Source organism: Astatotilapia calliptera, chromosome 13 (assembly GCF_900246225.1).
Source record: "Astatotilapia calliptera chromosome 13, fAstCal1.2, whole genome shotgun sequence".
Lineage (NCBI taxonomy): Eukaryota > Metazoa > Chordata > Actinopteri > Cichliformes > Cichlidae > Astatotilapia > Astatotilapia calliptera.
This window is the reverse complement of record NC_039314.1, coordinates 31,563,812-31,806,165: the sequence shown is the minus strand read 5'-3', so window position 1 is coordinate 31,806,165 and position 242,354 is coordinate 31,563,812. Positions and strand designations below refer to the sequence as shown.

General features: G+C 42.7%; 3 protein-coding genes and 1 long non-coding RNA gene across 13 annotated transcripts in view; 2 read left to right on the top strand and 2 right to left on the bottom strand.

The window, feature by feature from the left end:
* Positions 1-6,610: 6,610 nt before the first annotated feature.
* calhm3 (calcium homeostasis modulator 3) lies at positions 6,611-11,912 on the bottom strand. Its single transcript, XM_026190791.1, has 4 exons — positions 11,388-11,912; positions 10,901-11,028; positions 10,686-10,813; positions 6,611-7,178 (listed from the first exon to the last, which is right to left on the bottom strand). The coding sequence occupies exons 1-4, from the start codon at positions 11,672-11,674 to the stop codon at positions 6,735-6,737; spliced, it is 987 nt and encodes a 328-aa protein (XP_026046576.1). The 5' UTR covers positions 11,675-11,912; the 3' UTR covers positions 6,611-6,734.
* Positions 11,913-20,144: 8,232 nt separating this feature from the next.
* col13a1 (collagen, type XIII, alpha 1) lies at positions 20,145-137,118 on the bottom strand. 8 transcript variants are annotated; one of them, XM_026190808.1, is made up of 38 exons: positions 136,326-137,117; positions 126,778-126,847; positions 94,743-94,750; positions 90,775-90,801; positions 88,485-88,520; positions 84,926-84,952; positions 77,407-77,457; positions 75,605-75,640; positions 75,166-75,192; positions 74,975-75,001; positions 72,815-72,841; positions 72,691-72,717; positions 72,161-72,187; positions 69,282-69,344; positions 68,430-68,522; positions 68,142-68,183; positions 68,031-68,048; positions 67,706-67,732; positions 67,279-67,314; positions 66,379-66,405; positions 61,361-61,447; positions 61,075-61,110; positions 60,944-60,997; positions 60,829-60,852; positions 60,705-60,758; positions 59,097-59,141; positions 58,779-58,913; positions 55,102-55,143; positions 54,968-55,009; positions 50,372-50,398; positions 50,144-50,230; positions 40,630-40,665; positions 37,379-37,432; positions 37,236-37,289; positions 36,560-36,595; positions 34,149-34,235; positions 26,953-26,991; positions 20,145-21,623 (listed from the first exon to the last, which is right to left on the bottom strand). In XM_026190808.1, the coding sequence occupies exons 1-38, from the start codon at positions 136,608-136,610 to the stop codon at positions 21,591-21,593; spliced, it is 1,953 nt and encodes a 650-aa protein (XP_026046593.1). In that variant the 5' UTR covers positions 136,611-137,117; the 3' UTR covers positions 20,145-21,590. The 8 variants fall into 8 exon arrangements, with proteins under 8 accessions (XP_026046593.1, XP_026046594.1, XP_026046596.1 ...); XM_026190809.1 differs by having other exon boundaries at positions 68,430-68,519; XM_026190811.1 differs by lacking the exon at positions 69,282-69,344 and adding an exon at positions 69,825-69,866 and having other exon boundaries at positions 20,146-21,623.
* A 17,855-nt stretch (positions 137,119-154,973) lies between these two features.
* Positions 154,974-159,757, top strand: LOC113035548 (uncharacterized). The gene is made up of 4 exons (XR_003274361.1): positions 154,974-155,069; positions 155,230-155,287; positions 159,027-159,121; positions 159,230-159,757. It is a non-coding gene; the product is annotated as an uncharacterized LOC113035548 (long non-coding RNA).
* A 79,567-nt stretch (positions 159,758-239,324) lies between these two features.
* macroh2a2 (macroH2A.2 histone) overlaps positions 239,325-242,354 on the top strand; it is a 10,246-nt gene continuing 7,216 nt past the window's right edge. Inside the window, exons 1-2 of one of the 3 annotated variants that reach the window (XM_026190394.1) lie at positions 239,325-239,830; positions 241,259-241,436. In XM_026190394.1, coding sequence (XP_026046179.1) covers positions 241,265-241,436 — 172 coding nt within the window. In that variant the 5' untranslated portion in view covers positions 239,325-239,830; positions 241,259-241,264. The other 2 variants (XM_026190395.1, XM_026190396.1) reach the window with 2 other exon arrangements.

Below are 242,354 nucleotides of genomic sequence, written 5' to 3'. Positions count from 1 at the left end.
TCTTTTGGGGGTGCCCCTGCCCACTAACAAATCCTAACCCTAACCAGGGGGGTCCCTAAGAAAGACAAGAAAGTCAGAAAGGAGAAAGAAAAGCAAAGAAACAGAAAAAGTTAAGGAAAGTCACGTAATAAAAGTATAAAAGCCAAGAGAGGCAGAAACAGAGAAAAATGAAAGCCAAGAGAGGCAGAAACAGAGAAAAACGTAAGACAAGATAAAGTCACGTAAGAGAAATAAAAGTATAAAAGCCAAGGGAGGCAGAAACAGAGAAAAACGTAAGACAAGATAAAGTCACGTAATAAAAGTATAAAAGCCAAGAGAGGCAGAAACAGAGAAAAAAGTCACGTATGAAAGCCAAGAGAGGCAGAAATAGAGAAAGCAGAAAAACACAAATAGAAAACCTAAAAGAAGGAGGAGTCAAGTGACAGTATAAAAGCCAAGAGAGGCAGAACAGAGAACAAGCAGTCAGAGACACATTGGGCCAGCCTGAGGAAGGCGAAACTACGCCGAAACGTCGCGAAGGCCCAATGAAGTGCACTAAACCCTAGAAATGGGTAATTTTTTGAACCAGGGCAGGGACACCACTACCCAGCCCCATCGATGGCCCGTGCACTTCAGGCTACCAGCTTGCTGGTGGCCTGTTCCTTACTCAACACCTAACCAGCCAGTGCCTCGTGGGGTTGGGGGTGCCCCTGCCCACTAACAAATCCTAACCCTAACCAGGGGGGTCCCTAAGAAAGACAAGAAAGTCAGAAAGGAGAAAGAAAAGCAAAGAAACAGAAAAAGTTAAGGAAAGTCACGTAATAAAAGTATAAAAGCCAAGAGAGGCAGAAACAGAGAAAAATGAAAGCCAAGAGAGGCAGAAACAGAGAAAAACGTAAGACAAGATAAAGTCACGTAAGAGAAATAAAAGTATAAAAGCCAAGGGAGGCAGAAACAGAGAAAAACGTAAGACAAGATAAAGTCACGTAATAAAAGTATAAAAGCCAAGAGAGGCAGAAACAGAGAAAAAAGTCACGTATGAAAGCCAAGAGAGGCAGAAATAGAGAAAGCAGAAAAACACAAATAGAAAACCTAAAAGAAGGAGGAGTCAAGTGACAGTATAAAAGCCAAGAGAGGCAGAACAGAGAACAAGCAGTCAGAGACACATTGGGCCAGCCTGAGGAAGGCGAAACTACGCCGAAACGTCGCGAAGGCCCAATGAAGTGCACTAAACCCTAGAAATGGGTAATTTTTTGAACCAGGGCAGGGACACCACTACCCAGCCCCATCGATGGCCCGTGCACTTCAGGCTACCAGCTTGCTGGTGGCCTGTTCCTTACTCAACACCTAACCCTAACCCTAAAAACAATTGGACACAACACATCCTGACCCTAACCACATACAATCTGAATACAAACAATTGGACATTATACAAAAATCAATAAAGACAAACACATAATTAGGACAAAACAATTAAAGGAGGAATTGGAGGACACAAACCAATTGGACATAATACAAAGGTCAATAAGACAAACACGTAATTAGGACAAAACAATAAAAGGAGGACGTGGAGGACACAAAACAAGTGGACAAAACACAAAAGTCAATAAAGACATACATATAATTAGGACAAAAAAATAAAAGGAGGATTTGGAGGATACAAAACAATTGGACATAACACTAAAAGCCAAAACGAGAAACACGTAATTGGGACAGAAAAATCAAAGGAGGATTTGGAGGACACAAAACAATTGGGTATCACACAAAAGGTCACAGAGGAGGACATAACAAGGACAAAGGAAGGTGGGACAGGATGGTTACAAAGAAAGGAATAAAATCATAAAGTCACGTAAAAACCAAAGGAAAGGACGAATAAGAAGGGGGTGCCATAAATAACATAAGACAAATATTGGAAAGGAAATTTAAGAAGGGGGTGCCAATAAAACAATAAAAACAAAGAAAGCCAAAGAAAAGACAGGACAAAACAATAAGAATATTAAACAGAAAAATAATGAAACAGAAAACCCAAGAGTGGGAGGAGACAGCACACTATAAAAGCCAAGAGAGGCACACAGACAACACACATAGACACACACGTTGGGCCAGCCTGAGGAAGGCCTATAACCGGCCGAAACGTCGCGACGGCCCAATGACACACAAGTACATTATTAAAACACAAAACACAAAACACAAAATTATAATAATAACCTACCTACGGGTTGTTTTTGGAAACGGGACAAGGACATCATACCAGTCCGTTGGACGATCACAGCCTCTTGGGGCATGCTATGGGGGACCTTGACGCCCGGGATGGGAACAGGTATGGACAGTGCATTGGAGCCCGGCCCCCTTCGGGGACCGGACTCCCAACTTGATCTCCCCTAACGCTAACCCTAAAGTATAAAAGGCCCAGAGTGGCAAAACTAAACACAAGAGCGGGTGGGCCAGCCTGAAGAAGGCTAAGTTAAGCCGAAACGTCGCGATTGGCCCACCACAGTGCACTACACCCGCTTAGGGTAATTTTTTGAACAGGGGGCACCAACACCAGTCCCAGTGATGGCCCGTGCACTCAGGTTCCGGCATAGCCGGGCCTGCTCTTTCCCACACCCTAACCCTAATTCATGGAGTAAGCATTTTTAAAAACTAATGGGAAAGGGCTATTTAAATAAAACGGCAATTGGGATAAAAAAGACGAATGAAAAATCTAACTGGAGCAGAGGGTATAAAAGGAGCTGCTACACACAGAAAGGGCATTTCGCCTTGAGACACAGAAGGAGCAACATCACAGAGACTAGACAAACACACAGAAGTTTGTTTTGCTTGTTTTTTGTGCCATAGCCTGAAGAAGGCCCTTTTCAGGGCCGAAACGTCGCGGCGGCACATATTGCAATTTGCTTTTATTTAATTTAATTTGATTCACTTTATTTTTTAATTCATAAATACAAAACTAATACGTAACAAAAGAACTAAAAAAATTTTATTTCATTTTATCTTATTTCCTTCATTACCATTCTTACTTTTTGATTACTTAGATACCAAAGGCGACATTATTACTATATAACAAAGGCGATACCACAATAATAAAAATCAACACACAAAAACAACAATAAGACATTAAAAAGCCCATCGGGCTCGATGGCTTTTTTTGATGATGAGGATGGGTGGACGGTGGTCCGTCGCAGGAGGCGCCAGGGGCGTCCTGGGCGGTCCAACTTCCAGCAGCAACGGGTCACCTGGGGGATGGACCGTGCACGTCCTCCTGCCTTCGAAAGAGGGGGGAGGAGTCAGTCTTCATTCCCTAACCCCTAACCCTGAGTTCAATCCTAAACCTAACCCCCTAACCCTATATTGGGATGACCCTCAACTCCAAACTCCACCCTCCCTCCCTCTCCCTCTCTCTCTCTCTCTCCCTCTCTCACTCTCTTACCCCTCGCTCTCCCTCGCTCTTTTCCCCCTCCCCCCCCCCCCCCCATCTGGGGCTGATCACAGTGTAAGCCTCATGTCCAGGATGCTAACATAATCCCTTTTTCAGGGCACCAAGTTGGGGACATGGTTCCTTGAGCCGGGAGCAGGAATGGCCTGTGCATTGGTGCCCGATTGCCTTCGGCAATCGAGCCCCCATCTTACCTTCTCCTAACCAGGTGGGAACCAAATTCAACTTGAAAAAAACCTAAAAAAGGAAAAAGAAAATATACTTACCTGCAGAACTCAAATTAGAATCGCTTTGGGCCAGTCTGAAGAAGGCTTACTCCAGCCGAAACGTCGCGACGGCCCACAAACTTGCATTTCACCCTAGACAAAGGCAATTTTTTGAACACCGGGGCAGGGACTCCACCTCCCGGCAAGAACCCTCGGCCCCCATTGATGGACAGTGCCCGTCAGGCCTCCGATTGCTGTTGGCCTGTTTTCACCCAACCCCTAACCCTTTTATGAGCTCAACATTTATTAGTCTTGTAAATATAATTTTTGGGGGTTAAATAAATGGAAACTATATTTTTCTAATAATTCCTGGGCTCCTCCTGTTTTTCAACTCGGTCCATCACAGACCGGTAAATTAATAATAATAATAATAATAATGGATTGGATTTATATAGCGCTTTTCAAGGCACCCAAAGCGCTTTACAATACCACTATTCATTCACTCTCACATTCATACACTGGTGGAGGCAGGCTACAGTTGTAGCCACAGCTGCCCTGAGGCAGACTGACAGAAGCGAGGCTGCCATATCGCACCATCGGTCCCTCTGGCCAACACCAGTAGGCAAGTAGGGTAAAGTGTCTTGCCCAGGGACACAACGACCAGGACAGAGAGCCCAGGGATCGAACCGGCGACCTTCCGATTACAGATGCGATTCCCAACCCCCTGAGCCACGGTTGCCCCAAATTGAGAGCTTCAACCAGTAATGCCATTAATGGGAGCTTGTGCAACGTTAGTGGTAACTGCCTTTCATTTTGCAATACAAAACTCATATACATACCCATACACATTAACCCTTTAAAACCGGTCAGAGCGGGCACGCTCCGTTTTGCGCAACTACTTTTGAATCCCGGTAGCACTGCAACCACGTGAGCTAGTGCATACATTTTTTTTTTGCAAATGAAACCAGAGGAGTTGTACTTACATCTTATGCCATCAGCCTGTCCTAGGTCCCGGTTTCCTTCCACGTATAGCTTTGCAAAAACTGCATAAAAAGCGCTTGCAGCAACAAAAACATAATATTCCAGAAACACGCTTTGCCGATCCGATCAGCTGTTCATAGCACTTCCTACATTGGAATAGACATCAGCGTGAACTATCACATGTCCGCCATGACCTGCCCGAAACCGGAAGTGATGTCATTTTCGCGGAAATGTTTTTTACCATCAGGGCCTCAAGGCCTATACTAGTCTTTTTAAAAGTTATGTTTGACTTCATGGCTTTCTGTGTCGTTTCTGGGATGCTTAGGACTCTTATTGCACTGCTGGAAATAGTTTATTTTGATGCATATGCTGCTTTTTTGCAAATTTGCAGTATAATATTTATTTAAATTTTTCCTACAGTGTATAAAAATTGGTGTATTTCAAAAATAAAACTATGAAGACACTTAAAATAAATTTCCTGTGGTGGGAAACTATTTTGTGCAACGTTTTTTGCATTTACAGTTCTGAGGGATAAGCCTCTTAAATTTCTCTAACTAGAAATATATGTTAAAAAAGCAAAAACGATTTTCAATTTTTTTGCAGTTTATTGCACTTTTTTGCAATTTATGTAATTACTATGCACTTAATGCATACATATTATTACAATTTAGGCTGTAATGGTTGTATTGATGTATAGCAACTTGAAATGCTCCCAAAAATGGCTCTACAACATGTAAAAATATAATATAAGCTCTGGCGGACTTGGTTCTATGGTAGGTCTTAAAGGGTTAAAAGAATGTATTAATGCAACTAGATGGGGAAACTTGAAAAAGAGGTCTTTTTTAGTGCTTGTTTGCTGCCAAGTGTCTATTTGCATCTTTTAATCAATCTGTGGGTGAGCTCCATGTTTCCTATGCAAAGCTTGTCAGCCAACACCCAACAAATTCAAATGACTCTTGCAACATGTTTCATATGAAGACAAACCATTTTATCACTCTTTACCAAATCAAAAACATCAAGTTATTATAACAGATTTGTCCATTTGATCCTGGACTTGACTTGGAAACAAACATTTTTGTGGTTTTGTTAGTTATTACTAACAAACACTAAATAGTCAGTGGTCAAAGGTAAAAATAATACACCACACCATAATTCTTCCACTTTGTTGACTCTTGAAAGAGACATATTTTAATTTAGCTGTTTTTAGCTTTAGTACTGAACTCCATTATAGTGGTGCATTCTTCATGTGTTCTTTCTCTTTTGCATACTGCCTGTTTTTAGTCTTCCTCTGAAACAACCATTTTATACAGGTTGGTGTGTAAATGAATCAGTTGTGGGGATTGAATGGAACTGAATGCTGCTTTGTTAGCCAACATGTTAGACGAATCTTACCAAATAGTCAGTAGACCAGATAATAACAGGAAAATTAGACCAAGAACCTTGGAAACAATGTCATTGCTTATAACGAAGCTGATGGGGAAACAAACTAATTTTTGAATGCTCCCTAGTATGAACAGAATTCATATTAGACAATTTCCAGCCCTAACTATAAACTTTGCCAATATAAGTCAAGTCCCTAACTGACTAACTGCTGCTAGACCATTTCCAATGCTCAGAGTGTCATTGGTAACCTGCCAGTGAAATGACCTTCATGCAGAAACAACTCAAGAGAGCATTTACAGCTGATATAATTTAACACTATCTGCTCTTTCAGGCCTTATCCAATTCCCTCACACATGTTTACACACTTCTTTGTCATTATTTGAAACGTTTAATATGAGCATCTGTTGAAAATTGTCAAGTGTCTGATTGCCAGAACTTTAGTTGATAAGTCTCCAGGTCCTGTCACAGCATCTAGGATTAAGGTCACTGAGCAGAAGTCAGTGGATGAAATGACAAAGACAGATTCTGAAAGAAGTGGCCATCTTTTAGCAGAAGTAGTCGGTAAATCTCTGCATATATATATATATATATATATATATATATATATATATACACACACACACACACCCATCACTGACTGAAATGTCATGGTCCAGTCTTCCGGTTTTGAAACCTTTGTCAGAATCCTCTGCTGAATTGAAGATGGTGTTCGTGATGTTGCAGAAGGCTCTCAAATTAAGTGGACATGTGGACTACACATCAGAGTATAATGTCTTCCCTTCATGGTTCTCCCAGGTAACACATGGTCTGGGCCTGTATGCAATCCTAGACACATCCAGTTCAGGTTTACCGTAATACCACTTGTTTAGCAGCTGGTCCACTTGCTCCTGTTTTGTTATCCCATGAAGCTGTTCTTCTTCATCATCGCACTCCTCTCTGAATTTGCTGATGAAGACCGGGTGTGGAAGACGTAGAGAGTCCTCCCTGACGTCCTCAAAGAACTGCACCACACACTTTCGGGCGAAGTCTCGGGCATGTAGGACGCAGGTCTCGTCGAAGAGCTTCTGCTCCACGTCAAGATAGTTGCTCCAGTAGCGTGTCTGCAGGAAGGTGGCATGGTCGTCAAAACAGGGCTTGATGAGGCGTCCCAGTGCTCCCAGTACAATCAGGAACAAGAGGATGGACCAACCAATCGCCTAGACAGGATAAGAAAGCAAATCATGCAAAGCGAAGAAAACTGTCAGTAAGCAGAGCAGTGACTGTGACAAGGCCACAGAGAGCCAGTGCAGGTGCTTTAATGTTTAACCCTTTAGAGCCGGTCGGAGCGGGCACGCTCTGTTTTACGTAACTATTTTTAAATCCCGATAGCTCTGCAACCACGTAAGCTAGCGCAATAATTTTTTTTTGCATATGAAACCGGAGGAGTTGTACTTACATCTAATGCCACCAGCTTGTCCTAGGTCACAGTTTCCTTCCAGGTATAGCTTTGAAAAAAACTGCATAAAAAGCGCTTGCAGGAACAAAAACATAATATTCCAGAAACACGCTTTGCCGATCCGATCAGCTGTTCATAACACTTCCTACGTTGGAATAGACGTCAGCGCGAACTTTTGCATGTCCGCCATTACCTACCCGAAACTGGAAGTGACGTCATTTTCGCGGAAATGTAGTCTTTTTTACCATCAGGGCCTCAGGGCCTATACTGGTCTTTTTAAAAGTTATGTTTGACTTTATGATTTTCTGTGTCGTTTCTGGGATGCTTAGGACTCTTATTGCACTGCTGGAAATTGTTTATTTTGATGCATATGCTGCTTTTTTGCAAATTTGCAGTATAATATTTATTTAAATTTTTCCTACAGTGTATAAAAATTGGTGTATTTCAAAAATAAAACTATGAAGACACTCAAAATAAATTTCCTGTGGTAGGAAACTATTTTGTGCAACTTTTTTGTATTTACAGTTTTGAGGGATAAGCCTCTTAAATTTCTCTAACTAGAAATATATGTTAAAAAAGCAAAAACGATTTTCAATTTTTTTGTAGTTTATTGCACTTTTTTGCAATTTATGTAATTACTATGCACTTAATGAATACATATTATTAAAATCTGGGCTATAATTGTTGTATTGATGTATAGCAACTTGAAATGCTCCCAAAAATGGCACCACACCATGTAAAAATATCACTTGGTTCTATGGTAGGTCTTAAAGGGTTCATTTAGATCACATTAGATAAAACTTTATTAATCCCTCGGTTGGGTTCCCCTAATTTGTCGCTTATTGGTTGATGAGTCTTTGCTTTGAGCAAAAATGTTGTGAACGTGTTTTTTAGTATCAAAATTCAGAGGACAAAATGTGTCTTTTAAAGACTGTTACTAAGCTATGGTTGGTAAGTCAAAGAATAAGTTTCCTGAAAGGACTGTTATTTGTTTGCACAGAATAAGCTCTGCAGCTTTTCCAGCTCTCATTCTTAATGCTGCTGTTGAAAAAGTATTAAAAACAAAGTTCTATTGTTTTCATTAGAATTTTTGAATTTTTGTTTTTCATTAATTTAGCAGATTGTTTCGGGATTGCCGGTTATTGTAGCTTTAGTTTAGTCATTCATTTCATTATAAGTGTAAGTTTTTATTATCTGTTTTTGTTGTTAGATTTAAGTTCAGAGTACCGTAATTGTCGGGCTATAAGCCGCTACTTTTTGCACCAGCTTTGAACCCTGCGGCTTTTAGTCAGGTGCGGCTTTTCTATGGATTGTCCCTGATTTTTGTGATATCGTAAGACGATTTGTTTTGTTTGTTCCGCTGTTGTACGGCACTACGTTGCCTGGCGGAAGGGCATGTGATCAGACACACAAGGGGTTCAAGAGTGGTATGTTGGTCACGTGTCCATCTGCCAGGCAACATAGTGCTGTACAAGTAGCGCGAAAAACAAACTTCAAAGTAGCGCTACGCGTTCAGCGGGAGGCGTGGATGACGAGCGGCAATAAACTTGCGAAAAGCAAGTTATGCCCAACTCCACCGGTGGAATCTGACAGCGTGGAAAAGTGTGAAAACATCCACGATCACCAACGGATTTGAAGGGCTGGACTGCTGCATGATGGAGAGGAGGACACCGCCACGGCCCTTCTGAGGGTGTTCGACTCTGACAACGAGGATTTCTTTGGTTTTGAAAGTGACAACGAAGGAAAGAAGCGGAGAGTGGATGACGAAGCCACCCTGAGCCTGTTTGTATCCGACACTGGAGAAGAGGACTTTGGTTTTAGTGCGCAGGAAGAAGAAAAAGATGGTGGTGAATGACTGACTTTTCTTCTTGTTAAAGCCGTGTCACTGCACCTGAGCCTAAAAGGTAGTCCGAATCTATTTTTCTGGTGTGCTGTAGGTTATTGTTATGTACTACATTTGTTACTCGTTTATGAAGCACAGTACATGTTTCCTACTTGTAATTATCGCTACTTGTACATATACCTAAAAAGTTATGCAAATATGTACCCGTAACTTGTTTTCCAAAATATTAATAAAAGGGGTGTGTCTCCAAACAGCCATCTCTTTCCTGACAATTCCCTTTGTGCATATTCTCTTACATATGATAAGTCAAAATTGAAACACCTGCGGTTTTTGGTCAGGTGCGGCTAATGTATGCACAAAACAGGATTTTCCCCTGATTTTAGCTTGTGCGGCTAATATTCAGGTGCGCTTTGTAGTCCGGGAAATACGGTAGATATTACAAAACAAACATTAAAACTTTAGGTGCACATGGGATGTCTAAATAATGAGTTCATTGCATTCACTATGTTTTCACAAGCTTTTAACATTGTCTAAGCTATTTCCTGTCTCCCTTCTCTCACCCCAACCGGTCGCAGCAGATGGCCCTGCCCCTCCCTGAGCCTGGTTCTGCTGGAGGTCTCTTCCTGTTAAAAGGAAGTTTTTCCTTCCCACTGTCACCAAATATGACAAACTGCTCATAGGGGGTCATATGATTGTTGAGTTTTTCTCTGTATGTATTGTTGTAGGGTCTACCTTACAATATAAAGCACCTTGAGGCACCTGTAGTTGTGATTTGGCGCTGTATAAATAAATTGAATTGACAATTTCCTGTATACATTTTTGTTAACTGTTCCTGCACACCCTGACAGGTTACCGTTCCCTCACACAGCCAGCAGAATGAAATAAGCAGTCTTTCACACCTATGGCCAATTTAGAATTGCCAGTTAACTCAACAAACATGTCTTTGGTGACCCGGGAGGAACCCACACAGGTGCTCAACATAGAAGGGCTCTGGCTGAGTTATTCAGGTTCATATCTAAGCCCTTCTTGCTGTTGGGTAACACTTCACTGCTGACAGGGCTCGTGTCAGAGCTAATGTGATGTGAGTGTTGCAGATGTCTGTTATTTGTTACAGATCTAATATTCTTGCCATTGATCCAATAAATCAAGCTTTTACAGTATTTTATTGTTAAAGGCCTCCTTTTTCAGCGATAATAGACACCCTGGGTTTGTAATTTTTTGAAGTAAATAATACATTTCCTATGTAAAAAGTCGAGATTCTAATTGCTTTATTGGTTGACACTCGGTCAGATCAATCCATCTTTCTGTAAAATCCTTCACAGACTAATAGGAGGTCGGTTTTAAATAATAGCAAATGTTCATTGAAAAATAATAATTCCCGTGTGCCCCAGGGAGAAGGGACTGTTTATGTGGCTGAGAACTTACCTGTGAATGGCAGCGAACATAACGAGAAACCGCTTTACGGAAAGAACTATTCCTGAAGATAACGTCCTCCTTACAGGGTACTTTGGCCATGATCTTCAGAACATCCAGACCTGTGTTATTAGGCATACCTGTCGAAAAAAACTTTATATCATCCAAAACTGTTGTGAGACTAAAAAGATGGTATTTAACAGAAGGATAGTTTAGCATGTGTTTACCTGAGAAGAGTGCAGGGTCTACACTCACACTGAAAGCACAGATAAAGATCTTTCCATCTAGCAAAGTGACCAGGATCCACACCATTGGTGCCAGCAGGGCCCTCTGGATCATGGCTGAGAACAAGTACCTGCAAAACAAAATAGGAAAAGATGTGAACAGTGTCCATTTCTTTGGTGTGTAATACAAAAGGATCTGGATTTGGGACTTGCATCTACAAGGTCACATTAATGCTGAAATAAATAAATAATAAATTATGGAACTATGGAATAAATCCCATAGTAAAAAAAAAAAAGTCTAGTTGATAAACTGCTCTGCCTGCACTCTAGACCTATCAAAAGAAGAGGTGATGCAGCACACTACAGATTTCACTGAGCTTAATTAGTACTAATCAGTACTTTCATTTCATTTCATTTACTGTGCAGTTACATATAATAGCAACAGCAGCCTGTCTGTGTGCTTCTGTTAGATAGCAAATTCTTGACTTACTTGACAACAGCAGGATTTTTGGATCTGTTCCCAATGGGTCTCATCCACTCGTCCATCATGACACCTGTATGCCGGTTGACAAGGATTCCCAGGAAGAACAGTATAATAGGCGGGACTATCATCACTCCCAGAGAGTAAAGTTTGTTGTACTGAGGGAGGCACGGGCAGTTAAAGTCAAAGCTGGTGTAAAGCTTGACACTAACCAGGGCGAGGATGATACAAATTCCATTGGAGATGGACTCGGAGTTGGACTGGAAGTACTGCAAGACTAACTTCAGGCGCTCCATAACTTAAATAAATTGTAGGTTTGTTCAAGGTTGATGTAAAAACAGCAATATCAGCCAACTGCTGCTTTTTTAAAAGGCTACAGGCAGGAATAGAAATTGAACACCTCAGGCAGGAATGAACTAAACCGTGCTTAGTCTGCCAGGAAACAAGAAGAAATTTCCAGTGATAATTTAAAGCCCTACAAAATATTTTATATTCTGTAAAAAACAAAACACTTAGCAGTTCACTTACCTCACAATATGTCAGTGCTTTTAAAGAAAAGGCATAAATCTATAGTTTGAGCAGTCTGAGTATTAACCACTCAAGCTTTAGTGAAGCTGTAGTGAAAGGGAGCCTGGCAGTGAACCAGGGAGAGGCTGAGACCACGTGATACTGGGTTGCCTGAGCGGGTAACAAAGCTGTGTGGACACACCCTGCTATACTCTTAAAGCAGCACTCACAATTGTCAACGGTGAACAGAGAAATAAAAGAAGCCACAGCTTCTTTTATTCCAGGTCTAAAACTGGATTTCAAAGCATGGCAGTGCACATTACATGATCCATAATATTGTGGTCTAATGTACACTGTAAAAACAGTCTGTCATTCTACAGAATTTTCCTGTTACTTTTGTAAATAGATGAAATATCGTTACAATTACAAAAGAGGCTGTAAAATTAACATGTCTAATGGAAAATAACTGTACCTGTGAATATACATGACTTTTGACCTTTTTCGGCCGTCAGCAGTTTAAATTAACAGTTGGATGTATATGTTAATAAGTATAAGAGACATGGTCCTAAATAGAACTTAAGGAATTAAAAAAAGGTGATACCTGTCCTACAGCAGTAGCTAGAATGTGGATTTGATTCCAAATGTGCTTTTATATGTTGTAATATACAAGTCAAGAAGGAGGCAAATTGTGGCTAGTTTTTTTGTTTGTTTGTTTGTATGTTTGTTTGTTTATTTATTTTTTGATTTTTCAGTATTCAAGCAGGCAGCTTGAATTGTACTTGGTGGAGGAGAGGCTAAATCTGAATTAGTCAGTATAAAGCACCTTGAGGCAACTGTTGTGAATGTTGGTGCTATATAAATAAAACAGAATTGAGTTAAATCGGAAAGTTCAGAATAGCCCAAGGATGAGACAAATGTCTAAGTGGTCAGACAGACTGTAAATAGTGTTGGTGACACTGATAAATGCAGCCAGAAACTGAATTATTTTGCCTGTCAGTCTGAGGGTTGTGGAAGAATATATAGATAGCTGAAATTTCCTCCAGCTTAAATAGTCAACTGGTAAGTCTGAGGATGACCAACATGTGAGTTCATCAGAATGTCTGGTTGAGAGAGAGAGAGAGAGAGAGAGAGAGAGAGAGGGAGATAGATAGATAGATAGATAGATAGATAGATAGATAGATAGGGTGAATCAACACAGAGTGCCAGTGGTGGACCTGTCAATTCTGGTACTCTATGGCAAAGACCTGTTGGTCTCCATAGTGGTGGGCAGTGAGAATAGGGCCCACTGAAGGATGTTAGACCATTAGACCCCCTCCTTTAAGTCTGTTTCTGATTCTTTGGTCATTGTTTGGATACCAGGTTTTGTCCTTTATTGCTCCTTTTAAGACATTTGAACTCGCAAATAGGCCTAATTCCTCAAGGTGTCCCTTCACTTCTCAAGTGCTCTCACTAGCATCATCTACAGTGGGGCAAAAAAGTATTTAGTCAGCCACTGATTGTGCAAGTTCCCCCACCTAAAATGATGACAGAGGTCAGTAATTTGCACCAGAGGTACACTTCAACTGTGAGAGACAGAATGTGAAAAAAAAATCCATGAATCCACATGGTAGGATTTGTAAAGAATTTATTCGTAAATCAGGGTGGAAAATAAGTATTTGGTCAATAACAAAAATATAACTCAATACTTTGTAACATAACCTTTGTTGGCAATAACAGAGGTCAAACGTTTACTATAGGTCTTTACCAGGTTTGCACACACAGTAGCTGGTATTTTGGCCCATTCCTCCATGCAGATCTTCTCGAGAGCAGTGATGTTTTGGGGCTGTCGTCGAGCAACACGGACTTTCAACTCCCGCCACAGATTTTCTATGGGGTTGAGGTCTGGAGACTGGCTAGGCCACTCCAGGACTTTCAAATGCTTCTTACGGAGCCACTCCTTTGTTGCCCGGGCGGTGTGTTTTGGATCATTGTCATGTTGGAAGACCCAGCCTCGTTTCATCTTCAAAGTTCTCACTGATGGAAGGAGGTTTTGGCTCAAAATCTCACGATACATGGCCCCATTCATTCTGTCCTTAACACGGATCAGTCGTCCTGTCCCCTTGGCAGAAAAACAGCCCCATAGCATGATGTTTCCACCCCCATGCTTCACAGTAGGTATGGTGTTCTTGGGATGCAACTCAGTATTCTTCTTCCTCCAAACACGACGAGTTGAGTTTATACCAAAAAGTTCTACTTTGGTTTCATCTGACCACATGACATTCTCCCAATCCTCTGCTGTATCATCCATGTGCTCTCTGGCAAACTTCAGACGGGCCTGGACATGCACTGGCTTCAGCAGCGGAACACGTCTGGCACTGCGGGATTTGATTCCCTGCCGTTGTAGTGTGTTACTGATGGTGACCTTTGTTACTTTGGTCCCAGCTCTCTGCAGGTCATTCACCAGGTCCCCCCGTGTGGTTCTGGGATCTTTGCTCACCGTTCTCATGATCAGTTTGACCCCACGGGATGAGATCTTGCGTGGAGCCCCAGATCGAGGGAGATTATCAGTGGTCTTGTATGTCTTCCATTTTCTGATGATTGCTCCCACAGTTGATTTTTTCACACCAAGCTGCTTGCCTATTGTAGATTCACTCTTCCCAGTCTGGTGCAGGTCTACAATACTTTTCCTGGTGTCCTTCGAAAGCTCTTTGGTCTTGGCCATGGCGGAGTTTGGAGTCTGACTGTTTGAGGCTGTGGACAGGTGTCTTTTATACAGATGATGAGTTCAAACAGGTGCCATTCATACAGGTAACGAGTGGGGGACAGAAAAGCTTCTTACAGAAGACGTTACAGGTCTGTGAGAGCCAGAGATTTTCCTTGTTTGAGGTGACCAAATACTTATTTTCCACCCTGATTTACGAATAAATTCTTTACAAATCCTACCATGTGAATTCATGGATTTTTTTTTCACATTCTGTCTCTCACAGTTGAAGTGTACCTCTGGTGCAAATTACTGACCTCTGTCATCATTTTAAGTGGGGGAACTTGCACAATCGGTGGCTGACTAAATACTTTTTTGCCCCACTGTAAATGCAGTTATTCGAGACAGCAATCCAAGCAGACTTGTGGTTCTGACAGCATCCAACATAGCATTATCATCTTCTTCGATGTTCGGTGGAATTCTGCTTGCCTCTCTGCCGGTTTTGGGGGTTATTTTTATGGCAAGCAGTTGTCTTCTAATCAGTATTTCAGTTCTGCTTACTGTCACCGCTGTACATTTCAGAAACTGGCACAGTAGTTATCGCTACCTTACCCAAAGTAAATTAACCAGCCAGGCATTCCCTCTCCATCCTCTACTCCAAGACAAGCTCATATAAGCTTTTACGAGTCGTCAAGCCATCACCACAAGTCTTAAAATCCATGCATGTGTCACTGTCAGAGCTTCAGTTCAGAGTCGAGCCAACCGGTCAATGGGTTCAACTCATTCATCTAAAAAGGTCTTTCATTGTCAGAAATTTCCTTTGATCTCTTCTCCCACCATCCCTTCCACTCTATGGATTCCTAGACCACGTTATTATGTTTGCTAGCCTGCCTATCAGTTATATTCCTTTCCTTTGGGTGGCACTGTCACTTGACATTCGCTCTCTCTGCACAAGTCTTCTATCCTGTCTTCTTTCTCTCCCCAACCGGTTGCAGCAGATGGCCCCGCCCCTCCCTGAGCCTGGTTCTGCCGGAGGTTTCTTCCTGTTAAAAGGGAGTTTTTCCTTCCCACTGTCACCAAAGTGTTGCTCATAGGGGGTCATATGATTGTTGAGTTTTCCTCTGTATGTATTATTGTAGGGTCTACCTTACAATATAAAGCACCTTGAGGCGACTGTTTGGCGCTGTCTAAATAAATTGAATTGAAAATTGAATTATTACTGCAGAGAAGTTGACTCCATACATAGACACACATAATTCTATTTAAAGTAAAATTCTTTATTCTGAGTCAGTGACAAATTGCTTCGACGCTGAATTGAACAGTGAATCTGTGTCAATCAGTGACAACAGCTGCCATTTTTAGGATTATAAAAATGAAAAACATTCCTCTGGAAAACAAAAGCAAAATCAACATTCTCTTCTGACTCCACCCTAAATTAACAAATTGCTGTGTGTCACGGAAATTTCTACCATGACACAATTCAGGTTAGTGTCATGGTAGCACAGACACATATCTTTTAACTTTGCTGGGGAAAAATATTAAATGGACAGTACATCTAATGATCTATTACCAAAATAAGAAAAAAATAAACAGGCTAAACAGTAGCATGCAAATTCTACATTTAATGCCCACCTCCTCTCTGTCTCAAACTTTCAAATCAAAGAAATTATATATCAAGAATTATACTTTGAAGTAAAGTAAATTAACTGTTTATGCACCAATTCATTTAAAATAGCTATTAATATATATTAATTTAAATAGACAGCAAGAAAAAACCCACCGCAGAATGTGTGAGGGCTTGATGTAAAGAGCTCTGTGGGGAATTGTCATTATCAAAGAACTTTAAACTTTTAGTATGAATACCTCTACCTCAATGTCTTGGATCACCTTTGTGAAATACTTGGATTCTGTGAATTTCTCTAAGCTTCCTGGAGTTCTTGTAATGGCTTTTATATCGACTCCAGCAACCACATACAGTGGGGCAAAAAAGTATTTAGTCAGCCACCGATTGTGCAAGTTCCCGCACTTAAAATGATGACAGAGGTCAGTAATTTGCACCAGAAGTACACTTCAACTGTGAGAGACAGAATGTGAAAAAAAAATCCATGAATTCACATGGTAGGATTTGTAAAGAATTTATTCGTAAATCAGGGTGGAAAATAAGTATTTGGTCACCTCAAACAAGGAAAATCTCTGGCTCTCACAGACCTGTAACGTCTTCTGTAAGAAGCTTTTCTGTCCCCCACTCGTTACCTGTATGAATGGCACCTATTTGAACTCATCATCTGTATAAAAGACACCTGTCCACAGCCTCAAACAGTCAGACTCCAAACTCCACCATGGCCAAGACCAAAGAGCTGTGGAAGGACACCAGGAAAAGTATTGTAGACCTGCACCAGACTGGGAAGAGTGAATCTACAATAGGCAAGCAGCTTGGTGTGAAAAAATCAACTGTGGGAGCAATCATCAGAAAATGGAAGACATACAAGACCACTGATAATCTCCCTCGATCTGGGGCTCCACGCAAGATCTGTCATGGTCCCTGTGCCCTGCTGGTCAATCCTCTATTGGGCAATATGTTTGTGGTTTGTTTGCTCTCTCGCCCTCTCTCTCTCACTCTCTCTCTCTCTCTCTCGCCACGGCGATGCTCACTGCGGGCTCCCGCTGCTGGCCCACACACCTGCTCATCACCACACCGGCCGCTGATCCCAGCTGATTACTGCACTACTTAGATGGCGAGTCTGCACTAGTCTTCGCTGGATCGTTGAACTATCAGCGTCAGTCAAACTTGTGTATCTGCCAACCTATATCTTGAAAGCCCTTTGTTATTATCCCGCTAACCCGACCTTTTGTGTTTAGATCGTTTTTGGAACCGGATTCTGAGAGGAGTGACTGAGGAGGAGTTTTTGTACAGAAAGTGTGGAGCACCTTTTCCCCTAACCCTGTTTCCCACGGACCCTGGCGACCCGGACCCGTTTCCCCTGCACGTTGTACATAGCCACTTGGTGATTGTGTTCACTGTGAATAAACGCACTGTTCTTCGCTTAAAGGGAAACCCTGGCCTGCGCCTGAGTCTCTTTCGGAACCCTTAACAAGATCTCATCCCGTGGGGTCAAAATGATCATGAGAACGGTGAGCAAAGATCCCAGAACCACACGGGGGGACCTGGTGAATGACCTGCAGAGAGCTGGGACCAAAGTAACAAAGGTCACCATCAGTAACACACTACAACGGCAGGGAATCAAATCCCGCAGTGCCAGACGTGTTCCGCTGCTGAAGCCAGTGCATGTCCAGGCCCGTCTGAAGTTTGCCAGAGAGCACATGGATGATACAGCAGAGGATTGGGAGAATGTCATGTGGTCAGATGAAACCAAAGTAGAACTTTTTGGTATAAACTCAACTCGTCGTGTTTGGAGGAAGAAGAATACTGAGTTGCATCCCAAGAACACCATACCTACTGTGAAGCATGGGGGTGGAAACATCATGCTATGGGGCTGTTTTTCTGCCAAGGGGACAGGACGACTGATCCGTGTTAAGGACAGAATGAATGGGGCCATGTATCGTGAGATTTTGAGCCAAAACCTCCTTCCATCAGTGAGAACTTTGAAGATGAAACGAGGCTGGGTCTTCCAACATGACAATGATCCAAAACACACCGCCCGGGCAACAAAGGAGTGGCTCCGTAAGAAGCATTTGAAAGTCCTGGAGTGGCCTAGCCAGTCTCCAGACCTCAACCCCATAGAAAATCTGTGGCGGGAGTTGAAAGTCCGTGTTGCTCGCCGACAGCCCCAAAACATCACTGCTCTCGAGAAGATCTGCATGAAGGAATGGGCCAAAATACCAGCTACTGTGTGTGCAAACCTGGTAAAGACCTATAGTAAACGTTTGACCTCTGTTATTGCCAACAGAGGTTATGTTACAAAGTATTGAGTTGTATTTTTGTTATTGACCAAATACTTATTTTCCACCCTGATTTACGAATAAATTCTTTACAAATCCTACCATGTGGATTCATGGATTTTTTTTTCACATTCTGTCTCTCACAGTTGAAGTGTACCTCTGGTGCAAATTACTGACCTCTGTCATCATTTTAAGTGGGGGAACTTGCACAATCGGTGGCTGACTAAATACTTTTTTGCCCCACTGTAGATGTTACATACACATGTTGCTGGGTTAGAGCTTTGCCAACAATTGCATTGTGCACTTATCATGTAAAGTACTACTTTTCAGCTTTTCTAGAAGAACTTACAGATGGTTAATCAAAACCTGTATTGTATATGTTCACATTGTTCTTATGTTGCATAAAACAAATTCCTGCAACAAGATTAGTCATTAGCCTTTTGTTGCAACAACGTATCAGTAATAAATTGGTACTTTGAATAAACCATGCAAACAAAAAATCAGATAAAGTCAAAAAACAGAAATGTAGAGGCTTAAAACAGAAAGCGCTAAATATTTTTTAGATACAAAATCTGTTACAGCACAAAAAAGGGGAAACATATTGAATGCAAGTTGAAAGAAAACATAGCTGAAAACTGTAACATAAATTAGAACAAGTACTTTTAAACAAATCATCAAACAATTATATCTTCTGCCTTATGGCTGAGAACTCAGGACACTGCAGCTTAAGTGATCAGGTTATTGAAGTGTATCATCTTAAGTAATGCACATATTGCCAAAGAGTTCCTGCTGGATACTGGATTTGATAAAGTCACAAATTACCAGAGGAAAATGTTTGTTTCCTGACTGGTTGGCAGTGGTTTCTGAAAACTGTTGTCTTACTGGGTGGAGGTACAACTTTCCTGTTTGTGTTGCCCTCTTCATAGTTTCACTACAGCTAGGAAAGTAGCTAACCAGAGCTTGTAGATAAGTCCACTGGTTTTGCAAACTAGTTGGGCATTACACATTTTCCCTAGCAACAGGTGGTTGTCGGGGGGTCAGTGACTGGTACAAAGGCCTGTATAACTGGGGCATCATGTGGATGGGGGCTGCATGTCTACAAAACCTTAATAAGTACAGCTAAGGGACAAATGTAATTAGATTTATAAGCAGATAAACCAATGATGCAACTAAACATATAAAACTGATTATATAATACACAATATACATTGCACAACCAGAAGGTTATTTGGAGATTGCAAAAATGGACTTGGTGGAGGATGCAGTTTTAGACAAAAGATCCAGATCTAATAGACAAACAGTTAAATAAATAAAACACCAATTCAAAAAAAAAAAATCAAATAAACAAAACAGCATATGATTAGCTAATAAACAACATTATTTGACAACCAAAGAAAACAAACACAATATTTAACCCATTTAAATGAAACAACAACATTATTTCATAGACAGCACTGTCAGAAAAGAAATAAATGTGATAGAAGTCTTTTCTTTACTAGTATTGTTTTTTTTTTGAAGCTGCATTACATAGAAGCATAGAGCTGCCAGCCAGGCAAAAGAAAAATAGAGCCATATCACATTATAACGTGAAAAGTTTATTGTTCTAACAATATACTTTTCACATTTGAACAACATATTATCACATTATTACAATATAAAATTTATATAGTTATCATTTTTGTTATAACGTGATAATTATGTATGTTTTAATATGTGATATTATGTTGTTCAAATATGAGTATATACAATAAAGTTTTCATGTTATAATGTCATATAGCTCGAATTTTCTTTTGCCTGGATGGCAGCTCTACGCTTCCGTAGTGTTGACACTTATGATTTATGTTTAAAATAATATTGATTGAAGCTACGTGATTCATAATTTCGTTTTAAATTTTAATAAATATAACTATAATTTTCCAGGTGCACTTGTACCCAATGAAAAAAATCAAACATCATTCTTTTACTAATGAACTCCAAAACTGAAAAATCCCCATAAAATAAAATACGACTTTGACCCGAGTCTGTTTACATGGCAGCTGTCAGGATGACATGGAATGCTTCTGTACATCTGAACTACAATAACAGGAAGGTGAAATGCTGACAAGTCATTTTATGCTATCTCAATGTACAGTAACAAATGAGCAAAAAGATTTAAGCTGTGTTGTTTTTAGATGGAAAAAGAGTAATTACATTTCAATATAATGGGTAACAAATGTGATTTTTCTGAGCCAGAATAAGTGACGGGGCTGGACATATGGAAGATGCAAATGTTAAAATTATGTAATTTCTGGTAAACAATAGGTCAAAGTATTTTACAAATTATACATTTCTCAAGAAATCATTAGTCAAGATATGAATACCACCCTTTCAGAACTGTGATGCGTATTCACTACTTAAAAGATGTTTAATTCATGCACTCCATTTACACGCTACGTACATTTATACATTAAATTCTCATCTTGTACAATACATACATATACAGCAGTGAACATGGCGTTCATACAAAAAAGTAAAAAATATCATATATGAGAACAAACATGATGTGCGATGCTGGTATCACACATCATACATACAGCACAATCATTCAAAAATGGTCATAGCTGCAGTTAAAGGGATTTTCTTTTTAAAAAGGCAGTGTGTCAACTAGTATCAGTAAGGAATCATCAAGTGGGTCTCCCTTTGCATTTTGGTTTTTCATGGAAACACATGGCATATATCTGCTCTGTGAGCTGCTCTGAATTCTTTATCACAGTTACGGTAATGATTTCAAATCAAACACAACACATTGCAAGTGACCATGCTTTTTTTAGGTGATAAATAGATGAGTCAGTGGAACAGATCAGCAGGTAAAGTCTCGACCTCTAGCTCTCTGTGGTTGTGATAGTCGCATTGCTGTTCTGTCCAGAAACACTTCAATGACCAACTACACCATGGAGCAAATGTTCTACTATCCAGTCTTTTTGAGGTTACTGTGTTCAGCAGAGCATAGCCACCAGAGTCTCTGACACTACTAGCCCTGTGCCCAGCCTGCAGGAAAAAGTTGAAAAGCCAACTGGGTAAAAACTGCAAACACTATATCCAAAGTTTTCCTTTTGGTGGCTTGTGGGAGATCATCTGCAGTAGTGCTACTTCTTTGCCAGTTGGAAAGGATGTTGACCCTTTAAACATGAGCACAGTTTTAATAAAAATAACAGAGCAGCAGAAATATTAACATTTCGACTGAACTTATGTACTGGACATCTCTTCCCTACTTCCTGCTGCCTAAGTTCTGATTTACTCCAGCCATAAAAGTGGCTAAATAGTCAATATATGCATATATACATTTCTCCTATAGTTTTAGTACTTACAGTATAATTTTTGTCTCATTTCCTGTAAAATATCTCAAAATTAAGCTAGATTTAGCTGCTAGATTATATTTATTTCATACTTAAGTAATTTTAAGTACTGCACAATTTCCTAAGCACTTTTCCTAAGCACTTTAATTATTTGTTTCCCATAAAAGCCTGACTTGCTCCCTACTTATTGTAGAGGTCTAACTCTATGTGTATATAAATATAATTACATTGTAATTTCAAATAAAATACACGGAAATTCCTTTTAATTACAGAGGAATCATGCTGTTAGTCGCCGGGCATATTACAGTGTTACCTAGTGTCCTGAACTTGTTTGCAAGACACTGTTGAAAACAAACATAGATTGTATTTCCTTTCTTTGTAGTTGGAACTGAAAACAGGGTTGGATCTTTGGTTTCATTCTATAATACTGGACTTACTTCTCTACAAAGGTTTGAACTTTGAGAGTGTTTAAAGAAGAGTGAAAGCGTGAAAATGTTCATTCCTGTCTGAGAAAAGTGTATAAAGTGTGTAGTGAGGGGTTTTACAGCCTTAAAACATCTATAATAATTGTAAAAAATTAAAGTTGGCTACTTCGCGGATTTCACCTATGGTGGGTTATTTTAAGAATGTAACTCCCGCGATAAACAAGGAACCACTGTATACCAAAAGATTCTGGACAATTTAATTCTCCTAACTTTGTGGGAATTGTTGGGAGATGGCTCCTTCTTGTTTCAACATGACTGCACACCAGTTTACAACGTAAGTCCTGACCTCAAGCCAATGGAACAACACTGGGATGAATTACAGCAGAGACAGTGAACTCAAATGCAAGACTGCAATGTCAGTGTCTGATCTCACACATGCACTTCTGTGTAGAATGATCACAAACTCATATAAACACACATCTTATCCTTGTGGAAAGCCTTCCCAGAAGAGTTGAAGCTGTTTAGCTGCAGAAGCTAGCAAGCATCATATTAAACCCTATGGATTAAAAATGTTGTGGCATGGGAACAACGAACTCGACCACATCTTAACACTTTTCACACACTCTTTTATTCTGGTTGCTTGTTCTCTGTACACTCGGCTGCAATTTTGCAGCTGCACGACAACAACGTCAGGACCCAGTTCTTTTGTCTTTTATGCAGAGGAGGCATGATGACCTGATTGAGCTCGAGTGTATCAGTCTCCCCCGCAGCCACACCACAAATCCCACCCGCCACAAACGGGATGTCACTCAAGGTCATATATATGTGTGTGTAGGCAGTGGAGCAAATACTTTTGGCAATTTAGTGTATATCTGCACTGAGCCCAACGTGCATTAAATATGACTCATGTCAATGCAAACACTTGATGACATAAACATTTGTAGTTCTATACAAAATATACCTTGATGCAAATACTTGTTCACAGTACTGTGTATGTAAGAGTGTAGAAAAGCTAATTTTTTGGATTGAATAATTGAATACTTTTAGAGTATACCGTTTGTTTTTTTGCTCACGCAGTTTTCCCTATTTTACTGGCAAAGGGCTACCTTTAACCTCTGTCAAACATTACAGGAAAAACAAGTGCAGCGGCTGGTTCTTTACCGTCTGTGATGATAACTATACTAATCTACATTTATAATATGTAGGACAGCATAGAATTTGAGTAAAAAATGCCACGTATTTTATTAACATACAGTTTTAAACCTCTTCAAACCTGGATTGCACTGAAGTTAATGACATAACAACAACCTCACAACATAAAACAATGCAATCCTCTAGAGCGCAGATTAAACAGGGTCTACCATTTGGATTGTGATACTCTGTAACTAATGGGTACACTTAAATTATTTTTAGTCCAAATCATTATAAATGTAAACTTAATTATGACTGTCACTGAACAAAATAAATATTTTAAATATCTGAGCACAAGTATGCATGATAAATATCAGAGCAAAAACAAGGCTAACTGGTGACTAAGTTAATTTAGGTGCAGCAAAATGACACAATGAATATTTGCTGGGAAGGATCCAACAATAATCTCTAATGGCAACCTCAAATCCAGGCAGAGCACATCACACACAAAGCTTTGTCAAAGAGCAGCATATAATGGATTCATTTCATCCGCTCACTGTTGTTAATGAGGTTAATGAGAACAGCTGTTACAAAAAGTGTTTGTGGATAATAAAAAAAAAGGATGTACATTGTCCAATAAGGTTACAGCTTTCTTCATAACAGGATGAGACTATGAGGAGATTGCAGCAGCAGCAGCCTTAAATGAGAGTGGCAATGTTTGGGGTGAATACTAGAAAAAAAACGGCACTAGGATACCGAACCCAAGGGTCATAAAACAGGAGAATTTGACAAAACTATTTAGAATGAACTAAACGTAGAGGAATAACACAAAGCAGCAACACAGAGCTGTTACTTTCCTGTTGTGCAATTGGACATTTAGTTTACAGGATCAATCTTCTTGGAATTAAAATTGTTACAAAATCTTGGTTGATGCCCTCTTTCTTGACATAAGTGTTAAAAGCACTTTGCAATACTGGATAACTTAAAAACAGTTTAACAGCACTCTACGTTTAGATCTCCTAACTGATGAACTCATCACTTTGCAAAGTTTGGTCTGGATATAATGCAATGGGCGACCTCTTCAGCTGAATAGGAACGGCAACACAGACCGGCCAAAAAACTGTGACTTAAAGGTTTATCATTCCCCACAAAACGACTGTTAAAATGACCAATTTTACAGCTTAGAGCCAGCCAGTTACAAAAACTTCAATTTACATAAATAAGGCTTATCCAAATGGTTGTTGCTGCTTTGATTTGTGTGCTGATACAGACAACTGTGGCTGATCACGTCTACAGACAAATATGAAAATAAATACATAAATAAATATCACAAAGAGGTCAAATACTTTTTCATACTGTAGCAGTATGTATGCAAGAGACAGAACAGCTATTTTCTCGATTTAATAACATAATACTTTTAGAGTACACCCTTTTTTAAACTTCTAAAAATGTTAAACTTCTGATAACATGAGTCAACTTCTGCAGGTTAATTGTCCCATACACAGCTTCTCTCTCATTTAGCTCACTTCTAAACTATATGAAACTACATGTATAATATGCAGGACAGCAGAGAATTTGATTTGAAACATACAGTTAATAAAATATATGGCATTGCATTCTTGCTAATGGTACTAAGATCCTACACAGCAAAAAACAAGTGAAGCAGCTTGTTCTAACAAACAGTATGGCTTGTTACATATTACAAGAGTTGTTGTTTCTGTTTTGGTGAGTGAAATTCTATTTTATTGATGTTCTTTACTTAGCACTAAAAGCCAGCACACTGCTGACACGAAATGCAGCTTCCCACCAAAACTTGCTAGGATTAGCTGATAATTTTACACTCCAAATACAGTATCCCCAGAGTCAAACCTCACGGGCTGACATCATGGTAGTTACACTCTCCTTTGTGTTTACTACATAATATGGAATTATATAGTAAACAAAATAGTATTAAATAAAACTTTTTTTATATTGTAGATTCTTCCTAATAGCCACGCTTTGCTTTGACTACTGCTTTGCTCACTCTTGGCGTTCTCTCCATGAGCTTCATGAGGTCGTCACCTGAAATGGTTTCCCAACAGTCTTGAAGGAGTTCCCAGAGATGCTGAGCACTAGTTGGTCCTTTTGCCTTCACTCTGCGCTCCATCTCATTCCAAACCATCTCCACTGGGTTTAGGTCAGGTGACTGTGGAGGCCAGGCCATCTGGTGCAGCACTCCATCACTCTCCTTATTGGTCAAATAGCTCTGACACAGCCTAGAGGTGTGTTTGGGGTCATTGTCCCTGTTAGAGAATACATGATGGGATGGCATGTCACTGCAGGATGCTGTGGTAGCCATGCGGGTTCATTGTGCCTGAATTTGGACTCATCAGACAAAAGCACAGATTTCCACTGGTCTAATGTCCATTCCTTGTGTTTCTTTCCCGAGCAGTAGAGGGGACTCTTGGTCTGCCTTTCCTGGGGCGGTCCTCATGTGAGCCAGTTTCGTCATAGTACTTGATGGTTTTTGTGACTGCAGAGTCTTAGCAATGTTCCGGACTGACTGACCTTCAGTTCTTAAAGTAATGATGGACTGTTGTTTCTCTTTACTTAACTGATTGGTTCTGTCAAATAGAGCTGTCAGCCATGCACCAACCTGACTTCTGCACAACACAACCGATGGTCCCAACCTCATAAGGAAGGCAAGAAATTCCACAAATGAACCCTGACAAGGCACACCTGTGAAGTGAAACCATTTTGGGTGACTACATCATGAAGTTCATTGAGCCAAGGGCCAAGGGTATGCAGGGCTTTCAGCGAGGCAAGGGGTGGGATCTAAAATATAAAACATATTTAGAGTTATTTATCATTTTTTCAGCTTGTATCTACTCACACTGTATCCCCTACAGTGTGAGTTGTGGTGGTCAGCATGCCTAGGAAAGCTGGAAGTGAATATGTGACACTGCAGTATAGTAGTTACTGGACAAACATGAGATTGATCTCTTATGTCTTCATGTTCTTCGGTTTAATATGAGCACAACAGTCTAAAATTCAAAGTGCACATTTAAAATAGCTTCCTGTCCCTGTGTGAACATATAGTAAAATTTAAACTAGTCTATATGCAGCGCTTGCTCTCATTATTATAGTTTTCAACACTTTGTCAGAGGAGAGTTCAACCAAGACTTTCCAAGGCTAAATTAGAAATGTTGCCAGCCCCACATCCCAGTGCAGCATGGTCTATCACAATAGAGCAAAACATAATGCAATAAGTTAAAGAGCATTATTCTCTTCACAAAATGCAAATTCAGTCACATTATCATTTTTCTTAGCCAATCATATAAAACAATGCATAGATATATAAAAAACATTACATACACACCGTCATATTTATTAAAATAAACAATATGTACAAAATTGCCATATATATTTATTTTTTCCATGTATAATAGAATAGTAATAGTAAAAAAAATAAATATCCTATGTACATCACACAAGCCATTCCAAAGTTATCGTCACTGCAAGGAAAAACAAAAGGCAAAATGTTAGTTGTTAGGTCACACAATGTTCCCCATGAAGTTAGCATGTCAGGCAAAAACACAATGCTGTGACAAACGTACTTTATTCCAACATCCAGGTACAGGTAAACCATCATCTCCCTGGAACATGTAGAGTAAAAAAGAGACAATATTAGAAGCAACAATGGACAGTATATTGAATCATTTTACAATTATATGAAAATAAAAACACATTTTGACCACCCAGCATTCTACAAGTGCAACTCATGCAGATTTTGTAGATTCCTTCAGGCCTGAAAACGACTCTATAATTACATCTAAATAGTTTAAACCTGAACAATAGCTATTCTGTGAAGAATTATAAATGTCAGCACTGAGTTTGTATCAATGCTAATGAAACAAATACAGCTGGAAGAGCGGAAGCAACCTGAGATATGTTGACATGGTACAAACAGTATTTATTTCTGCAGTTTTCATTGATGAAATTACATTTGTGTGTCCTTTCAGGATGAAATCTGGGACTACAGCTGTTGCAAGTTGTACAGAAAAACACTATCACCATAGCAACAACCATGCATATTATGGCATTTACAGACTTTTGCTACAATAAGCAGGTAAAGTCAACAGCTATTTCCCAATTCATAGGCCGCATCCTTCAGAGGACCTGGCCTTTGCGGTCTTCATGGGCCGAATTTGGACAGCTCTTGTCGTGTCGCTGTGACGTAATAGGCCTACAAATGCGGCCTCAGAAGGATGCGGCCTATGAATTGGGACATACCTAATATTTCACCGATTCCCAATTTTTTTTCCAAAAGTATGTGACAGATAAAACTTTGATGTCTCCTTCACAAAAAGGAAAACCAAGAATTTTAGGTGCCTCTATACTTAGAGATATATTTGCTTTAACACACGGGCTGCTGTGATTCAGACTGAGCCTTTTCAGTTGTCAGACTGTGAAAGGAATAATACAGGGTGGGCCATTTATATGGATACACCGTAATAACATGGGAATGGTTGGTGATATTAAAGTCCTGTTTGTGGCACATTAGTATATGTGAGGGGGCAAACTCCTCAAGATGGGTGGTGACCATGGTGGCCATTTAGAAGTCGGCCATCTTGGATACAACTTTTGTTTTTCCAATAGGAAGAGGGTCATGTGACACATCAAACTTATTGGTAATGTCACAATAAAAACAGTGGTGTGCTTGGTTTCAACGTAACTTTATTCTTTCATGAGTTATTTACAAGTTTCTCTTTGTTCACAGCCATTGACATGTCGAAGAGGTTAACACGTGAGGAGCGGATCGAAATTGTGTTGATATCTGGTGAACGCAGTAACGAGGTCATTGCAGCAGATTTCAATACAAGACACCCTACGGGACCACCCATCTCCCATGCTACAGCTAGCAAACTGCTTGCTAAGTTTCGTGAAACTGGTTCAGTGTTGTCAAAGGAGCTTGCAAAGAAAAGCGTCTGGACTTCTTTAAGTTGCTTGAAGACGTTTCACCTCTCATCCGAGAAGCTTCTTCAGTTCTAAGGTCAAATGGTGGAGAGTCCCAGATATAAACCTAGTGGGAGTGACCCCCCACAGAGGGACAAAAGGACCCCCTGATGATCCTCTAATCGCCTGAGCCAAGGTGTGAAATTGGGTGTGGGACCCAATCAGCCAGAGTTTCGGGTGTGTTCATTGTGAAACCTGGCCCCACCTTATCATGCGAATTCCTGAGGTCAGATGGCCCAGGATGTGAGTGGGCGTTAAGGCGTCTGGGAAGGGATCTCAAAACTGGATTATAGATGGCAGAGGATCCAGATGAAACCATGGTGTCCTTTGATGTAGTCTCTCTCTTCACTTGCATACCCACCACGGAGGCCGTGGAGACTGTCAGAAAACGACTACAAGAAGACAGCTCCTTGGAGGACAGGACCAACTTCACACCCGATCAAATCTGCACACTGTTAGACCTCTGCCTCACCACTACATATTTCAAGTACAACGAAGGCTTTTACAGACAAAAACATGGCTGTGCCATGGGCTCCCCCGTGTCACCTATTGTAGCCAACCTTTACATGGAGGAAGTGGAAAGGAAGGCTCTTGGCTCTTTCAAAGGAAGAGTACCCAGCCACTGGTACAGATATGTGGACGACACCTGGGTCAAAATCAAGACACAAGAAGTGGAATCCTTCACTGCGCACATTAACGCTGTGGATAAAAATATCAAGTTCACCAGGGAAGACACAAAGGACAACTGTTTGCCTTTCCTGGACTGCGCTGTGCACATTGAAGAGAACGGCAAACTCAACATCGAAGTTTACCGGAAGCCCACACACATGGACCAGTACCTCCTTTTTGAATCCCATCACCCTCTGGAACACAAACTTGGAGTAATCAGGACCCTACACCACCGGGCAGAACATGTTCCCTCTAAGCCTGAAGGAAAAAAGAAGGAACACACACATGTAAAGGAAGCACTCAAAACGTGCGGCTATCCTAAATGGGCGTTCTCAAAGTCAGCAAAGAGGCACAGAAAAGAAGACCAGACACCAGCGAGGGAGGAAAAGAAGGACAGACGCAACAACATTGTCATCCCCTATGTAGCCGGTGTATCAGAGAAACTCAGGAGAGTTTTCTCCAAGCATGACATCCCGGTGCATTTCAGACCCAGCAACACGCTCAGACACAAACTGGTTCACCCGAAAGACAAAACGCCAAAACACAGACTTAACAATGTGGTGTATGCTGTACAGTGCAGCGAGGAATGCTCAGACCTCTACATTAGATAGACCAAACAGCCACTTCACAAGCGCATGGCACAACACAGAAGAGCCACCTCCACAGGACAAGACTCAGCAGTCCATCTGCATCTTAAGGATAAAGGACACTCTTTCGAGGATGCCAATGTTCACATTTTGGACAGAGAGGACAGATGGTTTGAAAGAGGAGTGAAAGAAGCCATCTATGTCCACTGTGAGCGACCATCTTTGAACAGAGGCGGGGGTTTACGACACCAACTCTCTGCCATCTATAATCCAGTTTTGAGATCCCTTCCCTGATGCCTTAACGCCCACTCACATCCTGGGCCATCTGACCTCAGGAATTCGCATGATAAGGTGGGGCCAGGTTTCACAATGAACACACCCGAAACTCTGGCTGATTGGGTCCCACACCCAATTTCACACCTTGGCTCAGGCGATTAGAGGATCATCAGGGGGTCCTTTTGTCCCTCTGTGGGGGGTCACTCCCACTAGGTTTATATCTGGGACTCTCCACCATTTGACCTTAGAACTGAAGAAGCTTCTCGGATGAGAGGTGAAACGTCTTCAAGCAACTTAAAGAAGTCCAGACGCTTTTCTTTGCAAGCTACTTTGACTACGATGACCTGGATGACTGAGAACCTTCACAGACATATGGTTCAGTGTTGGATTTGCCAAAATGTGGATGCAAGAAAACTAATGAAGAAACATCAGTGGCTGTCCTAGCTTCATTCAGCAAGAGCCCACAGCGCAGCACTCTCCGCATGTCACGGGAGAGTGGCATTAGGCGAACGTCCCTTCGGCAGATATTAGCTACTCACAAATGGCACCCTTACAAACTCCAGCTGCTGCAGCATCTCAACGAGGATGACCCAGATCGGCGCACAGAATTTGCAGAATGGGCAAAACAAAAACTGGAACAGGACCCTCAGTTCACGCAGAAGATTTTGTTCAGTGATGAGGCAAACTTTTATGTGAATGGTGAAGTTAACAAACAAAACCACCACTATTGGTCTGACACTAACCCACATTGGATGGATCCCTCCAAGACTGTTGGACCAACAAAAGTGATGGTTTGGTGTGGTATATGGGGCACAACGATAGTGGGTCCATTCTTCATCAATGGAAGCCTCAAGGCCACTGGATATTTGAAATTGCTACATGATGATGTGTTTCCCTCTTTATGCACTGAAGCTGGCACGTTCCCTGAGTTTTTCCAGCAACATGGTGCACCACCACATTATGGGTGCCAGGTCCGAGCATTCCTAGATGAACAGTTTCCTGGAAAGTGGATTGGTGATTGTGGGCCAGTTAAATGGCCCCCAAGGACTCCCGATCTGACCCCCTTAGACTTTTATCTTTGGGGTCATCTGAAGGCAATTGTCTATGGTGTGAAGATACGAGATGTGCAGCACCTGAAACTACGGATACTGGATGCCTGTGCTGGCATTTCTCCTGCGGTGTTGCTATCAGTGTGTGAAGAGTGGGAGAAGAGGGTTGCATTGACAATCCAACACAATGGGCAGCACATTGAACACATTTTATAAGTGGTCAGAAACTTATAAATAACTCATGAAAGAATAAAGTTACGTTGAAACCAAGCACACCATTGTTTTTCTTGTGACATTACCAATAAGTTTGATGTGTCACATGGCCCTCTTCCTATTGAAAAAACAAAAGTTGTATTCAAGATGGCCGACTTCTAAATGGCCACCATGGTCACCACCCATCTTGAGGAGTTTGCCCCCTCACATATACTAATGTGCCACAAACAGGACTTTAACTCATTCACTGCCAGCCATTGGCAGTGAATGAGTTAAACCCATTGACTCATTCACTGCAATTGACGGCTATAGACGTCAATGGCAGTGAATGAGTTAATATCACCAACCATTCCCATGTTATTACGGTGTATCCATATAACTGGCTCACCCTGTAGATTTTATAATAAAGTCTAAGCCTTACCTGTGGAAAGGCAATCAAGAAGACCTAATCAGTTTGCTTTACAGATTAACAGATTCATGACTACATTAAATAAACAGATTAGCAAATCTCTTTTCTTTACTCTTTTTCACCCGTCTCCCCTCATTCACATACATGGACTTCAACTTAGTACTAGAGAATTCATGTATTTTCCCTCCAGTGAATAAATCCTTCCTCTCACTGTAGATCATGTCTACAATCATCACAGTCAGAGACAGACTCCTGCCTGCTCACCTGTCAACCTTTCCATCACCACTGCAAATAACAAGCGGCTCAGAGCCCATCACTGCTGATCTCACCCCTACCTTGAACCTATCCCTTGAATACTATCCTGTATTTAATTCAATTCAGTTCTGAACCTCATCACCAGCAGTCACCCCAAGGGACTTAGGGTTGTAAGATAGAGACCCTACAATAATAGAAAACCCCAAATATCAAACAACCCCCTTTTAGAAAGAACTTGATGACAGTGGGAAGGAAAAACTCCCTTTTAACAGGAAGAAACCTTCAGTAGAACCAGGCTCAGAGAGGGGCGGCCATCTGCCGGGATCAGTTGGGGGTGACAGGAAAGAAATAAGACACGATGGGAAAGACAGCCAGAGATTAATAAGAACTAATAATTAGATGGAGAGCGGTGTGTGAGCACATAGAGAGTGAAAAAGGTGAGATAACAAGAAACACTGAAACACTCCATGCATCATGGGAAGTAGCCTAGACCCATTGCAGTGTAAGAAAGCCCTTACTATATCCTCTGTCTCCCGAATCCAATCTGGGAGCTGGTTCCACAGAAGAGGGGTCTGAAATTTGAAGGCTTTGCCTCCCATTCTACTTTTAAATATTTTAGAAAATGAAAATTAAGCCAGGATTATATTCCATCAACAAGTCTCCTGTGTAGAGGACACACTAAATCCACATGTTTGTGGATCATAAAGAATGGATGCCTTTCTGATGCAACCCTGCCCATGTATCCGGGCTTGGAAATAGCACATGGTGGCTACTGGCCCCTGTGGCTGGTTTTCACTCCCTGTGGTAGTCTATTGCCTTGTAGATAGGGAAGAATAGTGCCCCATGCAAGAAACAGTGTAAGAAACCATGACTAAAGGCATTACTATATTTGAAAATAACACTGTGAAGGTTTTAGATCCGAGGTTGGTGTATTAGTCACAATTGTACGTGATGTTATGTTTCAAAGGTTTTTAGTCGTTATAATCACTCTTGATTATGTTATGTTGTCTCACCATATTGTAGAGGAAGCAGTGAGTTGATTACAATAAATTTAAACTATCATGCAAAAGTGCATATTGTTGTTTACAGCGATGCACTGTAGGATCCATAAAGAGGAGTGTGGTTGAGGGTAGCTAAAGGCATGCTAGTAAAGGGAAAGAAAGAGCACCATACCACAGGGCAAGGGGCATCCAGCCCGTCCAGGCCTGGCAAGCCCGGTTCACCTTTTTCCCCTTTAATGCCTCGGAAACCCTGTTTGTGAAATCAGCCATTTAAAAAAAGAGTTTTGCAGCTCGTGCAGCAGAAGAGTGTTTTCCCTCCACTGCTTAATGGCAGGAAGATCTCGATGTTTCTCCACGATGTCACTGACTTCAGTTTCCTAAACATGCAGGAAACCTGAGACTGACAGAAACCGGGCTCACTGATATGGACTTGCAAGGAAATGGTTTCTCTGATTCTAATGCAGAGGTTAATGTTCTCTAACATTTCACTAAGAGTATCTGACTGGTACAAGTAGAGCAGACCATCAGCATCTTCCCCAGTCTTTGATTGCTTTGCTTGTTCAAAACAACCAGTGCACCATGGCTGGAAGAACAGAGCCAACAGTGCTGATGGACATAATGGATAAAATAACACCAGAGAGAAATCTGACAGTAGGTATGCTATTGATTTTGATTTAGTATTAGAAGCTCTTGCCTATAGCTAGTCTATGCTGAACTGTCTAACTTTCTTTACTACAAAGCTGCAGAGGTGAAGGTGCAGGAAGAAAGTTCAGCGTGGAGTGGGAATACTTTGGTGTCTCTGTGGCTGCCTGTTTCCTGTCTGTCTGGGACCTGGAAGAAAAGTTCCTCAATCATAGCTGTGATCCAGTCTCAAGCATCTTTGCTCTCATGAATGTCTTTCTTTTTCAGTAGTATTTTATAATAATGTCACACTATTAAGCATTACTAAGGTATTAGTAATGCCTAATTTATCATTTATGTAGTATTACTGCTCCTTAGTATGCCACTTGAAAGATACAGATATATTATTATGACTATGATTATGAAAATGATTATTACCAGCAGTGATAGTTGCGCATGGTGTGATAGTGTGATATTATTATAATGTCCTACACTTCCTCCTTTGGTTTTTTGAATGGATGAGGGATTTGAGGATGTATATTGATTCTAGTCGTGTTGTCAAAATAACCTACAGCTGGACCACTGGACCAAAACCACTCTGAGGTTGATTAGAAACATTAAATGAGGCAAAAGGAAGCTGTCCAACTGAAATGTCCTGAGAGTAACTTGCTGCTTCTTCCCTTTGCCTCATGGCTAAACACAGAACTACTGACATACCAATGGACAGGGGGCATCTAATCCAGGTGCTCCTTGGTCTCCCTTATCCCCTTTGGCCCCCCTGTTGCCTTTCTTGCCCCTCTCTCCCTGCAAACAGTGTATTAAAAAGAACAAATTTAATCCTCCTTACTACACCACAGTAGAAGCAAATGCTTTTGTTTGTAAGATTTCAATAGCTGTTTTTTGACATATGCAACAGATGATATGAGAAATTTTAGCGTCATTTTGATTCACTAGTTTTCTTTGTATGATTTAGCGATCTAAATTCACTAGAGAGTGGGAGGGAGTAGAAGGAAACAGGAAAAAGTAAGCCATTGCAGTTGGTGAGCAGGTTTCCTACCAGGGCCAACATGCACACTACGAAACAGTGCACGTACAGCTTACACAGCTTGGCTCATTCACACAAGCACTTTTTTCTACTGAAGTGCTTTCTAGCTAACATTCACACACATTCTTACCCTCAAGGATGCATTAGAGAGCTTGGCGTTAGTGTCTTGCCCAGATGTAGATGTAGTAGATGATCTGCTCTAACTCCTGAACTACAGCCTACAGTGACATTTAAACTTGTCACAGTAACATGAAACTGTTGGATTTTGATGCATAGTTTATTTTCTTGCATCGTGGACAATTCCTGATAAATAATTTTGTCTTTTACGGGAAAAATCGACTAAATTTACAAACTGAAGTCTACATTTAGGTGTTAAAAAGCAATCTAACACCAGGAGGGGGAAAAGTATTTGGTTAAACTTAAAACCTGCACCATTTTTAACAAACAAACCTATCACCCTGTTAGACCAAGAATAACAGATTGATGCTTTCTCAATATTAACATATATATCAAAATAAAGAACATCAATCCATTGTCTTCATTATTTAATTGCATTATATGTGCTACTTTGGCATGCAGCTATTTCAAAATGATTACGTGACTTCATCAAGTGGATTCAGTTCAGGTCAATTCAGTTTTATGTAGCTCCAATTTAAATCAAGCTGCTTCAAGGCATTTAAGGCCTTAAAAGTCTTTACTTTGATTCTAAGGTAAAGAAGGACCTTCAGGTCAATGTTTGTGTCACCTGTGTCTGCTCCTACAGGCAGGGATTAAGAGATAAGAGTTTCATGCTGTAACTTTAAGCAGAAAATGACTTTTGCTGCGGTCTTTTTTGTTTCTGTCGTCTCATCTGGATACCATTAAACCCAGTGCTTGGGCTTTTAGCAGTTTATTTCAGATGTAGTATTTTTTTAGCACCTGCAGTAAAGACACTGGTAATATTTGGTGTAAGGTTTAGACTGATCACAGTTAGATTTGTACAAGCTGTTTAAAAAACAAAGATGAACCCAGAAATGCGAAAATCTTGTTGTGCTAGCATCTAATGAGTAGACACATTTTACAGTGATGAGAGAACACTGACGAGTTACAGGTTAAAGGTTCAGGGGCTGGAGGGACTTAAAGGATGCTTGCAAGGAAGAGCAACTGTTAAGTAGGACTAGTTAAGAGGTAAGTGTAAGAGAAGGAACCCAAGACTACATTAGGATGCAGGAGGAGGAGGAACAGAAGGCCAAAATTTGTGAGAGGGAGAGAGGGCAATCCCAGCAATAAAAAGAGCTGCAGGCCACAGAGCAAGGTGAAGGGAAGGAAAAGGGGATAGGAAGACCTGCGGAAACAAAGGAAGATAGGAAAAAGTAAAAACAGCAACACAATCTCACAGCTTCAACACTTTCAACTGGATATTCACATTTAGGTGGATTGTTTGGGTTTCTGTATGTGTACACTGGAAGTGTGGCCAGTTGAACGTGCTGAAAGAGCCCACAAAGATAAAACAAAATGGAAGTGGAAATATTAATTGTCACAGGTTAATGGGAAGGAAACAGGCATTCTCTGAGGGGTGGGTATGTGACCAGCACACAATGATGTTTTAATTCATAAAACAGTTTTTTCTCTTTAGTTCCACTAAAAACAAAGGTGCTTTAGAGGATGTCACTGAGGATATTGTTAGAATAGTTTAACATTAGCACTGGAACTAAAATTGATTATGACTGTTTTAACAGTAAGCCTGACATCGAGATGCCTCCAAGTGACCATTGGGTTCAAAACAAATCCCCTGCAAACCAAACATTTTGCCTAAACTATGACTCACTGATCTTTACTTTTATGCATAATATCAAAGAGAACATTTATTTATTGAAATTCAGATATTATCTGTATATATTAGAAAGAACATTGTCAGAGTTTCTCAGAAAGAAATTTCAACAACAATTTTGTGGATGTAAATGCCAACTGTGGTAATAATATTTACCAACATAAACTACTTAATAAATGAAATTACACATGTGTGTGTGCACAGATGATCAGCCACAATCACGTTAGTTACTTTATTTTTATAATAGGCCAAACACTGCAGACAGTATGTTACCTGATTTCCCTTGAGTCCCTGTGGTCCTACTAATCCCTGTAAAAAGAAATCAGATGTCACATTGGGGACTGTGCCATATGACTGCATTTGGGGAATAAGGACACATGTTTTTATCACTGTTGTTATTTTGCCAAATACAGTACTCTCCATAAAAAAGTGATGCCACTGTGTTAATATGGAATAAACTCATTCCATACGCTTTTAATACACACAAACATTTTTCCATATCTTTACTAAACAGCTTTGAAACAGCTTTACATTTAACCAAACAGTGAGTGAAAATGAAACTGAAGCATCGTCCCACACAAAACTGAAATCCCAGTAGATGTGTTTGTGACAGCAGTGTGTAGCTGCCGCATGAGTTTGAAGCGTAACAAATGCAAACATTGGCATGAATTGTTTCTTGAACTCTTGCAGTGTCATTGATAGCAGGAACAAATGGCCTTCTGTAGGATTGTACTGTATGGATAGTACTTGGTCTTATCTTTCACCAGCACAGTTCGCCTCCCTACCCTTTGATGTGTAAATCATATTGCTGTGAAGGATGCAAATGCAAATTAAAATGTTACCAGTGTTAACCCCCCCCCCCCCCGAACACACACTCTCACACACACACACACACACACACACACACACACACACACACACACACACACACACACACACACAGACTTACGGGGATGCCTTGCGGCCCTGTTGGTCCTGGAATTCCAGGATCACCCTTTTCACCCTGTAGTTGTGACAGAAACCATCACCTGTACATGCCGCCTGATCTTAAACTCGATGCATCTTTTAGAATAAAAAAAAAAAGTTACTCACTGTCTCTCCCTTTGGTCCTGCTGGCCCTGGCACACCTGCAGGTCCTACTAGACCCTTTAAAACATGTTAAGGAAAGTAAATAGTAGGATCTACAAACAGAATAGTCAGGATCATCAAATGCCTCAAATCAGTAAATCAACAAGCTTTCTGGTACAATGTATCTTGGAGCATTTAAACCAGTTCTTCACAAATCTGAGATAACAGAACATTTCTACAAGGTAATTTTCTGCTGGTACTTGTAGCATATACCAAGCTTGTTGAACTACTGTCCAAACTGTATTAAACGAGGGAAAATGAATAAAATGTCAAGGTTGCAGCCTTCTGTCTAAGTATGAATCAAGATTGGAGAGGAAGATCTTGCATCTTAGGCATATCCAGCATGTGCACCCCTGTCTGTAATGCAGCTGTCCACGTGTACTACATGATATTTAAACATGCAGCACAGGTATCTCTGCATGCTTATTTGCATACTTTCCAGCAATGGCAGCTTTGCAGCCTGACGTTGGTACTAGGAGGGCCAGGAAGCAGGAAACTGTTAAGGTATGATCAGAGTTGGAGTACTGACACTATAATGGCATTCTATACGAGCTGGCAAGTTGTTTTGTTGGCAATCGCTTACAAGACACTGAATAGTTTGGAATAGTTAAGACGATCTGGAAAACAACTTGCCATAACACATAAACAGCTTCAAATTCCAAGATCTCTCAGGTGCTTGTGGTGGCTGGGCCTGTATGAGATGTGGTTATATCTCATAACCGTATGGATTTATGGTTTAAATTTTCAGGTTACTGATACTTAGAAAAGTAGTTGAGGGAGTTTAATTAAAATAGGGAAAAAATAATTGAAATTTCTTCATACCTAATCAGCTTAGCAGGAGTCATTGATGAGTTTCCCTTTTTACAAGAAACAAACTGAATAACAAGTTTTTATTTCTTTTTATAATGGTAATACAGTTAAAGAGCTTACCTCCTATAGATAATTTACTTTGAAAGCAATTTGAACATCTATTGCCTAAATTAGTTTCATTTGTATGTCCATCTTTATGCACAGGCTAATTTCTTTTGTCAACTCTGGAAACTTACACAACTGCCTGTAGACAAGCCATTATTCAAATCTTTTTTTGAATAAAAAAAACCAGAGTGAAAACAGAGGTTATGAGATTTGATGGACAGTACTTGATAAGGAAATATACATATTTCATGTCTCTAGGAAAGCAGGCAGACATGTTGAACATAAAAACTTGCAAACTAAAAGGAAGGAAACCAGGAAACTGTAATTAGCCTGTTTTGAATTGGGTGAAGTTGGCTTAAAATTTTAAGGGTTTATTGCTGATTGTGTAAAGAATTAAAACGCAAACGAACACAAAGAATATTGATATGTTTTTGGAAAATTGTGATGAACATACTAAGATGGTGAGTCATTGTAACCAAACAGTTCTAGGTAATTTGTGTTGGTAATACTCAAAACAGATGGATGATTGTCAATGATCAGTTTTGTCATTGACAAGTAATAATCAGGTAGCAGACTTTCACCCGGGGTACCAGAAGCTCAACAGCAGACTAAGTTGTTTGGCAGAGAAGATTTGCAAGTTTTCATGGTCACAATGCACACACTCAATTCTGCTGCTGTACATGTACACCACCATTTAAGGGGAAATTTACTATCAACACAAAGTACGAAGAAAACTTTTTAGTTATAGTAACTCGCTATCTATGTTGGTGGAAATAAATAATTGATCCCCTACTTTGTACATTTGTAACTTACATAGAAATGGACAGTCTCTAATTATGATGGTAGTTTCATTTTAATGGAGAGAGACCGAATATTAACCAAAAATGCAGAAGAAAACACATTACATCAAAATTATAAAATGATTTGATTTGAATTCTGACTCCAATAAATCATTCATTCTCTTTTGATCTTAACTCTTTATGTGTAGAAACCACACCTGTCCACAGAATCAACCTCTCCACCATGATGGGCAAAACCAAAGCTCTCAAAGGACGTCAGGGAAAAGACAAAAGCTGGAATTAGCTACAGTGCTAACCACCGTGCCACCGTGCTGCCCTTGGTTTGGTGCTATTTATATAGCACCAAATCACAACAACACTCGACTCAGCATGCTTAATAATGCAAGACCCTACACAGAGTCACCCCAACCATCAGATGACACCCTGTGAACAAGCATTTTGGCAACAGTGGGAAGGAAAAACTCCCTTTCAAGAGGAAGAAACCAACAACCGACTTGCTCACCTGGAAAGGGCTGGGAAACCTGTGAGAATCATGTTCTTTGATTTCTCCAGTGCTTTGAACACCACTCCTGCCCTGACCACACTCGCAGAGACAAGCTGGAGTATACAGGTGTGGACCATCATCTCACTACATGGATCCTGAACTATCTCACCAGCGTCCATCAGTACGTAGGATTTCAGACATGTGTGTCTGTACAGGCACCCCACACACCCAATACAGCACAGATGTCTCTTAAAACTCGGTCAATTACTTCCAGCAAGAATTCTCTGATGACTGAGAGTAAAGAGAACTGATGGGGACTGTTTTGGCTGATGCAGCAAAACTGTCTATTCAACACTGGGAAAACCACCTCCAGTTTGTGCTGGAGATGGGCCTTCGCAGGCAGAAACATCTTACACCTATAGCAATGAACATCCAGGGAATTAAGATTGAGACAGTGGACTCTTATGAGTACTTGGGTGTTGACTTGACCAATAAACTGACAAAGTAGACTGTATCTGAAGACTCCAGTCTTTTGGATCGCAAGGGAACTCCCGAAGACCTTCTGTAACTCTGTGGTGGCATCTGCCATATTTTATGGTCATGTGGTCTGCAGGGAGATTAACATCCAATCACAGCACTATCTATCATTAGTCATATATATCTAGCTACATATATAGGTTTATTGTTTATTGTCTTAATAAAAGAGACTGTTCATTTATTTGTGTGAGCAAAATTAGAAATTCAGCAGGGGATCAAATAATTACTTCCCATATATCACCATATAGATAATACGTTCTCAGTGCCACTGTATCCTCCAAACCCAACTCTGTGCACTCCTGTCCTCACAGAGTTTCTTTAGAATGAAAAATATTAAGACAAGCATGGGTAGCAACAAAGCAAGCATACAGTATACAACAAGCAGGCATTAAGGACATCAAGCAGGCAATAGTTGGGAGTAGAAGGGAGGAAGAAGAGGAGAAAGAGAAAGGGATTGGAATGTGACTTGCACCACTCACCACTGCACCTGGTCTGCCGTCTAACCCATGAGCCCCCTGTATAGTGTTGTACACAGTTAGAGAGCAGAGATGATGAGGGGACGAGGTGGTAGGTAGATGGGGAGGGTAGTCAGAGTTGGATGGGGAGATGGGGGAAGGAGGCGTGAGTGAAGCAGCGACTCAAGTGACTTCAAAAACATATTCAGATGATCACAACAGATGAGCGATGAAAGTGATGAAGCGGAAGAGTGAGTGATTTGGTCATAGTGGGTGATGGCATCATGTTTTTCTTCGCAGTGATGGCTGTTCTAAATTTCACTGTGATTATATCAAAGGCATATTTTACCATTTTAAAAATAAAATTTACTTCTATACTGACATGAGCACTGGCTATAAATGAAACTTATTGAGTGTGACATAAACCATAAATTCTTTGTAAAGCCAAAGATTTACAGCAACATGGTCCATTTTAGAAAGATTATAATAAAAAATTAAATTTAATTCAATTATATTATATTCATTAAAGCTGTGATGCCACTTGGCTCAAGGCATTTACACTGCAACATAAAGACACTGCAAAGTTAGAAAGGAGAACACTCAGCCAGTGTTGAAGCAGAGCTTTACACACAGTCATAAATTGTTGTTAGATTCACACATCTCTTCTGCTTATCTGTGTGTGTGTGTGTGTGTGTGTGTGTGTGTGTGTGTGTGTGTGTGTCTCCTAATATAGAACAATTTCAACCAAAAATGTACAATCTGGATTCATCAGTCCATGAAACCTTTTACTATTGATACACACAGACTCCAGCTATTTCCTCCTGTTTAAGGATGGTTTCTTGTCAACCACCTTTCCACCAAGAACATTTTTGATGACACAATAGTAAAAAGTGGGTCAGCTGAAGGGCCTCATATATTTTTCAGGTCCTGTTTGTGAATTTTCTCCTATTTAACTCTTGGAAATCTTGGAGTCGATGTTAATCAGGATATGTCCTCACCACACTTTAAACAAAAAGTGGAATAAAACATCTAGAATTATATATAGGAAAGCATATAGAGGCTACAATGAAGCATGTAAATGAATCCATAGAAATGTAGAATGAAGTACAGTATGTGGATGAGTAAATCATAGTAATGAATGATTCAACCTTTGCCCTAGTTTATCTGTGTTAAAGGTCACAGAGAAAGAGAACGCATGATGGGATTCATGTAAGAGGTAAGAGGAGAAGGAGAGAAAAAAGATTGTAACTGTCAAACACGGAACCATCATTTATAAGTGGTTTTACTGATTGTTAATTAGTTGTAAATATGTTTAAGTTAACCAGTATAATGAATCAGAAAATAGAATAACAATGATTCAGGCCTCACTGAGATGATGTTACAATGAATGTTCATGTGAAAATGTGCTAAACACAAATCTAACTGAAGTAGAAATACATAAGCTAAATGAAACAAAGTGAATTGTATTGATATGTGACTGAGTGTGTAAATGCATTTTCTATGTTAAGAATGACAGGTGAAAGATGAAAATGTAATGAAGTGGTTTGAAGTAGGTGATTCAAGATGGCGCCGAGTATGGCAGCCTTGTCACGAGCTCCCCCAAGCAACAGCTTTTTTCTGTGTTTAATTTTACTTTTCCTTCATTTTTTCGCGAGTAGCACTTGTCTCCTTGTGTACGACCGACAAACCTTACTGGACATAAAAGACTGTCTTTCTTATAACTTTCCGGAGTTCAAGTTTTGCAACACGGACGCTCCGTTTGCAGACCCCCCCATCCATCTCACCTGAGACGCCTTTGTTTTCTGGCCCTGGAGGCCGCAAACGCCGACGCAGAGGGAGAAGATCTGGCGTTCTGGTTCGACTGAGACGGCGCACTAACAGACCACCGTTACCCAGTTTATTACTGGCTAATGTGCAGTCTCTGGAGAACAAGCTGTGCGAGCTTCGGGCACGGATCTCATTCCAGCGAGAGATGCGGGACTGCTGCGTGATCTGCCTCACAGAAAACTGGGTATCGGACAAGGTACCGGACTCCGCAATACAACTACCGGGGTTCTCCGTGCATCGCGCGGACAGGTCACAGGATCTTACTGGGGAAAGCAGAGGTGGTGGTGTGTGTTTCATGATCAACAACAGCTGGTGTGATTATGCGAACGTGCACCCGGTCAAATCCTTCTGCTCACCGGACCTGGAGTACCTGATGATTAAGTGCCGGCCATTCTGGCTACCGAGGGAATTTACAGCAGTGATTATTACGGCTGTTTACATTCCCCCACAAGCCGACACTGACCGAGCACTCAGGGAACTGTACAGCGCGATAAGCAGCGAGGAAACCGCACACCCAGAGGCGGCGTTTATCACAGCCGGGGACTTTAATAAGGGAAACCTGAAGAAAGTCTCACCCAAACTCCACCAACACATCCACTTTAACACTCGTGGAGATCGGCTACTCGACCACTGCTACACCTCTTTCCGGGATGCGTACAAAGCCCTCCCCCGCGCCCCATTCGGCCAATCAGATCACCGCTCCATCCTGCTCCTGCCCGCCTACAGGCAGAAGCTGAAACAGGAAGCTCCAACCCGGAGGGCGGTGCACTGTTGGACAGACCAATCGGAGTCTGTGCTGCGGGACTGTTTTGATCACGCGGACTGGGAAATGTTTCACGTGGCTGCTAGGGACATTGATGAATACACAGACTCAGTCTGCGGATTTATCAGGAAATGCGTGGAAGATGTCGTCCCATCCAGAACAGTTAAATCCTTCCCAAATCAAAAACCCTGGATTAACGGAGATGTTCGCGTGGCACAGAGCACCGCCTTTGCCTCCGCGAACACATCGGACTACAAACACGCACATTACCAACTCCGGAAGACGATCAAAGCAGCCAAACGTGAGTACAGGGACAGGGTGGAGCAACAGTTTGACAACCCTCGGAGTATGTGGCAGGGACTAAACACGATCACAGACTTTAGAGGGAAAACCAGCACACTGCAGACCACGGCCTCTCTGTGTGAGGATCTAAACGTATTCTACGCTAGATTCGACACAGCGAACACCATGAGACCGGACAGTGTGCGCACCGCGGATGACGTCAGTGCGCACACTGTGTCTGAGGAGGATGTGCGGAGGTGCTTCAGGAAGGTGAACGCACGCAAAGCTACTGGTCCGGGCGGGATTCCCGGCCGCGTCCTCAAGTCATGCGCGGCTCAGCTGGCTGGAGTGTTCACGCACATCTTCAACCTTTCCCTCTCTCTGTCTGTAGTCCCAGCCTGCTTCAAAATGGCCACCATCGTCCCTGTACCCAAATCCTCCACCATCTCCTCATTGAACGACTGGCGACCTGTAGCCCTGACCCCCATCGTAAGCAAATGCTTCGAGAAGCTGGTCAGGGACTTCATCTGCTCTGCACTACCCGACTCACTGGACCCTCTACAGTTCGCATACCGCCACAACAGGTCCACTGATGATGCCATAGCCCTGACACTACACACTGCCCTGTCACACCTGGAGAAGAGAGACACGTATGTGAGAATGCTGTTTGTAGATTACAGCTCAGCATTCAATACCATCGTTCCCTCGAAGCTGGACAGGAAACTGCAGGATCTAGGACTGAGCAGCTCCCTCTGCAGCTGGATCCTTAGCTTCCTGTCTGACAGACGCCAAGTGGTCAGACTGGGCAGCATCACCTCATCCCCCATCACACTGAACACTGGTGCTCCACAGGGGTGTGTACTGAGCCCTCTCCTGTACTCACTCTACACCTACGACTGCACAGCCACTAACAGCTCCAACATCATTGTGAAGTTTGTGGACGACACTACAGTGGTGGGTCTTATCACCAACGGTGATGAGACGGCTTACAGGGAGGAGGTCAGCACCCTGACCCACTGGTGTCAAGACAACCATCTCACCCTCAACGTCGCAAAGACAAAGGAGTTGATAGTGGACTTCCGGAGGTGCAGAGAAGTACACACCCCCATCACCATCAACGGCGCTGCTGTGGAGAGAGTGAGCAGCTTCCGGTTCCTTGGTGTACATCTGGCTGAGGATCTTACGTGGTCAGTACACACAAACAAAACAGTGAAGAAGGCGCAGCAGCGCCTCTTCTTTCTTAGGAGACTGAAAAGATTCGGCATGAGCCCCCGCATCCTCAGGACCTTCTATCACTGTGCCATTGAGAGCATCCTCACTGGATGCATCACCACCTGGTATGGCAACAGCACCGCCTACAACTGCAAAGCTCTCCAGAGAGTAGTGCGGTGCTCTGAACGGATAATTGGAGGTGAGCTTCCCTCCCTCCAAGACATCTACAGGAAGCGCTGCCTGAGGAAAGCGGGGAGGATCATCAAGGACTCCAGTCACCCCAGCCATAAACTGTTCAGACTACTTCCATCAGGAAGGAGGTTCTGCAGCATCCGGTCCCGTACCAGCAGACTGAGAGACAGCTTCTTCCACCAGGCCATCAGACTGTTGAACACTTCATAGACACCTCAGCTTCACTACTGGAACTTTAACATTATGCACTCCATACTGTACAGTAATGCCACTGTTTTGCACATGTCTCACTCTGTATATTTTATTTTATTTATTTTATATATTTTATTTATTGTTTACTCTATTTAATTTGTAAAATATGTGTACACACACACACACACACACACACACACACACACACACACACACACACACACACACACACACACACACGTAGAAAATATTTAGTATACACATCCAGAAATGCATACACTATTATATATTGTACATATATTTATTAGTTTCAGATGTAGCCATTCTTGTATTTTGCTTGTTTACATTATTGTATTTTGCACAACTCTGTTGCTTGTGAAGCTCGCACACAAGAATTTCACTCACATGTGCTGTACCAATGTACCTGCACATGTGATGTGACAATAAAAGTGATTTGATTTGATTTGATTTAAAGTTGAAAGTTTAAATGTTGTAAGTCCGATAGAGAGAGCATGATAACGTGTGGGTGGACATTGGGCGATTAGACGTTAATAATGTCATTGGATGTCCCCGGGGGTGAGGTTAGATGTCACTTCAGATGTGATGTCCAGTGGGTGAATGGGGAGAAAGGGTGAGCAGTTTAAAAGTGAGGGGCGATTTGGGGTTCTTCCCTTTTGTCTTCTATGAGATGAGAAGTTCACACAGTGGAAAGCCACAGCCTGAACTGTGAACATGCAAACTGGTTTTGTACTTTTTGGCTTTTCATCTGCTCAATTTTGCTGTGATGGTTCATTCAGAAGGAGTTTGGTTCATCTTACTCCCCCTGAATCCCCAGCTGCTTTCCTGTAGGGTGATTACCATCAACTCAGAACATGGGGATAAGTGGATCTTTAGGTTGTGCTCATCCTTTCTCCAAGCTCTCCCCACCAAAGATAAGAACAAAATCAGCATTAGCTCAGACCAGGTTAATTAGATACGTATAGTTTACATATAGTTCAAGTGTTTTATGATTATTACTATTTGCCTTTGCTTTTGCTTTCTGGCAATTAAAGTCTAAATTGTGGACCTTCACTTTTTAACTCTTTGTTAGACAGTAAAGGTAAAAGTCTGAGTACTGATTTTGATCAGTGCAAATAGCTTTTACAGTTTACCCTAGCCTGTTAAAATAATCTTCCCTTGGGCCCTTTCCTCAGAAATTACAAGTGCCATGATCAATAGGGGAGCTACCGTAAACCAATGGGACTGACAGTATTTGATCTGCAAGGCTACTCAGTTTTCTTCTTATCTGGGTTAGCAGTTGACCTCTGCATACCTATTGGGTAAGACTCATAGGACCAAGAGCTGAAACAGACTTCCTGTATAGGGGTTGGGGGCCCATGCAGATCAAGAGTATAACAGAGAGCTATCAGGAAAAAAGGTTTTTCCTCTAGTTTGCGTCACCACGTAGTGACGCAGCTATCACTTTGTATTTAGTCAGGTGGATTATGTAACGCAATACCCAGAAGCAGTGCCGCTGCGCAGGCGCTGTTGCAGATCATCTCCCATGTTGGCATCCCGAAAGAGATATTGACTGACCAGGGCTCATCGTTCATGTCTCGCACCCTGAATGTCTACCACCCTCAGACTGAAGGAGTGGTGGAGCGGCTGAATAAGACTTTAAAGTCCGTGACTCGGAAGCTCATTCACGAGGATGAACATAATTGAGATCGCTGGTTAGACCCTCTGTTGTTTGCAGTGTGGGAGGTGCCCCAGGCTTCCACCAAGGGATTTTCAGGAAGCTGCAAGGGGTGCTCAACCTTATTAGAGAAAACTGGAGGAAGGTCTGAGTCCAATGAAAAATGAGATTCAGTACGTTCTGGATTTGTGAGCAAAACACACTTTTGGGAGGTTGTCATGGGAGAATTTGCGTGATGTTAACATCTGTACAACAGAGGGGCTAGAATCAGGCAATTTTAACAGGGAGATAAAGTGCTTGTATTGCTTCCCTTCTCCAGCTCAAAATTACTTGCCAAGTAGCAAGGGCCCTTGGTGGTCCCACGGCGAGTGGGGGATGTCGACTATGAAGTGATATGGTCGGACAATGGAGGGTCCATGCATATCACCTCAACCTCTTCAAAGCATGGAGAGAGACTGCAGCCGCTTCTCTGGTGAGCCTGGTGACAGAGACGAGCTGGGGCCAGAGGTACCAAATGCCACCATTCCTGCCTCCCTCCATTGTGATAACCATGTCGCACAGACCTAGAGAGCGGATGTTGGCGGATTGTTGCAGATGTGTTCTCCCCCCCACTCGGCCATATGAGTCTCATCGAGCACCATTTTCATACACAACCTGGCATGATGGCACGTTCACTGCCATACAGGCTACCTGAACATAAAAGTCAAATTGTTCAGAGGTATTTGGCTGAGATGCTGTGGATGGGAGTAATAGAAGAGTCAAACAGCGTGGTGTAGCCTACTTGGATGATGTTATCATCCATAGTGACACCTAGTCGGAGCATGTGCAGCGGGTGACTGCAGTCCTGGAGTCCCTGAGGCAGGTGGGGCTCATGGCCAACCCAAAGAAGTGTGCAGTTGGACGGAGGGAGGTACAGTATCTAGGGTAGCACTTGGGGGAAGGAAGGTGTGTCCACAGATGGAAAAAAACAGCAGCAATTGCCAAGATCAAAAAGGAAGTGAGACAGTTCTTGGGGCTGACAGGGTACTACCACTGGTTCGTGCCTGGGTTTGCAGACCTGACCTTCCCCTTAATTGAGCTCACCCGAATGGGTGCTTCAGACCTGGTCCAGTGGACGGAGTCGTGGCAGGTGGAGTTTGTGCAGGTAAAAATGGCTATGTGGGGAGCAGCTGCTCACAGTCCTGACTCCCCCCCCCCCCTTTATCCTCCAGACTGACGCCTCGATGGTCAACTCTCTTTGTTATTACCTGCTGGGGCGCTCATACACCCTCTGCTCAGACCACGCCCTGCTGCAATGGCTTCACCGCATGAAAGATGCCAACGCCCGGATCACCTGGTGGTATCTGGTTTTACAGCCCTTTAAACTTCAACTTGTCCTACTTCCTGTCTCTGGACAAGAAATTTAGCTGGTTTAATTTATCTGTTTCATATATGCTGTAGGTGACCTGTGTAAAGTGACGTGTTTCTGCCTTACAGAAGAGTAGTAGTAAAAATGGGGGAGGACCCCTTATATGGAGGGTCAGTTTGTATCCTCACTACAACCCCACAATTGCCTCGTGCTGGCTGAATTCCTTCTTGCAAGAATAAAGCGCTCAAATGGAAACTGAGCAGTGTCACCTCTTTTATTTAATGCACTAAACTTCCATAACACTCCTTTTTGATTAGTACACAGAATTTATGAACATTTATGGTTTGAGTTGTTTTGGATGTGTCAATTGAATGGGTTGCTACTAAATCTGGTGGGAATTTCATGTCAATAGCACCTTTATATTCAATGCTTATTTCACGCGCTGTATTATAATGTCTCAGTTAAAGCCAAGGACCTCAGCAGGCTCCACTGAACTTCACTTAAACCAGTGTTGGTTGGTCTGACTAATACGCAGGTACATGTTTGATCCATATTTTTATCTTCTGTTTTTATTAACTGCATTTTGTCCTTGTTAAGTTAAAGCTGAAATAAAAATGTTCAGCTCTATCTGTTAAAATTCAAGCTTTAAGTAATACGCTTTTGTCTTCTACTGTTTTGTTAATATGGAAGTGCTGGACCGGGCCACACTGACTCAGTCCAGCCTCAGTTACTACACGATACTACGGAGACTCCTGGTACTGGTGCTCCTCTGAAAATGGCTTTTTCTTGTACTCACACACATATTCAAGGTGAACATACTCACAGTTGATTTAAGTAAGTATGATTAACCTATTTTAGAACTGAAAAGTCAGTTGTTAGACTCTGTTTGCTGAACCTGCTTTCTAGAATCAGACTCAAACACAGGCAACAACAACAAAAACTAACAGATCACTAACAGGAAGAGGAAAAAAGGACGATAAAGAGAAGAGAAATCTAAAATGAGACAACAGAAAACTAGCCTTAAAAATAAAACAAGAAGTAAACAGAAGATAATTAGCATCAAGACAAAAAGAGACAAGGAAAAACTAAATTAAGGCATTAAGGCAAAGACAGCAAAAATATTTAAATATAAGAAAAAACTGGTTCTAAAAATATAAAAAGTATTAAAATCATACCAGGACTTAAAGTTCAGCATTATCTCACTGTCTAAAAATAATCACTAGGATAAAAAAAGAAATAAGAGCTACAGCTTATTATTATCAGAGAAATAAAAGCAGGAATCCCAAATTCAACTTACAAAGCAAATCCTTGGGACCTTGATAGAGCCAATAATTTCACGATTAATGATAATGCAACAACATCTTGCTATCATGTGAAAAACTCAATTCCTCAATCTATAAGTGACTGAGAGCAACTGAAATGGTGTCGTCAGCCCTCTGAAGCCTTTGAACCTTTCTCTGGTGTTTTGCAACATTTTTTTAACATCTGTATTTTCTGTAACTCCTGAACCAGCAGGTAAATTGTAAGAATTTCAATGGTTCCTGAACGCAGTGACTCATTTCAGTGATATTAGGATGATTACAGTAATTCAAGGCATAGGGTCACAGCAGCCAAAAGTTGGTTGAGAGAAGAGAAAGTGAGTGTGACGACGTTTTTTTATCTAACAGTTTGAGGGTTTTCTTTTAACTGTTTTTTGTTGTTTTCTGTGTTTCTTGCAGAGATTGTCGTGGCCAACCTGGCATTACTGTAATGACTGTAATGATATCACTGAAAAAGCACAGAGTTGAAGAAACCATTGAATTTTTTTTGATTATGCCAGTGGTTCAAGAGTTTTGGTAGTTTGATGTAAAAGTTTGACCTAAAACTGATGATTATTTTAATGTGAGTGCAAACCAGTGTGAAAGAATAACAACCCAAAAATTCATTTTCAGATTATCCCATTACAAATCAACTCAAACATCATTTGCATCAATTTTCAATATGAGACAGCTAAGATGTATTTTGAATGTTGGTTATTATGAACAGACAGAATGTCCAGTGAACTTACAGGAAGTCCAAGATGGCCTCTGTCTCCCTTGTCGCCTTTCTGACCCGTCGCTCCCTTTTCTCCTCGGATTCCAATTCCTGGCTCTCCCTGAGTTAAAAGGTAAGAGATACAATACAATCCTTACACTTTCCTACATAAAATCAATGATATGATATGATATTGACAACATATAACTAGAGGCAAATTTAATAACCGTAGAAAGTGGGTAATATCATAGTTTGTTCTCACCTTAGGCCCCGATGGTCCTTGTGGTCCCTAGAGGAACAAAACAGTGAAATTTATTTCAATTCACTTTTATTTATATACTGCCACTCACAACAACAGTCATACTAAAGTGCTTCATATTGAAAGGTAATGACCCTCCAATAAAACAGAGAGAACAATCAAACGACCCCAATGGCGACAGTAGGAAGGAAAAGCTCCCTTTAAACAGGAAGAAACCTCTGGCAGAACCAGGCTCAGGGAGGAGCGGCCATCTTCTGCAATCGGTTAGGGAGTGAGTGGAGGACGGCAGGATAAAAGGACGAGATAAAAGTACATGGAGGACAAGAGTCAAAGCTTTAAAATAAGTAACGATTAAATTCAGAGTTATGTATAAAGACATGGTGAGTGAAATAAAGGTGAGTGAAGAAGAAACACCAAGTGCATCATGGGAAGTCCCCAGCAGCATAGACCTATCCAGAGTTTTCAGTCACATGACTGACTCACTACCCTGGCATGCAAAATATGGTCAGAAGTGGACAGTAGGTGGTGCTGTAGGAAAAGTATTTTTCTCGCCTATATCAAGCAACTACTCGAAAAACAAACATATGAAGAGAAACAATGAATTTTAGGGACTTGTGATCCATATTTTGCTCTGGCAGCTTTATGTAAATACCTAAAATACCTAAAAGTGCCAATGTCTCTCCCAGAGCTCCAGTTCAGTGACATCTATGTGCATCTTGTAGAACAGGGGTCGGCAACCTTTCTGATGATGAGTGCCTCTAAAATTCCCTCAGAGGTCATTGTGCCATATGACTGCATTAGCAATGAATTTAATAACGCTCTATATGAACAGTTACTCACTATATAGATCAACTTTACAGAATTATATTTGTTCGCAGATGTTGGCAGCTATTAGCGAATAGTTATCAGCTATTTAGAAACAAAAAAAGACTTTTTATCCATAACAGCAAATCAGAATCAGAATCAGAATACTTGAACTAAATAAATGAACTGTACAACAGAAAATACAAATGCTATTTATGGTCTCCTCCCAACAATGATAAGAAAAATAAACTAAGCCAATATGGCATGTTTGTTAATACAGAGACACACATGTTAATGTGATCTCTGGTCTCCCACTCAGAGACACAGGTCTCCGAGTGTCCAGCATTCAGAGGCTACCTGAGGACTCATGTGAGAGAAAATCTGCTCACACAGACATGTAGAGCCAAATACTGTCAATAAGGCCTCTGCAATGTTCTGAAGACAGTTAAACGTGTCAGGTAGTGACGTCCAGCAGGTGAACATGCAGCTCCATGAACACGCACAGCTGTGGATTCCAGCTGCGTTCATAGTTCTGCAAACTTCTGCAAACTGACCCCACAGTGTCGAGCTTTTCAGTTCAATCAGCTGCATTTCGATGTCGCATTAACTGGCATTAAACCAGCCAGTTAATGCAAGATAAACCCAGCTGCTCTTTAAAGCTTTCTGGTTTGATCAGTATTGAGTCTTCGGATGTATCCGTGTATTTCCGTGGTGCTGATGCTGCGCTGAGCGGACAGCTGCTGAAGCATTTGAAGTGTCAGAATGTGGAAATTTAAACATCGCTTGAAAAAACTGCCAGCTAACAACGTCCCTCTCACCGGTAGTTACTTTTAGCCAGTTACAAGTTGATCTGGTAGTTGGGGTTGTTAGCTAAGATACCGACATTAAGAAGCGGCACAACTAATGTGTGTATGCGAGCTAATTTGCGATGTGCACCGCTGGCCCGGCCATTTATTTTTTAATGCACCTGCTCAGATTAGTTCACTGCGTGTCGTGCCCAAGGCTGGACTGGGACAAAAAATCTTCATTTTGACTGGAGACCGGCCCCCCAGGTCTTAAAGCCATAAAGCCTTTGAATGAAAACAGACGCTGTTGTGACAGTGATGTACAGTCTTGTTGGTATATGTATGATTTCTGTACATTTTACGTCAGATAAAAACTTTGGTTGTAAGATTCAGATAATTATTTATTAAAAGTGAGATATTTTAAATGAGAATAAGAAAGAAAAGTATTTCTTTGTGCCCCCTCTCCCTGTTAATGCCCTACCTGCCCCCCTGGCAAAACTTTGCTAGACCCGCCCCTGCACAGTTACCAGCTGTCAGCTACTTAGAAAAGGATCCTGGTGTTATTTGTCTCTCAGAAACAGTTCATAACTTCAACTCATTCATGTCACCTAAAAGGTAAACCTGTTTCTCCATCACTGTTCAGCTCTGATGATTCAGTAAGGACATCTCCTGGTTTCATCTTCATGTTTCCCTCTCACCACATATCCAAACCGACATCATGACCAGCAGCTTTACAGCTGTGGCTCCAGCAAACATCAGCTGACACTAGAAATGAATATTAAATCAATTCTAACAACAGCTGATCAAGCTTAAACGTGCTGCTGTTGTTTAGCGCGACATCGGCTGGTTTCCTGTTTCTGGCGCAAAGTGGGAGATAAACAAACAAGAGAGCCGATCAGCTGATCACTGATCAGTTTCATGATTGAAGTAGCAACAGGAGAGGGAGGGGGAGAGAATGAGAGGAGAAGAGGCAGCTGCAGTGTAAAGATGCAGAATAACTCCAGCGTTGTGTCTTTTTCCATTCTAGCTGAAGTACAAACTGTGTTCCTTTTCAGCTCAATACGAAACGCGTAATATTTTCTCTGAATGCGGGACGATTCCGTTTTTTACAGGTCAGTTGGAAACTCTACTAACTAACCTTACAAATAAGTTCACTCTCACTAACATCATAGCACCCATCCAGCTGTATAGAAACTCCGTCATGCTAGCTAGTACGCAGTACGAGTTATTGTAACTGACGGTAAAAAGTCAGCATAACGAAAATAAACTCCACCTAAACTTGGTTTATATCTGACCCAGATAGACTGCAGGTCATAACTTCTTACCTGAAGTTCAGTTCACCTGACACTCGGACCGGCGGCCACTTCCGGTCTCTCCTCCTCCTGCCTCCCCTTTCCCTCATCCACCTGCTGGCCTCTGTGGGAGCTCCGCCATAGCCACAACCAAACAACTGAGTTATTTTTACACATCAACCAGCATCTGGCCAATCCACCACCTTTCATTGTTTATGCCGTTACAAAAAAAAGAAAAAGACATCGGCCCATAAAAACGAAAAATCACCATCGACCCACCAGGCAAATGTCTGGTATGCCCGATGGCCAGTCCAGCTATGGTCGTGCCATCAGTTAACCCTTCGCATGCCAGATGTGGCACGCGTGCCCAGGGTTGCCGACCCTGTTGTAGAAAATCACTGACCTTACGCTGATGCCAGGATGCAACCTTTCAAACTATGGACTTCTACGTCTATTTTCAATTTGGATGGGTAAATAATATTGCTATGTGGAAGCCAGAGATGGGCAGTGTTACTGCCATGTTAAGGGATTACTTTTTTTGGAGAAGTAATCAGTAATTAGTAACTAATTACTTTTTTCAAGTAACTTGACCAACACTGGTGGAAGCTGAAGAACAAGAAAGTGTTCATCATTAAAGCAAAGGTAAGTGTCGCATAGCTATCTTAAATAAACTACCACACCTAAATCTTATGCTTGGTTGACTTGGGCTTTCACTGTGTATGACTAGAAATGTTCCAGTAGTACTAATTTGTCACATTATTCTCATGTCATAACAGTAAAGTTGAAAGAGTGTTTTTCCAGCGTCAGGTTAACCATTCCTGGAGTTTAAATTAGCCACCTCTGAGAGCCTGGATTGTTGTGGAGATTAGTGCGATTTGGCCTGTAAGGCAGGTAAAGAGATGTGTCCTCACATGTTTGTGCTATACTCAACGCCCTTCTGGCAGCTGTAAATAAATGCTGATTAGTGCATCCCATAGCACAGGAACTATCTGCCGTTTTGGCCTTCAAGCCACACGTTGAACTTGATGTTTAAAGGGAGTCATGCTAATTTCACATGTAGCATCCACGTACAGCTTGTTACAAGCAGGTGTGGGGCCTGACTGACCACAGGGCAACATAAACGTAAGACCATGTACAGGGGCCCAGCTTCCTGTCCCCCCTGGTAGGACACTTAACATGTTGGTGGAATTTGGGGAGTTTAGATTTCAAACCACAGGGCACTGTTTGAGGCCCTGCAGTAATGCTCCAGTCTGTGGCTCCAACTTCGTCCCAAACTTTACACCAATCATCAATATTTAGCAGGTGGTTTTGATGGTATTGCTTGTTTATGTATTTGACCGTATTAGAAGGCTCATTAGATCATACTGAGGTTGTAGAGGAAGTTTGCTACTCAATCCCCGGCTCTTTGAGTTATCTTTCACAGTATTCTTGGGTAAAATACTGAACCCCAATTTGTCCACAGTGTATCCATGTGAATGTGCATGTAAATGCTAAATAAATGGCTTAGACATAGATAAGCACTGTGTGAATGTGTGTGTGATTGGGTGAACGAAAAACATGCTTTTAGTGCTCAAACTGGGTATAAAGACAATAAGGACAGGAGGTAAGCATCCTATTTATCATTTAAAAACATGGTTAGTGTGTCACATGAAACACCTTTACAGTTATGCATTACTTTTGTTTTTAAAGATAAGAGTTACGCGGCATATCTGACTTACTGCTGGGCCAGCTGGTCCTGGGGGTCCTGGAGGACCATAGATCTAAAGGCAGGGTATACACAGTTTTAAAAGTAGTGCTTATAAGGCACTGACAAGCAGAAAATTATAAAACTCAGTTTATAAATAATCCTTACCGATTCTAACCTTCCTCCATCTCCAGGTTCACCTTTTGGACCCTGTAACAATATGTGGGAAAGACACAGGGACAAAGGGTTCGTGATATATTTCCATATTTTACAAAACTATTACAGGACATCTGTGATTTCATACTACACTTGTGCGATTTGATACAGCACTTGGAGCACAGCATTTCACTACCTCACAGCCATCTAACCAGCCATCTCTTGCAGCTTGAGAGGCAACACTGCATAGCATCGTACACAGGAACCATTTGTTAGGGGAACATTTCAGTGTACTATAAGGTCACATAGTTATCAAATCAAATCAAATCACTTTTATTGTCACATCACATGTGCAGGCACACTGGCACAGCACATGCGAGTGAAATTCTTGTGTGCGAGCCCCACAAGCAACAGAGATGTGCAAACACAACAACACAAACGAGCAAAATACAAGAATGGCCAACCTGAAACTAATAAATATATGTACAATATATAATAGTGTATGCATTTCTGGATGTGCATACTAAATATTTTCCTACATGTGTGTGTGTGTGTGTGTGTGTGTGTGTGTGTGTGTGTGTGTGTGTGTGTGTGTATACATATTTTTACAAATTAAATAGTAAAAAAAAAAAAAAAAAAAAAAAAAATAATAATAATAATAATAATAATAATAATAAAATATATAAAATATACAGAGTTGAATATGTGCAAAACAAGTGGCATTTATATACAGTGTGGAGTGCATAATGTTAAAGTTCCAGTAGTGAAGCTGAGGTGTCTATGACGTGTTCAGCAGTCTGATGGCCTGGTGGAAGAAGCTGTCTCTCAGTCTGCTGGTACGGGACCGGATGCTGCAGAACCTCCTTCCTGATGGAAGCAGTCTGAACAGTTTATGGCTGGGGTGACTGGAGTCCTTGATGATCCTCCCCGCTTTCCTCAGGCAGCGCTTCCTGTAGATGTCTTGGAGGGAGGGAAGCTCACCTCCAATTATCCGTTCAGAGCACCGCACTACTCTCTGGAGAGCTTTGCAGTTGTAGGCGGTGCTGTTGCCATACCAGGTGGTGATGCATCCAGTGAGGATGCTCTCAATGGCACAGTGATAGAAGGTCCTGAGGATGCGGGGGCTCATGCCGAATCTTTTCAGTCTCCTAAGAAAGAAGAGGCGCTGCTGCGCCTTCTTCACTGTTTTGTTTGTGTATACTGACCACGTAAGATCCTCAGCCAGATGTACTCCAAGGAACCGGAAGCTGCTCACTCTCTCCACAGCAGCGCCGTTGATGGTGATGGGGGTGTGTACTTCTCTGCACCTCCGGAAGTCCACTATCAACTCCTTTGTCTTTGCGACGTTGAGGGTGAGATGGTTGTCTTGACACCAGTGGGTCAGGGCGCTGACCTCCTCCCTGTAAGCCGTCTCATCACCGTTGGTGATAAGACCCACCACTGTAGTGTCGTCCACAAACTTCACAATGATGTTGGAGCTGTTAGTGGCTGTGCAGTCGTAGGTGTAGAGTGAGTACAGGAGAGGGCTCAGTACACACCCCTGTGGAGCACCAGTGTTCAGTGTGATGGGGGATGAGGTGATGCTGCCCAGTCTGACCACTTGGCGTCTGTCAGACAGGAAGCTAAGGATCCAGCTGCAGAGGGAGCTGCTCAGTCCTAGATCCTGCAGTTTCCTGTCCAGCTTCGAGGGAACGATGGTATTGAATGCTGAGCTGTAATCTACAAACAGCATTCTCACATACGTGTCTCTCTTCTCCAGGTGTGACAGGGCAGAATCAGAATCAGAATCAGAATACTTTATTGATCCCTGGGGGAAATTATTTAGTGTGTAGTGTGTAATTATTAATTAGTGTGTAGTGTCAGGGCTATGGCATCATCAGTGGACCTGTTGTGGCGGTATGCAAACTGTAGAGGGTCCAGTGAGTCGGGTAGTGCAGAGCAGATGAAGTCCCTGACCAGCTTCTCGAAGCATTTGCTTACGATGGGGGTCAGGGCTACAGGTCGCCAGTCGTTTAATGAGGAGATGGTGGAGGATTGGGTACAGGGACGATGGTGGCCATTTTGAAGCAGGCTGGGACTACAGACAGAGAGAGGGAAAGGTTGAAGATGTGCGTGAACACCCCAGCCAGCTGAGCCGCGCATGACTTGAGGACGCGGCCGGGAATCCCGTCCGGACCAGTAGCTTTGCGTGCGTTCACCTTCCTGAAGCACTTCCGCACATCCTCCTCAGACACAGTGTGCGCACTGACGTCATCCGCGGTGCGCACACTGTCCGGTCTCATGGTGTTCGCTGTGTCGAATCTAGCGTAGAATACGTTTAGATCCTCACACAGAGAGGCCGTGGTCTGCGGTGTGCTGGTTTTCCCTCTAAAGTCTGTGATCGTGTTTAGTCCCTGCCACATACTCCGAGGGTTGTCAAACTGTTGCTCCACCCTGTCCCTGTACTCACGTTTGGCTGCTTTGATCGTCTTCCGGAGTTGGTAATGTGCGTGTTTGTAGTCCGATGTGTTCGCGGAGGCAAAGGCGGTGTTCCGTGCCGCTAGTGCCGCGCGAACATCTCCGTTAATCCAGGGTTTTTGATTTGGGAAGGATTTAACTGTTCTGGATGGGACGACATCTTCCACGCATTTCCTGATAAATCCACAGACTGAGTCTGTGTACTCATCAATGTCTCTGGCGGCCACGTGAAACATTTCCCAGTCCGCGTGATCAAAACAGTCCCGCAGCGCAGACTCCGATTGGTCCGTCCAACAGTGCATGGGGCCTGGTGCCTACTTTGTTTTACATTTTGTATGTCTTACTGTCAGACATCTGTTGCATAACCCGAGTCTTATACAGCAAATCTCACCCAAGTAGTGAAGATCTACAAGGTTTCTAAGCATATTAAATTCATAAATATATAATGCACCTAATTACTGCTGCAACAATTCATCGGCATAATCATAATGTCATTGACTATAAAAATTTGTTGATGCACAATTTTATCATTGACAGGTCATATACTAACATCACGTAAATGTGTTTTTGTAACTGCAATAAGCTTCAGGAAGCGATGGGGGCAGTATCGCCTCTATCGTCTGCCAAGACTTCACTAAATACTAACAAAGAAGAACATGTTGTGAATGCAAACATGAGGATGGAAGAAAAGGGAAACTGAGATTTTAAAATACGCAACAGCATTTCACAGAAAACTGCACAGAAGTGCATTCGGGGTGGGCGAGGTTGAGATGGTTTGCTAAAGGTGGGCTGATCAATCCAAATATTTGTTCTGATATCAGATTGATTCTAACACTATAGGATAGAGACATTATTTCTATCCTCCAAGTTCAGTAAATAGTTTTTAACAAATAAATATTTTTTGAAAGATCTACTTCAAACATGCACAAATATTAAAAATATGTCCCAGCATTGACAGATTCCAAACAATCTGTATTTTTCCCCCAATAAATTTGTTAGAAGAAATTTTAAAATAAGATGTCCTGATCCACCAAATATAGCAAATGCATCAGTTAATTTCTTGCACAGAACTCCAACTTACAGTCTTTGACACTCTCGGGGTCTCTTCCAAGTCTTTAATTAGATAAGAGTGTAGCGAGAAAGACCAAGATGTACCCTCTGGATGACAACGATGTGGAACAGTGATAATGTGGAACTTCAAAGACAGTTGTGTGGTTAACGTAGTCACTTACAGGTGATCCAGATGGACCCATGTCACCCTTGGTGCCTTTGGGTCCTGGAAAGCCCATGACACCTCCCTCTCCTCTGGGACCTTCAGGACCTGCCGGGCCCAGGAGACCAGGTTCTCCAGGCTTCCCTCGAGGTCCCTGAAAATAGAGGATCATAAGTTGCTCCACTTTATTAAATGTAAACAACAGAAATCTGCATGAATTAAATGTGTGTTATATCAAATCAGTGATGGTTAAGTGTAATTATCACCCACACTCTTGGATTTTAGGAACCTCATAAAATCAGACCTGAGTAATAACATGGAGACAACATAATATTACCTTCTCTCCATCCAGTCCTGGTGGACCTGGTAGACCAACTTCACCCTAAGGACAAACCAAGGTCGCATTACCAACTAGGCAAACCAGACAATTGTCTTCGTTTACAATAACTGCACATCCACACCAATGTCATTATGACTGAAAGAGAAACCTCTTTTAACACAGCCTGTTTGTTTGTTTTAATGCAGACTCTTGCAGCTCTATCTGCAAATCAACATTTTTAAGCAATACCAGACTAGACATTCATGCTATTATGTAAAATGTCGCATTGGGTTGGCTGCAGGTAGAGCAGGTCATCTGCTGATTGGAAGTTTGGTGGTTCATTTCCAGTCTGCATGTCAAATATCCTTGGGCAGGATACTAACCTCAACTGGAGTATGAATGTGTGCGAATGTTAGCAGTTATGTAGAAACAGAATAGGAAAAAACTGCTTGTATGAGTGGGTGAATGAGGCATTGTCAGTGCTCAGGTAGAATAGGGAAGGGCTATATAAGAAGGAGTCCATTTACATGTCACATGTCCTAATAACAATAGTCTAATCTGGAGGAGATGAAGGCATGAACAAACATCTCCAATTCACCTCTAGAGACAAAAGTCCTGAGTTTAGTGATATTTCTTATGTGAAGAAAGAAACAACGGCTTGCAGACTTGATTTTGGCATCAAAAGTCAAAGATGAACCCAAGTGTCCGAGCAGCAGCTTTTACAGTGGATGAGAAAGACACCAAACGTTGTCTGATTTGGGCCTTAATGCTCTGTTGTCTGTATTAAGCTGCAGAAAATTGTTTGCCATCCAGCCATTAATTGTGTTAAGATGGTCCAATTTATCCAATTCTTGGAAAAATGTTAAAAAGTTGTTACAATCCTTATCTGAAAAGACTGGAGACAAACAATGCTATTCTGTGTATCAAAGAAAACCTTAGGATCTCTTTTTCCTACTCTCACATTTTTTATCATTTTATTTTTTATTAAAAGGAATTTTTTCCTTTTAATAACCCTTATGTGCCTCAAGTTTTCTGGCTTTCCACAGCTGCTCAGCTCTACAGCAACGTTACCTAAAACTGCGGATAGATTCAGTGATCCGAGGAGGAGATTTGAGAGATGCCACTTTGGCCGGTACAATCTGAAATGAAGGAAGCTGCACCCAGTTTTATACCATCAGTCTCAGCCAGATTATTAGCAAACAATTCTACAGATTCTTCCACCACAGAGTCAGTAATAAGTTGTGAGTGCTATGCATGAACAGAGGGCAGAGTGTCAAGGCTAGAAGATAGATCAAATAAAAGACATTTATGGTCACTAATAAAAATGTCTTGCAACATTCTCACACAGTAACACAATAATGTAGCACATTAATAAATTGTCATTGCCAATGTCAAATTTACTACACAGGATTTTTAGTTATCCACCTGATGGACAAGCAGAGAAAAATAATTTATCACCAAACCCCAGCCTGTGTAGACCACAGAACAAAAAACTGAAACCATAGGGGAGTGTAAAATATGCACATTACCATATATTCATTGTGAATGATGACAAAAGTATGCATGTTTAGTTATACTGCGTGCAAGCATCATCTGGCATTGTGTTATTCTAAAATACTCTCCTACCTTGGCTCCAGGGATTCCAGGTGTCCCTGGAGGTCCAGGTAATCCAGGAGGGCCCTATAAGGATGAGAGATTCAGTCATGAGATATGTTTGCATTTTGTGCAATACAATCTAGAAAATACTCACCATCAGGGGGATGTTGCGGATATCCTGTGAAGAAATATTAAATGTTACTAATGCTTTATTTAATGTGTTACTTTCTTTGTAGATGAGAAAGTGAAACTCATATGAAGCGACATACATTTTCATACTGGATTTCAGCCCTTCCTGGCTCCCCAGTCGGGCCTGGCAGACCCTAGAAGGTGCAGATGTGCCATTTGTCAACTCAGTGGACACATGTTAATAAAAACTTTTATTTCATCCAGAACTTACCCTTGGGCCAGCTGGGCCTTGAATACCTGCTTCCCCCTATTAGTTGATGTAAGACATAAGACTTTGGTTAGGCATAAATATGCTATAGGATTCATATTTTTCTGAATAAAGGCCCTTTCAAAATTTATTTCTAGTGCTCTTATCCTCCTTTTTCTCCCTGGGATCCTTTGTCACCCTATAATAAAAATATTCTAATATTATGCAGTAACTTCACAGAGTTAGAGTTACTTAAGCATTTTTTAAGTAATAATTGCATTGCTGTTTCATGGCATTGTATTTCACTCACTCTGGGTCCTCTTAGTCCCGGCAGTCCTGGTGAACCAGGCTCTCCTTTAATTCCCGGGGCTCCAGTGTTCAGCTCTCCTTTCTCTCCCTGTCATACATATAGAAAAGGTCTTAACCAATGGCATACACTGTTATCTCCAATTTTATCTCCATGAAAATCAAGAATAATCAGTCCTCTGAAGAATACTGTCAGCAGTTCCAGAGCAAATAAATACATAGTAAGCTGGTAAGTGGCCCTGGGGGACATTGTTGTCTAACCGTTCTGTCCGTGGCTTCTAACAGTTAAACATTTACTGTTTCATGAATTGAACAAATAGTGGCAATATGAAGGTTGATAGAAATGATTGGTAGAATTAGCCAGTTTCATGAAAACAATCATTAAGACTACACATTCTGTCAAAGAGGGAGCAAAATCCAGCAGCACGGAAAGACAGCCATCTTGGAACGGATATATTCACTGACACACTGAAATGGGTGAGTTACTAACAAGCTATGATGACAGAAAGATGACAAAACCACCATAAATAAACAAAACCACTATGAACCACAAAGAGTGAAAAAAACAATAGTGGCCGCCTCGTGGTAGATTCTAGGTGATGTTCAGAAAAGGTGTCACAGGGATTCAAACTCATCTGAGAGTTTTAGTGGATGCACCTACAGTTTGAATGTAAAAATCCTACGCTGCCTAGTTCTCGAGTTATCATGTTAACAAAACTTTCAGAAAGTGTCTGTGAGTGTTCATCACGACATATCCTTGGTAATGAGGATGAGACATGACAAGGGCGCACCCCAGGGGCCAGAAGGAGGTAGAGAAAGACGTAGGAGACCTGGGCCATCTACAGCTCCCCAAAGTACTCAAGACCCAAGGCCACATATCTATAAGAACTGTTTGCACCCCAGAAGAAGAATGAAGGCCCCCAACTGAGCCCTCACAGCCAAAAGACACGAGCCCCAGAGAATCAGAGGCAAGGGGCAGCCCAACATGCGGGAGGCTGACCATGTCAGCGTGACCCGAGATTGGCCAAAGTGCCCAAGAACCCCCTCCCCTCCCCATGACAAAGGCCCAAGTCACCTTGGACCACAACCCCCAAGGAAGCAGGCTGATAACCACGGTCAGCTTTTTAACCAGCAGGGTCGGCCTGATGAAAATTGATGAAAATGTAAAAAAAACATGAAAATGTAGATAAGGTTGATCAGCTCCACAACTCTGAGTGGGGCTGGTAAGTGAAGTGAAGGGGGTTCAGATGTGGTCTGACCAGAGGATGGAACTGATCGAGGTTGTCTTCCAAGGTCTTAGTTAGGTGCAAAGAAGCATCGTTTTCCAGCCACAATCACATATCACCCAGTTGAATCAGCCTTTACATTATAAACCGTAAATTGTTTACTGTTGCTAATCATGATCGCTGCCCCTCTTGATCTTGAGTCAAAGTTGGACTGAAACACTTCAGCTGTGCAGATATGAGTCTTCTGCAGAAAATGCAATGCCTGTGTTTAGCTGTTTTAAAGATCTAATAACTTTTTAAAATTTCATTGACTAATTGCTGCTGTAATGGAGGTTGTGCTCTCCGAGTGCTTCTTGTTCTTACAGTGATATGACATGGACCTTCAGCACCTCCAGACTGGTCAAAAAAGCCCAGCAAAGATCGCTCTGCCTGAGAAGGTACAATGAGCAGAGTTCCTCTAGAAATGGCTGCTGGACTTTTACAGGACAACCTGGGATGTGGTGGTTCAAAACACAAGAGTTCACTTGAGATGATCCCAAAGTGTCCCATTAGTAAACTCAAAGGTTTGTCCAATGTTCACAAAGTTTGCATTTTAACACTTCTTTTTACTGTGACCTACAGTGTGTGTAGATATATGTGCACTGACAAAGTTTCCATTACAAAAACAAATTACACATACGGATACCTTTAAGACCTATCGGCAACTCTTACACTGAAGAGACCGTAATCAGCCAGTGATGACACTGCAGTATTGCTTTCATTGTGTTTGTGTTGCAGCCCAGTGTCCTGACAGTCAAGAAGCACAAGGAGATACACCTACTGCTAGAGTTTCCATAACCGCTTACAAATTCCATGTGTGCACCAACGAGTGACAGTATCTGCTTCAACACCTATTCAATGTGTCACAGAGACACAGAAACAAGAAAAACGCCACTGAAAAGTTTCATCTGAAAGATATTCTAACAGCATATGTGCATCTCCAAAAGTTGATTCTGTTCATCTGGGCGTAGCGTTTTGTGGGAGAAACGTTTTGTCATCATCCAGGTGACTTCTTCAGTCTCAGCTGACTGCAGGTTTCCCCCAATCTTATAAACAGGACATGAAAGTATATGTGCAGTCACCATGTCACACTGAATACCTCGTATTCTAGCAACTTTTAAATGTCTTTTCAATTAGATTTGCACAGTTTACTTTACTATTGTTCTAGCCACCTCTAGTCCGTTTCTATCCTTTGCAAGTCCTTCCTGCTGCGAATCATGAGCAGATGAACCGTCAACAATGTGTAAAGTTCAACTAAGCAACTAAAATGTCTTCATAAAGTCAGACATTGGATTGGATAACAGAATGACTTGTGTGAAATAATGTCTATCTCCCTCCTGCTTATTCTTATCTTATTCTTCATCATTTCCTCCGGCTATTTAATTGTTCCTCCTCATTTGCAGTGAAGGAAATGTGGGCACACACTTCTCCTGGTCATGAAATCCAGTATCTTACTGCTATTGTATTTAAAATATGGGAGCAGAACAGACAATTTTAATAAGAGCTGCTTTCAGAAACACCACCTATGTTAGTATTTTGCAACAATGACTGATGGAGGTGTTGGATGTGTCTGTTCCCTGTGTGTCATTAGACCTGAGCTTCCTGCTGGGAGTTTCAGGAGTTTTCTCTGAGATTATAGGACCAATTTCCCCTAAGTTCATAGATTATTCTTCCTTGTGCAACTATTTCTGGGCACTGAAGGTTCAGCCTGTGAAATCACTTTCTCTTTATTAAAGAGTAAAAGCCTTCACAGATTGCTGCTCCCTGTGGATACAAAATGCTATACAAGTTTAACCTTCCTCCTGCCACCATCTGTCTGAGGCCCCTAATGGAGAAAACATACCCTGCCATCCTAATGTGGCCAGTACAGAGATGTACTGTGAGCCCAGGTCTGCTGGGACTGCTGCAGTGCTGACAGAGGAAGCAGAGTCCACCATGTAGAAAAACAAGACAATAAATGTCTTCATCCATCCATCCATCTTCATCCGCTTATCCGAGGTCGGGTCGCGGGGGTAGCAGCCTAAGCAAAGAGGTCCAGACCTCCCTCTCCCCAGCCACCTCCTCCAGCTTGTCCGGGGGAATACCAAGGCGTTCCCAGGCCAGCCGAGAGATATAATCTCTCCAGCGTGTCCTGGGTCTGCCCCGGGGCCTCCTCCCGGTGGGACATGCCTGGAACACCTCGCCCAGGAGGCGCCCAGGGGGCATCCTTGCCAGATGCCCGAACCACCTCAGCTGGCTCCTTTCGATGTGGAGCAGCAGCTGCTCTACTCTAAGCCCCTCCCGGATGGCCGAACCTCTCACCCTATCTCTAAGGGAGAGGCCAGCCACCCTTCGGAGGAAGCTCATTTCCGCCGCTTGTATCCGCGATCTCGTTCTTTCGGTCACTACCCACAGCTCGTGGCCATAGGTGAGGGTAGGGACGTAGATCGACCGGTAAATTGAGAGCTTCGCTTTTACACTCAGCTCCCTCTTCACCACGACTGACCGGTGCAGCGTCCGCATTACTGCAGCTGCAGCCCCAATCCGTCTGTCGATCTCCAGCTCCCTTCTCCCATCACTCGCGAACAAGACCCCGAGATACTTGAACTCCTCCACTTGGGGCAGGAACTCATCCCCGACCCGGAGTGGGCACTCCACCCTTTTCCGGCTGAGAACCATGGCCTCAGATTTGGAGGTGCTGATCCTCATTCCCGCTGCGTTACACTCGGCTGCGAACCGCTCCAGTGCGAGCTGGAGGCCCTCACCCGATGAAGCCAACAGAACCACATCATCCGCAAAAATCAGAGATGAGATTCTGAGGCCACCAAAGCGAAAGCCCTCCGCCACTTGGCTGCGCCTAGAAATCCTGTCCATAAAAATTATGAACAGAACCGGAGACAAAGGGCAGCCTTGGCGGAGCCCATCACCCACCGGGAACGAGTCCGACTTATTGCCGGCAATGCGAACCAAGCTCTTGCAACGGTTGTATAGGGATTGAATGGCCCGTAGCAATGGGCCAGACACCCCATACTCGCGCAACACCTCCCACAGGACGCCCCGAGGGACACGGTCGAATGCCTTCTCCAGGTCCACAAAACACATGTAGACTGGTTGGGCAAACTCCCATGCACCCTCAAGTATCCTCGAGAGGACAAAGAGCTGGTCCAGTGTTCCGCGACCAGGACGAAAACCGCATGTCTTCATATTTAATTATTCTGTGGTAAAGCCTCTAAGACATGACAAGCATCTAAGACATAAGTGCATCCAGGTAAGTTCCAGTTTCCTGTGTTCAGAGACAGACAGCAGAAGGATTTGAAGCCTGTTTCTACTGATTCATACATTTAAAGCATGTTCCTATCACCCAGACTCCAGCAGTGACATCTGCCATCTTGGCATGAATAAATAATCCTTAAAATGCCACACACACAAGCTCCCTGCTTGGCTTTTATTTTTCATTCTCTCGCCTCTCTCTGGGAACGCCCTCACTCTTTCACCTCCCCACACAGTGCATGGAAACATTAGCTCAAGCAAGCAGACAGTCCACTTCATCCAAGGGGAAACAGACCACAGGGAGACGGGGAGCTGACAGAAGTAGAGCTACAGCCTCCTCTTGTTAGCTGCTTAAACTATGGAACTGAATTAAATCCTCTCGTGGAATTAAGGCCAGAAACTATGAAGAGAAGTCTGTGTCGGGCTCTTCAGCTTTGAACTCAGCTTTACTTTACTAAAGTGAGTAGTTCAGAAAAAACAAAAGGTGCCTTATTTTACTTCCTCTTACCTTATTTCCTTGGTCTCCCCCAACTCCCTGTGAAGCAGATAACAATGCTGTAAATTTAACAATAATTATACTCTCCACTAGATGGCGCACACGATATTTTGTAGTCCTTTCAGTGAGTAATGTTTCATGTCAGTGAGCTGATGGGCTCATGGCAGAAAACAGATAAGATGGAACATTTACAATAATCTGCACAGAAGGAGAGCAGCAGCTTATTTTCACAAGTGCCAACATTTGAGCTCTTGGGCAAAATCACATCTTATAGATTTATACTGTGAATTCGTTGCTATAACTGTTCATATCCAGATGGCAGAGACATTAAAATCTACAACTGTTTATTCGATTATACAGTTTGGACAAAGACACAAACTAATAATAATATTGTTTTTGTTGTTTTTTGTATGCCCTGTCCACATTAGAGCAATCAGAATCATTGTGTGAAGGACAAGGACAGTCTGAAGGATTTATTTTCCCATGTAAACCAGTACAGCTTTACTGGTCCACTTGATTGACATATTTTATTGGACCTTTATTATTATTATTATTTATTTTTTTCATTTTGAGTTATTACACTGAGAACGGACAGGACCGGAGGACAGGAAAGAGAAAGAAAGAGAAAATGGGAAGAGAGTTAACAGAAGGAAAGAGAGAGAGAAAAGACTAGCAAGGAAAAACACAGCATCCGCAACCGTAAATAATAAACAGTATAAATAAATAAATAGTAATATTGTCACCAGTGATAGGGTTTAAAGGCACTTGTCATCAGGAGATTAGATCTCTTGGAGCAAGCTACTGTATCCTGCAAACTGTCCTCAAACCTTAGAGGATGATCTTAAAAGCTTAGAGTGTGTTGGAGAGTTTCTCCTGATGCTTTGGGTCAAACATAAAGCAGAAGGTAAATACCTTTGGGCCTGCTGGGCCAACATCACCTCGATCCCCCTGTGGAGACAAACAGACACACATACAAACACCAAAATAATAACACTAATAAACACTGAAAGCACAGTAACAGCCAACAGATGATCAAAGTGGTGTCTCGAAACCTATTAAAACTGAGCCCTATTTCTTTATTTCCCTTTTAAAGTAAAAATATAAGAGTTCATTATGAACATAAAAATAAATAAAATACTAAAATAAAAATAAATAAAATACTACTTCCTTAATCTTTCTGCTTTGATCGTACGCAGGTATTCAAAGCTACATGATATATACGTCCATCATTAGTAAATAAGTGGTCATTTCTTTCCGTTCATAAGGAAAAATGTGTCTACTGGAATATAGCATAGTTGAAATAATACTTTTTAAATGTAAAACACAGAAGGGAGCTCACCTTTTGTCCTGGCACACCTGGCTCACCCTGAAGACATAAAACAATAAGTGTATATGTATAAAGCATCTATACATTCAGCTTTGATTTACCGCAGTAAGCATTTCACATCTCTGCGTCACATCTGAGCTCACAGTTCACATTCCTGCTTTCAAACAATCCATAACAATTAATGCATCACGTGGAGCGTTTGCATCAGGCACACTGAAAACTTTCTGACTTGGTGTCATGTGGCCTGTTTGACTCCTACAACTCTAAATTCATCACGGCGGGCTACAGTGATGCTGTTTTTATTTTGCACTTTGTATTAGAAAGAATGTTTTTTCACCTTTAGTCCAGGCAAGAGCTGCATAAAGAAGGAAGAAGAACGTTAATGTTGCATGAATTAATAATGTGAAGGCTCTAGAAAAACATGACGAGTCACAACACTAATGCTTACCCTTGGGTCTTTTCCAGGTTTGCCTGGCTCTCCAGGTTTACCCTGTGTGACATAAAACTTTGTTTTACAAAGACTATACGAGCCATGTCATAATCTTGTGAACAATGACATTATGCCCCTCCCTCTAGTGAGAGCATAACAGTAAATACATTCATATAAAGTGAACCTTTATACTAGTGAGTCTCTTAAATCTTGTCTGAGATGGAAAAGTCTGTTAAATTTAAATTTGACACCATGGTGCGTGACACCAGAGGATATATAAAGAGGTAAACTCAGATTAAGACTCACCGGTGGGCCATTGGCCCCATCCGATCCCGGTGTTCCCGGTGGACCGGGTGGCCCCGGAGGTCCCGCAGGCCCCTGTATTCCAGGCTCGCCCTGCTAAGAGAGTTTGAGTTAAAACCTGTCATTCTACAGTGAGCCACACCAGCCATGTCCAAACAACCTCACACTACACTGCAATCAATTCAATAAAGGGTGGGGAGCAAGTGCTGTGGTGTTGGAGAGAGCAAGGTAAGCTAAGGAACAGGGCGAGCAGTTATTATGCTGGAGAACAATGACTTTTTTCAATTAATACCCAGTTTCTACATGCTTGACCTGTGACCCTCAGCTGACAGGATATGCAAGCATATGGTCAATAGATGCTCCAAAAGTGACCAAAGAGTCATTTAGCAATAACACAATCACAGAGGTTTCATTTTCTGGACTGCTGTCCACAGTTACCAGTGTGGATCAAGAAGACAGTGAATAGAAAGAGTGCCTTTCTTATTCAATGATGTGAATGCCCTCCCTGTCAATGAGGTCAAAAAACCCCAAGTATCCAAAAGCTCTGAAAACCAATCACATGATTGAGGCTGGTGTAAAATATGAAAACCTTCAAGAACACCATTTTACTTGTGACTCTAGAGACCATCATACAGAGACATTTAATTAACCATCATCTTATCTTAATTCAATGCTACACAAGCTATACAACACAATTTTTGTACCATTGTTGTCCAGCTTTATGCACACCTTCATATATATACATATATATACACATATACATATATACACACACACACACACACATGGCAGCAGAGAGAAGCTGTGGGAAGGAAGAGAAGTTGGATGGCAAGCAGGGGACATACACAATTGTACCTTGAGGCGTTTTAATATTAGAGGGCTTATTGAGGGCATGTTGCGCACGGTGATGGGCAACATCTGCTGGGGGGGAAGTCACAAAGCACAGGTGGCCAGCGATGCAAAAAGGTCACAGGGCAAAGGTCACCAGGAGGCCAAAGAAAGGAAACAGGGTAGAAGAGGAGAAAGACGGATAGAGGGGGAGGGATGTAGAGGGAAAAAGAAATGAGGGTGAAAGGAAATGGGAAGTCAAATTAGAAAAAAGGAAATAAGGCTGAAGAAAGGAAATCTAAAAAAGAGGCCCCAGTAAAGCAAACTATAGGCCTGAAGCTGCAAAGGGGATGGTCCATGCACTGATATGCTCTAAATTATATGCTGAATTTTGTTTTGCTTCTTAGATGCCAGCAGAGAGCCTTTCTGTTTGCTGTGCAGGATTTGTTGTGGATCAGCATCCCCATTAACTGTTACTCAGGCCCGTAGATTGCAGTGGAGCAGAGGAAGGAGCCTGTCTTGCCACAAAGAGAGTACAGCAGTAGAGTTACAGTACATATTCAGACTTACTGTGGCCAACTGTCCAACACAGGGCTGTACAATACGTCGCTTCTGTTGAGATGACCAGTGCGATCAGATAAAAGGTCAGTACAAGTAAACCTGTGATGAGAGCTTTGTTTTCCCAAGTGCATGAAACGTGCCTACTTTTTACAAAGCGTACATATTTCCACAAACTTTATGATGCCACTAAAACGAAAGCACCTTTATCAATAAAGTAAACCCAAAATAATTCCTGGCCAGTCTTCTCTGTCTTAACACGTATCCAATGTTACATTTGATTGACTTCAGTTAGACGATGCCTGTTTTGCTATGTAACCAATCACGCTCTTTATTCAGAAGATCACTTAGAAGTTCTATGGAAATACATACAGCAGATTATAAGCAAAGGTGAGGGAAGAGTAAAAGTAGGCAAGTCTGCTGCTTTGTCTCCAACCATTACAGTGATCCACCACAACTGAGAACAGCTTTAGATGGATATAAGTCACCTGCTGCTAATATTAAGAATGAATCAGATAAAAATGGTCTTTCCTGTGGGGAATATTTGTCTTTATGTTGAGATGCATAAAAATGAAAAAGTATCAGAAATGCAAAACTAAAGGACAAACAATGAACATGCTGACAAGTGGAAATTTAAGGCTCCTTAAAGGATTTTTGATATCTTACGTTGACAAAATAAAACTTGACTGAATGTGTGACTGTGGCTTGTAGCAAAGAGTACTTGGAGTTTTTAAAAAAAGCATCAAGTAAATACTCAGTAAAGGTTTTGTGTCACCAAAAAGGAAATGCATTAAGCTGATCCTGATTAATGAATCTTTATTCTTTTCTCTGGGTGGAAAGCAGAAGGTTGACGAGTGCCTTTGTTCGTGGGCACTGGCTCTCTTTGTGGCATGACCTCGCAGCACCCAGTGAGGGTTATCAAACAGGGTGTTCAGAGACACCCACAAACCTTCAACAGAGTATGACTTGATCGTAATGCAGCCAGGGTTTTCAGAGGAAGATCCTGCACAAAGAGGCCCTACACACCATGGAAATTGTCATTTTAGGCAACAAACCATTTCATTATCAAATCAAACAGAAAGTTACATACAGAACTGAGGTCAACATTCGCCCAGCTTACATAATCGAATCTTTAGTATCAGAAGAGCTGAGATGCATTTTCTCTAAACACCGGGTCTCTGTGGCTTTTAAACACCAAAACACGCTGCACCAAAAACTGGTCCACCCCAAGGATCGGGTCCCCCGACACAAACAGAGTAACATAGTGTACGCTGTTAAGTGCAGGAGGATTGCCAGGATTTATACATCGGAGAAACCAAACAACCTCTGGCTACAACACAGCAGAGCCACCTCGTCAGGCCAGTACTCTGCAGTCTATTCACACCTACAGGCCAGTGGACACTCTTTCAATGATGAGCATGTTCACATCCTGGACAGGGAGGAACGCTGGTTTGAGGGCAGAGTCAAGGAGGCCATTTACGTGAAAAGGGAAAGACCATCTCTGAGGTTACATCTGTCATCATCTTACAAAGCTGTGATTGCAGCCATTTCCAAACTCTGAATGGTAGTTGTTTAATAAACAACTAGAACCAGATAATTATCAGAGAAAATCCACTTGCATCAGTCCCTTCATCCAACTTCAAATTACTCAAATGCCCAAGGCCCTTTGAGGTGATGGTAGTGGTGGATGTTGATTATGAGGTTGTGCAAATTGACAAAGGCAGAGCAATGCAGATTTACCACCTCAACCTGACCCTCCTAAAAGCATAGAGGTAGGCGGAGCTTGACTCTCTGCTGAGCTAGGTGAATAACTGAAAAGGCAGTGGCGTATTAGAGCCATCTTCACCTGTAAATATTGGAAACGAAGTATTTGACAAGACATTGTTGCCTGTCTATTATTACTAAGACTAAATTAACATCTGAACTCCACAAACAGCAATTCCCTAAGACTGCGGCCTGGACTGTGTTTATACCATAGGAATGCCCCTCCAGACTGCTGCAGGGGTTTCTTAAAAACTTAAAGACTAGCTAAAAATAGGCTAATTTATCAGACAAATCTCCATTACATAGCAGACTCTTTTTCCTGGCAATCATACACATCTGTCTGTATAGCATGCTGCTGGTAGGGACCCTGTTTTCCCTCAGCTACCTGAACTGCAGAGACAGAGGGCCAAAGAACTGCAGTTCCACATGTGCTACCTATCATTCATCTATTTTTGTCATCGTTAACGACTCTATTAGTTAATCTTAAAAAAAGAACATAATAATAACACACTCAATATGTTAAACTTTGACTTCTTCTGAAAGAGAACCAGCAAAGAATTAGTTTAGTAGTAATGTTTCCTTACCCGATGTGTGTAATCGCCACAGATACCCTTGAATAAACGAAAAAAGTTGAATTAGAAAGAGATCGTTAGAGTATCAGAAAACTGATCTGAATGGCATAAAGAGCCATAACCCTAACCCTAGCCCTTTCACACGGTGAGTGTAGTTTAGTCTATGGAAACTGTGTTGAGTTCTGTAGCTCAAGAAGAGTTTTCCCAAATGTGATAGCATACACCTTGATGGTGTCATAATGTTGCCCTCTGAGGCTGACACACTGCTTACATTACTGCTACCACACACTGTAGAGATATGCTAGTTAAAGCTGATAAGCTCTGTGCTATCTTGCCCTGATTCTAAAAAACAACATGATGGAAGCCATAAGCAGACATTTACTCTTTCAAATGTGGACTCCAGAAATCAGTGGCCCGTCTTTTATATACAATCTATGCTTCTGATGCTTTAATTAAATGGTGTGAGTACTTCTTTCATCAAATAAAGGGTAGTACACTCACCAGCCATAATAAAAGAAAAACATGAAAAATAAAAATCTCACCTTCTCCCCTTTAGGTCCAGGTTCCCCCTGGACAGCAAAAGAACACAAGTAAAGAAAAGAGGAGTTGGTTACAAAGGTAGCAAAGAGCTGAGCAGTGGACTGACATCAGGTCTCAGATACTTACTGGGTGTCCTTTAGGACCACGCTGTCCCTGAAAGACACCAGGAAAACACTTTGTCTTAAATATGACCTAGGCATTGATTAGCTGCTGCAAGGTGTGAAAGACTTAACATGAGTGAAAATCATTTTCTCAGAATAATCAATCAAACTGAAAAATGGACTGTTCTAACTTCTTGTTAGGAACGAACCCACTCAGGTTAACTTCCCACTAAGGCCTGGATGTGACCTGCACAAGTAGCTGTCAGATCTCAGCAACTGGTTTATTAAAGAACTCAGGAAGAGGGGCACAAATCCATCCATCCAGTCTATCCCAACTTTATATTCACTGTGTTTTTAATTTGTTAAAGAACGACTTTGTTGCACAGGGCTGCTCCACTTGCCCTGTGGGGGGTCTCTGTCTTTTAAACTTGGGTTCTCTACCAGAGACTTAGGATCTTGAGGGTCCTGGGCAGTATCTTTGGTGTTCCTAGGACTAGGTTCCTGCGACTCCCATTCCTGGGATCTGCTTTAGCCACTCTTCTATTTTTGCCATCACTGCCCTGAGTGCTCTGATTACCACAGGGACCACTCCACATCTTTTCTCTCAGCTCTTGGTATTTTTTAATCTTCACATCTTCCTTCTTCCCGATGTCGCTATCACTTGGTATAGCTACATCTAACGCTACAGCTGTCTTCCTCTGCTTGAACTTGGCCTGTCTGTATCTGAAAGTCCCACTGGATCTTAGCTGGGTCATTTTCAACCATCCTAAAGGCCATATCCCACTGGATAATTGGATACGACCTTGGGACTTCCAGGCCATAATCATCACAGATCTCCCTGTGTACTACGACAGCCACTTGCTCATGGCACGTATAACCTGCCAGCTAGCATCTTGCACTATTCTGCTGTGTGCTGGAATATCTCAGGGAACAGTCTGTGCAGCCTGAACCTGGTAGACCCCAGCCTCTATCAATCTTGTGCTTAAAGCTTGTTCCTGTGCTGCCATGATTAGTGTTTCTGTGCTGTTTTTCAGTCCAACTTTGTCCAGCCATACAAAGTGGGAAGAATGTTGTTTCCCCTAACATTCCCAGATAGTTTCACAATTGTCTATGAAACCTACATTGTTTTTAAGGAGAAAACTGGCTGCTCCTGTCTGCATGCCAAATATCCTCGGCCAAGACACTAACCCCAATTTGCTCTCTGATGTTGTTTATCTTATCTATTTTAATTCTGTTTTATTTGATTATATTATCCCTCTGTTCAGCACTTTGGCCCACACTTGATGTCTTTTAAATGTGCTATCTAAATAAAGCTCACTTGACTTGATGCAACAATCAGAGAGTGTGTGAATGACAGATTGAAAACACTTACATTTAAAAATTATAGAAAAACGTGCTTGTGTAAATGGGTGAATGAGGCAGGTTGTGTAAAGAACTTCAAGTGCTCAGATATAGTAGAAAAGCGTCATACAAAAATCAGGCCATTTGCATTACACCCCCCCCCCCCCCCCCTGTCCAATTGGGGGAGGGAAACAAAGAAAACTACAGAGTTTGACATTTTTTGCAAAGTTACACACCAGTTCATTATTAACCTTAAAACCTTTGACTGACATAACCCTGTGTCATATTTCTAAAAACAGAATTGCTAGTAGCCAGAGTTTTCCCTTGGCAGGTTGGTGATGGACTTTTGTTCCGGATACGGTTCCTGTTCCTACCCAACTGCTCGGGACGATCGGCTGGGAGAGAGCTAACGATGGCTAAAGGACAGCACAGAGGACGACAGCACAAGAACAGATCCTAAACACCAGATCCGTAGAGGCAAGAGTCTACTACAGCTGACAGGCCCAGGGTTGCAGACCTTGTTGCAGGATAGTTGTAGGATGGGACTGCATATGGACTTCCAGTCCCTAAGCCCCAGTGGGAGACACCACCAAAGGTGGTTAAGAACAACAGGGCGTCGAGTTCCACACAGTCAAGCCAACATATAGTGGAGGTTGACAAGGAGCAGAAGAATGCTGGGACAGATGTGTCTGTCCCAGCAGACAGCAACAAGCAATAAGAAGCACGGGAAATAGAGAAGTACCAGGTAGTTACGGGACAAGATTTTGTTTTTGTTCTGTTTGTGTACTTTTCATGTTATATTATAACGAGTGCTTGATTGGCACTATTTATGTTTATGACTTACCATGTCTCCCTTTGGTCCACTCTGTCCCTTTGTGGAGGCAAAACAATTAAATCAATCCAAACATATAACATCACTAAACTAAAAAATAATAATAAAGATGATGATGGCTGGTAGAATTTTTATTAATGACCAGTGAAGGAACTAAATTATTCAGTTCTTCCAGTTTGCAAAAGGAACTTAATGGTACTCACAGGCTTGCCATCTAACCCAATTGGACCCTGGGAGAGGAGAGGAGAAGACAGTACAACATTTAGATTGTGTTATAGTCCCTGACTCACAAAGATGCAATTTCTAACTTTTAGGAAATACACTGGCAATTAAATAAAGACTGTGTATCTTGCTCAGACATACAGATGGCAGTGCTGGTGGTAGTAGAAGGAAGGTGCTGTTACCAGTATGCTACTAGTTAAAACAGTTATTGGTCTGTGTTTACTGTGCTGAGCAGCACTCACAAAGTGGCAATCTAATCATGAGAAGATGGTAATATTTTGGTTTGATGTTCCATTTTATCTAAAGGAGTGCAGAAAATGTTTTTACATATTTTATATGAGTAAAATCGTCAATCACCAGCTAATTCATGAAGTATTATAGCCTAAAAACAACCCTGGCAAACAGGTGGTTATAGCTTACTGGAAATCCTGGAAATCCTCTTGTACCAGGTTGTCCCTAAAGAGATGAAAAAAAGAGAAAACCATGAGTGTTTAACATGCATCCGACAGTCTGACATAAAGCCTGGAAAAGTGTAGTTGAGAGTAGAACGGTTCCGCTATTTTTACGTATTTTGTAAATGGTGAATACACTGTGTGCGATTTCCTTCTGTGTACACGAGGAAATCAGATACTGAAAAATGTTCTGTCTCGCCTCAGGCCAGCAATGACTGTGAAGCTTCAAAATGTACCACATATTCATCCAACCCAGTGACATGACAAAATGACAGGACAGACGAGCTCTACAGAGGGTTGTGCGGTCAGCTGAGCGCACCATCCGCTCCGAGCTCCCTGACCTGCACTCAATCTACAGCAGGCGGTGCTGGACCAAGGTCAGGAAGATCGTGAAGGACCTCAGCCATCCCAACAACAGACTGTTCTCTCTGTTGAGGTCAGGAAAGCGATTCCGCTCCCTGAAGACCAACACAGAGAGACTGAGGAGGAGCTTCTTCCCGCAGGCGATACGGTCTCTCAATCACACCACCACACAGTACTGACCCACACATATGGTTCTTACACACACACTGGACTTTCTGGACTTTGGTTTTGCACAACACTGGTCACTATATTCTTCATTTCCGGTTAATACTTGTACAGCTGCTGTTATTGTGTATATATTTATTTATATTTAGATTTCTTCATACATTCTTATATAGTTCTATATTGTGTATTTTGTTGTACAGTTATTTTATTTTCAACTTTAATTTATATATTTATCTTTATCTTATTCTTTCCCAGTTAAATTTACCCTTCATTCTAATTTGTGTTGTACAGTTATTTCATTTTTAACCTTAATTTATATTTTATTCCTTCCTAGTTAAATTGACCCTTTTTAATTTTTCATATTTATTTCCTTTCTTATTCATAGCCTTTTCCTTTTTTGTTTTCTTTAGGTCACGAGCAGTTGTCCAAGCATTTCACTACATATCGTACTGTGTATGACTGTGTACGTGACAAATAAAAATTTGAATTTGATTTGAATTTGAAAATGCTAAAGATGCTGAAGCATTTGTTTTGCCTCGGGTTGCATAACCTCCTGTTTTCCTCAGCGCTCTGTTTTTTGTTCACAACTGTAATGTGTTTGCGACTGACTCTTCTTGGATTCTCCTGTGCAGAGTCTCTTCTGCAGCCTGTTATTTATTAGAAATGCCTATTACAATACAGGAAAAGTGGGCATACAAAAGGATAGACTATAATAATGAACACTAAGAAAAACAGATGCTTAGGCTGGCTAGTTGCCCTCCTGTAAACTATAAACGGGGAGAAACATTCAACTCGTGCTGTCACCTGAGAATTTTGGTCAAAACAAGAGAAACCAGTATGACTGGATAACTAGCCGTGAGCCCAGCTGGACAAGGATGGAGCGTCCAGCTTTGTTCCCTGATAAAATAACGATGACTAGTGATCCAGTCTAACTTAACTTCCAATGCAATCGTTTACACATGCACTCTGCAATTATATAACAATATTCTGTCATGGAGCAGTGACTCAGTCTTGAATAAAGACAATTTGGCCGAGCCAACATAAATCCGTGCTCAGTACTCCACAAACCTGAAAAGTAAGGAGTTGTCTAATTTAATTAATAGAGCTGAAAAGTCTGTTGGTGTCCACAAAACTGATGTGATGAGTTCTACAACAGTGGTAGCTAATAAAGACATTTGCTGCATAGACAAGCAGACGTGATTAAAGGTAAAAGGGTTCGTAGTTCTAGGGAGAGACACTTACAGGAGGTCCTCTTGGTCCAATGATAGACAGGCCAGGCTCACCTGGTGCTCCCTATGAACAGACAGAAAGACAGGAAAAGGGATTCCTTCCTCTAGCACTCACATCTATAAATATTATCAGAGGGATTCAACAAAAAGGTAAATGGCTACAGCAATTCATCACATACAATGTTTAAATGTTTAAAGAAATGTAAAGCTGATGTGACACCAATGTCTGGTTACTTGGGGTTTAAATTCTAAGCTGGTTTAAATTTGGTGATAGTGGGTAAACACCAGTGGCTACTGAACTAACTCCTGATCCTTGTTTAACCTCCTAAGACCCGAACTCTTCCACGGCATGCATTTTTAATTTCTCTTTGATATTTGGGCTGATTGGGACCTGATGAATGTAAAAACAAAGAATTAGCAGATTTATTTTTTTTTACCTAATTTTTGTTTCTAACAAAAATGAGAGCCACTTAAATTTCGATAGAACAGTAGCAGTATAATGTCCTTGTAAGTGGATATCAGGCCCTTGCAGAGCAAAATTGAGTATTTTGGTCTAAATAACCCAAAATGTGATGTCCACATATGTGGACGCCAGGTCCTAGGAGGTTAAGGGTTCTATAAATGATTAGACTTAATGGAAGAATGTTATTAAAATGTGCAGTAATGCATGAAGCGCAACCTCTTGTTTCTTCATATTTTGCTAGGAAAATGGAAGATACTTGCAATTACGTATTGAACTACTGTCTCTTGGACAACCTTCTTCCTTCTAATTTCTTTGAATAGCATTCAGGAATAGTTCTCCACACATTGCTTAACTCTGGTTCTGGTTCATTTGCTGCTTTTTGTTCTGTTCTCTGTCACTCTGCCACTGATCATGTTCCATTGTGTTTTTTTCTATTTAGAAAAGCATTTGCAGTGTGGGATTACTGTCACTGTCATGGTCCTGGGTCTTTGATCCAGTGTTTTTATTCTGCACTCTTTATTTGCTCCTTTGGTTTTAAGAAATGTTTACATTCATGTGTGAGTGAAGCGCTGCTGAGGATCTCCTTAATCCCACTAGCCCATCTTCCATGGAGGACGGAGAGTCTGGGGACGACAGGGACAACTCGTCTATCTCCGAGGGTTAGGTCACTGCGGTAAACAAAGAACGAGACTGCAGACACAAGCGGTGGAAATGCGCTTCCTACGAAGGGTGGCTGGCCTCTCCCTTAGAGATGGGGCAAGGAGATTGGCCATCTAGGAGGGGTTCTGAGTAGTTGGAAGCTAAACACAGAGCACCTGTATAAAAAAGCCCAAAGCCGACTGTACTTCCTCAGGAGGCTGAGGTCTTTTAACATCTGCAGGAAGCTCCTGAGGATGTTTTACCAGTCAGTGGTTGCTGGAGTACTTTTCTATGCTGTGGTGTGCTGGGGGAGCAGCACAGCAAAGAGGGACTCATCCAGGCTGGAGAAACTGATCAGGAAGGCTAGCTCTGTGGTCGGCATGAAGCTGGACACTCTGGTGACAGTGGCAGAGAAAAGGACATTAAAGAAACTGCTGGACATTATGAACAATGCTGGGCATCCTCTGCACACGGCCATAAACAATCAGAAGAGTCTGTTCAGTGACAGGTTGCTTCTCCCCAAGACAAGAACTAACAGACTTAAAAACTCCTTTGTCCCACACGCCATCAGACTGTTTAACTCCTCTCTGGAGGGGAGAGGGAGGGGAAACAGGAGGACAAAGGAGGGGGGAACAACTAAGCTGTAGTGCCTCTTCACCTCACTGTACAATACCTTGTGCAATACTTTTTGTAAATAGTCAACAGTGCAATAGACTCAATACTTGAAATGTGCAATTCACTTGTATTTTTATTTTTTATTCCTATTTATTCTATTTATCCCCTTTGTATATTTTATTTATATTTGTCTCTGTATTTATATATGTGTGTGTGTGTGTGTGTGTGTGTGTGTGTGTGTGTGTGTGTGTGTGTGTGTGTATATATATAACAATTCTGTAACTGTAACTTCGGTCGTTGCTGTGCTTTTTTGGAAGTCGAATTTCCCAGAGGAACCCACCCGAGGGATTAATAAAGTTCTATCCTATCCTATCCTAAAGCTGTGATTTTGAGATTAATTCTGTCTGCTGAGTCCTGCATCTGGGTTCACTCTCTATTTGCCACAAAACTGTTCAATGACATGGGACATATAAATATAAAATGGTTGCCAATCGTACGCATTCCCGATGGTTAAATCAAAAACTGATTGAACTTTTTTGTGTTGAATAATTATATCAATATAATGCCCACTGATATCAGTTATATCAATGGACAGCACGATGGCACGGTGGGAAGCACTGTTGCCTCACAGCAAGAAGGTCCTGAGTTCAATTCCACCATCAGGCCGGGGTCTTTCTGTGTGGAGTTTGCATGTTCTCCCCGTGTTTGCATGGGTTCTCCCCGGGTACTCCGGCTTCCCCCCATAGTGCAGAGACATGCATGTGTTTTACAGATAGCTCTAGATAATTACTGTTGTAGCTCAACTTTTTAACATATTAGAAAACACTTTACATCCTGCGGCGGTCTATCCTTCAAGCGTAGTGTCTTGGCTGTTCCTAGGAGTGCGCTCTTCTAGACAGAGAACTTGGATGTTGCTCCTGGGATCTGCTGGAGCCACTCGCCTACCTTGGGATTCACTGCGCCAAGCGCTGCGATTACCACTTGGACCACCGTTACCTTCACCCTCCACACCTTCTCCAGCTCTTCTCTGAGCCCTTGGTATTTCTCCAGCTTCTCGTGTTCATTCTTCTTGATTTTGCTGTCACTCGGAACTGCTACATTGATCACTATCACATACGTCTTCCTCCGTCTACCACCACTTTGTCCAGTTGGTTAGCCATCACCATTTTGTCCGTCTGTATCTGGAAGTCCCACAGAATCTTAACTCAGTTGTTCGCCACCTTCCTTGGGGGCGTCTCCCATTTTGACCTCAGGACTTCCAGGCCACACTCGGCACAGATGTTCCTGTACACTATGCCGGCCACTTGGTTGTGGCGTTCCATGTATGCCCTGCCTGCTAGCATCTTACACCCTGCTGTTATGTGCTGGATTGTCTCAGGAGCATCTTTACACAGCCTGCACCTGGGGTCCTGCCTGGTGTGATAGACCCCAGCCTCTATGGATCTTGTGCTCAGAGCTTGTTCCTGTGCTGCCATGATTAGTGCTTCCGTGCTGTCTTTCAATCCAGCCACTGGTAGGATTTCTGGATGTCAGCCACCTCCTCTATCTGCCGGTGGTACATACCATGCAGGGGCCTGTCCTTCCATGGCAGAGAGGCGCCTCCTCTTCCTCGGGTTTGTGCTGCCTGAGGTATTCACTGAGCACGCAGTTAGCCGGGGCAGTCTTCCTGATATACTCATGGATGTTTGTTGTCTCATCCTGGACAGTGGCTCTGACGCTCACTAGGCCCCGGCCTCCTTCCTTTCACTTAGCGTACAGCCTCAGGGTGCTGGATTTTGGGTGAAACTCTCTACGTATGGTCAGGAGGAGATAGAAGAATCAAGACGAGGGTCTTGATGTCAGTGGCTTCTATCTCCTCCTTTAGCCAGCTTATTGTCCCAGCAGGGTACCTGATCACGGGCAGGGCGTAGGTGTTGATAGCCCGGATCTTGTTCTTACCGTTCAGCTGACTCCTCAGGACTTGCCTCTGCAGGTACTTGGTGGTTACAGCTTTTCTAGTGACCTCTTCATGGTTGCCATTTGCCTGTGTCATTCCCAGGTAGTTGTAGCTGTCCTCTATGTCTGCAGTATTGCCTTCTGGTAGTGCAATCCCCTTCCCTCTTTTCGTTACCATCTGTCTACACTTCTCCAGTCCGAACGACATTCCGATGTCGCTGCTGTACATCCTGGTGGTGTGGATCAGTGAATCGATGTCTTGTTCACTCTTGGCAAACAGCTTAATGTATGACAACTGCTCCATTCCATAGTTGGTATCCGTAGCCAGTCTTATCAATGATCTCACCAAAGGGGTCCATGTCTATGCAGAACAGCAGTGGAGACAGAGCATCTCCTTGGTAGATCCCTCAATTGATGTTTACTTGTGGTGTTGGCCTCTAGTTAGGACTGGGCAACATATTGAGTTTTTAAATACATCGATATATTTTTATACGAGATATGAGATGTGACAATATCGTTTATATCGATATAGTCTATGTTACGTTATAATGCCTCTCTTTCGTCCACTTTTGTCTCTACGCAACGTTACTCTGCCTCGCCTCTCTCCTTCACTGAACACAACTTCCCCTCGCCCATCGCTTCACCTGCAGGCAACGACAAGATGGACACGCCAACTATCAAAGAGGAGCTGGTCGGTAAAAACTAAACATTTGGACATTGCTATTTTAGTGCTGGTAGCAGTGATCTCGTTAAAATGATGTTAACGCCATAACTGCATTAACACGGCAAATCTCCGTTGACGAGTTACCGCGGATCACCCCGTGCGTGGGGCTGGACGGCGTCAACGGGTTAACGAGCTAACTGGGCTAACATGTTGACGCCATCTAAAATCCTTTCATTGTCTCAAAACTCGACGGTGCACCTTATGTATGAATTCTGGTTGTGCTTACTGACCGCGAACCGATTTTCTGTGGTACACGGCGCTCAGCAATCTGTCAAAAAATGTTTTTGGACGACTTTGCTAAGCTACAAAGCCGCACCGCTTGATGGATTGTTGGAGCATTACGGCTACCGTAGTCAGGAGCCTCGCGGAGTGATACGCATGGGCTTCAATGTAATATTACCGTATTGTGTGCGTAAGGACCACATATGGCACTTATTAAGAGACATGGTTACAAAGAGGATTTCAAACTCAGTCACACAGTAGAACTTGGGAACAGAGCAGCTGCAAATCTGTCTTTGTTATTATGCTCAGTGTCTTTTTAGTTTACATCTTGACTGCACAATTGTGAGCAGTTTGTTATGCACAAAAACAACATTGTTTTATTTTATTTATGGAGCATTATTATTTAATAAAAAATGATAATTTATTTCCGAGTAATTCTTTTTATTTACATCTACGCTGTACGTTAATAAAAGTGCCTGTGTGAGATCTGGGACACAGCTTTGACTAAAAACTCTCTTTTTGTTCTTACTTTATGGTTTTAAAAAATATTGAGATATATATCGTATATCACCATCCAGCTAAGGAATATCGAGATATGAATTTTGGGCCAGCCCTACCTCTAGTGTTGTTCACCGAATCCCCATTGCATTACTGATGAAGGCTCTTATTGTCCTGTGGATCTTGTGCAGTTCATAGGCAGGTTATTGGTCGGGAGTTGGATGGAACTGGTCCCTTCTGCGTGTCTCTCATAAACTAGCAGCTGGTTCATTTGTGCTCCCAGTGGCTCATGGAGTACCGTCAGCTTCTTCAGCCAGTAGTCATGAATCATGTCAGGGTCTAATGCTGTCCAACTTTTCATACCCTTTCTTGGATGTCTGCCACTGTGGTCCCTACTGGACTATTCAGGGAGTTTACTGTGGTCTCTTAGATTCACTAGCCACTGTGGATTGTCGTTATAGATTGGGTCCTTCTCCCATATGCTCTTCCAGTATTGCTCCGTCTCCAGCCTTGGTGGTGCTGTTCTCATATTGTTCCCTGCCACTGAGAGTACACCTTAGATTGTTCTGTGGAGTCGACCTGGTTTCTCCCCCTGCCTTCTAGCTCTCTAGTGTACCTCTTCAAGTGGCTGGACAAGGCTGTGAGTCTTTCCTTGGCAGTTTCCAAGGACTCTGTACTTCTTAGGTACCTTTTCTTTATTACACCTTTCTGTAGCTTCAAAAGTTTGCTAACTTCTCTCCATGCTACCTTGATCTTGGCCTCTAGTCTCCTTCTCCATGGAGGAAACAGCTCCATGTGGCTTTTCATCTTGTAACCAAGCATCTTACAGACCACTGCTACCGTGGTGTTGATTAGCTGATTGGATGGTCGCAGTTGGTATCGTCCTTAGTGCTGTGTTTACATCTTCTAGTAAATCTTCAGAGGGTACTTCACGTTTTACCAGAAGGTAAAAGTAATGATTGAAAAAGAGGGTTCGTTTAATTTGAGGTTGTTGTCTGTTGCTTCCTTGGTGTGCTCCCGCTTTGGTAAGTCAGAGAATTTCATTTGTACAGATGAGAAGTCACAGGTTAGGGTTTGAATTTCAACCAAAACCAGGACCCACTTGGAGAAAACAAAACCAATTGTTGTTCACAAGCAGACACATAGAATATGGATCTTATTTCATCCTAAATAAACTTTTTTTTAATCCCACAAAGATCACTTTCCATCAGCTGTGGCTTTAAGAGATTACATGCAGTAATGTCTGCATGTATAATTTTGGTATTCCTTCATTCTGTTTGTCCTGACAGCTACGGGAAGAGACGAAACACAGATCATTACCTACTGAAGCGTATTCTCAGCCTACAAAGATAAATATTTTGCACTGTGATCCATAAAGTAGCCACATTGTCTGCTCCTCCGCACTTTATGGATCCTGATGATCAGGTTACAATTTTTGTAAGGCAATCCAAGGCTAAAATTATATTTTAATGACTGACTATTTAAAAAATGTATTGGCTAACAACCACATTTGACTCTCTGGTATGTGTTGTTGCTTTTCCCCTTTGTTACACATTTCAGCCAAGAATTCAGAGTGATGAGAACAAATCTGTATTTGTATATGCATCTGACAGATTGGAAGATTTTGCTTGTTGACACTCTCCCTCTTTAGAGACTGTGTGTTTAATGTGTGTTTAACCCTACAGACTTATAGCAGTTGGAATAATGGTCACCAGTCTGGCATTTGTTCTTCTCTTCTCCAATATAATATAAATAACATAATAATAGAAATATTTTGGGTAATAACTATTAAATCTTCTACTTCTGCTGAGTGAACAGCATTTTAAATAAATTGTGTAGTGTCCATCATAGTACAGAATACAACATTCAGGAGCAGAGAACAAACTCAGACTGCTGCATTGACCCTCGTGGACACGGATCACCTGTTCTACCAAGTGAGCTAATTTAGCACCCTAGAATTTTGTCATGTACTCTGCCGTTGCCTGTGTAAAGGTCTCCCCAGTTGGGGGACAGACTTAGGAGTCTTAAATTAGACTTTTCAGATGCCTGCGTAACAAATTGTTACTTTGGTGTTTCAGAGTGTAAAGACTTCAGGTGACCTAACTGGGGTGGGAAACCATTTACAGACCCACATGCTGTTGAAAAATAGAGATCCAAATCCCATCCCTGTTCATACAATGAAGTGCACAGTTATGCACCTCTAACCACTACTTCCACCACCCATTGAGTCACACCTTAGCCAAGTCTATTTATATTTCCCTGCAATCGGGCCGTGTTAATCACAGATGAGCAAAGTCAAAGAAGTCAAAAGTAAAAATAGAATTTCAGGATTAAGCTCCAACATTTAGTTAAAGTTTAATCAAGTTATTTTTTTAACTGTGCTAAATAACTACATTTGTATATGGACCATCTAATGGCATGTGTTCCTAAACTTACCTTCTCCCCTGCGTGTCCTTTTAAGCCCTGGGATCAGACACAGCAGACACAGTCACATGCAAGTAGGTGTGTAGAGGGGGGAGAGACACAAGAAGGGAGAGAGAGAGCGAGAGAGAGAGGGAGAGAGGGAGAGGAACCAGTGTTAGATACATGGAGAGGGCTCGGGACATGCAGCATCTTTAGGACTAGTGACGGAGGTGGTGATGGTGAAAGAGCTAAAGGGAACTACTGTATATGTAAATCAAATGGAGGAAGGTGATATATATGGCTTTCCTGAGAACAGGAAGGGTAATTAACACTGCCCCAAAATCACTGTCTGCCCTCTTCCACCCCTGGAAGCCATCGCCAGCTCCTCTCTCAGGAAAACAGGAGCATCATAGGTGAGCACTACACCGCGCCCACCACCTGTTTGACCCGCTGCCCTCGGGTTTGTGAGTTTGGAGGTCCCACACCTCCAAACTCACAAACAGCCTCTTGACAGGCCTTTCTCTTATTTCTGCATGAATTTGTCTTGTTTTGCATTTATCCCCATTGACTGTATATATTACTCCTGTTTGCTAATTATTCCAACTGTTTATATCAACTATTTATATCTTATTCTGGCACAGTTGGTATGAAGCACCCACAATAATTTCATTGTTCATGTACTACGACAATAACGGGCTGTTGTATTTTGTGTGTGTGTGTGTGTGTGTGTGTGTGTGTGTGTGTGTGTGTGTGTGTGTGTGTGTGTGTGTGTGTGTGTGTGTGTGTGTGTATACACTTAGTTTTTTCCATTTTGTATTATTTTCCAGGGTGAAGTGATTGCACAGCTTGCATTCAAAGTAATGTAATACATTCCATCACTGTCTGCTTTCCCTGTCAAATCTACAAATAAACAATCTCAGACAGCGCTGTCATAAAACTCCTGTCAATTAATATGTGCATCCATCCTTTACATTACTGCCTTGAGGCTGCTGTTGGCTACTATCATGTAGTATTTCTGCTAAATCATATCATTTCTGCTACATTATAGTATTGCTGCTACTATGCTACTTTTCTACTAAGTTATACTATTATATTATTGTGTATTAAGTTATAATTTGCACTGAAAGCTTATTTCATCTCATAGCAAAGTGTAGTTGTCTCTGTCGCTGATGGTTTGTCCATCTCCCGTTAACAGCGACTGGAGCTGGGCAAGCTGAGAGACCAGCAGTTGGTTTCTGGTGGTTTGCAAATGTGGATAAACCTCTGGCCTTTAATGGTGACATGAGGGGAGAACACAGTGGTCTGCTTTCACTGTTCTGACATCAGTTAGTAGCCAGGAGTCGTATGGAAACACAGCTAGCATTAGGAAGCAAACCAGCTTCAGTGATTTAGCTTTGTAACCGATGAGTGTCCTCTTGTTAATTACCTTGGCCAACATGTGTGATAAAGAGAGGATGGAGCGTGAAAAAGTTATTTAACTCCTTTATTATATAAGCAAGTAAACTTTTGACCATGATGGAGAGGGGACAGCAACTCTGACCATTCTAATAAAAGTCTAATAACTTATGCAAGTTGAGCAGGTGCAGGGTCAGATTAGCATCTATGAGAATGAATGAATGTGATGGGCTTAACCAGCTGTTTGCCAACACGCCACTTTCACTTTTTTACTCATATTTTAATCCCCCTGTTAACTCTGTCACACACTATTCAACCATTTTAATTCAGCTGATTGATTTATCTTACTTTTAATTGACTTTTTGAAAAATCAGGATGCAGACCTGTGTTTCTGATCTTACGAACAACTTTTCATAGATATGTGGTCGTCACAGAACACCCACCACACCATTTATAGAATATGATGGTGACCATTAAACAGAATGAGTTCAACCTTAAATATATGCTGTAAAGTGAATCCAGCTAACAATGATGGGAAACAGTTTTCTGCATAATAATTATTTTTACTTTTGATATTTTCTGCACAGTTTTCCAATAATGCGGTGCAAGAACACAGGGCTGTTGGAAAGCTATCACGCAAGCAATCTAAGCAGAAGGGGTTACATGCAGAGGATATGGGACCTATGTACCTAGTGTTATGGAAAACTTGGGTCCACTTGCTACGTTTGCAAAACCGTCTATCAGGAGCCTTGGTGTTAGTATTGACTCAGCTTTGACTTTGGATGCCCATGTAAAATCTCTGGTTCGCTCCTGTTTTTCTCACTTGAGAAACATTGCTAAGCTGAGTCCCATTGTATCGCGCTCCGAATTAGAAATTGTCATTCATGCATTTGTTTCATCTCGTCTGGACTATTGTAATTCTTTGTTTACTTGTTTATGTAAAGCCTCTTTGGAGCGTCTGCAAGTTGTTCAGAACGCTGCTGCAAAGCTTCTGACCAAGTCCTCCAAGTTTTCCCATGTCACACCCCTGCTGATTCAGCTGCACTGGCTCCCAGTTAAATTCAGAATCCAGTTTAAGGTTTTGACCTTGACTTTCAGGGCTCTGCATGGACAAGCACCAACATATATAAGTGAACTTTTACATCCATACATTCCCAGCAGGTCCCTGAGGTCATGTGACCAGGGCTTGCTTGCTGTCCAGCACATGTGGCTGAAAACAAAAGGCGACAAAGCTTTTGTAACTGTGGCCCCCAGATTGTGGAACTCTCTCCCTTTGAGCCTGAGATGTGTGGACTCAGTGATCGCTTTTAAAAAACAGCTAAAAACTCATCTTTTTAAACTTGCTTTTGGTTGATTTTTATTTTTAGGTTTTAGCTTCTGTGAAGCACTTTGTGATTTTTATCCTGAAAGGTGCTATATAAATAAAGTTTTACTTTACTATGGAATTCTCCACACCCAACGTCTCGACTAATGGCAAAACTAGTTTCTCAGTGTTCCAACATCTGGAAGAAACAACTGCTATCACAACTTGAAATTGATGAGGTAAAACAGCAACAGGGAGGCAGAACCTGAGGTCAGGGGGAGATATCATCATCCCCACACTCTAAGATTGGGTACCAAACTCAGTGCGAATGCATGAGCAGCTAATCTGAGAGATGGGATCATGGCTGAGCTTGAAACCTGGACCTTCCATGGTTGATTACCAAGACTACATGAAGTCCCCTCTGAACGTTTCCTCAAAGATGTGAATGCAGCATTACGGAAAATCCCTCCTTCGACTATTATGGTAACCAAACAGCTAATCAACACCACGACAGCAGTGATGACTGAGATGCTTAGCTATAAGACAAACAGCCGCAAGGAGCCGTACCCTCCATGGAGAAGGAGACTAGAGGCCAAGCTCAAGGCAGCACGGAGTTAAGTTAGTGTGTTTTCATTACGCTATCAGTACTCCTATTTAGACAAAGGATTTTAATGTTTCTTCCACCCTGGGTGGCTTGTAATTCAAAATGCTAGCAAAGGAACTTCAAGAAAACTTTGTTATCACAGTACTGATCATTTACTTCTGTATTAATGCATACTGTTCAAAATAACTGTAATCTAATCCTGTAACATTAATCCTTTTGCATTTGTGTTGTAAGAGCTTTTGAATGTAACTATCACTAGTGCTGGTGATGCATGAACCCAATTCACTCACCATTCTCCCAGGAATTCCCATACTTCCTTTGCCACCCTAATGTCCAATGCAAATTAAGAAGGAACAGGAGTCAATCAGATGTTCTATAGGGATACCATGGCATTCAGACTTATCGTCTCTGCAACTCTCTCATTTGCAAGGAACTATGCTAATCTCATTTTTTCACTGATGCGTTATAGAAACAACGGTTGGTTCATGTTAGTGAGACGAATGTTAGCACATTTATATCCTAATGGAAGCCAAAACTAGAAAAGAGAATAACAAATTTAAAAGAGCTTAAATGCTTTGTTCTGACATCAGTTAGTAGCCAGGAGTCGTATGGAAACACAGCTAGCATTACTGCTACAAAAGCTTTTAAAGTTTTTAATGTCATGGTATTCCTTTAAGGAAGATGATCATTTTTGTTATTCAGAATAACCAATTCAACATGCCATGCCCAAATTATGGGAGCAGAAAGAAGATCACTGTGAAAAACAATCACATAATTATCAAATAATCATGCCTCATTCAACACTGCAAAGTTCAAGATGAAAGACGATGGAAGAAAGTTGCAGTAATTTCTTATGTCATTAGAAGAAAGTTATTAGTAGCCCTGTTACTTTGTTACACTTTTCCATCTTATATCTCCAGACAGTGTTACGGTAAGGGCAGCGGGTTGAAAACCACCTGAGATAGGAAGTCATGATTGGGTGATTAGCCAGGTTTTAGCTTCAGATCAGGGCTTTGATTCCTAAATCTATTTTTACATGTGTATAGTATAAAGTCTGATTGTTCCAAGATGATAGTGTAGTTTATATTTACTAAATGTTCATCCAATGACATAAAGACACACTGTTGCCTTTTGCAGTCTAACCTAGGTGTTTGGGGTTTTTTTAATTTACCAAACTTTAACAAAAAAAAAAAAAAAAGTTTCTCTGACTTAGTTGTGAGCTGACAGCATGATTCTGCAACTATTCAATGCAATAATGCTTGTTAATAATTCCTGTTCAAGGTCCCGATTTAAATCAGGGCTTTGGGGAGAATCTGGCACCGCCAAAACTGCATTTAGTTTAATCTGGACCTGGAGTCTTTAAAGTGCCCAACATGATTATTTGCTGGAACCACAGAGTACAACATTCATTATAGTAAAGTGAGGTGAATTGGGTGTTTGGTAAAATCTCATCCAATTCTTATTCTTAATTTTTATTCTTATCTTATTCTTATTTTTATTTTCATGTCTATTTAAGTGTAATTTATGACAGTATGTTTGCACTGAAGCACCGCAGCACTTTCCTAATGTTGTAAACCTGCTCAACATTTGGCAATAAAACCCTTTCGCCGATCGTGGCTCAAGAGTTGGGAGTTCGCCTTGTAATCGGAAGGTTGCCGGTTCGAGCCCCGGCTCGGACAGTCTCGGTCGTTGTGTCCTTGGGCAAGACACTTCACCCGTTGCCTACTGGTGGTGGTCAGAGGGCGCCAGTGTCCGGCAGCCTCGCCTCTGTCAGTGCGCCCCAGGGTGGCTGTGGCTACAATGTAGCTTGCCATCACCAGTGTGTGAATGGGTGGATGACTGGATATGTAAAGCGCTTTGGGGTCCTTAGGGACTAGTAAAGCGCTATATAAATACAGGCCATTTACCATTTCTGATTCTGAATTCATTTTTTGCAAAGAGGGAAATGTGATTGCTGCAACGGTCATGTACACCCTGTTTCTGCCTTTCCTAGTCAGCTACATACACACTCACACTTGCATATATACTAACAGAAAACACATGCTTGCATGTACATACTTCCATATGTGTATGACACATTAAAAGTAAGCTTTGCGCTGGAGAATGGACGTTTTAATCAAAAAGACCAAGAGCTGGACAGGTGTGCAATCACAGCACACAGTGTTACAAATGGATACTGTTAGGGTGTGTGTGCTATTCAACTGCTGTACTGACATCTCTGAAACTTTTCATCATATAAGTGATAAAAACTGCAAAGTTCACTGCAATAGTACATCTATACTGGTGTATTTGTATTCCAGGTTCTGTAAGGATGTGCACAAGTTGGTAGTCTAACCTTTTCAAATCCTGATTTCTGGGAAACAGTCCTTTAAAGACTATTTAAAGACTATTAAGATAACGGTGTGTTATTATCTTGATTTTCATTAAAGTTTCATTAAACTGTGACAAAATCAACAAGCAACAACAAGTAGTAATTTGCACATTTCATTCTGAACTAGCAGCTGAGATGTTAATACTCCACCACTCGCACATCAATACTATGCATGAGGACACACAAAGAGACAGGTTAAAACAAGTTACCGGAAAGCCTGCTCGTCCAGGAGGACCCTGAAAAAAGCACGAGACAAAATTAGTATGACAAGAAGAGTACATTTTACAGACAAAATTAACATAATGAAAGACACCTGCACTTAATCAGGCCAGAATAAAATCAGTAGTAATGACTGGAGGGGCTGTTTACTACCTTACGGCAAGGGAATCGTTTATTTTGGCCTGTTCACTGACAGCACAAAGTATCCTGCTGATGCACTAACATCACAACATTCAATGAATTAAAAAAAAAAGTTTAACTGTTTGAACATAAGTTTTAATGTAAAACAACAGTTTTCACCACATAGCCTCATGCAAGGGTTGTTTTTGGAAGAACTTGTAGTTTCCATGCTTCTGCAAAACAAAGCCCTCTGAGATCTCCTTAACTGCCCTTGCTCATCTTGTTATTCAGCTAATCCAAGCTACAATGGAGGTTTCCAGCATAGTGACTTCCATTATAAACAAATCACAAGGAACTAGAATACAATGGCTTTTATTTATGGGCTGGGACTAAGAACAAGAGGGAGCAAATTTTAAAAAAGTCAAGTGTGTTTTGCTTTCACAAAGGGAACGGAACTCAAATCAAGGCTTTTGAACTCCAATAAAGAAAGAATACAAAACAAATTAGCTGGAAGTCAAAAGTGGAACATATATTGGGGCATGAAACATGCTTTTTCTTAAAAAGCCATTAGTTCCATTAGGGCCTTCAGAGTATTATTATCCAACCACTGTGAGTTTAGAGAGTGTAATTAAAAGTGCTATAAAACACAATTAATGTGGAAAAACACCATTAAAGAGTCAGAACCAAAACAATCTGTAGCTAGTCCAAAATCAACAGGGTTGAACAGAACAATACTAATCATGAAATGACCAAACTGAAATGATACAATACTAAAGTCCTTTCATTTTTCTTATGAGGAAGCTGATACAGATATTGTCGAGAGTGTATGAGGATTGGTTGGTTAAGGATGTCTGTGAAGGTTCTCAGTCATCCAGGTCATAGTGATCTAAGAAACTTGGAAAGAAAGCAACTGGACTTCTTTAAGTTTCTTGAAGACATTTCAACTCTTATCCGAGAAGCTTCTTCAGTTCTAAAACCAAATGATGGTCAGCCCCAGATTAGTAGCCTTAGTGGGAGTTGGCCCTAATCAGGGTTGTTGACCCACTATTGATCATGTGCTTTATCACATGAGCCAAGATGTGAAAAGGGTGTGGAGTATTATTAGCAGAGGTTTCAGGTGAAACCATTGTGAGACCTTGCCTCACCCTATCATTTGAATTTTTGAGATCAGCAGACACAAGATCTGAGTGGACGCTAAGGCATCTGCGAAAGGATCTAAAAATTAGATTATAGATGGCAGGCGGCTGGTGTCGTAAGCCCCGCCCTCTGTTCAAAGATGATCGTTCACAGTGGACATAGATGACTTCTTTCACTCCTCTTTCAAACCATCTGTCTTCTCTGTCCAAATTGTGAACACTGGCATTTTCAAAGAGTGACCTTTGTCCTTTAGATGCAGATGGACTGCTGAGTCTTGTGACTGTGTGGTTTTTCAAATGTAGAGGTCTGAGCCCTCGTCGCTGCATTGCATGCTGTAGCGTTGTCATGTTGATAAAACCAGTCGTTACCACACAGATGAGGGCCCTCAGTCATGAGTGATGCTCTTTGCAACATCTGGACATAGCCAGCAGCTACTTGATGCCCCTGCACCTCCTGAAGCTCTATTGCTCAACTGAAGGAAATTATGGCATCCCCTCCACTGTGGAGCATAGAGAACATCTCAGATGGGATCTGCTTGTCATGCCAGTAACGTTGGAAGCCATCAGAACCATCAAGGTTACATTTGTTCTCATTAGACAATAAAACTTTCTCCTTTCAATGTCCCATGTTTGGTGCTCTCTTACAAAGTCCAAATGGTGAGTTCTGCAGCGTTCAAGGAGACGAGGCCTTTGAAGACGTTTTTTGTTTTTGAGGCCCTTCAAGTCTCAGATGCCATCTGATAGTTATGGGCCGCAGTTGGCACCAGAAACGCCCTTAATTTGGGTTGAGGATTGTCCAGTGTCTTGACGGAGAGCCAGTTGGATCCTCGGCTCTGTGCTGGTGAGATTTTTTTGGGTCTTCCTCTTGACTTTTTTGTTCCATAACCCTCAGGATCATTTAAGAAATTCCAAATGACTGTCTTACTTCCCATCTCAGCAGCGATGGTGCGCTGAGAGAGACCCTGCTTTTGCAGTTCAACAACCCGACATTCAAAAAGGGAACATTTGTTTGCCATCAGAACGTCATGATAGTGTGACTACCTGACAGAAAATGACAACAAATCCACATTCTTGCACAGATTTGGCCTTTTAAAGCATGTGGTCCTAAACTTTTGATCTGCTGTAAAACAGCCTGTTTCACTCCCATTTCTTCTTGTTGCATGTTGAAGTTCTACTTGGAACCTTGTTAAGATCCAAACATTAAAAATATGAATCATTTTTCAACTGATCTTGAACTTTTGACCAGGACTGTATTAACAATTGAATCCATTGGCAACAACTCAAGGTTCAGTATCTTGCACATGAATGCTTGCAGACGGGAGCAGCCAACCTTCCTATTAGTATGTTTTGATGCATGCTCAATCATCCAGGTAAGGAAATCCCAATAACAGTGATTCTGTTCATCTGGACGTAGCATTTTGTCACCCATCTAAGTGACTTCTGCAGGTTGCCAACCTTATAAACAGGACATTTGCATAAGGACTGAAACCAGCCCACTAATTGAACAATGGGCTGTGAGGTCAGTTCCTTGATCATTAATATTCAAATTGCCATGACCACTGATCAATGGTCATGAGTACCATTGACAGAGAGTTGGGCAATGGCTGCAATCACAGCATTGTAAGATGGTGACAGATGGACCCTTAGGCCCCTCCTCCATTCAGAGATTGTCTTTCCCTTTTCACGTAAACGGCCTCCTTGACTCCAAACCAGCGTTCCTCCCTGTCCAGGATGTTACATCCTCATCATTGAAAGAGTGTCCACTGGCCTGTAGGTGTAAATAGACTGCAGAGTCCTGACGAGGTAGCTCTTCTGTGTTCACCGATCAATAATCAGCGGTGTTAATGCCTTACAATTAAGCCATTAACTCCAATATTCCTCTGGTTCTCACTCTTCATCCCAAAATCTAACTACTCTCTGTTGAAGTGTCTAAAGTCAGTGATCCTGCACATCATGCCCACGTCCCAGTCTACACACCCCCCCACCTTTTCATTGTTACTCTTGTGTTTACAATAAAACTCATGAAATCGATTACTGTCTTCTGTTTGGTGTCTCACCGTTTGACACTAAACTAACCTCATGTGCAGTTTATGCTTCAGTTCTCTGCAGTGAAAGCTACTGAATGTATGAACAGTGGGGAAAGTAACATCAACAGAAGTAGCTGAAGATGTTGCTAAAGCTGGAAGCAGTAATTATTACATCCATCCATCTTCATCTGCTTATCCGGTTCAAAGTCATGTTGGTACTGGAACCTATGCCGGTGGCTAATTGTGTTATACATTTCCTTTGTTGTGGTTTTGCAATATTTCAGTCTTCTTTCCTTGTTTGGAGTCATGTTTTTCATTACTTTGTAAAGCTCTAATTTCTCTGTGGGTGCTAAAATACTTCTTTATCTAAAACATACGAGTTTTCCTTTTAATCAAAGTTTCAGTTTCAACTATTTGCCTGCATTCAGCTTTTCCTGCACAGACCTGCCAAGGGCCACAGGTCTAAGCTCCTTTATCATCAGTACTGTTAAAGTATGTGGACAGGCAGAAGTTACACAATGAAACTACAGATTACCACCGTATCCAGTCAAGCTTTACTGTCAGCAGATGTGTTCCAGGGGATTGTCCGTTTCATCTACTTGTCACCAAAATGTAAAAATAATCACTTTGAGTCACTTCATCATGTGGAGGTCACACAGCATCTGGTGTACTTACTGGAGGTCCTGCAAGACAGAGGGAGAAAGAGAGAGTGCTAAGTTTTTATGCAACCATGACAAAGATTCCAGTTAACCCAACAATGGTGTGCAACCAAAATACGTTTCTTAGAGTTGAGTATGAGCAGTGGAGCAACAATGCACTTTTCATGGAAGACTCAAGGTAACTCGAGTAAAAATATCTTTCTGCAGTGGATTCACACTTCAGTGTTAAATCTGTGCCATAATCCTCAGCATGCATACAAGATGTGACTAAATGTCACTGTTCACACGCTAAGGTATACATGGTGACAATGGCATTAGCTCCTTGTGTAGGCTACATCACAGGCTCTACGTAGTTCACTACAACAGTAGGAACCAGGCTTTTAGTTACACTTTTTATTGTCTGGCATGTTTCTGACATAAAATGAAACAAATGCTTGTTAAAAACTCCAAAATAATGTAACTGATTTTTCTATGAGTTAATCAAACATAACTTCTTGTCACTTTTCAACACCACAAGACGCCAATTATTGAGTTGTTTTCTGTCTAGTTACAGCAGTGGCACATGAACACTTTAATCTGTACACAAGTAACCAGATTAACAAGAAATCAAATGCTTCATGTAAACATTCAGAAGATTTTGGTCCGATCACACGTCACCGTTTTCTTCTAAACAAAGCGGATGAGTTATACCAATCGGTAATCAATAGATAAATAAAAAAATCTTTTGGCAATGCAAATAAGATTGATTGGTCAAAAATAGCATTTCTTTAGGGTCTCTAACCCTGTTTACGGAAACCTAGTGCATGTAATATAAAATACTCAAACATCAAGTGAATTTCTCATTGTCCACACATGGTAAAATTATTACGAAAATTCAACCCTTTCAGATTGTGCCAAGTTAATAAACTCGCATCACAGCCTGTCAGCTTTCAAACAGCCATAAAACAGGCCTTTCACAAAAACCGAATTATGTAGAAAGAGCCTGGGATCATTCAACAGAAAGTTACGACCAAAACCAGACACGGGTCACTGAAGATGTCGTCATGAGAGCCACAGCAAGATGAGGAAAACTCTCTGTGAAATGCAAATCCTCACTATTATTCAATCGATGTGCTCCTCAGACTACTCCATCCATACTTGGGTGCCTGCTGTCAGTGAAATTCAAATCCATACGAATTAAATACAATGGAAACAGACAGTTTAGGGTCTAAAATATACTGTTTATGTTGAGGAAATGATGACATTAAGTCACACCAGTTTACAGTTTGAAGCTCGCATAAGAAGATGTTGTTTAAAAGGTTCCCCACTATTTTCTGTTACCATTGTGTCAACACAGCATGCAGACTGGTAGCCACCCCAAAGCTAAGGCGTTACAGCAATTTAAAAAGTCTTACTCTACCCTTCGCATGGCATCACAGTACACCACTCTCATTTTACACTGAATGTTTGGTCCACACAGGCAGCTTTATATTCTCACAGCTTTCACAAAGTCCTGTGTGTGTGTCTTCATCTAATTACAGGGACTACGTCAGAAAAATAATTGCATCTTTTCAGGGATGCAGAACAGACAGTGACAGCTCACTAAAATCACAGCAAACACCGTCAGCAGGTCTACATTTAAAACTAAACATTGTACTAAATAGTGAATAACGTAAATGCTTTATGACTTTCTCCTATTACAGGGGTCTGACAGAATAAATGTTGCTAATTTGTTATTTGCTAAGTGAATAACGTATTTTAAGAGACATAATTTTACATTTTTTTAAAAATTAGAGATATTTCATAAATCAACATCACATCATGTAATGTTGATTTATGAAATTTCATAACTTGAATTCCTACGATTTGATAAGATGATATTTGATTAATATTTTCTTTAGTTTTAAGTTAACTTCAGTTAAAACTGCATCATTTAGGGCCACAAAGAGCCAACTGTTGCATACTGTAAACACCCAGACCCTTTAAATTTAGAGGATTTTCTATTATGATATGAGATCTGGGTAATAAAGTCAAATTACGGCTGCTCCAGTCATTCCTACGATTGTGTTCCACATTTTTAAGGTTACCCTTTACCTCCCTCTCTCTATTTAAGGGTGTGGAAAGCAAACACGAAGGCAAGATTCTTGTTGCATTCTGGCCTGCCATCACATCCTGTTGGCTGGACCCACTCACCCAGGGGACATAGTGTAGAGCACCTTGATCCAAAGGCACTTTGAAAGGCCTGGGGAAGTGGGCTCAAATATAGCACATGAAGTGGCGCCCGTCAAACGAGCTCTGGGCACAACATGAAACAAAGTTTACAGTCATAAACAAACACACACACACACAAAAAGTGGAATTTATTTGACTGCATTGATATCATATTCCAAGCCTTGTCCTCTGCTGGGTTTAATCCCAACTATTGCTAACACCTGTTGTTTATGCTTATGTAAAAGCAGTGGCGGTTAGCTATGGTCAGAAATAACGATCTAATATTGCCCACCAGCGTTCAGATTCACAGGTGTTTCCCTTTCCCTTGTCTTATTAGACTCAGTCATTTACTGAAAAGGAAGTCTTTCAAGTTCTTAAAGTAACTACGCAAAAATACTGAGACTTGCTGCTATAATAAGATTTAAAACCATTACAAATATTGCCCCGTGCGCCCTGGTGTTTAGTTTGAGAAAATGTGCATAATTCAACACTTTACCTTAATAAAATCCCTTTATTCTCAGTTTATTGTTGTTTGATAACAAGTAATATGATGACTCTCTGTCCCAGAATATTGACCCAAGAATAGCCTGTGCAGTTTCAGTTGTCTAAATATCCAGATCCAAAAACCCACTTCCACTCCTGATATACCCTGTAGATCCACTGTTTCTCCCGTCAAACCACACAGTAGCAGCCATTTTTTGTTGGGCACTTCCTTTGCTCTTTCCCACCATCTGGTTGCCTTTATTTTCACCAGCTTCACTGGTCGGTAACCTGGTGTGTCATGCACTCGTTGCTATAACAAGATTTAAAACCATTACAAACTGGGGTCCTAATGAACTGTACTGTTGGAGATGTTGGTCTATGTTACTAAATCCCACTGACATCAAAGGTGAAACAAAGTGAAAAGCCTGTTTGTGTAATCACCCTCACAGCCAACCAATGATCACTCAACTACACATTTACAGATCTTTACATTTCTGCTTTGTTAATTCACTTTCATGCTTAAAGGATTTTCTGCAGCAGTTGTCTAAACAGTGAACGTCTGTCAGCCTAACTCAGTAAAACGACTCCATTTCTTTTGCACCTTTTTCTGAAATCCCTACAGCCCATACACCCCTGAACATTTGAATCAAATCACAGCTACACTTCCCTCAAAGTGTTTATTATGTGAGGGATATGTCCTACAATAATACATAGAAATCAACAAACCTATGACCTGCTTTGGTGAAAATGACAAGAAAAAAAAATCTAGAAAATATGATAAAGACGCAGAGCAAATGTTACTGTGTAACTAGTCTGTAAGGAAAACATTAAAACAGAAGTAACCATCAGATTGTATTATGTGAAGCAAATGACACCCTCGCTTTTAACAGGACGAGACTCAACCTGGTATTTAATCCAGGAATTTACAGGCTCAGTGCAGCAGTGAGTCAAAGCAACAGACACTCTACAGACATTATTAAACAACAGTGTTTACGTCACCCCACTCTCAGGGATTACACCTTCTTTCACCAGCACACCACTCACATTCTCGCTTGGACTAAACTTGTAGTTAGTTCAGCCATCGTGCACCAGTGTCTATCTCTGTGAGTCCCATCAGAGATTTAATACCTCTTTACTTAAAATCAAGAACTCTGTTAACTGGGGATTGTATTTAGAAAACAATGACCTGCCAGTAATATCTCCAAGTGTTCTTTGGGAAGGTGGAAAGGTAGTGTCGTGGGACAAAACAATATCTCACTGTTCTCATAAGAAAAATGAAGCAAAAATTAGAATTAGAAAAAAAAAATTGAATCTGCCTGGCCTTCCTCACCACACAAACATATAATTAGCATCCCGAGAAACTAAAACTAGAGTTAAATGACATAATTCAGGAGAAAAAACACTTTCTAGTTCAAAAGACTCAAACGTCTCTAAATTATCATGGAAAAATAAACCATCACCATTAGGTGTAAAAACTCCACGAAAGTCAAAACACGGAGGTCTAGAACATTTTTACTACTATTTCTCTTCTTATAGATGTTTCAGATTGGATCTAATCAAGTTTGCTCGACAGCCCATGGCCGGACCTAGAATAAGCTTTCTGTGATAAAGTAAAAATCTCTAATCTGCCTGTCATAATCCCAAGTATTAATGATCATAACTGCTTTAAAGCCTTAATATAAACACCTCTCTGACAGGCTGGTGGGAATTTCTTCCACCAGAAAATCTTCCCTGATTCACTGTAAACTTAGAGCCATTTGGACAATCCAGATATGTGCCAGAGAAAGAAAAAGCAAAAATGGTACGAAAAAAGAATAAAAATGTTATTCAAAACACAAACAAATGAAATACATAATTCAGGAGAGATTTAATCTCAGCCAACTTTTTAAAATGTCAGTGCCCCCAACTCATCATTCAATCTCCCTCCCAACCACAGAGTGGGAGCAAGATCTTTTCATCGATCCAGATTTAAACTTCTGGACACAAATAAGTTTTTGTGTAGACAGGTTTGACACAATACTCTGACCATTATTCTGCTGCTACATCTGCTGGACACGAGAAGTTTAAAAAGACAAAACCAAACTGACAAGGCTCACAATGAACTGTTATTGACTCGTTTATGTGAACAAATATGTACAAAAGAACTTCCACACACAGTGAAAGACAGAAAGATGTAAGAGATTTTACCCAAAACGTCCAAGGAAAATGGATTTTTCTCAGCACCTTTGGCCAGGAAGCACCCAACTCCCACAGTGTAACCCAAGAGGGCCTCATTTGCTATAAAATAACCTTCAGGAGTCCACAGCCCTGCGTCATGAAAACCAATGTGTTATACAGCTTGCACTTCCTTTGTACAATGTTACCAACCAAAGGATGTGGTACAGAGGAAAATGGAAAGTCAAGCAAAGACAGATGTTTGGATACAGAGAAATAGGGACGTAATTCTTCCACTTTCATGTTTTCGTATCATTAAGGTGGATTCAAATCTATCCTGTGTGGATTGGAGCCGTTCCCCAAAGCGATGGGGTGAAGAGGCATGGAGTCACTGCAAAGTAAAGCAGAAATATGTAAACAGACTTAGTTAACAAGTGTCTTTCTTAATGCTTGAATACACTCTGTAATAACAGGATGAGCACATGGCAGGTGTTATATAAGCAGACACCAGAGGATCGGGATTAGTCGTCTCTAATGCGCTGAAGACATTCTGGAATTTCCTGAGTTGTGCCGTGGTGTTAACTCGCAGGTGAACGTAAACAGTGGCCAAAAACACGGCAAACTCTCTCCACAGATAATAGGGATGGACGTTAATCAGTTTAAACTGGCAATGCTCAGAAACAGTCTGTTTATTTAGTGATAGCAATGACGATGAAAGCGACATCCTCAAAACTGGAGCAGTGGACTACGTAAAAAGGGCAGGGGTGTGTGTTCGTGGTCACGCCCAGCAGGTGTGCGGGCGCCAGTATAACGCAGCTCCCTCAAGCAGGAACTTTGGTTTCATTTAAATTTTCAACGGGAGGAAGTGCAGCCAGGTCGGCCATCATTTCTACAGTCATTGGTTTCACCACAGTTTGGTCATGTGACCGACTCTCTAGCCTGGCGGGCAAAACATTACTCCATCGTGACGACCAATAGCAGACAGATCAAAAGTTTTTTTTTCTCACCTGTCTCAGTCCAAGACTACTGTGTCATCTATGATGAGAGCATATCCAAAGATATGAACTTACACATTTGGGGGTCTTGTGATCCACATCTGACCTGTAAGGCAGGGTTAGGAGGTGTGTTCACACGTTGGTGACATAATCTACGCCATTCTAGCATCTCTGATAGCACAGCAACCATATGTCGATTCGGCTACGTTAAACTGTAAGACGCTCAAAGGATGGCTGGAGGGCAAAGGAACAAAGGACTGGTGGGCGTGTCCCAGTAGCTCTGATGTCACAGCTGCATGTTGTGTGAAAGCCAGGTTACCATGAAAATTAGAGCACAGCACTCTCTTATTTCCCGCTGGGCTGTAATCCTGGCTCTTAGTTCATCCTGAGACTGTACCAGCAAGAGGCTGGATGGCAGTGGTCGGCTAGCATGAGACAGCCCTCTCTTACCTCCCGGTGCTCACTCCTATATATTTTTAATAGTTTCAGTAATTAGTAATTATCGTCCCAAGTAACTGAATTGGTGAATATGTTATAAACAACTCGACATCACCACACTGTTTGCTTGATGCTGTTTGTTTGGTGCCTACTGGCTTTGCTTTTGTTTTGACAACATTTGATATCCTTTTTGGGGTCTTCTGCTGCTGGAATCGACCTTTGACTGCTAGTGGCCAGTAAACACAGACCAGAAAATAGCCCAGGTCACATTTCTACCAGATCCAAGAGAATTAACTTCTGCTAGACTCCCTGGCTGCCGAGGCCTTGTGCAATCTGGACAAAACCATTCTTTCCTGGCTTGGACTCTTAAGCAACACTCATCCAGAACCAGCTATGGTCACCTCTATCCATGATAAGGACCCTGTGCAGGAGCCAGTTCTAAAGTTGGTCCACTCTAGAGCCAGCCATGGTTGGGGGATGATGCCATATTCAGCAGAGATGGGTCCCAATGAAAGTACCCCGTCAATATGGAGTAACGGAGTCTCAATATGATAGAGAACTCTCAATTGTGTTCCCAGAATGCTGAGGGTGCCGTCACTTACTGTTGTCCTGTTGTTCTGAACATTGGATATCAAAGATAAAAATACAGACTCACAACCTGTTAAAGTATGCCTGTTAGATGACAGCACTGTTAAAACCCTTATATTTAAAATTATATTGGTTTGTAACGAATTAAACCTGTTGTTAGATTTAAATGACTCCATGGAGAAGAGACTAGAGATGGCACGATACCACTTTTTTATGTCCGATACCGATATCATAAATTTGGATATCTGCCGATACCGATATGAATCCGATATAGTGTTTTTTAATCAACAAAACTGTTTTTTAAATATCTTGCTGCATTTTGCAAGTCTGCAAGTTCATACTCAAGTTTAAAACAACAACTACACTAAAGCTATTCTGTTATACCTGTATACAAAAAAAATATTTCATAGTTCAGCAATACTGATCAATCTAATAAACTTAGACCTACACCATCCTCCCTATTCTGGTATTTTAAAGAGTACTTAGCGTAAATATTAAGCAACCTAACTAATAGGGTTCCAACTCCCAGCAACAACAAAAATAAATAAATAAAAAATAGGGAACCACCCCTCACGCGCCACCTCATGATGCTTAATCGACGTAATCAACCTTAATTTGATGCAGTGTGAAAAAAAATGCACAGAAATCAATTATTTTTCAAGAAATATTAAATAGATTCAACATCTTTCTTCAACAAAATTGCAGACTGCACAGATGGTACCTTCCCAAAGGAAAAAGCACTATAGCTTACTAGGGTATATATATTAGACTTAATAGTCACTATATACAGTAATTGACTTCTATTCATTTTACATCAAATTAAAACTTTGTGTGTCAGATAATTATTTATTAAAAGCTCGACATTTTAAATGAGAATAAGAAAGAAAAGTATGTCTTTGTGCCCCCTTTTCCCTGTTCATGCCCTATCGGCCCCCCTGGCTAAACTTTGCTAGATCCGCCCCTGCACAGTTACCAGCGTCAGCTACGTAGAAAAAGATCCTGGTGTAGAAAGTAATATTAAATAAATTCTAACAACAGCTGATCAAGCTTAAACGTGCTGCTGTTGTTCAGCCGCTGGTTTCCTCTTTCTGGTGCAAAGTGGGCCAAAAACAAAGATGGACTCACGACAGAAAAGCTGATCAGCTGATCATTTAAGCAGTTTCACGATTGAAGTAGCAGCCGGAGAGCGAGAGGCAGTCGCTCGTTAAGCTTAACGTGGGAATGCTTTACAAACATTCAGAGATGAACTTACACACTTGCTTTACTTCTCTCGGGATAACTTTGTCAGAGATGAAATGCCGGGTTGCTAGCGAAGCTCCACATGCTATCCAGACCACCGACAGGTCCCGCATGCCACAGCCGCTCTATCACGTGATGCATACTGCTCCGACGTGCTAACGTTCTGAGGTGAGTTACGGCGTGTTGCAAGTTTTGTGAGGTGCTTTCGTGATATTTAATGGATCGATTACATTTTTTATTTTTCTCCGATATCCGATCCAGTCATTTAGGTCAGTATCGGACCGATACCGATACGTAATATCGGATCGGTCCATCTCTAGAAGAGACACAGAGGCTACGTTCACACTGCAGGTCTTAATGCTCAATTCCGATTTTTTGATCAAATCCGATTTTTTTGTCTGCTCGTTCACACTACAAATAAAATGCGACAGCAAACGCGCTCTAGTGTGAATGCTCAAAGCGGCCCGCATGCGCAAAAGAAGCTGTCACACACAACGAGCTCTGTTTAGACCCACAGCAACAGTATTGTTTGACTGATGGCCCTTAATATGCAGACTTCGGACTTCGTTTCCCAATTTTTGCTTTAAGTTATTTTGTTATTTACATAATAATGTAAATAACCTAATAATGATCCTTATTGCTGTTTAAGAGAGGAGCGGTGCTTCAAATGATAGCTGCAGATTTCTGTCAGAATCTGCAGATTATACAGTACAAATAAAATGTTCACATTGTCTTCCCAACAGTTTCACTAACATCTACACTGGATGGCCAGGAAGCGTTCGCGATGTCTTCTCGGGCGCTTCTCTGGCGCTGATAATTGGCTTCAGTCTTGTGTCGGTGACGTAAAAGGCGGATTTAATGCGACTTGACCGTTCAAACAGCAGTCGCTTTCTAAAACATCGGATATGTATCGGATTCAGTACCACATACGAAAGTGACCCAGATCGGATTTGAAAATATCGGATTTGCGCCGTTCACACTGTCATAGCATGATCGGATATGGGTCGCATAGGGTCAAAAAAATCAGATTTGATGCGCTTTCGCCTGCAGTGTGAACGTAGCCAGAGTAAATTTGACAGATTTGCAGCTTCCTGTTAAACTCATACCAGCACTTCAACAGCAGCAATATGAATCCTTTGAGGCCATGACCATCACAGCTTTACTTGTCATTGATCAGCTTGGAATTAAAGTTATTTAATTCAGACAGAGAAACCTGTAAGAAGCATTTTAAACATAATGAAATAGACTAACTGTCCATGTCCCCTGTTATATTGGTAAATCTTGTTTCAGCATTTGAAATACCCTTCTTGCAGCTCATATTCTGCCAGTTTGTGATACCTGTCAAAACAGAGGGTAGTGTGCTATAAAGCTAACTTCTGTTTCTTAATGAACTGTAAAACAGATTTTATCCAGTCTATAAAAACAAACTCGTTTTCTTCCTTGAAAGGAATCTTTGTTATTTGAACATGAACATGGATCCAGACTGCCTAAGATTTCTCTCAGTATTGCAAAAATGTGGCGCATTCCCACATATAAGCTACTTCTTTGCTTCTTGTTGTCTTGTAAAGACGTTAGCATGTCAGGTCTCTGCTGTGAGTTGAAGAATGTGGCAGGATTTCTATGGCTTTTCCAGAGACTCAGCCCTGAAGCTGACTACTGCAGGTCGGAGCGCTGGAATGAGGGGAGACTGAAGCGTTTTTTGTGAACTGAATGAGGCTCTATTGACGTGCTCATGTTGCATTGTTGTGTAACACTGTGGTACTGGCACAGATTTAACATGTTCAAAATATGACTGGAAACAAAGTTCAGCCAAGTCTTTACAAAGCAAATATTCATGTCAATCTATCTTTCAAGACTTCAGAAAAGCCACCTCTGGTGTGGTCCTCCATGCACCAGTTCATCCATCGAGCTTCCTGTTTTTCTGATCACTAAGTACTAAAGCAAGCTCTAGGAAAAGCTGCAAAAGTTGATTATTCTACCAGAAAAGCCTTGGAACGCATTTCATAGGAGGCAACAGGGAAACATGAACTCTTGCAGAGTTCAGCACACACTCGGCATCTACTGCAGTTACCATAAAAGAATAATTTTGTGTTCCTCTGTCATTGCTGAACTGATATGACAGTGAATGCTTTGTATTACATCTATTTTTGTCTAATTTTATTGTTATTGTTATGAGCATCTCTCCCTCTTTTGGGAGGGTTTTGTATTTGTTCATTTGAATGACATTGAATGATGAGAGGTTTTTATATGGGAGCTAAATCATCTGGGTCAGCTTCCTCCTATAAGACTTTATTGAAGTGGCTAATAAAGGAATAAAATCAGACTTCATGCCATGGTGAGCTGTGTAGCAGGCAGGGCTTAGACCCAAACACAGGACTCAAAGTCACAAACTTAAAGCTGCCCCTGCCTGAGCGAAGATTTCTGCCTACTGTAACTTTCCTTTACCGCTGTTGCAAAGTGCTCGGCCATAGTGGGTCGTTTGATTGTTGAGGTTTTTCTCTGTTGTAGGGTCTTTACAATATAAAGTTCCTTTGGGAGGACTGTTGTTCTTAGTTGGCGCTACATGAAGAATATTGAACTGTTACCTCCTGGTATTTTTCCATAGTTCTAAGATGTACATGTTTTATTGTACCGAGTAGGGCGATCGTGGCTCAAGAGTTGGCAGTTCGTCTTGTAATTGGAAGGTTGCCGGTTCGAGCCCCAGCTCGGACAGTCTCGGTCATTGTGTCCTTGGGCAAGACACTTCACCTACCGCCTACTGGTGATGGCCAGAGGGGCCGATGGTGCGATATGGCAGCCTCGCCTCTGTCAGTCTGCCCCAGGGCAGCTGTGGCTACACCTGTAGCTGCCTCCACCAGTGTGTGAATGTGAGAGTGAATGAATAGTGGAATTGTAAAGCGCTTTGAGGGTCTCGAAAAGTGCTTTATATATGCAATCCATTATTATTATTATTATTATTAGTGTAATATTATTATTTGGCCTTTTTCAACCCTAAAATTAGTCATATCCATCAGCAGCTGGCTCCGCCAGGTAATTCCACACATAATTACACAGTATGATCCCCTCTTCCTTCCTTTCTAATCTCATATGTCTGACGGTTGAGGAAATATTTGGGTTTATTAAGAAATATAAGCCATCTACGTGCCACCTTGACCCATTTCCCACTAGGTTGGCTAAATCCTATTTATCCTCGCTCTCTTGATAACTGACATTATTCACTCTTCCCTAATCTCCGGCTTTTTTCCTCTACCTCTTAAAACAGCTGTGATAATTCCACCTCTTAACAAACTTGACGGAAACCCTTTCAGTCTAAATAATTATAGTCCAAATGCTAATTTACCATCCCAGTCTAGAAAAGCTGCTGCTGTGCAGCTCTATTCTCACCTTACTTCGAGTCATCTATTTGAACACTTGGCAGGAGTGAGACAGCTCTAGTCAACATCACACTGTGGGCTGTTAACCATAGCTGTGCTACACCTCTGACAGTCTCTCACCGTATCATTGGTATCATTGGTATCATTGGCACGTCACATTATTTAATTCAGTTAATTTCACTTAAGTGTTATTTTTGTACCACTGAAACCCAACACCAGTCACCTCAAGTCGCTGAATACTGGTATAGGTCACGACCCCACAATAATAGAGACCAAGAATCAGACGACCTCCTATCAGCAAGTACTTTGGAGACAGTGGGAAGAAAAAACGTCATTTTAACAGGAAGAAAACTAAAACCAGGCTCAGTGAGGGGAGGGAGACGAAACAGAAGACATGGTGTGGAAGAGAGCCAGACATTAATCAAACACAATGTGACTGAAAGGGGCTAACAGAAGAAGAAACAGTCAGCCAGCAGAGTCCCCCAGCAGCCTACACCTACTGCAGCAGACCTGAGGCAGGATTCAGGGTCACCTGATCCAGCCCTAACTATATGCTTTATTAAAAAGGAAAGCTTGAATCCTAATAGATAGTTTCTGCCTCCTGAATCCAAGCTGGGAGCTGGTCCCACAGAAGAGGGGCCTGAAAACTCAAAGTAAGCCAGCATTCTGAGCGTGCTCTGTTGGAGTCGGGCTATCTGGTCTGTAAGATAAGATGAAGCCTGATAATACAAAGGAGGAAGGATTTTGCTTCTGGATTCAACAGGAAGCCAACATATGATCTCAGATCGTAATCAGTCAGTAAAGTTAAATAACTTCAGATCACAGTTGGTCCAGTTCTCAGTGGTGTTCCTGACGGCTCCCTTGGATTTATTTATCTTTCACCTTTCGGTCACATTTTGGGAACTCTGGCATTCATTTTCATTCTCATGCCACTCTGCCTAACCTGACCTTTCCACCTTCTTTTGTCTCCGACTGCTTACGTGAGACTAAATTGTGGTTGTCTGCTAATTTTCTCAAGTTAAACAGAGGTTCTTCTGATAGGAACCCAAACTGTTCTGGATAAATGGGATCAATTCTCACTCTGCATTCCCAGTTCTCAAATCTGTCCTTCCACCCAGCTAAGAGATGATGTATCAATAATATGACTCAGTCTGCACATTTCCATCTACGTGATATTAGTCGGCTGCACCCTTCACAGCTTACAGTGTTCTTGAACATGCTCTGGTTACATCTCGCATTGATTATTGTAATTCTATCCCCTCTGTCCTACCACATGAATGTCTCCAAAGACTGGTCCAAAATGCAGCCCCTCATGTGATTACCAGAACCTTTCCACAGAACGTATTATTCCTGTCCTCTAACAGCTTTGCTTATTCAGCCTCTTACTTTCACATCTGTCTATAATCTCACACCTCCAAATCACTGATCTTCTCACATACACCTCTCCTTCCTGTACTCCGAGACCCTCCTCCTCTGTTACCTTTATTATACTATGTGAACTTTAGCAAGTTCAGCCGAGTGGCCCCTCGTCGTTGGATCTCTCAGCATTGATCCCTGTCTTTAACATACATCTTTTTAAGCTTGCCTATTCTTTTGATTTTAAATTTATGATGTATTGTCTTTTAATTCTGTGATGGGTTCAACTGGTATTTCATCCATACTGTGCTTTTGTTATTGTAAAGTGTTCTTGAGTGTTTTTCTAGTTAAAATTAGGAAATGGGCAGATTCTAAGCCTTTCAATAAGAGCCTGATTTTTTTTTTATTATTATCATTCCAGACTTGCAGACAAGCTTTGGGTAACAAGATGGTGATGAAATATCTCCATCATGTTTGATATGTTAGCTGTTCCTGCTGTGGAAAACTGCACAAAGTAATACATAGATATTTATTGAATGTTGAATTAGTTCTTAAGCCACATTAGATACAGTAGTTAGGTGGAAGATTGGAAACAGATTGCTGTATTTATAGTTTTTACATAATAAATTCGGGGTTTTCTCTGTTACAGGGTCTCCACCTTACAGTGTGCACGGCCCTGAGATGGCCATTGTTGTGATTTGGCACTATATAAACAGAATTCAACTGAATTTTCAGGCGAACATCAGTTTAACTGTTTGTGCCCGGTATTTTACATGTGCATGTGAGTTCAGAGGATGTAACATCATCATTATTATTCAGTATTTATGCCATCGTTTCAGGCAGCACAGTGGTTAGCACTCACAGCATGAAGGTGCTCGACTCCACCATCTTTTTGGGGCCTCCCTGTGTGGAGTTTGCATGTTCGTCCATGTTTGGGTGGGTTCTTTCTGGGGACTCTGGCTTAATTGATGGATATGAAATAATTCAAATAACAAAAAAAGCTAACTGACGAATCAGAACACGTTTTCCTGCTGTTAGGGTTTGATTACAGCAAACACAGAAATGCTAAATTGCACTGTTACACTGGACTGTGTGACTAAAGGACCCGACGTGTACACAATGTTGCAGCGTTGGTGCCGTTTTATTTATAGTGCTCACTTGATCAGTCTACTGGTGCAGTTTTCAGCTGTCTTGCTCCCAGCACAACTCTCTCCTCCAGTACCAGTGAACTCCCAAAATATAGGAAGAGCTCGATTAGCCAATCAGCCCCAGCTGTCCTGGCAGCCTCCCTGGCACTGCCCTCTGAACTCACTGCACCAACCTCCTCTGCAGTGGAGCCACAGACCGGCTCTCAGCTACTCTTTCTACAGTTTAATAAAGTTTCTGTTTACTGTCAAAGCCACCGTTGTTGTAGGTCAGACATGTTGTTGTGGGCAGCTGGGCACCACTGTAACACCTATCAGTTACCACCACACGCACAACAGCACACACACAGTTGTGAATTCTTTTTATTTACAGTGCTCGTTACTCTGCACACTGCCACTCTGCACATCCTTTGTCCTCTCGAGGTCCCAGCGTGCTACTAAATCAGGAAGGCAAGATTAAACAATTATTACCAGCTGTGCCGGCTTGCCTCCCCGAGCGCTGCCCCTGAAGCCAGACACCACCTCCCCCATGCCGCGGAGCCACAAACCACACCCGCTACAGTTATCTAATAAAATAAGCCCAATAACCAGGCTCTTGTTTTTCTTGTAGCATTAGTGTTATATCATTTTGATTTCCAAGCCCTACGCAAGATTGCAACCCTTCTGAAACCTGACAGGAGTCCAGGTTTACAGTGGCCCCCACTTTGTTTTTCTTTTCTTTTTTTAAGAAGTTTGATGTTTTAAGAAAAGGTTTTCTTGTGTATCTACAGAAGATGAAATGCAACCTTTGCTTTGATCTCACTGAAACACGACGACGTGGGAGGGCAGAGGTAGCCAAACTACACTGAACAAAAATATACATGCAACACTTTTGTTTTTGCTCCCATTTTCCATGAGCTGAACTTAAAGATCTGAAACATTTTCTACAAACACAAAGAAGCCATGACTGTCAAATATTGTTCACAAATCTGTCTAAATCTGTGTTAGTGAGAACTTCTCGTTCGCCGAGATCATCCATCCCACCTCACAGGTGTGCTGATTGGACAGCATGAATATCGCACAGGTGTGCCTGAGACTGCCCACAATAAAAGGCCACTCTGAAATATGCAGTTTGATCACACAGCACAATGCTACAGATGTCGCAGCTTTTGAGGGAGCGTGCCATTGGCATGCTGACTGCACGAATGTCAACCAGAACTGTTGCCTGTGAAATGAACGTTCATTTCTCTGCCATAAGCCATCTTCAAAGGTGTTTCAGAGAATTTGGCAGTACATCAATCGGACTCACAATCGCAGACCACATGTAACCACACCAGTTCAGGACCTCCACATCCAGCATGTTCACCTCCAGGATGGTCGACCAGGTGGAGACCAGCCACCCAGACAGCTGCAGCAACAATCGGTTTGCATAACCAAAGAATTTCTGCAAAAACTGTCAGAAACCGTCTCAGGGAAGCTCATCTGCATGCTCGTGGTCCTCATCGGGGTCTGGACCTGACTGCAGTTTGTCACTTTAACCACGTTGAGTGAGCGAATGCTCTCATTTGATGGCGTCTGCCACGTTGGAGAGGTGTTCTGTTGACAGATGTTTTTACTGTGCAGGGCAGATGGCAGACAGCTTGTGGCGTTGTGTGGATGAGCAGTTTGCTGATGTCAGCATTGTGGATTGAGTGGCCCATGGTGGCGGTGGGGTTATCATTTATCCATGACCATAAGCTCATGTTATAGCATGATAATGCACGACCCCATATTGCAAGGATCTATACACAATTCCTTGGAAGTTGAAAACATCCCAGTTCTTGCATGGCCAGCGTACTCACCAGACATGTTTGGGACGCTCGGCTCGGCGTATACGACAGTGTGTTCCAGTTCCTGCCAATATTCAGCAACTTTGCACAAGTATTGAAGAGGAGTGGACCCACAATCAACAACCTGATCAACTCTATGCCCAATGCACACCATTTGCCTCACACAGGCAACACATCTTCATTGGATGTGTTGCACTGTGTGAGCCAAATGGTGGCCACACCAGATACTGACTGGTTTTGCGACATCTGTAGCATTGTGCTGTGTGATCATACTGCATATTTCAGAGTGGGCTTTTATTGTGGGCAGTTTCAGGCACACCTGTGCAATATTCATGCTGTCCAATCAGCACCTTGACATGCCACACCTGTGAGGTGGGATGGATGATCTCGGCGAACGACAGATAACACAGATTTAGACAGATTTTTGAACTATATTTGACAGTCATGGCTCCTTTGTGTTTGTAGAAAATGTTTCAGATCTTTAAGTTCAGCTCATGGAAAATGGGAGCAAAAACCAAAGTGTTGCATTTATATTTTTGTTCAGTGTATTTATAAAGTGCACAGAGTTGTGCCAGGGGGGCGTTTTCTCCTCATCGTATGGACTCCAGTTTAATTATTATCCATTCCCTTTTCATGACACCATGTAGAATGATCTGTTCCAGTATGTGGAGTTTGCAGTGAAACTCTCTTATATGTTCTTTCTGTTGCACAGTTTGGTTTAGTTTGAATCTGACTGACTGGAGGCAGAATCTCACAGGCAAAGATTGTTTTTCAGTTTTCACGTTCAGAGCAGTGCAGAGTGTCAGGCTGGAGAAAAACCAACATCCCACATATGGTAAAACCGTTGTTAGGGTTTTTCTGCACTCTCTCCCTCCCTGTCTCTGTCTCTATCTTTCTGCCTAAGCTTCTGTTTTAATAGCTTGAATAGTGCAGTCTGTCAGCTACCATTTTTCCTGCCTGGTAACTCAATTTAAAAATGAATTGCTCCTTTAAATCCTCACACCACATCATTGTTAAACTTGGCACAACAATGTCTTATATTGCATGGGAGACTGAGGTTCCAGACACGTTGGTCCTCAGGCTGTGATATGTGCCACAGCACTGAAAGATATAAAGACAGATATGAGCAGATGGAGCCAGCGTTTTTGGTTGTTCTGTGTTAGCAGAGTTTTCCAGTCAGACTCTTCGGTGTTTTGATCTTGTTGTCCATCCCCAAAGCTACACTAAAAACTAAAGGAGGCTGAGCCTTTATTTTGGCGTCCCCGCTGTTTGGACATCTCTGCTTTCCAGTCTTCAGTCTGTGAGCTTAGTGGACTGTTTCAAAGAGCAGCTGAAGACACTTTTTAAACTGGCATTTGAGTAGCATTAGCTTGTATTGTATTGCTTATTTACTTTTCATTGTTTTCATATGATGTGGAGCACTTTGTGATCTGTAGCTTTAAAGGTGCAATAAAAATGAATTTTCTTACTTCTGAACCTTACTGTAATGTTAATGTTAGCTAATGATTCTCACTGAGTCACTCATTGTTAGTCTAAATATGTGTCCATTATACATTATACCTGCTCGCTTTTCCTGTTAGTGTTACGTGACTCCAACATTATTGACTGATGATAAGTGACTTACGTAAAATTCCAATTTATTATCTCTTATCTCTTATTCAGAACATTTCACAGCTACAGTAAGACTTTTTTGAGGTTATTGAGTTAAAAAATGTTGTTTAATGTGTAATTTTGATTTCTATCAAGATGACCTATAGAAATACATGTTTGTCTCATTATTAATATCATTTCACATTATTTCTAGTAAAATAATACAGCACTTAATATAAATGCATCATTTATGTGATTTTCTATCTGAACAAACAGTTTGTAGTAAACTTTGCTCGGTTGAGATCTACAAGTTGCGTGTGTGTAATAAACTGCGTAACAGATTATTGTAATTATTAAACCCAATTACCAGTTACTAGTATAAGATGTTTCACATAATGTTACATATAAACAATTAATAACAGTACTGAATATTTGTATTAGAACAGGGTTTGACTGTATTATTAGGTATTGAAACAGTTTTTACATCTGCAAATATAAATGAAATCTCATCTAAAAGCTTCAAAACTGCATCATAAAAGGGGAAAATGTCTCTATTTTTATGAGCTGTTGGAATTCTGTTATTTCTTTTTACTTTTCGGTACCCTGCACGCTTATTGTTTTAACTGATTTTTAAACAATGCTGTCAGTCACATGTGGCTTGATGCAACAGCCTGCATGCACATAATTACACCTGTAGGCTGCTGGACGTGCATGGACAATTATTCTGTTATCAGACTGACAAATACAACTGTTCCTCTAATTGTGTCTTAAACCTTCCTCCAACATCCCCAAAGACTCTCAGAGGATTATAGTCATGGCCTGGCACAAAAAGAAAAGGTTTGATCTCATATCTAATTTTCCTTTTCATCCACTTGTGTAATGCTGGGCATACACTGTGCGATTTTTGTCCCATTTTGAGCCTATTTTTCAGTCATGCAACCGTTTTGGGGATCGGCCTAAGTTTCGCCTTAAACGTGTGTCGTGCATCGTGTAGTACACGTGGTGTAACGAGAAGCGATTAACACCTCACGACCAGCTCCAGATCAACAATCATTTGGTCGCAAGAAAATCAAACCTGTTTCAAATCCTGTTGCCCCTCGTGAGGGCGTCACCTCAGCCTCCCACACTGCACACGCGCAAACACAGAAATGGAAGTGAAAAGACGGAGCAGCACGGCAGCAGCGTGTGACACAAGCAATGGAGGCACAGCTTGTAGAACTTTGGCAAGCTCCTCTGAGCCTTTTCGATGTGGCCTCACCAAATTATCACGACCACAACAACCATGAAAATAATTGGATGGACATTGCTGCTCAATTGCAGCTGCCTGGCCAATGTTTTTAATTAGCAATTTAGCAAAGTTGATGGAGGTGGTGTGCCTGTCTGTGTGAGTGAAAGACAGAGAGAGGGACAGATTTTGTGTTATAAGCGTCATGTTATGGACGCACAGTGTGACCACTCAGGTCGCATCCGAGCATCGGGCCGTCTAATGTGAGACCCTGCATCGTGACCTACGACCTTCTAACCCCTGCGAGTCAATCGTGCAGTTTGAGCAGGAGCTGAATAACGCGACTGAAGTGTATGCCCAGCTTAAGATCTTTAGCATCTTCGGCAAATGTATCCATTTGCTTTGAGGCAAATCACTACAGTATGGACCACTCTCCATTAGCACACAGTTTATGGCCAATCCATATAGACATCCACATTAAAATACCTAAGTATTAAATACCTAAAGCCATGAAATAACAGCTTGGTCAATAAATAAATATTTATAATTGTTTACATTTGAAATAAAAAAAAAATAATGTCACATATTCCTGTTGCTTGCTTTATCCAAACCAAAGAAAAACATCCAATTAAAAAAGGAAAATACTGATGTAGTGATGTGATCAGCTGTCTACTCATTCCTGCTTCATTTAGTACTCTGTAACTTTAAATGTCACGTGGGGTTATGTACTTAATATATCAAAATTTCACTTACTTCAGCTTAGTTTATTATATTGTTGCCATAACAAAGTCCAATAACGAGAAAGACCTCCCCCACTCTAACCTTAGAATAGTCAGATCTAATCAACATATTTTCTCAGTGACATATATTGCCACTTTGCCTCATACATTAAGTACACTGACATCACAGTTAACAGCTGCCATGGTTTCATCAAAGCACTGTCCCAGTAACAATATATACAGTGTGGAAGTTACATGCCACCTATTATTCTCTGTAACTGCAACACATGTTTATGAATCTGTGGCAGGTGTGGTTAGTGGCTCAGCTGCAGGGAAGGGGTAAAGCAGTCGGTTCAGGGGACAGTGCCAGAGAAGGCTGGCAGATACAGCCAATATCCATCACTCTGACCACATCTTCACCCTTTCAGCAGCCTGGGGAGAGGGGGGGGGGCAGTGCAGAGCCCACTGGGAGAACCACAGCTGAAAAACTGCAGAATCACACTGGAAAGTGAACACGTTAAAACACAAGATGTCGATACAACCCCTGGAGCTGTCGGGTCCTTTGCTACAGTATGCTTGGCTGCAGTTTGTTCCATATGAAGTTTGTTATCTGGCTTCAAGGTAAGAAAGATTTTGTGAAACAATGGCGAGACTTGATGAGAAATGTCAATCAGTGGCCTTTTTTCCAACTGGAGCAACTGTGAGATAGCTGGAGGCAGGTTTCTTGGGTACTCAAAGGTTCCTTAAGTTGCACCTCCTCATTAGCCCCTCCATGTTTTCATCTTTCGTCTGATGACTCTCTGGGCGACTGCTTATTATTTCGGTTTTTTATCACTGTAGTTCACTTTTGACTTCTGCAAGAGCATTTCTCAATTCTGCTTTTGCCACAGATGAAATGTCTGCTTTCAAAAAAGGAGATTCTCAGATGGGAAATTATTCGTATCCATTTCATTTTATCGGAGAACGTGGAGACGGTCCCACCCAGGTTTTTACAGGAACTCTGGGATGAGGAGGCCTTAGGCCGAGCACACTAGGTACTTATATTGATGCAGATTTGTTGACATTTGTGCTCTTTACCAAGTTGACTTCTGGTTCAGTCGTTATGCTGAACCAGAAGTCAACTTGGCTCACACACACACACACACACACACACACACACACACACACAGCTCATGCTTTCAAGCTAAATCCTGACATTGCCATGACTCTTAGCAATAAGCTATTGCAGTTTTAGCTTCTCTTTGTCCTCCTGCAGCCAGTTAAAAGGGGAAAAACGCTAATTCTCAACTCCATCCCTAAAAGTGCTTTGGAAATGTGATGGCAGAAAGCCTGCATCTGTTATTATAAGAGCATACTCCCTGTGGGTTTGCTGAATCACTCTGATACCCACAGGATGTCTGGACTAAAGCTACAGGGGCCTCACAGCCTGTATTACACCAAATGGGAGCATGTGTGTTTGTGTCATAGCTTACTGTCTTGATAACTTACAGTATGTAAATGCTGGCTTTGTGTTTCCTGTAAATAGCCACTAAACAAACATATCTTGATCACTAGCATGATTTTGCAGAGCTGATGGGGCGGTTTGATGATAAAGAAGTCTGTGTTGGTCACTGCACAGTCTGAGGTTTCATCTGTTTTTACCAAGGAAACAGCCCTCGACCCCTCAGCGTCTCACCACAAACATCTGGAAAAATGCTTATTTAATTAGTAATAATGATCATTTAATGTTTATTGACTGGGCTTACTAAAAAAAATGGAATACATGTTATTTTATATTATGATATGAAACAGCTGATTAGGCCTTATGTTGTGATAATGAGTATCTGCTTAAAAATATCCATTAGCTTTGAGACAATCAGGTGTCTTTAGCAGCTGTGAACATCAGTGTAGAATCACAAACCTATGACAAATATATGTATAGAACTATTACATTTAACTAAAATAAGTACAATTATATATTTGCTTATTTAAACAGTATGCATTTTTTAATTTTAAGACAAACTATGAAAAATCAATTGGAGCCTTCAAGTCCTGGGGTGTTTTCACATCTGCTGTATTTAGTCCATTTATACTGAACCCTGCTTTGTTTTCCCATTTGGTGCAGTTTGTTTGTGCAGGTGTGAACACAGTAATCACAATCAGACCGTTTGGAGGAGGTGGTTCCAAAACTTCATTTATGGTGTACGTTACAAACGTCCCACAGCTATGTATGCTTTGTATTCTCAATGCGGGAAGGCATTATAGAGGTCTGCACAGGATAGCAAGTAGCTGTGAAATGAATCATCTGTGTTATCCAGTAGTCCAAAACCCATCGCCTTCATCCTGAGTTTAGACACAACTGAACCCACTGAACATTCTCAAGTGTTTTATATGATGCATTTGGTTCACTTGGATTTTTCTCTGTGTGAAAATGAACCAAATCGTGGGAAAAGCTACAAGTTTACTCATCAACCAGACTAAACAAAGTATAGGTGTGAAAACACCGTGGGCTACTGAAACATGTAGAAATAAGTCAAAATATGTCAAAACTGAAGCTTGAACATTCTGGGTGGAAAATGAGTATAACAAGATTTAGAGGCTTATATATCTTGGTCCCAGATACCGAGTGTATATTCACAGGTGCTTTAGGGTCCATGCCTCGGCCAATGATGGCATGGTAACGTTGTAGCATAAATGGCATTTTCGGAAATGTTTTCCAAAAGATTTCCTCAACAATTCAAATGAAACAGATCACAATGCAGAGAGTTTCTCAGACTGGATGTGAAAGTCCTGCTCACCAAGTACAGGATGACGTAAAACATTAATGATCTACTGTTAATACTTAATATTTACTGCTGCAAAAGAGCTTGTCATATTCACACAGGGAATATTTAACACTATCAAAAACCTAAAATGTGTGAACATGAATTAACTGTAAAGCTGTGAATTTCTAAGGTTGCAAACAGCCAGCAGAAACAGATCTAATGGGATAATGTGAATGAGCATGCTGGCTAAACACCAGATCAACCTACAATAACGTTAGTACTCAAATCTGTGGCCGGCAAGCTGGTTTGATTTTAGAACCATCTGGAAAACACCTTTGCAGTCCATGGGAATAACATGTGACTCTGAAAATTAGGCGGAACTGCTTGTGTATTTGGCGGTCTTTATTCAGCACAAACATACTTCAGTGTTCTGGACTGAAGTACTTGAAACATTGTCTGGACCAAGTTGGCAGCCTGGTAGTCAGGTTATAAACAAATCTCCAAGTTAGTAAAACTGATTGTCCAAAGTGTTGGTGGAAAATATCCATCACGGTTTTCAGGTGCACTTCCTGTTTCATATCTTTTCTGCTGTGGACAGATTTTAGGTGCCATCCCAGCGGCTTTAATTTCTTTCTCTGAAACCAGCTGAGAGTTTCCTTGGCTGTGTTTGGCATCATTGTCTTGGTGAAACTTCGTTTCATCTTTATCATCCTGGTAGATGGCAGCAGATCTGTCCTTTTTAAATTCACCCTTCCTTTAAATATTTAATTCATTTCAGTTTTGGTGATACAGCGCCAAATCACAACAAGAGTGACCTCAAGGCAATATATGAAGCGTCCCAGTGCTGTACGCTAAAACCAGACTCACACCATTATGTTCCCAACGCCTGCCTGAGGCAACTGAAAACAGCATGTGATGAGGAATAGAAAACGTAATAATCACGGATACCGCTGACAGACAGAGGAAGTAGCTGACATCAAGAAATCCTACAGATACAAAAACAAAACTAAAACTGAACATGAAATAAGAAAACCTTAAACTTAAATTTACATTGTAGTCTATAAGCCAATTTATTGTTAGTCTTCAAATGTTCCATTTTCTGGAAGGCACCATGAAGAAAACATATAAAAAAAACAACTACATTGAATTGAACTGGATCCAGTAACCATGACAATGGCAGACAAAGGATCGGACAGCACCAGTAATTCACAGCTACTGGCTAAAGAAGCTAACTGCACTCCATGAGCAAGTGGCAGCACAAACCAGCTGCTAATGGACAAGATGCACCGGGAAATGCCAACTGAAGGCCAGACTGTCCTGGTCCCAGCATAAGGGCCGGTCCGATCCAACTACAGGCTAATAGCCAACGTAGAAGCTCCAATCAGGCATCTAATGTGAACAGGCACATGATTCAATACATGAGCACAAGTTACCTCCAAGTGCGGGATTTACCAAGGAGATGCTCTGTCCCCACTGCTGTTCTGCACATGCCAGAGAAGCCTGAGCCAGACCGACAATGGTTACCAACTACAGAATGGCACAATAGTTAACCACCTCCCTAAATGCATTACATCAAGCAGTATGTCAGGAGTGAATGAGACATCGACTCACTGGTCCATACCACCAGGATCTACAGCAATGACAGAATGTCACTTGTAGTCAACACCTACGACCTTCTGGCCATCAGATCCAGTGCTGAGATAATAAGATGGCGAAAGGAGAAGATAAAAGCCACTGACATCAAGAAAAGGAAGGTCCTTACCACGTATGGAGAGTTTCACCCCAAATCCAGCACCCTGAGACTGCACGCTAAGTGAAAGATCCATGAGTACGTTAGGAAGTACTGATCATGTGACAGTAACATCAGGAAGAAGCATGAGAAATACCAAGTGCTGAGAGCTGGAGAACACACAGTGGGCATGTGCAAAGCAAGGGTCTAGCTGTTATTGACAGTTGTCTCCAAAACTGTAACATGAATCAGGTGATCAGCCGTGGACATTAACTGTTTATATGGCAAAAACTTCTTTTTTATCAAACATTATTGCGAATAACAGCCATAATCCTCGAGTCCTGTTTAAAATCTTTAATTCAGTGGCTATTCCCTGTTCGGATGTTTCAATGGGTGCCTCCCCGGCCCTCTGCGAAAAATTTCTAAATTATTTTATAGATAAAATCTCATTGTTAAGGGCCACACATTCTTTGGTAGTAAATCAAGCCCCAGCTTCTGAATGTTCAACGGTTTTCCAACAGTTCGAACCTGTGTCATTTTTGACTTTAAAGGAAATAATTAATAATCTGAGAAGCTCAAATTCTTTGCACGACATTATTCCCTCTCGTATCATTAAGGATGCATTGAATACAATCGGGTCTTGTATTTTATTTCTAATGAACTTCTCACTGTCATCTGGCTATGTTCCGACTGTCTTTAAACATGCAGTCGTGCAACCTGTTATCAAGAAAAGTACCCTTGATCGTAACATTCTAGCTAGTTACAGGCCGATTTCTAAACTTCCTTTTATGTCAAAACTCTTAGAGAAAATAGTGCTTTGGCAACTACAGACCTATTTAGAGAGAAACGGTATAAGTGATAAATTTCAGTCTGGATTTAGACCGCGTCACAGCACCGAAACTGCCCTACTAAGAGTCTTTAATGACCTTCTCTTAATTGCTGACTCTGGGCGCTCTGCGGTCTTAGTACTATTGGATTTGACCTCAGCCTTTGATACGGTTGATCATGATATCCTTTTGGCAAGATTGGAACATGTAGTAGGCCTCAAAGGAAAGGTTTTATCTTGGTTTAAATCATATTTTTCTGAGAGGTCGTTCTCCGTCACGATGGGAAAATATTCCTCTTCTTCTGCCCGTTTCCGCTGTGGTGTGCCCCAGGGCTCGGTACTGGGTCCTGTGTTGTTTTCTCTCTATATGTTGCCCTTGAGCTCCATTTTTGAAAAACACAATGTCTCTTTTCACTGTTACGCTGATGATATTCAAATCTACCTTCACCTGACTGGGGATGCTTTATCCTCACCACATCCTCTGTTTGACTGTCTGAGTGATGTCAAGGACTGGTTATCACGTAACTTTCTTACTTTAAATGGAAAGAAGACAGAAATTATTGTTTTTGACCGAAATATGCCTCTGGGACAATTGACTGACACATTTGGGCCTGTTGCTAACTACCTTACTGATACTGCCAGGAATCTTGGAGTTTTCATGGATAGTTCCTTCAAACTTGACAAACAGGTCTCTACTGTGGTAAAAACTAGCTTTCATCAACTACGCCTAATCTCTAAGGCTAAACCCTACATACCACACAAAGATATGGAGAAACTCATTCATGCTTTCATTACGTCAAGACTGGACTATTGTAACTTACTCTACTTGGGTCTACAATCTTCTCTTCTGCAGAGTCTGCAGCTGGTCCAGAATGCTGCAGCACGTCTCTTGACCGGCACTAGAAAGTTTGACTCTATCACCCCTGTTCTGAAAAATTTACACTGGCTTCCTATCAAATATCGAATTGATTTTAAAATTCTATTGTTTACTTATAAAATTTTAAACAATATGGCACCTGACTACTTAGCTGATCTCCTCTGTCTGTACAGCCCTCAGAGAGCACTAAGATCATTGGGCCAACTGCTCTTGGTGCAACCTAGGTCTCGGCTGAAGACCAGAGGAGACCGTGCCTTTGCCGTTGCTGCACCCAGGCTATGGAATACTCTCCCTCTTCATATTCGCGCATCAGATTCCATTCAGTCTTTTAAATCATGTTTAAAAACGTATTTGTTTGATCTGGCATTTAAGGCGAATTAGGGTAATTTACATCTGGCTCTGTATTTAGATTATGTAATTATCTTATATTTTATATATTTGTAATTTATATTTTATTGTGATTTTATTTGTACTGCGATTTTACTGGAAAGCACTTTCGTGTACTTCGGTCTTAAAAATGTGCTATATAAATAAATTTTGATTGATTGATTGATTGATTGATTGATTGATTGATATATAACCAGGAAGGGAAACAATTAAGGTGTCCATCGTAGGCAGACCTTCATTCAGAAGACGAGAGTTTACAGTTTTTGACACGCCAAATATTCCAAAGCCTTGTGTTATAGTTTCCGTGTAATAAATATACATTTTAGTATCCCTTCATGGTTTTTCTTACTTTGCCGTCATGTGTAAGGGGTGCTTGTTTTTTTAATGTAGTCATCTGTTGATTTTTGTTTTTTGTCTCTCTTGAAAACGAGATTTTCATCTCCACGAGCTTGTTTAAATAAAGGAGTTAATGATAATAATAATAATAATAATAATAATAATAATAATAGTGATCGTCTTTGGGGTACACTGCTATCGTCACTTTTGTGTCAGCTTGTCTAACTGATGCCAAAGTTCATTCAGTTCTAACTTTTTACCCAATTGGCTGTTCTTGCTGAAAACCTTGTGTAACATATACAAAGTGTATTATTTGTCCTGAAACATAACAATGACTTGATTTCATTCACAAATATAGAAACACAAGCAGTCATCAAGTTGTGTTTATGTGATAATGATGTAAACTTCCTCTGATCGTTGCTAAACAGACCTTTACAAGCTTATTTCAAGCGGCACAATGTATATTTACTTTGCCTGTAGCTCAATATCATTACATAACAATGTAGCATATTTTCCTGAAAGAACAACAAATAAAAGAAGCAAGGTGTAATGACTCGGTGGTCCCTGCTTTTTGGACTTTTGAACTCTATTCAGTTTGTTCAGTTGAACGACTGTTGAATTTGAATTACTTTGTCAGGCATAACATTATGACCACCTACTACCAGAACAGCTGTACAGTCCTGTAAGGTGCAAAGTGGGGCCTCAGTGGATCAGGCTTGTGTCTCACACATCCTACTGATGCTCAATGTGATCGAGATCTGGAAAGTTTCAAGGGCAACACCTCAAACTCATCGCTGTGCTTGTCGAAACAATCCTTGGCCAGTTTTGCTTTGTGGTGGAGCACATTATCAACGGCCATCAGGTAAAACCATTGTTATTCAAGGGTGTACATGGTCTGCAACAAATATCAGGTAGATGATACGTATCAAACTAACATCAATAGTAATGGCAGGACCCAAGGGTTCCCAGCAGAACGTAGCCCAAAACATCACATTGCCTCGGTCCCACTGTGCATCCTTTTGCACTTTTGACTCAAAGCACTTTCCTCATTCACCCATTCATCACAATCTGGCCTTTCAAACTCACTCAGATCCTTAGGCCTGCCCATTTCTCTGCTTCTCTATTATATTACCTTCAACAGGTGCCACAATGAAGAGTTAATGAGTGTTATTATTTCACCTGTAAGTGATCACAATGTTCCCAAAAGTCAGGAGAAAGCTTTATGTTCAGAATAAAAGCCTTTTATTAATAATTAAAAGTTGCCAATACTACTAATAAGGACAACAAAAATCCCCAATCAACTTTTACATAAATAAATGATAATATAATATACACTTGAGGAAAAACACTAATGGATAAATAATAAGTTCCTAATCCCACAGATGAACTCCAACTAAACTGTTCTGGACTGCAGCAAGCCACAGCACTGGGACACCAGCTCTGGACCAGCTTTAGTTTCTGGTTGGTGCTCTGACTGTCTCACAGTTTCAAAATAAGAAAGAAGGGACTGTTCTACGACTGTTCTAACAGCTCTCAATCACACAGACATCCATACAGCTATTACATGTATGTATGCCTAAAGGTTTTCTAAGTCCCACAACCTCACACGCCGATGGAACACTGGGGGTAACTTAGGTTTCACCATCTCGCCCAACGATACTCTGGTATCTGGACAGGAGACTAAGGAATCAACCTTCCGCTTAGTAGACAACCCGCTCTACCACCTGAGCCACAGCTCTCCCAGGTATGATCTATGTATAGGAAACACTAAATTTACTGCAAAACTAATTACAGAGTACAACAAAAAAGACAGAATCCAACACTTGTGACATGCCAATGCTTTATCATTATCGCGTTGGATTCTGTAACTTCTACTCTTCATTGTCTAAAAGGAGCCTCTCAAGGAGGCGGTACGTATCGTATATAGTTTTATTTATCAAGCAACTCAGACTGCCGATTACACTAATGATGCAGAAGTCTCAAAAACGGACAAAAGCGCAGGTATCAAATATGACACATTAGGTGTTAAAGACAGAAAAATGAACCTGAAATAGAAAGATAAGTGAGGATAGTCTGTTTGTGGGCTTGTCATTATCTAAACTGTGCTCTGACACGCTGATGAGGTCATTATTTGTCTCAGCTGTAAACAGTACGGTAAACAGAATTCCTTCTCCGTTTTGTTGTTTTTATCCTTGATCGTTATTAATAGACACTCTGATGTTCAAATATGCACATTTTCCTTGATCATTTTCCCCTGGAGAGTAAACCAGACTCTCACTGAACATTCAGACTCTGGATAAAAGGCTTATTTAGCCATTAGCAATGTGTCTGACGATATCTGCTGGCCTTCATTGGCTCCTTGTGAAATGCAGAATCTAATTTTAAGTCCTTCTTTTCACATATGAGGTCTTGAATAATCATGCCTAGCTATCCTAAACACCTTTATAGTGCACCCCAATGAAGCACTTTGCTCTCAGTCTGCTGGCTTACTTCTGACCCACCCTTGGTTATGTTAAAATCAGCTTGTTTTGCTGAGGCCTTCCCATGATGGAGTAATTCTCCTCTCACCGCTCTTCACTCACCATGTGTTTGGTTTCTGTAGGTATTACATACATTTCAGTAACTGTGTTTAATACTTCTCCTGTGCGTCATATTTCATTATTACACATCACCTAATTTATGGACATCTATGGTTTAATGTTTTGCATGTGTGGACTGGATGGGTTGTTACCAACACCTGATGAGAACTTCAGGTTAACTTTAGAAATATATTTACGTGTGCAATACTAATTTTAAACACTGTACTCGGATTATCATTATCATCATATTTATTTATAAGGCACTTATACATAAGTTAACTTATACATAAGATATAAATAAAAGCCAAATTAAAGAAAAAAGTAAAATAATTAATTAGTTCTTTTTCTTGTAATTAAATTACTTATTAACTAAGTCTCACTGAGGCCAAAAGCCAAAGAATAAAAATGTGCTTCAAGACATGTTTTAAAAGTGGACAGTGAAGGGGCCTCTCTAACATGCAAGGGCGAGTTATTCCATTATTTAGGAGCCACGATAGAAAAGGCCCGCCCCCTCTGAACTTCCTCCTGGATCTTCGTACTTCCAGGAGCATGACGAAGAGATGTAGGGATGAGGAAGCTCAGATAGGTACGGTGGGGCAAGATTGTGAAAGTATTTAAGAACAATCATAAGATTTTTAAAATGAACTCTAAAAGACACAGGCAGCCAGTGAGGCCAGCACAGGTTGTATGCTCTCTTTTACAGGTTCCTGTTTGCAGTCGTGCAGCTGCAGACGTGAGAGCAACTGACTGAGCCCCACATAAAGTGAGTTACAGTTGTCCAGACAAGAAGAAATAAAAGCATGGATCACTGTTTCAAAGTGCTGCCTCAAAAGAAAAGATTTCACTGCTGACAGTCAGCTTAAATGATAAAAACTGGACTTCACTGCTGCTCTAATTTGGCTGTCCAATTTAAAATCACCGTTTAAAATAAACTTCCAGGAGTCCCAAGGTTCTGCAGAGGAGGACTCAGAGGGACCACTGGGTCCAAACACCAGCACCTCTGTTGGCTTTGAGCTTTTTAAATGTTAATGAAAATAAAACCAAGCTTTAATGTCATCTAGACATGTCAAGAGAGGTTTTATGGAGATCCATCCTAAATACATTTGGCAGCCATCAGTGTAACAATGAAAAGAGATCTGATGCCATCTAAGGATGGAACCCAGAGGCAATACATGCAGTAAAAAGAGCAGTGGGCCTAAAATTGAGCCCTTTGGGATTAAAGAATATGTTTTTGTTTGTTTTCATCTAGGTCTCCGAGTTCTGCCTCTCAGTTGGCCCTGAAAATAATCAAATCATGGCAGCCATTTGGATGTAGTGGATATGTGGTTGGTGCTGAGTGGCAGGCACCGGGTGGACACTGGGGGGGGGCTTTGTAGAGCAAGGCAATTCAGCACAAGGCAATTCAGCACAAGGCAATTCAGCACAAGGCAATTCAAGGTGCTTTACATGATTAAAATAAAACACATAAAATGGACATAAATCACTTTAAAAGGTAAAAATACAAGAAAAACATTTAGAAGAAAGCATTTACGATAAAACAATAATCAAGACAATAACTTATATGAAAAATCAAAAACAAACAGGTAGAGAGCCATAATAGGATCAGTTACTCATAAGCAAGTCTAAATAAGTAGGTTTTAATTTTAGACTTAAAAGAGTTCAGTGTCTCTGCAGCTTTGCATTCTCCTGATAGTGCGTTCCAGATGTGAGGAGCATAGAAACTAAAAGCTGCTTCTCCATGTTTAGTTCTGGTTCTGGGGACGGTCAGTAAACGAGAGCTGGAGGGGCTAACTGATCTGGATGGTTTGTACCATGACAGCAGATCTCTAATGTACTCTGGTGCTAACCCATTCAAGGATTTATACACCAATAAAAGCACTTTAAAGTCTATTCTCTGAGCTACAGGGAGCCAGTGTAATGACTTTAGAACTGGAGTTATGTGCTCTATTTTCTTGGTTCTAGTGAGAACACGAGCACCAGCGTGCTGGATCAGCTGATATATTCACATATATATGTGAATATATCACAAAATCCATGCAGCAAAATAGACAGGGTGACTTCCAGCGAGCTGGTGGCAGCTATACATGGATTCAAAGCTCACTAACTATAGTTTAGTCCATATGTTTTTGTAGTGATGCTTCTCCAGACCACCACACTGGACTTTAAGTCAAACAATCAAGATGTGTTTAGCTTTCCTTCAAGGGATTGAACAATACTAATGCAAGAACTGTAAGGAAAGTGCAGCCATTTTTACAGATAATCGTGCTAAAAACCCACATGATTAAACAAAGATGCTGGAATAAATGCATAAATGGGGCAATTTCAGAATAACCTGAACCTGAAGGTGCTTTTTTTCTAAACACTTTTCTGCCACAGTTGTGGCTGAATTAGTCGGTTTTCCTGATAAACAGTCACAGCAGCTGGTGTGTCTGCTCTGACTAACAAATAAACTGACAACATGAAGGCTCTCAGAACCAGAATGACACCCTGTCCAACTTATAACTAGACTGTTTCAGGTATGGGATTTTTACCACAACCATTTCCATGTGAAAGTGCTTCAATGATGCCACATAGGTTTGCATGATGTAACATAGAAAGTTCCTGGCTGCCCGCTGAGCTCCAAATACACTTCACCGTTCACCTTCAACCCTGTTTTTAGATGCTTTAGGCTGAAGAACACAAGACCAAAGTTCCAGATGGACAACAAGTTGTACCACAGTAAAACACACCAGACCTTACTGTTTACTCAAAACAAGGCAATAGTTCAGATCCACACTCTCAGGAAATAAAGTAGCTAATGTACTTTCAGGCAAGATAATCACTCTCTAAAGTACTACCCTTGTACCCTCGACAGTGGGCAGTTATTTAAGCCTTTGTACAAATAACTGTCTCCTCTTATAGAGCTATACTAGTAATTTAAGGTGATGCTTGCAGGTGCCCTTCGATACACTGGTGACCTGTCCAGGTTGTATCCCAGCTGGGAAACTCTGCAGCTCCTCGTTTTACTTACAGCTAGTTATCAGCATTACGTCCATGAAGCTGAATAACAAAAGCTTCTCTTAATAACTAATGAAAGCACATGTTATAGCGTCATATTCTGGATGTCCACTGTCAACGCAGAATAAAAGTATCAATAACAGCAATATCAAAACAACAACTATGAAGCTACAGTAAGCTGCAGTTTCTTATGTTGAATAACGGTGACAAATGAAATCAAGTCCATCAGAAAGTAAGCAACCGGTGGATAAGTGAATAACTGAGGAACGTACCTGGGGGACACAGGCAGCTGTGGGAAACTTCTCTCACATCCCGCGTCTTTGGTAGTCGCGCTGCAAGCTTCTGTGTGAGACAAAGAACAGAGGAATGTTAAACTGAAGGTTACTGTTGTTCACTCAACTGAACATCTCACTGAAACTACTGCAGTTCTCAGTGACAGCCATTCTTATGAAGTCTGAAGATGAGATAAAAAAAGCCTCTACAAAAACAAAAGTCATCAGCTGTCTACAACAACTTGAGGGTGGGGGGAGCTATTGACTGCCCCACAGACCACCACCTTATGCTATAGCGAAGATCTAAACATAAGTCGACCTATTGTTAGCAGGATTAACTCAGCCACCTGCAACATTTCCAAGCACATCACCAACATCCTAAATCCCCTCATGGAGAGCACACCCCATCACATCAAACACTCGACTGACGCTCTGCAAACTTGAGCTGAATCCAGATGGTGTCCTTCCATAGTGATGTGGTCTCATCACTTATATACCTGAAGCAGTGGAGACCATCAGATAACTGACAGTTCCCTAGAAAACAGACCCAGCTGTACCCCCAGTCAGATTTGTTACAGCACTGCCTCACCACCACACTTTTGTAACCGATTGTAGCCAACTTTTACATGGAGGAAGTGGAAAGTGACACCCTTGGCTCCTTCAAGCAGACAGCACCTAACCACTGGGAAAGATGTTCTGTTTTCAAAAATAAAAACCCAATAAGTAAAATCCTTCACTGCTCCCATCAACTCTTGACATATAAAGTTCACCAGGGAAGACACAAAGATGTACAGTTTGTGTGCACTGAGGACGACTGAAGTTTACCAGAAGCCCACACACACAGAACACTACCTAATATTTGAGTCCCACCACCCTGTGGAACACAAACTTGGGGTAATCAGGACCCTGCAACGTCAGGCAGAAAACATTTCTGCTAAACCATACGGAAAAGAAAAGACAAACATGTAAAGACAACTCGTAAAACTCACAACTTCAACAAATCAGCAAAGATGCACAGGGAAGAAAGTCAGACAACATGTTCCTTATGTAGCAGGTTTATCAGGAGACATCCCAGTGCACCCAGCTACACCCTCAGACAAAATCCCACACACAATCTGAAGCACCCTGCAAGTGTACCTAAGAAAGTGGCGCAGTGTGCTTTTACATTACTGTGGTGTCATTCCACAGAGCATACAGTTCTACCATGCTTGATCCTTAAAAGCATCCATGCTCTACTTGAATTCACAACCTTACCTAGAATATTTTAGGAACTGTCCAAAATTTTTAAAATCTGAATAGAAGCATTCATCGCACAAAAGAGCCGCTCGAACAGCATCTCTACGACAAACGGTGTGAGACTAGTTAGTAAGTTAAAATTAAAAATCGTACAGGAAATAGTTTAGCAGTATATTTTCCAAGCTCCTTAGCAGTGACAACCGACAAGTTGTGTGGCATTTCCCCGTCACTCTACAACAGACATAACGAAGGTTAACCAGCTGGTTAGCTGCACAGAGATAACCCCAAGTCATTAAAATTTAGCAACCAAGCAAACAGCTCCAAGAACGTCTGTCAAAACTGACTCAAGCCAGATTCAGCTGAGCTACGAGAACATGGAGTAGCTGCAGCAGTCGCAAAGCAGGCGCTGGTGTGCGCGATGGCTTCTTTGTGCATGCGTGTGCTGAGCTTGACTTCATGCCATAGACTGTCCTTACGAGGGAAGAATTATAAGAAACTTTGATCAGAGGCTTGATCACTTGATTATGACGACATGATGCATAAAAGAGAAATGTCATTATTCCCCCGTATTTCAAGGTCACTGTACCAGCTAACAGAAGGCGAGAGGCACCCTGGAAGGTGGCCAGTCTCACACTGACAGACAGACACTGGCACATTCATACCTACGGACAATTTAGAGTCACCAGCTAACCTAACCCTGGTAACTACATGACCGGCTAGCAACAGTGCCAATCACCACACCCACATTAAATCCAATTAAACCTAAATGGTTTATGAAAAGATGACAGAGGGGGAAACATCATATTTACAGCTCGATATTCACAGAACAGAGATGAAGCGCATTTATAGAACAGGTACGTTGTGGTCACAGTATTTCAGCATCTAGCTAACACTATAGGAACGAGTGAGGATAAAGAGCTTAATGCTTTTAAAGTGGCAAGTTTCTAACAACTTAACAAACATTGTGCAGTTTGTCACACAATATGCGCACCAATTTAAAGACAGCAGTTGTGTTTCCCAGGAAGTCAAAAGACTTTGACATAACGTCGCTTCAGAGATGAAGCAAAATGTAAGAAAGACAGGACCAGAAAGAAGAAGGTAGGAGTGGTAATGTCCTTATTTAGTTTTTTAAACAGACACAGTGTACATTATATACAATTTTGGGGTTATTGTTGTGAAACATCTTGCAAGCTGAGATATACTAACTTCATCTTATTGAAAGGTTGCATGAAAATACCAGGTGCACAGTTAATAGTGGTCCTTTGAGTTTACATGAATGCATTATGCTGAACTGTTGCAGAACAGCTGTGGTGTTCTTATCAAGTGCACCAGACGTTCATCTGAATTTAAGCTAATCGTGCTGAGTGGATTCACCCACTCGGTTTGGAAATTCACCACAATAGCTCCCGATAGCTCAGCTCAGTTCAACATCTGCTCACAAGAGACTTTGTGTGAGTTATTTCAAAGAATCTGTAGGGTCATTCATCTCAAATCATCAAATTTCAGAACATTTTTCTGATCAACTACCTCTGATTTCTCTGAAAAATGTAACAATGCAGCATTTTCATACATAAGAGACTTTATTTGAAGCATTTCTTCCACTGGTCATCACCAAACCTCACCAAAGTCAGCTGTGGCAACTCCAGCTTTAGGGTTGGGATGAGTTAAGGATAGGGGGTTGGCTCTGACTATCAATCACGCCGTGTGGACACAGCAACCGGCTTTGCATGAATACTGACGTGACATGAGCTACTGGTCCCTTTTTCATGTCATGTCTTGCTCGTTTTGCTATCGTGTGTACAAAAAGAATTCACATCAATAGGTAGGTAGGTAGCATCACAAAACCTTTATCATAAAAATGAAAGTTTTGTGACTGTTGTGAAAATCAGACTTTATTGAATAGCTTTGATTTTTTTAAATGCTTATATCATTTGACACTGAACAAAATACACAACCATCCGAGTACATTCTCGACATCACAGCTTTGGGTCTCGCTGGTGTTGGTTACTGGCAGACGAATGCCAGGAAGGCATTTAGATGCCTGCAACAGGTGTTGAAGGGGATGTTATGAAGATACTGTGATTCTGACCACTGCTTCAGTAGTGCCTGTTAGTTTGGTGTCCACTTTAGTTATCGTGTAAACAGGCAAATGTGTCACATGAGCATAACTAAGGTTGTTATATAAGGGTGAAAACTTTCAGCGTGCTGAAGTTCAAAACTGCTTATAACGACTCCTCATTGTTAGACGGAGCCTGAGTCCAATTTACGGCAGTTTCACTGTTCAATGATCTAATAAGTGCTTTGTTTCAAACTTTAAGAAGCATAATGGCTGGAGAGCAGCCCAATGTCAGTAAACTGCGTCCTGCAGGCATTCTGTGAGTGCTTTATTCCTTAAGTAGAGGGTTACATGTGAAACTGAGAGATCACACTGCCATGAAATAACCAAACTTTAGCGCTCATGTCCTTCAAAACTATCATGTGGAAGCAATTGTAGGACTGCACTCAAAATTCTCTTAGCCCACTTCATATTATTCATGAATCCTTTCAGGAATTTATTCGGTTGATATTGGCAGACCCCACTCACAACTGGAGAAATCTTTAGCGGCTTTAAGGGAGCCAGGCAGCCTGCAACAATACTTAAAGACACAGCTTCTAGGCTACATAATGGGAATAATAGAGAGTGAAGAATCAGTTCGTCTGCAGCAATCAGCTCTGCCCATGTCAAAGGTCACAGAAACAGCAGTCTGTCAGACGCACTGCCTTTAAAATTCCTGACATTAATATTCTCCTACACTCGAATGCATCTCCATTCATCCTAACACGTATCTGCACAGTCTGCTTTTGTAGTCTTGCCTCTGCACACTACCAACAATCGCAGTGAGAGTGAAGTGCACGCTCTCAACTTTAATTCAACTAGTTTAACAAAACTGTTGCATTTAGAGTTTAGTAATTACAGCCAGAGTGTTCTCATTTCCTTTGCAGGCTTTTAACCCCTGCAGGACTTAACACGAAGCTTATTTTGACTCTGCCAGGGTATCTTTGGATCGGCCTTTCACTCCAACAACAGGAGGTGGTGCTGCTCTACTCACTGCCACAGCTGTGTTTCTGACATCGTCTATAGTTTTAGGATTACTCATTATTATTATTATTATTATTATTATTATTATTATTAATAATAATAATAATGATGTATACTTTATTGATCCCCGTGGGGAAATTCCTCTCACTCAGTGAAGCAGTGGGCAGCCATTGGGCGCCCGGGGAGCGGTGTGTAGGGACGGTACCTTGCTCAGGGGTACCTCAGGGTAGCTATTCAGGGAAATCGAACCCCCGACCTTCCGATCATGGGGCCACCACTCATTATAGCATTATTGCTACTGCTTAATAATAATACTGCGTATTATATCACTTTTGTGATTCATTTTAATACTCTGGTTCAAAGGTTTTGTGCTGTGAAAGCGACAGTCTAACAGATATATGTTGCTCAAATATGTGTCCAACCCTGATTTTAACACATGTACAGGACTCATTGACGGACTGTTATGAAAACAATCATTTTCTTTGTCATAAACTAAACTTTATGACAAAGTTCAAATGAGGGATTTTTGCTTGTCTCGTTTCAAAGCTTGTTGCTCAGCTGCAGCGTTTCATTTGCACTGAAACTGTCAGCCAACGGTGTTTACATGGGCACATAAACATATTAATAGCGACGGTTGTCAAAAATAATGATTAGTACTAAAAAATATTAATACATTTTGTATGAATGATTTTGTATGAATATTGTGCTGAATGATGGAGTATAAGATAGACTTGAGATAGACTGGCCGACCTACACATTAACCCCACAGCGGTCGTTTGGCCGTGGACATCCATCACAGATGCATTTATGAAAGTCTGCATCTACTGAGTCAGCAGAGGGTAGGCAGAATTTATGTACACTCAACAAAAATATAAACGCAACACCTTTGTTACTGCTCCCATTCCCCATGGGATGGACGTAGAGACCTAAAATTCATTCCAGATACACAATAAAACCATCCCTCCCAAACAGTGGTCACAAATCAGTCCAAATGTGTGGTAGTGGGCACATCTGCTATATTGAGATAATCCATCCCACCTCACAGGTGTGCCACATCAGGATGCTGATCTGACATCATGAGTAGTGCACAGGTGTACCTCAGACTGCCCACAACAAAAGGCCACCCTGGAATGTGCAGTTTTGTCTCACAGCAAAATGCCACAGATGCCACAAGCAATGAGGGAGCGTGCAATTGGCATGCTGACAGCAGGAATGTCAACCAGATCTGTCGCCCGTGCATTGAATGTTCATTTCTCAACCATAAGCCGTCTCCACAGGCGTTTCAGAGAATATGGCAGCACATCCAACCGGCCTCACAACCGCAGACCTCGTGTAACCACACCAGCCCAGGACCTCCACATCCAGCAGGTTCACCTCCAAGATCGTCTGAGACCAGCCACCCAGACAGCTGCTGGAACAATTGGTTTGCACAACCAAACAATTTATGCACAAACTGTCAGAAACCGTCTCAGGGACGCTCAACTGCATGTCCGTCGTCCTCATCGGGGTCTTGACCTGACTCCAGCTTGTCGCCGTAACAGACTTGTGTGGGCAAATGCTCACATTCGATGGCGTCTGGCACGTTGGAGAGGTGTGCTCTTCACGGATGAATCATGGTTCACATTGTTCAGGCCAGATGGCAGCTGAGAATGTCCCAGTTCTTGCATGGCCAGCATACTCACCGGACATGTCACCCATTGAGCATGTTCGGGATGTGCTTGACCGGCGTATACGACAGCGTGTACCAGTTCCCACGAATACCCAACAACCTCGCACAGCCATTGAAGTGGAGTGGACCAACATTCCACAGGCCACAATTGACAGACTCCATGCGACGATGTGTTGCACTGCATGAGGCAAATGGTGGTCACACCAGATACTGACCGGTTCTGGGTCCCCAGACCCCCAATAGCGCAAAAAACTGCACATTCCAGGGTGGCCTTTTGTTGTGGGCAGTCTGAGGTACACCTGTGCACTACTCATGATGTCAGATCAGCATCCTGATGTGGCACACCTGTGAGGTGGGATGGATTATCTCAATATAGCAGATGTGCCCACTACCACACATTTGGACTGATTTGTGACCACTGTTTGGGAGGGATGGTTATATTGTGTATCTGGAATGAATTTTAGGTCTCTACGTCCATCCCATGGGGAATGGGAGCAGTAACAAAGGTGTTGCGTTTATATTTTTGTTGAGTGTATTAGGCACCTCATTACTCTGCAACTCTCTGAGGTGTGCCACTCTGTGATTCCTAAACGCTTCCATTTTGTGATGATACCTCTTATCTTTGTTTGTGGGAGAGCAGACTGATTTACGGCATCATATTACAGGACTGACCCATTCTTCCAGATGTTTGTAAAGGTACACTGGATGGCTGGGGGCTTCGTTTTATGCACTTCTGACAAAGGAAGTAAAAACACCTGATTTCAAAGATCAATAGGTGCGGTGCAAACTTCTGTCATCTTGACTGGTAGATTATATAAACTGTAGGAGCTCTGCAGTTTTAAAACTAAAAGGTGGAGAGTAGCAGGCATAGTGTTTGGGAGCAACAACATAGTGCATCCTGTACAGTGCAGCTGGGAGTGCTCGCACCAAACAGCCACTCTATAAATGCATGGCACAACACACAAGAGTATATTTGCACCTAAAGGTTAAAGGTTACTCTTTGGAAGATGCCACATTTTTTGTTGCTTCTCCCCAAGACAAGAACTAACAGACTTAAAAACTCCTTTGTCCCACACGCCATCAAACTGTTTAACTCCTCTCTGGAGGGGAGAGGGAGGGGAAACAGGAGGACAAAGGAGGGGGGAACAACTAAGCTGTAGTGCCTCTTCACCTCACTGTGCAATACCTTTTGTGCAATACTTTTGTAAATAGTCAACAGTGCAATAGACCTCAATACTCGAAATGTGCAATTCATTCACTTGTATTTTTATTTTTTATTCCTATTTATTCTATTTATCCCCTTCGTATATTTTATTTATATTGTCTCTGTATTTATATGTGTGTGTGTGTGTGTGTGTGTATATATATATATATATAATATTCTGTAACTCTGTAACTTCTGTCGGTGCTGTGCTTTTTGGAAATCGAATTTCCCAGAGGAACCCACCCGAGGGATTAATAAAGTTCTATCTAATCTAATCTAATCTAATTTTGGTTTGGAAGAGGAGTAAAAGAGGCCGTCTCTGTAAACAGGCCGGTTCGGGTTTTACACTCAAAGAGCTTTTTACAATTCCTACAAGCACTTCTGTCTACATCAGTCCTCTCTGTCTGACATTCACACATTCATACTCTTATGGATGCATCTCATGAGCAACATGGGCTTCGCGTCTTGCCCAAGGATACATGGCGGCTGGAGCAGCCAAACCACGAACCTTCTGATTAGTACTTGACCTGTTCTGCCTCCTGAGCTCGACGTATTCAGTAGCGAGGACATTTTATGACTGGACCTGTTGCAAGGTAACATCCAATCACAGTAGCACGCTGGGATTCTTCGAGTCTGTACGCTGACAAGCCTGATTTTACACATCTGTGGCCAGGAGACTGATCGGAACACCTGAATTCAATTATTTAGATGGGCGAGTAAATAATTATGGCAATATAGAGTATTGCAATAGTATATGTAGTGTTAACGTCAAGGTAAAAAGATGCAACTTCCTCCCCAGGACTGCAAACAAACTATACCTGGAACATTATGCAGTAAACTAGTTGATTGTGCTGCACTCCAGATTTTACTGGAATAACAATAAGGACTCCTGGCCATATTTTCCACGACAGAGGAAATCGGTCATCACTGAAGGAAACAGGGTGGCTGATTCTGGACAGCGCTGGGAGAAAATCCCACAGATTTCTCTGCCATCCTCTTTCTGTATAGAAAGGCACATCTGTGCTCATGTCCCATTAATAATGACAGTTTATACTCACAGTGCTAAACAAAGAGACAAGCTACATCACCCTGGGCCTGTCTGGAAACAGATCCTCCCCACTGGGCCCCCCTGGAGGCACAGGCACTGAAACTGGACCTTTGAATGGCCCCAACTGGCCGTAAAACTTCACTTTGTCTTTTTATTATTGTTTGTTTTGTTTTCACTCATATGTTAGTAGGCCCTACACCTCAAACTGTCACTGCAAAGAAATAAACTACTTTTAGATTTATACCATTTAATAACGTTATCATTTGCTCAGAGGAAATAAACGTTTGCATTTATACAAAGTTTCTATCAAAGTAGCCATAAACCCAAGTAAAATCACTGGCTTTCTATGTCATTTTGTAATCCCAAGATTTCTTTTCAAAAGTACCGTGGCTCCAGAATTTGACACCCTCCCTGGGCTATATTTGGACTAAGACTGACATCCATCTTTAGCAAGAAAAGCACACAGCCTAAATTCCAGCTATTGTTGTGCTAACTGATGACCATCACTGACAGACATGATTAATATAAAATACTGTCTGAGTAGCTGGTGGTCTACGGGACACTTGTACATGTAGTCTGCCTCCTTTGACTGAGGTATAAGGGTTTAGGTGAATGACTGACTTCAGGTTTGAGACTGCAAGCAAGCTCTGCACTAACCACCACGTGCTCATTTTTCCTCCTGTTAAATGCATTATGCTGGCCCTAGTGAAAGGGGTCGAGGAGTGAGTGTGTGTATGTGTGTGTGTGTGTGTGTGTGTGTGGGGGGGGGGGGGGGGTTAAAAGCCGGGCTACAGCAAACAGAGGAAGGGAAAGTCGGCTCCCTGTGGATCTTTAAACACCGTGCAGGCTGTTAGGTGCTTGTTGGTGTAGCTGTGATCAATTGGAGGGCAGCGCTGAGGGCAACTTTAGAAGCAACAGATGTGAACAGCCACCGAGAGCCCTTCACACTGTTATCTCAGAGAAGATAAACGCATGTAACACCTGTGCAACTTCTTAATGTTGTACTTTGGAGATGCCACAGTGCTTTGTTTAAGAGCAATGGAGCATCTCTTTGAATAAGAGCGCTGGAAATACATATATCTATACTTAAATGAGAGATTCACTGATGCTTTATCATGACAGTCTCTACTATTACCTCTGTGATCTCTGCATCCAGAAAACACCAATACACTTATATCACCAGCTGTAGAGAGAATCGTCTAAAATTATTTTCCAAAAGAAATTAATTGTGTGTGGTGGGGGGCAGCGCAAAAACATTTCTGTTTATCATTAAAAAAAAAAAAATCTTTTCATCATTTTAAGCGACTCTTACTTCTTCCAGGATCTGGTCGAGACGACCCAGGATGACGGGCTCCACCTGTTCCACGGACAGCATCCACGCAGAAAGCCGCTGCTGTTCCAGACTTACTATCCTGGACTGCAGCTCCGACGTCCGCACAAACACTACGATCCAAACTCCAACAGACAGCACGGACACCGCGATGCAAAACGTCACGCAAGACAAATCTCTCCACAGCGGCTGCTTCAAGCCAACGCGCCTCTTTTCACCTGGTTTACCAGCGACTCCCCACTTCTTTTCCTGTTCCATTTCAGACATGTGAGTGTGGCTCTATGCACCCAACAATCCCCAAGCTCATCAGGTGTACAGTTGCGCAGAAAGAATCCTGGCGATCTGTAACTTTGCAGGAGGCTGTTTATACTGAGTAAACTCTGCCGTTCTTTACCAATCTGGCTGCACTCATATGAGTAATTACATAAACCTTCAAAACCGAAACATTCCGTGTCCGAGTCTTCCGCTGTCTTACTCCTTTGTGTTCGGCTCCGTTTGTCCCATTCGCTACTTCAGAGCGATCCCACTATGTGCTACAGGACAGTCCCTGTAACCCGAACCAGTCTCCCGCTCCTCTGTACAACTCTGGAAGTCGCCGGCTCTTTGCTCACACTGCATGCTCCTCCTCTGAGAGGTTTTAGGTTAAATGGCGGGGCGGGATTCGCCAGTGTTGCTACCCCCTTTGATCCGTGTACTTGGACAGGGGTATTTTTAGGTGCGCAAAGCCAGGACGCAAAGTCACACAGCGGGTATACTGAGTGCCCGCTGACTGCTGCTCAAAACAACGCACCACAATGATCTCGTTTAGAGGATCTGCTAGCTTCTGTGAACTTGTTCTGTGCAGATTCAAGTTCGCCACGCCAGGATAGATTATATAGCAACACGCTAGAGTAGTTTGGAGTGATTTACAGTTCACAATAAGCTCCATGGTGCCCGCTCAGTCGCCTGTGAACTATGAGAAAAACAGAAACTCTGTTTTAAACCTGTGGTTCTCAAACTGTTTTCTGACACAGTCCACATAAGAGTAGTTCAAGCTGCACAACCCACAACTTTAAATAACAACAGAATCCAAGTTTACACCAAACATGAGCCAGGACAATATCATCTATGAACTTTTATTTCTTTCTTTTCCCTCAAAGAGCAACATCATTTCTGTTTGGGGTTTTTTAAGTGGAGAGTTTCTGCTTTAATTCAAGAGGTTAAACAAACCATTAAGCCTTTAGGAGTAACCACCATTTTTATAGAAAGTCCACAATTTTCAGAGGCTCAACAGTAATTGGACAATTGACTGACAAGCAGTGCCATGTGGGAACTCTCCCCTCAGTGTTTCGTGATAAATGACACAGACTTGGGGAGAAAAAGGTGTTTGTGCTAGAATAATAAAAGGTCCAAAGAGTAAAGGAGGCCATCATTAGGTTATACTGTTTCTCTTTATATCCATATTCAAAGGCTTTGTCTGTTCCAGTATCTGTGTTTTGTCTTGTTTCACTTTATGTTGAGTTATGTGAATTTCTCAGTGTTAAGCAATTATTCTAGATAGTGATGATTTGTTGGTTTTCACATGTGTTTAGTGTTTGGGCCTTCTTGGTTTTACTTATTGTGGTTCTGCTTTTTGGGCGGACCAAAATGCAGAGATGGAACATGAACTCAAACAGCTTTATTGCTGAAAGCTACAAACTGAAAGTACTGGCCAATAAACCCCTGGTGTGGAAACTAAGCCACAGAACATGAAGCACACAGCACAGGGGGAAACATGGCAGGAAGACTGATGACGTGACAACAGAGACAAACTGAAGACTTAAATACACGGGATAACGAGAGGATGGGCAGCAGGTGGAAACACCAGGAACAAATCTGACTAATGGGATAGAAGCAAAACTGAATGTCACACATGAGACGAGGTAGCTTCAAAATAAAGCAGGAAGTGACACACACTGTGAGACCCAGGCAAAGACACACACAAGAGAAGGACACAGAGAACAAAGAGACAAGGGGAAACTAAAACACAGAATAAACCCAAGAATGAAAAACGAAGCTTAAACATAAACCATAATACAAAATGACACCAAATACAAGAAACCATGACATTGACTGTATTCTATCCCTTGTTTAAGTTATCGTGGTTCCTCTGTGTTTCCCGTGGTTTGTCAGGTTGTCATCTTTGATTCCACATTTAGTTACTTTCTACTGTATTCTATCAGTCATTTGTCTCGTGGGAGCTGTGTTTACTTTTGCTTCCTTTGTCCTGTTTCCACCACAAGTTTCAGTTGTGTTCCCACCTGTTTCTATTCCCATGTTATCTCATGAACCTCTAGTTTTTTGGTCCACTTCTGGGTCTTGAGTTCTGCATTTGGGTCTGAAACCTGCTTGTAACACAGAGCTACATGATGACCATCATCATCAGACATCAGCCTGCTGGAGCAGTTTCTGCACTGTGAGAATGTGAGACTCCAAAAGACTCTTTCTGACATGTGCCCAGAGAATCCCAGACTATTGGAGGTGCTGCACACATGGCTAAGGGACCTAGTCATTGTCACCATCCGTCCTCTCACGGCTTCTGTCCTGAACTCCACACCTCTGCAGTCTGCAGGCTTTCTGCTGCAGGTTTCTTCCTGTTAAAAGGGAGTTTTTCCTTCCCATTGTCACCAAAGTGCTTGCTTGTTGGGGTCATATGTTGTTTTTTTTCCTCTGTATGTATTATTGTAGGGTCTACCTTACAGTACAAAGCACTTTGAGGCGACTGTTGTTGTGATTTGACGCTGTATAAATAAAATTGAATTGAAATTTCATAATTCTCACTCTTTCTGCCCGACTACTCCTCATCAGCCAGCTCCTTGCTGCTCCACCTCAGACTCACCTGTCTCCCTGCTAGCCAGTGTTTAACTGTCCTACTCATGAAGGTGGAATATCCAACACAAAAGAAGCAGCACCAGCCAGAGCTTCCATCCCTGCCTCCACCTAAGCTGGTTTCCACATTCGTGTTTGTCAGGTCTCTATGACATCCTCCTCAGTGAGTAAGACGGAATTTGCTTTTCTCCCCAACTTGCTTGTTCAAACACTAATCCTTGTGTTTTTCAGCATATGAAATGTGAAACAGAGTTTTTTGGTTACCAGCTTGTAAAGTTAGAGACTGAGTTTTTTGTTGCTTCTTTAATACAACCTGAACTTTTTCTACGTGTACTTCATATTGAAACTGCTCATTGTGTGCTTCATTCTGAACCTGCTGGCCAAATACCTGACCTAGCAACTCTGAAAAGCTAAACACAAGTACTTGCCTTCTTGCTAGTCTGTACTTTATAAGTTTACACGGGACTCTGAAATTCCCGAGAACGCAGCGCGATCATTCTACATTCAAGCGTACTCGATGACATCACAAACTTAATCTCTCCTATTAAAAATAGCATATATGTATGGACAGCTCACGCTGCTTATTGAATAAAAAGCAAACAGGTCTGATGTTAAAACGCTTTTATTTTTATGTCAGTAGATATTAATAAATTAAAATAGATGTCTGCTCGGGTTTGGAGAGAACAGAGCAAATATCTAAAATATCATTTTATCATTTTTGGAGCAGCCTTCAGGATCTCCACGCATCAACATGCAGTTTCTGCTCCCGGAGAAAATGTTTCCTGCTGAGTTTAAATATTCCCAACATTAAAATTAATTCATTTATACTGACAGCTCTGCAAGTAAGGCTTTAAAATTTTTTAGTCACTCTTGTCTGCCAACTGCTGCATTTGAGTTCTGGATGAAATGCATTCTGGGATATTTGGCTCCATGTAAGTCACCGTGTAAGTGCACCATGAACACAATTCTGAGCGTAGTTAAGTTGATGCGTACTTTGAATGGGAACAGTACTTTGTCTATAAATGATGATGTATCACAAGTCCACTATAGTGCAGGTACACACGAGTACACACGAGTACACACGAGTATGCATATTGAGAAATGGCCCCAGTTTTTAAAGACTGTTGCCCCGCTCGAGCCTACCTCAAAGGTTGTTCCTCTGCTTGTAGTTTCTTCCACTCTGAATGAAAAAGGACTGTTGGCAAAGCAGTTTACATGTTTCATAGATGCTAATCTGAAAGTGCTCGGTGAGCCTGCACCTAGTAAAGTAAAAACGTAACATTTATTTATAGTACTGTTAAAGTCAGGAATCTATTACAAAGTTCTTTACAGGGAATGTAAAAATACACGTGGCGACCTGGTCAGCCTGTTTATTAGACAGGACATGTCAGAACTGCCTTCTCCTCTCCATCATTATCAGAGCTTTCCTTGATAAAAAGTAAGTTATTAACAACATTTTCACACTCTTCTCTACATCACACTTCTCCCATCGGTTTGCCATGAAAGGCTGCAATGCACGTGGGCAAACCACCAGAAAAAATGCTGCTCAGCTTTGTCCGTCTAATTCAGTCACTGTTAGCAGGAAACAGAAATACTCACACAGTGGAGACAGCTACCAGTCATGTAAAGGATGTATGCACATATTAATTGACAGACGAGGAGCTTTATGACAGCGCTGTGTGGGATAAAAGGAGAGCGACTGCTTTCTTTGGTATGTTCCATTTTTAGATTTGGTAAAGGGAATGAGCAACTAGCCAAAGATGCAAACCACTAACCTTTGATTAGATGACCTGCTCTACCTCCTGAGCTACAGCCAAAATGCAAAGCAAGCACTGGTGCCGAGGAAAGCTAGGACCCACTCAGTCCCTGCACACATACTTTCATTATGGCAAAACCATTTTAGTCAGTTGAAAATTCATTAAACTATAATAAAGTGAAAGCTATGGCTCTTCTAAACACAGTGGTATTTGTTCCTCCATGCAAGTTTAAGAGACACTCAACATTTTGACCTGCCAGCATCTTTGAAATGGTGAGAACAACAACCCAAACTGTTCATCATCAAAGTGTCTAAAACAAGATTTCTGCCTTTCAAAAGACTTTTTCAAACATAGCAAACAAAGAACTTTGTTCAGCCTCCTTCCCCTTGAAGTTAAAAGATTATATTTTATTATAATGTCTGTATACAATTAGCAGCACTTAATTAAAATAATGAAATCATTCTGACACCTCTGAATAACAATTTGGCTTCAGTTTTAAAGTTTAGTAGTCTGTCTCAGCTACCGTCTGCAGTAGTGAAAAAAGTTGGTGAAGGCTGTGTTAGCTCATGAACTGTTGGGTGCCACTGAGTGATAACTGTCGTCATGTCAGTACTATGGCTTTCACATTTCATGCAGGGTGAAAAGGTGGAGTTTTTATTAGATGAAAGAAATATTTTTTTAATTAAAGCACTAAAATAAAAGCAGTCTGTTGATCCTTTGAAGGCTTGCAAATAGTACAGCAAGTTTTTAATGCACCAGTAAATTCATTGCAATAAGTTCACTTTTAAGTCAAATTGTTTTTGAAATGCTTTAAATGTTTATGTAAGGTTTCACAAAAGAGACAAAAACAACAACAAAAAAAACTGTTAACCTTTGTGCATAATGGAAATGCAAGAACCTGTGAACAACTGATTAAAGACAAAGCAATTTTGCTTCATTGTTGTTTGCTTCAGATAGCCACTATGGCAGCAGCGGCAGAGGAAAATGGAAATATTACTGCAAAGCAGCAGAACAGCTGAACGGCTTCTGCAAGCTCAGAGAAAAGGTCACATAACAGACCCCGATTCTACCAGCTGGGACCTATAGGAAGAAGCTGAGAAGCTCGGTTATTTAACCAAGACTGACAACTACTGGGTTAAATACCAATACACTGAGCGAGAGGTCTGGCCTGGTGCATGGTCTAAACCTGAACGGTATATAGGACATGGTTTGTGAGGGGGGATTGTACCAAACCACCTGCGTTATTGGGCTGTCAAGAGGACACTGTAAAGATATGCAAGGTTGGATTGATCATTGCCTGTCGCATTATGAGAATGAGTATATTAAAAGTTTGGAGAAACATGGCTAAGACACATACCAACAGGGGTTGATAACAGCGGCTGTGTGCAGGCAGGAATAGGACCCAAAAGCAGACTCCTAAAAACAGGACGTAAACCCAAAAGTCAGCTTTATTTGCCGAATGGTGATACAAAAAAAGATAAACTACAAATACGAAGAGGCACACAGGGAAACACAGGGAGAGACACAGCTATGAGGGAGATCTAAATACACAGAGGGATAACAAGCAAGTGACAACACACGAGGAACACAGCTGACACGAATAACCAGAATGAGACAGGGAAACACGGGACCTTCACAATAAAACAGGAAACACGAGTGGAGGACCAGGCAGACGAGAGGGAGCGAGGGACACGAGGGAGAGAGCAGACATGGCAAACTAGGGAAACAAGGAGGAGAAACCAGGCACGAGGACTCGCACAACTATATAAACACAGACAAACAGAGGGCAAAGGCACAAGGGGAAATCTAATAAACAACAGTGAACAGAAAAACCCAGGTATCATGGAATAAACACAATGGCGCTAAAACATAAACAATAACACCAAAATACAAAAAACACAAGAGAACTCAAAACTCTGGGTCAAAAGGACCCTGGACCATGACACCAAGATGATCATAGATATTAACATTTCTGTCCCACCTCTGGCCTTATTTACTGATGAATGCTGGCTTTATTATTCTGACTGCATTTGTTTGAGCAGAAGCCAAAGAAGGAACCAAAGCTATCACTGCCAAGCTGCCAAAGCACTTGAATTCTCTCACGTAAAGTGAGTAGTCTGGCTTTTTCATTGCTGCACTGACAGCTGGACTTTCAGATTTATACCACAGTAAGTGGTCTGTTTGCATTGTTCCCAGTCTGCAAACCTTTGCAAACTGGGACCTACCACCAAACACGTGTGGAATCTTATACCATCATTGGCTGATGGTTATGTGATTGTCTGACAGAACATATTAACCAGCATGTGTCAAGTATTTGCAATACCCAAATGGACAGCAACAACCTCCACCCGCCTGGTTAATGGATGCTTCATTGCCTTCACACTAAAAGGGCCAAGTTTGAGATCTCGAACCAAAGCATCACCACTAAGCAGGAGGAGATTCAGGCCCCTGGGTGATCTGCATGTGCTATGATGTTGCAGGTGAGATGGAGGAACTACAATCCCAAGGGCCACTGCTCCCAAATCATACTGCGTTGAAATCAGTGACACCTGCCAGCAGGTATCCTGATAATAATGAATTACAGTCGTCCAGCCTGGAAGTAATAAATGCATGAACTAGTTTTTCAGCGTCACTGTGAGACAGGATATTTCTAACTTTAGAGATGTTGCACAAATGGAAGAAAGCAGTCTTACATATGTGTTTAATATGTGCATTGAAGGACATGTCCTGGCTTCATGGATAGAGATGGGTGTCATCTGCATAGCAGTGAAAATGTATGAATGTCTTCTAATGATGCTGCCTAAGGGAAGCATGTATAATGTAAACAGCATCGGTCCTAGCACTGAACCCTGAGCAATGATAACCTCTGTGTAAGACTCCCCATTAATGGGACAAATGAGAGTTTTGTTTTTTTGCACAACACTGGTCACTATATTCTTCATTTCCGGTTAATACTTGTACAGCTGCTGTTATTGTGTATATATTTATTTAGATTTAGATTTCTTCATACATTCTTATATAGTTCTATATTGTGTATTTTGTTGTACAGTTATTTTATTTTCAACTTTAATTTATATATTTATCTTATTCCTTCCCAGTTAAATTTACCCTTCATTCTAATTTGTGTTGTACAGTTATTTCATTTTTAACCATAATTTATATTTTATTCCTTCTTAGTTAAATTTACCCTTTTTAATTTTTCATATTTATTTCCTTTCTTATTCATAGCCTTTTCCTTTTTTGTTTTCTTTAGGTCACGAGCAGTTGTCCAAGCATTTCACTACATATCGTACTGTGTATGACTGTGTACGTGACAAATAAAATTTGAATTTGAATTTGAATTTATTAGATATGATTCAGATATTAATGGTCAACATGATCAAACACTGTACTGAGAACAAGCACATCCACTGTCTATCAGAAGCCATAAGAAGATCGTCTGTGATCTCCACTTGTGCAGTTTCTGTGCTGTGATGAAACATCAAATAAACCATTGCTCTCCACAGGATCAGTGAGCTGTTTAAAAACAACTCTTTCAAGAATTTTAACCTATAATTAGCTAAGACAGCTGGGTCAGCTGATGGCTTTAATCCCTGCCCAGTTTAAAGGCCTGTGGTACAAAGTGCAGTAACTGGGATAGATTGATCATATTTAAAACTGCAGCACTTCTTTGAGGAGTCTTATAGGAACGTGGTCTAATAGACATGTTGATGGTCTGGAGGAAGTATCTCAGTCACAGAGAAAGAGTCCAAATAATTATGAATAATATTGAATATTTTTTTCTCTAATGATTAAAATGTTATTTAAATGTAAGACGTCCTTACTGGTTAAGGGATGCTCTGACTCAGCCTGGCTGCAGTCCTTAGAAGAAACCTGAAGTTGTTCCTGTTTTCTTCAGTTACTGATGAAGAGGAAGATGTTCCAGCTTTACAACATTTTTTTGTTTCCAGGCTAAATTAGTGAGATGCCATTTCCTGTCCAGCTTACAGGTTATCTGCTTTAAATAGTGCATTCGAGACCAGAGAGTCAAGTCCAGCCTGCCACACATCAAACCTTGACACAGTGTGATTTCTTTGAGAGAGACAGAGACAGTAACTCTGAGTCAGGTGAACAATAAATAACAACAATAAAACTGGACAAGCCAAAGAGTCAGGCTTTCAAATTAGTAAAAACTCTGTGATTGATTAATAAGCTGAAATTGAAGAGTGCTGCTCCTCCTCCGAGAGATTTGCTTCAGTGATTCTGAGTTAGTATAACAACATATTCATCCTGCTGTAGCCCAGTGTCTGTGAGACTTAGTACATCTATATGTTGATCCACCACTAAATGGTTTACTGACAGGGAATTAGAAGAGGGAAGCCTAATGTTTCATCATCCACAATTAACAGTTGTACGCTTTTCTGCATTCTGGATATGATAATGTTCTTTCTTTGTGATTTGCTTGCTTAATTGCATTTTTAAAAGCAGATGTGTGGTGTTCTTTATGACCCCACACTGGCCTTATTAACTAGTTTTTCAGCGTCACTCTGAGACAGGATATTTCTAATTTTAGAGATGTTGTACAAATGGAAGAAAGTAGTCCAACATATTTATTTAATATGTGCATTGAAGGACATGTCCTGGTCAAAAATGACATCTTCACTGTGGTTGAAAAGAACTCCTTGTTGCAAGAACACAAAAAATGTAAATGCAGTTTTCACAAGAGTGTTAGATATGTGATGATTAACAGGCAAACTTTAAATTTGTTTGTTGGAACAACAAGCTAAAGACCAGAAAACACAGGAAATATCATCCTCACTTTCCCTCATAATCCTGTCTAAAGTAGGCTTTAGATTTTAGGTGTTTTTAAGGCACTGATAACCTTTTTGTTGGGTGCCTCAGTGGACTGTGACTGTACATTCAGCACTGATCCCTTTCATGTGCCCTCTCTGTCTCCCCTGTGAGTCCCTTGTACTAAGGTTTGCTTCCAGCTGCAGCTTGTTCTGCTCTGCAGTCTCATTGAGCTTGTTAGGACCTCTTGGTCTTCACATGGCTGCTGCAAGTAGTGACTGGACTACAAATGCTACTGTTGAGAGACACTGTTCTCCTAGAAATGATTGTAGTTAAATACAGACCAAAATAAACTTACGGCAGTCTCAAGGCAGTCCTCACATAACTCAAAGTCTGCAGAATAAATCTACAAAAACAAAATTAAAAGGCACAATTGCCACCGCTATTAATCTGCCTTTGTTTGTTTGTAACCCAGGTATCAAGTTTAATTGAGGTTTCTCACCTAAAGTTATGTTTGTATTAGAGATGGCACGATACCACTTTTTTATGTCCGATACCGATTCCGATATCATAAATTTGGATATCTGCCGATACCGATATGAATCCGATATAATGTTTTTTAATCAACAAAACTGTTTTTTAAATATCTTGCTGCATTTTGTATAAGTTCATACTCAAGTTTAAAACAACAACTACACTAAAGCTATTCTGTTATACCTGTATACAAAAAAAATATTTCATAGTTCAGCAATACTGATCAATCTAATAAACTTAGACCTACACCATCCTCCCTATTCTGGTATTTTAAAGAGTACTTAGCGTAAATATTAAGCAACCTAACTAATAGGGTTCCAACTCCCAGCAACAACAAAAATAAATAAATAAAAAATGGGGAACCACCCCTCACGCTCCACCTCATGATGCTTAATCGACGTAATCAACCTTAATTTGATGCAGTGTGAAAAAAAATGCACAGAAATCAATTATTTTTCAAGAAATATTAAATAGATTCAACATCTTTCTTCAACAAAATTGCAGACTGCACAGATGGTACCTTCCCAAAGGAAAAAGTACTATAGCTTACTAGGGTATATATATTAGACTTAATAGTCACTATATACAGTAATTGACTTCTATTCATTTTACATCAAATTAAAACTTTGGGTGTCAGATAATTATTTATTAAAAGCTCGACATTTTAAATGAGAATAAGAAAGAAAAGTATGTCTTTGTGCCCCCTTTCCCTGTTAATGCCCTATCGGCCCCCCTGGCTAAACTTTGCTAGATCCGCCCCTGCACAGTTACCAGCCGTCAGCTACGAAGAAAAAGATCCTCGAGTAGAAAGTAATATTAAATAAATTCTAACAACAGCTGATCAAGCTTAAACGTGCTGCTGTTGTTCAGCCGCTGGTTTCCTCTTTCTGGTGCAAAGTGGGCCAAAAGCAAACTAGAGACACGGACTCGCGACAGAAAAGCCGATCAGCTGATCGTTAAGCAGTTTCATGATTGAAGTAGCAGCAGGAGAGGCAGTCGCTTGTTAAGCTTAACGCAGGAATGCTTTACAAACATTTAGAGATGGACTTACACACTTGCTTTACTTCTCCCGGGGATAACTTTGTCGGAGATGAAATGCCGGGTTGCTAGCGAAGCTCCAAATGCTATCCAGACCACCGACAGGTCCTGCATGCCACAGCCGCTCTATCACGTGATGCATACTGCTCCGACGTGCTAACGTTCTGAGGCGAGTTACGGCGTGTTGCAAGTTTGTGAGGTGCTTTCGTGATATTTAATGGATTGGATTACATTTTTTATTTTTCTCCGATATCCGATGCAGTAATTTAGGTCAGTATGGGACCGATACCGATACGTAATATCGGATCGGTCCATCTCTAGTTTGTATTACTTGAGAACTGTCCACCACATCAAGGTTTCCCAACCACTGCGTGCCGTGAGAAATGATCAGGTGTGCCGTGGAAGATCATCTGGTTCCACCAGACTGGTAAGTAATTGGTGTGAATAACAGGCAGAACAATGACATTCTCTTCCACTAGAGGACAGGACAACTACCTGTTCTAATTAAATGGGTTGCCAACTGCCAGTAAAACAGAAGAAGAAATGACATAATCGTCATGCTGTGAGACGATGCAGCGCGTAAAAGCAATAGATAAATATTTGAAAAGCAGTCAGTGTGACCTGGTCCTGGAGAAAACTCCGACCCAGGTGAAGGCCCTATAGGGTATGCTATAGCATGAGAAGAAAGCAACAAAACTATACTGGGGACAAACCGAGCTAAGTCTGCTCAGGGAAAATGATCAATATGCTGTTTGTGACATTGTTGTTTCTAATGTGAAATATTTCTGCCATGGCTCCAAAAGGCTGGGAAACAGTGATATATATGTTATTAATGTCTGTTCCCAGACAGCCTGGCAGTGCTTCGTGGCTGCTGTCCTTCTGATTGCCCTGTAAAGGTTTGTGGTCTGCTGTATTGTACTTTCTGCTGTTTGCTATTACATGTTAGTAAAGTGTCCGTGCCCTTGATTGCTTCTTTAACAGCTGATTTGTACAACAAATTCCATGAACTTGGCTTAGCCTTTTAAGGGATGACTTAGCAAACATGTGGCCGTCTCACTAAGTGTTACCACATGCATAGCAAGCGAAGTGCTTATTATGCTTTTGATGTCTTCTGCCTCCCAGTACAACCCCTCCACCCTCTTCTTCATCCCACTCTGTGTAATCTTATGAGATCAGAAGCTGGTTGGGATAATAATGTGTAAGTGATGACAAATTAGAACCAGCTAGCTTGAGGTTTTGCTGTTAAAGGAACATGTTGAGCAAAGACCTTTTTAATGAAAAGAGGAAAAACAAGATCATGCAGACAGAAGGAGAGGCATATGGACACTCCAGAGAGAAGCTAAAACTGTGTGTGTGATTCATCTGCTGTAAAAGCGTGCCATTGAAATGAACAGTGTATTTGTTAGCAACATGTTAACAACTTACTGCTCACTTCCTCATCAGAATTTTTCACAGTTGGTCCACGGCTCTTCATGTTACTGCATGTTGTCCTTTGTCAGTCACTATGAAGGCAAAAACAATGTGTGTGTAGAGATGACATGTGGATGCTGTTTCTCAGTCAGTTATTTGATAAATTGATTTTCAGACTTCCATTAATCTAAACATAACTCCAGATGAGCGGCAAAAAGTTTTAATTTGCAGCATATATAATGACGGTGCTTGCAGGAGTGCCACAGCCCATCCTTTTATAAATAGGAAAGAAAATCAGTATTTCAAAAAGCTGGCACAGGACCCAGGATATGTGTCCGACCCTTCAGTGAATCCATTTACTGTTCATGCAAGCTAGAAATGATAGGGTGGCTGTCAAGAAGGTATGCTCAAGAAAAAGCAGAGCCAAAGAAGTGGACCAAAAACTCAGCTGCAACAGATTCATGGGGAAAGCATATTCCTAAAATATCTGCACTGTAGAAGGAACAAAGTCAGCCAAAATCAAAAGAAGACTGGATGTTGTAGTGTCCTTTAAGACTTTTAGAGACCTGCCTACAGAAATTAGAAGAAAGCTTCCCTGAGACACTTCCCACTTTCCTAAAAGTGGGAAGTTTATAGTAACAAAGTATGAATAAATGAGCGGTGGCTCAAGACGTTTGTACGGTAGTGTATATCCAGCATATGTTTGTTTTGGTGGACACAGAACATGTGATTACAGATGGGAATGAGCTCTGTAGGTAGGTTAATAAGAAGGCATGGGCAGACCATCCTGCCTGTAACACATTTTTGTACAAATCAGATAAACAGAACACATATTCAGTGTTTGGGGACTAGTAGCTGATGATGTTTACGAGCCTTAATCTACCCTAGATTTCTGAGACAAATGCACAAAGAAAACTAGAGTGAAAACAGCCCCACCCATCTATCGTTTGCCATTATCATTAATGAGAAGTTATTGCACATGGTATTTCTGGAAGGATGAATAAACCACAGTTTCATGGTTTCACTGACCAAATCACTATGAGTGAGCCCATTTGACTGAGATCTATTTTGAGACACATCATGGAAATTGCTGCTGGAATCGGGTCCTACTCATTAAGTTTGCAAACACTTTTTTCAGTCTTGACCACGGGGTACTGGCTGCAGCACCAGTGGTTGGGGTTTGGCCCGCTCTGAACCAGCTAAAATGATTCAGTTCCAACCACACGTGAACTACATAACTAACCTTCCAAATGACACTTTGAGAAGTAATCTTGGTCTATAAAATATGTAAGCCTAGTTATATTGTTAAGGGACTATGAAGAAGGTATAGGGGAGTTTTTTTTTTTTACATGAGAGTCAAAAAGGTTGTGAGCTTTTTTTAAAATCAGCCGAGTAGAGAGAATTTGACTCAACAGGTCAGACCATAGTTTGACCATTAAAACTTTTAATTTCCTTTAATTTTCCTTTTTTAAGAAAAACCTAAACAAAATTAAAATGTTGCCTGGTTGTATTTGTTTTACCGTTATGAATTAGCAGTTCTAAAAACAAAAAAGGAAAATGTATACAAACTGTTTTTATCATTACGTCTACACTGTTAATGAGGTCTGACACTGGTGACCAAGAGAAACTGTTACACAAAGTTAAAGTAGCGAAGTTAAGTCCCGCCCATTCACGTGAAAGCAGTGGTCTTGGCAGGATGTGGTCTTCACATGTCAGTTGAGTCTTCTTCCTCAGAAACATGATCCCCGAGTGCAGCTACTCAACAGGAAGAGTTCAGCAAAGGTCTTTAAATAAATACCTGTGAAATGCACCTGCCTGTAACTCACTTAGATTCAGGACACTTAATTTGGCTCTCAATGCTGTATTGTATTTTCTATTTAATTAACTGAATTAAAACCCTTGCTATAACAACATATTAACATAGTGTAATCTTCAAATGCATTATCCACATCACTCTCTGCTGAATTTCCCACTAATCAAAGTCAAACAGTATTTACCCATTCTGCTTTGAGTGATTCTCTAGCTTAAATCGCATCTTAAAACTCACTTTTTTTACTTTGGGTTTTAATTCGAGTTCAGTATGAGTACCATCAGGCCTGTTTTATATTTTTAAATTGTTAATACATTATCTTCTCATTTATCTATATTTGTTTCTATATTGTTTTCTCTTGTTTTTAACCAATTGTGAAGTATGGAAGAAATATAGTATCATCAGAATTCAAGTATTTTTAGACATTGAATTTATGACACTGAATTTTTATCCTCCAAATTTCCCTGCAAAAATATTCACCTGCAAAAATTCACCTGCAAAAATTCACCTGCAAAAATTCACCTGCAAAAAATTCACCTGCAAAAAATTCACCTGCAAAAATTCACCTGCAAAAAATTCACCTGAAAAAAATTCACCTGCAAAAAATTCACCTGCAAAAATTCACCTGAAAAAAATTCACCTGCAAAAATTCACCTGCAAAAATTCAACTGCAAAAGTGATGAACTTTAATGACCCAAGCCAGAGCAATCAGCACCAGATCGAGTCGAGTGGCTCTCAGCCAATTAAATTACGCTGTTTGATCACATGACACCGTTAGCCAGCAGTGTGTCTCCTAAAAGAGAGCTGTTTAAAGGTGAGTGATTAAGTTTTTCTCCTAAATAGAGATCATTACAGAACGCCTAGTCCTACTTAAAATCCCATTTATTATTATTTTTTTTTATCATCTACTCGAACTAAGGAAAACGTTTGACTAACTCAAAGACAATTTCCACGCCTCCCCTGCCTGACTGCAGAGGCAGTTTTGAATTTAGGAGCGCCAAGATGGCAGCGGCAAACCCTGGCGGCTCTCCGGTGAGTATATATATTTTTTTATCTTCAAGTTTGTCTTTTGAAACCTTAATTTTATTTAAATCCGTTGCTCACGTATAAAGTACACAGACGGGGTCTTTGCTCAACTCGTCTGAGGCGTGTCTCACTAAGCGCTACATGCTAGCATCCTGCTAACCGAGCTACCCTTTACATGCTGTGCTTTAGAAAATGGGATACTCGTTAAAAAAAATACTCCGCAGATATTGATAGATAGACGAACACTGCAAATATAATGTTGGAAACGAGAACGGCCTTTGGTGAAGGGGTAAAATACACCATGAATAGAGCCATAGAGTGAATGGCTGCCATGGTTGCAGAACAGCCTGATTTAATGACAAGAATGGGGAAGAGTGAGGTGAAGTGAACCACAGCCACAAAACACGGTCAGACAAGGCGGCAAAAGGGCAGTGATCTGTCCGTCAGTATGAAGTTGGTGTGTGCTTTGGTGAACAAAAACTCCAGACTGGTAGCAGGAAGATGGGAGACTCGTGTTTCACTGGAATAGTGGTGAATTAAAACATCCTTTGTTGGGGACATTTCGGTGTAAATGCATCCATACAGGCAAGACAGAGGCAGACTAGACAGTGAAGAAAACAAGGCAAACATTAGAAATATAAAAACGGAAATATAGGATGAGTCGGGGATGAGTTCCTGCCCCAAGTGGAGGAGTTCAAGTATCTCGGGGTCTTGTTCGCGAGTGATGGGAGAAGGGAGCCGGAGATCGACAGTCGGATTGGGGCTGCAGCTGCAGTAATGCGGACGCTGCACCGGTCCGTCGTGGTGAAGAGGGAGCTGAGTGTAAAAGCGGAGCTCTCAATTTACCGGTCGATCTACGTCCCTACCCTCACCTATGGCCACGAGCTGTGGGTAGTGACCGAAAGAATGAGATCGCGGATACAAGCGGCAGAAATGAGCTTCCTCCGAAGGGTGGCTGGCCTCTCCCTTAGAGATAGGGTGAGAAGGTCGGCCATCCGGGAGGGGCTCAGAGTAGAGCAGCTGCTGCTCCACATCGAAAGGAGCCAGCTGAGGTGGTTCGGGCATCTGACAAGGATGCCCCCTGGGCGCCTCCTGGGTGAGGTGTTCCAGGCATGTCCCACCAGGAGGAGGCCCCGGGGCAGACCCAGGACACGCTGGAGAGATTATATCTCTCGGCTGGCCTGGGAACGCCTTGGTATTCCCCCGGAAAAGCTGGAGGAGGTGGCTGGGGAGAGGGAGGTCTGGGCCTCTTTGCTTAGGCTGCTGCCCCCGCGACCCGGCCTCGGATAAAGCGGATGAAGATGGATGGATGGAAATATAGGATTAATATAACATACAATTAGGGAAAATGTAAGGAACACAATGTAAATGATATTGTAAAGTCATTAAAATGGCATACTCTGATTAAAAGAAACACATAATTGGGTAGGATAATAATAATAATAATAACAATAATAATAATAATTAAAAAAAACTAAAAAAAAACATGTACAAGATGGGTATGTATACTTGTAGCCAGAATTTAACAACTATAAAGTTGTAACATGTCAGTACCTTACCCCATCCATTATATCCACACTTTCAGAAAAGGATATGGTCAATATCTTTACAAATACTATCTAAACTTAAACGGGATATTCCCTCTGCTTCTTCTGCTTCTCGTATACACCCTCAGGGTTTGTGATCAGCCAGCGGCTGATATGATCATTAATCCTGTGAAATGATATTCTTTCGGTTTATGAATCTGTTTGCATGGATTTCTTAATCCGTTTCCACTGTTAGCAGAAGTTGTGCATGCAGTTTTGGTGTGCTGCTCTCCAAGACTACAAGCTGCGTTAAAGTTGGAAGTAACTGGCCGATGTTCCACTGTTGAAGATCAGCTGTGCCCATTTGTTGCACATTGTGGCTATGGAGAAGTTGAGGCTCTTGCAGGCTACCCACAATTTCCCCAAACTGAGCGATTATACATCTTGCTTCCATATTTGTATCTTGTGTCACTAAAAATGCATTTTATTTTAATTTTATACATTGATTAATGACCTGCAGAATCTCCTTATCATATTAAGTGATTCATAATTGTCACTTTATGCTTTCTCCATCTTGAAAGTGATTACATCCTTTAGGTTCATTTTCTGCAGGCAGGTTTCTGACAGAACAGGCAGATTTAGAATATAACATGCAGCGTTCTATAGATGGACACATAAAGAAATGAAAAATTACATGTATGTGCTAACTTTCTAAACACTGTTACATTAATGATTAAGTAGATAAAACATTTATGTCAGCCTTGGCTCATAGTTCATTTAAAGACAAGAACTTTGTGTGTGTGTTTCAGGTACTGCACTCTCAAAGACTGAATGAACCAGCATTGCAGCCATGGGTCATTGTGAGCATCACAGGGAAGGTTGAAGCCGCCCACTCCAGCTGTAAGGCCGGAGTCACGGAGACCTGCACCCATGTCACTGCTCTTCTGTTTAATGTAGAAGCAACAGTGTTGATCTGTGGCACAAGGACTGTTACAGGTGAACCTGCATACTGGGTTTTGCTGGGTAATGTGACCAAGATACAGTCAGAGGTTGGCCATAAGATAGACTTCTCCTCTTCAGCTGCCCAAAAAAGGCTCTTGATCAAAACATAAACAGACCATCTGTAGTGACAGGGAAAAGGAGCAGTCCTCAAAAAAGAAATCCCACCTGCTACTGTGGAGGAGTTGTCACTGCTATAATGCCATCATGTTTTATCTAGGGGTCTAGATTTATGCCTATAGTGCACTGCCATGTAAATAATTTGCATTTACTGAATGAGTATCACTGTTCAAAAATTGAATAAAGAAACAAACTAATTTTTGCCTTTTTTTTTATTAAAACCACTTTATAGAACATCACATCAGTTACAATGTAGAATCCATGTCACTGGAGCATTTTGATTCAATAAACAGTAAAAAGGTGAGCTGTGAAGACCAAGGACAAGTGCAGTTCACAGGTTTTCTATCCAAGGAATCCCAGAAGATTGCATGGTGTCATTGCCCAGCAGTTGTTCGCAGGACATATGGACTCAACCTCAACAATCCCTCACACTGAGCAGCATGAAGTGACAGTGCAGAGGAAAAACTCCCCTTTAACAAGAAGAAACCTCCAGCAGAACCCGGTTCAGTACCAGCAGCCATCTGGGTTTGGAGGAGAGAGACAGACACAGAACTACCAAAAGTATATTTTTTTATGTGATTGACTGTTGTTGTAATTCAAGCCCTGAGTGTAGAGCAGGTAAGATATAAAGTTGCATCCTAAATTCCATGCTCATGCAGAGTGTTTAGTTTATGACTTTTTCACCTGGTCATTGAACAGATGGTCTTTTAGGGTTGACCAAGCTGGTACCTTGACTCTGTTCTCTGCAAGATGTTGCAAAAAACAAAATCATATGGAGAGCAATCAGCACCAGATCGAGTCGAGTGGCTCTCAGCCAATTAAATTACGCTGTTTGATCACATGACACCGTTAGCCAGCAGTGTGTCTCCTAAAAGAGAGCTGTTTAAAGGTGAGTGATTAAGTTTTTCTCCTAAATAGAGATCATTACAGAACGCCTAGTCCTACTTAAAATCCCATTTATTATTATTTTTTTTTATCATCTACTCGAACTAAGGAAAACGTTTGACTAACTCAAAGACAATTTCCACGCCTCCCCTGCCTGACTGCAGAGGCAGTTTTGAATTTAGGAGCGCCAAGATGGCAGCGGCAAACCCTGGCGGCTCTCCGGTGAGTATATATTTTTTTTTATCTTCAAGTTTGTCTTTTGAAACCTTAATTTTATTTAAATCCGTTGCTCACGTATAAAGTACACAGACGGGGTCTTTGCTCAACTCGTCTGAGGCGTGTCTCACTAAGCGCTACATGCTAGCATCCTGCTAACCGAGCTACCCTTTACATGCTGTGCTTTAGAAAATGGGATACTCGTTAAAAAAAATACTCCGCAGATATTGATAGATAGACGAACACTGCAAATATAATGTTGGAAACGAGAACGGCCTTTGGTGAAGGGGTAAAATACACCATGAATAGAGCCATAGAGTGAATGGCTGCCATGGTTGCAGAACAGCCTGATTTAATGACAAGAATGGGGAAGAGTGAGGTGAAGTGAACCACAGCCACAAAACACGGTCAGACAAGGCGGCAAAAGGGCAGTGATCTGTCCGTCAGTATGAAGTTGGTGTGTGCTTTGGTGAACAAAAACTCCAGACTGGTAGCAGGAAGATGGGAGACTCGTGTTTCACTGGAATAGTGGTGAATTAAAACATCCTTTGTTGGGGACATTTCGGTGTAAATGCATCCATACAGGCAAGACAGAGGCAGACTAGACAGTGAAGAAAACAAGGCAAACATTAGAAATATAAAAACGGAAATATAGGATGAGTCGGGGATGAGTTCCTGCCCCAAGTGGAGGAGTTCAAGTATCTCGGGGTCTTGTTCGCGAGTGATGGGAGAAGGGAGCCGGAGATCGACAGTCGGATTGGGGCTGCAGCTGCAGTAATGCGGACGCTGCACCGGTCCGTCGTGGTGAAGAGGGAGCTGAGTGTAAAAGCGGAGCTCTCAATTTACCGGTCGATCTACGTCCCTACCCTCACCTATGGCCACGAGCTGTGGGTAGTGACCGAAAGAACGAGATCGCGGATACAAGCGGCAGAAATGAGCTTCCTCCGAAGGGTGGCTGGCCTCTCCCTTAGAGATAGGGTGAGAAGGTCGGCCATCCGGGAGGGGCTCAGAGTAGAGCAGCTGCTGCTCCACATCGAAAGGAGCCAGCTGAGGTGGTTCGGGCATCTGACAAGGATGCCCCCTGGGCGCCTCCTGGGTGAGGTGTTCCAGGCATGTCCCACCAGGAGGAGGCCCCGGGGCAGACCCAGGACACGCTGGAGAGATTATATCTCTCGGCTGGCCTGGGAACGCCTTGGTATTCCCCCGGAAAAGCTGGAGGAGGTGGCTGGGGAGAGGGAGGTCTGGGCCTCTTTGCTTAGGCTGCTGCCCCCGCGACCCGGCCTCGGATAAAGCGGATGAAGATGGATGGATGGAAATATAGGATTAATATAACATACAATTAGGGAAAATGTAAGGAACACAATGTAAATGATATTGTAAAGTCATTAAAATGGCATACTCTGATTAAAAGAAACGCATAATTGGGTAGGATAATAACAATAATAATGTTAAAAAACATGTACAAGATGGGTATGTATACTTGTGTTTTGTTTTTTTTTTGTTTGTTTTTTTGGAAGTGACATCAGAAACAGCAGCATGTGACATCACGTGATGGCGGAGCTTCAGTTCATCCTTTGTCATCCTTTTTTTTTTTTTTTTTTTTTTTTAATAGGACAAGGGGAGAGGAAGAAAGAAAACCAAAGGGGAGAAGAGACGGTGAGAAGGGGGGGAAGAGAGAAAAAAACAAAAAAACAAAAAAACAAAAAAAAAAAACTCCTGGGTCACCTGTATGGAGAGAAAGAAAAACAAAAAAAAACAGGGGAGACAGCAAAGAGCAACATAATAATAATAAAAAAAAAAAAGCACCATCACAATAAACTAGCTAGTCATAGATATCAATAGTTACTAAATAGTAAACGATATTGTGCAGCACGCAAGATAGACAGCGCACAGTGTGCTTTGAGGCAGCAGCCAAGAAAGCTGTAGTCCGCATCTGTGAATACCCATGTGTACACCTGTGTGCATACCTGTGTGGATCAGCATGCTTGCATTCCAAAGGTTTCTCCATGTAATGATCTGCTAGGGAGTGTGGGGGGGCCACAGCCCTGTCCTCTATGGTATCAAGCAGGTATGGAGGAGATCAAAACTCCAGACATCCAGAGGTCCCCAGAACACAAGAGACCAAGGAAGACCAACAGAGGGGCAGCCGCGCCACTGTCCCAGTAAGAGCTGAGGAGAGTCCCAGATGAGGGCTCACTCAGCAGCCGCGGAGCAGAAGCCAGGGGGGGTTGCAGTGACGCGCCCGTGAGCTCCGCCGGCAGCCAGCTGTGCCTGAGTGACCGAGCCCCAGGCCGAGAGGCCGGGGGCACCCCACCTCCAAAGTGGCCCGAGCGAGCCCCAATAAGCGGCCGCCAAGGAGTGAGCCGGTGTGTACCCGGACGCCCACCCCCAGATACAAAGAACCACCAACGCACCGATACCTGAGGGAGTCCGCCACCGGCAGGGGAAGTGGTGGTGGGTGGAGATAGGCCTCCAAACCTTGGAGGGCCCGAGATGTCCCCAGAGAGGTGGCGTCTGATACCCAACCTGACATATAGACACAGACATACAGGCACACACAGACACAAACATCCATTCCCACCCTCATGCTCTCATATGTACTTCACACTCAACCGACGTGGAGACAGACATAAAGGGACGATCACACTCCCCAAGCGTACTCTACTAACCGGGTCTAGGTACCCTTGCCCCTGGAGGGGGGAACTGCACCCAGACCCAGGTGGTGTTACCCTTTTCCCTGCGGTGGGGAGAGGCAGACCGCCCCGACTCCGCAGCAGCAGGGAGGCCCCAGACCGCAGTCGGACGGCCCACTCCTCCTAGCCCCCCCCGCTCCAGCAGGCCGCAGAGAATGGGGGTGGGAGAAGACTCCAAGCCTCCCTCCACCCGCTCATTGTAGTGTTGATGCATGTGTGTTCTAAGGTGCAATTAAAACCCAGGAGGGCATGGAGCTACCTGCCAGAGAGCAGCAGGTAAGCGCATAGTCCCTCCTGCTAGCCCTCAATGTCTACATGTATTTAAAATTGAGAGGTGGGCAACGACGCCAGGGGTGAGGCGTACACCCTGATGGTAACTTGGACTCCGTGTATCGTGCCCACCCCCAAGATCCTATATGTATGTGTAATGAGGGTGTGAGTAATGTGAATGTCTAAGTTGTGGGATAAAATTGAGGCAGAGGCAGCCAGAAGGGGACAGAGGGGGGGGGTAGCCTCCTCTGCATCCTGGTGACATACCCCTACTCCAAGGCCCTGCATGTGTGGGTGGTTGTGGTGGAGCAGGAGGAGGGAGGCAGCTGGAGATGGGGAGGGAAGGAAGGGAGGGGCAGGTGACCCCTCCCTGGGGCCAGCTCCCCCGCTGACCCCAGTAGGCACTCCCACACTCCGCGACCCGCCAGGGAAAGGGGGGCCCAGGCCCATGCAGACCGGGGCCCAGCGCAGCAGCGCCCCCCGGCCCCACAGAGCCCGGGACAGTCCACCCAACCCCACCACAGAGAAAACTGCACCCACCCCACCATCCACTCGTCTTCCAGACTACATGAGACAATAGACGCCCAGGCTGAGGGTATGTATACTTGTAGCCAGAATACTATAAAGTTGTAGCATGCCAGACCATCTTGATTGAATGTAACTTCGCTCCACACAAGTTTTATGGTAGACATATTCATATTGGTATCTAATAAATGATTAATTCTTAGATTTTATCGAACGTTAATTTATAAATTGTTTCTGTCTTTATGTGTTTGTTTCAGATTATGCAAGATGAAATTATTCAGTCAGCAAGACACTTGCTGCAGTTGCTGACATCATCCAACTGAACTGCTGCTGTGATGAATCAGAATACAAGGTTTACTTTAGCAAGACTTATGAGTTAATGCTACATTTAACTAAATTGTTATATATTTTGTGTCCAATATTGTCTCCATATGATTTTGTTTTTTGCAACATCTTGCAGAGAACAGAGTCAAGGTACCAGCTTGGTCAACCCTAAAAGACCATCTGTTCAATGACCAGGTGAAAAAGTCATAAACTAAACACTCTGCATGAGCATGGAATTTAGGATGCAACTTTATATCTTACCTGCTCTACACTCAGGGCTTGAATTACAACAACAGTCAATCACATAAAAAAATATACTTTTGGTAGTTCTGTGTCTGTCTCTCTCCTCCAAACCCAGATGGCTGCTGGTACTGAACCGGGTTCTGCTGGAGGTTTCTTCTTGTTAAAGGGGAGTTTTTCCTCTGCACTGTCACTTCATGCTGCTCAGTGTGAGGGATTGTTGAGGTTGAGTCCATATGTCCTGCGAACAACTGCTGGGCAATGACACCATGCAATCTTCTGGGATTCCTTGGATAGAAAACCTGTGAACTGCACTTGTCCTTGGTCTTCACAGCTCACCTTTTTACTGTTTATTGAATCAAAATGCTCCAGTGACATGGATTCTACATTGTAACTGATGTGATGTTCTATAAAGTGGTTTTAATAAAAAAAAAGGCAAAAATTAGTTTGTTTCTTTATTCAATTTTTGAACAGTGATACTCATTCAGTAAATGCAAATTATTTACATGGCAGTGCACTATAGGCATAAATCTAGACCCCTAGATAAAACATGATGGCATTATAGCAGTGACAACTCCTCCACAGTAGCAGGTGGGATTTCTTTTTTGAGGACGGCTCCTTTTCCCTGTCACTACAGATGGTCTGTTTATGTTTTGATCAAGAGCCTTTTTTTGGGCAGCTGAAGAGGAGAAGTCTATCTTATGGCCAACCTCTGACTGTATCTTGGTCACATTACCCAGCAAAACCCAGTATGCAGGTTCACCTGTAACAGTCCTTGTGCCACAGATCAACACTGTTGCTTCTACATTAAACAGAAGAGCAGTGACATGGGTGCAGGTCTCCGTGACTCCGGCCTTACAGCTGGAGTGGGCGGCTTCAACCTTCCCTGTGATGCTCACAATGACCCATGGCTGCAATGCTGGTTCATTCAGTCTTTGAGAGTGCAGTACCTGAAACACACACACAAAGTTCTTGTCTTTAAATGAACTATGAGCCAAGGCTGACATAAATGTTTTATCTACTTAATCATTAATGTAACAGTGTTTAGAAAGTTAGCACATACATGTAATTTTTCATTTCTTTATGTGTCCATCTATAGAACGCTGCATGTTATATTCTAAATCTGCCTGTTCTGTCAGAAACCTGCCTGCAGAAAATGAACCTAAAGGATGTAATCACTTTCAAGATGGAGAAAGCATAAAGTGACAATTATGAATCACTTAATATGATAAGGAGATTCTGCAGGTCATTAATCAATGTATAAAATTAAAATAAAATGCATTTTTAGTGACACAAGATACAAATATGGAAGCAAGATGTATAATCGCTCAGTTTGGGGAAATTGTGGGTAGCCTGCAAGAGCCTCAACTTCTCCATAGCCACAATGTGCAACAAATGGGCACAGCTGATCTTCAACAGTGGAACATCGGCCAGTTACTTCCAACTTTAACGCAGCTTGTAGTCTTGGAGAGCAGCACACCAAAACTGCATGCACAACTTCTGCTAACAGTGGAAACGGATTAAGAAATCCATGCAAACAGATTCATAAACCGAAAGAATATCATTTCACAGGATTAATGATCATATCAGCCGCTGGCTGATCACAAACCCTGAGGGTGTATACGAGAAGCAGAAGAAGCAGAGGGAATATCCCGTTTAAGTTTAGATAGTATTTGTAAAGATATTGACCATATCCTTTTCTGAAAGTGTGGATATAATGGATGGGGTAAGGTACTGACATGTTACAACTTTATAGTTGTTAAATTCTGGCTACAAGTATACATACCCATCTTGTACATGTTTTTTTTTAGTTTTTTTTAATTATTATTATTATTGTTATTATTATTATTATTATCCTACCCAATTATGTGTTTCTTTTAATCAGAGTATGCCATTTTAATGACTTTACAATATCATTTACATTGTGTTCCTTACATTTTCCCTAATTGTATGTTATATTAATCCTATATTTCCATCCATCCATCTTCATCCGCTTTATCCGAGGCCGGGTCGCGGGGGCAGCAGCCTAAGCAAAGAGGCCCAGACCTCCCTCTCCCCAGCCACCTCCTCCAGCTTTTCCGGGGGAATACCAAGGCGTTCCCAGGCCAGCCGAGAGATATAATCTCTCCAGCGTGTCCTGGGTCTGCCCCGGGGCCTCCTCCTGGTGGGACATGCCTGGAACACCTCACCCAGGAGGCGCCCAGGGGGCATCCTTGTCAGATGCCCGAACCACCTCAGCTGGCTCCTTTCGATGTGGAGCAGCAGCTGCTCTACTCTGAGCCCCTCCCGGATGGCCGACCTTCTCACCCTATCTCTAAGGGAGAGGCCAGCCACCCTTCGGAGGAAGCTCATTTCTGCCGCTTGTATCCGCGATCTCATTCTTTCGGTCACTACCCACAGCTCGTGGCCATAGGTGAGGGTAGGGACGTAGATCGACCGGTAAATTGAGAGCTCCGCTTTTACACTCAGCTCCCTCTTCACCACGACGGACCGGTGCAGCGTCCGCATTACTGCAGCTGCAGCCCCAATCCGACTGTCGATCTCCGGCTCCCTTCTCCCATCACTCGCGAACAAGACCCCGAGATACTTGAACTCCTCCACTTGGGGCAGGAACTCATCCCCGACTCATCCTATATTTCCGTTTTTATATTTCTAATGTTTGCCTTGTTTTCTTCACTGTCTAGTCTGCCTCTGTCTTGCCTGTATGGATGCATTTACACCGAAATGTCCCCAACAAAGGATGTTTTAATTCACCACTATTCCAGTGAAACACGAGTCTCCCATCTTCCTGCTACCAGTCTGGAGTTTTTGTTCACCAAAGCACACACCAACTTCATACTGACGGACAGATCACTGCCCTTTTGCCGCCTTGTCTGACCGTGTTTTGTGGCTGTGGTTCACTTCACCTCACTCTTCCCCATTCTTGTCATTAAATCAGGCTGTTCTGCAACCATGGCAGCCATTCACTCTATGGCTCTATTCATGGTGTATTTTACCCCTTCACCAAAGGCCGTTCTCGTTTCCAACATTATATTTGCAGTGTTCGTCTATCTATCAATATCTGCGGAGTATTTTTTTTAACGAGTATCCCATTTTCTAAAGCACAGCATGTAAAGGGTAGCTCGGTTAGCAGGATGCTAGCATGTAGCGCTTAGTGAGACACGCCTCAGACGAGTTGAGCAAAGACCCCGTCTGTGTACTTTATACGTGAGCAACGGATTTAAATAAAATTAAGGTTTCAAAAGACAAACTTGAAGATAAAAAAATATATATACTCACCGGAGAGCCGCCAGGGTTTGCCGCTGCCATCTTGGCGCTCCTAAATTCAAAACTGCCTCTGCAGTCAGGCAGGGGAGGCGTGGAAATTGTCTTTGAGTTAGTCAAACGTTTTCCTTAGTTCGAGTAGATGATAAAAAAAAAAAATAATAAATGGGATTTTAAGTAGGACTAGGCGTTCTGTAATGATCTCTATTTAGGAGAAAAACTTAATCACTCACCTTTAAACAGCTCTCTTTTAGGAGACACACTGCTGGCTAACGGTGTCATGTGATCAAACAGCGTAATTTAATTGGCTGAGAGCCACTCGACTCGATCTGGTGCTGATTGCTCTGGCTTGGGTCATTAAAGTTCATCACTTTTGCAGTTGAATTTTTGCAGGTGAATATTTTTGCAGGGAAATTTGGAGGATAAAAATTCAGTGTCATAAATTCAATGTCTAAAAATACTTGAATTCTGATGATACTATATTTCTTCCATAGTGAAGCACTTTGATCAACTCTGCTGTTTTTAAATGTGCTATACAAATACATTTTGAATTGAATTGAATTAGCTTAGCTCCTAGTCGAGTCACTGATCAATACATCATTATTTGCCCGTCTGAGTGGTGTCAAAAAAATGATGCGGGCTTTATAGATCATCGGGAAACTTTGTGCGGACAACCTTGATCTTATTAGGAGAGATTGCATCCCACTTTGGATGGAGCAGCTCTCATTTCTAGAAATCTGTCTAAATTTATTACATGTCACTATTTGCGGTTCAGTCATTACTGATTTGGAAAAAAACAAACAAAAAAAAAAAAACACAACTGCAGGTTCTGAGGATTATTTGAACATGAAAGCATACTGTGTTGTAGCCTCACAAAGACGACATGAAAACTGCTTTTGTTTATCTGAAGAACAAAATAAAATTACTTTGAGTGGTCTTTAAAGGTATTCTTAGTGTGTTCTAGGAGCTTCAATTCCAGTAAAAGAAACATCATCACCAGATTAATACACACACATCTGAGTGTCACAGCTTGTGCTTCATTTAGTCTCTCCCCCAGCAGAGACTTTGTACTGCACTTTAAAACATGATGTTCCAGCTGACAGAAGGGAATGTGGGGTTTAAGAATAAAGATTATACTTAAAACAGAATTAAAACATATTTGTCTACATACAAATTTGATATAAGGTCAGCAAATACAGGTTATCTATCCTGTTTTTAGGATCTTATTTTAATGCTTACAGAACAAAATTAGTTTTTTTTATAATTAATTATTATTAATTATAAGTAATTTCCTACCTGTTGATCTAATCTGAAACCTAACCTGCTGTAGAGCAGTGTGGTCTGCAGCATAAATTACCATAGTGATTGTAAGAAGTGGACCTCCTCCTTGGTATAGAAAACCTAGTGGGAGTTACCTGGATAAGACAAAATCATGCTTTTATAGTACAGGCCTCTAACAACATCTCCAACATGAACTTTCCTCCACTCCTGAACAAAACCCCAAACTGAGACATTTTTAATTGATTATTATGATTGATTGTGATTATGATTGATGATTTTACTATGATATTTTTTTAATCGACACAAAAAAACAAAACAAAAACACATTGTCCTGCTGCATACCACATAGCAAAATTGGTATGGCCCAGATCTGGCCCACACAGGGTGCTTACACATGGCCCACATACCGCAAAGAATGACGGCGCTTTGGCGGCCCAGATCTGGTTTGCCAGAGGTGGCCCACACATGGGCCAGCACAAGGCCAGTCACACTGGTGGTCCTGCGCTGGCCCATGTGTGGGCCGCAGATAAGTGATGAAACACCTGAACCCTCAAAACCTACAGTGAGTGTATTTGATAACTCTTGGGAGCATTTTGCTGCTATGGGGTATCAATGTAAGACTTCTGAGGAGTTTTTTTTTTGTTTTTTTTTTGCATTACATCTTTAAGTAGGAGTAACTTTGTGAATCCTCTGGCAAATTTAGTGTTCTCATGTCAGCTTAGAGGGAATGTCCCTTGAGGCATCCTGGGAATGTTAGTGCAGCCGAACACTTGAGATGATGCTAGAGAGTGTTAAAAGAAGCGGGACAGCCTAACCCTGCAACACTGTCTGCCCTACCAGCTGCTGGAGGCTAGGAGAGCAAATGCCTGACTGGGGGATATAAATGAAACCAAGTGAAATACCTGATCTCTTTGGACTCACTGAATATGCTACTCAGTAGTCCAGCAGAAACAGCAGATACTTGAAACTGTTATCTTTTCTGCTATCCCTCCCTGTAATGTGAACACTGGCTATGTTAGAAGACATGTAACTTGTTCCCCTTTGTATTTAAACTGCCCTTCACTAAGACTCTCTACTCTAGAAACCACATATTTAGTCATTTTGAAATTCATACAGAAAATACCTGACTAACACAGGTGAGTTTGAGATGAGACAAACATGAATGAAATTTAAAGAGGCTTAAAAACCTAACTAGTTCAAATGCAAAGTTAAAGTAACTAATTTCAACTATTTCCCCCCTCATTTTCTCAAATGTAAAACCTCGCTGGATAATGTAGGCTTACTTTGCAACTTCAAAAATTGACTATTGATTAAACTTGGAGGCTTGGCGTCAAACACAGGGGCTGGACAGGGTATTTATAGATGTTTGGCTGGAGCGTTTTACAAAGAGACGTTTGGTTGGAAGTTATTTGCAGCAGAGTTCCTGAAATTTCTGGTTTGGATACCCCTGCAGGAGGCGATGATTTATTGAGAGACAGTCAAGTCTAATAGCATTCACACTAAACTTAACCCATACAATTATAGGTTTGATAGGTTGTTAATATTTACAGAGAGTACAAAACTTATATAAAAGCCTCAGCTTTTCTATCCCCCAACTACTGTTCATCAGTCTGCTGAGATGTTTGTAATAGCGATTATTAATCTTACAGCGCAAAGATTAATATGTGTGACCTCATAGTTGTTAGTTCACAAACTTAAGTATATTAAAATATGAAAGTCAACTTGCAGAACAGTATGTTAAATGCTATATAAGTAATTTTACTATAAGTATATATGGCTGATATAAACTTGCATGAATGCAAGAATCAGGGTCAAGGGGCATAAACTAAAAAGTGGCTTTATTAACCGAAACTGAGTACAAAAAAAAAAAAAAAAAAAAAAAAAAAAACCCAACAAGGCAACTAAAATGCATCTTCCAGGAAACGTACAGTGAGGAGAGACATAAGCATGAGGGAGGATACACCAAAGGGCAAGTGAGGACTGAGACGATATATACACAAGAGGGAAGAGGCAACAGGTGGGAGGACAGCTGAAACTAATCACATATAATTAGAGAGGGGAAGTAGAACTGAATACAAAGCACACGAGGCAAAACGTCCCTAAAATAAAACAGGAAATGACTAACAGATAGGCAAAACAAAGAGACACCTAAGAACCAAACTCAGAAGCATTATGAAATAATATACTTGAAGATAAAACAGCCCCACCCCTGGAGTGCAAATGGTGGCGACGAAGACCCTCAGTTGGCTTGGATGGAGGCCATCAGCATCGACAGAGAACTTCTCAGGGTCGGTGATGAAAGTAGCTCTCTAAAGGCCAGGTGAGTCTGTGATTTTGGTGATTTGGCAAGTGGCCTTTGGTTGCAAAGGTGACCCTCTGAAGGCAAGCCCAAAGGCTTGCATTGATGAAGGAGAAGAAGCCACTCATTGTGTGGCTGGAAAGGACTCCAGGAGGGGCGAAGAAAGAGCCCATCAGGGAATCTGGCAGGGGGCCGGTGGCACAAGAGGAGACACCGCCCATCAGACTGAACGGGACACTGGCAACAAGGCAGGGAAAACAACCAGCAGATCTCAGAGTAACAAGATAGAGTCTTGGTGATGGTTTGACAGAGGGGCTAGTAGCTCGTCTGGTCCCGTTGCCTTTCTGTTCTTCATCTTCTACCTTCCACACTTCCATGGTCGTGATCATGGGTACTGGGCCGGGGATGGGCTTTGGATTGGCGGGTGTGGGAATTCCTGATTGGAAATGCCAGCAAAATATTTGGACCAACGTTTCAGGAGGGCTGTCGGGTCACTGAGGACCTGGCTGTCTGCTCCCTAACTTGCATAACGTGGCCAATGTCTTGCGTGGATCAGTTGCATGCTTTGGACAGGCGATAAACCATGTTGACCCCTTCTGGCATGTCCAGCTGATCATACACATTCCAGTAATGCCGGTTCTTCGCATCAGCCCTCTTTGCTGCTCTCCAATCAGGTCAGCTTTTAGCATTGATTAGGGCTATTGCCCTGTTGTAAAAGCTGTCCTTGAGTCGGTTTGTCCCGGACCTCAGCAGCCTGAATCTCCTGCCAGATGGCAGCAGCTTAAACACCTGGTGTCCTGGGTGTGTACAGTCCAGTAAGATGCTGCGTGCCCTTTTGAGACAGTGAGTGCTGTACAGATCAGTTAGGGAGGGAAGAGGATGTCCAATGATTTCTTTAGGCCATATTAATGAAACTTCTGAATTGCCTTTTTGTATGCCATGGTGCAGCTGGAGAACCAGACAGATACAGTATGTCAGCACACTTTCAATGGAGCAACGGTAGAAGATGATCAGCAGCTACTCTTCCCTACTGGTGGTGGTCAGAGGGCCCGGTGGCGCCAGTGTCCGGCAGCCTCGCCTCTGTCAGTGCGCCCCAGGGTGGCTGTGGCTACAATGTAGCTGCCATCACCAGTGTGTGAATGTGTGTGTGAATTGGTGGATGACTGGATATGTAAAGCGCTTTGGGGTCCTTAGGGACTAGTAAAGCGCTATATAAATACAGGCCATTTACTCTCCACCACCAGAATCTTTGGTTCCTTCAGTGCTGGCTGGGGCCAGGTTTTCAGAGATCCATTAACAAATACTTGTTACCTGACAGCAGAATAGAAAAAAGACACCATTCTCATCAGTCATAGTGAGATTTGTAAGAGAAATGATGGACAAAATGATGAAAATGAGTAGTTCTTTACACTACAGCCATCTTACAACGTCATCTACTGCTGTTGGCAGAGCACGGAGAGAAGCTGACCTTGCCCAAGTATCCTTTGCCAAGCAGGATGAAAACATCCTGAAGCAACAAGGCGATCAGTTTAAAAAGACAGCAGATCTGGATACGGAGCTACACATACTCAAATCACAGAAAGCAGCAGAAGCAGCTCCAGCCACAATAGCTGAGGCTCAAGCTTGGTAAGTATCCACACATGAAAGTGTGCACCTACAGCAGTCCCAGCTGGACAACATGCAGACAACAGTTAGAAAGCAGTGATTAGTATTGACACCTGTATGGAGGATAGTCAGTAAATGATCAAGTTCACCATCCTCAGTCTGAGGTATTGACACCCAGACCTGTAAGGAGCAGTAATGCTGACACTTCAGGTGGCTGTAGCTCAGGAGGTGGAGCTACAGCCATCCAAACTGGTCTGCATTGGTGCATCATATCTTTATTCTCTTCCCCCCCCTGCCCCCCCCCCCCCCCCCCCCTCTTTCTTAAATAGATAACTATCATATCTCACAGTACAATAATATTGAATGGGTTGCATTGTTGTATTTTGTCATGTTTCTCAGGTCTTTGTCTGAATTTCTACGAACATTATTGCTAAGGATTGTCTTATTGCATTGGAGTCACACTGGGTTAAATATGTACACTTGGGTTTTAAGGGGTATTTATTATTTTCTTCTTTTTTTTGGGTTGTATGGAAGCCCCAAACGCAATTTCATTATTCTTGACAATGACAATAAATAAATAAATACTAAATACTAAATAATACTACTGACTGGAAGGTTGATGGTTCGATCCCTGGCTCTTCCAGTCTGCCCAAGTATCCTTGGGCAAGATACTAATCCCAAGTTGCTCTCCGATGCATCCATCGGAGTGTGAATGTCGTTAGACAGCACTCAGTTTAGAGTCAGTGCTTGTGAGAATGGGTGTGACCAGGTAGAGTAGAAAAGTGCTGTATAAGAATCAGTCCATTTACATCAGACAAAATATCTGATATGAAAAGAATGGTCAGTTCTGGTCTGCTGATGATCAACAAATTATTGAACACGTACTTTTAATTTTAAAAAAGTAAAGATTTTCCAAAGGTGATAGACAGAGATAATCAGCATTTCAGAGAATTTGGGACTCTACTAGAACTTTGTGTTGCTAAAACATCTCCCAGGCCTTTCACATCTTTCACAGAGTCAGTCCAATTCTGGAAAAGCTTCCATACCATCTTCAGGAGAAACGAGTTCAAGAGTTATTCAAGAGATAATTCAGTGTCCTGTCCTCGTTTTTAATTTTGTTGAGCTTAGGAAGTCAAAATTTGTAATGACTCAAGTTTTTCCTGTGTCAGGCAGTGTTGGTCAAGTTACTTGAAAAAACTAATTAGTAACTATTTACTAAATACTTCTTCAAAAAGGTAATTCCATTATTTTACTGATTACTTATTTTAAAAAGTAAGTAGCTCATCCATCATATAAAATTGAATCAAATGAAAAAGTCTCTTTTTAAAACTTGTTTTATTCGGTTTAATCTTTTAACTTTATGCACATTGCATCAAGAAAAAAAAAAAAATTCAACAGTCTTTGATTTTCAGAAATGTGTTTAACATTTAAACCTATTTTTTTGCATATTCCAGCATATAAAATCAAATAATTTTTGTGTTTGCACTCACTCTTTCAAATAGATGCAAGTAAAACACAACAGAAATAAATAAAATCAAAGACTCAGTGGCACTGAGTCCTGTTATTCATAAATCTATTCTCACCTGTTTAGCAGGAGTGGGGCGGGTGGAGGTTTGCCCACAGCAGTCATGTCAGTGGATCCGGGGGTTTCTCTGTGAATTTCACGTTCAGATGTTTGGGGGGGGGGGGGGGGGGGGGTTCCTTCCCATACGGCAGACGCTAATGTTTTTGTCACTTTTTACCAGTGTTGGGTAAGTTACTTTTAAAAAGTAATTAATTACTAATTACTTAACTCAATATTGTATTTAAAATACTTATCTAATTACTGTGTCTGAAAAGTAACTTAATTACTCAAGTAATTTAACTAAATACTTTTTAAAATCCCTATAAACCTTGAGTGGACAAACAATAGAAATTAAACTCTTTAAATAATAAATACATTTTTTAAAAGCCGGAGACTCTACAGTATGCAGCGGTAGCATCTCTTCCACAATGTAGCCTGCAATCATTTTTTAAGCTCACCTTCAGACGCTTTCTGTGCTGCTGAAGTAAAATCAGGTTTTGGAGGAGTTGCCGCGCTGTTATCCATGGATGATAAGATAAGATAACCTTTATTAGTCCCACACGTGGGAAATGAACAAGGATCGCTCAGAAGTGTTCGTCTATGCTCTCGTGTCAGGCGCTTCAGTAGATTACTCCTGCTATTAACAGCAGCCGATAGTTTTTTCTCCCCAGCACCTAGCTTACATATTACTGTAATGTTCGTGTCTGCTTGTTTCAGAAAAGTGAAGAGACGGGAATATTTCCATTTCATAAAACAGCCACTCGCTTCAGCCGAGTCCGACGACTGTGCAGCAAACTGGCACGAAAGACGCGCAGCTGCACTACAGCGATGTTAAAGCGGCAGAGTTTACTTCTACCTTTAGAAGATAAATTATTGAAATTAAATAATGATATTCAGCGAGTTTAATTTTACAATGTAACGCAAGTACATTGTAAGTAACTGTAATTAAAATACCTAAATGAACAGTAATCAGTTACTCTACTTTTTCAGTGGAAAAGTTATTTAATTACAGTAATGCGTTACTTAGTAACGTGTTACACCCAACACTGCTTTTTACAGAATCAAACTTGAAGTAAAGTGAGTGCTTCCACCCTCTAAGCGTTGCATGGTCATACTCTCTCCCGCACTCCATATTATCCATTATTGATCTGCACACGTCTGTTATAACAAACGTCGCATGTGCTTATGTCATTGTCACTCATGAGACACTCTCACAGACAAAATCTCAGTTTAGGAATGCAGTAAGGCAGTGTGCTTACGGCAAAGTAACATCTAATTACTTTTTTGCAATAGTAATTCCTTACATTACTCGTTACTCGAAAAAAGTAATCGCATTACTTGTAACACATTACTGCTGATCTCTGGTCATAGGCAGCAACACCGTCAGCCCTAAAATGGAGAGATCAGTAAAATGGAGATATCATTTCTTGAATCTGTTAAAAGGACAGAGATTTTAAGTGTTGAAGGAGCTGGCCCAAACAGCCCCACAAACAAGAACAAAGTGGACCCAGTTAAACTGTATATAGGAGTGGAATCATTACTTCTTCAAATGAGATCTAATTTGGGACCTTGAGACAGAATACTTCAGCTTCTTTGTTGTAAATAAGTCTTTGACCAAGGGAAGCATTTTTTCTGAAGTTAACAGTTTGTTTGACCCCTTAGGTTTTATGATGCCAGTCACAGTGGGAAGAAACTCTCTACTGAACAGTATGACTGGGGCAAACTAATACCATCATTGAGACACGAACACTGGAAACTCTGGAGAAACTGGAGAATACTTAGAAAAGCTCCTGATTCCAAAACCATATGCTCCGGTTTCTTTGTCTACACAGGCACACCACAGAGAGTTATGAGTTTTTTTCAAATGCATCAATCATAGGCCGTGCTGCTGTTTGAACACTGCAACAGGAGAGAGCCATGTGGGATTAGTTACGGCAAAGACAAAAGTTTCTTCACACCCATCTCATACTGTGCCCTGCCTTCATCTTTGTGTAGGGGTCTTGGCAACTGAGATAGCAGACTTGATGAAATGGATATTGACATTCATTCTGTGGTGTACCATAAAGACATAAAATAGTACTGGGTTACAAATACAATACGTCATGGAGGCATGTGCCTTGATATAAACTGAATGTGTCAAACAGGATAACATATTTGAGAAAGTCTTCTCAACCAGACATTAGCAATGAAGAAAAACCAGTAGACCATGGAACTTGAACCAGCAACTGCTGCAACTCTCTAAAGCACCAAGTGGTTTACTGGACCATCATTTTTATCCAAATGTCAGACTGCACTGACTGCCATGTCTGCTCTCAGACTGATGTCTGCTGGTACATCATGATATGGATCCAGAGGTTCTTCCTGAAGCAACAACCTTTAGCACAATTGTTATAGAGTTCAGAGATTGCATAGGTTTTCCACTTGGAGATCTTTTAGTCATACAGTCTCCACAAATATCAGGAAGGCAAGAAGTGTTGCAAAAACACATGGTGGCAACACAGTAAATGAACATGCACAGACAGTAAAACTAATCATTAAAACTACACAAGATACAAAGGAGTTTTAGTAGCTTGCCAAGGTAGATCAAATTCCAAAACACTTTGTAAGTTGACATGCCTCATAAGGAGATTGTTTGAACAACTCCGGGGTGACAAATGAGTTTAGAGCAGGGGTCGGCAACCTTTCTGATGATGTGTGCCATCTAAAATTTCTAAAAGTCAATGTGCAATATGACTGCATTAGCAATAAATCTAATAACGCTCTATATGAACAGTTACTCACTATATAGAACAACTTTACAGAATTATATTTGTTCGCAGATGTTGGCAGCTATCAGCAAATAGTTATCAGCTATTTAGAAACAAAAAAAGACTTTTTATCCATAACAGCAAATGAACTGTACAACAGAAAATACAAATGCTATTTATGGTCTCCTCCCAACAATGATAAGAAAAATAAACTGGGCCAACATGGCATGTTTGTTAATACAGAGACACACATGTTAATGTGATCTCTGGTCTCCCACTCAGAGACACAGGTCTCCGAGTGTCCAGCATTCAGAGGCTACCTGAGGACTCATGTGAGAGAAAATCTGCTCACACAGATATTAGAGCCAAACACTGTCAATAAGGCCTCTGCAATGTTCTGAAGACAGTTAAACGTGTCAGGTAGTGATGTCCAGCAGGTGAACATGCAGCTCCATGAACATGCACAGCTGTGGATTCCAGCTGTGTTTGTAGTTCTGCAAACTTTGACCCCACAGTGTCTGGGTTCCGGGGTCTGTTCATTCATGTTCAGTATATTTTTCACTTGTTCTCACTTCCTGTTTTTCCTGCGTCAGCTCATCTCATGGGTCGTTAGCCAGATTATGTTCAGCTGCGTACTCACCGGTCTCGCATTATCATCCTCAGTCTGTGTATTTAAGTCTTCCGTTTCTGTCATGGCTGGGAAGGCGAGCCGTGTGGTGTGGAGGAAGGAGGACCGAAGATGCAAGCAGTGGATGAAAATGCTAGTGAAGTTTATTTACAAGGTGTAGTGGCAAACAAGCAGTGGGGCATGACAAATAACTGAAGACACCTAAACTGGGAGAACTAAAATAACAGACCTGGGAGCATACGACAAAGGGATGAGCGGCAGACGAAGAGCAGGACACCGAAGAACACAGTGTAACGCAGACAAACCGGCAACAGGCAGGAGAACACACAGGGCTTAAATACACACACCGGTAATCAGGGGATGAGAGACAGGAGGGCAACACAGCTGGGAGAAATCAGAGCTGACGGGACAGGGGAAACGTAAAGTGAACACACTCACATCAGACAGAGACCTTCACAATAAAACAGGAAACTCACAGACACAGAACCAGACAAGACACAGAACTAAACAGACAGATTCACAAGCAGACAGTGTGACACCATAGACAGACGGAGGGAACACAGAGAAGTGGGAGCAGGCAGGCAAAGAACAGAAATCTAACAAATGGAAAATCACAATAGAATACATACTCGGAATGAACAAAAGCATAAGGAAACACAAAACACTGAGTCGGCAGGCTCAGGACCATGACAGTCGTGTCATTGATGTTATGTTGTCGTTCCCGCCTGTGTTCAGTTCAGCCAGCCATTCAGTCTTTCAGTCAGTCAATCCTTTTGTTCCTGCTCTGTCTATCCATTCGTTCCAATAAATCATCATCACCCTGCACCGTGAGTCCTGCGTTTGGGTAATCTCTTCCTCACCTCCACACAACCCCTGACAGAATGACACGACCCATGCCGCGAAGACACGCATACGACCCAGCGGACTCTGACCTTTTTGAGCGGCAGGAGGCAGCGCTCTCCCTATGGGCGGAGAAGCTCCGGTGGAAAGAGTAGCTCTTCTCAGAGAGGGAGCACATTTTTGAGGGGTCTCGTCTGGCTCTGGGTGGGCCTCAGAGATGTTGTGGTCCTCCACCTGCTGCCTCACCTGCTTCGGAGCATTCGCCGCGGAGAGTGGGCGTCACTGGCCAAGCTTCGGCCGCTCGCTCTCTCGCTCGCCCTCCAGCCAGCCGCTTCACTCACCAGCCTCCCGACTTCGCCCTGGCACAGCGGCTCTGCCTCCCACCTCAGCTCAACGGAGGCTCCTGCGCTCAGCGGCTCAGCTGTTTCCACGACGACGAAGTAAGGCTTGCGCCACCGTCGCTCTTCCTGCTTGGAGCAGCAGCATCCGATGGTGAGCGAAACTGACTTTTTTCTTTCTCCACACTGCAAGTCAGAGACTGTTCACCATTCTCCTAAACCAAAGACTGTTTACTGTGATTATATTCTAGACTACCCTAGTAATACTCACCATCCTGCCTCCGAAGAGACTGTTCCACCATCACAGGCCACTGCTAAAGACACTATCACCGCTAAACCTGATAATTTCTCCCATTCACTCATTATTTCCTCACCCATTACTCAGCCATTTCCTGCTAGCAGGGCGGCTCAGATTCGGCCTTCCCCTTCACCTGTTTCACCTTCTCAGGTGAAGGCAGCTAAGGCTCAGCCTGTCCCTGTAGCACCCCCTCCCGTGCCAGCTCCCAGGACGAGGGCAGCTGTGACCCAGTCTACCCCCACACCTGTTCCTGTTCCTCGGGTGGGGCTGACTGGTGTCCAGCCACCTCCCGTGCCTGTCACAGCACCCAGGGTGGGGGCAACCAGAATCCAACCCGACCCCCCTAGACGCTCAGCTGAGGTTCTCCAACCATTGTCCTCATGCTCTGGAGGCTCGGAAGAGCTAGCCTGTTCACCTGTCAGTCTACCACCTTATCCACCTCTTGATCTAGCTTTCCACGGCCTAGCATTATCTCTGGTTAGGCTAGTCAACCTATTTCCAGCTCAAGCACCAGGTTTGCTAGCAAAGGCTGCCACTTTGTCTCCTTCACTAACCCAGTCCTCTGCTCAGCCATTAGCCTCCCCAGTCCAGTCAGTCCAGTCGCCTGTTCTCCAGCTTCAAGCCCAACAATCATGTTTTACAGTCCGGTGGTCTCAGCCTCAGATACTCAACTAATCAAAGTGATGTCATGACAAAAATGAATGAACAAAAATGCTTCATTTCTGTCAAACAAAGCTGTATGAAACGTTCCTCATCGTTAGTATCATGGTTGCTGGGCAACCTGAGCAGTGCAACAAAGGCCAGACCGTCCCATTTCACAAGCCTCTCACTTCCACACTTCTCGTACTTCGCGAACTGCGCATACTCTGAAGCGTGCGGTCGCTGGATTGGGACAAAACCACAGACATACTCACTTGCCTATACATACAAGCATGGTGAACACAGCAGCACAGCGCAGCAAACATACATTATATATTATATGAGTCCGTAACTGCTCATGGACCTTGGGTCGCCCAGACCCAGGTCCCTGGCAGCTGTTGTATGTTTTTTCAATGTAATACAGGTCAAAGATAGTTTAACAAAGTGCTGTTTTCAGTTTGATTTTAATTTAACATACCATCCCAACTTTTTCTGATGTGGGGTTGTACAAGTTGCTGGAAACAAAAGGACTTCATTAAGTCTTCTAAAACATTATTTTTTATATGTCTGTATATTTATTGGTGACTTTGTAAATGAAATCATTTTTGTGTTGGATCACTCATAGTTCCCCAGTCATCCGGTGTAAAGACTGCTTAAGAGGTCAAGTACAAATAAAGTGGAAATCGCAGAGGTCACCAACGTAGAAGTTTATCTTTAAATAGAAGGTGCAGCAGGATATCCCCATTATGAACACAAGCACTGAGGAAATCCACAGTTTGTGCATTGTTTTTGTAACACCAAGGATTTTATGGTCTGTCAGTGCGTCACATTCAATTCTTCATGCATTCTTTTCTTGTGCCAAGTTATCTTCTGATACATTTATGATAAATATATGGCATTTTGTGACTTAGAAAGGCGGGAGCCGCACTTCTGCTTCAGGACAATAGGATTATTATTTTAAATGCTTGGGTAATGGAGTCGATGGTAGGTGTTGGTTTCCTCTTAGGCTGCATCCTTCTCTGCTAGTGCTGGTTCATATCTGTGCAATAAGTGGAATTACAGTACCATTCTATTTATTTATGTACTTTGATTCTAACTGTAAAATCTAATTAGTTCACAGAACTCAAAAAAACTATGCAAACTCGTTGCCTCAAAAAAAATATTTTTAGTAAAGTTTAATTAAGATGACTAAGTTAAGGCAACTTATTCACTGTGAGTACAGAGTAAAAACCTATTTAGTTTCCAGAACTAAAAAAAAACTATGCAAACTCGTTGCCTAAAAAAAAGTAAAGTAAAAAAGTAAAGTAAAGCTTACTTGCAGTTTTTCTCAAATGCTAAAACACAAAAGCCAATACTCTAAACCAAATGACCAGTTGTCTAAACACATTTACTAAATCTAGCCATCATTTACCAATATCATAAACACATGTCACATGAAGACACAGTTCACAGAAAACAATCCTCCGTTGTCATAAATCTAAACACATCTTTCCTTGCTAAAACAGAAGTTGCAAAAGAACTCTGCTCATATTCTCAAATGAAAGCTCATGTGATGCAACAAGCTTCTTCTTCTTCTTTGTGTTTAACGGCGGTTGGCAACCACCGTTAAACACAAAGAGCATTACCGCCTCCTACTGTTCCGGAGTATGGGTCAGACAGTGAGGATGCAACATGCTTGCCACAGTCAGCACAATTTGAACACAATGAACACACCTGGTGTCACTCATTACACACAACGACTCAAAATTGAAGACACCTGTTGCTAATGCTGTGACCACATGTATAAAAGCAAGTTCAGAGTGCACAGTATGCTGAAGATGCCTGAACACAATGGATGAAGGCAGAGTCAGGGGAAGAGGAATTCGATGCAGAGGAGGGAGAAGAGCTGGCCCTGGAAGAAGAGGAGCAGGCCAACGAGGAAGAGGAGTTCAAATGAGAGGAGGAAGAGGAGCAGGCCAACGAGGAAGAGGAGTTCAAATGAGAGGAGGAAGAGGAGAAGGCCAACGAGGAAGAGGAGGAGGCCAACATGGGAGAGGAGGAGGTCCAGGAGGGAGAGCAAGACAACCTCGCACCATCATTATGGACGAGATGCAAGCAACAGTCATTGACAGTGTCATCGTTCATAGCATGATAAAGGCTGAAGCAGGACTAAGAGTCCGTCCAAACCTGAGTAGGTTCACCACTGCCACCATTATCAGGGCATTCAGACAACACAACAGGTACTCGATTGCTTTCTTTGTCACAATACAGTTTTACAAACCTGTGAAAGTAGTCTATTGGTTTCACATCAGTTGTGACTGTATTGTAACACATGGCAATTGACAACACATGTTTCTTTCTTTAGAGTTGAAAGAATGACACATAGAGGTGGGAGGGTTGCCATATTTAAAGAAACCCTCATTGTGGATATGGTTCGTGGGAACAACCTCATCAGACTCCGGGAGATCAGAGACAAAGTCATTGCCGATAATGTCAACTTTGAGAGCATTGTTGATGTCAGCTTGGCCACAATAGACCGAGTTCTCCGGCGCCAAAAGACGCGGATGAAACAGGTCTATAGGGTTCCCTTTGAGCGCAACTCTGCGCGACACAAAGACCTACGTTACGAGTATGTGCAAGTATACATGTTCACAGTACAGTTAGTGGACATACTGTGTTTCTCAGTGGCCTACATTACTTCTGGACAATCCTGTGCTACCTGATTGACTGTTGTTCTGAACACCTGTGCACTTTCACATTTTCACAGAGGATATTACAGTTGGACGCGATGGCCAGACCTCATGAGTACCTCTTCCTGGATGAGGCTGGCTTCAACCTGCAGAAACGAAGGCAAAGAGGCCATAACGTCATTGGCCAAAGAGCCATCACTGAGGTCCCTGGCCAACGGGGGGGGGGGGGGGGGGGGGGGGGGTAATATTACCCTTTGTGCGGGCATGGGTTCGGAGGGGCTTGTCCACCGGCATGCTGTCCTTGGGTCTTACAACACCCAACGTCTCCTCACCTTCCTAGAGGAGCTAAAAGACATCCTCCTGGACCGCCAACAACACCATCCTGGGCCCGCACATCACATTTATGTGATCATTTAGGACAATTTCTCCTTTTTGAGCAGTTTTCCACTTTTCATCTTCCTGATTTATCCGATATTTCCGAGTTCATACAGTGGGGCAAAAAAGTATTTAGTCAGCCACCGATTGTGCAAGTTCCCCCACCTAAAATGATGACAGAGGTCAGTAATTTGCACCAGAGGTACACTTCAACTGTGAGAGACAGAATGTGAAAAAAAAATCCATGAATTCACATGGTAGGATTTGTAAAGAATTTATTGGTAAATCAGGGTGGAAAATAAGTATTTGGTCAATAACAAAAATACAACTCAATACTTTGTAACATAACCTTTGTTGGCAATAACAGAGGTCAAACGTTTACTATAGGTCTTTACCAGGTTTGCACACACAGTAGCTGGTATTTTGGCCCATTCCTCCATGCAGATCTTCTCGAGAGCAGTGATGTTTTGGGGCTGTCGCCGAGCAACACGGACTTTCAACTCCCGCCACAGATTTTCTATGGGGTTGAGGTCTGGAGACTGGCTAGGCCACTCCAGGACTTTCAAATGCTTCTTACGGAGCCACTCCTTTGTTGCCCGGGCGGTGTGTTTTGGATCATTGTCATGTTGGAAGACCCAGCCTCGTTTCATCTTCAAAGTTCTCACTGATGGAAGGAGGTTTTGGCTCAAAATCTCACGATACATGGCCCCATTCATTCTGTCCTTAACACGGATCAGTCGTCCTGTCCCCTTGGCAGAAAAACAGCCCCATAGCATGATGTTTCCACCCCCATGCTTCACAGTAGGTATGGTGTTCTTGGGATGCAACTCAGTATTCTTCTTCCTCCAAACACGACGAGTTGAGTTTATACCAAAAAGTTCTACTTTGGTTTCATCTGACCACATGACATTCTCCCAATCCTCTGCTGTATCATCCATGTGCTCTCTGGCAAACTTCAGACGGGCCTGGACATGCACTGGCTTCAGCAGCGGAACACGTCTGGCACTGCGGGATTTGATTCCCTGCCGTTGTAGTTTGTTACTGATGGTGACCTTTGTTACTTTGGTCCCAGCTCTCTGCAGGTCAATCTCCCAGGTCCCCCCGTGTGGTTCTGGGATCTTTGCCTACCGTTCTCATGATCATTTTGACCCCATGGGATGAGATCTTGCGTGGAGCCCCAGATCGAGGGAGATTATCAGTGGTCTTGTATGTCTTCCATTTTCTGATGATTGCTCCCACAGTTGATTTTTTCACACCAAGCTGCTTGCCTATTGTAGATTCACTCTTCCCAGTCTGGTGCAGGTCTACAATACTTTTCCTGGTGTCCTTTGAAAGCTCTTTGGTCTTGGCCATGGCGGAGTTTGGAGTCTGACTGTTTGAGGCTGTGGACAGGTGTCTTTTAAACAGATGATGAGTTCAAACAGGTGCCATTCATACAGGTAATGAGTGGGGGACAGAAAAGCGTCTTACAGAAGACGTTACAGGTCTGTGAGAGCCAGAGATTTTCCTTGTTTGAGGTGACCAAATACTTATTTTCCACCCTGATTTACGAATAAATTCTTTACAAATCCTACCATGTGAATTCATTGATTTTTTTTTTCACATTCTGTCTCTCACAGTTGAAGTGTACCTCTGGTGCAAATTACTGACCTCTGTCATCATTTTAAGTGGGGGAACTTGCACAATCGGTGGCTGACTAAATACTTTTTTGCCCCACTGTATGTAAATCAAAGCCTGCCACATGTCATCTTCACCCCATGCCCACGGGGCTTGTGATATCCTGCCTCTCTTCTTTACTCCCACTCATCTGTGCTATCATTCACTCTTCTCTCACCACCGGTATCATTCCCTCCTTATTGAAAACTGCTCTAGTCACTCCTATATGGAAAAACCTTCTTTAGATCCTAACAACTTTAACAACCTCCGTCTGATTTCCAATCTACCCTTCATTTCTTAGATACTCGAAAAAGTGGTTGCAGCTCAACCTCATTTACACCTGGTTAATAATAATATTTACGAGAGATTTCAATCTGGTTTTCGCTCATGTCACAGTACCGAAACTGCTCTACTTAAAGTCACTAACGATCTTCTAATCGGAGCTGACTCTGGTCTTCTCACCATTCTCGTCCTTTTAGATCTGAGCTCAGCCTTCGACACCATCTCACACTCTGTACTTCTAAGCAGACTTTCCTCTCTCGGCGTCTCTGACACACCCCTCGCCTGGTTTCAATCATATCTCCTCGACCGTTCCCAGTTTATTCAACTAAGATCATTCCGCTCTCGTCTATTCCCCGTCAACTCTGGTGTACCCCAAGGCTCAGTTTTAGGCCCTCTCCTCTTCATAATATACATCCTCCCTCTAGGTACCATTTTCTGCAAATGTGATCTTCACTTTCACTGTTTTGCTGATGACACCCAGTTACATCTCTCTTGCAGACCTGATTCCTCCCACCTTCCTCCCTTACAGAATGTCTATCTGAATTAAAATCTTGGTTTACCTCTAATTTTCTAAAGCTCAATGAGGATAAAACTGAGATCAGAACTCTGCTGCCCACACTATCACCAGAACCCCTCCTACCAGCTGCTCTGCTCCCAGGCTGTGGAGCTCTCTGCCCCCAGAAATAAGAAACATTGGTTCTCTCCCCCAGTTTAAATCCCAACTCAGAACTCATCTGTTCAAATCTGCATATTCACTGTGAATCCACTGTTTGTTAATTTTATCTTGTGCTTTTGTTTTATTGTTCTTATTCTGCCATTGTTTTACTAAGTGTTTTATCCTATTGGAGTGTCCTTGGGTGGCTTGAAAGGTGCTCATAAATACAATTTATTATTATTATTATTTTATTTATTTATTTTTTTGCATTTAAAATTTTTAAATGGCAGCACATAATAACACTTGTAGTCCTCAGGGGTCAAAAATGTCCTCACTTCATTTGAGTGTTTTTTTTAAAGTATAAAGAGCAGGTCATCTGCTAATTGGATGGTTGTTGGTTCAGTCTCTGTGTGCTCTAGTCTGGAGTTCTTACCAAGGTGTCCTTGGGCAAGTTACTGAACCCCAACTTGGTCTCTGATGCATCCATTGGCATGTGAACGTTAAAAAGTGTAATACAAGCAGAATACACTGTGTGTAATGCTTTCAGTAGAAAAGCAACTGAAGGGACCTGGCATATGTGCTTGGACCGTGGTAGATTGTCTTTCTCTGTGATGCCCGAGAGAGTCAGGCATCGTCTGTCACTGGGAAGGATAGAGGACCAGATCAATGTTTCCTCACATTACTGCAAATATTCCTCTGTCTCAGCTGATTCCTCTTTCCTGCTTGATTCTTTGTCTTCATCATTGAAATAGAAGATGTGCAGTCCTCTGACACATCTGCTATTTCAGTTTCACATTCTGAAAATTCAAGAAACTTCAAGAAGCCCAGTCACTTTCTTTCCAAGCTCCTCAGACTACCATGTCCTGGATGTCTGAGAACCTACTTGAACATAGTTCAGATTCTTCATCACTTTCCTTCACTTCATTGCCTTCTTCCACTTCTGCAGGTGGGTGATGTGCTTTTTCAGAGAAAGAGTAGCATGTGATCTCAATATTTGCAATATTTTCTTTCTCTTCTAACCCTGAATCTGTCAAGGTCTGCAGAGGGCAAACTGTGTGTGGGAGTGTGAGGATCCAGGTGCAGACACAGACGAGGGGACAGTATTGAACTTGAAAGTCTGCCATTTGGGCTGATTAATGTGGAAAACAACAGAAAGCACCGAGGCAAGACAAAACTAGAAGCTGAACTGGGAAAACTGAGAACTGACACTTAACTCAGACAGCAGGGAAGGCTAAGACAAGGTGACAATGATGCATATGACTTAGACAACTATGAAAAGGACTCTGTGCTGGAACAAGAAAGAACTATGAAACATATACACGTAAGCAACATGAAAATGACCATCACAGAGTCCTGAAACCTGACATAACATGGGGGAAGTTAAACAGTCGACGCAACGCCGAACAAAGGAAGACTGAGGACTTAAATACACACATGAGGTGATATGGGCAAGTGGAGACACATGAGGACACAGCTGACTAGAATGAAACATAATAACAACACGGGAGAGTAACACTAACTACAATGATCAAAGAACACCATACTCTTTCAAAATAAAACAGGAAACACAGAGACATAGACATGACACGAACCTGACAACAAGAGCCACACAGACATGAAACATGACAGGTAGATGAACGGACCAGGGAGAGATGACAAAAGGGACTGTTACGACTGTTGTCATAATTATAATATGTAAATTTGAGTGTGCAGGTGCTCCTGCATGATTGGTGCATCCAGGGTGGATGGATCGTACCGATTGGCTAACGACCGGGAGGCAGCGCATAAGAAGACACCGCCAGCCGGCAGACCGTGTGTTTCACTATGTTGGTTTAGGAGCATGTAAGGGTGGACCGCCTTTTTGTTTGATTCGTTTTCTCCTGTTTTTGTTAGGCAGGGAGGAAAGTAATTGTCGTTTGGTTTAGTTCTTTGGACTAGGTAAGTTGTATTTACTCCTCAGATAGACTACTTTTGGTTTGTTGTTTTGGCCTTGGGTTCACCCTGAAGTTATAATTTGCTCCCTTCCTTTGTTTAAATTCACTCATTGTAAATAAATCACTGTCACAAAGTATTCATTGTGTGACGTGCTGCTTGGGGTTGGACGGGGATGCATCACCCTTTATGTTGTGGTCTGGCCGCGCCTAGACGGGCCATAACAGGGACTAAGAAACAAAGGACTAAACTAAACTGCTGATCGTTGATACTTCTTCCTCATTATACTAGAGGACAATATATGCATTGTTCTGCTGGTCATTCCTTTGCACAGCATGGTAAAAAAAAGTATGCTCACAAGCCTCCAATGCAATGGAGGCTTGCTTGACCCCACACATCGGTAGTGATGGGAATAACAGCGTTACAAGTAACGGCATTACTAACAGTGTTACTTTTTTCATTAACGAGTAATCTAATTACTATTAGATTACTAATTACTATTTCTATTGTTACAACGCTGTTACCGTTACTAACAAGAACATGCGGTGCGGTCGCGTTAATATTTTTCAACAAACAGACGGTTGAAGCTGTCTTCAGCTTTCTGCATCTTATATCAGTTGCATGGAAGTAGCTGTAGGTAATCTGGGCGCTACAGCTTTAAGCAGCTGCACGCTCCCGCGGGCGGCAATCACTTTCTGCGCGACGATCACTTTTTGGCACAACACCTGTAGCTAGGGGGGCAAAACAATTGCATGAGTGCTGCTGTTTGACTGAGGAAGAATAAAGTAGTCGTGGTAAGCCGATCACATGGCCACTTCAAGATGACAAAGCAACAAGGTGATACCCATATGGAAAAGATATAAAAAATATATAAAACTTATAAAGTTTGTGTCTGTCTCGTGTGAAACTTGTATGACAAGCATAAAGAGTGAAAACAGATATTGTAACTTGTATGTTTTGGAAACTTCCTAAAATAATATATGAAAATGGCCACTTTCATGAGTAAATCATAGAAGCCTTATTTGATTCATTATATGAAGTAGGCCACATCTGATGCAAGTCTTTTATAAGTTTTTTTCTATTTCTTTTCCATATACGTATATACCAGTTTTTAAATTGTGTTGATAGGCCACGTAAAACCAGAGTCATGATAAACAATATACGCAGCGTTTTTTCCTCAATAGTTTCGTCACGTTGACTGTCTAAGAACTGTGCTAGCAAGCACTCTCTGCTTATGACCAAAAAATAATTAAAAAAAACAAAAACTGCCCTTTTGTGTTGGTGGAAAAATGCACCATGTCGACCAATCAAAAATGATATGGCAACATGACATTTGGTTGTTTAGGAAGAGGGAGAAGTTTTAGGAATGACGGCGAGAGAGAGAGAGGAAGAAGAAAAACAGAAAAAGAGAGAGGGCGGGTTTTGAAATGTGAGAGATTTGTGACATTTAACATGTTTGGAGTGTGTAATTAATGTGTTGTCTTGTGTAGTTAGTGTGTTGTGTTGTGGATAGTTTTGTGTTGTGTGTCAGAACAATGAGGCGACTGCTGTCTCCAGGTAGAAACAGGAGTGATACACCTGCTGCTGTCAGACCTGCAGGTATCAGGCTATGATGTGCTCCTTTATAGTGGACAGAAATATTTGGAGTGGCACAAATAATTTGTGTGGAATCGTATTAAATGCAGAACAGCTGATGGTTATAAATGGTTGATGGTTGTAAATAGTTTGAAATGGTTATAAAAAAAAGGGGGGGGGGGGTAAAAGGTAAATGGCTGCAAATAACTTTGTTGTTGTTATTTGCTTGTTTGTTGTTGCATATGATTTTCAAATTGCCAATTTATATTTTCATTTAAAGTTATGAAATATGATTCATTAAACATGTTTGTGGTTCTTACAGTAAAAATTAGGGGTGCAACGATACACAAAATTCACGGTTCGATTCGGTTCGATACTTTGGTGTCACGGTTCGATATTTTTTCGATACAAAAAATGTTCATGCATTTTTAATTTGTCATTTATTAAAATTATAAATATATATTTTAACTCAAAAGTACAGTTTTTAAATTTAACCCTAACCCTTGTGCGTGTTTTTTATTTTGACAGCGAATGTGCACCTGCGGACCACTTATGTGCAGCCCTGGTTATTTAGCTCGTCATATTGCAGCCACAGAAATTCTTTTGTCCATGAAACCATAAAGCTGCACTTTCTTTTTGCCTTATAGTCTGATTTGTCATAACTTCTCCGTTTTGTGGTAAGCTTTTCTTTGGCTGTCACTTCTTCACCCTGACCTGTCTTATTTGGCTCAGCAGAACTGAAATGCTTTTACACATGCACTCACATAAGCTCAGCAATTCTCTGCGCAATCAACCTCTCACATGTTTAAGCTTGCTGCGGGAGATTTCACTTGTCATGTTTGCATAGTAAGCTAACGATTAATAAGACGATGTCAGGAATTGGTGCACAAATTATCATCACTCACAGATCAGTGCTGTCGCTCTCTATACACAGTTCGCACGATTGCAAAGTGAAAGCAAAAAAACAAGCGCAAATTCAAACGCGATTTCAATATGTCACATATTGACAGTGGCTCACCGATGCCAATGACATAATTACCCAGCTACATTTCTGAAAGAATGCAAAAGCATTGACATATATTTTTCCTTCCTACAATAGCCCGACGGGCAGGGAAGAGATACATTTTGGTAGCCCGACTGAAAAAATCGCTAGCTCCGGGACGTCGGGCTAGCGATATTGCGAGCCCTGTATCTGATTGAGGAATCACTCATCTTTGGAAAAGAGAGTTTATTACAGAGAAATGGCTCTTTCCAAAATAAAAGCTATACTATCCGCTTCTTCTGGGCTATATTCTCAGCAGCATAAGGAGAATCATGTGCTAACAGCTGTCTAAATGACTCGGCTAAAGTTAGTAGCATGCTTGCTTTTTTTTGTCTGCTTCCACTTGTCTTTGCACTAGGATGATGTCGGCGTAAATGTGCAGTCATATTCGTTGTGTTCCCACTAGTGCTTTCAGGTTAATCTCGTTGAAATGACCTTAACGCCACAACACGGCAAATCTCCGTTAACGAGCTACCGCCGATCGCTCCGTGCATGGGGCTAGACGGCCAACACGTTAACGAGCTAACTGCGCTAACACACTAGTTCACACCAATGTAATTGAGCATTGCATGGCACATTCAACATACTGTTTTACTTTAGTGCATGACTCGCTTACCTTCAGGGTCATACGTCACATGAAAACCAAAATAATTCCAAACGCCAGATCTGAATGAGGTTCAATTTGCCTGTTACAAGGAGAGCTTAACTTCTGTCTCGCTAGCTTGCCCTGCGCTCTTCCTTCTGACTATGCTGTCTGTGTTGAGCGCTCAGTGGATCTGCGCTCGACAGTGCAGCCTAGGCGGAGTAGTCGAACACAGATTCACTGAGCGCTCAACACAGACAGCATCGTCAGAAGGAAAATTGATAAAATAAATTACAAATGTTGTATTGTTCGATACATATGCGTACTGAACCGAAAGCACTGTATCGAACGGTTCAATATCGATACGAATATCGTTGCACCCCTAGTAAAAATATAACTTTTTCTACTCGGATTTTATGTTTTTTGTCTGATTTTAGATCAATTGTGTTAATACAGTTTGTCAAAATGAAAACACAACTGTAGATTCAGACACGTGAGGTTGTGCTGAAAACAATGATACCGAACAAGGCAAAGTAAACGTTTTTTAAAGGTGTAATGTAGAGGGAAAATCAAAAGTAGTTAAAAATGGCCAATTGTACCGTGGACCCCAGAGGGTTCAACTTTTTTAAGTAAATAGTTTCTTTTCAAGTAATTAATTACTTTTAGAATCTTGTAACTCAGTTACTAACTCAGTTACTTTTTTGAAGAAGTAACTAGTAACTATAATTAATTACTTTTTAAAGTAACTTACCCAACACTGCACATCAGTGATCCAAGATCAAAGATGTTTGAAAGCAGTATGGTGTTAAAATATGACCCTTTGCAACACTTTATACTTTGTTGTACGAGGACAACGGGTGTTATAAAATCCAATAAATAATAAATCAAATTATTTAAAACTTATTCCAATCATGCATAGCATAGTACTGAATAGCTTCTGTTATTTTCAGACCATTTGATGAATAAAAAAACAGCAAAAGCAAAAGCTTTCTTTAGAGGACAAAAATGTCACAAGGACAAGACACATCTTTTTAGTGACCTAAGCCGAAAGAGCCGGTTCTCTAAAAAGGGTCGGAATTCCCATCACTACTTGCTTGATGTCTCCAGCTTTAGACAGTAGTTCTCACAGAAAAATCGGCAGTGTTGGCATGTATGTACAGTACTCCCTTAGGAATGCAACTTCTACAGAACTCAACCTGTAAGATACAACAAGAAAACATTAAATATTAAGAGTCTGCTCATGTTTTCAACAGTCCATTAAGGAAAATTCACAAATTTGAAAACATAGTGGTAGGTGTCCAATTTTACTCACATTTTCACCTTGAACTCCTCACAAATGCCCCTGATGGCATCTCCCCCCTTCTGATCAATGATGTGTATTATCCTTTTAATAGCAAGGTAGGTTGTATTTCACCGTGTTGCACTGGGACGGATGATCTGTAGCTCACACTTGTCCTCTACCACTTCATTTGCCAAATGAGACCGGCCAGTTTTGTTCCAAATGGCCTGGCATTTTGCAAAGGTTGCACGAGAGAGCCTTTTGTACGTGTCATTCATGCTCTCTGCTAGGACAGCATCGGTTGTTGCCACAAGGTTTAACGAGTGACATGCACATTGCTAATGAGGCGAGAGTTGATACTCCAAACCAGAGTCTTCATCAAGGATCGCACTTGCCTCATGGTAGTCAATATGGTCAGTCAGGTCAAGAGTATCTGGGTCTGCTTCATCTTCATCTTCGTCTGCATCATTTTGTGCTCCAAACATGTGGAAGGCCTTGACAAAGTTGGATCCACTATCAGTTGTGGTTCTTACAACTTTGCCTCTAACCTTGTACTGGCAATGGATATCATCAAGAGCACCAGCAAGCATGTCAAATGTGTGAGACCCTCTAAATCTCTTTTGCATGACTCTTCCTCTATCCAATGGCATGTGACCCCAAGGTAACTTTTCTGATTAGCTGACCAACAATCAGTAGTGGTAGCAACAAGGGTTAGGGGCAAAGACTGTCAATAAGGCCTCTGCAATGTTCTGAAGACAGTTAAACTTGTCAGGTAGTGACGTCCAGCAGGTGAACATGCAGCTCCATGAACAGCTGTGGATTCCAGCTGCTTCAATGTTATATGTATGATTTGTATACATTTTACGTCAGATAAAAACTTTGGTTGTAAGCTTCAGATAATTATTTATTAAAAGCGAGAATAAGAAAGTATTTCTTTGTGCCCCCCTCTCCCTGTTAATGCCCTACCTGCCCCCTGGCAAAACTTTGCTAGACCCGCCCCTGCACAGTTACCAGCTGTCAGCTACTTAGAAAAGGATCCTGGTGTTATTTGTCTCTCAGAAACAGTTCATAACTTCAACTCATCCATGTCACCTAAAAGGTAAACCTGTTTCTCCATCACTGTTCAGCTCTGATGATTCAGTAAGGACATCTCCTGGTTTCATCTTCATGTTTCCCTCTCACCACATATCCAAACCGACATCATGACCAGCAGCTTTACAGCTGTGGCTCCAGCAAACATCAGCTGATACTAGAAATTAATATTAAATACATTCTAACAACAGCTGATCAAGCTTGAACGTGCTGCTGTTGTTTAGCGCGACATCCACTGGTTTCCTCTTTCTGGCGCAAAGTGGGCGATAAACAAACAAGAGAGCCGATCAGCTGATCACTGATCAGTTTCATGATTGAAGTAGCAACAGGAGAGAGAGAGGAGAGAATGAGAGAAGAAGAAACAGCTGACAGCGTAACGACAGAATAACGCCAGCGTTGTGTCTTTTTCCATTCTAGCTGAAGTACAAATTGTTCCTTCTCAGCTCAACACGAAACGCGTAATATTTTCTCTGAATACGAGACGATTCCGTGTTTTTACGGGACGATTGGCAACTCTACTAACTAACCTTATGAATAAAATAAAGTTATCAGTAACATCATAGCATCCACCCAGCTGTATAGAAACTCTGTCATGCTAGCTAGCACGCAGTACGATTTATTATAACTGACTGTAAAAAGTCAGCACAGCAAAAATAAACTCCACCTAAACTTGGTTTATATCTGACCCAGATAGACTGCAGGTCATAACTTCTTACCTGAAGTTCAGTTCACCTGACACTCGGACCGGCAGCCGCCTCGGGTCTCTCCTCCTCCTGCCTCCCCCTTTCTCTCATCCACCTGCTGGTGGACAAACTGAGTTATTTTTACACACCGACCAGCGTCTGGCCAATCCACCACCTTTCATTGTTTATACTGTTACAAAGAAAAGAAAAGTCACCGGTCCATCGAGCAAATACCCGGTATGCCCGGTGACCAGTCCAGCTATGGTCGTGCCATCAGTTAACCCTTCGCGTGCCAACTGTGGCCTAGGGTTGCCGACCCCTGATCTAAACATATTAACTCATTTTTATCAGTATCAGCCTAAAATTTTTATTATCAGTCAGGTCCTAAAAATACTAAGAGAGCAAAATCTATTTATTTACCAAACCTAAATTTAGAAAAGGGATCACATACACAAAAATGCTGCCCATAGAGGTAGCAAATAAAAACAATTTAAAAAATCTGATTAAGAAAAATATTGATTAAAATCCATGTCACTATGAAAGACCTATATCAGGCCAATGATACTGATCAACTGATCCATCAGTGGGGCTCTGCTACATGTCAACTGAGAGCTGGAAGATTAATTTGAGATGCAGCTCAGCACTGTGTGCCAGTTTTTTTAATATAGGCCTGTGAGTTTTAAATGACTAAAGATTTAATTTATTGTAATGACGGTGGTTGTCCAAATAATAAGCTAAAACATGCCTACGGATTGTAGCTCAATTATCCACGCATGCAGGCACGTTAGCTAGCTCCATCTTGTTTTCATATCAGGCTAACCAATGGCTGTGACAATATCTTAGCCAAGCTAATAACCTTAACACACATGAAAAATAAGAAAGCAATATCGTGCGTGTATAGTTGTAAAAGCTCTTACCTCAATGTGTTTTTTTAGATTAGACGCTGAATTCTTGTAAGCTGATATCACTGTAGAGGTCAAAGTTTGCACTGCATCTGGACGCTGTCTCCTTTTCTTCCTCTGTACATGAAAAATTCCTCCAGGTACGGCCACAGCATTCGTCCTCTGTCTTTTCTACATCATTTTCACAGTTGACAGTGTTGTCTTCTGTCTCCATGTTGGCTTCTTTGTCTCCAAATCTTCATAAATTAGTTTATACTCCACCATGTAGCACCTCTAGACACCTGTTCCTGCTGCTGCAGCGGAGTTTATTCTTTGCTTACATCTTTAGTTGGCACGGTTGCGATTGCACGGCCTTATTGGCTGCAAAGATGCAGATGAAAGGTTTGAATGTTAATTCAAATTGTGGGCGTACTCGGTAGTGACTTTTGATTTTATAAGTAGCGAAGTAGATTACATGGTGTAAGTTGTACTCAAGCATGAGTAAAATTACACACTTCAAAAATAAAAGTACAAAACTACTTAATTACAGTAACGAGAGTATTTGTAATTTGTTACTTCCACCCCTGCATTTTGCAACATATTTGCTTTCATAAATATAGTATATGCTGTGAAGTGATGGATTGCCATGACTTATACACCGTGGAAAACAAATAACCTCTAGCTAAATGGATGGTAAAACACAGAAGAGCTAACTTCATCAGGCCAACTCTGCAGTCTGTTTATATCTGCTGCTCAGTGGTCACTCTTCAGTAACGAATCATGGGCGGGGACGAACACTGGTTCGAGTGGAGGAGAAGGGGGCCTAAAGGTAAAACTTTCACCATCTTGCAATGTTGTGATTGCAGCCATTCACCAACTCTCTTTGAATGCTACACGGGCCACTGATTAAAATGTTTGCAGTTTGCACATTAATGATCATGAAACTGACCTCACAATGGTGCCAGTTTCGGTCATTTTCCAGATGTAATGTTTACAAGGTTGAGGAAACGTCCAGTCAGCTGAGACTGAATGAGTGACAAAAAGTATCAATCAACTATTGATACAGAGTGGTAAAGCTTGTCTGATTTCCCCACAATATTTCACAGTGGAACTTTTAGCATGGACAGTCAGACACAGGACTGAAGGAGCTCCAAAAACAAAGAAAGGAGCCTTTACTTGCCAGGAAATCAGATAATTATTCTTTGGAGAACCCCCACCCATTCTATTCTAGCAAATTAGCCTGCTTCCTGGCTCCTTCATATACAATAGTGGTTTAATGAGCAGCTCTATCAGTCTATCCGTCAGTTTGTGAGACCATAAGGGCCCTGTTCATAGTTTCATCATCTGGCAGTTATCACAGAAAAAGCTAAAGACCAAATGCTCAAAGTCCTCTGGGGCTGCTGCTATTGTGGTGTGTGTGTGTGTGTGTGTGTGTGTGTGTGTGTGTGTGTGTGTGTGTGTGTGTGTGTGTGTGTGTGTGTGTGTGTGTGTGTGTCTGGCCTCCCATACAACATGTGGAGGCTAAGGAACCTGTATTTAAAGGGGTCAGAGAGGCTTGTACCCTCAAGGGTTTAAAATACGGCCCATCAGAGGAAGAAAAACTTTGAAGGGAAAGTAAACAGGCTTCATTCATCAAATCTCTCTTTGACCTCTTCTGAGGGCACAACAAAGAAAGCAGACTGTCTTCAGTGGCTTTGTGCATGCATAATAGGTGCAATATGAATGAAGACACAACAAAGAGTGTTTGAAGTATTTGGCAGTCCATTAACATGTGGCATAAATGAGGACTGAGCCATTAGGAACAGGAAAGATTCTTAAAGCGAAGCAAACAAGGCACAAGTAGCTCGATGCCTCTCAGACGTCACTGATAAGCTTTGCTACTAAACACAGGGGGTTGGACTTTTTACTAAGGGGTTAAGAATTCTGGCGTGATCATGGAATATAAGTTTATAATATAAATTTAGATCAGTGCTGTTAATGTTCACTTACATTCAATTTTCTAAATTAACCTCACCCCACTAACTGCATGTCTTTGGACTGTGGAAGGAAGCCGGAGTACCCGGAGTGAATCCATGCAGACAGGATGAGAACTTCCCATAGAAAGGTCCCAGATGGTGGCGTTGAGCCAAGCAAGACACAGGGTAAATGTTTCAGAATCTTTATTTAGCTTGAGCAGGGGCAGATTAATAAAGGTAGCTCACTCGGGGGGGAGGGAAAAAGGAGTTCACTACAGAGAAGAAAGAAGAGTTAGATCTGGGTCCAGGCACGACAGTGAACATGGTCAGAGTGAGATGGATACTTGAGAAATACACACAAAGAAACTTCCAGAGGGTAGACGTTGGAATCCAGGTGAATATTGGCACTTAGTGATCTGGGTTGTTTGGGAATGAGAACTTGTTTATCTTGGCAGTATGAACCGAAGAAAATCTTTAGTCAGCAGGAGGCGCACTGGAAACAAAGGAAAAGAGCAGGAATACACAGATGCCCAGAGACAACAGATCTGTTACCACTCATGAGAGGCAGGCTGTCTTGCTGAGACTGGAAGCTTTGGCTCAGCCTTTTATACTGACCCTGATGAAGGAGATAAAGTGTGTCTGACTGAAGAGCAAGAAACCCCAAAGCTCCACCAACATGGAAGCGAGAGCCTGCAGGAAAAACAATCTGGAGCAGAGAGAAACTAAACTAACCTGCACACCTATGAGCCAGAACTGCTGTGAGGCAGCAGTGCAAACTACCACTTCACACATAATAGTTTTCACAATATGAGAGGTAAAGCTACTTCTTTTTTTTGACAGTGAAAATGTTAAAAACATTAAAAATAATATAATAAATGATAAAAGTAAAAAGAAGTGTTGTTCAGCAGCTTTGTTCTATCTTCACAGCAATCCACTTTGGGAACCATGGTTCTAACATAAAATAGTAAACAGAACAAAATAGCACAAATGTGCTGAATAACAAATAAGAAAGCCTGGAAGAGATAACCGTCTAATGGATTCTAATGAATGAATTTTACAGGCAAGGAGTCAGATTAAATCAGATATCTGGAGGAAGCACAAAAGGGACCCATGCCCATTTAACCTTCCATCAAGGAACTTGATAAGATTCCCAGCTGCAGCATAAGTGATCGTTTTCCTCTCATTCCCTTTCTCCCACTACTGATCATTTTCCCTGATTCCCCAGCTTGCAAAGTCCATCAGGACCTGAGCGTCGGGAGCACAGTCACAAACACACCACAGCCCCTGAAAAACAATCCACCTGAACAAAGAAGAAGCAGTTTAATAGTTTGATGCTTATCCCACGACTGCACCTCCACCCACCCATCCAACACTATTGTAAAATTTGCAGGCGACACAACTCTGATCAGGCTCAACACCGGGGGGAGATGAGTCTGCGCACAGAGACGAAGTGGAAAATCTGTCATGGTGCATCCGAAACAATCTGGTCCTCAACACCACAAAAATCAAAGAAACAACTTCAGAAGGAACAAATCTGACCCTCAGCCCATGCACATTAATGGGGACTGTGTGGAGAGGGTCTCTGACTATAAGCTCCCGGCCTGGGTGGTGACCTGTCCTGGAAAACAAACACTAAAGCTATGATCAAGAAGGCACAGCAGTGACTCCACTTCCTAAGGGTTCTGAAGAACAACACCTTAGCCAATGAGCTGCTAGTGTCCTTCTACAGGTGCTCCATTGAAAGTACACTGACATACTGCATCCCAGTGTGGTTTGCCAGCACTACTGCTCAGGAGAGAGCATCAATCCAGAGGGTCATCAACACAACACAGAGGATCATTTGCTGTGGTTTTCTCTCCCTTGAGGTGCTGTCCAGGCCCCACTGCCACAGCAAAGCCTGCAGCATCCTGAAGCACGCATCCCACCACCTGTTCCAGCTGTCACCCTAAGGAAGGCGCTACAGGACAATCAAGGCCAAAACAAAGAGACTGAGAAACAGCACATACGCCTGGGCTGTTGCATTAGTAAATACACTCGGGGGATAAATCACTGCGAAAACACAACCTTCAACTGTGCAATATTCTAACAACATCACTGTGCAGCGGCTGTATTCTCACTTGTTTGTATTCTCACTTGTTCATTCTTATGTACAGTCTTGTATATACTATATTTATTTATTTATCCTTTTCTTTAATTTATTGTACATTCGTTGTACACATGCTGAACAGGTTCGTATACAGCTTTCATTGTTCGAAAAGCTCGATTCTGATTCTGACTTGCATCTTTGGTACAGGAATGATGCTTTCCACAGCACTGGGGCCCTCTGCAGGCTCATCATGAAGAGTTTATGGAAGATTGCACAGAGCTGGGGGCGCAGGCTTTGAGGACACAGAGACTCACCCCGTCTGGTCCTGCAAACTTGCCTGAGTGGAGTGTTTTCATTTGTCTCTGAACTTGGTGATGAGGGAAAATGATAGCTGGGCGAGGGGCGTTAGGACTGTCACGGGAGGCTATGGTGCTGTGTGTACAAACAGGGATAGAAAGCGTCATGTCTGTGGGTTGCAGGCTGACTACAGCTAAGTCAGTAGGGGATGAGCAATAATTGCAGTTTTGAATCTGTTGCAGAACCAATTCAGCTCACTGGCTCTTTCCTCATCACCCTCGTCTCCTCTGCTGTTGGATGGCCTGAATCCAGTCATGGTCTTCATGCCACTCGAGACCACTCTCATGCTCCAGCTTCCTCCTATTATTGTTAAGATGGCGCCTGTGTGTTTGGCATGCCGTCAACCGCTCCTTTTTAGTTGTTTGATTTTATTGTTTTTAGCTAATGTTGTGCAACATGTCAGTTCAACACTGTCGTATGATCGCCAGACTTTATTGGAAATCGGCTTATCCACCAAAGTTTCAGTTTGGTTTGGTAAAGATAGCCAGGGTTTTCTGCCTCCCTACCTGGAAGCAGTACCATTGCGCTGGCATCCCCTACCACTGCCACCAGATATGTGGAAGCGACGCAGGAGACGGGGTACCCATGGAGGTCGCCTCGTTAAGCTGAGAATCAGGATTTCTTACCTTCCTCACGATCTACGCTCCGTTCGTCAATCTTTTCCACGACTCTTGGTACCATCGCGTGCACTGGATCCTGTGGATTCCTGGTTGGTCCCCGTTGTCGGCTCTATCGGGAGCAGCCCTGTTAAATCATTCCCTCTTCGGCATCTGAACTTTCTGAACTGCTGCCCGCCAGCTGTGCTTATGTTAGCGCTCCGAGAGCTTCTGGTCGTGGCGGGGGGTTAGCTGTTGTTTTTAAAGCACACTTTGAGTTTAAGCAACTATCCTCATGGACACGCCACACCAGCTTTGAACTTTGCCTGTGTGAACTGGGCCACTCGCCTTCATTGCTGTGTGCAATAGTTTATCGGCCTCCTAAATATAACAAGGAGTTTTTATCTGAGTTTTCGGAGTTTCTCGCTGACTGCGCATCCCGGTTTGACCAGGTCCTGCTGCTTGGTGATTTTCGTCTGTTGCCCATGAAGCCCCTGGCTAAGGAGTTCATGGACCTGGTGAACTCTTTTAATCTCGTTCAATCTGTTAAAGGTGCCACTCAAGAACCTGGTCACACATTGGATTTGGTGTTATCATATCGGTTATCTGTCTGTAACTTACATGTGGAGGATGCTGTTGTCATGGTCCTGGGTCGAGCGACCCAGTGTTTGCGTTTATGTATCTTTTGTATTTATTTGTACCTTAGCTTAGTGCACCTAGTTAATTTCTAGATTACTGTGTAGTCCTGTTTCTTAGTTATGTCATCTCCCCTGTACTGTTTCCCTGGTTCATGTGTCATGTCTGTGTGGTTATGTTTGGTTCCTTGTCTAGTCTGTCATGCGTGTTAGGCCTGTTAAGTTGTGTTGTCGTGTCTAAGTCTGCATGTTTCCTGTTTTATTTTGAAAAGGGTCTTGTGTTCTGTGTTCATGTGGTTAGTTTTACTCTTGCCTTTGCATCATTATGTTTATCCTAGTCAGCTGTTTCCTCATGTGTCTCCACTTCCCCTGATCACCTCACGTGTGTATTTAAGTCCTCTGTTTTCTGAATGTCATTGTCGGGTCGTCTGTTATCCCCACCATAGTCATAGTCATAGAACTTCGTAGTATTTGTTTCTTAGTGTTTTTTAGTTTGCTTAGGGTTCCTTGTTTAACCCCTGCAATCATCCAAACAGAACACTTTCTAAATTAGATGAATCAATATCCCTTCCTATTGCAAAGTGGGAAGCAGATTTATCAGTCAGCTTAGACCAAAACTTCTGGTCTCAGATTTGCTTAAAAACCTTTAAATTAATTAAAAATCTCAGTCTGCAATTAATACAATACAAAATACTACATAGAGTGCACTATACAGGTCATCGGATGTTCAAGATGGGCTTTACATCTTCCAACAACTGCTCACACTGTCAAGGCAATACACCAGACAATTACATCCACGCTCTTTGGTTCTGTCCACCAGTGCAAAAGTTTTGGCGCGAGATATGTGAAGACTTATCGAAGTGTCTGAAATGTAACATTCCAACTTCCCCTTAGTGTGTTTACTGGGCAGCTTAGATAATGTCACTTCAGAAAAGAATATAGCCCATATGATTTTCACTGCCCTATGCATAGCCAAGAAAACAGTCCTCATGAACTGGAAAAATAAAAATAATCTTAATTCTAACCAATATAGAAATTATCTATTAGATTACATTAGTCTTGATACAGCCTCTGCCACCACATCAGATCAATTGCTCTGGACTCCTTTTATCAGCTCCATCACCTAGTGGGGGTGGGGGGTCATAGTTTGGTCCCGCCTTCACTGTTGTGATTGGTGTGGGGGTAGGGACAGGCTTAGGGCGTCGGGGGGTTCCCCGGAGGCATCTTCCTTGGGGGGCTCAACCCGGGGTAGCGGTCATGTCCGGTTGGGGGCTCTGTTGGCTCTCAGGTGACTGTTTCCTCGCGGCTGCGTGCAGCGGGGCTAGGGGAGGGTCTGTGCTGACGGACGTGGGTTACTGACCTGGTAGCCTGGCTGCCCCTGGGTGGGTCCGGGATGGGCGTGAGGTTCTGGGGGCGCTCCGTCTCTGGGCTGGGGCCCTGGCCGGGCCTCGGGGGCTTGGATCCTGGTTGGTGTGTTGCCGGGGTTGTGGGCGGGTGGGTGCATGGGGGCCCGGCCCTGGAGCGGGGTGCCGCCGGTGCGTCGAACCACCTGGGGGGCTCTTCAACTGGTGGGGGAGATTGTCACATCTTGCAGGAGCTTTCCTCTCTTCAGGAACTCTCTGCAGGAGGGGGAGATACAGGAGAGGTGGAGGAAGATCTCAGCCTGGGCGTTTACTGTCTTATGTAGTCTGGAAGATGAGTGGATGGTGGGGTGGGTGCAGTTTTCTCTGTGGTGGGGTTGGGTGGACTGTCCCGGGCTCTGTGGGGCCAGGAGGTGCTGCTGCACTGGGCCCCGGTCAGGTGTCGGTGCGTTGGTGGTTCTTTGTGTCTGGGGGTGGGCGTCCAGGTACACACCGGCTCACTCCTTGGCGGCCGCTTGTCGGGGCCTGGAGCCTGGGGCTCGCTCGGGCCCCTTCGGGGGTGGGGTGCCCCCGGCCTCTCGGCCTGGGGCTCGGTCACTCAGGCACAGCTGGCGGCCGGCGGAGCTCACGGGCGCGTCACTGCAACTCCCCCTGGCTTCTGCTCCGCGGCTGCTGAGTGAACCCTCATCTGGGACTCTCCTCAGCTCTTACTGGGACAGTGGCGCGGCTGCCCCTCTGTTGGTCTTCCATGGTTTCTTGTGTTCTGGGGACCTCTGGATGTCTGGAGTTTTGATCTCCTCCATACCTGCTTCACACCCTGGAGGACGGGGCTGTGGCCCCCCCACACTCCCTAGCAAATCGTTACATGGAGAAACCTTTGGAATACAAGCGCGCTGATCCACACAGGTATGCACACGGGTGTTCACTGCTCGTAGACCCAAATTACACCTTTCTTGGCTGCTACTTCGAAGCACATCTGTCCTGCGTGCTGCACAACAACATTGAATATTTAGTATTTACTGCTGTTTACACTTAGCTAGATTAATGCGATGGTGTTGTGTTTAGTATGTTGCTTTGTTTTTTGTTTTTTTTGTCCTTTTTTTGCTTGTTTTCTATTCTTCTCTCAACAGGTGATCCAGGAGATTTTTATTTTTTTTCTCCCCCCCTTTCTCACTGTCCCTCTCCCCTTCTGTTTTTCCTTTCCTTCCTCTTTCTTTCTCCCTTTCCTATCTCTCACTCATGTCTGTCCCGTCTGTAACATCTGAAAATAAAATATAATAAATAATAAAAACAAAGATCGACCAAATGGACCAATACGGCAATGCCACGATGATCCATTTGGCAAAGTAAATCCATTGGGTATCCTTGTTGGTCTTCAGACAACAATTCTGATGGCTAAAGAACCAAATGGGACAAGCGAAAAAAAGAAAAAAAAATCATCCAAATAAAGGATCGCTTTCTGTTTAAACCTGCAACACCTTGTCCACATCTGCTTTTGGGTCCTGTTTCAAAAAACACACCGGCGCACCCCGCCGTGACAGAACGACCCGACCATTATGGACCCAGCGGTTGTTTGTGAGGACTTTTGGGAGTTCAGCACTCAGGTGACCATTCTCCACGGACAGTGGATTGGCTACTCCGTATGCGGGCAGGAAAGGGAGAAGGAGGCAGTTAGAATTCAGCTTAATCAGATTTTGTCTGCATACCCTGCTTACACGGCGGGATTGTCGGAGGATGCGCTGGATTTTGTTTGCACCGTTTTGCCACTGCAGCAGCATCAAAACCGCGAACAGGTATCACTGCCGCTGCCTTGCGAGCCCGAGACGGTTCGAGTCGGTTCGCTGAGACTCGCCACAGCGTCACCACCTCTCAGCTCATCAGTTTCCACACCCTCGTCACAGTCTAGCCACACTCTTGCCACGGTCCAACGCGAGGAAGCGCTGGACGCCATAGATTTGGACCACGACGAGCGTCAGACAATACTCAGCGCTCTATTGGAGGAGGAGCTCCGGTGGAAGCCATGGCTCATTCCGGAGCACGAGCACTCTTTCCGGGGAACTCGACTGGCTCTCGGGGGTCCCCGGAGCTGCCAGGGACTTCCACCCATTGCTCCGCCGTCTTCCACTCTCAAGAGAAAGCGGCGTGCGCGTCACCGACGCTCCGCACTACAAACGGAGGTGAGTGACTCTGTTTTTGCCCCCACGTCTCCGCTAAGGAAAATTCTGAGATTAAGACTGTGTTGCCAGTTGAGGGGCCCGGCTGTAAACTAATGAGCCATGCCAAGCCAAGCTCTGAGACTGAAATTGCTGCTGCCACAGTGTTTGGGGTTCAAGTGACTGCAAGTGAGGCTGCTAGCAGATACTCAGATACTGCTGAGGATTTTTCAACACTATTTGAACAACTTGTGTCCAGTCCCTCTGAGTCGTCCTCCGTAGATGGATTACTCTCTCATCTGGACTCTGTTTGTAAATCTGCCCTTGATGTTGTTGCACCTCTAAGACTCAGGCAGTGTAAACCCAAGGCCAGCCCTTGGCTAACCGATTTTACTCGAGCCATTAGAAGAGAATGTAGGAGATGTGAAAGGTGATGGAAAAAGGACAGACTGTACGTCTCTCTGGAAGCTCTTAAGATGAGCTGGAAAGCTTATCAGAGGGCAGTAAAGACTGCCAAAAACTCCTATTTTTCACAACTTATTGCTGTTAATTCACATAACCCTCGTGTTCTGTATAATACCATTAATTCTGTACTGAATGCAGAGGATCGTGTTCTTTTGCAGTCTTCTGAGGTTATGTGTAATAGGTTTCTTAATTTCTTTGTGGATAAGGTTGCCAGCCTGAGACCCTCCACTTTATCTTCTGTTGGCCCGGCTGTGCATGTTCCCTGTTTAAATTTGCTTATTGCTTTCCAACCAATTGTTCTACCTGAACTCGAGAAGCTTGTGTTAACTGCTAACCCATGTGGTTCTCCGAATGATGTCGTTCCACCCCGTTTTCTGAAAGAGGTGTTTCTTACTGTTGGACCACATATTTTAAACATAATCAATACCAGCCTCTTGTCAGGTCAAGTACCAAGCGAGTTTAAGCATGCAGTTATTCATCCTTACTTAAGAAGCCAGGCTCAGATATTTCAGTAATGTCAAATTGTAGACCCATCTCTAAACGTCCTTTTCTGAGTAAGACCTTGGAAAAGGTTGTTCACACTCAGCTGATGGATTATCTAAACAACTCTCAAATGTTTGAAGTTTTTCAGTCTGGCTTTAGGCCGTTTCATAGCACAGAGACAGCTCTCATAAAGGTTATGAACAATATTCTGGTAGCGACGGACTGTGGTAAACACGTAGTGCTTATACTACTAGATATGACTGCTGCATTTGACACAGTGGATCACGACCTGCTGATCTCAAGTCAAGTCAAGTATTTATTTATTGTCATTGTCAAAGAACAATGAAATTGCGTTTGGGGCTTCCGTACAACCCGTAAAAAAAAAAAAAAAATACCCCTTAAAACCCAAGTGTAAATATTTAACCCAGTGTGACTTCAGTGCAATGAGACAATCCTTAGCAACAACATGATGTTAAGGTTCAAAATATTGGGGATGGAGACAAGAGCAAAAACCACAATAACAACACTGGTCCGGCCGGGTTGAGTCAAACGATGATTTAATGATCACACACGTGGGAGATGGACACTGATGCAGACAGCCTCAAAATCTCAAAATGGTGGAGCATTGCTCAAACTTTTATAACCTCTGGTGCCTCCACCTTATCATAAAAAGCCTAAACATTCACATGCTCTCTCTCACACAGCGCCTAAGCTACGACCTTGGCTCCCTGTTTATCTGCTCCTGCTGAAATGGGGCAGAAAACTCCAGCACACTCTGTTCTCTTCTACTCAGACAAATTAGACAATAACCTTCTGCGAACAGTATTTCTTATAACTCAGCAATATAATGCATCATAAAACAATATCATTCATTCACAACAAGTCAGCAGTTTAATGTAATGCAAATCAGTTTAACTAATGCAATAGTTATCAGCTTCTTCTAATTCAGGAGAATAATGCAAACTAAAACTACATAATAATTCACAATCTTTAATTAGGGGTATAACATGGCATAAAATAATATCATAATTTTACAATGAGAACAAGACAGGTAATGTTCATAGGACATTCAGACAAAGACCTGAGAAACATGACAAAATGCAACAATGCAACCCGTTCAATATTATTGTACTGTGAGATATGATGGTTGTCTATTTAAGAAGGGGGGGGGGGGGGGGGGGAAGAGAGAATAAAGATATAATGCACCAATGCAAACCAGTTCAGTGCTATTAAGAAGTTGGATATGGTTATTGTCCGTGAGAGGGGGGCAGAGAGGGGAGGGGGGCAGAGAGTTCAGGAGCCTCACAGCCTGTGGATACAGGCTGTTGGCCAGTCTGGATGTTCTGGCCTGTATAGACCTGTACCTTCTCCCTGAGGGCAGCAGGTGGAAAAGGTGGCGCGCAGGGTGATGTTGGTCCCGCAGGATACTGTGCACCCTCCTCAGACAGCGAGTGGGGAAGATATTACTAATCTCTGGCAGAATTGTTCCAATAATTCTGCCAGCTTCTTTCACCACCCGCTGGAGTGCTTGCTGGTCGGCCTTGGTGCAGCTGGGGAACCACACTAGAAATCCATACGTCAGAACGCTGCTGATGGCACAGTTGTAGAAGTTCAACATCAGAGATCTGGGAATGTGTGCGCTCCGCAGTCTCCTCAGGTAGTAGAGGCGCTGTTGGGCCTTCCGTGCAACTGAGGTGATATGGTTGCCCCAGGACAGGTCCTCGGTCACAGTTACCCCCAAGAATTTAAAACTGCTCACCCTCTCCACCGCCTCACTGCCAATGAAGAGAGGCAGATGGTTGTTATGACCCTTCCTCCGGAAATCTACAATGATCTCCTTGGTCTTTTTGGTGTTTAAGACCAAGTTATTGTCGTGGCACCATGACTCTAGTTGTTGCACCTCTGTCCTGTAGTTTGTCTCATCGTTGTTGGATATAAGTCCGAGCACTGTGGTGTCATCGGCAAACTTAACAATGAGATTGGACGCGCAGGAGGAAATACAGTCATGGGTGAAGAGAGTGTATAGCAGAGGGCTCAGAACACACCCCTGAGGGGCACCGGTGTTGACCACAAGGGTGGAAGAGGTGTTCTTACCCACTCTGACACTCTGTCTGCGGTTAGTGAGGAAGTCCACAATCCAGTTGCACAGAGAGGAGTTGAGTCCCAGTTGGTGGAGTTTGGGACGGAGTTTATATGGCCGGATGGTATTAAAAGCCGAGCTGTAGTCTACAAAGAGGAGCCGTGCATAGGTGTTCCTGTGTTCCAAGTGCTTCAATAATGTGTGCAGCACTATGGCGATCGCATCCTCAGTTGACCGGTTCTCCTTGTATGCAAACTGGTGCGGGTCCAGAGATGGTGGAAAAGCAGCTCTGATGTGTTTAATGACCAGTCTCTCCAGGCATTGTAATCTCTCGATTACAGCTTTGTGTGGGCATTTCTGGCTTGGCACTCCTGTGGATAAAATCATATCTGTCAAACAGGAGCTTCTGTGTTAAGTTGGGTTCGTCATCGTCCTCTGTGGCCCCTCTGCCATGGGGTGTACCACAGGGATCTATTCTTGGGCCATTACTGTTTTCATCTCCTGCCACTGGGTGCGATCTTTCGTAAACACAAAGTCTCATTTCATCTATATGCTGATGATTGCCAGCTTTATTTTCCTTTCAGTTATTCTGATAGCTCCCCACTTAGACTCCTGCTTGATTGCCTCAGTGATGTTAAGTCATGGATGGCTCTAAACTTTTTAAATTTTAACGAACGTAAAACGGAAGCAATTCTGTTTGGGCCGAATCGTTCCTCTCTGATATCCCTGATGTTGACCTTGCTGCTCTGACCCTTCACCTGAAGAGCTCGATTACCAATCTTGGGTTAAAAATCGACTCTGCACTTACCTTTGATGGCCACGTGAATGCGGTGGTGAAATCATCATTCTATCAACTCAGGCATCTGTCGAAGGTCAAACCTTTTCTTTCAAGGCGTGACTTGGAGACTGTTATCCACGCTTTTATAACCTCACACTTGGATTATTGCGACTCCCTTTTAATAGGGGTTGGACCGGGCACTCTGACACGCCTGCAACTAGTACAGAATGCTGCGGCACGGTTTTTATCTGGTAAAAGGAAATTTGAGCACATTACTCCGGTTCTGGCCTCCCTGCACTGGCTTCCAATTGAATTTAGGATTCATTTTAAAGTTCTTTTATTGGTTTTTAAATCTTTAAATGGTCTGGCACTTGCGTATCTGTCTGATTTGCTGAAGCCCTATGTCCCCAAATCACAGTTGAAACTGAGAGGAGACCGAGCATTCTCTATTGTGGCTCCTAAGCTTTGGAATAATCTCCCTCTTCACATTAGGCGATCGACATCAGTGATGGTTTTTAAATCCAGATTGAAAACGCATTTTTATTCACTGGCTTTTGATTCAGTGGTTGACTGACTTGTATTTTATTGTTTTCGCTAGTTTATTATTTTATCGTATTTATTATTCTTGTGGTATCTATTATGTTTCTGTTGTTCAGCACTTTGGTCAGCCTTGTGTGTTTTTAAAGTGCTATATAAATAAACGATGATGATGATGATGATGATATCATTGTCCTTATTCTCTCTGTCTGTTCCCCACCAAAATCCTGTTCTGATCTCTATTGCCCGCTCTGACGGCCCTATTTTTGGCCGTGAGGAAGGCAGTCAGGTGCTGAATCTGTAAGCAGTCTAATGAATAATGTCACATGAAGCTGTGGGGGTTAGCACAGGGAGGAATATAGACAGCCACCAAGATCATGTGCCTAAATTCCCTGGGCAAATAATATGGCCTGAGTCAAACAGCATACAGTTCAATGTCCAGGCAACAAATGTGCTCTTTGATTAGGATATGAGCAGGGTTACACCGCGGGATGTTAACAAGAGCAGCAAGCCCCCCTCCTCTCTGCTTACCTCTCGCAGAGTTGTTCCTATTGGCCCGAAAAGTGGACCCTTGTAATCAGGAATATTCTGGTGGACCCATGATTCAGTGAAGCATATGAGGCTACACTCCCAAAACTTCTGCTCACTCTGGGCTAACGCTGTTAGCTTATCCATCTTATTTGCTAGTGACCCATTATAACTGTCGAGTTGCAATTTTAAAGCCTGCATGATGAACTTTATCCAGCCAATTACTTGTTCATCAATCAATCCAATTAAAATCAAAGCATTGAAATAGCTCTGGAAAAGAGCAGAGCTGTTGAACAGTTACAGAAACAGCAAGACTGTCACGGTCCGCTGTGACGGACCGAGTGGAAAGTGCGTGGAGGACTCAGGTGCAGACACGAGTGATAAGGAAGTGGACTTAAACAAAAGCGAGCCTTTTATTGTGGCTGATGAATACAACAGAAGCAAACCAGAATAAGGGCAGCACAAGAGCAATAACTAAACAGAAACCTAAACTGGGAATAAACTAAGGTAAGGCTATGACTTGGAATATAATAGACCGGGCATGGAAACACGGAGGGTGGGAACACAGGTGACACTGATAATCATAACAAGACACGGCAGGAGTGGACGTAACACTGATGGGAGATGGGCAAAGTAAAGCAGGAAGTACACAGAGGTTCAAACAGGAGGAGGGAGAGCACGGGGAGAACGCAGACATAACGGGCTGGGGAAAACATAGAATAAAGCACAAAGAGAGACGAGGGCTCATAAATACACAGAGGGGCACACAGGGGGTAAGAGTCACGAAGGGAAAACACATAAGGAACAACGTAACAGATCAACCCAGGAAGCATGGCCTAAGAACAAAATACAAAAATACGTGAAAACTAAGAATACTGGGCCCACATGGCCCAGGACCATGACACCACCCCCCCCTAAAGGGCTGGCTCCCGACAGCCCAAACCCGAGAAACAAAAACCAAAACAGAAAACAACCCACCCAGGGCGGGAGGCGGGGGACCAGGACGGAGGGACCAGAACGGGAAACAAAACAAACAACAGAAAACACAGGAGCACCTGACCGTAGTCAAAATAAAGTTCAGGGGGCCGGCCGCGCGGAAGGCAGCGGCGGCTCTCCAGTGTCAGGCGTGCTGGCCATGGCCCGGTGGGCACAGGACCAGACGAAGCACAGGCTGAAGCTGCGGCAGGTGAGGCTGAAGACTCGGAGGCTGGACCAGGCGAGGCTGAAGACTCGGAGGCTGGACCAGGCGAGGCTGAAGACTCGGAGGCTGGGCCAGGCGAGGCTGAAGACTCGGAGGCTGGGCCCGACGAAGGCTCCGAGGCTGCAGCAGATGCAGAGGCCGGACCGGGCGAGGATGAAGGCTCGGAGGCTGCTGCAGCTGGCGAAGGCTCGGAGGCTGCTGCAGCTGGCGAAGGCTCGGAGGCTGCTGCAGCTGACGAAGGCTCGGAGGCTGCTGCTGGCGAAGGCTCGGAGGCTGCTGCAGCTGACGAAGGCTCGGAGGCTGCTGCAGCTGACGAAGGCTCGGAGGCTGCTGCAGCTGACGAAGGCTCGGAGGCTGCTGCAGCTGGCGAAGGCTCGGAGGCTGCTGCAGCTGGCGAAGGCTCGGAGGCTGCTGCAGCTGGCGAAGGCTCTGAGGCTGCTGCTGGCGAAGGCTCTGGAGCTGCGGCTGACGGAGACTCTGATGAAGCCGCAGCAGGCGAAGCACAGGCTGGAGCCGGCGTAGCAGAAGGTGGCTGGATGGGCTCCTCGGGCCCTCCAGCAGACGAGGCGTGAGGCTGAACGGGCCCCTCGGACCCTCCAGCTGACGTGGCATGAGGCTGGTGCGGTTCTCCAGAACCCCCAGCTGACGAGGAAGGTTGCTGAACGGGCTCCTCGGACCCTCCAGCGGAGACAGAAGGCTGAACGGGCCCCTCGGACCCTCCAGCTGACGTGGCATGAGGCTGGTGCGGTTCTCCAGAACCCCCAGCTGACGAGGAAGGTTGCTGAACGGGCCCCTCGGACCCTCCAGTGGAGACAGGAGGCTGAACGGGCCCCTCGGACCCTCCAGCTGACGTGGCATGAGGCTGGTGCGGTTCTCCAGAACCCCCAGCTGACGAGGAAGGTTGCTGAACGGGCCCCTCGGACCCTCCAGCGGAGACAGAAGGCTGAACGGGCCCCTCGGACCCCCCAGCTGACGTGGCATGAGGCTGGACGGGCTCCTCGGACCCTCCAGCGGAGACAAAAGGCTGAACGGGCCCCTCGGACCCTCCAGCTGACGTGGCATGAGGCTGGTGCGGTTCTCCAGAACCCCCAGCTGATGAGGAAGGTTGCTGAACGGGCCCCTCGGACCCTCCAGCTGACGTGGCATGAGGCTGGTGCGGTTCTCCAGAACCCCCAGCTGATGAGGAAGGTTGCTGAACGGGCCCCTCGGACCCTCCAGCGGAGACAGAAGGCTGAACGGGCCCCTCGGACCCTCCAGCTGACGAGGCTTGAGGCTGAACGGGCCCCTCGGACCCTCCAGCTGAGACAGGTGGCTGAACGGGCCCCTCGGACCCTCCAGCGGGAACAGACGGCTGAGGTAGAAGGCCGTCTGAGGCGGAGAGAAAGCTCACGCCATTCCTAGCAGGCTCAGAAGCAACCTGTACTGCCGACGTGTGGACCCCTTTCGCCGTCTCATGAACCTGGGCTTCATGTGGTGCGACTAAGAGAGCAACGCTAGAAAAAGTCCCAGATCTTACAGAGTCAAAAACATGGTCTGTGATTTCGTTGCGTGCTCCTTCAAAGCAGTCACACACAGTTCCTTCAGCTCTGGAGCCCAATTCCGTTATAGTCTCCGGTCCCGGCGAATCAACACTCATCTCACCCTGCTTCATAGAAGGGACGTGAGGCGCAAAAACGCAGTCACTCACCGGAGTTAGTGCGGTGCAACGGCGGCGCCGGCGCCGCCCCCTTCTGGTAGCTGGCGCGATGGGCGCTGATGCCACCACTGCAGAGGGTGGCGTAGCGGCAACATCCTCCTCTGCCCATATCCTCGCTAACGGCGAGGCAGGGGAAACGAAGTCTGAGCGGGTTGGAGACGGCGAGCGGCTGGTAGGCGGTGCAGCAGGTGAGAGTTCCTCCTCTGGGATGAGCCAGGGTTTCCACCGGAGCTCGTCCTCCCGATAAGCCCGTAACACCTGCTGACGCTCATCGTCCCCGAAGTCTACGGCCTCCACTGCCTCCGTGTGCCGGTTAGTGCAGCATGACGGTGGCGGAAACGAGGAAGCCGATCCACGGTGAGGCGATGGCTGAGTGGAAGTGGGCCTCAGCGTTCCCCCTGTCGCAGCCTCTGGCTCATGAGGCAGCGGCGCCGACACCCGTTTACGGGGTGGAGGTGTGGGTGCTGAGGCGGCATCCAGGACCCTCTGGGCCAGCGCACGGGCACGAAGCTCCTCCTTCAGGGGGCCCAGGGAGTCAAATGCCTCGACGAGGCGGGGGAGCTGTCGCAACCGCGGCTCCCGCAACATAATGGCGTCCACGGCCGCCAATCCCGTGGAAACCACTCTCGGATCCGTGCATCCGATGATGCGATCCATTACGCGGCAGAGCCTGTTCAGCTCCTCTCCCACCTCCTCCGAAATGTCCGCTGAGTCCGACATGGTCGCGTCGTACTGTCACGGTCCGCTGTGACGGACCGAGTGGAAAGTGCGTGGAGGACTCAGGTGCAGACACGAGTGATAAGGAAGTGGACTTAAACAAAAGCGAGCCTTTTATTGTGGCTGATGAATACAACAGAAGCAAACCAGAATAAGGGCAGCACAAGAGCAATAACTAAACAGAAACCTAAACTGGGAATAAACTAAGGTAAGGCTATGACTTGGAATATAATAGACCGGGCATGGAAACACGGAGGGTGGGAACACAGGTGACACTGATAATCATAACAAGACACGGCAGGAGTGGACGTAACACTGATGGGAGATGGGCAAAGTAAAGCAGGAAGTACACAGAGGTTCAAACAGGAGGAGGGAGAGCACGGGGAGAACGCAGACATAACGGGCTGGGGAAAACATAGAATAAAGCACAAAGAGAGACGAGGGCTCATAAATACACAGAGGGGCACACAGGGGGTAAGAGTCACGAAGGGAAAACACATAAGGAACAACGTAACAGATCAACCCAGGAAGCATGGCCTAAGAACAAAATACAAAAATACGTGAAAACTAAGAATACTGGGCCCACATGGCCCAGGACCATGACAAAGACACAGCGCACACACACACACACACACACACACACACACACACACACACAAATACTGCTGAGTGCATTTCTGAATCATTTTTTATGGGTGAGTCTTCAACTCCTCCTTCCATTATGTATGTATCAATTTACATATTCAACACTTGCTTTGCTGAACTTTCTGGGCATTTGTCCCAGAACTTATCATGCATCATTTTTATGGCTCATTTTGACAGGCTGAGGTCAGTTCATAAGCTCATAAGGTTTAGAATAATATATATAGAATATATATATATATATGGGGTGCAACGATACACAAAATTCACGGTTCGGTTCGATACTTTGGTGTCACGGTTCGATATTTTTTCGATACAAAAAATGTTCATGCCTTTTTAATTTGTCATTTATTAAAATTATAAATATATATTTTAACTCAAAAGTACAGTTTTTAAATTTAACCCTAACCCTTGTGCGTGTTTTTTATTTTGACAGCGAATGCGCACCTGCGGACCACTTATGTGCAGCCCTGGTTATTTAGCTCGTCATATTGCAGCCACAGAAATTCTTTTGTCCATGAAACCATAAAGCTGCACTTTCTTTTTGCCTTATAGTCTGATTTGTCATAACTTCTCCGTTTTGTGGTAAGCTTTTCTTTGGCTGTCACTTCTTCACCCTGACCTGTCTTATTTGGCTCAGCAGAACTGAAATGCTTTTACACACTCACTCACATAAGCTCAGCGATTCTCTGCGCGATCAACCTCTCACATGTTTAAGCTTGCTGCGGGAGATTTCACTTGTCATGTTTGCATAGTAAGCTAACGATTAATAAGACGATGTCAGAGGAATTGGTGCACAAATTATCATCACTCACAGATCAGTGCTGTCGCTCTCTATACACAGTTCGCGCGATTGCAAAGTGAAAGCAAAAAAACAAGCGCAAATTCAAACGTGATTTCAATATGTCACATATTGACAGTGGCTCACCGATGCCAATGACATAATTACCCAGCTACATTTCTGAAAGAATGCAAAAGCATTGACATATATTTTTCCTACAATAGCCCGACGGGCAGGGCAGAGATAGATTTTGGTAGCCCGACTGAAAAAAATCGCTAGCCCCGGGACGTCGGGCTAGCGATATTGCGAGCCCTGTATCTGATTGAGGAATCACTCATCTTTGGAAAAGACAGTTTATTACGGAGAAATGGCTCTTTCCAAAATAAAAGCTATACTATACGCTTCTTCTGGGCTATATTCTCAGCAGCATATTAAGCATATTGTCACGATCCTGGGTCGTATGACCCAGTGTTTTGAGTTTTAGTTCATTTTGATGTTTATAGTATGTTTAAGCTCATTAGGTCTCCTATGTTCATTTGTTTATTAGTTCCCCCTTGTGTTTCCAACCCATGTTAAGTCTCCCCTGCTCTTCATGTGTTTCATGTCTGTGTCTTACGTTGTCAAGTTCTGGTTGTCATGTCTGCGTCTCATTATGTTTCCTATTTTATTTTGAAGAGATCTTGTGTTTTTATATTATGGTTTATGTTTTGAGTCCTTTGTTGTACTGTTTCTTGTTTCCCTAGGTCTGTTATGGTTATCATGGCTTTGTCATATGGCTTCCCTGTGTTCCATGTTATGTCCACTGTGACGTTTTTGTACCATGTTTCAGGTTCCTATGTTCTGTCTCCCCAGTTGCTGTTAAGTTTGCATGTTTAGAATTCAGTCAGTGTGTTTCCTGTTTTACTTTGGAGGTCCGTGTCTCATGTGAGTGTTTCTAGTTTTGCTTCCCTTGTCTCGTCCAGCCTGATTACTCCAGCTGTGCCCTCCTTCTGTGTCTCATTCCCTCGTTATCCCTCTGTGTATTTAAGCCCTGTGTTTCTCTTTGTCAGTGTCGTAGTCTCCCTCATGCTGTGTGTGATTCTCCCCGTGTCTCCTGGTATACTTTATGATTAGCTTACCCAGTTTAGTTTTGTATTGCCTGCGTTCTATTTTTCCAGCAATTAAAGCTGTGCTTTTGAGTTCAAGTTCTGTCCCCGTGAGTTTGCGTTTGGGTCCTCTCCTGCCTGCCACACAGCCGAAACATGACACATATCAGGTCCCCATAAGGAGAATCGTGTGCTAACGGCTGTCTAAATGACTCGGGTAAAGTTTGTAGAATGCCTGCTTGTTGTTTTTGTCTGCTTACTTGTCTTTGCACTAGGATGATGTCAGAGTAAATGTGCAGTCATATTCGTTGTGTTCCCACTAGTGCTGTCAGCGTTAATCTGAAATAACGTTAACGCCACAACTCGGCAAATCTCCGTTAACGAGTTACCGCGGATCACCCCGTGCGTGGGGCTGGACGGCGTCAACACGTTAACGAGCTAACTGCGCTAACACACTAGTTCCCACCCATGTAATTGAGCATTGCGTGGCACATCCAACATACTGTTTTACTTTAGTCCATGACACGCTTACCTTCAGGGTCATACGTCACATGAAGACCAAAATAGTTCCAAACACCAGATCTGAATGAGAGTGGGGGAGGTTCAATTTGCCATGTTGCAAGGAGAGCTTAACTTCTGTCTCGCTAGCTTGCCCTGCGCTCTTCCTTCCGACGATGCTGTCTGTGTTGAGCGCTCAGTGGATCTGCGCTCGACAGTGCAGCTTAGGCGGAGTAGTCGAACGCAGATCCACTGAGCGCTCAACACAGACAGCATCGTCAGAAGGAAAGTTGATGGTTCAATATCGATACGAATATCGTTGCACCCCATATATATATATATATATATATATATATGTGTGTGTGTGTGTGTGTGTATATATATATATATATATGTGTGTGTGTGTGTGTATATATATATATATATATACACACACACACACACACGCACACATATACACACACACACACGCACACATATACACACACACACACGCACACATATACACACACACACACACACACACACACACCGAGACTGTCCGGGGTCGTTGTGTCCTTGGGCAAGACACTTCACCTACCGCCTACTGGTGTTGGCCAGAGGGGCCGATGGCGCGATATAGCAGCCTCGCCTCTGTCAGGCTGCCCCAGGGCAGCTGTGGCTACAACTGTAGCTGCCTCCACCAGTGTGTGAATGTGAGAGTGACTGAATAGTGGAATTGTAAAGCGCTTTGCGGGCCCCGAAAAGCGCTACATAAAATGCAATCCATTATTATTATTATTACATGTATCATAAAAAATCCCCAACATAATAGACGGAGACACGGCTTATGCCTCCTACTCTCTTCAAGCCCTTGCTGTCTCCCTCCGCCCCCCACCTCTACATTCACTGTGTCCTTTCCTCCAGATTTCAGCTGGTATGTCTGTGGGTGAGCCGGAATCAGGCCGTTCAACTGATCCATGGAGTAAACAAACCATGCGGTGTGTAGCTGCTGCACTACGATCCCATGCCTCAATGAAAGCAATGAGTCCATGGTGACGAGGATAACAAAAACACTCTCAAACCACATGTTTGACAGAAAAATATTTAAAACAAACTAAATCTCTGCAATAACAAGTAAAAGACTAAACAAAAAGGAAGAAACAGTTTAAAGTATGGAGAAAAAACAGGAGCAACCGGAACAGGCTGCATGATGGTTCACACTGTGTTAAATTAAATATGTTATTCTATTATTTGACATTTTTTAAATGTTAAAATTCCTCAGTCACATCTCTGTGGTTGTCTTGAGTCTGGGTCTCTCTCTTTGTTTTTGTTTAGTTCCTGTTTTTGGTGTGCGCCGTGCTCCGTTTTACTTCCTCTGTTTCATTAGTCTGATTTGCTTCACCCATGTTCTTTGGTACATCTGTCCAGATTTCCTTACAGCTGTCAGTCCTGTGTGTTGGGTATTTCCAGTGTAGGTTTCCTAGTTAGTAATTCCAAGTATCTGCTGCTCCAGTCTGCATGCCTAATATCCTTGGGCAAGATACTAACTCCAAATTGCTCTCAGGTACATTCATGAAAGTGCGTGTGTTAAATAGAAAGAAAAAGTGATTGGTTGTGAATGGCGGAATGAGGCAAGTTGCAAGCTGCTTTGAGCGCTCAGAGTAGAAAAGTGCTATGAAAGAACCAGTTCATTTACCATCAACTCTGGTTCTGTGTGGAACAGTTTGGGTCCCTCACACAGAGCATCATGACTCTGGTGTTTGTTTGAGCAACACTGCAGTTGCAAAATTCCAGAGCAGAGCAAAGCGCCTGCTCAGCATTAGCTGCTAATACAGTAGTATGGCAGTAAGCATGTAAGGCTGCTATTTCACACTAATTAAAGCTTCCCAACACAGAAATTGTTAAATCATTCACAACTGTTGTAATCTGATTGGTGTCTTATTTTACATAATGGAAGACATCTAGCAAAGACTGCAGACACTGACAGAACAGGAGTGACAAGTGTGTCAGGAGCAGTAAGAGTGGTGTTTGGCTACACCAGGTGATTACAACACAGGGGGCGGAGACTGAATTAAGTCAGGCACAGCTGTTGCTTTTTATAGGCACAGACATGTACCCCCTTTGATGCCACCTCATGCATATTAACACCTCATGCTGTTATTTCCTGAGAAGCTTGTAAACCACTACTCATCAAAAGTTTATATTTGGCAAATGCTTCTTTGTGAAAGCAGCCGTGCGTGTGCTGACGTATGATTGTCATCCACTTGCTGTCTCAGCCATCCAGCTCATTCATGCTGATTGTCCTGTGCACAAAAACACTGCACCTTTTCAGGAATTTCACCTATTTTGGCATCTGAGTGTAAACATTTGGTTTTCAGTTACTTCTGTCTGCATTTTTGAAGATGTTGGTCTGTATGTGCACATTTCTGCTTTGGATTTTTGTTTTTTGTCCTTCTCACATTTTTAAACTCTGTGTTGCTTGTTTTAAATTTTTTAAATCATCTTTCTTTAATCCTCATTCCAAAACATTGATTGAGTTTACATTTTTAGGACTATTCTAGAAATTTCTCAACATGCTTCCCAAAAAATCTGTCTTACACAGCTATGATTCACTAAGCAGACTTCCAGTCTCTAATACCTGCTGTACAGTCTATATTTTCCTGGTATTGTTTTAAATCCAATACATTAGATATGGGCTTCAAAGACATACCCACTGAAGAGTCTGGCATGGCGACAGATCCTTTGAAATTCAACACTGTTATGTTATGTTGTTAGAGCAACCGTTCGTCAGGCTGACCACACTTATAAACAAGCACCCCTGAATAGGAGAACGCTTCTGATGAGGAACAGCGTTCTCCCTCATTCAGTGTGCACTGAAATAACAAATGCACTGATCAGACATGTCCAGGAAGTGTGTTATAGCTGCTGACTAATTTTGTAGCCACCTGCTGCAGTATAAATAAATGGTCTGGTACTTATCTAGCACCGTCCTAATCAGCTGAGCACTCAAGTGTTCATTCTTAACCCTGCCACTTCACACTCAAAATAAAAACTGCCCATCTGTGAGCGACAGTTTGGGCAAGCTTTCATATTTCATACCATCAGGGAATAATCTTCACAACTTCATAAATTCAGTCAGTTGGGGAGTTCGTTTAGCTCACAGCCACACGTCGTGTGTCCAGAAAGCAACGGCCTGAGTCTGACCCATGACCTTTTGCTACGTGTTTCCCCCCGCTCTCTCCTCACTTTCCTGGCTCCTTGGGCTAAGATGGCCATCAGCTCCCTCCCCAGGCCTGGCTCCAAGGGGGAACCCCAGTAACCCTGTCCCTCGCTTTTTCCTCTCTCACAGACTCATTCGCTCTCTTCCTACTGGTCAGTCTGCATCAGTTCCATAGTCACAAGCTCTGGGTCATGACCGAAAGAATCAGATTATGAATATCAGAGGCAGAAATTTGCTTTCTCTGAGGGGTAGCTGCCCTGTGCCTTAGAGATATTAGAAATATGGCGAGGATTTCAACCATCCTAGAGTGGTGCAGAGTAAAGCTGCTACTACTCCACATCAAAAGGAGCCAGTTGAGGTGGTTTGGGCATTTGGCCCTCTGGGTGAGATGTTTCAGGCATGTCCTGTCTGAAGGAGGCCCCAGGGCAGACCAAGGACATGCTGGAGAGATTACATCTCTCAGCTGGCCTGGGAATACCTCAGTGTTCCCCCATATAAGCAGGAAGAGGTGGCAGGGGAGAGAGAGGTCATTCCTTAGAGTGCTGCCCTGGCAATCACCAAAATTTGACCAATATAAGGTTAGAATTATGTCTTTGGTTACATTCAAGCAAATGAAAAGCTTGTAACAGAAAAACTGTAAGGCCAAAACAAATGTAAAATGAGTTGACATCCCTGGGTTAGACTATTCTGTTTATTTCTATATTTGAACCTATTCTGGCTTCAAATATAGTCCGTCATCAAATTATGCTTGCAAGTTGAAACATTATGCTTGTGCTGAATTTGAATTTATTTGACCTACTGGTTTTTCTGGTGCTGACTAGCAAAAGTAAAACATCCAATCATGTAGTCCTCTGGATGTGTACATCCTTACTGCAGGTCTTTCCATCCAACTCTTTTGCTAGTTTATGTCCACTGTGTCTTGGTAAAGTGGGGAAGACAAAGTCTTGAAAACCAGATTTACTAACAAATACATTGTGAGTTTTGGTCTTTATTGAAATTGGCAGAAAAATCAACAACAATGTTACAATTATCACTTTATCAAAGTCTGAGACCTACTTTATAAATCTCAGACAATACTTTAGAAATGTCACACATCATGATGGTACAAACATCACTGCATTCATCTTTCCACTAAAACATATGAAATCATACAGTGAAAGCAACCAACAATTAGAAAATGACAAAAATCTGAGAAAAAAGAACAGGTGAGCAGTGTTTAATTGTATTTCCATTTGCTTGTTTCCGTTATACAGATAAATGCCATGCACAGCAGCAGCTTCATTAGGTAACACAGGGTAAGTGGTTTTATAGCCTGCTTTGTTCTTCACTGCTGCCAGAGACATGGAGCTCTGGCTACTCTACAGACATCTGTCGGTGTATGAGTCTCATTGTACACTGCTGTACAGTGTAGTGAGGAATGCTTAGACGTCTACATTGGAGAGACCAAATAGCCTCTTCATGGCTTAACAGAAAAGAGTCACCTCAAATAAATGTGTGTATATATATATATATATATATATATAAAAAAAAACACCCAGCACGCCCCTGCGGGCGGTTTATCCTTCAAGCTCGGGTCCTCTACCAGAGGCCTGGGAGCTTGAGGGTCCTGCGCAGTATCTTAGCTGTTCCCAGGACTGCGCTCTTCTGGACAGAGATCTCCGATGTTGTTCCCGGGATCTGCTGGAGCCACTCGCCTAGCTTGGGAGTCACCGCACCTAGTGCTCCGATTACCACGGGGACCACCGTTACCTTCACCCTCCACATCCTCTCGAGCTCTTCTCTGAGCCCTTGGTATTTCTCCAGCTTCTCGTGTTCCTTCTTCCTGATATTGCTGTCATTCGGAACCGCTACATCGATCACTACGGCCATCTTCTTCTGTTTGTCTACCACCACTATGTCCGGTTGGTTAGCCACCACCATTTTGTCCGTCTGTATCTGGAAGTCCCACAGGATCTTAGCTCGGTCATTCTCCACCACCCTTGGGGGCATCTCCCATTTTGACCTCGGGACTTCCAGGTTATACTCGGCACAGATGTTCCTGTACACTATGCCGGCCACTTGGTTATGGCGTTCCATGTATGCCTTGCCTGCTAGCATCTTGCACCCTGCTGTTATGTGCTGGATTGTCTCTGGGGCATCTTTACACAGCCTGCACCTGGGGTCTTGCCTGGTGTGATAGACCCCAGCCTCTATGGATCTTGTACTCAGAGCTTGTTCTTGTGCTGCCATGATTAGTGCCTCTGTGCTGTCTTTCAGTCCAGCTTTGTCCAGCCACTGGTAGGATTTCTGGATATCAGCCACCTCCTCTATCTGCCAGTGGTACATACCGTGCAGGGGCCTGTCCTTCCATGATGGTTCCTCGTCTCCCTCCTCTTTCTTGGGTTTCTGCTGCCTGAGGTATTCACTGAGCACTCGGTCAGTTGGGGCCATTTTCCCAATGTATTCTTGGATGTTCGTTGTCTCATCCTGGACTGTGGTGCTGACACTCACCAGTCCCCGGCCCCCTTCCTTCCGCTTAGCGTACAGCCTCAGGGTGCTGGACTTGGGGTGAAACCCTCCATGCATGGTAAGGAGCTTTCTTGTCTTTATGTCAGTGGCTTCTATCTCCTCCTTTGGCCAGCCTATTACCCCAGCAGGGTACCTGATCACGGGCAGGGCGTACGTGTTGATGGCCCGGATCTTGTTCTTACCATTCAGCTGACTCCTCAGGACTTGCCTGACCCTCTGCAGGTACTTGGTGGTTGCAGCCTTTCTAGCGGCCTCTTCATGGTTCCCATTCGCCTGCGGGATCCCCAAGTACTTGTAACTGTCCTCTATGTCTGCAATGTTGCCTTCTGGTAGTTCAATCCCCTCAGTTCTGACTACCTTCCCTCTCTTTGTTACCATCCGACTACACTTCTCCAGTCCAAACGACATTCCAATGTCATTGCTGTATAGCCTGGTAGTGTGGATCAGTGAATCGATGTCTCGTTCACTCTTGGCATACAGTTTGATGTCATCCATGTACAGGAGGTGGCTGACAACTGCTCCGTTCCGTAGTCGGTATCCGTAGCCAGTCTTGTTAATGATCTCACTGAGGGGGTTCAGGCCTATGCAGAACAGCAGTGGGGACAGAGCATCTCCTTGGTAGATCCCGCACTTGATGGTGACTTGTGCTATGGGCTTGGAGTTGGCCTCTAGTGTTGTACGCCACATCCCCATTGAGTTCCTGATGAAGGCTCTTAGGGTCCCATTGATCTTGTACAATTCTAGGCATTCCAGTATCCAGCTGTGGGGCATTGAGTCATAGGCCTTCTTGTAATCAATCCAGGCAGTGCACAGGTTGGTCAGTCTGGTCTTGCAGTCTCGGCTGACTGTTCTGTCTACCAGTAGCTGGTGTTTTGCGCCTCTGGTATTCTTGCCAATTCCTTTCTGTGTCCCACTCATGTATTGACCCATGTGCCTGTTCATCTTAGCCGATATGATGCCTGACAGGAGCTTCCATGTAGTACTGAGGCAGGTTATTGGTCAGTAGTTGGATGGGACCAGTCCCTTCTTGGGGTCCTTGGGGATCAGGACCGTCCGACCTTCGGTTAGCCATTCCGGGTGTCTCTCGTTAACTAGCAGCTGGTTCATTTGTGCTGCCAGACGCTCGTGGAGTGCAGTCAGCTTCTTCAGCCAGTAGGCGTGAACCATGTCGGGCCCTGGTGCTGTCCAACTCTTCATACTGGAGACCCTTTCTTGGATATCTGCCACTGTGATGGTTACTGGACCCTGTTCAGGGAGGTCGCTATGGTCTGCCCTCAGATCCACTAGCCACTGAGCATTGCCATTATGGGTTGCGTCCTTCTCCCATATGCTCTTCCAGTATTGCTCCGTCTCCAGCCTTGGTGGTGCTGTTCTCTTATTGTTCCCTTGCCACTGAGAGTACACCTTTGCTGGTTCTGGAGAACAGCTGGTTTATTCTCCTGCCTTCTATCTCTCTCGTGTACCTCCTCAAGCGGCTGGCCAAGGCTGTGAGTCTTTGCTTGGCAGTTTCCAAGGCCTCAGGTATGGACAGTTTGCTGTATTTCTTATGCACCTTCTTTGCCGCACCTTTCTGCAACTCCGTTAGTTGGCTAACCTCCCTCCGTGCCACTTTGATCTTGCCCTCTAGCCTCCTTCTCCATGGAGGGTACTGCCCCTTGTGGCTGTTCAACTTGTAGCCAAGCATCTCACTGATCACTGCTGCCGTATTGTACATCAGCTTGTTAGTGTCGGTAATCGTGGTTGTAGGTATCGTCCGTAGTGCTGCATTAACATCATCTAGCAGACCTTCTGAGGGTACTTCACGTAATCTCGGTAACCGGCTACGGGGGATCCAGGTTTCAAGCTTGGCCATGATCCTGTTTTTAGGTCAGTTCCTCTCGCACTTCTCCTATCGCACTTGGGGCTTTGTACCCAATCTCGGGTAGGGGTGACGATATCTCCCCCCTGACCTGGTCCCTTGTGTGTGTGTGTGTGTGTGTGTGTGTGTGTGTGTGTGTGTGTGTGTGTGTGTGTGTGTGTGTGTGTGTGTGTGTATGTATATATATATATATATATGCACCTTCTTTGTCGCACCTTTCAAAGAAGGTCCATACCTGAGGCCTTGGAAACTGCCAAGCAAAGACTCACAGCCTTGGCCAGCCGCTTGAGGAGGTACACCAGAGAGATAGAAGGCAGGAGAATAAACCAGCTGTTCTCCACAGAACCAGCAAAGGTGTACTCTCAGTGGCAAGGGATCAATAATAAGAGGACAGCACCACCAAGGCTGGCGACGGAGCAATACTGGAAGAGCATATGGGAGAAGGACGCAACCCATAACGGCAATGCTCAGTGGCTAGTGGATCTGAGGGCAGACCACAGCGACCTCCCTGAACAGGGTCCAGTAACCATCACAGTGGCAGATATCCAAGAAAGAGTCTCCAGTATGAAGAATAATAAATAATAAATAATAAATAATAATAATAAATAAATAATGAATAAATAAAAGAATCTCCAGTATGCCCCACATTCCAGAGCCCAACCGGACGGCCAACTCCTCCTCCTGGCCCCCCCGCCCCATCAGGCCACAGAGAACAGGGGTGAAGACTCCAAACCTCCCTCCTCCGCCCGCTCATATGTAGTGTTGATGCATGAGTGTTCTACGGTGCATTTAAAACCCAGGAGGGCATGGAGCTACCTGCCAGAGAGCAGCAGGTAAGCACATAGCCCCTCCTGATAGCCCTCAATGTCTACGTGTATTTAAAATTAAGAGGTGGGCAACGACGCCAGGGGTGAGGTGTACACCCTGATGGTCTTTTGGAGTCCGTGTAGCGTGCCCACCCCCAAGATCCTATATGTATGTGTTACGAGAGTGTGAGTAATGTGAATGTCTAAGTTGTGGGATAAAATTGAGGCACAGGCAGCCAGAAGGGGACAGAGGGGAAGATGCCTCCCCTGCACCCTGGTGACACACCTTAACCCCAAGGCCCGGCATTTGTGGGTGATTGTGGTGGAGCGGGAAGAGGGAGGCAGCTGGAGATGAAACCCACCAGGGTTTCATACTCTGAAACCCACCAGGGCAAGGGGGCCCAGGCCCATCCGGTCCGGGGCCCATTTCAGCAGCGCCGCCCGGCCCCACAGAGCCCGGGACAGCCCACCAGACCCTTCCACAGAGAAAACTGCACCTGAACTGTCATCCACTCATCTCCCAGACTACACAAGACAATAGACACCCAGGCTGAGATCGTCCTCCACCTCTCCTGTATCTCCCCCACCTGCAGAGTGAGTTCCTGGAGAGAGGAGACCTGCAAGATGTAACAGCCTCCCCCACCAGTTGAAGAGCCCCTCAGGTGGCTCAATGCACTGGTGGCATCCCGCGCCAGTATTATTGTATTATTGTACTCACACAAGTACAATAATACAAACATCACAAAGAACTAAAAACGCTGGGTCAGGAGACCCAGGACCGTGACAAAAATAATGTGATTAATACATAAATAAAAGAAATTCCTATACAAGCCCTCCAAGGAAGATGCTCCTGGGGAACCACCCGATGCCCCAAGCCTGTCCCTACCCCCACACCAATCACAACAACGAAGGCGGGACCAAACTAAGACCCCCCCCACCCCCACTAGGTGATGGAGCTGATCAAAGGAGCCCAGAGCAACTGATCTGATGTGGTGGCAGAGGCTGTATCAAGACTAATGTAATCTAATAGATAATTTCTATATTGGTTAGAATTAAGATTATTTTTATTTTTCCAGTTCATGAGGACTGTTTTCTTGGCTATGCATAGGGCAGTGAAAACCATATGGGCTATATCTTATCTGTAGTGACATTATCTAAGCTGCCCAACAAACACACTAAGGGGGAAGTTGGAATGTTACATTTCAGACACTTCGATAAGTCTTCACATATCTCGCGCCAAAACTTCTGAACTGGTGGACAGAACCAAAGAGCGTGGATATAATTGTCCGGTGAATTGGTTTGGCAGTGTGAGCAGTTGTTGGTAGACGTAAAGCCCATCTTGAACATCCGATGACCTGTATCGTGCACTCTATGTAATATTTTGTATTGAATTAATTGAAGACTGGGATTTCTAATTAGATGAAAGGTTTTTAAGCAAATCTGAGACCAGAAGTTTTGGTCTAAGTTAACTGATAAATCCGCTTCCCATTTTGCAATAGGAAGTGATATTGATTCATCTGTTTTAGAAAGCATTCTGTATATTTTGGAAAGTAATTTGGGGGTTTTAAGAGTAAGAAATTGAACCACACTTGGTGGTGTTTGTAGTTCAACTTGACCCGGTTTAAATTTCTTTTTTACTATGGATTTAATTTGTTGATATTCTAAAAAAGAGACATATTAAAAAGATGTTTAAATGCCATCAGCCCGCCTTCCTCTTTGGGTTTTATATAGTATAATAATATAATTAAAAAAACAACAACTTAGAATTAAATATAGATTTGAAGAGAAAATTTTTTTTCACAATTTTGTAAATAATTCTGTCATGTTTCGACTTCAAAGTGCTCATTTACACTGAGCACACTATAGCAACATCCTGCTTCACTTTGTCAGGCATTCTGCCCTCATTACTTTTATGTGTCATTTGACAACATTACATTTTGAATAGATCCTGTTTGCAGTGTTGCTTATCCAAAATACATAGCTATAAAAAATTTTGATGTGATTTTACTCACTTTTTCATAACCTGGATTACTTTGTAGTATCATGTGTATTGCTTTAATGGGTGGTGATGTGTGCACACTGCCTTTCACAGTAACAGGAAATAGTGGCGTATGCAGTGTCTTGCCAAGTTTAAATGCCAGTGCTAAAAATATCCAGCTGGAATGCAGAACGTAGTAGCAGGGACAGGTTGATGGCTCAGCCTTTGTCACCACATTCAGGACCTATTTTAATAGAAGAAGACTGTCAGACTGAAACCTGAAGCTGACTCCTTGGTTCAGCTGTGCTTTTATCTTCTAGTCTGTTTAGGAAGAAACTTCAGGGGATGCTTGCAGAGGTTCCAAGAGCAGATGAAAGAGTGATTTGGGGGCCACTATTCCTGGGGTCCTTAGGGAGGGTGTTCTGAACCTTTTTTTGTTGTTGTTGTTGTTCTTACTAGACATCGCTGCTTAGCTATCTAGTGGCTATAAATATTTCACATAAGTATTCATCCCTGGCCTGCCCGGAAGATCCGCCTGTTCTGCCCACATACCTCTGAGGTAGCTCCTGTGACTGAAGTGTAACTCCTAATAAGAACCACGGCATTAGTCATCTCATTTGTCATGTGTCATCTCATTTCTTTAAAAATTTGGACATTCTGATATTTATTTAAAGTACTGAAAATACATAGCACTTAGCCAAGCCAGCTCACTCTCTGTGCAGTATTAACTTTTAAGAGAATAGTTCTGTATTTTGTATATATTTATCTTGTTTTCATTTTTCTTTTTAAACATACTTTAAGTAGAAGTGCAGTAAAAGTCAGAAAAGGCTAACATAACAGAAGTTTACTTGCACAAACATTATAGAGGAGCAGGTAATGGATATCTATCCATCCATCCATCAATTTTCTTCCACTTATCCGGGGCCATGTCATGGGGGCAGCAGCCTAATCTGGGGACGCAGATCCACCAGTAAATCCAGAGCTTCGCTTTTATGCTCAGCTCTCTGTTCAACATGCCAGACCAGTACAGCATCCACTTCACTGCAGCCAATAAACCAACCGTCTATCAATCTCCTGCTCCCCTTACCCCTCAGTCATCAACAAGACCCTCAGATTTGTCCCTGACCTGGAGTGGGCCGCTTCACACTCGGGTTCGAACTGCTTGCACTGCAGACAATGAACAGAATAAGGTATGAAGGGCAGTCCGGGTGGAGTCAAACCCCTCCACCACAGTAAGGCGGGGATTCCCAGAGGTATTATTTGTAATTAACTTGACATTGATAACTTTACTTTGGTCCTGTGCTGTGTATCTTAAAGTGCTATATAAATAAAGTTGGGTTGGATTGGAACTTGATATGGCAATATATTTGTAACTACCTAGAGAGCTTATTCCTTTTCTCTTGACAATACTTTCTGTAAACACATAATCCATTTTGGGGTCAGCTGGAAAGAAACGCACATGTAAAATGTACAAGTAAGACCAGAGGTTAAATGTGCCATGACATTTGGCTGCAAGCTATACTGTGATATTTTGAATCCTCATATACATGTATCATTTCCTAAACGTTGGCAATACAAACAAAGGCAGTAAGAAATATAGTTTTAAAAGCTCTTGCTCCTCTCCGGCCCGCCCGCTACTGAAATAGGGAAGGCATGATTAGAAGATGCTCCCCAGCTGCGAAGCTCTGCCTTCCCTGCCACCACGCCCTGAACCCACAGCTCCAGTCCTCCTCTGCAGCCAGGCCACCAACTTCACCCCACCACAGTGTTGTAAGGATCACGTTTAAGGATCATAGTTTTTAAGTTATAAGGCTTTTTTATTTATTCATTTGTTTTTGTTTTACCAATAAATCATTAAGCTGACCTTTAAGACACTGCATTGATAACATGACTACTACATCCATTTGTCTGTAATTAGGAGGGTGAGGTTAATACTTTATGCAATTTTTCTTTGTGTGTGTGTGTGTGTGTGTGTGTGTGTGTGTGTGTGTGTGTGTGTGTGTGTACACACCCTTGGCCCAGAGCTTGTCCTTGGGTGGCCACTGGCAGGGTTGCATCTGTTTCTCTGGGGCAGTTAACCTTGCTGTGGGCACTCAGTCTGGGGTGTCCCTCTTAGGCATCCAGTGTCATCAAAATGTTTGACCTCGGGTGTTCAGCACTCCTGTGGGACTGCAGGACAGGCCAGATCTGCTGAACCTTTCTCTAGCTGCTTCTTGCTTCACGGAGGAGGGGTTTCTGCCACTTCTCACCTTCATTATCGAGTGTGTTTCATGACAAACTTAGATACACAGACACTCATAAACGCACAAGCGCACACACCAGCAAGACTTGCTTTTTTTGCTTTTTTTGAGTGTGTTTTATTACAGATGCAGTAATTGGAGACCCAGGGTCTTTCTCAATATACATACTTGTGTGTTCTTGTGGCCTCGTGTCAAAGCGGTCACAGCCCAAGTAAGTCAAATATCTGCTTCATTCATCAAGAAATTTCAACAGTTTACCATTACTGTTGGTCCTAAAAGCTCCCTGAAAAGCCTTCAGTTAATCCGAAATGCTGCAGGAAGAGTCCTGACAGTGTTTTTACCGCCTCCTCTCAACCACTAAACACAACCCAACATTACATTGTGCTGCAATAGGTGTACGCTGCTGGGGGATTCCCATGATGCTCTGTGTGTTTCTTCTTCACTCACTATGTGTTAATAGACCTCTCTGCACTGAATCCATCCATCCATCCATCCATCCATCTTCATCCGCTTATCCGAGGTCGGGTCGCGGGGGTAGCAGCCTAAGCAAAGAGGTCCAGACCTCCCTCTCCCCAGCCACCTCCTCCAGCTTGTCTGGGGGAATACCAAGGCGTTCCCAGGCCAGCCGAGAGATATAATCTCTCCAGTGTGTCCTGGGTCTGCCCCGGGGCCTCCTCCCGGTGGGACATGCCTGGAACACCTCGCCCAGGAGGCGCCCAGGGGGCATCCTTACCAGATGCCCGAACCACCTCAGCTGGCTCCTTTCGATGTGGAGCAGCAGCTGCTCTACTCTAAGCCCCTCCCGGATGGCCGAACTTCTCACCCTATCTCTAAGGGAGAGGCCAGCCACCCTTCGGAGGAAGCTCATTTCCGCCGCTTGTATCCGCGATCTCGTTCTTTCGGTCACTACCCACAGCTCGTGGCCATAGGTGAGGGTAGGGACGTAGATCGACCGGTAAATTGAGAGCTTCGCTTTTACACTCAGCTCCCTCTTCACCACGACTGACCGGTGCAGCGTCCGCATTACTGCAGCCGCAGCCCCAATCCGTCTGTCGATCTCCAGCTCCCTTCTCCCATCACTCGCGAACAAGACCCCGAGATACTTGAACTCCTCCACTTGGGGCAGGAACTCATCCCCGACCCGGAGTGGGCACTCCACCCTTTTCCGGCTGAGAACCATGGCCTCAGATTTGGAGGTGCTGATCCTCATTCCCGCTGCGTTACACTCGGCTGCGAACCGCTCCAGTGCGAGCTGGAGGCCCTCACCCGATGAAGCCAACAGAACCACATCATCCGCAAAAATCAGAGATGAGATTCTGAGGCCACCAAAGCGAAAGCCCTCCGCCACTTGGCTGCGCCTAGAAATCCTGTCCATAAAAATTATGAACAGAACCGGAGACAAAGGGCAGCCTTGGCGGAGCCCATCACCCACCGGGAACGAGTCCGACTTATTGCCGGCAATGCGAACCAAGCTCTTGCAACGGTTGTATAGGGATTGAATGGCCCGTAGCAATGGGCCAGACACCCCATACTCGCGCAACACCTCCCACAGGACGCCCCGAGGGACACGGTCGAATGCCTTCTCCAGGTCCACAAAACACATGTAGACTGGTTGGGCAAACTCCCATGCACCCTCTAGTATCCTCGAGAGGACAAAGAGCTGGTCCAGTGTTCCGCGACCAGGACGAAAACCGCATTGTTCCTCCTGTATCCGAGGTTCGACTAGCGGACGAACCCTCCTCTCCAGCACCCTGGCATAGACTTTCCCGGGGAGGCTGAGGAGTGTGATCCCCCTGTAGTTGGAACACACCCTCCGGTCCCCCTTCTTGAAGATGGGGACCACCACCCCGGTCTGCCAGTCCACAGGTACTGCCCCTGATCTCCACGCAACATTGCAGAGACGTGTCAACCAAGACAGCCCTACAACGTCCAGAGCCTTCAGGAACTCGGGGCGGACCTCATCGACACCAGGGGCTCTGCCACCAAGGAGTTGTTTAACTGCCCCAGTGACCTCGCCCCCGGAAATCGGTGGGTCACACCCCTCATCCCCAGACTCTGCTTCCTCCCCGGAAGACGTGTCAGTGGGATTAAGGAGGTCCTCGAAGTATTCCTTCCACCGCCCAACAATTTTCTCAGTCGACGTCAACAGCGCTCCGCCAGCACTATACACAGTGCAGGTAGAGCACCGCTTTCCCCTCCTGAGACGCCTGACGGTTTGCCAGAATCTCTTCGAGGCAGTCCGAAAGTCTTTTTCCATGGCCTCTCCGAACTCCTCCTCCGAACTGGACTGAAAGGCAGCACAGAGGCACTAATCATAAAGCTGCCCCTGAGACAATCCAGCACATAACAGCAGGGCGCAAGATGCTAGCAGGCAGGGCGTACATGGAACGCCATAACCAAGTGGTCGGCATAGTGTACAGGAACATCTGTTTTTGTCATATTTTAACGCATGATCATATTTCATTGCAACATGTTTTCATATCATTTTTAACACTGATTTATTTTAATTGCTTTTCTTTTTGTTGTCTGTTTGGAGCAAAACATGCAATGTTCATAATACATGATTAATTAAAGAAGAATGTGATTAATGGTTTCAAACTGCTTTGTTTAAAGTTTTTTGACATTAAATGGTTCTCGAATTTAACTTGATATCTGAGTGCTTTTTAGTTTTAGACTAGTCAGTCTTATTGGCAGGAACATCCCTACTGTATGCATAACAGATAACATAGAACCAATTTTAATTTTTTGTTACTAGTAGCCAAAGTTCTAATTTCTCTAGGTGATTCTATAAAAATGCCACATATAATACAGTTTACTGTATACAGTTTATCTGTCCATTCAACTGTTCGCCAAGGTTTCATCAGGAAAAGGTTTTGTGGAGTGATGAATCTAAAAATAATTAAAGAAAACCAGAAACTAACTAAATTAAAGAATATTAATAATCAAAAAACACAAACATCGCAACAACAAACGCATGTGTACAAACACATTTAAAACCAATAAATGTGCTGGAAATTATATTTCTGCACAGCTAATTGCAACAGTAGAACATTTAGAATAAAGTCTCATTACTGGCTTTTATAGACAAAAATTTGTTTTCCTTTCTTTATTGTATATTGTGGGGTTTTTTTAGTTTACGAAGCCTGTTTGGTGCTGCTGACCAGTAAAAACACAACAGCACAAATAGACTAGTGATTAGTGCAAGGCATCTGAGAATTACATCTTCAGTAAAGGCCTGGTGTCCAATTCAAAGCTGGATGCATCATCTATTCTTTTGCACATAGTGTAGTTCCTTCAATCCTTGTTCCATAAAAGTGAGGCCGAACAGTGTGAACAGACCTATGAGCTATAAAGCTGGCTGACAATGAACCTGGTAAAAAGCACATTGAGAAAGGCGCTCTGTACAGCTGGGAACAGTTCTTCACATTAATAAAGAGTTCTTTGTGGTGTTTTTCACTGAAATACATTCATAGGTTTCTTGTGACTGAATTCTGCCGCATCACAGTTTAGTGACACTGAAGGCTCCTTCTAGTCATTTATATCATCTACACATGTTACTGATGATGCTTTATGTACAAAAGCAACGCAAAATAAGGTTTGACCATTACCCAAGGTGAGTCATGAGAAAAATGCACCAAACAGTCAGATAGCTTTTCCAGCTGCCTGTTAAGAGTGCCACCTGAGCATGGTTTGGAAAATGACTTTTCCGGGAGCTCCTGGGCTGGGAAACAGCTCTGAGTCCGCCTAACATGTTGCTGCCAACGGGGCTGTCACACAGACCTGGGTTAGCACATGGTGGATTATTAAATGGGCTCCATCTGACTTTAATTATGGTGAGCTTCTCAAAACCACAGGATGTTAGGAAGACCAAACACACAGTGAATTGGCTTCAGGAACTGTAAACGCATTTTAATATGAGCAAATACATGAAGTCACGTAACGGGAAAAGAGAAGAACAAATTGACTCATCACTTTTTACTGAATACCTCAGTAAAAGGATGGATTTACATCAATAAATCATTAGCACACTAATTTGCAAACATTAGCAGACAGCTGCAGTGAATGGTTATTTCCACATCAGGGGAGCAGGAGTGGCTTGCCTCTGCATTTGTTTACCCAGCTATCAAAATAGTGGAGTTTCCAGATGACTCGGCTCATTCGAACAATATGAAGACTTAAAGGGAAAAAGCAAGTGATTATAGATGGATTTTTAAATGGTGTTTTGAAAAATGAGAAACTATGGTTGAAAGACTGTAGACAGATTCATTTTACCTAAGACAGCACCTTTTCTGCTTTTCTGTGTTAAAACTGATGCATCCTGTGAGGAATCCCAAAAGTCTGTCTAGTTGATGCAAAACATAACTTAATGTGTCATGGCCCTAACAGTGCCCTGCAGTGCTTTGGTCACACGATTAGATTATGTTACTATTACTTAAAGGTCTAAAGAAAAGGGAGACTTATGTGTTTATTTTGGAGTCTGTTCATAAGCTGTTCATAAACTGTTACACTGTTCACAAAAACACATTTGCAGGAGGATAGTGGGCTTCAATTCAAACTAATGGAAAAATCCATTACGTCTGAGCCATATCCAACTGGAAAAGCTTTTGATTTTTAGGAGTAGATATCTTCCAAAATATAGTGTTGCAATGTGGCGTGTGCATCAGACCTACACTACCTCTAACATCAGTGAATGTTTACTTCTAAATGAAATGCATTTCCTTCTGTAAATTAATGCATCAAATATGAACAGTGTCACAGTTCATTAATGCTATCTGTAGTATGGATGCACTGAAGACAGCTGGATACACCAATCCAAGATGGAGTTACAACTCACGTAAATAAAAATTGATTCCCTGGACCATGAAGAAAAAAACAGCTTCCTAGCTTTCCGGTTTGCTTCACTGCTGAGAGTTATTCCCAGGGATTCGAGTGGGATTTGCCAGATGGTGGAACCATATGATTCGGTGCAGTGGTGCAGAAAAGAATTACTCATCAACCTTAGTCACAAAAGTTGATTTTTCCTTATGTACAGGCTGTGATCAGCTGACCTGTGCTGCTATGATCCTGACTGATGTGATGATACATAAATCAGGAGATGTTTTATGACCTATGATGCAGAACTATTGTTGCTGAAGATCAGCATACATTCATTCATCATTCATTCCACAGAATATAATAACAATATAATAAAACAGCAAGTATAAGAAAATAGCAAATATAAAAGTGTAAATACACATAAATTCGCTTCGCTGGTGACACATTGGGGATTTATTTAAATCTGAAGGCACACTGAACCAGCATGGCCCCCACAGCATCCTGCAGCGTCAGCATCTTTTATTTTTCGACAGGACAATGACCCCAAACACACCTCCAGCCTGTGTAAGGGCTATTTGACCAAGAAGGAGAGTGACGAGCTGTGTCCCAAAACCTAGGCCGCATCCTTCGAAAGACCCGGCACATGTAGACCGCGAAGGCCAGGTCCTTCGAAGACCGAGAGGCTATGAAATGTGACGGTTGAGCCTTTAGTTTTGCGTCGCCAGCTGTCTCGGTGGAGTTTAATAAACTCAGCCGTCTGTTCCTTCCTATCTAAAATATGACAGGACACTGGTGTAAACTCTCGACCGTCTCACAGTTCCGTTTAATCAGTTTTCTGTTTGACGTTTAAACTATAACTGTCAGCTGTACGATTATGGGATTGATTTGATCCCCCGGCGCTCAGTATAACTGGAGTATTGCACTAAGCCTGGTAGTATCTGCGAACCGATGGCGTTGTAAAGTGTTGTCAGCTCTATCTAGTGATTAACTGTTCGTGTGAGGCTAGGAAAAGGGATGGAGGAGATTCACGAGCATGAGGAGACACTTGGAGGAGGAACGGATACTCACTACCACGCACAGTGTGAGCACGGGAAGGATGACACGACTAACCACTGTTTGCACATTGAACTATTGCCAACCTTTGTTTTCACTGTAAATAAACACACTGCTATCTCCAACTGTGATAATAACTTTAATCTGAGCCAAACCGATTTACTCAGGAACAAATAAAACACTGAAAACAGCCAAATAATAACATTTTAAGTTCTCTGAGTGACTTATATATGTTTATCCTGAGTAGCCAAAGACCGTGGGGGGTTTGAAAATGATGTGCCGGGAGTGTGCTGTTCTCACCGGCTCTAGTGAGGCTGCACAGCGCTAAAGCGTTAACGAGCTAACCGCGCTAATGTGTTGATGCCGTGCAGCCCTATGCACAGGCGATCGGCGCAAACTCGCTAACAGAGATTTGCGGCATTAATGCGGTTATGGCGTTAACGTCATTTTAACGAGATTAAAGCTGACAGCACAAGTAATAAGAGTAATATTAAAACCTAAGTAGCTGCCACCATTGTTTGAAACTGGAATTGGCTGGTCCGCGCTATGAATTCTGCGATATGATGGGCCACGAAGGACACACCCGACCCATTCTTCAAATCTGGGGAAAAGGAGGATGCGTTTGTCAACCGCATTTGGAGGAGTCTACGAATTTGGACAGCCTTCGTTGCGTCGCTGTGACATAGTCGGTCTACAAATATGGCCTCAAATACTTCTTTTAACACACCAATGAGTTAAACTGCAGGAATGTCTTAAAGACATTAAGACCTGGATGGCCGCTAACTTTCTGCTTCTTACTTCAGATCAAACTGAGGTTATTGTACTCGGCCCTGAAAATCTTAGAAATATGGTATCTAAGCAGATTCTTACTCTGGATAATAATAATAATGGATTGCATTTTTATAGCGCTTTTCGAGACCCTCAAAGCGCTTTACATTTCCACTATTCATTCACTCTCGCATTCACACACACACAGTTGTAGCCACAGCTGCCCTGGGGCAGACTGACAGAAGCGAGGCTGCCATATCGCGCCATCGGCCCCTCTGACCATCACCAGTAGGTGAAGTGTCTTGCCCAAGGACACAACGACCGAGACTGTCCGAGCCGGGGCCTTCTGGTTACAAGACGAACTGCCAACTCTTTGAGCCACGATCGCCCCAATGGATGGGGCCATTACCTTGGCCTCCAGTAACGCTGTGAGGAACCTTGGAGTCATTTTTGACCAGGACATGTCCTTCAACGCACATATTAAACAAATATGTAAGACTGCTTTCTTCCATTTGTGCAACATCTCTAAAGTTAGAAATATCCTGTCTCAGAGTGACGCTGAAAAACTAGTTCATGCATTTATCTTCATCTTATCTTAATGACCTTGTAGTACCATATCACCTCATTATTGCACTTCGCTCTCACACTGCAGGCTTACTTGTGGAATTGAATTGAATTACAGCCGCCTCCCTTCTGCTAATGAGGCCTATGACTGTAGTGTTAACAGCAAATTTAATGATGGTGTTAGAGGGGCAGGGGTAGGAGAGGGCTCAGCACAGCCTGTGTACCAGCTCAAAGTTGGATACAAATTCAGTTCAAGGATTTGTTTCTACTGATCATCACGTGTACAATCACTGACACATGTTACACACATGTAATCCATCAGCACGTTCTGCTTAGTTACAGCAGAAAATGATTGTGGGTGCAGAACTAGATGAAGCACTTCATTGTATTTATACTGTTTAAATAAATAGTTATTCTACTGTTACTCAAACTCAAAATAAAATATTAGAATAATATCAAGTTGCAAATGACCATTTTTAAATAAAGTGTAAGAAAAAGATTTTTAAAACAATGTTATATTTTTCATATTAAATTATATTATGTAAAAAAACACAAACTGTAATGACTAAAATAAAAGCAGTTTGCACTTAAAATGTCCTGCTTACAGTTTTGCAGACAGCACTTACTGTGCTGGTCTATTGTGCAGCAGTACAGCGAGTACTACTTACTGCTGATGCTACATTCAAACATTAGTATGTTAGCAGGTTTCCATGGCAATGCTGAGGTGTAACATTCATATAAAAATGTAAATATGCAATAGCTGGCTGTCAAAAACAGATGAGTCTTTAATAATGTTAGCACTTGTGCTGAACTTACCTGGAGTTCAGTCGCTGTCAGTCTTATCTCTTCTCATTACTGTTGAAACAAACAATGGCACCAAGGAGGGACGGGACAAAAAGTCGTAACACACTTTCAAGGACACGGCGGACTTTGGAAAGGAAAGACTTCATTAATAATGGGTAATCGTAGCATTTGTAAATCAGGGTCTGGCTGCAGTACTTATCTCTAAAACTGTTAAGACCTAGGAGGACACAAATACTCCAAGATAAATATTCCAGCAGAAGGAAAAGCCAGCAGTGACAATAGTTGAACCCCATAGCTGAAAGTGAAACAAATTAGCTTGAGCCACAGCAGGAAATAACAAGTATGAGGATGTCATACATCAACACTGCCCATTAGAATCTGAGCTAAGAAGTCTTTGTTGTCCTCCAATCACAATACCTCATAGTATTGTGGTACTATGAGGTATCACGTGAGACCTGACATGCTTACTCTCACAGGTCACACAGCAAAATACAAAGGGATTAAAATAAACAGCGACCCCTAAATCTGTCACGATATTTGTCTATAAAGAGTCAGGGGAGGAAAGGCTGGGTTTCCCTCTTATGTGTAGGTGATGAGATAGTCAAGGGAAAAGGACAGTAGGAAGTCCCACCCGGCCAGCAAATAGGGTCATTTTCCCAGGGTGAGATAAACAAGGGTCAGCATGAAATGTAAAGGAATCACGCAAGAACAGCAATAAATGCAATCCTGGTGCCTAAATGACAGCAGGCTCGGTGACTCCCTCAGTGCTTTCACGGATGGCACCTCCTTTACTGACTGATAGGACTGCTGCTGTTGTTGTCCTACTGCAGATGCCCTCATTCAAGAACAAATAAACGACAAATTGACTTACAAAACACAAAAACACAAAGACAGCCCAGTTTTACAGTCAACAAGATATGATCCTAAAAAGATCTTTAAAAGAAAGATTGTTTGATAACCAGTTTAGACCTGGCCTTCAGTCTTTGCCCTGCAAACAGCCACCGTCTGCCTGCCTCTCCTCCCTAACTGTCTGTGCATGCGTGTGTGTGTGTGTGTGTGTGTGTGTGTGTGTGTGTGTGTGTGTGTGTGTGTGTGTGTGTGTGTGTGTGTGTGTGTGTGTTGGTTTTGGTGCACTAACACGACGCCACTGAAATCCCTGCCTTCTGGTCTCTCCACACCTGTTAGGGATCACACCCTTGCCACTGACGACCTTGTTGTAGCTGCTTCTTAAGGACCTGGCTGAGTGTTATAGTGCTGCAAGTGGTCCACGCCACAAGTCGCGTACTGCCACGTTAAAACAACAAGCCACCCCTGCCAAGTTCATCCCTATGTTTCAATCGTGTAAACAAAGTTTGTGTGATGGCTCTTTGCCATTGTCAGTGTTTTTCTCTTGTGTGCAAAAAGCTGCTGTTTCTGAAGTGAAACATTCAGATTAGAAATGTTTTGGATTCTGTGAGGAACCTGAAAGGAGACTGGGAGCGTCACTGCTGTTGTTTATTTGGATATTGTTGTTGAAAATTCCCTGTAAATAAAGGAAGTCTGAAATTGAGTCCTGATTACATGGTAAAAAAAAAAGAAGAACTGATTACATTTTGAATTAGATGGCAGCAAAAAAGCTGCTTATATATTTCTGAACTCAAGAACAAATTGCTGTAGTTTTGTGAGCGCAGAGAAAATAAAGAGACCATGCAGAAAATGGCTAATTTAACTGAAAGTCATGAAACGGAGAGTTGATCTAAAATAAAGTTTACCAAAAGCAAACAAACCAAACACACTTCAAAAGAAAGGGAAATATGACGGTCAAGTGCTGATGTGTACGTTTCCTACAGGACCCTCCTCACTCTTCACAGACATTTAGGAGCAAACGGGTCGAGTTCGAGAGGATCGCTAAAAAAATGCTGCCCCCATGTCAGATTGAATGGCTGGTAGTCAACATAGCTGAGACACGGCCAACTGCAACCAAATGATGGTGACACATTACAAAAAGGCTGAGAGAATGCTGATCTGACATGTAAGGAGACAAACTGCTTTCACTCCAGGATCAGGTTCTAACTCAGGGCTACTTTTAGATTTCACTGCTCAAGCACCGCCTGCCTGCTTTATGCCTGCTCATGCTTCACAGAGTGTTTCTGTGTCACACCTTACTGGTCCCAATATAGAGGACCAGTACAGTGATCACAATGAATCAGTAATGAATGTGCAATAAAATATGCCTTAGTAAATTCATATATGAATCTTCTATTTCTTTAGACATTACTAAAGTAATTTATTCTTTGATTAGTTTAAAATAAAATTGCTAATTATACATATTTCAAAATGAATTATTAATCCAATACTAAATAATTTAAATTGAAAATGGATTCCTCAATAAAAACTTCATTTCAGAAACATTTTGAATTACAAATTACAAAACAAATCTTCAAAACCTTTTTAAAAAAAATAAAGTTTCAAAAGCAGAAATAAATAAATGGACTCAAAGACGTCTATCTGATATTTTAAATGTTAATTGCACGTTGTCCCTGTGTTTATGTTCTCTCCGGGTACTCTAGCTTCCTCCCGCAGACCACAGACATGCAGTTACTGGGGTTAACTGGTGATTCTAAACAGCCATAGGTGTGAGTGTGAATGGTATGGAGTGAATGGTGAATGGCCCTGTAATAAACTACTGACTGGACAGGGTACACCCTGGACACAGTAAGGGTCTTATTGCAGTGCAATTTTTTAAATTTAATATGCTCTATGTTAAGGGAGAAATCAAGATATTGTTAAATGTGTAATTCGTGGGAATCTTGGAAATGTATTGTAGAGTAACTTCCAATAAACCAAGTTCATAGAGGGAGTCTATGGCTGACGCGCGTTCCTGGGTTTCCAAAAGAAATGCCTCCAGTTTAATTTTGACTTGAGGATTATTTATTTATTACAAATTCCTTCCAAAATAAGCATTAAAGTTCCAAAAATAAGACATTTAACCAGTACCCCGTGTGCACACGCTCAGAAACCGTGAGACTCCTGAGCGTCCATGCTCCTGCTCGTTCCCTCACACAGGCTTTCATGCTGCTATTGCACTTACATACTTAAAGTGATAGCACCTCTTTTAGACTCTAATCCCACACAGTCACATAACCTTACATAAACATAAATGTTCAAATGTATTAATCCTGGAAAGATCAACTACGTAACGAATCTATGGATTATAAAACAAACATGAACTTAATCGCAAATTAAAATCTAAAGCAGACGTCTGGCGCCTATGTGTATGTTTAGGGAAGCTTCGTCTTGCCTTCAAATGTTTGTTGAGATGTCTCTACTTTTATAATATATTTCTTCTTTTAATAGTAGATGTATGTTTTTATCACACAGAACACAGACATGGAGGCTAAAAGCATGATGAAGGAAATATTTATGGGGCAGAGGAGATACGCAGCGAGAATATGCCCGACTGGGGTCTTCATTCAAGCTGTGGTGGTCCTCACTGGTTTGGCTAGCACTGTACGGGCATGGGGTTTGCCACAGCGCTGTTGGAAGTTTAGCAGACGATATTTGGGAATCTTCATTGACACAAATTGTCATCCAAGGCTTGCCTCTCTAAAGCAAGTTTTTAGGGTGAGTTGAACAAGACTAACAGGAGGCAGTTCCCCTTAATGTCAGCTTTAAGATAAAAACAGAAGTAACTTATTTTGCTTGGAATTTTAAAATGTGTTTAGTCTTTTACAAAGTGTTGTGCAAAAGACAGATAGTGGAGGAAAAGAGCTGAGTAAACAAGAAACAGTGCATCATGGGAAGCCACACAGGCTAGTTTAAAATTATGTTTTTATGTCCTCCTTATAAGGATAAGGATTTATGGAGATATGTGTACACATGAAAAGTTAAGTGTTACTGTATTTACAGGGGCCGTGATGTGGGTTAACACTAAAGTAATGCAAAGAGCATTTAATGAATAATTTAATCTCTACAGGGACACCATCTCTACTTTCAAGATTAGGCTTCAAACTTTCCTTTTTGCTAAAGCATATAGTTAGGGCTGGACCAGGTGACCCTGAATCCTCCCTTAGTTATGCTGCAATAGACGTAGGCTGCCGGGGATTCCCATTATGCACTGGGTGTTTCTTCTTCACTCATCTTTTTCACTCACTGTGACTTTATACACCAACACCAACTGGTTGCAGCAGATGGCCCCGCCCATCCCTGAGCCTGGTTCTGCCGGAGGTTTCTTCCTGTTAAAAGGGAGTTTTTCCTTCCCACTGTCGCCAAAGTGCTGCTCATAGGGGGTCATATCTATTATTGTACGATCTACTGTGCAATATAAAGCACCTTGAGGCGACTGTTGTTGTGGTTTGGTGCTATACAAATAAAAAAATTAAAAATTAAAAATTAAATTGAATTGAAATCGAATTGATCTAGAATGTTGTGATGCTGTTCTCTGTTTTGTAGCTCATTGTCAGTAGTGTCAGTAGTGTTTCTACTGTTTAACTTGGTCTTATTTACAGAGGTCACCAAACAACTCTGTGTACATGCATTCATTTTACATCAATCTAGGAGCAACTGGAGAGTGGTGCTGAAGATACCAGCTTTACAATATTGGCCACCAGGCAGGCAGAGAAGTGTGGGCTTACATGGACTGGGCAAATGACCCTCACTATGCAGTCATGAATACCTGGCTTCCAATTGCCCAGTCTTCACTCCAGAGATGTGGGCCAGCTCATGCAGTTCAGACAGCGGCAGGTCAACATTTGGTTGATGAGATATAACAGTAACAATGTTTCCCAAAAACAAAAGAGGGAGAAGCAAAGCCTGGGGATGCTTAAGTAGCCTTTTCTTCAAAACCCAGGATTTTACATCTGCCCCTGTCTGCCCACCAGACCCACACCCTTCATGTCACTAGTGGCTAAATCACTGGGTGCTGTGACAGTCATTGTGGTTCATTTATTTGTGTACTGTGTAATAACAACAGATACGTTGGTTTTATGCTACTTCTACTACTAGCAGGAGTTAAAGGGGGATTTTATAGGTGGAGAACCCTAAGACTGGCTGCAAAGGGAAAAGCATCGCTTAGAAATAAAACTAAATGAGCTCCAGTTGATTCTGGGTACATGCTGTGATGAGCTAACTTGTACTTCTACTTTGCAATTCATTGATTCTTTGTGGTTTTGCAAGATACAATTAGCATAGAGCAGAGCTGAGATGAGCTCATTGGAACAGCTCTTCCAGTGACAGTTCCAGTTACTCATGTGGCCCTTTGGGAAGATGAATTTCCCACCTTTGCCTTTCATGTTTATTAAGCATCCCACTTTCACTCACACTCTGATGGATGCATCAGGGCAATTTCAATGCCAGCATATGGCCCAGGGGTACCTTAATACAACCCACTGACCTAGCTGTACACCTTAAGCCACAGCTGGAAGGTGCACAGCTGGAAGGTGCACAGCTGTGGGCGCTTACTTTGGGCAAAAAACAAAAACACTTGACTAAAGAATTTGTCTACATAAGCGAAGTCATCTAAAGAGGGTTTTGTAAAAATAACACTATACTGCTAGCCTTTCAACACAAATTGTTTTGAGACAGCAGTGAGTCCATAACCGAAGATGAAGGGCAGAGCTTTAAGCAGTCTTCTCTCTACGTTGTTGAACCATTTCATAAATGACACTATTGCAGCACACCCAACTTTATCCATTTTGAAGACAGGAAGCTTGTCATGAGACAATATTAAATCACTGTTTTCTGCAATCCTCATCATCTGTAACCTGGTGAACCCAGAGAAACGTTTGTTGTCTGAGTCATTAGAGATCCTGCACTGACCCCTGGTGGTAGAAGTCAAATAGAGTTTCAGCAACAGCCTATTGTGACAGAAACAATCTTACGCTGTTCTCGGGACCCTGTAAGCTAAAATTACTGTTCCTAGCTTGTCCTTTGTCCTTTCAGGAAGCAATGTCTCACAATCTCACTAACATTTTGAATCAACTTTATTTTTAAAAATCACTGATGTGCAGAGGGGGTTTGTTAAGCCACTTACCTATTGTTCAAGCATAAACGTTCACTTAACTGCAGGGATGAGCCACTGTTGTGTCTACATAAACAGTTTAGTAAAGAGCCAATCTTAAATTGTTACTAGCCTGTCGTAAACCCACGTAATCTGTTCCCAGTTTTTTGTCTATGAAAAACCTGAAGTATGTTGGAATCGTGTACAATGTGACATTAAAAACTGAGCAAAGTGGACGAAGATGTGGCAGACCTGAAAAACTATCTACAGCAGTCCAGCGGTGATTTCCTCCAGAAACAGTAAAACACTGAAACATGGACTGGGAGTGATATAAAGCTTTACGCTCAGCACTCACTTTTACAGTCCACATTCATAGATGTGCTTTTTTCCTATGCATAAGGATTTTTATGTGTTATTCACAAATATCCTAAAACTCACCAACTCAGACTTCAGTATCTTCCCCAAGGGCATTTCAACAAGCAGACCTCATGAGCTACAGACCCAACTACAGACCTTCCACCTGGCAGATGATCCACTCTATACTGTGGGTTGGGTGGACAGGTTTGGGTTTTGGGGCGGAGCTGTGGGAAGTCTCCCACATGTTCATACCTGCAGCACATTGCCATCACCTGAACTGCGTATTTAAGGACCAGCTGTGGCACTGCTTCTAAGACTTATCATCCCATCCCCATCGGTAGTAAATGAAACTGTTTCCAGTGTGCACTTTGCTTATGTTGGATCCGGCTATTCTCTTGCATTTGTCTCCCAGTCACCTGTCTGGATAACTCAAGTGTCTCACAGCTACATCTCGCCTGGAGCACAATGCTGCCGGTTTGTCCAAGCCCGGAGTCCGCTGTGGACCTGGCCACTCTCCACCGTTTTGATGTACATCACTCCCAAAAGCCACCTACTGGTTCCCCTCACAGCTATCCTGTCTACTAAGCCAAGTAAGAATACTTCCATTATCTCCAAAGTCTTTGCTCATTTCCTCCCTACCAGTCACTGCTTATACTTCTCTGATGTCATCTTAAGAACACAGCAGTGGAAAAATACTCTTAATGAAGGGATTAAGTAAAAACAACACACACACACAAAGACAGATGACCCTGTGGGTGGTCTATCCTTCAAGCTCCTCTACCAGAGGCCTGGGAGCTTGAGGGTCCTGTGCAGTATCTTAGCTGTTCCCAGGACTGCGCTCTTCTGGACAGAGCTCTCCGATGTTGTTTCTGGGATCTGCTGGAGCCACTCGCCTAGCTTGGGAGTCACTGCACAGAGTGCTTCGATTACCACTGGGACCAGTTACCTTCACCCTCCACATTTTCTCGAGCTCGAGGTCATTCTCCACCACCCTTGGGGGCGTCTCCCAGTTTGACCTCAGGACTTCCAGGTTATACTCGGCACAGATGTTCCTGTACACTATGCCGGCCACTTGGTTATGGCGTTCCATGTATGCCTTGCCTGCTAGCATCTTACACCCTGCTGTTATGTGCTGGATTGGTGGGGCTTCCATGGTGATACTGAACACCAGTCCCACCTCAAAACCTCCACCACTCCTCCCAGGGATCTGAGGAGATGAAGCAGGGAGAAACAAGCTAGTTGGGTCTTCCTGGTAAATGCTCTGCAGTTGGTGGCTGCACTAGAGGGGAGCAGAGGAGGCTCCTTCTCAGGGACAGAACAGGCCACTCAGCCATTTGGTCCTCTGACAATGCAACTGTCACCTCATTGCTCATCCATAATCATTTTGAGGATATCTCTGAAAGTGGATGCAAAGGTTTTATGGATTGATGTATCCAAATTTGAAATTTATGGTTATATGTGTATGTATGTATGGAGCACATCAGGACAGAGGTACAAGCTATCTATCTGTAAAACACACTGGAGGCTCTGTTGTGGTGGGATCATCCTTATTCCCATCCCATTGAACATGATCACCGTAAAAATAAAAATAAATCAACTGAAATGTAAAAAAATAAACTGTGCAAACAACCACAGTAATGTGAAACAATGTGACAGAGAGAGGGAGACAGTTTTTCTGAACCCAATTCAGGTTTAACGTACACGAAAAACAGCTATTTCCAATCATGCGAGGGAAGGGGGGAGTTGCAGGATGTGCCACTAACACAGTGATTAGCACAACAGAGAAGCTCACATCCTAAGATGTAATGTTTGTGAAATTCAACACTGTGTAGTGATGTTAGGAAGAATCAAGGGCAAACACGTTATAACAGATGCAGATCTTCAGTAGGTGGATGTAGCTGTGCCTGCATCTATTGGCTCTGGTCAATTAAAGATGGACTCAAATGATGGTAAATGAACTGATTCTTATACAGCGCTTTTCTACTCTCCCAGAGTACTCAAAGCACTGTATACAACATTCACCCAATCACACCCATTCTCACTGACTCTAAACTGATTTCTAACGACATTCACACTCCGATGGATGCAGCGGAGAGCAACTTGGAGTTAGTATCTTGGCCAGGGATACTTGGCATGCAGACTGGAGGAGCCAGGGATCAAACCACCAACCTTCCAATCAGTAGGTGACCTGCTCTACTTCCTGAGCTACAGCTAAATGATCTGACTGTTGTGATGTCTCTAGGATTATCAGCCCGAGTCTCACACCCCCAGTCTGGATGCTTAAGGACAGATGTCCACTTCCTGTTTCATTCCACTTTGGACTCTATTCACAGCCTTCACTCTTTAGCTAACAAACGCCAGGGATATGCAGTGAAATACACTCACAGGCCTATTGTGGTGCCGTTTTAGGCTGTAAGCTATTTATTTGGGCTAATGTGGATTTTACCAGCAGTTACTTTGCCGTAGGATTGTGTTGCGTTGATCTCCGTTAGAGCTGTCGGGGGCGTTTTTGCAGGATTTTCCCTCCGCTGAATTTTTCCCCTTTGCAGCATCAGTAGCACAGAGCCAGCCTCCGACCGACTACGCTGTTCCTGCTTGCAGTGTGGGATTTTTTTCCTGAGGTCTGGAACCAGGATTATTAGGCACAAGGACGGCAAAACACAACGGCCCGTCTGTTGCTGCACAGGAGCGTCACGAGTTCGCGCAGATTCACGTTAGAAAAACAGGTAGAAACTTGGGCTTTATTTGATGTTTCGAAGCGCAGCGCATATCCGGATCGACGGGGACGCGTTACTTTCCGTGTGTTGGAGCCTCCGTGGAAAACGAAGGGGCGGGTGGGTCTGCTGTGGAGAAAAGGCTCGTTCAGGTTCATGTCTGTGTGGTACGGTAACGGATGTGCGCGGAGCCGTTAAACGTTGAAGCTGCTACATGGTGCCGACCCGACCTAGCTAACGTCCGCTCGTAGCTTCGTGTCCACGCTGACTTCGTGTCCGTGAAGGAATAAAAACACTTCTCAGTGGGAGCGAAGCCGGCTCCGACACTTTCCGTGAGCCAGCCGTCAAAGCGAGGCTTTTGTGGCGACGCCGTAAAGGTGTCGCTCGCCTGGCTCCGACCTAGCTCGGTACAGTAACGTTAGCTTACATGCTGAGGTCGCGTTCCCCTTTTCTCCGTTTACACTGCACTCACGTACACTATCCACACTATTAACACTAGCGACGTGAGGTTGTTTGTACATACGTGGGGACGATGTGCGTGAACTCCAGCGGCGCGGATGCAGGCCGCAGCATATCAATAACCTTTCCAAATAGCGTAGCGTGGAAAACAAACACCGTGCCCTTCATTATGACACCACGCACACACACAGCCACACGTGTAAAAGAATGTGCAATGAAAGCACACGCAGCTAGTGTGTTCACGCCGGGACTGCGTCTCCCACCAGCACCTGGCTGACGTCAGAAACCATGTTCTCACCTGAGCGTCACGTATGTGGGGACAGCTGTGAACACAGGATGCTTGAAAAGCTGTCAAATAATAACTCGCTGTTTCTGATTGAATTTGTTTAATATACATTAATGTACAGTTTCCATTGAACTCTGTATTTAATTCAATTAGTTTTATTTGTACAGCATCAAATCACTGCAACAGGCGCCTCAAGGTGCTTTGTGTAAGGGCGACCCTACAATCATATGACCCCCTATGAGCAAGCAGTTTGGCGACAGTGGGAAGGAAAAACTCCCTTTTAACAGGAAGAAACCTCTGGCAGAACCAGGCTCAGGGAGGGGCGGGGCCATCTGCCTATACACGGGTGGAGTTTTCATGTTCTCTCTGTTCCCCTGTGTTTCTGCTGGGCCTCCAGCTTTCTCCCCAAAGTCATGCTAATTAATTTGTGATTCTAAATTGGCAGTGGCTGTGAGCTCCATATAAAACAGTGCATTCATTTACAGTTAAAACATGTCATCAGGATGATGGGAAAGGGGTTATTTACATGCCACTGCATTGATCTGGTTTCACTGCGGCTGAGTGTTGTGGAAATTGTGAGGACACACGTATTTATTTAGTACAGTTTAGAGGAACAGAGCATCCTGCTAACGAGAGTTTCATTATTGTTAGCATGTGTTTGTGTCAGTCACTGGCTGTTGTCGCACTGTGTCCAGACAAACATGTCAGCCAGAGGAGGAAAGAAGAAGGCCACCAAGCTGTCCCGTTCAGCCAGGGCAGGTGTCATCTTCCCAGTGGGGCGCATGATGCGGTATCTGCGCATTGGCACGCACAAATATCGCATTGGCATGGGGGCTCCGGTGTACATGGCAGCTGTAATTGAGTACCTGGCAGGTAAGTTTGATACATGAGAGCATGTGAGTGTGTTCAGTGTGCTGTGGCATATCTAAGGGACATAATTCAAAGTTGAATTTCTGCAACAGTCAAAGCTCAGAGTACTTTGATAATCCTTTATGTGGGTATATATATATATATATATATGTGATTGACATTTAACCTGTGAAACTTTGTCACATACAGAGGCAGACTGACTCCAAAGAGCAGCTCACAGTTCTGATACATTTCTGACTCAACATTAATGAACGTACTGTTAACTAAAGCTAAACCTTTTTAACCTCACTGGGTCTGGATGAGGTCAAAGACAGTCCTTCTGTGACCTGTAAACAACTAATGTAATTATGCATCTTTACAGCCTGTTCAGTCGTTTGTTGCCCGTCTCAGCTTCTTCGAAACATGCTGCTAGCTTTAAATGTGCCACGTTTGTTGGATGAAATCCCGGAGGAGGCCTGGGATGAAACTTTGTCAGATCAAATGTGTGACGCTACCTGCTGTGGTGACTCACTGCTGAATACGGGAGTAGCCTGTGAAACGAGCAGCGAGCAGACTTGTGCACAAGTTGGGAAGGAGCCATACACAGAGCCTCACGGAGCCATTTCTAAACACCTGCAGACTCCAAGATAAGCAGTTCAGACAGTTATTCTGATGTGTAACCACTTTGCCAGGGTAACTGTCGCTCTCAGATGAGAGTAACTAGGTTAGGGTGTTCGGGAACAACCCAGGAAACATCAAGCCTGCCATGACCAGGAGCCACGTGCCTCCTGAAAAACGTTTTGCCTCAGTGAGAGAGGCCATCCTGCAGGAGTCGAGGCTTTGCAAACCTAAGAACACCAAAGGTCAAGCATGGTGGTGGCATCATGCTCTGGGGCTGTTTGGCTGTCAGTGGTACAGGCACAAAATGGATAGCATAGTAAA

Coding starts and splice junctions, on each gene's coding strand:
- calhm3 (XM_026190791.1), bottom strand. CDS start 11,674: ATGGAGCGCCTGAAGTTAGTCTTGCAGTACTTCCAGTCCAACTCCGAG. Junction 10,814..10,900: donor AGACCCTGCACTCTTCTCAG/GTAAACACATGC, acceptor TTTTTTCGACAG/GTATGCCTAATAACACAGGT. Junction 7,179..10,685: donor ATGTTCGCTGCCATTCACAG/GTAAGTTCTCAG, acceptor TATCCTGTCTAG/GCGATTGGTTGGTCCATCCT.
- col13a1 (XM_026190808.1), bottom strand. CDS start 136,610: ATGTCTGAAATGGAACAGGAAAAGAAGTGGGGAGTCGCTGGTAAACCA. Junction 88,521..90,774: donor CTGGACGAGCAGGCTTTCCG/GTAACTTGTTTT, acceptor ATTGGACATTAG/GGTGGCAAAGGAAGTATGGG. Junction 61,111..61,360: donor CGGGACTAAGAGGACCCAGA/GTGAGTGAAATA, acceptor ATCAACTAATAG/GGGGAAGCAGGTATTCAAGG.